The 255,663-nt window shown below is 41.3% G+C and overlaps 4 protein-coding genes, 2 long non-coding RNA genes and 1 pseudogene across 13 annotated transcripts; 2 read left to right on the top strand and 5 right to left on the bottom strand.

Annotated features, from left to right (window-relative positions):
- The first annotated feature begins 12,220 nt into the window (after positions 1 to 12,220).
- On the top strand, positions 12,221 to 77,877 carry Rsbn1l (round spermatid basic protein 1-like). Of its 2 annotated transcripts, NM_001080977.1 has the most exons (8): positions 18,345 to 18,910; positions 42,437 to 42,547; positions 50,005 to 50,642; positions 61,923 to 62,060; positions 64,245 to 64,387; positions 67,712 to 67,879; positions 73,266 to 73,374; positions 73,463 to 77,143. In NM_001080977.1, exons 1-8 carry the CDS (start codon positions 18,382 to 18,384, stop codon positions 74,090 to 74,092), a joined length of 2,466 nt encoding a protein of 821 aa, NP_001074446.1. In that variant the 5' UTR covers positions 18,345 to 18,381; the 3' UTR covers positions 74,093 to 77,143. The 2 variants fall into 2 exon arrangements, 1 of the variants encoding a protein (NP_001074446.1); XR_001784694.2 differs by lacking the exon at positions 64,245 to 64,387 and having other exon boundaries at positions 12,221 to 18,910; positions 73,463 to 77,877.
- Positions 13,769 to 19,178, bottom strand: A630072M18Rik (RIKEN cDNA A630072M18 gene). The gene has a single exon (NR_030699.1). It is a non-coding gene; the product is annotated as an RIKEN cDNA A630072M18 gene (long non-coding RNA).
- A 5,419-nt stretch (positions 77,878 to 83,296) lies between the features above and the next one.
- Tmem60 (transmembrane protein 60) lies at positions 83,297 to 87,714 on the bottom strand. Its single transcript, NM_177601.3, has 2 exons — positions 87,512 to 87,714; positions 83,297 to 83,978 (listed from the first exon to the last, which is right to left on the bottom strand). Exon 2 carries the CDS (start codon positions 83,926 to 83,928, stop codon positions 83,527 to 83,529), a length of 402 nt encoding a protein of 133 aa, NP_808269.1. The 5' UTR covers positions 83,929 to 83,978; positions 87,512 to 87,714; the 3' UTR covers positions 83,297 to 83,526.
- Positions 87,715 to 88,029: 315 nt separating this feature from the next.
- On the top strand, positions 88,030 to 211,503 carry Phtf2 (putative homeodomain transcription factor 2). 5 transcript variants are annotated; one of them, XR_003955706.1, is made up of 18 exons: positions 88,030 to 88,211; positions 114,966 to 115,045; positions 156,871 to 156,927; positions 162,694 to 162,763; positions 164,354 to 164,512; positions 166,817 to 166,982; positions 168,101 to 168,265; positions 175,686 to 175,872; positions 180,383 to 180,538; positions 187,720 to 187,894; positions 194,160 to 194,288; positions 195,892 to 196,164; positions 196,351 to 196,482; positions 197,906 to 197,992; positions 204,254 to 204,409; positions 205,858 to 205,953; positions 208,378 to 208,503; positions 209,092 to 211,398. XR_003955706.1 is itself a non-coding variant. In NM_172992.3 (18 exons), exons 2-18 carry the CDS (start codon positions 115,001 to 115,003, stop codon positions 209,110 to 209,112), a joined length of 2,244 nt encoding a protein of 747 aa, NP_766580.3. In that variant the 5' UTR covers positions 88,043 to 88,211; positions 114,966 to 115,000; the 3' UTR covers positions 209,113 to 211,503. The 5 variants fall into 5 exon arrangements, 4 of the variants coding, with proteins under 4 accessions (XP_006535864.1, NP_766580.3, XP_030110645.1 ...); NM_172992.3 differs by having other exon boundaries at positions 88,043 to 88,211; positions 187,676 to 187,894; positions 209,092 to 211,503; XM_006535801.2 differs by lacking the exon at positions 187,720 to 187,894.
- On the bottom strand, positions 158,337 to 161,573 carry Gm42219. Its single transcript, XR_880861.2, has 3 exons — positions 161,168 to 161,573; positions 159,707 to 159,738; positions 158,337 to 158,876 (listed from the first exon to the last, which is right to left on the bottom strand). It is a non-coding gene; the product is annotated as a predicted gene, 42219 (long non-coding RNA).
- Positions 163,665 to 164,093, bottom strand: Rpl31-ps5 (ribosomal protein L31, pseudogene 5; annotated as a pseudogene).
- Gm52806 (predicted gene, 52806) lies at positions 182,817 to 193,363 on the bottom strand. 3 transcript variants are annotated; one of them, XM_030254985.1, is made up of 4 exons: positions 190,741 to 193,363; positions 190,060 to 190,169; positions 187,463 to 187,488; positions 182,817 to 183,534 (listed from the first exon to the last, which is right to left on the bottom strand). In XM_030254985.1, exons 1-4 carry the CDS (start codon positions 190,758 to 190,760, stop codon positions 183,046 to 183,048), a joined length of 645 nt encoding a protein of 214 aa, XP_030110845.1. In that variant the 5' UTR covers positions 190,761 to 193,363; the 3' UTR covers positions 182,817 to 183,045. The 3 variants fall into 3 exon arrangements, 2 of the variants coding, with proteins under 2 accessions (XP_030110845.1, XP_030110846.1); XM_030254986.1 differs by having other exon boundaries at positions 190,079 to 190,169; XR_003955873.1 differs by lacking the exon at positions 190,060 to 190,169 and having other exon boundaries at positions 182,817 to 187,488.
- Positions 211,504 to 255,663: the final 44,160 nt, after the last annotated feature.

Raw genomic sequence — 255,663 nt, 5'->3', positions numbered from 1 at the left:
AGAGAAACCCTGTCTGAAAAGTCAAGAAAAGGACGAAGAAGAAGAAGAAGAAGAAGAAGAAGAAGAAGAAGAAGAAGAAGCAGCAGCATAGAAGGCATAAAAATGTTTTTCTTTTTCTTTCTTTTTTTTTTTTTTTTTTGAGACAGGGTTTCTCTGTGTAGCCCTGGCTGTCCTAGAACTCACTTTGTAGACCAGGCTGGCCTAGAACTCAGAAATCTGCCTGCCTCTGCCTCCCCCCGAGTGCTGGGATTAAAGATGTGCGCCACCACGCCCAGCTAAATGTTTTTCTTTTTAAGCATTTAAAAACAATTTCATGTTTATTAAGACAATTGCATCATGTGACATTTTAAATATTGTCTCAAAGTTCTTTTTTTTTTTAAAGATTTATTTATTATATGTAAGTACACTGTAGCTGTCTTCAGACATTTTTTCTTCTCTCTCTGGCCCTGCTCGCTCTGGACCCGCTCACTCCAGCCTTTAAAGTTTTTAATAATCGAATATGAGACATAACTCTTCAGTCTCCTCACAAAGTGATTTTTGTTTTGTTTTTCTCTTTTTAGTTTTATGTTGATTCGGTTTGGTTTGGTTTTTCGAGACAGGGTTTCTCTGTGTAGCCTTGGCGGTCCTGGAACTTACTCTGTACCCAGGCTGTCCCAAACTTAAGAGATCCTCCTGACTCTGTCTCCCAGGTGCTGGGATTAAAGGCATGCACCACCACCCAGCCATAACACAGGTCTTTTTGTTCAGTATTTGATATATATAGATGTTAAAAAATACAAAAGTTGAGTTATAGCAACCCGTATATCAGTTCCCTGAGTTCTATAGTAACTGTTGTATTTGCCTTAACGTGTGTCTAACCACGAACGCGCTCCCCTCTTCATCCTCTGATCAAGGTGTGGGTATACAAGAATAAACAAGCATAAGGGAACTTTTCCCCCAGGAATAGTATTTGGCCACTGGGGGGCGTCAACGGGCCATAAAGTGTGTTAGGAAGTCCTCTGTGGTGAGGAAGCTCCACAAAGGGCTTCTCTGGAGTGCCAGAGCTGGTCAGAAATCTGCAAGTCAGCAGCTGTTTGTCTGCCCCTTGGAGTCTACACAGGCCAGTCTACAAGGCTGACTGCTGGTTAGCGCGTTCATGATGGAGGAGAGGTTGGAATGTTACAGATCCAAAATCGGGCATCTCAGGTTAGCTTCAGCCCCTAAATAGCCACTTTTTGCCCACCTCTGTGTATGACCTTGCCTGCTTGTTAACTTCCACCAAACAGAAGCTGAGAATGTAATCTGATAGCGTCTCCAGGGACGAGCAGAGTTTGCCTTGCTGCGACTCTCCTGCCTCCTGATGTCCTCATCCATGTACTTGAAAAGTGCTCTGCTATATGACTTCTTCCGTTGTTATTCTAAAACTATAAAATGTTACTTCATAAAAACATGGAGTTTGAGGGGTTGAAGGGATAATCCCGGCTAAGAGTGGTGGCTGCTCTTTCAGAGGACCTGACTTCAGTTCCTGTCACCCACACGGTGACTCACGACCATCCCAGGGGACCTGATGCCTCTTTTCACCTGCTCGGGCACCGCATGCATATGTGATGCTCATACATATAGTCAGGTATACACACATACTCAAAAATCTTTTTTAAATATGGGGTTTGAGGTAACCTCAGTTTGTTTTCCTGGACCACATTCATGCACGTTTTGCTTCAGAATAAACTCTTTCCTTTTTTTTTGAGAGTTGATGCCCTCACTTCTTTTAAACAGTTATCCAATTCTGGAAGAAAACCCACATCACTGGCAGCAAATGAGCTTTTGCAAATTCTAATCTAATTATGTGGATCATTAACTTGGGTCAGAGAGCTTAGTTAATGTTATATCTATGAAAATAAGCTGACAACATGTGTTAAGTGTTGGTGCTTGTGAGACAGGGTTTGGGGCAGTGTGTTCCCTGCCCCCCTCCCAGCTAGGGCTAGCTTCCCATATGCAAATGCTCCACTCCGCTAGAGCACACAGCACCAGTGTTGGCTAACTGCAGGCTGCTGCTCTCTGTGAACACAGGGTCAGGTTTATCACTGTCGCCAACTCTTACACACAGCACAGTCTAGCACACCCCAGTGCTCAGCACATACTTACCACAGGAATGAGTGGATTAAAATAGAATCACCACGTTAACGTCACTGCCAATCAAAGTTAAGCAACTAACCTGCTTTGAGCAGAGTAGGTTGAAAATAGCTACATGATTGGTAGCATCAAATTCAAAAACGGAAGTGTAATAGAAAATGTAAACTCTTTTCTCCAAACACAAGAAATCTTCAGGGCTCTAGTAGGAAGTGTTCTTTTCTGTTTCTGTCATGGTCTCCTACCCTCTTTTAATACATTAACACCACTGGGGCTTTAGCTCAGTAGGCGAGCGTTTGCTTTTTTGTTGTTTGTTTTTGTTTTTTTCGAGACAGAGTTTCTCTGTATAGCCTTGGCTGTCCTGGAACTCACTCTGTAGACCAGGCTGGCCTCGAATTCAGAAATCTGCCTGCCTCTGCCTCCTGAGTGTTGGGATTAAAGGCATGTGCTACCACTGCCCGGCGACTGTTTGCTTTTTACAGGCACAATCCTCAGGGTTCAGACCCAAGTACTAAAAGGGGGGGGGGGGCTTAACTGTAGAATAAGAGCAGGAGCAAAAAGGTCTTGCTGGACGTGAGGCCGCGTGTAGGGCCTATTGTGCTTCCCGCTTCCCACACGTACAGCAGGAAAACCGGATATGAGGGAGCCCGCGGTCTCCTTCTGGGGTTAGCGGACGCCATCAGAAGCCAGGGAAGTTTTTCAGAACTGCGCAGGTACTTTTCAAGTACGAGAAAGGAGTAGAAATGTCCCAGAAGGAGTAGGATGTTTTTAGATGGTCCCTGATGCATGGACGAGTTGGGGCAAGAGCCGCTGGACCCTGTCCTTTTGGCCACTTCTTTCCAGTATCTGGGGACTGCTAAGATGGGAGGTAGGGATGGGGGGTGGGGACTTTGAGCCTGTCATGGGTTTTCAGTCACTTTGGCATGGAAAGCCATTTCCACACTCAGCATATATCATCAAACTATACACTATGGCTATTAGGAACATTATTATTATTATTATTATTATTATTATTATTATTATTATTATGTTGTTGTTGTTGTTGCTGCTGCTGCTGTTGTTTTTTAAAGATTTGCTTATTTTTATATGTATTAGTGTTTTTCCTACATGTTTGTGTGTACACTTCAGGTGTGCCTGGTACCTACAGAGGCCATAAGAGGGCGTCATCTCTTGGCACTGGAATTACTGACATTTGTGAGTTACCACGTGGGTGCGAGAACCAAGTTCTCTGCAAGAGCAGTCAGTGCTTTTAACCACTGAGCCATCCCTCCAGCCCCGTTAGGAGAGTTTGGTCTTTGTTACTGTTAGTTTGGTTTTTTGTTGTTTGTTTTCCTGTCTCCAGAGGAGGATGGGGGATTACTTGTGTCACAGTGTTCTGTGGATAGCAAGAAAGACTCATTTCAAATTTACTTGTTCTCTTATGTAACATCACGACAGCCTGCCCATATAGAGACGCTGAGACAGAGTAGAGAGTTCTTTCCATTTGTTGGTTGTTGAGACACGAGGTAGGCCTGGCTGGCTTGGAACTTTGTGTAGACCAGGTTGTGCCTGACTCTACTCAAACCTCACCTTTGAGGTGTTTAACTGGGATTAAAAACTTGTGCCATGTCTTAATCAGGGTTTTGTTTTGTTTTGTTTTTAAAGATTTATTTATTTATTATATGTAAGTACACTGTAGCTGTCTTCAGACACTCCAGAAGAGGGAGCCAGATCTCATTTCGGATGGTTGTGAGCCACCATGTGGTTGCTGGGAATCGAACTCAGGACCTTTGGAAGAGCAATCAGTGCTCTTAACTGCTGAGCCATCTCTCCAGCCCTTAATCAGGGTTTTTATTGCTATGGTAAACACCATGACCAAAACCAAATGAGGGAGAAAAGTGTTTATTTCAGTTTACAGTTCCACAACACTGAGAGAACTAAGGGTAGAAAGCAAGGCAGGAGCTGATGCAGAGGCCATGGAAGGGCTGCTTACTGGCTTGCCCCTCCTGGCTCCCTCAGTTCCTCTCAATCACTAATCAAGACACTACTCCCCGGACTTGTCTGTAAGCCAGTTTTATGAAGGCATTTTCTCAATTAAGATTCCTTCTTCCAGACATGTCTAGGTTTGTGTCAAGCTGGCAAAAATCAACCACCACATGCCATCTCCCAATGAGAGAGGAGAGAAATTTTAACTTGTAAAATCATCTTTGATTTTATTCTTCAAGGAGATACTTAGGTTTCTCAATGTAGTTTAATACAGAGTGCATGCCCGGGGTTCAATCCTAAGTCCCAGAAGGAAGGAGACAAAGCAGTATTTGGAGAAATGTTATGAGACAGGAATAAACGTCATAAAGTCAGTATTTGGTTTTCTTTTGCTTTGTTCTGTGTGCTATTGGGGATTGTACCCAGGGCCTTGGACAAAGAGCTTCTCACTGGCTGTCTATCCCTAGTCATAATGATATATGTTTATTCACTGTGTTCATGTGTGTGCACATATGTGGAGGTTATGGGATAAGCTGGGTCTCTCCTTCCAGCATGGAGAGCCCAGGGCAGGAAGAGCCTCTACCCACTGGGGGATCTCACCGGTCCCCCCAGTCCTCTGTGCTAGGTATTTTGAGTCAGGTCTTACAGTGTAGCCCAGGAAGGCATGTTCTTATTTGGTAGCCCAGGCAGGGCCTGTAATTGCTGTCCCTTTGCCTATGCCGCCAAGGAGCTGGGATCACAGGCTTGTACTATCAGCCTTTAAAACTCAGTTTTAAAGTGTAAGGAGGAAGTCCAAGAACTGTAATGATGCTGGGTGTATTGACACATGACTTTAGCTTTGAATCCCAGCGCACAGGGAACAGAGCAGGCAAGTTTCAAAGCCAGCCTGATCTACATAGTAAGACCCAGTCTCAAAAACCAAACAAAATTCTAAAGATAAAAATGCTATTAAGGGGTAGTATTAAAGTATTTCATATTACTCACACCCCTTAGTCCCCATGACAGGGTTTCTCTGTGTAGCCCTGGCTGTCCTGGAACTCACTCTGTAGACCAGGCTGGCCTGGATCTCAGAGATCCTCCTGCCTCTGCCTCCCGAATGCTGGGATTAAAGGAGAGCTGTGTGGCTGTTACCCAGTGTTTAATCTTTACTTATGAGTCCAGCTTCTGAAAGAGTTAACAAGAGAAGTAGAGCCAACTGCCTTTGCTTTCTTCTGCCACAGTTCTTGGTTCCAAGCCATGGAACACAGTTTAAGCTAACCCAACTGGTACGGGATTAGTTGAAGTATCAGTGGATTTCTAGTTGGAGAACGATGCTAATGCCTAGAACTTGGCAAGCACCTGAGCCATAGTCTGAGGAAGCCGCCATGTACCTACTGGGAAACACGCCCCCCCCTGTGCCCCCCCCCCCAAGCCTGGTTGTCTGCAGCCTTTGGCAATCTTTGCATCTGAATGAACCCGTCTCAGTTTCCACCAGGCTAGCTCTGCAGGTCACTGAAGCCTCTGTTCTCTAGACCCCAGCACTACATTCATATTTAATGTTGTCCACTAAGCTGTTCTGTGAAACCAAACAGAAGTCGCACTTCTTGTTAAGGAGCCACATGGTATATAACATTATTAACTCTCCATACCTTACAAGAATACCTTTCTGTTTCCTAAGCGTAATGCATCCTGCAAACCATGTTTCTCACCCTATGCTGAACTTGGGACTCCATGATTGCTAATCTCCTGGACACCCCAATGACTCCCCTTCACAGAATGTATTCTTGCACTTATCTACCCACAGGTAGCCTTGAGCCCCGAGCCCCCCCACTCTTCTGTCCAGGTGCTAACAGCTGTTTTCTATCAAATATAACCCTTCTCTATAAAAGGGAACCCAAAAGCCTGTGAAGGCCTGCTCCCCTAAACCCCGACTTAGTGGGAGGGAGTCCTCTGGCTGCTCCTTTGTGCACTTTTAAACACAGCTTGCTTTAACCAGACAGTCATGGAAGTGGTTTATTCTCAGATCTAACAGTTTATGGAGCAATCTTTAAAGATGTGCATGAGGCTGGGCGTGGTGGCGCACGCCTTTAATCCCAGCACTCAGGAGGCAGAGGCAGGTACATTTCTGAGTTCGAGGCCAGCCTGGTCTACAAAGTGAGTTCCAGGACAGCCAGGGCTATACAGAGAAAAAAACAAAAACAAACAAACAAACAAACAAAAAATGTGCATGAGAAGTCCTTTCTATGAATTTAAAGTTTAAGTGCTAATGCTACCTTTGACACAAGCCTTTGATTCTAGCACTCAGGAGGAAGAGGCAGGCAGATCTCTGTGAGCTGGAAACCAGCTTGGTCTACAAAGTGAGCTCCAGTACCCAGAGAAACCCTGTCTTCTCAAAATAACAACAACAACAACAGGGTAACAACCAATTGGACTGCCTGAACGAGTAAGCAGAAATATTAGCTACGACATCAATACGAGAAGCAAAGCCACATGAGATCCAGCGCTTGGTGTAGGTTGGTGATCTTGTCTGCACTGAAAGAAGAGACAGTTCTGCCAAGCTGGGCTGGGCACAGTGTGAAAGGGGGAGCTGGTTGCTGTTGCTTTACTGCACATTGGACAGGCTTCAGTTGGAACAAACTGAATTTTCCAATTTACATGCCATGTTGTACAAAGAGAAAAGGAGACTTGGCGAGGGTTCAGAGAACAAACCCTGATTAAAGGCTTGTGGAATTAGTCCCGAGGAGCGCTGAAAGAACCGGGCATGTAGCGTCAAATGTGAGAGGCTCAGGTATAACAGATGAGTTAGCTGTATGTGAGAAAAATCCAAGGCTCAAGGTAAAAACAGAGTTAAATGATGGGATTAAGGAGGAAAAAGAAAATCCATAAAATTTAGCAATGGGAAGTCCAGACTAAGGAAGGGAACCTTGGACTAAAAAAAGCACTTTGGAAACTCACAGAGCTATAAAGTGAGATTCCGCACAGAGTATCACTGACATAATTGCATTCACTTTATATTTAAGCAGATAGAAATAATTTAGAAAAGAAAGATGCTCCTGATAGGTCCTCAGACCAACTGTCAATCAAAATCAAGGCGGAGAGAGTTTTGGTGAAGCCTCTTGTTCACAGGTTGGTCCAGTGAAGTAAGTGTAGAACAACCCTGCTTTGAGGGAGGGACTGGGGACGGGTGGGGAAGGGAGGCTCGGGAAGATGACTTTTCAGGGAAGGACACACAGGGATGGTATAGAGGACACAAACAGGAAGGATGCGTCAGTTTGGTTTTTTTTTGTTTTTTTGTTTTTTTTTTTCTTTTTCGAGACAGGGTTTCTCTGTATAGCCCTGACCGTCCTGGAACTCACTTTGTAGACCAGGCTGGCTTCGAACTCAGAAATCTGCCTGCCTCAGCCTCCCCAGAGCTGGGATTAAAGGCGTGCGTCACCACGCCCTGCGAGAAACCCTGTCTTGGAAAAAAACCAAAGAGTTTTGATTCTACTTGAGTAAATGGGTGTTGAGATGAGATGGCTGACCGTGGGGTGCATGAGGTGTTTCGTGGTAGCGAGGGGGGCCTGGGGATGGGTGGGTGGGTGCCAGAGAGTTGATCCCGTTGAGAGACCGCCGAGTTGAGAGCACCCGGGCGGGAGCCCTGTGGCCTGGTAGGGCCAAAGAGTTGGCGGGTTGAGAGAAGCAGGAGTGCAGAGAGTTGGCGGGTTCATTTTGAACATTTCACGCAACAATCTGTGACTGCCCTGAGAAGAGGACGTTGTCCAACTCGGCCTTCTGGGCTCATTCTATTGTTTTATTCATTTCTGATTTTTCTTTTCCTGATGTCTAGTATTCCTGGTAACTCACGTAAAAAGAGCAAGACGTGAGTACGAGAGCCAGGAGAAGGTCAGACTGGAGAAAAGCACGTGACCCTGATTTTGCTCACAGTCCATCCACACAGGTGGTGTTGCTTGTGTTTTTGTTGGCCTTATCTGTTGAATTAGTTTGCTACATAACCAAGGTTGGCCTGAATTCCCGTTTCTTCACCACCCTGAGTGGTAAAATGACAGGAATGCACTACTGCCTCCCGAGTGCTGGGATTAAAGGTTCCTTATATGGTGGTGGTAGGCTCTTAATTCTTCTCTCTCTGCTTCCTCATCATAGTGTAGTCCATCCTACGCCCCTCTCATGGCAGAATTCATCTCCCCTGTGTTTCTTGCCTGGGAATCCTAAAAATCGTGCCTCTGTCTCTCTGCCCTGTCATCCATGGTGGCAACTTTATTTCCCAATCAGAGCCAACTGGGGGCAAAGACTTCCTTTAGCCTACTTGCAGGACCCTGCAAACAGGTTTTTTGGGTAACATAATTAGCATGAGAACACAAGCTGCTACATGAATGAGAATGCCCCCCCCCCCCCATACTTCAATGCTTAATCACCAGGGAGTAGACACTGCTTGAGAAGGGTTAGGAGGTATGGCCTTGTTGGAGCTCATTGGGAGTGAGCTTTGAGGTTTCAGAAACCCAGGCTAGGTCCAGTCCCTCTCCTTGCCTGCTGCCTGCAGATGAGGATGGAAAGCTCTTAGCTACTGCTCCAGTGGCATGCCTTGCCTCCATGAACATCATGAACTAATTCTCTAAAACTATAAGGAAGCCCCCAATTGATTGCTTTCTCTTATAAGAGTTGCCTTGGGGGCTGGAGAGATGGCTCAGTGGTTAAGAACACCGACTGCTCTTCCGAGGGTCCTGAGTTCAAATCCCAGCAACCACATGGTGGCTCACAACCTTCCATAATAAGATCTGACGCCCTCTTCTGGTGCATCTGAAGACAGCACTTAGACATAATAATAAATAAATCTTTAAAAAAAAAAAAGAGTTGCCTTGGTCATGTGTCTCTTCACAGAAATAGAGCAGTAACTGAGAAGGCTAGGCTGACTCCATTGACAGGCTTCAAATTGGCAGTTCAGGAGGTGAGGCCTAAATGTCTATTTCCAAGAACTGGGCAAGTCCAGGCAAATCCAGGCCTCAGAAGCTGCCTGCTACCTGGCCTGAGGCAAGGATAGTGGATCCGCAGCAGTTTCCAGCCTCTACACCCTGGTAATGGAATGTCCCTAGAAATTGAGCAAGGTAAATGTCACCTACCCTAAAATCCCCTAATGTGCTTTAAATCAGGCCTGCGAGCTCACTTGGTTGTCTCTCATCTTGGTAATGGGAGGTTCCAGCATGCTGGGCGTCTGCAGAATAAAACACTCTTTGCATTTATATACTGTTTGAGTCCAGAGTATCATTCTTTGGCAAATCTTGGACCCTTACAAACTAAGAAATTGAAACTATTCTAGGGGGAGGGGAGAAAGGATAAGGAATTTTCAGAGGGGAAGCTAGGAAGGGGGTAACATTTGAAATGCAAATAAAGAAAATACCTAATAAAAGAAAATATTCTAAACTTTAGATCATAGTAATAGCCACCCTCCTCTGTGAATTCACTAAAGACCAGTGATTATGACTAAGCTACAGTAAAAATGTGATTGCATCTTCAAAGAGCAGAGAATAAGCATGCACTGGGGTCCTGGGAGGAGATAAGACAATGGCAGAGAACTCTAGAGGGTGAGGGGAAATCACCAGACTCCTTGTCTGAACAAGGAGTCATCTTGTCGCTGTCATCTGCTCTGCGGCTGGACCACTGATGCCACCCCAGCCTGGAGGCCGTGTTGTCCTAGCCCCCAGACTGCTGAGAATAAGCTGCCATATCTTAATTGGTGACTGGAGACATTGAGGAGTCTCTGGTGACCTAACTGCAAGATGGAAACCAGCCTAGCAAGACAGATTCTGTGAAGAAGAAAGGAGAGGGCCACCTACAACTGTCAAATGGGACTCTCCAGACTCAGGCTAAAAGTAACAAAACCATACTCCTAATGGCCAAGAGTATAGATAGACAAAATGTGTTGCCTCTCCCTTCACTCCCATTCTGCTGTGGGATACATACATATATGTGTGTACACAAACTCTGATACAATAGAACTTAATGTAGATAGACTGAAAATTCTGGGTACAACCTTCCTATTAGACATTAAGTTCTAAACGCATGGTTCTGAGACCTCATAGACTTTCTTTCTTTCTTTTTAAGATTTATTTGGGCTGGTGAGATGGCTCAGCAGGTAAGAGCACCCGACTGCTCTTCCGAAGGTCCTGAGTTCAAATCCCAGCAACCACATGGTGGCTCACAACCATCCGTAATGAGATCTGATGCCCTCTTCTGGGGTGTCTGAAGACAGCTACAGTGTACTTACATAAAAAAAAAAAAAAAAAAAAAAAAAAGATTTATTTATCATATGTAAGTACACTGTAGTTGTCTTCAGACACAGCAGAAGAGGTCATTGGACCCCATTACAGATGGTTGTGAGCCACCATGTGGCTGCTGAGAATTGAACTCAGGACCTCTGGAAGAGCAGCCAGTGCTCTTAACTGCTGAGCCATCTCTCCAGCCCACTTCATGAAATCCTGTTTCCAAAATGCAAATAGACATAAAACATAAAAGTTTTAAAAATCTAAAACAAAACTAAACAAAACCAAAACCCTACACATTTCAGGCAGCCTTAAAGGCAGACTATAAAGTAGGAAAGATGTAGAGATGCTTGAAGAACAGATTTTATATATATATATATATACACACACACACACACACACACAAAACAAAAACCAACCAACCAACAAAAGCAGTTCCCTGTCTTGTGTGTGAACAGTGCACGGTGCATAAAAGCCAGCACAGAGATACCTGTATGAGGAGCAGCTCTGTCTTAGTCAGGGTTTCTATTCCTGCACAAACGTCAGGACCAAGAAGCAGTTGGGGAGGAAAGGGTTTATTCGGCTTGCACTTCCATGCTGCTGTTCATCACCAAGGAAGTCAGGACTGGAACTCAAACAGGTCAGGAAGCAGGAGCTGATGCAGAGGCCATGGAGGGATGTTCTTTACTGGCTTGCTTCCCCTGGCTTGCTCAGCCTGCTCTCTTATAGAACCAAGACTACCAGCCCAGAGATGGTCCCGCCCACAAGGGACCCTCCCCCCTTGATCACTAATTGAGAAAATGCCTTACAGCTGGATCTCATGGAGGCATTTCCTCAACTGAAGCTCCTTTCTCTGTGATAACTCTAGCCTGTGTCAAGTTGACACCCCAAACCAGCCAGTACAAGCTCACAAGGAGAAATCCTCCTCTCTCTAAACCTGTGAGTCTAGGTGAGCTAGGAAGCCAATGGCAGGTCTAAGAGGGAATCAGAAATAGGATCTACTTTAGATTTTATGAAGATCATTCACAGCTGCCGCAGAGTTCGTTGGTGAGGAGAAACATGGAAGAAAGGAGGTGAAACAAACCCGAAACAATTGGTGCTCGGGCAAAGGCTGGCCTACTTGCTTTCTTGGCTCCTGTTTCACATAAGCAAAGCAGCAATGTCCAATTTGCCTTCATAGTCCTAGGTCCATAACAAACCCTAGCATCTAAAATTCTGAAGATCTGAAGAGAAAATTCCCGTCCTTTACCTAGGGACTTAATCAAGTCTGTGGAGAAAGTTATTTATTGAAGGGATTACCACCTTAAATGAAGCCACAAGGAGTCAACAAGATAACTGACTTGGTCTCAGTGTTTAAAAGTCAATAGCATGGAGGAGAGAGGCCCAGAAGCTGTGTGGATATAGCTGTGTAACACTTTCCCGTGTAACACTCTCCAGCTAAGTATCTCTCTTACTCCTTTTTCTTTTGTTTGATTGAAACAGGGTCTCACTATGTAGCCTAGGTTAGTTTAGATTTTATTTTCCTGACTCTGGTTCCCGACCCTGCAGCTCAGGTTCCTAAGTACCCACACTACTGAGGATCTCTCCTCAAAAGATTTTACAACATAGAAGCAAAATCAAGATAAATAAGCTTTCCTTTGAAAGAAAGCTGGGTGTTGTGGCACCCTCCTCTAAGCCAGCACTCAGGAAGGAGAAAAAGACCCCAAACTCCAGGCCAAATAAAGAACACAGGACAGGGGTGGCGCTGTTACAATGGTGTTTGCTTGCAACCCTGGCACTTGAGAGGTGGAGGCAGGAAGATTAGGAGTTAAAGACCATCCTCAGCTACACAGCAACAAGTTCAAGGCCAGCCCGGGGTACAGGAGACTGTCTCACGATAGAAAGCAAACAAAACACAAGCAAAGCAGATGAGCATACAGAATGAAATGAGAAGCATAACACCAGTTATTTATTTTTAAAGATTTATTTATGATTTATATGTAAGTACACTGCAGCTGTCTTCAGACACACCAGTAGGGGGTGTCAGATCTCATTACAGATGGTTGTGAGCCACCACATGGTTGCTGGAATTTGAACTCAGGACCTTCATAAGAACAGTCAGTGCTCTTAACCCCTGAGCCATCTCTCCAGCCCCATAACACCATTTATTATGCCTGGCGTGGTGGCCTCCCCTTTAATCCCAGCACTCGGGAGGCAGAGGCAGGCGGATTTCTTAGTTCGAGGTCAGCCTGGTCTACAAACTGAGTTCCAGGACAGCCAGGGCTATACAGAGAAACCCTGTCTCAAAAAAAAAAAAAACAAAAAACAAAACAAAACAAAAACAAAAAACAAACAAACAAAACCCAACAACAACCCATCCCCCCAAAAACAAAAAACCCACCATTTATTACCCTGAATATGAAATCTATAGTATAAGTCTAAAAAATTTCCATAATATCTTCCTAGAAAAGTTACAAAATTTAAATTACAAAATTAAAACAACTAAATGAACAGGTAGCCAATGTTCATGGATAAGAAGGCTTAACATGGTTAGCTCTTCTCCAGATTCGGTAAAATCCTAAGCAAACAAGAGAATTATTCTGTGGATACTAACCAACTGATTTCATTTTTTTTTTTCCCTGAGACAGAGATTTTCTTTGTAGCCCTGGCCTTGCTCTGTAGACCAGGCTGGCTTAGAACTCAGAGAGATCTGCCTGCCTCTTTCTCCCAAGTGCTGGAATTAAAGGTGTGTACACCATCATTTCCAAGCTGATTTCAAATATATCTGAAGGAGGAAAAACCTGTAATAACTAGCATAGAATCAAGAACAAACTTGAGCCAACGGCGATGGCACCCACCTTTGATCACAGCACTTAGAGGGCAGAGGCAGGTACATCTTTATGCTAGAGGCCAGCTTGGTCTACACAGTGAGTTCCTGGTCAGCTAAGGCTACACAGAGAGGCTCTGTCTCAGCAAACAACAGGAAAGAACAGACATAAAGGACTGGTACTACTTGACTTTGAGACTTGACTGCTTTGTCAAGCTACAGTGATCATGATAATGTGGTCCTGGAGAAAGAAATCAATTAACGGAAAGCACAGAAATAGACCCATCTAAATATACTCCACTGATCAGGACAAAGGAACAAAGGGGAAACTGTGGAGGAAAAATATCTTCAGCAAAGGCACTGACCACTTAGAGTTCACAGTGGTTTTCCTGCCTCATCCTCATCTCCAGATGTTGGGATTACAGGCATGTGTCATGCCTGCTTCTGCTTTACTCTAAAGTAGCTTGAATAATTACCATAGAATTGTATTTCCTTCATCACTCTCTCACACACACACACACACACACACACACACACACACACACACTTTGTGTACAATGTTTTATCTCCCAAGTCCAGGAGCACGCTCCTTAGCCTGTTACTGTATATGTAAAGTTTAGCATTATAAATGCTATAACATACCAGGCGCTCAATACAAGTTTAAAAGCATTTTTTATTACATTTGCTGGGTCTGGTTGCCTTTAATCCTAGCACTGGGAGGCAGAAGCAGGTAGATCTTTGTGCGTTCAAGGGTAGCCTGGTCTACATAGTGATTTCCAGGATTGTCAGGGCTATGTAGAGAGAACCTGCCTCTAAAAAACAAAAATAAAAACAAAACCATTTTTATAACATTTATTTATATTGTGGGTGTGAGAGAGAGAGGGAGGGGGAGGGAGAGGGAGAGGACTTGTATATGTATACATGCAGGAGATTTCCACAGTACACATGCAGGGTCAGAGGACCACTTGCTGGGATCAGTTCTCCCTTCCACCATATGGGCCTTGGGGACTGAACTCAGTTTGTTAGGCTCTGTGCCAATGCCTTCATTCTTGCTGAGCCATTTCACCAATAAACATTTGTTAAAAGAACTCCAGGGCTGGAGGGCTGGAGAGATGCTTTAGCAGTTAAGAGCACTGGCTGCTCTTCTAGAGGACCACGGTTCAATTTCCAGAACTCACATGGGGGCTCACCACTGTAACTCCAGCTCCAGAGGCTCCAATACCCTCAGACGTACGTGCAAGCAACACTGATGCACTTAGAGTATAGATTAAAACAAAACAAAACAAAACAAAACCCGATGGCTTCTACTCACTCTGCCCGGCTGATTCTGCCCTCTCCCTTCTGCTTCCTGCTTTGTGGTTGCTACTGGCTCACCAAGGAAGCTTTTAGACAGGGGCTGACTGATCTTTCACCTCCAGTTCTCACCTCTGTCCCAAACTTAAGTACACATTCAAACTGAACGACAAATTGTGGTTAAGAAACTGGTTATGCAGTATTTACTGTAAGCTGATATTAGTGGGGAGGAAGTGAGAGTGCAGTTTACCTGAGCGATCAGAAATGTTAAGAAAAGTGACCCATACGTTTATAATCTTGTCAGTTTCTCTTAAGCTTCAGGAAGTGAGAAGGGGCCAAGGTCCTCCTCCCCGGGAGCTTTCCTGAAAGCGTTAGAGGAAGGGTTCCTTGACATTTTACCTCAGGCCCAGGAGTAATGGAGGTTGCATAGCGTGCACGCTCTATCTTTTTTACCCCCTTAATGAGGTTCATCAACCTCAAAGAAATAAGGATTCAGGAAGCTAAAAAAAAAAATAAGAATGCAGGCACTGGCAGGAGACCTATGCAGGATGTTGGGCAGTGAGGACACACAAGGGACAACCGAGTTCTGAGAGATTAAACTGGGGCTGTTAGCAGTTTATGGATGTCATGAGCATTTTCAGGATCGGCCAGAGAAAATAAGGACCCATAAGTTTTCGGCCAGAAGTAGGTGAAAAAAAGGCCTTTGTGTAGACCATGAAGGCATCACTTATTACTGTTTGACAAGTCTGTAAATACTGTGAAAAGGTTCCTCCTGAGACAGTCATGGAAACTGACGGCAACTGTTCAAATCAGCAGTTAATTTCCCCGTCACTCACGCTGCATTTATTTAAAACATTACTTTTGGACAGAAAGGTTATATGGTTACTTCGTACATTTGGCTCCGATATCTTAGCAAACGTTTTAAAAGCAGAGTCACACAGGGCTGGGGAAATGGCTCAGTGGGCAGGAGCAGAGAGCACTTGCTGCTCTTGCAGAGGGCCTGAGTTCAGATTCCAGTGTCTATACTTGCTGGCTCACAACAACATCTAAGAACAATTTCAGGGAATCTGTTGTCCTCTTCTGGCCTCCATGAGGAGGGGAGGGGAGGGGAGGGAACAAAAGTTATTTTGGGCTTTAGAGAGATGGTCAGTGGCTAAGAGTACTTGTTTTGCGAGAGGACATGGATTTGTTCCCTAGCAAGGCAGCTCACCACCGGCCATAACTCCAGGTCCACGGAATCCACTGTTCTCTTCTGGCTTCCACAGGCATCTGACATATATGTGATATACACATGCATATGGAGGCAAACAGCAGTACACACACAATAATAAGGAAACTACTTTACAATGTACTTTGCTTCAGTTTCTGAGATAGGTATGCATGTAGCCCATATTGGCCTGAGTTTACTATGCCGTTAGTTGGGGATCTGATCCTTTTGTGGCTCCCTCTAAAATGCCGAGAGCACAGGGCTGTATCACCATGTCTGACGGTAAATTATTTTAAGTGTTTCCTTACTTTTTGTTTGTTTGTTTTGTTTTGTTTTGAGACAGAGGTTTTTTTTTTTTTTTTTTTTGTAGCCTTGACTGTCCTGGAACTCACTCTGTAGACTAGGTTAGCCCGGAATTCAGAGATTTGCCTGCAGATCTGCCTCCAGTGTGCTGAGAAATTATTTTAACTTTAACAGTTACAATGTGATTCTGCAAATCTTGAAAATGGCAAATCAAGAATAGAGGAACCTTGTAGTCAAATTTACCAAATAAGACAACAGAGAGCTTCCCAGGCAAAGCGGCCTGAGTAGAATCTCAAGGCTGGTGAGTGGGTGACTGCCAGTCCTATCGTTTCCCCCATTGTATGCCACTCCCCAGGAAGACAGGCCAGTTCACTGCAGCACCTGCTTTCTGCTAGGATATTTATTTATTTATTTTGGTTTTTGGAGACAGGGTTTCTCTGTTTAGCCCTGGCTGTCCTGGATCTCACTCTGTAGATCAGGCTGGCCTCGAACTCAGAAATCTGCCTGCCTCTGCCTCCCAAGTGCTGGGATTAAGGGCGTGAGCCACCACTGTCTGGCTGGATATTTAATTTTTGCCATGCAGACATAACATAGATGTGTTTTTATTTAATAGATCATTAATTCTGCTCCCGGACATTGTTCCCCTCTGCACAAGCAAATGCTTTCTAAAAGAGAAAAAAATAGAAAAATGCATTTTAAAAAGATCATTAGAGCCTTGCAGCAGTGGCACACACCCTTAATCCCAGCACTTAGGAGGCAGAGACAGGCGGATTTCTGAGTTTGAGGCCAGCCTGGTCTAGAGTGAGTTCCAGGACAGCCAGGGCTATACAGAGAAACCCTGTCTCAAAAACCGAAAAAATTAAAAAAAAATCATTAGACTAACTGACACTGTTATGAATGTCCCAATTAGATAATCTAGAGAGGAAACCCCTTTTCCTTTTGTTTTCTTACTTAGCGTTCAGTTTCATTCCAACACTTTCCATGTTGTACCCTTATTTGCTCAGTCACACCACCACTCCCTCATCCCCTGCCCTGGATGTAGACATACTCATTCCCAGGTGAGGGAGATGAAGTGACTTTCTTTCTTATGCTCATCACCTTTCTTTTTCCCATTTCCCTTCTATTTTTATGTTGTGTGTGTGTTTTTAAAACTAGATTACACACATTAGAGAAAATATGCAAAATTTGTCTCTCTGGGTCTAGCTTCAGGGAATACTCTATATATTAACAATTTACTTCTAAAAACTAAAAACAATGAGGACAGATGCAGTGGTACACACCTTTCTTTAATTCCAGCACTGGGGGAAAGGGAGTTGGGCAAATGCAGGAAGATTTGAGTTCGAGGCCAGGCTGGTTTACAGGACAGCCAGGACAATATTGGAAGACTATGACTCAAAAAACAAACGAACCAACCAACCAACCAAAAAAAGAAAAATGTATTTACAAACAGCGTTAGATTTTGATGTGTTCCCCTCACCGAGTCCTAAAGAAGTGGGTTTGGAGTAAAAGAGGAGTAACAACAGACCATTGCAGTTTCCTGAAAGGCAACTGTTAGCTGCGGAAAGTAACTGCTAATGTCCCTCTTAGGGGATCAGAAAACTCCTTTTTCTTGCTGAGCTAATATGATCATGTGTTATCTTTACATTCTAATCTCACAAAAGATCTAAGACTTTAAGGCATGCTCTTGTCTAAAGCTTGAACTGTGTTGTAACCCATTCCCCCAAATTCCTTATCTTTTGAGATAAAAATCAAGGTACATGCTTGGCGAAGTTTCATAGCGCTGACTCTGAAATACAGAACTCTAACTGCATTTTCAAACATTTACAAACACCGCTAGTGGCTTTTTCCTGGTGTCGTTTAAAGAATAATTAAAGTGAAAACCTTTAGCACTCAAGCTCAATTTAAAGCCTCCAAACGGTGGGTGATTTTTATCTTCACGATCGGAAGTGATCCAAGTTCCAGCTCTGCAGAAAACTCTCTTTTAAAGTACGAACTTTTACGACCTTAGTTAAAATAAGGCAACTTTTCACCATTTCTGCCTTTGCTGATCGGACTCTCGACAAATTTTCTCCGAGACGAGCAACCCAGAACTCGTTTTTCAGAACCTGCAGAAGGGACCCAAGCCACCTCAAGGTAAAAAGAGAGAGCGGTACAAACAAGGCAAAGTCTTTGAGCGAACGGCAGCGCTACCTCGGTCCGGGCAGATTCGGGGCTCCCGAGCGACGGTCGGGAGATCCTCCCTTCTCAGCGAGCTCTCCATCAGCCGCGCCGAAAAGACCTCTGACCTCCAAATGAAGGTCCGCTCGGTGACCCCACCCCGACGGCTTCTGTCCGCGTCTTTGATTGGTTTGTTCCGGGATCTCTCAGTTTAGCGCGCCCAATGGGAGCTCGGCCTGGACCTAGGCACCCCGCCCCGCGCCCCCGCTCCGGGGAGCGGCGGAGAGTAAATACAACAGGAGCGCAAAATGGCGGAACCGCCGAACCCAGCTCGCGGCGCCGTGGCTCTCCTCTCTGAGAAGGAAGCATCTGGCAAAGTACAGCCTTCCTCGCGGGAGCCGCCGGGCTCTATGTCTGCCAAGAAGGTTCGCACCGAGGAGAAGAAGGCGCCGCGGAGAGTGAACGGGGAGGGGGGCAGCGGCGGGAACGGCGGGCAGCTGCAGCCCCAGAGCTTCGGCAGCCCGGCGGCGTGGAGCTTCGCGGCTCGGCCCGCCGCCTCCTCCTCGTCCACCTCTCGGAGCTGTTACTCTTTCTCCGCCAGCCCGAGCGTCTCCTCAGCCTCCGCTTCCTCGTCTCAGCCGCTGCCGCGCAAACTGCTGGTCACTCCCTCGCTGCTGCACGCTCAGCCTCACCGCGTCCTGCTCCCGCCCGTCGCTCCGCCGGCCGCCGCCAAGCCGCGCAGACCCAAGGAGAAGCGCGAGAAGGAGAAGCGGAGGCAGCACGGCCTCGGCGCCGCCGCCCGGGATGAGAACGGCGAGGCGAAGCCGCTGCCGCGAGGTGGGTGCCGCGCGGGGGAGGGGAGCGCCGGCGGCCGGCGGGGCTGCAGCCTTCCGCGGGGCCAGAAGTAAATGGAGCCTGGAGTTTCGGTCGCCGACCGGGGGGATGGCTGAAACTCCTGGTTTTCGGTGTCGGTTTCGCCTTCCAGTTAACGCGCAGCAGGACGCGCGTGAAGGAGTGGGTCTAGAGGACCCCGCTCCCCGGTGTGTTTTTGGCTGGGGAGGCAGAAGAGAACAGGTCTTTTAAAGATTACGAAAGGGATCGGACTGGATCGCAGGAAATTCATGTTTGCGACGCAGCTTCCAACGCCAGAATATCCTGTCCAAAAAAAAAAAAAAAAAAAAGTGGGTGGTCGGGTGTATTGGCGGAAGCTGGAAGCTCCCAGGGACCACGGGGACCAGGATGTTTCATCCCTACTAGGGAGATGAGGTCGTGCGCAGGGCACCAAGTGTGCGGTTTCTGAGGTGCCCACATTCCATATTGTTAAAGTGTTTTGCGTGGTCCTGTTTTAAATACTACCCTTCAGAAGCTTTCAGCCATATTCTTTTTTTTTTTTTTTCTTCTTTCTTTCTCGTTCAGCAAATGATAAAATCGGATGTTTTGACGTCTTTTGGCCAGATCAAGTGGCTTCAGAGTGTTTCTGCCGGGGGTGGGGTGGGGTGGGGGGGGGGAATTCCCAACTGTTTTTCAGTTTTCTTTTGTAATGTAAGCTAGCAGAGTTTTCCGTATTTTCTTTAAAATGAGGGGTCATTCTAGTCATCTGTGGATATGTAGAGATCTGACTAATACAAAGTGGATATGGGTTGGAAAGTAGATCTTTAGGTGATCACGAGGTTATATAAATATACGTTGTCATTGTCACACATTGTTGTGAAGTATTCCGTTCTGTTTTGGAATGCTGGTGAAATGCCAGTAACCTTGCTGATCTAATGGTACCTTAGATCTTGAAAAATTATCTGAATAGAAAAGTTCATCATTCACAATGTAAAAGAATGCTAACATCTAAGCCAAGCTAATGGTTCGGTGTACCCTTGTTCCCAGTGTAACGCTCTCCTAGGGAGTTGGAGCATTGCCTTAGGAATGCTTTGAGGATGAAATTTAGTTTCCTTCTGCTTAGGAGTTCTAGATGGTTAGTATTTTAAATCTCTATGTTGCAGTGGTTAAATATAAGATTTAAGTTATAAAATGCTGCAGAGTCTGTCCATGTGCAGTTTGGTATCATTCTTCCTTGGGTAAGCTGCGCTTTTGCTTTTCCTGAGTTCTCTGCAGAAGTGAGTGTAGGTATTACATTGTTGGAGTTTTTGAGTGGTGATAGTACCGGCCTAAAATGTGAGATATATCGATATATCTATATGACTTAGTGAGATGTCTGTTAATGGTGATTTTTTACAGTCTTAACTAACATTTAAAATCTATTTGGGAAGGTTAAAATGGAAAGATCAATTTTGTTTTGCCCAAATCCAAGGTTATTTCCCCATGACTTAGAAAGTCTGTAAAGCTAATTGACCATGTTCGTGAGGCAGAATAAAGACAAGATGCAGAACTGAAAGGAAAAAAAAAATCCGTTTGGGAACGTTAAGATGGTTCAGGCACTTACTGTGTAGCTTGACCACCTGATTTTAATTCCCAGGGTCCCTAAGATGGGGAGAATCAGCTCTCCATATGTTGTCCTCTGATCTCCATAGGTCAGCTGTGACACTAGTGTGCCCTTCCAATAAATGTAGTAATCCCTCAGACTTAAACAGTGATAGTCTTTACATCAAGATGTGGGGAAGAGAGTTCCCATGACCTATATGGGATGATTAGATGTTGATGTTTTGTCTTCAAGACAGGGTCTCTTGTATAGCCCCGGTTGTCCTAGAATCACTATGTAGACTGGGGTGACTTCAGAGGATCTGCCTGCCCTCCTGAGTGCTGGGATTTGCAAAGGCATGGGCCACCACACCTGGCTGTATATTCACCACTAACTTTAAATACTTTTATTTTCTTTTGGACAGAAGGACAGAAACACTTATTTTATTGAGAAAAGATTAAATTTAAAAAGATAGCTTTTCATTATTTTGTTGGACTCTAGAGTTTGAGTTTAACTGAATTTGGGTCCTGCTTTAACAAAAAAGTGGTAGCAAAGTATCAGGGTCTAGGTGCGTTTGTTTTACAGGTGCAGTTCAAGTATACACATACTGATTTACAGGACAGTGTTTATTTTCTGTGCATTATATACAGATCTTCCAGAGTGGATGACAGGTGATTAGTTTTTCTTTTTTTTTTTTAAAGATTTACTTATTTTTATTTGAGTACATAGTCGCTATCTTCAGACACACCAGAAGAGGGCGTCAGATCACATTACAGATGGTTGTGAGCCATCATGTGGTTGCTGGGAATTGAACTCAGGACCTCTGGAAGAGCAGTCAGGGCTCTTAACCTCTAAGGCATCTCTCCAGCCCCCAGGTGATTAGTGTTTGAAGTATATACTTTTTAAATGACTCTCTAAGTTGGCTGTCATAGCTCAGTAACTCCTTGATTACCCAGAGCTCATTGATTGAATGGACTTAGTATCAGAAATCAGGTATAAAGACATTTAAGAAAAGTAGATTGTAGTTCTGCATCTCTAAACATTTGCTCTTGTATTTTGTTGTTGTTTGTTTGTTTGTTTGTTTGTTTTTCGAGACAGGGTTTCTCTGTATAGCCCTGGCTGTCCTGGAACTCACTTTGTAGACCAGGCTGGCCTCGAACTCAGAAATCCGCCTGCCTCTGCCTCCCAAGTGCTGGGATTAAAGGCGTTTGCCACCATGCCTGGCTCATATAAGGGTCCAAAGAATCCTTAGAAATGGCCTTTGTCGTTTGTCTTCATTTATTATGTTTGTAGTTCTGGCTGGCCAACTCACCATGTAGAACAATCTGGCTTCAGTCTGTGATCCTTGTGCCTCAACCTCTTCAGTGCTGGGATTACAGGTGTGAGCCACTACATCTGGTTAGATCTTTTTCCACTGGCAATCAACTTAACAGAAAACATTCAGATAAAATAAACATGTATTTGAAACAACCTGAAACAACATTGAGTGAATGTTGAATCTGAAGCATGTTTATTTATTACATATATAACCCAACAATAAATTAAAGGCGAGTCAATTGTAACCCACCTTTAAAGCTAGCAGGGATCAATGAGCAGGTCAAACAATGTTCCAAGTCTAGGCTCCTGAGTACAGAGCTAGTGTGTTATGCACCTATAATCTCCAAGGCTGCCTGCTGATAGCTGTTATGTAGAATTTTTCAGGTTTTAAATTAAAGAGTGTTGTGTAGTTCAGGCTGGCCCTGAATCAGCTGTGTTCTGTTCCCTGAGAGTCCTGACTGCTGAGATTGCAGACAAGGGCCACCATGCCTGACTGATTTTTTTTTTTTCCCCCTTGTGACAAGGTTTCTCTGTGTAGACTTGTAACCCTGGCTGTCTTAGAACTCATTCTTCAGACCAGGCTGGCCTCGAACTCAGAGATCTGTTAAAAGGTGTGTCCACCTGGCTTCTGACTGGGTTTTTTAAATTACAAAGTAACCAGAGAAGTTAGTAAATTTTTCTGTAACAGCAAATAAGTTTTGATTTGAAAAGTATAGAGCTGGGCATGATGACGCATGTTGTAATCTGAGCATTTGACAGGGAGCTAGAGAGTTTGGGGCCGTAGGCCAGGCTGAGCTATCTAGTGAGACTCTTTCCTTTAAAAAAGAAAAGTGGAAGGGGCTGGAGAGATGGCTCAAGGGATAAGAGCACTGACTGCTCCTCCAGAGGTCCTGAGTTCAATTCCCAGCAACCACATGGTGGCTTACAACAAACCATCTGTAATGGGATCCGATGCCCTCTTCTGGTGTGTCTGAAGACAGTGACCCTGTACTCACATACATAAAATATATAAATCTTTAAAGAAAAAGTGGAATGTAAAACTGCAGTACTGTAGGTATTATGCAGTTTCATACATTTCAGTAATGAATAGTTTTTGTGCGTTTCTGTGTGTTTGTGTGGTTGGTGTGGGTGGTGCAATTTGCATGGTGCATTCTTGTGGTGCGTGCCTGTGTAGAGGCCAGAGCAGGACTTTGGTCTTCTATTGTTACCTACGTCAGTGCCTTGAGATAGGCACTCACTGAACTGGAAGACCTGTCTGTGGCCAAGGCGACAGGCCTTAGCGCTCTAGGGAGCCACCTGTCCCCTAAGTGGTTGGGGTTACAGCCACACTCAACCATGCCTGGCTTTGTACATAGGTACTGGGCATTTGAACTCAAGTCCTCTTGGGTGATCATCAAGGCGTCTTAACCACTGAGCCCAAGGTTATAGGGTAGAGTTTTCATCTTGATTGGCACTGAGATAGATAGTTTACTAAGATTGTATTTTGAGATGAGTGTTTGAATATTCTAGCCCCCCCCCCCCCAAAATCCTTCTGCATGCTCCCATCTGGAATGCTTCCTCTTAACTGCCTGCTGCATAAGCTGTCCACCCTGGAACTGGAGCTCACGGACATCCTGGGTGTCCTTTCCTTGCTGCTGTGTTGTTTCTCTGGATCCCATGCCTTCTAGTTGACCATCCATCCATCCAAACATCCTACTGTCAGTACTGTAAGGAGTATATGAGTTTTGGATTTTTGTTTTTGGTTTTTTTTTTTTTTTTTTTTGGTTTTGGTTTTGGTTTTTCGAGATAGGGTTTCTCTGTGTAGCTCTGGCTGTCCTGGAACTTACTCTGTAGACCAGGCTGGCCTCGAACTCAGAAATCCGCCTGCCCCCGCCTCCCGAGTGCTGGGATTAAAGGTGTGGCCACCACGCCTGGCTGGATTTTGTTTTGACCTGCACACTAGCCTCTTACCTGTTGAGAACTTTTTCTCAAGCTGTTTGCCCTAGAAAGTTTGAAGAGGGCGTTCTTTTATTATATGCCTTCTGATGTTGGTGTTCAGAGAAACTACTCCGTAAAAAGGTAAAGACTTGTCTGTTCTGTTTTGAGCTATTTCAGCCCTTTTCACTGGTTTTTAAATTGAAGCTTTGAGCAACAACAACAATAACAATAACAAAAGTATATAAGCCCTTGTAATATATTTTACTTTTTTTAATGGGCTCAGCATCTCTGTTGTTTCTTTCTTTTTTTTTTAAGATTTATTTATTATTATATCTAAGTACACTGTAGCTGTCTTCAGATGAACCAGAAGAGGGGGTCAGATCTCATTACAGACGGTTGTGAGCCATCATGTGGTTGCTGGGGATTTGAACTCAGGACCTTCGGAAGAGCAGTTGGTGTTCTTAACCACTGGGCCATCTCTCCAGCCCCCATCTCGTTGTTTCTTCAAGGATGCTAATTATACTTTCTTTGAAATGCTCTGTTTTCCTGCCTTGCTTTTGGTTCTTCTAACCTTTTTTGTTTGTTTGTTTTGGTCTCATTTATTTGGAGGCTGTCCTCAAATCTGTATTATTTTTAGCAGTTTTTTCATATCTGAGAGAACATTACCAAGATTCACTGAAAGCTGAGGGAGCATGGGCAGGGTTCACTGACTGAGCTCATGGTGTCTGTTTTGGTTTCTCTGGGTTAAGCATTCTGAGCTTCTTCAGCTCGTTTTTTGTCTCCTTTGGGTCAGATGCTGGACAGAATGGTGTCTTACTCATTCTGGTTGTAGCAAAGCATCCTAGACTGGGTGGCCTACGATGCAGAGGTTAGTTTCTTCACAGTTGTGGAAGCCGGAAGTATGACATCAGTTCCGAGGCGGCTACATTCTGAAAGGGTCACTTTCCTGTCTGCAGATGTCTGCCTTCTCTACTGTGGGCTCATATAGAGAGCCCTTCCTCAGGGCTTGGCTTTTGTGGGGCAGGGAAGGAGCCACTGGCTTCTTTTCTTCCTGTAAGGCCCCAGTCTCTCAATTATGACTCCTTCCTATGACTTTTTACTCTCCCCTCATATTTGACCAGGCTCTAGATCCAGTCAGCTGGAAGGAACGCCTCTCAGAGCCTCTCAGAGGTAAGTTTAGGTGGTACGGTTCCAGTGATGGGTGTGAGAAGAAAGCTGCAGGTCGCGCTAGCTGTTTGACAAATTCGCCAGTTTCTGTTTTCATTTTAACCCACCCTTGTTTCTGGGAAAGCCTGAGCCTGCAGCCTTTCTGATTGCAAGTTTTCGAGGGAGTTTACACCTGTGCATTTGGCCTTCTTTCTACTGCCTTCACTTCCATCGTCTTCGTATTGTATGTAAGAGTGTGCTTACCAAGCTAGTTAGTGCTACAGTGCTTGCCTGGGATGCACAGAAAGCCCTAGGTTCATATCTAGTACTGAAAGCAACCTTGTCTTCATTTCTTTGTTCTGTTACACCAAGGCATTCACCATTTCATTTTTGTCTTATACTTTATATTCCAGGTTACAGTTAAAATATTTTCTAATTGCACCACAGGTGGTCTTTATGTTTCTCTCTTTTCTTTCTATTGTTTAAGTGTATTTTTAGAGGAGATACTAAATTTTAGCCTTATTTTAATTTGTTCTTTTTTGTATATACCATTGGTTAAGTAATTTTTTTGTGTCTATACACATACTTATTTAAACAGTCATGGGAATTCTTATACAAGTGTACTCTATGTTGACAGACTACCCCTCTGCTTGTTACCTCCCTCCTCTCGACTCCTTTCCTAGTCCTTTCCCTTAGATAGTTTTACTTTTACTTTGATGTCATATATACATTTATAGTTTTATGTACATAAGTAAAACCCAGAAACCACATGTATATGCTGTCTGTCTTTTTTTTTTCCATTTTTATTAGGTATTTAGCTCATTTACATTTCCAATGCTATACCAAAAGTCCCCCATACCCACCCACCCCCACTCCCCTACCCACCCACTCCCCCTTTTTGGCCCTGACATTCCCCTGTACTGGGGCATATAAAGTTTGCGTGTCCAATGGGCCTCTCTTTCCAGTGATGGCCCTGTCTGTCTTTTTAAGACTGGCATAATTCACTTATGGTATCTCTATTTGTCTTCATTTTTCTGCAAATGATTTAAGTCTTCTTTATGGCTAAGAGTCCATATGCACCTATGATGTGGGGAGTGTTATCTTTCACAAGGTGGTTCCGGGAAGGATGTGAGCCTGACGTTTTGAAGACCTTGTTTATGAAAGTGTAGAGGCTTAATGCACTCTTCATGTTTACTTGTTTATTTAATATGTATGGGTGTTTGGTCTGCATGTAGGTCTGTGAGCCATGTGTGTGCGTGGCACCACAGAAGCCAGAAGAGGTTGTAGATCTCAGGAACTGGAATTACAGACATTGGAGCCACCAACTGGGTCCTCTGAAGAAAAACAGCCAGTGCTCTTAACCACTGAGCTTAACTTCCTTTTTTTTTTTTTTTTTTTTTTTTTTTTGGTTTTTCGAGACAGGGTTTCTCTGTGTAGCCCTGGCTGTCCTGGAACTCACTTTGTAGACCAGGCTGGCCTTGAATTCAGAAATCTGCCTGCCTCTGCCTCTTGAGTGCTGGGATTAAAGGTGTGCACCACCATGCCCGGCTTGAACTTAACGTCTTAATGTCGTCACTTTCTCCAGCTCCGTGTGTGTGTGTTGGTTTTCATTGTAGATCCTGAGGGATGAGACTTGTCTAATGCATTGAAGCCTCTCAGTGTCACTAAGTGCACTGGTTGCCGGGACTTCCTGGTTTCCATAGCACTGATCCAGCTGAGTTCCTGGTGTCTGAAAGTACCGTGTGTGCATCTGTATAAAGCATTGTCACAATCTAACTTTTGTTTCAAAGTTAAAGAGTATTTGTTCATTTGTGTGTGTGTATATGGAGGTGTGTGTGTGTGCATGCACGCTCAAGAGTGCGTGCAGGTCAGAGGACAGCTTTCAGGAAGGAGCTTGTATTCCATTCACTGTGTGGGTCTCAGGGTTTTAGCTTCGTTGGAAAGTGTCTGTATCTACTGAGCCACTTTGACAAGCCTGTACTAGCTTTTTGAGAGAAATATTTCAGAGATTTTAAGTTGATTGAGTTAATTGATTCTCAGTTTTCTCCCTTCCATAGTGGATTAAACTTTTCAAATTACAGAAGAACTGTTTAAAATAGGATATTGAAAAATAAAAGTTTTTTGTTAGAATAAAAATAATTATGAAAACATATCTTAGAAAATCTTTTATGTAGTAGAGAAAATAAAAACATGTTTCTTACCCACTAAACTACTTTGTAACTTCAAACTACTTTTGTTTTCAAACACATGCTGATCCTTATGTTGCACATTTTATGTTCTTGAACTATAGATTTAAAAAGTATTTAAGATTTTATAATGAAAAATGTAATACGGAAGAAAAACACTATATTCTGGGTATAACCATACTATTGCTTCAGCTTCACTTTATTAGATGTTTAGTTCAGAGCCCTTTGCATTGCTTGTCTTATTGTGGAAATAAAGCAGCTGCTCTAGTGTTGTTTTCTTGCTGAATCACTGGTGAGTATTGTATCTTAGTTACCAAATGTACCCAGCCATGGTGCCACACACCTTTAACTCCAGCACATGGGAGGCTGAGGCGCCAGATCTCTGAGTTTGAGGCCAGCCCAGTCTATAGAGTGGCCAGCCTGGTCTACAGAGTGAGTTCCAGGGCCATCAGGGCTACAGAGAGAAACCCTGTCTGGAAAAACCACAACACAAAACTATGGCTGAGTAAATATTGACTCCTCCTCCTCTTCCTGTGTGAAAACAACGCAGAAAGGAGAGCGATCCAAGGGTGTTTGTGATAGAGTGTGCTTGGTGTGCCTTGTCCTTAGGTACCACTTGAGCTAGAATATGAACATCTTGAGAAGAGAAATGACAGTCACCCAGTAACCAACATTTATAGAACGTGGTCAGCATTTTACCTGTAGTTTTGTGTCTTTTATAACTTCTTTTAAATGCAGTTAGATATTAATCTTATATACATTCTATATAGAGGTCTATAAAATGTAACCATGAAGTGAATATAAGTATAGGAAAATAACTATAAAATGAATCTATGTCTAGGTTTCAGACTTGCAACTCTAAACTACTAAGTAAGTTGTATTAATTTTGTTTTCGATCTCTAACCAGACCCATGCTGGTTTGTGGGATTATTTGACTGTCAGGAAATTGGGCTTTGGAAGGCCTGTTGGGTTTAGGTGAATGGAGATGATTGAGAGACTTTGGGGGTCAGGGTGGGGTGGGGTGGTGGGAGAGGGGATGGGGAATGATTGAAATGGGAATGAGGGAGGCTAAGAGATGGCTCTGTGGTTAAGAGTACTTGATACTCTTGAAGAGGACTTAAGTTCAATTTCCAGCACGCACACTGTGCACCTTACAACTTCCTGTAAGTCCAGTTCCAGGAGATCCAATGTCCCTTTCTGGCATCCCTGTCCCCCAACATGTACACATGCACTTATGCAAAAAAAAAAAAAAGAGAAAAACCTTTTTAAAAACGTGATAGGAAAATTAATGAGTATGGAATAGTCAGTGAGTAAAGCCATTTGGATAAGATAGATGCCTTACCAGTTTTTATTCCTTATTTGGTGTGTGTGTGTATGTATGGGGTTGGGGGTTGTGCTGTGGTGTGCCTGTAGAGATCACGAACTCTGTAGTCAGTTCTCTTCTGGCATGTGGGTCCTGGGGCAGGACTCAGGTTGGTAGGCTTGGAAGCAAGGGCCTCATCCCCTATGTCAGTTACTTTCCTGTTGTTGTGATAAATAAAACACTGTGACCAGGGTGACTCAAGGGAAAATGGTTCTAGAGGGATAAGGAGCCATCGTGGCAGGAAAGCATGGTAGCAGGCAGCAGGCCTGGCAGCAAGAACAGGAAGCTGAGAGCTCACATCTTGAACCACAGGCACGGAAGAGAGAGCCAGCTGGAAGTGGAGCAAGGCTATGAACTCTCCAAGTTCCCCCACTGACTTATTTCCTCTAGCAGTGTTGCACCACGTCCCCAACAGTGCCACCAGCTGGGACACGTGCTTAACTATCTCACCAGCCCCGAGGCTGGAAGATAAGAGGGTATGGTAGTTGGAAGTCTCACATTCTCTTATTTTTACCAATATAAGGAGTTTACACTTCATTTTCTGGGCATTAATAAGACAGGTTTGTGTTGTTTTCTTGTAGGGTGAGAATATATTCAGATTGATAATTTAGGAAAAATGGCTTGGTAAAATGTATGATGGATTAGCTGAAAGTACAGGAGATGGATATGGACAGTATTGAAGACCTACTATATTAGTAGTAGGTGCTACTGCCACAAGCCACAGCCATTGGAGCTTGCTTCTGCAGTGCTGCCCTCAGGGCTCCATGAGGGGCTCACCTGACTGCTTTAAGCACAGCTTAGCTCTCTCTGCTGGCTTGATCTCCTGTCTACAGCCAGAACTACAGCTGCTGGCACAGCCTCGTGCCTCCTGCTGCTTGTCTCCACACTACCCGTATGTCCCAGAGCCTCGACTTCTCTTTGGTGATGTGCACACTCCTAGCTGGGTTGCAGTGAAGAGGTAGAGTTCCCGAAGTCTCAGTCCTAGGCTGGCCAGCTGTCTGGAGGCTGTGGCTTTGGCTCTTTTCTTCTCAGGCACCCTTGTGTGGGCAGTGTTTGCTAATGGCTATCGGACATGTGGAAAAGGACTGGATTTTCCAGCTGAGACAAGCTGCCCAGTGGCATCCACGTGCCTGTGGAAATAGTCCTGCTAAAGAAGGTAGGCTTGGGTATCTCTGGTGTCATTCGTTAGGTTCCTCGATGGGTTCAAGACACCCAGCAGCTTCATCTTGATGCCAGAGAGGCCTGAGCTGTGGCTAAAACCTTTGAATTTATCATGGAAAGGAGAGCCCTACAAGAGAAGTGGTCCCAGTGGAGATGGGCAGAGCATCTTGCAACCCATGGCAATGGAGTTAGGGGTGGTTGTGAGCCATGATGGAGTACTGGAGACTGAACCCAGGTCCTCTGCAAGTGTGCTTTATTACTGAGCTGCCCCGAGGAGAACGTGATGGCTGTTAGTTGTGGCAAGCTCACAGTCCTCATTTTTTGGCAGAGGTGCCTCTCAAGGACACTTGCGTGTATATCCCTGCAGAATATAGCCCTACTATCAGTGTTGCCATGGAGGCCAGCAGCTGTCTGGTTCCTGTCATTCCTGCTGGAGCATATCAAATATTTAGCTGCTACTTTTTTGAACGCTCTTAAATTGATCATCAGGGGCCAAGTTTTCTTCAAGCAGAGGATCTCTTCAAAATCTCATCATCTGGTGGGCTTGGTGGCACACGCCTTTAATCCCAGGACTTGAGAGGCAGAGGCAGGTGGATCTCTGAGTTCCAGGCCAGCCAAAGCTATGTATTCAGAACATGTCTTTTTGTTCTTGTTGTTTGAAACAGGGTCTTACTATGTTGCTTTGGCTGTCCTGGAACTTACAGTGTAAACCAGGCTGGCCTGGAATTCACAGAGCTCCATCTGCCATTTTCTCCTGAGTGCTGGCATTAAAGGCACGTACATAGGCCCAGCTGAAGGATTTTCTTTAAAAATAAAACCAACATTTCCTTAGTCTTCCTGCCATCCTTGCAAGAAATCCGGGGCCATCTGTGGGCACAAGAGGTTTGTCCTCCTATTCCAGGGGACTGCTGAGGTTCATTTTCTATGGCCTTTCTGGAGCTACCATTTCAGGTGCTTAAGGGAGGGGAAGACATTCTCTCCAGCTGCCACAGACAATGCCCACTACAGGAACAAGCACAACGTACTGCAGAATCTGGGTCCCTGGAGGGTGCTTTCTAGGATCAGGGAAGAGACTGTTCCAAGTCCCCTACGACTTGCTAATGTCCCTCGGGTCTTTTGTCTACCTACCAATGGGGTCTGGGCTCTTTGGACAGTGTATAGGACATTGCTGACCTGTGTAATTAAAAAAGCAGTTGTGAGCTAGTTGTAGAAGTATACACCTGCAAGCACTTGGGAAGGACAGGAGTTCAAGGCCAACCTGGACTACATGAGAGACTGTCAAAAGAAAAGGAAGAAAGGGAGGCAGCTATACAATTAAGAAAAGAGCTTACTCTGTGTATGTGAGAGACACAGAGACTGAGAGAGAGACTATGCATGCATGAGAGCAAGTGTTAGGCAAACAGTGGAGGTGGAAGAGACTTCCAGAGTGGGGAATAAATCAAGTTGTTAGGCTTGTGCAGAGGAACCATTTCCCCACCCCAGGAGAAGGTAATTATGGATATCAACCCTCTGGATCCTTTCTGGGGACAGGGTCTCTGTCCCCGTCTCTCCATCTGCCAGGCAGTTTCTTTATCTCTCTGTCTGTCTCTTCCGTGTCTTGGTCAGTTTGTGTCTGGCTGTCTGTTTCCCTCCCCCTCCCCTTTACCCCCTCTCCTTCTCCCTGTTGGCCTGTGTTCCCATTGACCTTTGTTGCTGTTACAAGAGAAAAACCAGCAAAGTCTCACATTCCATATTCATTGTGAGACAAGAAGAGTGGGCAGTGTTCCTTACAGAGAGAGGCTAAGAGCCGGGCTGCTGCAAGCTTCAGGCACCCTCTCATGCGATGCTCTTTCCTTCTCCGAGGGTGTGGTGATGGGGCTGCATGTTAAGGAGGTGGTCTTGGTGTCAGCCCTAGCTAGATACAGCTTCAGGAAGCCCTTGGGGATGGCCCGTCCCTTCCTACACCAGATCCCCATCTACTGTAGGACTGTTTTGAGTGGGATGGAGCCTGCTGGTTTTGTACGATGAAATACTGTAGAGAAAAAATAAGAGTCTTACTATTTTTGAATGTTTGGCTTTCTGTGAGTTTTTGTTTCGTTTTTACTTTTTTTTTTTTTTTTTTTTTTTGGTTTCTTTTGAGACAGGGTTTCTCTGTATAGCCCTAGCTGTCCTGGAACTCACTCTGTAGACCAGGCTGACCTCAAACTCAGAAATCCGCCTGCCTCTGCCTCCCAAGTGCTGGGATTAAAGGCGTGCGCCACCACAGCCCGGCTTGTTTCGTTTTTAAATAAACTTTTTCTTTTTCTTTTCTTTTCTTTTTCTTTTTTTAAAAGACATAACCCTGACTGGTCTGAAACTTGCTTTGTAGGCTAGGCTGGCCTTGAACTCTCAGAGATCTGTCTGACTCTGTCTCCTGAATGCGATTAAACTCTTCTACTACCATGCTAGACTTAAAAAAAAGTTATTATATATATATGTGTGCGTATGTTATTATATATATATGTATACATATATATATATGTATGTGTGTGTGTGTGTGTGTGTGTGTGTGTGTGTGTGTATTTTGTATTTGTGTATAAAACAGAGGAGTCTTCTCTTCCTCTACCGTGCACCAGTACTCAGACACTGAACTCAGGTCTCAGGCTTGGGACAGGCAGAGTAACCTCTGAGACATCCTCCCTGGCCCAAAGCATTTAGTCAAAAAAAAAAAAGGTAGAGTCAGAGTTTGATTCTTTCATTTATGTTGTTGTCATTAATCAGAGAGAACTGTGTTATTTATTGTTTGCCTTGTAAAGTAGAACTTAAATACAGGGTCACTTGATCACAATATAACAACCTTTTAGTATATTTAAGATTAAGTAGGGCTGGTGAGATGGCTCAGTGGGTAAGAGTACCCGACTGCTCTTCTGAAGGTCAGGAGTTCAAATCCCAGCAACCACATGGTGGCTCACAACCATCCTTAATGAGATCTGACTCCCTCTTCTGGAGTGTCTGAGGACAGCTACAGTGTACTTACATATAATAAACAAATAAATAAACAAATAAAAAAAAAAAAAAGATTAAGTAATCAGTCATTGTATAACCTGTATATAACATACAGTATCTTACTATTTCATGTCTTAGTTTTCTAGAATTTGAATAGAAAAAGGATTTTTATCTCACTTTTAGAAACATTTTGGGGCTGGAGAGAAAGCTCAGCAGTTAAAAGCACTGAACCCACGTGGCAGCTCACAACAGTTGTTAACTCCACTTCTAGGAGATTTGACTCCTCTTCTGGCCTCAAAACCTAAAATAAAATAAAATAAAATAAAATAACTTTCCAATTCAGTCCTTTGTTTCTGTGACTGTTACTGCTCTGCTGTGTTATGTGGTGTCTTCCTAATAAAATTCTGTCAGACCAGGCAGCAGTCTTTAATCCCAGCACTCAGGACACAGAGGCAGGTGGATCTTGGTGAGTTCAAGGCCAGCCCGGTTTACAGGGAGAGAGAGTTCCAATACACCGGGACCACATAGAGAAACCCTGTCTTCAAAAACAAACAATTCTGCAGTCAGAACTTCATGATAGTAGCTGTATTTGTTAGTTACTTTTTATTAGTTATCAAGTATAGTGTTGGAAGTAAAGCATATGCTAGCTTTAATCTTCATAAAAATTAAAAAGACACATGCCATTCTCTCTTAGAGATGAGAATAACGAGACACAGCAGTTAAATAACTTGCTTGTGTCTGATGACCAGTTGCTGTCAGAGCTGGAATTGAACTTGAACGTGTTTAACTCTGAAGTCTGAGCTGCTTCCACTCCATTACAGTACATTTCAGTTGTCGTAGTCCTAGCATTTCACCTGCCCTACTTTCTAAAGTTTTTTCCCCCTTGTCCTTGTGCCCCCTGCCGTCTTGCTTTGCCCTTTTGTTTTTATATTTATTTATTCTCTTATGTGTGTGTCTTAGGGTTCCTGTTTCATTAAAACACCCTGACCAGAACCAGTGTGAGGAAGGAAATGGTTTATTTCAGCTTATAGTTCACCATATGGTCCATCAATGAAAGAAGTTAGGATAGGACCTCGAGGCAGAAGTTATGGAGGAATGCTGCTTACTGGCTTATTTCTCATGCCTTCTAGCCAGGCACTACCAGCCCAGGTGTCCTGTTACCTCCAATGGCTGGGTCCTGCCACATCAGTCTCTTATTTAAGAAAATGTCCCACAGGTTGCCTACGGGCTAATCTTAATGGGGACATTTTCTCAATTCAAAACCCTTTTCCCAGATGTATAGACGTGTGTCAGGCTAATAAAACCCAAATTGTGGGTGAGGGTTTGTTTGCAGGTATGCGTGTGTACAGCATGTTAGTGCTCCTGGATACCAGAGCAGTATTGGATGGCCTGGAATGGCAGTTAGAAATGGACTGGTCCATGGTTTGCTGTGTGGATCCTGGGGACTGAACCTTGGCTCCCTGCAAGAGCAGCAAGTGGTCTTGTCCTCTGAGTCAGCCCTCCAGCACCAGCTCTCGTGAATACTAGGTGCTAAGAGGATGTGTAAACAGTGTAGGTTGTTGTTGCTGGATGAATAATTATGCTCCGTTTCCCTCATTTGTCAACAAGAGGCAAGGGGAAGAAGTAAAGCAGGGGGAAGCAGCGCCGTGGTCCTCACCAGTTTACAGCTGTTGAGTGATCCATTTCAGTGTGCACATCAAGTGATCCGTCTCAGGGTGCGCGCCCCTCCCTCCTGCCCATCGCCAAGGTTTCTCTCTGTAGCCCTGGCTTTCTGGAACTTACTCTGTAAAGACCAGGCTGGCTTTGGACCTGGGACAAAAGACTAATAGTGGTGCCTATGAACACATTAAGCAGATACTGGCTACCGGGTTTCTCAGCATCCTCAGTCCCTGCTTGTTACAGGGTCATCTTGGCCAGCATATACCACCTCTGCCCTGAGCTACTCTGATTCCTATATAACCCAGCCATTTGGCTATGCTGGCCCTGCTTACCTTTTGGCCTCTTGGTTCCTGACTCTGCCCACGTCCCTCCCCCTCTCACATGACCCAGCTCAGCCTGCTGGTCATGTTCACTCTATTTCTCCAGATGTCTCTATCTCTGTCTATAGCTGTATTCCCCGTCATGTGTACAATTAACCACCTCCTCCACCATACCTAGATGCACCATGTCCTTCTAATTCTTTTTTTCCATTCAGGCACATAGACATATGAAAGAGGGGTAAGAGAGGGAGAGATCAAATTATAACAGGAGAAAGATAATATTATTGCCAGTTGGTAGGGATCAAGAAGTTCTTGCAAAAGGAGTGTCTGATTTTAGTAGAGATAGGTTGGCCAGAGGCATTTTGTTTTGTTTTGTTTTTGTTTTTTTTGTTTTCTTTGAGACAGGGTTTCTCTGTGTAGCCCAGGCTGTCCTGGAACTCACTCTGTAGACCAGGCTGGCCTCAAACTCAGAAATCCGCCTGCCTCTGCCTCCCAAGTGCTGGGATTAAAGGGGTGCGCCACCGCTGCCTTGCAGGCAAAGGCATTCTAAGTATAATTACAAAAATGTTGAGATATTACATTTGACTGAGGAATCAGCCTAGAATGACATTGGTGACCAGTGGAAGAAAAGACATTTGTATTTCTATATTGACTACAAAAATTCTTGAGTAGCATACCAGTGGAACAGAACTAAAAATTGCAGAGAAAACATGAATTTCTAAAGGAGGCAGGCCTCATTTGGAAGGACTAGCCTTCCCTTTGCTTTCGATATGCCATGTAAACAAAGCTCTGGCTAGTCTACTGTCTTCCTTTTTTGTCCAGTCTTCTGCAACAGCCCATCATCCTACGGCTGTCTGAGGTGGGGGAAACACATTCAGTAATGCTTCTTCCTTTGCAGAACTCGTGTGTTCACATGAGGGATAGGTCAAAGAAAATGACAGCCATTCTCTACTTAACAGTCTTTCAAATAACAAAAGGGAGAATAGAGAAACTTCTGAAGTCTCCTATTTATCATGCTATCTCTCTCCCTGCTATTTTGTGAGACATAGCTGTACCTGTTTTCCTAAGCCTGGACCTATTAAACAGTTTCCTTCATCAATCTCCGAAGTGAGCTAACACCAATGGCATTTTCTTTATTTAGGTAGACAGAAGCAAGTTGCATTTGCTCAATTTATTTTAAGCAATAGAGAGCCATGATGAGGTTTAATTAATGTGTTGCCCCATTGAGACACTCATAGTTTCAGCTTTTTAAAAATTACTAAGCAGACCAATGGCTTTTGTTAGGATATTTTCATATATCCGATTTGGTTTATTCTCCCCTTTTGATGCCTCCTCCTGCTACACTAACTATCTCTGCCTTCATGTCACATGCACTTGTTGTCCTTGTTCTTCTTCACACCCTTCCTCAGGAAAGGCAATGAACCATGACAAATTGTAAGAATTTCTTAAGGAATGAAGGTGTGGAGTTTGGCAGAGACTGGCTAGGCATATCTGGAGAGTCACTTACTTAATCATGTAAGTTGCAGGAGTATAGGAAAGATACTTAAGACAGACTCTAGAGGGAAGTTCGGGTTTAGATGACAGGAGTGTGAGAATTAGGTAGGTATATTACAATATCACTGAAATACGATGAGAGAATTTGATGGAGAGGCCAGTGTTTATCCCCTGAAGAGGGAAGGGGTGACTTGCTGGGGTTGGTAACTTTTCTTAGCTGTGTGCCAGGGAGAGGCTGTGTGAAATCCTCTCTGCCCTCGTCCCTGCTCATAGAGTTCTTTTCTTTTCTCAGTTGCCTTCATCTCCTTTCTCTTCTACTTATTTTTTTTAATAAATGTGTTGACTTTCTTTTTTTTATAAAGTTTTTTTTTTTAAGATTTATTCATTTATTACATGTAAGTACACTGTAGCTGTCTTCAGACACTCCAGAAGAGGGCATCAGATCTTGTTAATGAATGGTTGTGAGCCACCATGTGGTTGCTGGGATTTGAACTCAGGACCTACAGAAGAGTAGTTGGTGCTCTTAACCACTGAGCCATCTCTCCAGTCCCCTTGTCTTCTACTTCATTTCATTTTGCACATCCACTGTCCATTCTGCTTCTTCATTTTTTCTTCTTTTTCTGGCTTGCTCGCTGATCTATTTCCAACAATGTATTATTCTTAGCTGGATGTGGGAGGAACAGGGAGATTTCAGTGTGGTTGCTCAGATCAGTTGATTTCATGAACTTCATTATGAGGGTCTTGACTTAAGGCTCAGTCAGGATAGTTAGAATTGATAATATGAATCCTATTTGAATTTTTGCTTCAAAATATATAATAGCTGAAAGCTTTAGAATGGATTTTTCTGTATTTCATAAGAGCTTCCAGTTTGATTTTTTTTTTTTTTCCTTCCTCCGAGACCGGGTTTCTCTGTGTAGCCCTGGCTGTCCTGGAACTCACTCTATAGACCAGGTTGGCTTCAAACTCAGAAATCCACCTGCCTCTGCCTCCCAAGTGTTGGGATTAAAAGCGTGTAACACCACTGCCGGGCTCAGTTTGAAATTTTATGATGCTCAAATAAAATTCTAATGAGCCTTTTAGTTTTTTCTTTCAGATCTATATATTTTACTTTATGTGTATAAATATTCTCCCTGCATGTACATATGTATACCACGTGCATTCTTGTGGGATTCTCCGAACTGGAGTTAGAGATTGCTGTGAACTACCATGTGGGTACTGGGAATTTGAGCTTTGGTCCTTTGAAAAAGCAGTAAGTTCTTTTATTGTTGAGTTGTTTCCCCAGCAAGCAACTAGTGAAGCTGTTAAAAGAACTTCCTTTTTTCTAAATGTGTGGGTCATGGGATAGAGTGATCTTCCTGTCTCCGCCTCTCTCCTCAGTGTCGGGATTACAGATGTGAGCCACCACATGTGGTTTACCTGTGCTGGGGGTTGATGCAGGGCTGTGTGCATTTTGGGGAAGTGCTTTATCAGTTGAGCTATGTCCCCAACCCCTAATTCAGCTTATTTCTCTCATTTCCCATATCTTAGTCAAATAACCAGTGTTTGTAATTTTTATAATGTGTTTGCAGATGTAACTTATCCAGATCAGAGATGCCCTTCTTTTTTGTTTTTTGGTTTTGTTTTTTCTGAGACAGGGTTTCTCTGTGTAGCCCTGGCTGTCCTGGAACTCACTCTGTAGACCAGGCTGGCCTCGAACTCAGAAATCCACCTGCCTCTTCCTCCCAAGTTCTGGGATTAAAGGCGTGCGCCAGCACCTCCAGGCTCAGAGATGCTCTTCTATAGGGCTGGGTTGGTCCTGAGTACTGTTCTTGGGAGTCCTGTTTTGTTGTCATCCTGTTTGTACTTAATGTAGACTGGCCGCCTTCTAAGGCGGGTGCGCATGTCCTCTACTTTTATTTACTTTATTTTTCATTTTTGGGTTTTGTTTTTGTTTTTTGTTTTGAGACAGAATTTCTCCTGCAACCCTAACTGTCCTGGAACTCGCTTTGTAGACCAGGCTGGTCTTGTACTCTCAGAGATCTATCTGCCTGCCTCCCAAGTGCTGGGATTAGAGGTGTGAGCCCCCACCCCTTGCCCTGCCTTACTTTACTTTTTGTTTACTACTGTATTTTCTTGAGCAGAGTTCATTGTTCTAGTTCTTGAGTGACTGATCACTCCACTGTTTAGCAAAGAACAACTTGGAAATCAACACTTTTAAAAGATATACATGATATAATATACATATTACATATTACCTATCAGTATAATATACAATATTATATGTATATGTAATTATATTACATATATATTTACACATATATATATAAAGTTCCCTTGTTTAAATATCTGATTATGTGGATGGATATTTGAATGTGTGTGCATGTGAAAAAATATAGATAGATAGATAGATAGATAGGTGTGTATTCATATATGCATACATATACATATGATAGTCTCTCTGTTTTCATGTACTATTTCAGGAATATTTTATCTAGTTTCTATCTGTTCTAGACAGTTTTTGTTGTTTGTTTTGTGTGCATGCATGGGGAGGCCAGATGTCCTTCTGGGTGTCATGCTTTGGGAGCCACCATATTTTATTGTTTTTGCTAGTGTGAGTGCAGGCATGCACATGCTGTGGTTTCTGTGTGGAGATAAGGGACAGCTTCGGTGGGCGTGGTTCTCACTTTGTACCTTCATGTGAGGTCAGTGTGGTCAGGTGCCTTACACGTAAGCCATCTTGGTGGCCCTTACTTTTTTTTTAAACTGTTTTTTTATTTTTATGGGACAGATTTTCTCACTGGATCCTAAGGCTTGCCAATTTTTTTAGAATGGCTGGCAATCAAGCTCCAGGCTTTTCTAGATTGCTGTGTTGTTAAAGTTATGTAGCATGTGGCATTTTACACTGTATTCTTTCAGTTAGTAATGCTCATGTACATTTTCCTATGTCTTTGCATGGCTTGATAGCTCCTGTCTCTTTTTGGTGCTGAAGAATATCGAATTGTTTGGATGCACCAGAGTTTACATTCATCCACTGAAGAATATCTTGGTTGCTTCCTTCTGTTTTTGGATAATTATGAATGAACCTGGTATAACTACTTATTTATGTGTTGTTGTGTGAAAGTAAGGTTTTAGCTCTTGGATTATATCTGCAAACAGTCTTCCTACGTAGTGTCTTGCATTCCCACTAGCAACGAATGAGAATTCCTGTTCCTGGTGTTTACTGGTATTTAATGGTGCTGACAATGTTCTGGGGTTTGGCCAATTTTATAGTCATGTGGTGACATGCTGTGTTTTGTAGTTTTGGTGACAGACGATGTGACACACACCTTTGCATGCGTGCTTATTTGTCTTCTGCACAGTTTTTATGGGGAAGTCTTTGACCCATTTTAAAGTCTGGCATTTTTGTTGAATTGTAAGAGGAGTCTACATTGAATAGTAGAGGTTGATCAGATCTATCTCTCTTCTGTGGTTTGCCTTTCTGTTCTCTTGATAGTGGCTGTTAAAGAATGTTAATGAGTCTAGACTATCAGTTCTTTTCCTTGGCACACTATGCCTTTATGCAGTATCTCCCTGCCCCCTACAAGGACATACACCATGTAGGTCTCCTAGGCTGCCTTCTAGGAGTCTCAGGAGTTCCTCTTTTGTTTTGAATGTGACTATCCAGGTGTAGTGCTGTCTGTTGAAAAGATTCTTTTGTCTCCATTGTGAAAACTGAGCTGCCTGTAAGGTGGGCTTGTTTCTGAACACCCAGTTTTATTCTCCTGATTTTTGGTTGTTGTTATTGACAGTAACTGTCTTGATACCTTTTTACACTTTCTAAATTGCACTTATGGGAAGTGTGACTTTCCAAACTCTGTGCTGTTCTACAGTAGAATAATTCTTGCTGTCATTATAAGGGTTATGATGAGAGACAAGTGAGAAAGTTTATTCTAAGCTTTAGGTTAGACTGTGAAGGATAAAACTACGTTTTTTGAGTCATGTTCTCACTATGTAGCTCTGGCTGTCTTGGAATTCACCATGTAGGCCAGGCTGGCCTCAAACTCAGAGATCTGCCAGCATTCGCCTTTCATATGCTGGGATTAAAGACATGAGTCATTACCTACAACCGGCTATTCTTGGTCATGAAAATAAATAAATCAAAACTGATAAAGAACCAGTCCTCTCAGGAACAATGTGTTAAAGAAACCAGCAGTGCCAAGATCCTGTTTCCATTATAAGCCCTTACTTATGAAGGGATGGAGACATGACAACATGGAAAATTGACAGCTGAGAGTAGGTATCTGAAAGTTTGTTAGTTACCAAGCTTGCAGTGCCTAACCTTGAACTTCTGTCTTTTGAGCAAGTAACAACATCACGTTATCGCAACTTTTCATGTTACAGAATTGCATGTAATTTAAAGGAGGCGGTTAGGATTGAGTTTCAGATTTCAGTGCTGGTGAGACAGCAGAGCCGGTCAAGGCACTTGTTGCATAAGCTTGATGGCCTGAATTTAATCTCTGGAATTCCTGTAAAAGTTCAAGGAGTGGACTGACTCTATAAAGTTGTCTTCTGACCTCCAATGCATGCTGTGGCATGTACCCCACTCCCGATCTCTCGCTCTCTTAACCCCCGCCCCCTACACACACAGATAGACAGAGACAGACAAAGAAGAGAGACAAGAGAAAGGAAAATAGTTCAGTAATTTAAAAACAACTTGAAGTGATGTTATATATGTATTGGGCTAAATAAAATGTGTTACTAAAAGTAATTTCACCGCTACTTGTTATTCTTTTAATGTGACTGCTGAAAAACGCAAATTTGCAGATGACATTATGTTTCTGTTGGTAAGTTCGAGCTGAGATCATCATCTAGTTATCATATGATTATAGCCTGGATTAGGGTGATGCTTACTAAAGTAAGAAGTTTTTAAGGGATTCTACAGTATCCATATACATTGCAAAGATTCCATTTTACTAGGTTGTGTGCTTCTGTTATAGCTTTGTAGCAATAGCAACAACAACCAGCTTTTGAAGGGAAGGGCAGTATTACTTTGTTTTTATTTTGTATATATTTACCCTTGGCTAGAGTCATAGGAAACTGAGTGAGTAAACAAGAACAATAAGGTAGTATGCATTTCATAAAGCCATTTGGAGTTTTAGGATATAAATCAATGGGTTTGTTTGTTTGTTTGTTTGTTTTTTGATTTCCTTTCTTTTGTTTTTTGTTTTTTTTAAAGATTTACTTACTTATTATATGTAAGTATACTGTAGCTGTCTTCAGACACTCCAGAAGAGGGTGTCAGATCTTTTTACATTTGGCTGTGAGCCACCATGAGGTTGCTGGCAATTGAACTCAGAACCTCTGGAAGAGCAGTCAGTGCTCTTAACCACTGAGCCATCTCTTCAGCCCATGTTGTGTTTGTTTGTTTGTTTCAACACGGGGTTTCTCTGTGTAGCTCTGGCCATCTTGGAACTCACTGTAGATCAGACTGGCCTTAAACCCTTAAACACAGATTCACCTGCCTCTGCCTCTTGAGTGCTGGAATTAAAGGCGTGTGCCACCACTGACTGGCTCCATCAATGAGTTCTTACTACCCATAATTTATTACCACAGTAACACTAGTTAGCCATGTTAGTCATGTTCTTCTTAAAATGCAGAAGGGTGAGGGACCTTAGTCTCTAGCTTGTGTAGTCATGAGGATGCCGTCCAGCATCATTTCTCAGGTTTGGACATTTGCTAACAATACGAATGTGCCTAAGTTTAGAGCCGTAACTTTTCAGAATACTTGTCCATTCCAGTTTAGCCAATTATTTTATGTGATTTGAAATTACTCCTATATTTTGGTTGACATAAAATCAATGAAAAAATAATCATTGAAATTAAATGTGGGGCTGGAGAGATGGCTCAGTGGTTAAGAGCACTGACTGCTCTTCTGTAGGTCCCGGGTTCAAATCCCAGCAACCACATGGTGGCTCACAACCATCCGTAATGCAATCTGATGCCCTCTTCTGGGGTGTCTGAAGACAGCTGCAGTGTACTTACGTAGCATAAATAAATAAATTAAAAAAAGAAATTAAATGTGCATGATAAATTTTGATATATATTGTATGTCCAATGAAAGAAGAAATGTAGAAGTTTTCAGGTATAACCAAAAAAGAAAAAAAAGCACTTTTTTTCTTCAGTCATGGTTTTTGGATGTACTGTGTTTATTTTGCTTTCAATTTTGGTTGTTTCTTTTTGGAGACCAGGTGTCATCATGTTCCCTTGGGTATCCTGGAACTTGCTGTGTAGACAGGCTAGCCTCCTGCTCACTGAGGTCTGCCTGCCTCAGCTTTCCTTTCTGTTGGAGTCAAAGGCGTGCACCATCAGGCTCAACATGCTTATGTATTTTATACCTCTAGAAATTGAATTAAAGTTCATGGAGAAAAAAAAGATTGTAGCATTTTAAAATATTTTTTTGCCTTTCAGATAAAATCAAAGACAAAATTAAAGAGAAAGACAAAGAGAGAGAGAAAAAGAAGCATAAAGTAATGAGTGAGATCAAGAAAGAAAATGGAGATGTAAAGATTTTACTGAAAAGTAAGTTATATTGAGTGAATGTTTTCTACATTGTATACTATCCAGTATATTTATTAGCCAAGCTGTTAAAATAAGAAGTGTTACTTGATACCAATATTTGCTAAGAGTAATTATGCTGTGAGTGCAGAGCAAGTCCAGGGGTTGGGAATTGTAATCTGCGTGGGACTGTGCTTTGCGGTCTGTATTTAAGGAATTCTTAAGGCTTTCATGATTCCGCTTCAAAAACATAAATTATTTTAAAAACAAGTTGTATAATTTGGTGTGCTCATTATTCGTTTTTAACCATATTTATATAATTGGAAATAAGAGGCTAAAGCAATTTTGTCATGGTAGGATGGTGACATCCCTCCTTACAGACACTGGAGCATAACCGTTCATCAGAGAAGGACTGAGAGGGAGCAGTTACTCCGCCCCCGCCAAGCGCCAAACCAGGAGGGATGCTCTTTTATTCTCTCTTCCTTGTTTACGAGTATCCTCTCTAGCTTTAAAAAAAATACAAAAACATCCTCTTTGTTTCTTGTTTCCATGTTAAACTGTATTCTGTTACTGTTTATACATGGGGAAGAGTAGGAAGAATTTTGTTGTAGAATGTTGGGCAGTAACATCATAAATCATATAAAAACAATTTATGTTACAATAGAAATAAAAACAATCTCAGATTTACTTAGGAATGTCTGAATCAGTGATGTTCTCATTAGGCAGCTGGGAAGCCATTGGCTGGCCTGTTAAATTAGATGGTTAATCTAATCAATCAACCCTTTGACTTGGATTTATTTCAGTAAATTTGGGTGTGGATAAACATTTATGTTCACAAGGGGAAAAACCCTGCAATATCGGATATGAAACATAGCAACTAGTTTACGTTACTTATGGTATACGTGAACTCTCCATCTTTATTTCATTGTTTGTCACATTTATAAATATTTTTTGTTTCTTTACATAATAAACTTTTGTACAAGTCAGAATTTTACACTCAGAGATTTGTTTATTTTAGTATGTTGCCTGAGTATATACTGTGTATATGTAGTGCCTTCAGAAATCAGAAGAGGGTGTCTGTCAGATGAGTTTATAGGTGGCTGTGAGCCAATCAGTGTGGGTGCTGGAAACTGAACGTAGGTCCTTTGGAAGAGCAGCAGATGTTTTAACCACTGAGCCAATTCTGCATACTTAGAGTTTTCTTTTCTATAACGTTCTTTACACCTTAAAAGAAATATATCACCTATTAGTAGATGACTTCTTGGTTGATGTTCTCAATCCTTTTGTTTCTTTTGCCCCTGTGGTCTTGTAACTTTTATTTATTTTAAAAATTTTATTTATTTAAGGTTTTTTTGCTTTTTGTTTTTTAAATTGAGACAGGCTCTCATTATGTAGTCTTGGCTGACCATGAGCTCTTTTAGCCTAGGCTGGTCTACAAATCATGTAGAACGCCTTCCTCTGCCCCTAGAGTGCTAGGATTTAAGGACATGTGCCTCCATGCCTGGCTGCTGTTTTCTTTATTCATTTTTTTTTCAAAAAAAATTGTTCTAATTTATTCTGTGTGTTTGAGTGTTTCGGTTTCATGTATGTATGTATACTGTGCCTGTGCCTAGTGCTGGTAGAGATCAGAACAAAGTGTGTGATCCCATGTAACTGGAGTGACAGGAAGCTGTGAACTGCCATGTGGGTGCTGGGCTCTGAGCTCAGGTCTTCTGAGCTGAGGTGTGTGTGCACCATCACACCCTGTATGTACAGTAGCCGGGATTGAAGTCGGCAGGTATTCCCACCTGTGCTTCCACTGTGCTTCAGGTTACACTGTAAGCCTCTGAGGCAGGCAGGCAGGCAGGCAGGCAGGCAGGCAGGCAGGCAGGCAGGCAGGCAGGCAGGCAGGCAGGCAGGCAGGCAGGCAGGCAGGCAGGCAGGCAGGCAGGCAGGCAGGACTTGAGAGCTGCAGCTAGCCTTTAAGCAGCTGTGACTCATGCTCCCTCCGTGGGTTTACTCAGCTGACCCTGCCGGCTTAGTCTATTAGTTGTCTTGTCTTTATTTGTGTGTGCAGTGACACATAGTTATGCTATTAGAGGAAAAAGTCTGTGGCCTCAGGATACTTAAGCTATATGTTCTGACACGTAGATTTCTAGAGAGTGTATACATGAAAATATCCTACTGAACTGAAGGTTTTCTAGGAATATATAATATTAACTGGGACTTTGAAGTAGATGGAAAAATTAGACATTTTGAACTGTAAGGGTGAAAGATGAAGACAGAGAGTGAGGTAGGCTTAGAAACTGTAACCTTGGGGACTAGAGAAATGGCTCAGCAGTTAAGACTGCTCTTCCGAAGGTCCTGAGTTCAAATCTCAGCACCATATGATGGCTCACAGCCATCTGTAATGAGATCTGACACCCTTTTCCAGAATGTCTGAAGACAGCTACAGTGTACTTAGATATAATAATAAATAAATCTTAAAAACAAAAAAAGAAATTGTAACCTTTAAATGGCTAGGGCATTTGAAGGAAACATTTCTGTAGTGGAGATAAGTAATGATTTATACCGCTTTATGTTGCTGGGAAGATTATGTAAGTAAAAGTGAGGAGTGTATAATCACTCAGGAGGGAGATATGAAACTTTCATTTAAAAGAATAATTTTGGGTTTAAAAAGCAATAAAGTCAAAACTATCCTTCCTCCTCAGTGTATAGTATATAGGTAACTATACAAGTAAAAACATGCTTCATTTGGAAAAGGGACTCTGCCTTTGTAAGTACTGTGTCGGCTTTTATTATCCAGCAAAAGCACTCTCTGTTGACCTCTGTGTGGATGTGGCCAGGGGGTGGAGTCAGGTATTGCTGTGGTGGAGCAGAAAACTGCTCAGCTTGTTAGGGGTGGTACTCGCCTACTACTCTGTATGCAGAGTGGTTTTTCCTTTTTTTTCTTTTTTTTTAGTGTCCATCTTTTCTTCTCTCCTTATAGGTTTCTTCTTTAATGTTACACGTTGTAACAAACATTTGAAAATAGAAACCTTCCTAAATCTTTTCTACCTGAATCTCATTTCCTTTGGGTTTTCCTTAAAACTTTTACTGTGCTGGGTTTAGAGAGATGGCTCAAAAGTAGCACTTGCTGTTCTTTTAGAGGGTTCTAATAACTGTTTCCAGCATGATTAATCACAACTGTCTGTAACTCTAGTCCCAGGGGATCCAAATGCCTTCTTCTGACTTCCTTGGTAACCAAGCATGCATGTGTGCACATAATATAGATGTTGGCAGAATACTCATTTATATATATATGAAATCAATAAATCTTAAAAAAGTAGACTTATGGGCTGGAGAAATGGCTCAGTGGTTAAGAACACCGACTGCTTTTCTGAAGGTCCTGAGTTCAAATCCCAGCAACCACATGTTGGCTCACAACCATCCTTAATGACATCTGACACCCTCTTCTGGTGTGTCTAAAGACAGCTACAGTGTACTTACATATAATAATAAATAAATCTTTAAAAAAAAAGTAGACTTATTAGTGACTGTGTGTGTGTGTTTGTGTGTGTGTGTGAGAGAGAGAGAGAGAGAGAGAGAGAGAGAGAGTATGTTTGTGTGTGTGAGTGTGTGTGTATTGAACCTGAGCATGGTGGCAAGCTGCCATGGACAAGATAGGGAGTTTTAGGGTATCCTGGCCTACATAGCAAGACTCTGATTTTAAAAAAGAAAGAAAATGTGTAAAAAATTGTATTAAGTTTTATATGACTCCACATACATATGTGTGTATATTATACATAATTACAAGTGGGAATTGATGTGAGAAAATTTTAATAGAAACATTTCATCGTTTTACAGAGTGGGTTACTTGTTCTTGGTAGTTTAAAGGAACAGATGCATTACAAACACTTTAGTGGGTCTTATCCTTTTCTATCAAAGCCCACCAACTATTTTTGGACATGTGGGTATGTTCCAGCCACCTTACATACTTCATTAAAATTAAGTTGTTGTAGAAAATATTTATTCTCAATCCAGGGCTTCTCTCCCCAGCTTTGATCATTTAGTTCCTGGATAAAAGACACACACGACCTTTATATTAATAAGCCTTTATTAACACTAAGGCTGGGCAGATATCTACCCTCTATACTATTAAAATCTATTTCCTATTAATAACCCTGAGTTACTATGTTTCATCTGGGCTCTTAACTCCAGTTGGCCAGCCCTCCTAGCCATACTTTCTTGACTCGTAACCCATGGCGTTTTTCTCCTTTCTCAACCTTCTCCCTCTCTTTTGGAGGTCTCCTTTGACCCCAAGCCCAGGAACACCAATCCCCTCCTATCTCAGTTCTGCCCAGCAGTAGGCTGAAGGCATCCTTATTCACCCATCAGAAAAAACTTGGGGGGGGGGGTGGTGGAGAAATAACTTGGTGCTAAGGTCACATAGTGTCACTTAGGTGTACCTGCAGACTCTCATCTCTAGGGCAACTAGGTCTTGGGGGCCTGCACTTAGCATAACAATACATAGCAACAGACCAAATCTCAACATTAAGTTACAAGAAAAATTACATTTTGATTTTAGTATTTTTAAATTTTGTCATACGTCAAACATGTTTTCCCCATGAGCAAGCATAATAGGTTAAAAGCAGGTTCTATGTTTTTGGTAGATACCAATATGTAGCTATAGATGGCCTTGAATTTCCAGATCCTTTTGCCTCTACCTCCTGAGGTCAGGAGCTAGCAGTTGTTAAATAGTGCTGGAAATTGATCAGGATGCTTCTCTTATTTGAGACAAATATTGCTTTGTTTTGTTTTGTTTTGTTTTGTTTTGTTTTGTTTTGTTTTGTTGTTTTCGAGACAGGGTTTCTCTGTGTAGCCCTGGCTGTCCTGGAACTCACTGTAGACCAGGCTGACTTTGAACTCAGAAAGCCGCCTGCCTCTGCCTCTCAAGTGCTGGGATTAAAGGTGTGCGCCACCACTGCCCGGCAAGACAAAATTGGCAACCAATTCCCTAGCTTTTGTTTTTATGATGCTTACCTGATCTGATATTTTGGAAGTACATACTTTAGTAGAATACATTGTTCTCAACCTTCCTAATGCTGTGACCTGTTCCTCATATTGCAGTGACCCCCAACCATAAAATTGTTTTGTTGCTACTTCATAACTAATTTTGCTACTATTATGAATCAAAATGTATATGTCTGATACGCAGGATATCTGATAGTTAACCCCCAGAGGAATTGAGACCCACAGGTTGAGAACCGTTAGTTTAGCCTCTTCAGAGAATGAACATTTTACTTTTTAGGACTTTTACAGACATACCCATGTTGACTGGCTCTGTTTTTACTTGTAGTAGCCGTATTAGTTTTGTTCTTCACTGTATAGTAAAGAATTCATCCACAGGACTGGTGAGATAGATGTCTCAGAAGGTAAAACTACATGACTTGATTTTTTTTTTTTTTTACCCCCCAAGACATGGTCTCTCTAGCTCTGTCTGTCCTTGCATTCAGAGATCTACCTGCCTCTGCACCTCAAGTGATGGGATTAAAAGCATAGCTGCCACACCTGACTGATGACTTGAATTTGATCCCTTGATCTCTGACACCTACATGGAAGGAGAGAACCTAACCTACTATTGAAGGTTGTTTCAGACTGCAGCACACATGCTATGGCAGTGCACATGCAGGCTTGCATGTACACAAACGTGCGTGCACATACACACACAAAATGTAAAAGAATGTTACGTAAAGGAAAGATGCTATATGTAGATGGTTTTTATGAGAAGTCAAGTCTTTTGGGAATTGGCCTGAGATTTAGTTTTGAAAATATGTAGATCATCTCAGTACGGAAAAGTAAAGAAATAAGAGCTATATGAACATGGAAACTTTCATGTGAAGAAGCTGGGGATAGAGCTCAGTTGATACCGTCCATCCTTCTCTGCAGGAAGCCCTGGGGTTTGTCCTCAGCACTGCATAATACTGGGTATGGTGGTACATGGTGCTAATTTTGGGGGAAAAAAGAAGAAAGAGAAGCTCAGGGCTATCTTCAGCTGGATACCAGGTTTGAGGCTCATCTCAAAAAACGTCCTCCCACCCCCTTAAGCAAGGCAGTTTGGGATAATTTTATCTATGGAACGTTATCATAGGAATGGAGTAAGACAGCTGAGTGTGATGGCTCAGGCCTGCAACCTCAGCACCATAGTCCCTCAGGGTGACTCAGAAGGATCGTCATGAGTTCAAGCTCACCTTGTCTTAAAAATCAAAACAGCAAAACTCTCCTGAAGGGGCGAGCGATGAGTCATGGTTAAGAGCTGCTCTTTTAGGAGACCTGGGTTCCATGCTCAGCACCCCATATGGAGGCTCACAACTAGCCATGACTCCCTTTTCTGTTCTCCAAGGCATGCATGTGGTACAGACATAAAAGCAGGGAAAACACTAGTATTTAACCAAACAGTTCACATCCTCCCTATTCCCTGAACAAAATCAGAAAGGACAGAAGAGAAACAATGTTTTTATCTGAACTGTTACTGTCTTGTCCTTTTCATTTTTATCTTAGGAAACAGCATTTTCCTACAATATATATAATATTTTCATAGTCTGCTTATTTCTATATTAGAAAAATATTATTATTATTGTGTGTGTATATAAATCATGTGTGTGCTTATATGTACACAGAGGTCCTCTAATTAAGTAGCCCGTGTAGATTAGAATAGACTTTTATTCCTGGCTTTCCTGGGTTTTTGACCCTGAGTCTGATGCCTTTGTTCACAGAAACTCTTTAGTATACACCCTTGTGATGTCCTTCCGTTCGTTGTCACGGCTTTCTCTTTTCTCTGTCTCTTTACCTAGCACCTGGGCATCATTGCAGTTTAGGGTATGAGAAGGGATGGATTCTGATGTCCTCTTCTCCTGTAGGGTACCTACCCGCTGGTTCTTGACTTGGGCCGCTGTATGCTGGGTCTGACTTAGGGCAGTGCACATGCAGCTTCCTGAGCAGAGTGAGGTTTGCAGAGATTGGTGTGGTCTGCATTGTGACACTGCTGTTAGAGTGTGCAAACACTTCTAACTACGTGGGGTTTTGGTTTTTTTTTGTTTTATTTTTTTAGTCTCCTTGGCATCTCGGTTTGATTTTTTTAAAACCTCAGATAAAGTAAATTTTACAATATATCCATGTGAACTACCTGAAGGTTACTGTTGTTATTTATTTCTGATTCTGCTTTTTACAGTTTGAAGGTGATACTTTGTGAGCCTGACTGACTCATTACTTGAGTGGGTATTCAGCATCTGCTGTCTTATTAGCAGTCCAGAGCCTACTGTCTATGTGCTTGTGTGTAATGCAAGCAGAAAGTGGATGAGAGAGAAAGACAAAGTACAATTTGAATAGAAAACAAATTCTCTGAATTTGAATTTTCAGAATCATCACAAGTAAACTTATATATTATAGAACAGTTCTTAAGAGCATGTTTCTTTTTTTAAGTAATTAAAATATGGAGTTTCAAAAAAAATTTTTCCCAACAGGTGGGAAGGAGAAACCAAAAACAAATATAGAAGACTTACAAATTAAAAAAGTAAAGAAGAAAAAGAAAAAGAAACACAAAGAGAATGAAAAACGGAAGCGTCCAAAAATGTATAGCAAATCTATTCAGACCATCTGTTCAGGATTGCTGTCTGCTGAAGATCAAGAAGCCAAAAGCATCTTAAGTGATAATGTAAAGGATTGCATTGGAAAAAATTTGGATACCAAAAACTGTGATTCAAAAATTCCTGATAACAGTGACTTTCCATTTGTGTCATTAAAGGAGCCCCGCGATAAGAATAACCTTAGAAGGTTGGACACTTTGGCGTTCAGGCAGCTCATTCACATTGAGCACCAGCCTAACGGAGGCGCGGCAGTCATCCATGCCTACAGTAATGAACTCTCCTGCCTGTCTCCCATGGAGATGCAGAGATTTGCAGAAGAATTTGTGGGTTTAGTGTTCAGTGAAAACGAAAGCTCTGCGGCTTTCTATGTAATGGGCATTGTTCATGGGGCAGCTACATACTTACCTGACTTTTTAGACTACTTTTCGTATAATTTTCCCAATTCACCAGTGAAAATGGAGATACTGGGAAAGAAAGATATAGAAACAACGACTATGTCCAATTTTCATGCTCAGGTAAGAGGCTTTAGTTTTGTTTTAAAATAGCTTTTAATTGTACATTTTAGATAGACTTGTGTTTTTCCTCTTAATTTTACTGTAGGTTTGAGGTAAAATGGGAAGAGTCCAGTGAAACTGTTTGAGAGTAACTTCTTGGTGTGAGTTTACAAGTTTAAATTTTAATTTCTCCTTAAAAAAATTAATTATTTATCTTATTGTTATTTTGATGTGCATTGGCATTTTGCCTGCCTGTGTATCCATGTGAAGGTGTCAGAATTGGAGCTGGAGTTTCAGACAGTGTTGAGCTTCCTGGGTGTTGGGAATTGAACCCAGGTCCTCTGGAAGTGCTCTTAACCGCTGAGTCAGCACTCCAGCCCCCAATTTCTCTTTTTATTCTACTTAAAAATCAGTTAATGAAATACTTAAGGTTCTGTCCTCCCGCCCCCTTTCAGACAAGGATTTCACTTGAATTAAGTGAAATTAATTTAACAAGGTGTTTCCCAGTTCATCGTTGCTTTCAAACCTATTAATCAACCAGGTGTAGTAGCACACACCTTTGATCGCAGGGCTTGGGAGGCGGAGGCAAGTGGATCTCTGTGAGTTCAAGGACAGCCAGGGCTATATAGAAGAGATCTTGTCTCAACAAAACAAAACAAACAAAAACTAACCCTAACCCTGTAAATCACCTGCAGTCATCCTCTTTGTCAACGCCCTGTAAGTGCTTAGCACTGGGTCCATCAAATAAGCAGGTGCTAAATACGTGCTGGCTGGTAAAAATATCCTGTAATATGAATTAATCACTACTTAGTATGTAATTATATGAAAATATTAGTGCATATTTGCCTCAGTTACTTTCTATTACTGTGAAGAGACACTGTCACCAAGGCAACATATAAAGAGTATTTATATTTAATTGTAGGCTTGCTTATGGTTTTAGAGCGTAGTCTATGATTCATGGTGGGAAATGAAGTGGAAGGGATGCATGGAAGGCAGGCATGTTCCTAGAGCAGTAGCTGAGACTTTACATCAGATCCACAAGCAGGGCACAGAGACTGGGCCTGGCTTGAGCCTTTGAGATCTCTTAGGGACACACCTTCTCCAACAAGATCAGACCCCTTAATCCTTCCAGAAGAGTCCACCAGCTGGGAAACATTGAGATCTGAGCCTGAAGAAGGAGCCATTCTCATTTAAACTGCCACAATACTCTAAGCTCATTTCCATTTCCTAATCTTTTCTACAGAAAATTATTTTAGAAACCAGAGACAAAACTGAGTTTTCACCTTTTAAAAGTTGATGTGGCGCCCACCTAGAGCCAGTGTCTTGTAAGGGGTCAGGTGCCCTGGAACTGAAGATACAGACAGCTGTAAGCTGCCATGTGGGTGCGTGTGGGTGCTGGGGAGTGAATCCAGGGCCTCTGGAAGAGCGGCCGGTGCTCTTAGCCTCCGAGCCATCTCCCTAGTTCGATTAGTTTTTAAAATTTTTTTTCTGGTAGTGACTGATCTAACATTCTAGCTTATGGGGAAGATACAGTAAAATCTCAGATTGTGGTGAACTTTTCTCCTAATGTTTCTCAACTAAGGTGAGATTAGCTAACAGACTAGAGAGAAGTAGTTTATTTTAGGGTTGTCAGCACTGCTAGGAATAGAACTAAATATAATCCTCATTTCTGGCTTTTCTCCTTGCTCTGGTATATTCCTTCAGTTGATGCTCAAGATACACTTTCTACCTGAAAAATACTATATGTTCAAGATATAGTTTCCATCCCTAGTTCCTAGTAGCATGTTTGGTGTGTATTCTGCAGCATACAGTAGCATGGAGAATAACAATATTTAAATTTTAATGTATGTGTATGAAGGTTATTCCCTAATGTAGCATATTTGAGAATTGGAAATGAAATGTTTTTAGAATGATAAGGTAGCAATAGAACATTCATTACTAGCCAACCCATTTATTTTATTTCATTTTCTCTTACTAAGAGTTTAGGAAATTTCAAAACTAAGAAATCAAATCAAATAAAAAGGTGTAGATAACTGAGACTGTTGTCATTTAGAGTGGGAGTAGCTTTGGGCTCATGAAACCCCATGAGTCCAAAAGATAGCACAGTAGAAAGTGAGCATACGTTCTTTTTCTTTCGAGATTTGTTTATTTTATGTATATGAGTACACTGTAGCTGTACAAATGGTTGTGAACCATCTTGTGGTTGCTGGGAATTGAACTCAGGACCTCTGCTCGCTCCGGCCCCTGCTCACTCTGGCCGGTGAGCACACTTTCTTAGATCAGTTCTATTTCTAGTCTCTTGTTCTTCCAATAAGAGCTGTTCTGTTTTTGTTGTTGTTTGTTTATTCTGAAATAGGAACTCATGAAACATGGGGTGGCCTACCTGGTTTCTCATAGCTAGCTAAGGTTGGGATTAAATTCCTGGGTGCCTTGCCCTACCTCCTGATTGCTGGAGTTACACGTGCTTAGCACATCTAGTTTTAAAAGCTGCGTTTCTTAACCTTATTCCTTCTAGGAATTGATTCCTCTTTCCCTAAATCTTTTAGTGAAGGATAGAGTGTACATGGAAAAGTATGCACATTAGAGATGAATATTCAGAAAGTGAGCAGACCCATTCAGTTCAAAACTGAAAGTGACTAGAGGGCTTTCTTGAACTAGTCTTTAGCACTATCTGCTAACCCCAAGTCCTAACACATAAATATGTACAGTTTTATGAAACTATTATCTCATGTGTATGTGTGTGTAGAGTGTGTATGTGTACTGTGTGTGTGTGAAAGAGCCTGTGGAGGTCAGAAGAGGCTGTTGAATCCCCCGAGCTAGTTGGACATGGCTGTGAGCTGCAGTGTGGGTTCTGGGACTTGAACCCTAGTTCTCTGAAAGAGCAGTGAATGCTCTTAACCATCAAGCCATTTCCCAGCCCACACATAAACATCCAGGTAACTAACCATTATACTGAATTAAAACAAACATTTTTACATATTTTGAACTCAGATTTTTGAAGTCATTTAATGATACATATATTGTTACCCTTTTCCTTATAATATTGTTTATGGCATCCGTCTTGTAGATAGCAATGTTTGTTTTCTTACTGTTTGTAATATTCCACTGTAGGAATGTGCCATAATTGTCCTGATTACCTACTATAAGTGGACATTTGAGTTGTTTTTCTTTTGGTGTTATTACAGCAGGGCTCTGTGAATACTTTTGTTCATGTGCTTAATGTGCACATGTATTTTTGTTAAGGTATACCTATCATTTGACTATTAGTAAGAAAAAGTGCACAGATATTTAGTTTTGATAGATTAATGACAGTTTTTAAAAAACTCTTGATATCAGTTTCTCTTACAGTCAGCGTGGACCATACTTTTGGTCCATCTTTTTTCATTTAGCCATTGTGGGGACTCACAGTACTATCTCTCTGTAGTTTAATTTAAATTTTTCTGATGACTGTGTGCCAGGCACCTTTTAAGTATTGTTGTATAGTTATATACTGTCTTTGGTACAGTTTTGTTCTACTCTTTTGCCCATTTTTTTTTTAAACTTGCTTTTTTCCTAACTAGTATCTTAAATAAAAAATAAATTGTAGATCAGTCTTTTTGTTCAGCCAAATAATATTCACTTGGTGTCCTGATTTATCATTAATAATGGCTTTTGATGCCTAAGAGTTAAGTTTAATCTAAAATATAATTTTTCTCAATTATGACTAATGTATTTTGTGTCCTATTTTAAAAATCTTTGCCTACCCCAAAGACAATGAAATATTCTTCTGAATTTTCTTCTGGAAGCTGCTTTTTCTTGCACGTTTAAATCTAAACTTCATCTCAGATTGGTTGCATAGCAGGATATAAAGAACAGGATTTGGGCTGGAGAGATGGCTCAGCAGTTAAGAGCACTGACCTCTTCCAGAGGTCCTGAGTTCAGTTCCCAGCCACCACATGCATGGTGGCTCACAACATCTGTAATGGGATCTGATGCCCTCTTCTGGAGTGTCTGAGGACAGCTACAGTGTACTCTTCGCATATATAAAATAAATAAATAAAATCTTAAGGGCATGCCTGTGATCTGAGTCCTCAGGAGGCTGAGGCAGGAGGATTACCAGTATCAAAATTAGCATGGCTGCATAGTGTAACTCTGTTTTTAAAAATTCAGAGCGTAAGCAAGGTTGATAGTTGTAAACACAGCAGGCATGCAGAAGACTTAGCATGAGCTGAAGAGATGCCCACTCCTTGGCACACTATATTTTCTCCTTGTTGGTGAGCCAGTTGATCATACATGTGGGTCACTTCCTGGGCTTTTATTCTATTGTTCTTTTTATTATTAATCACCAGGGAAACACATTCCAAACCATGGATCCATTTCACTCCATTTAGAATGGAACAGGGCCTGAGAGATGGCTTATTGGGTAAGGACCCTTGCCATGAAGTCTCAAAAACATGAAGCAAAGGAGAGAAGTGTTGGCCCTGGACTGCCACATGCATGCTGTGGGGCATATTCCTCTTCCACCTTCAAGTAAATATGTAAACGTAACTTAAAAGTATGTGTTTTTCTTTTAAACCTTAAAAAGTACAATAATGGCTATTATAAAACAAAAGGCAACAAGTACTATTGAAGACAGAGTAAAGAAAATCCTTATGTACTATTGGGGAAAACGTTATTAGCAGTGCCATTAGTTAAACTGTGGTATGGAATTCCTTAAGTATGTCAAAGTGAAGCCCTTGTTTTCACCTCGTGTGGTCCTGTGGCCCCACAGCTCAGGCGGTATATCTGAAGGAGAGTGTGGTAAGTCTCTGCACTGATCTGTATTCTAGCATTGTTTACGATAGCTGAGAAAGGATAGAGAAATACAGACGTGCTATAAATGAAGTCTGTCATTTACTAAAGCATTACATTCAGTGAAATAAGTCAGGCAGATCGGCCCCACAGGCCTCTTGCCTGGAACCTAAAAAGTTATTCTCAGAAGCTGAGTGTAGAAAGAATGGTGGTGAGCAGTGGTAAGAATACTGGACAAGGAATGTGGTAAGGGTCAGTCAGAGAGAACGTTACAGTTGGCTAGGGTTAAGAAGAACTTGCATGGGGCTGGAGAGATGATGGCTCAGCAGTTAAGACTTCTGGCTGCTTTTCCAGAGGTCCCAAGTTCAATTCCCAGCAATCACATGGTGGCTTCTAATCACCTATAATGTGATCTGATGCTCTCTTCTAGCATGGGGGTGTATATGCAGATAGAGCACTCATATATATAAAATAAAGTGCTTGCACATATCTAATCTATTAGAGGCAGGTATCAGAGGCTGTAATTGGGAAAGTATATTTTTCTGTCATTAATTAAAAAGTGAATTTTATTGAACTTATGGCTATTTTAAAAATATAATGAATAAAGTGGCTGAGGAGCTGTCTTAGGCCTTAAGGCGCTTGCTGTGTAAGCGTGAGGACCTGAGCTCTGTCTCTCGCAACCATGGTGGCAGCACACTCCTGTAATTGTAGTCCTGGGGACGGGCGCGGAGACAGGAGGATCCTGAGCAGTTAGCAAGCCAGTCTGGCCAGATTGAAAAGTCCAGCTTCTGTGACAGGTAAAGAATGATTATGACTGAGGTAGACCCCTCCTCCCTCCGCCACTTTTCTATCATTCGTTACCATTCTTCTGTTTGAAAGTATGTGCTAAATATGGCATGGAATGGCTCCCCCTTGTGGCACTTTCCTTTATGTCCATGGAGGTTAGATTGCATCAGTAAGAATGTGATGACCAGGGAGATAGCAGGTAAAGCGTCTTAGTTAGGGTTCTATTGCTGTAAAGAGACACCGTGAGCAAGGCAACTCTTATAAAGGACAACATTGAATTGAAGCTGGCTACTGGCTCTGAGGTTCAGTCCATTATTTATTATCCTGGAGGAAAGCATGCCAGTGTCCAGGCAGGCATGGTGCTGGAGGAGCTGAGAGTTCTACAAGGCAAACAGAAGACTGTCTTGGGGCAGCTAGTAGGAGGGTCTCAGTGCCCACTCCCACAGTGACAGACTTCCTCCACCAAGGCCATACTTCCCAGTAGTGCCACTCCCTGGGTCAAACATATTCAAACCACCATAGGAAGGCATGCAAAGCTTGATCCCTGGCACCTACCTACATGTTTCAAGGAGAGTCAGCTCCCATGGGTTGTCCTGTGACTCCACGGTGCATGCTTGTATGTACCTTGGCATATTTACATATATTCTAATCCCTGCCCCAAATTCCCCTTCCCTTCCCACAGACATACACACACTAAAGTAATGTGATGAGCAACCCACTTACTGAAAGTAAGGCACTATTCCCTCAACAGAGCATTACTGAGACACAAGGTCCTCTGCCGTACTCTGCTGGCCTGAAGATCCAGCATTTAACCTATACGTCTGTTTACTCTAAATTGAGCTGATAGACAAGTTTAAATGTGTGTGTCTTTATGGATTACTATTCAGAAGAACTTTTAATGTCTTGGGGTGTTGATAGGGGCACCGAAACAACTACAGATAAACAGATTTTGAAATAAAAAATACTTTTTGCATTCCTAGACCAAATACGGTTTATTTGCTATGAGCATACATGGGAACCTCTAATGCAGAAAGGTTTTTCTAAAATTACTTGATTATAGAAATGTAGTTTCAAGGAATATACTTTGGGAAATAACAGGTTGTCTCTTGTAAGCTATTTTTCATGTTCTAAACCCTCATCGTTTTGCCCTCCTGTTGGAGTGATCTTTCTATGCAACACAAACAGCCTTGAGTCTTAGGAGCTCTCTGTTCCTGATCTCCTTTTACAGCAGGTGCAGTTTTGTTATGTGTCGTGCAGGTGTTACAGGGGTTGCTCTTTTACCTAAAGACTGTATGAGCAGAGATTAATAGCTTTGTAGTTCAAGTGTAAGTAATTCCTTTTATTTATCTAATATTTCAGATATTTTGTTAGTCTTTTTTAGAAACAATATAGGAGGGAAGTAAAAGGGCAGCATTGATAATCTTAGCTTTTTAGAGGGAGACTTCAGGGGAGAGTTAGATTGAGCATGGTCGGGTGGGGCCTGAACTGGGAGGTTTGCATATTTGCATGCTAGACACTCTACCAGCTGAGTTTCGTCCTGCATTTCATTTGTATTTTTAAATGAGTTAAGATGCCCAGCATTAGGCTGGAGAGATGGCTCAGCAGATAAGAGCACTGACCACTCTTCTAGAGGTCCTGAGTTCAATTCCCAGCAACCACATGGTGGCTCACAACTATCTGAAATGGAATCTGATGCCGTCTTCTGGTGTGTCTGAAGATAGCAACAGTGTATTCATATAGATTAATAAAAGTAAAAAAGTGCTCATCATTTTTTATCTGTTCATGTTATATGTCTTCGAAATGGCACCGTGTAAATACAGATTTTTGCAAATATGACTATGTGTATCATTCTTGTCTTTATGCTTTTTTTGAGATCTATCTACCCCCTGCCCAAATATAGAGGAACTATAGAGATAGATTTTAGTAAAGATGCAGTCTTCACGGAACATGTACACTATACCTTACCTCTGGTTTCTGTCCCTGTGTGGTCTTAGTGATGTGACACAACTCCCTAGAGCTGCTGCAGCTGTGCCTGCCTGCTACTTGTTACTACTCCTCCCCCATTCCAGATCTGTGCGCCTTATTCTTTTGATGTGATCTGAAAGACTTAGAACTGTGCCTGAAGTAGGAGTACCTATCTACAATGGGGGAGCTACAGTCTTGTGACATTTCTTTTAAAAATATTTAGACTCCTCTGATCCTTACCTTTTCCTTTCTTGGGTCAGTCATAGTAGGGACTATCATGGGTGGTTTTTAGAGAATCGAGGTTTTATTTTCATGTTGTATTATTTAACTTTACTGTAGTGAGTAAATTTTGAATGTCACATTGTTACAATAAAATGGGGGTCACTAAAATCAAGAACCATGTCTATTTTTATGAAAAGCACATGCATTTTGTTGTTTATTTGCTGTTCGTATGTTTTTACTAAGAGGTAAATACTTTTTCACCTTGAATAAATACATCATTGTTAATATTTTATCATGGTCAAAACTTCAAGTGACTTTTTCTACCTAATCCTAATTTCCTATGGATTTGTCTGGTGGGTTAAATGTTGCACTTCTTCATTTTAGGTTGGATTAATAAAGCATTTTAATCAGTGAAGTGATCATTGTCATTGAAGCAGCCAGCTCCAGTCAGATCAGTTGATACAGTAGAATAATGATACCTTTTGCACTGTTAGTCCTAACAAGTTTTACCCATTTTTTTTTGTTAATGATACATTAATTCATTTATAAACACACAGATATTACTTTACAAGGGCTGAGTATTAATGTTTTTAATAATTCTGGTTTTCTGTTATTAGCCATTGTCTTTTAAAACTTACCACTGGTTAGCAACGCTCTCTCCCTTTTTCAGCTGGCCTCAAATTCCTAATGCTCTCTCTGTTCCACCTCCAGGGCTGGGTTATGGATCTGTACCTGGCTCAACCTCTGCCCCCTTTGTTTTTTGAAAGATCTTATTATGTAGCTTTGGCTGCCCTGGAAACTGCTATCTAGACCAGGCTAGACTCAAACGCATAGAGATCTGCCTGCTTCTGTCTCCTAAGTGCTAGGATTAATGGTACGCACCACCACATCCAGCCTTCTTCCTCTTTTCTGTGGAGTGGAAATAGTTACCTGACTATAAAAACATTACATGACAGTGGTGTAGAAGACAACGTTTTACTTTATTAGAAAGAGAAATTATTTCAAATATATTACATTTACATACTAGCTAAATTGACTTTAGACAGTGTTCTTTACTGGTGTCTTTTGAATAAGGCATTTAATTCCTGCATTTAGGACAAAAAGCTCATTTGACTTTGCTATTCAGGTGTATTAATCAAACTCATGTCTTTGGGAAAGCTTGTATCAAGTTACACTTACTACTTTAGAAGTATTCACTCATTGAAAAAGAAATTTTAAAGGCTGTTTTTCTCCCTCTCATGCTAAACCATATACATTACTTAATGAGTCATTGTTAATTCTTTGATGTAGTAAAGAAGACCACATCTCATTTTCCACAATTTAATAATGTCTTAGTATTTTTGTCTTTTTGTTTGTACATGGGTACCAAGATTCATTGGTGTTTAGAACTGATTAGTGACTTAGGTGATATTTATATATCTGATTTAAATAAATGTATGCACAGGAAATTTATTTGCCTGTATGACATAGAAATATTACCTCACTAAAATGCCTTTTGTTACCTTTTAAAACCCTTGCAGAATTTGTGTCTTATAGTGTAAGTTGATTTTACTTCTTGTCTTGTCTTCCCTTGCCTCTTACTCTCCACTGTGTGGGAATCAGCCCCAGTATGTTACAATGGCGAGGCAAGGGCTCTTCCTTAGAAGATCTGGACCCTAGCCCGAATCCCACTATTTAGTAGCCTTACGATCTCTCAGGACTAATGCTGTCACAGGCAGATCTCAAACCGAGGACGGGAGTGCAGAGTCATTTAACAGAGGTTTGTGTTGTATTCTGGTGTGTTCACAAGCGTTCAGATTGGTAAGCTTCCTTTGTTAAAGACTGCTTTACTGAACCACATTTATGGCCACGTTTCCTACTGTGATGCTGTTAGTGCATTTCAATTCCTAGGGCCTGAGAGTGGTGGAAAGTTAAGTTTAAACTTTTAGTTTTGTTCATATAGGGTAGTGGTTCTCAACTTCCCGGATGGTGCCACCTCATGTTATGGTGACCCCTAACCATAAGATTATTTTGCTGCTGTTTTGTAACTATTATTTTGCTACTATTATAATAAATCATGATGTAATATGAAGGATATATGATATGTGGCTTGAAGGGGGTCATGACCCACAGGTTGAGAATTGCTGACATAGCGCTGATAGGACCTTTTAGGAGAGAAAAAGATGAGACCCTGACTATAAGATGGAGTACAATTTATACATTTTGTGACTTGGGGTTTGGTTTGTTAATCTGAGAAGTGAATTTTTAATAAATAATGAAAAGTTAAACTTGGAATACTTGTAAATAAACTTAATGTTGAGTATAATAAAAACGTAAAGAATCAGTACTTGATGATGATAAAAACAAAATTCTGATGTCAATTATTCTAGCATTATAGAATATTTACTATTGTGTTTCTTAAACTATGTGGGTTGGAAGTAAGGTACTTCACATATGTTGATACTACGCTACTGCGATTGTATAGATTTATAACATCACAAAAGCTTGCCCATCTAGGGTTGCCTGCATTGTAGACTTAGTTTAACCAAGGGTCATCCTGGGCAAACTAAACAGTTGATCTTCTACATATGGTGGCCACAAAGTCTTGCTTCAAAAAAAAAAAAAATTGAGATTTTGCTCAAAGTTTGTTAAGAAGCTTAAAATAATTCACCTTTTTAGTGTTTATATATTTAAAAATACCATGGCTCTCTGCGGACTAAATTTAATGTACCATTGAAAATCCAGGTGTGAGTGCACAGGGTTTAGGCTGCTTTGTTTTGAACATGTGGGCGTCACACAGGCTGGCATGTTAACAGGTGCTTTATATAGACGTGTGTTTTGTTTTCTTCTGCAGTCTGGGCTTCTGAGACGAGAGCAGGAGCTTATGTGATCTCGGAGTTAGCTGTCGATAGCAGAGGTGAATTTGTGCCTTAGGATTGCCCATTCTGAATTTCAATTATTTCATCAGAATTCATGATAGAAAATTGAACTGGCCCTTAGTTAAAATCTTGGTCCAGGATGAAAGATCATCTTTAGTGGTCTTTTGACACATAACCACTCATCATGGGGGTAATTAGACAATTGCCACTTTAGAAAAATGAAGGTGTGTCATTTTGAATCTTTTTGGTAGCAATTTGTATTAAACAACAACTCTTCTGCTATTAGGAGATGGTGCAGTGACTTATTTATACAGTGTTGTCTCTTTAAACTCTCCTCTGTTTTTGTTTTTGTTTTTGAAGATAGGGTTTCTCTGTGTAACAGAGATTAAGATGTATGCCACCAGCCTGGCTCTCTTTGTCTCTTTTAATGAGTAGTTTACAGAGAAAGAAATGAAAATTAGCTGGCTTGATTAGTTAATATATATAAACATGTATTTATAAATATATTATTATAAGTAATATATTACAAATAATATATTAATATTTATAAATATATTTATAATCACTGTATTATTACAAGTTTCTTTTGTTTTTTCTTGCCTTGTATTATGTTCTAGTAGTTTGAAATGATATGATTCATTGTTACGCATCAGTAGCTAACACTTCATGTCTAACTTTTAATTAAATTCATGTCACTCAGGTAAAAAGAACATATTCTCATGGTACTTACAGAGCTGGCCCGATGCGACAGATCAGCTTGGTGGGAGCAGTTGATGAAGAAGTGGGCGATTACTTCCCCGAGTTCCTTGACATGTTAGAGGCGTCACCATTTTTAAAAGTAAGAGAAGGTCTTGGCATTCTAAAGTGTGGTGGGTATTGCTTTCGGTTATAGCTGATGCCAATGGATGGCTGTTTGTTTAGAACTATCGTGATCTTTGTTTTGTTTTGAGACAGGGTTTCCTGCACTCACGGTTATCCTGGAATTCACTCTGTAGACCAAGCTGGTCTCCAAATCACAGAACTCTGCCTGCCCCTGCCTCTCTCCTGAGTGCTGAGATTAAAGGTCTGCACCATCATGCTCAACATAATTAGAAAAAAGTTTATTTAAATCAGGGGAAAGGAAGGAAACAGTGATCTTGTGTTACGTATATACGTAACTTCTCACTCTTAACTGTAATGGCCAAGTTAAATGTTACACCAGCAAATGCCCTTGCCTGTTACTGCCCTGTGTGTCTTGTAGACCAAGAAGTGTAGGAAGGATGCCTGTTAAACACTTTGAGCACAAAGGGGGTGGGGGGTGGCTGACACTGTGGGAAACTGGCCGAGGTAGGGACTTGTACAGTTGTATAAAACATCGAGTTCACGCCCCATCATAGTCTATAAAAGTTCTAATCAAGGCCCATTTGATATTTCTTTAAAAATGTATTCATTATTGTTAGTCTATGTGGGGTAGGGCACATATGTGCATGTGGCAGTCAGCAGACAACTTGGTGGAATCCCTTTTTTCTTTCCTTTCTTTTTTCTATGGAGTCTCATCTCTCCTTCTTTATTTGCATGAGTTGTGGGCACAGATCTCTAGTTTTGTGTGCCCAGCTCTTACCTGCTGTGCTGCTGCACTCTTACTATGGGTTACCTGGGGTAGCCCATTGAGAGAGAAATCTCTGACCTGGGCAGGTAAGTTTTTAATAGTCAGTAATTCTGAGGTCGTGAACTCTCCCTGAAATGTAGGCCCTAGTCCACAGCGGAGTGTGAGACTAGTCTAAAACTTACCACATAGGCATCTTCTGTTTTCACTATATTGTTTTTTTCTCCTTTATAGCTTTTAAACGTTGTTCCTTTTTCTTCCAGCTAGTCATATCAAGGTACATTGATTGTAATCATTAAGTGGTATTTTATAGAATGGCTGCTTCAAATCTTATTTTAAGCATTCTTTCTAGAGAAATAAGTTCTTTCAAAAGGTGATTAAACAACACCATCATTCCATCATAGTGAACTTGTGATCTTCCATTCTCCTTCACGTTTAAATTTCAACTTAGTTTCTGCTTTAAGACCAGTAACCTTTTCAAGAAACTACTGCCAGGTGCTGGCGGCACACACCTTTAATCCCAGCACTCAGGAGACAGAGGCAGTTAGTTGGATCTCTGAGTTGGAGGCCATCCTAGTTTACAGAGCAAATTCCAGGACAGTCAGGGCTACAGAGAAACCAAAAACAAAAAAGAAACTACTAAGCAAATATAAGCATATATATATTTGATGTTGTATTTGATTATGACTTATTAAGGAAACACTTAGTTTTTTTTTTTTTTTTTTTTAAAGATTTATTTATTTATTTATTATATGTAAGTACACTGTAGTTGTCTTCAGATACACCAGAAGAGGGCATCAGATCTCATTACGGGTGGTTGTGAGCCACCATGTGGTTGCTGGGATTTGAACATCGGCCCTTCGGAAGAGCAGTCGGGTGCTCTTACCCACTGAGCCATCTCACCAGCCCAACACTTAGTTTTTTTAAACTCAAATTTGTTTTCAAGGTTGTTGTGGAGACCGCATGCTTATTTGGCAGCTTATTAGATTTCTGTTGCCTGTGTTAGAAAGAAGAGTGACTACTGATAAGCATGGGCCCTCACCTCTAGGAGGGTGGCCCACGAGATCTTCTGAGCTGAACTGAAGCAGAATACGTGACAATAGGGATGTGTTAATACAGGATGTATTTCAGATGCTTAACTTGTATATGAATTTGTGTGTAAGGGGGGGGACAGTTTTTCTCTTCCTCCAGTCTCATTTTAGCTTTTTATTTATTAGGACATTGTAAGGATTCTTACAGGGAGAATTAGTATTTTTTAAAAATTATCAATTTGTTTCATCTGTTGGCTTTCAGGTCGAGTTTTAATTTTTCCTTTTGAGATTATAATATAATTACATTATTTTTCCTATCCCTACCCATATATCCCTCCATGAAGTATTTTTAATATGCATTTGAAGATATATTTTGAAAATAATTTATGTAATTATTTATTTCTAGTGTACATTGCCATGGGGAACACTATCTAGTCTAAAATTAGAGAGTCGGAAAGATAGTGATGATGGTCCCATCATGTGGGTACGTCCAGGAGAACAAATGATCCCTGTGGCTGATATGCCAAAGTCACCCTTCAAAAGGAAAAGGTTTGTTGTACACATCTTTATCAGTGAGGATGGACTTGGCGTGCATGTATGTGTGTGTCTACTGTAGAAGAAAAAGTTTATAGCATAAGTTACAGAAAAATATGAAAAATAATGTCACATTTCTAAAACAAAGTAGTAAAGGTGCCCACTTATCTATCCAAACAAGGACCAAATGGGCCATGAGATAAGATCAAGTAACTCTCCCTTTAGCTGCTATAAAACAGCAGCTACTGCACTTTAGCTCGTTGGCCCCTTTTCTATGCTTGTCAGATGCTCTCCTGAAACATATTTCAATAAATTCTCTTTATGACTTCATGTCCTTTACAAATCTCTTACTGTTTGTGTTTCTGGCCTTCACGATGACAATATCAACAGAGTAGCCAGTGATAAATCTGATTATTTGAATCAGGGTCTTATTACATATTCTGAATTGGCCTCAAATTTGAGATTCTCATGCCTGAATCTCCTAAGTGCTGGAATTACAGGCTTGTGTGACCATGTGTATTTTATTATAGAATTACAGGCTTGTATTACCATGTATATTTTTTTATTCTTTTCTTTATGAAAAAAAAGAAATGATCTGTGAATATGTCTTTGTGTTGATAGTGTGGTGGTTCATGCTTGTGATCCCAGAATTCAGGAAGTTTAGGCAGGTAGATTATTATTTCAAGCACAAGGAGTCAGGGCTTGTGAGTGGCTGTATACTGGAGTTCAAATTTACAAAAGACACCCTAGATAAAAAAAAACAGTATGATCTTTGTATATTAGACAGTGGTTAACACAGAAACTCACAACTGGTCAGAGTGCAGTGAATTGGTGTCTGGGGAGTACTCAGCCCTGAATGTGACATTAATAACACTGCGTTACCCACAAGGCTTTACAAGAGGGGAGAGAGATTGTAAGAGCTAGAGGTCAGAGAGGGCCCCAGTGAGGTAGTGTCTTCTGGAGATACAGGATTGCTACATTCATGAACTCAGAACAACCATGGACCAGCAAAAGATCAAGCCAGTTAACATTCTAGCACAGAGGGCCAGGAAGTCATGAGTCCTGACTCCTAACTGAAGAACTGTTGGCAGCTGATAGCTTCTGAGGGAAGGAGAGGCCAGTTTTCTTTAAGGCTCTGGTCCCCGGTCAGTTTTGTCCCAGAGAATGTCTTCATGCCCATGAGTATATCGGCAGTACAGAATAGTCTTGTTGGGTTTTTAAAGATAAAGACAAAGTTGGAAAGAGGTAGGGATGTGGGGGAGACATCTGGAAGGAGTTATAGGGAGGAGTAGGAAGTGAATATGATCAAAATATATTGATGTGACATTCTCAAAGAATCATTAAGAATATATTTTTAAAACTAAGTGTATTGTGAAGAAAAGGTTAGAAAAATATACTAAGTTAACTTTTTGACCAGAATAGGTGGTATAAGGGGAAGTAGTGGCTTTTCTGTAGATATCGAAAATGATTTAAATGATTTGATTACATGGATTATTTTAAGCAGCAGAACAGGTCTGGAGAGATGGCTAAGTAGTTAGAGCACTTTTATTCTTAGAAGATTCAGGTTCCATTCCCAGCACCTACATGCTGCTCAGAGCCATCCAGTGCTAGGGGAACCTATACCCTCCTGACCTCTGATGGCCAGGTACACACATGATGTACTACATATATGCAGGCAAAACATTCATGCACATGAAATGAATAAACTGAAATGAAACCCAAAACAAAACAGGACAAGCTGTCCTCCAGTAAATAAATGGTAGGGTTCTTGCCTGGCAGGAACTCTGTTGGGCTTGTTACATAGTGTCCACTGTTTAGTAAACAATGCAGTCAATAAGTAAATTTCTAAATTGGTAACTGTTGTAAAATTATGTTTTTCAGAGCTTATTCTTTTTTCATTTTTGAAAGATTACTTAAAAATTTTAAAATTATGTGTTTATATTTGAATATGTGTCTGTGTGTGGGTATGTATAGGTGCCTGTGGAGCTGGAGTTATAGTGTTTCTGAGCCACCTAGCATGTGCTCTGGAAGCTGACCTCTGCTCCTCTGCCAGAGCAGTCAGTCCTACCTTTCAACTGCACAACCATCTCTCCAGCCCTGAACCTGACAGTCCTGGCTGTCCTGGAACTCAGTGTGTAGACCAGGCTGGCCTCAAATTCATAGAGATCTGCCTGCCTCAGCCTCCCTTCGGCTGGGATTAAAGGTGTGTGCCACCACCCCCTGCCTGTTTCAGCATCTGAAGCAAGTTTAATCAGAGTGTCTGTTGCCAGAATAATGTAGACAGAAACTTTTCGATGTAGTTTAAAAGGGCTCCCCAGTCCCTAGCAGAGTCCTCTGTACCTTCCTGATTTATCGCCCAGAGTATATGGTGCTTCCGTAGTCTGCTGCTGTCTAACTAATAACAGATACACGTGCTACATATATGCTGAAGGATTTGAATGTGATATTAGCTAGAAGTCCACTAGCCTTCTATATAAAGTGGTAGCCCGATCTAACTTACTGACATAAGAATATTAATCACAAAGAGCAGAAAAGTATATTACAGTGTGGTAAGCCTGATGCAGGATGCAGAGCAGCAGACAGTGGAGTGGGGAATTGGAGCTGAGAATGACTCCGGAGGGTAACTGGGCAGAGGGACCAACTGCTGGGCAATCTGGAATAGCAGCCACAGACTACCCTACCGAGGAGGAAAATGGTAGCTTCTGGGCAGCCATGGTTTCCCCATTTTCCCATTCTATAGCCTAACAGGAGAGATCTCTTCAGAGAGCGAGGATAGTGGCTGACAGACTGTGTGCTTTTGAACTCTAGCGGAGGAGTGGCCCAGAGGCAGTGGAAGATTGCTGTCTTGCAGAGCAGAGCTATAAGCTTGCTTTATACCTCAGTACACTGTGGAGTCACTGCCTAGGTTTCTGTTGTTAACCTCTTTTTCTTTTAATCCTTTCTCGTTAATTTATTATTATTTTTTTATCTTTCTTTGAAATTCTCCTAAGGGTAGCAGGCAGCCTCATCTGTCACTGTAACCTTCTTTATTAGTCTCAATACTCATGTAGCACTCGGCCTAAAGGATGTGTCATGCCGCATGATCGTATCTGTTTGTTCTAGTATGCAGTATATTCAATAAGTGCACGGCCCTATACGAAGTAGCTCCAAACTCCAGGGCCACCTGTCACATGTGTGAAAGGTATTTCCCAAACTGGGGAATTGATGTGGATACTTTTTGTTTGCCTTTATTCATTTTAAAAATTAAACATCTCATTTTGTCTGAAATTATGTGATTATGAAATATCTGATAAGGAAACAAGCCACAGCATGTAAATATAAATCTCTTTCTAAAAACAGAACTACCAATGAAATAAAAAACCTTCAGTATCTACCTCGAACCAGTGAGCCTCGGGAGATGCTGTTTGAAGACAGGACGAGAGCCCATGCGGATCACATAGGACAAGGCTTTGAACGACAGACCACGGCGGCTGTTGGGGTGCTCAAGGCTGTGCACTGTGGACAGCGGTACATATGACTACTGACTGCTTTGCGATTGATGATTTTATGTGCACGGGTATTTTACCTGAATAGCACCTGTGTGTAGTGCCTGCTGAGGCCACAAGAAGGGATCTGGTGCTCTGAAACTGGAATGACAGACAGTTGTGAGCACATGGGTGCTGGAGATGACCCTGGCTCCTCTGGAAGAGCAGCCGTTGCTCTTACCTCCTGAGCTGTTGCTGCCTCCTCACTAGTGCTTTTTTGGGCTGGTGATGGTTGTAGTGGGGCATGAACCAGGGTCTTGTGCACATCAACCACTGTTATTTTATCACTATTTTTCTTTTTAAATTAGATTTAATTTCATTATTTTTGAGACAGGATATTACTATATAGCTGGCCTTATTATGTATGACTGGCCTGGAACTCACTATGTAGATCAGGCTAGCCTCCAGCTCACAGAGATTCACTTGTCTCTGCCTCCCAAGTGCTGGAATAAATAGTAAGTCCCATTTACACTCAGCCAGGCTGGGCAGTGGGGCGTTGGTAAAGGGAAAACTGGGTTTCCGTGGTGTTCACTATATGCCCATTTACAAATGTTGTCTCAGTTTACTTTTGTCTTTTTCTTTTCCTTACTTATATATGTATTGTTTTTACTTATATCATATACAGGAACACATTATGCAGGGCCATCAGTTTAGTTAGTAAGTGGTAAGTTGAAGACCCATTCCTCTTGTCTCTGCTTCATCCTGTCTCTGACTGCCATAGTATTAGGGTTACAGTTACAGGGAGTTTATGCCTGGCTTATTGCATGGGTGCTGGAATCCAAATTCAGGTCTGCAGCAGCAAATGCTATTACCCATTGCACCAACTCCATAACTTCCAGAAACTAGGTTAATTCTTAAAGTACTGTAAAAAAATGTGTAGCTTTTAAGATTTTGCAAAGTGTAATGTGTAACTTTCCATATAAGGAAATAATCTTTTTAAGGACTTCTAATGCAGCATGCTCTTCATTAAAGAGAAATTGTAGTACTGCCTTATAGAGTAGAGTCTAGTGCTGGTCTCACCTTTTTTGTTTGACTGGGAACTGCCTCTCAGCGTCAGCCTGGAGGCTTGGAGCTAGCTAGCCTCGGTAAGCCCCGCTGCTGTGTTCTAGTGTGTTACTATTAAAGTGGTTTTGTTAGTCCTGTAAGAGCCATCTAGTTGCTACCAGTGATCCTCCAAGGAGTAGGAGCCTGTTTGGACCGTGCAGGTCCATGCAGCACTCTTGCCTGGTCTGTTACAAGGCTGTGTGTCTTTACTGTGTTTGCATCTGTCCTGATACTAGGGAAGCTGCTGTCGCTTGTTTTGTGTTCTGCTGTTTTTTTCTTTATATTAAGGATCAAAGTGTCATTCTCTCTCTCCTTCCTTCCAACTCCCTCCCTCCCTTCTTTCTCTCTTATTTTTCTTTTTAAAAATTTATTCATTTTATGTATGAGTGCACTGTCACTGTCTTCAGACACATCAGAAGAGGGCCCTGGATTCCAAGACAGATGGTTGTGAGCCACCATGTGGTTGCTGGGAATTGAACTCAGGACCTCTGGAAGAGTAGCCAGTGCTCTTAACCACTGAGCCATCTTTTGTTTGTTTGGGTTTTTGTTTTGTTTTGTTTTGTTTTGTTTTTGTTTCTGGTTTTTGAGGCTGGGTTTCTCTGCATAGTTTTGGCTGTTCTGATTTGCTTTGTTAGACCAGGCTGCCCTTGAACTCACAGACATGCCTCTGCCTCCCACATGCCTGGCTACATTAAATTGTTCTTAGAGCTATGTTTAGTATCAGTTTAAGATTTCAATGCATTTATGAGGCCAGAAGAGGGTGTTGGATCCTTGGGAACTGGCATGATAGACAATTGCGAATTGATTTATGTGGGTGCTGGGAACAAATCCAGATCCTCTGGAAAAACAGTAAGTGCTCCTAACTACTGACCTGTCTCTCTGACCCCTAATCTAGTTAGGTAGACTAGGCTGGCCTTGTCTACACAGAGATCTGCTTGTCTTTGTCTTCCAAATGGTGGGATTAAAGGCATGTGTCTATATGCCTGGCCCTTAAACAATTTTCTCTTCTCTTCTCTTCTCTTCTCTTCTCTTCTCTTCTCTTCTCTTCTCTTCTCTTCTCTTCTCTTCTCTTCTCTTCTCTTCTCTTCTCTTCCTTTTCTTTCCTCTCCTTTTTCTTTCCCTTTCCTTTCTCTTTTCTTTTTCTCTTTTCTCTCTCTTCTTTCCTTTCCTTTCCTTTCCTTTTTTTCTTTTTTTCTTTCTTTTTTTTTTTTTTTGAGGTAGCATCACATCACATCATGTTGCCTAGGCTAAACTTTTCTGCCTATGCCAACTTGTTTTCTCAGGTTTCTTGATTGCTGAGATGACAGTATTCTGCTGTGTCTAGTTTAGCATTGATTTAGATGACAAAGAACTCTTCTATAGATAGGACAGGGTTTGTGAATCATTAATTGTACTACATAACTATATAAGCATTATTAAGACAGGACTTACATAGATTCGTATATTTGGGGTTTGCTTGGTGGCGCATGCCTTTAATCCCAGCACTTGTGAGGCAGAGGCAGGCGGATTTCTGAGTTTGAGGCCAGCCTGGTCTACAGAGTGAGTTCCAGGACAGCCAGGGCTATACAGAGAAACCCTGTTTCAAAAAAAACAAAAAAACAAAAAACAAACAAAAAACCCTTAGTATTCCTTTGTAAAAAGTGTGTATGTGTGCAAGCGCGTGCATTTAAGTGTGGATACATGCAGAGGATAGCTTCCATGTTAGTCTTTGCCCTCACCTGTGAGACAGTGCTGTTGAGCTGCTGGGCATGCCAGGACAGCTGCCTGCAAGCTACCCGGGATTCTCTTGTTTCCATCTCTCAGCTTGCCATGTGAGCTCTGGGATGCTTGTCACGTGCTTTACCTACTGCGCCATCTCCCCAGCTCATGATTCAGTTGGTATAATTTGCATACAATGAAACATGTCCCAATTTTCAGTCTCTTGCGTGTTTTGACTGACTTATTTACCAGTACCACAGGGAAGATGAACAAGTCAGTATTCTTGGCAGCTAATCACCTCAGGCACTTTCCTTTTCACCTCGAATACCCACTAATCTACTTCTTTCTGTCTCTCTAGGTTGGTCTGTTAGTTACTTCTAGTGTTACTGTGATAAACATTTCTGAGAAACAATGCAAAGAAGGATGGGTTGATTGGACTTACACAGTCTTAGAGGGGTTAGTCCACGGTCATGTGCTCCCATGCACTTGGAGAGGACATCGTGGTGGCAGAATTATTAAGCAATTTGTGTTTTCCTTTCAGTCCTTTAATTTTCTTCTGGTTTTATTGTCTTTGAAAAGTCTGCATTCCAGTGACTGTTGACTGTCATTTTCTGTATATAATGTCATCCATGATCCTCTGTCACTGAACCTTAGGAATCTGACTCTGTTGTGGCATCAATTTTGTTTTTGGGATTGTATTTTAATGACAGCATCTGTCCCTCCTCTTTCCTCCCTGCAGACCCTTCCGTTTATGCCTCACTTCTCGCTCTATCAGTCATTGTTGCATGCATATGTGTATTTGTATGTATAGACATATTCTCCAGTATGACCTGTGGAGTCCATCTAATGTTACTTGTGTATGTTACCAGGGCTGACCACTGGGCACTTGACAGCCAGTTAGTGTGCCTTTCCCTGGGAAGCACAAGTCTTCTACTCCCCGCTTTCCTCAGTCGCCTGTAATTCTTTGTATAGGGTTGAGGCCCCATGGCTTTCCCCGATGGAGTTTGGCATGTTGTGGTTGTATTGGTGGGACTTTACGGGGAGCTTTTGATATTACTAGGAGACACAGTCTCACAGCAGAGCCCCTGGTCATCTGGCTCCTACAGCCTTTCTTTCGGTCTTCTACAGTGTTATCCTGAGCCCTAGGTATGGGAGTGTTAACTGAGACTAGGCGCTACAACTCTGGATTATGGTTTTCGCTAGTTGTCTATGTCAGGCTAGATACACCCTGGTATGAATTTCTTTTCATATTACATTGCTTGGAATTTTACTTCAAAAATTTATTTTGAGCATCTGAAAATGTATCTGTATATTTCTGATTGAACAATTTTGAAAATTTTCACAATTTATATAAAAATTTAATGTCTCCAGTGAAGAATATGAATATTTTAATGAACATTTCTTAATTTACTACTAAGTCTCATTAATATGCACAGTTAATATGTACTAGTAATTACAGCAATGAAATAAAATAAAGCAAGAGTCACTTAGGAGTTGTATGTATTCCATCTAATACTACTAGACCCAACACTCCTAGTGCCCAAGATTCTTTAAGATTGGGCGTGTCCAAGTAGACAGTTAATATTTTCTATGAACAAGAAAGTATTGTTCCCCCCTTCCCTCTTGTTACTCTAGCTCAGGTGATAGGCATGAATCACCTCTGCCCTTGCTTCTAATTATAAGAATTAATGGTATTTTAAATGTACATATTTATAGTTACAGTGTAATCTTTCAACAACAGGTATGCACTGTAACAGTCAGAACTGGGCAGCTGCTTTATCTAGCACTTCCCACATCTACCATAGCATGCACCATTTTTGTGGTGGGAATCAAGGTCTCCTTCCTGTTTTGCAATATACAATTAAGTGTTAACCGTAGTCACCCTCCTGTAGCCTCCTGAACATTTCCAGTTACTCTTCTTATCCAAACCACCTTTACTCACCCTCCCCACACTCCATACCTTACTTCCTCCTGCTAATCTCTGATAACCACATTGTGTGTTTTGCCAAGATCAGCTCTTTCAGTGCACATATAGAACTGAGAACATGAGGTCCATGTGTTTCTATGCCTGCTTCAACTTCTTTCATGCAGCATTTGCAATTTTAGTACTTAATTTAAAGGACAATTGAACTATATTTTAAAATGAGATATTTAGTTTTTGTGGTTTGTATAACTTACAAAGCATTACAATTCTAATTGTAAATCTATTATATATTCTAATTTTTCAAGATCTTGTGACAGCAAGAGTAAGGAAAGTTGTTAGTCTGTTTAGGTTGAAACTCATGGTGTAAACTTTTTTTTTTTAAGATTTATTTATTTATCATATGTAAGTACACTGTAGCTATCTTCAGACACACCAGAAGAGGGCATCAGATCTTGTTACAGATGGTTATAAGCCACCATGTGGTTGCTGGGATTTGAACTCAGGACCTTCGGAAGAGCAGTCAGTGCTCTTAACCACTGAGCCGTCTCTCCAGCCCTGTAAACTCTTGATTTAAATGTATAAATTTCTTTATTTGTAGGGAGATTTTAGCATTGATCATAAGCTAGTTTTACTTGAATTTATTAAGGACCTAAGAGAATAAATCATGAACCGAAGATTTCATTATTATCATTCTCCTCTACAGGCCTGATCAACCCCGAGTAACCAAAGATGTAATTTGTTTTCATGCAGAAGATTTCTTAGAAGTAGTTCAGCGAATGCAGTTAGACTTACATGAGCCTCCACTGTCCCAGGTAAAACTTAAGTAATTGTCATTTTTCACTTAGATTTTGTTGTGCAAAGATTAACCTGTATTCTTGTTTTTTTCTTTTTTCTTTTTAGTGTGTGCAGTGGGTTGATGATGCAAAACTTAACCAGCTGAGGAGAGAAGGCATTCGCTATGCCAGGATTCAGCTGTATGATAATGACATTTATTTTATTCCAAGGAATGTTGTCCATCAGTTCAAGACAGTTTCAGCTGTATGCAGTTTGGCATGGCACGTTCGACTTAAATTCTATCACGCAGAGGAGGACACTTGTCACAGTACAAGTGAAAGTACTCATGAAAAGGGCATAGCATCAGGTCCCACATCATCAGTTCTGGGAGCTCACACTGAGAACCAAGCCTCCTCAGACTCTGTGTTGTCAGACAAACTTCCTTCTAAGTATGAATCACAACAAATTAAACACGAACCTGGTGCAGCTCTAAGAATCAAGGAAGAGCCTGGGATGGCTCCCATACCTGAAAAGATCAGAACACCAAATAACACGGAAGGCAAGAACAGTAAGGCGAGACTGGATCGCGCTCAGTTTTCAGATTTTCACATTGACATGGATTCTGCATTTGAGAACACCAACAAAGACTTAAAGGAAGACTCGTGTCCTGGCAGTGTCAGTAATACAGTTGATACACAGCAGCATAGTTCTGTACGTTCAAGTCAAGACAGAAGTGAGGATGACAGTTTGTGCTAAATTTGTACATTACGTATAGCCTTTTCTTTAAAAAATAATTTGTAATGATTCATGAAATCTGAAAGCAAGCCTAGGAATTGCTCTCAAGTCTGTTACAAAATATAGTTGATGTAGCGTTGTCACATTCCTCAGTGCCTGTCCATAACTGTGAAGTATCAAGCACTTAGGGCCAGATGCACTGTAAACATTGCAGGCGGAAACACACAGGAGTCTTTAGAAAAGTCATTGAGTTGGAGTTGTAGGCTTTAGAATAGAGCTGACAAAATCATATAAATATATTTTTTGTAATATGAGCCAGAATTTTTTTGACAATATAAAGTTTTTCCATAGAGCTTATTTATACCAACTTTTTTTTTCATTTTAAATGTCAGCACTGTAGTGTAAATAGCTTTACAAAACCTTTTTAGTGTGATTTATATTGAAATGTGAGCCACTTAATAAAGGTTCATAATAATAAATGCTTTCTGTTGAGCTTGCAAAAACATACTGACAATTCAGTTTGTTTGATATATTATGTTCCCGTTAATATACATGAGGTGAAGTGATGGAGGGAAAATGTGTGTTCCAATCTAGTAAATATTTAAAATTTCCATACTGTACAAGCATTCAGAAAGCCACAATTCTGTTATTAAAACATATACATATGGATTGTGTGTGTATGTGTGTGTATGTGTGTACACGTATGTACATGTGTGCTTGGGAATGTATATATGTACATTGTTTTGCACAATTTCTTAAATTGATGAATATATAAAAGTTCTTAGTGCTACTTCCTGGATTGTATTCTAAAATATTTCTGTTCAGCAGTAAGAAAATAATTTAATTAATAGAGTTTTAGAAGTTGGGAGAACCTGTGTTGATGGTTTTATCCTTCTAACTAATGAAGTCAATGTGGCTGGAGTCTTTAGCCCTAGTGTAATTCTTTTGTGCAAATAATAAGTTTAGAAAATTTTCTAATAAGCACCTATATGTTTAGTAATAGTTGACTTAAAAATTGACATACAGAAAGTTTAATTAGGAGTAATTAAAAGTCTTTTACATTTTTTCATATCACAAAAATGAACTTTTAAACCAAGGGCAGTGACAGTGACCCAGCCATCATTCACAGATGTGACTAGCAAACACTGTCAGATCATCTTCCTCAGGACCCTTCGCCAGCCTGCAGGGCAAACCTAAGGTGTACCTCCTCTAGAGATGCTCTAGGGGTTCATTGTGTAGGAGACAGGGTGGCCAGTGCCTGCACGGTGAGTAGACATCTGCACCCATGGACTTGAGCATGGTTCCAGTCTGCTTCCACTCCGTCCTAGTGATTGCAAATGCCGTGGTGTTTGTTTTAGTCTGGGTCCCTGCCTTGATTGGCGACTTTGAGTTGGCTCTCCTTGTGCTGCGTGGCCTTTTGGGAGACCGCTGTTCCCACCTCAGTGGGCTCCACTTTCACCTCAGTTTTGGTAAGCCATCAAAGCTCATGCTTCTAGCTGGGGAGAAACCACTTAGAGAAATGTATTTCACTAGAACTGATGAAAATCAGCACCAGCAGCAGTGTCTTGTGTCCTTACTTGAGGTGGGCACATAAAGTAGAAAATGCTGGTGGCTTATAGGAGGATCTCAGGATGTTTGCAGGTGGCGTGGAGGTGGGGGTGGGGATTCATGGAGCAGAGAAATTAAAAATCGTGGCAGTGTAAATAGGGTTTGGTTTTCTATGTAACTAGCTGTCTTTCACTGCCCTCATTTAATCTATTCTAAGCTAAATTTAGGGTTCTTCATCTTTCTTAAGGTGGGATAGCAAAAATTCTTAACATATGAGTATTAAGAAATAGGGAGGGATATTGTTAAAATTTAGTTTTTAAATTGACGGTGATATATTTATCACAGTATGTTTTATTTCCAGTTGCACATATGTAGGCCCACTGAGATCATACTGTAAGAAAACACTGTTAGGGTATTTCCAAAACATATGAGCCTTAAGTTTTAGCTTAAAGGAAGGTACACCTGAGATAGCATCGCCACTGCTTTTAGGTATAGTTTCTTATGTGACCCTTAGTTCACATAGTTATCCATACAGATTAATTGCTCTGTCAAATGCATACATCTCTGAAGGTGAAGTATGTGTAAACCAGCAGGCTCAAGATTTCAAGATAAAGCCTTACAGACTTGAATCATGCTTACGCCCCAGGCTTACGGGTTATTTTTTAAAATCCTCTTCAGATGCCATCTGAGAACTTGTTAACTACTTTTGTTACAGACAAATTCCTATTTTAATATTGCATAATAATGGTTTTCTAGTTAGTATACTCCCATTCTCCATGTGAATATAAGATTTTTATTTCCAGTATCTTGGACCAGAACATAAAGCAGTCAAGGTATAGTTTTAATAAGGTCATATGCTATATAGAGTGAATATTATATAAGTTATTAAGTGATATACTACAGACCTTTACATCAAAACGTAGGTACATCAGTGGTATTTGATATATATACTTTTTCCCCCTTTTTCTAATTTTATTTATATTTTCTTAGATGTAGTATATATCCCATGCTCAGGTTAGCTATCAAAAGAATGAAACATTTTTGATATTTAGTTGCAAATTTACATAAAGCCATATATTATCTTCCTTATGACTGACGAAACTATTGACCTTAATGATCAGGTTGGTTTAGCACAACACTGTGTATTGTATTTATGTGTGTATTTCTGAATAAGTTTGTTTGAAATATGTTTCCAAAATAGGAGGGGTAGGAAATTAAGGATGGGAAAGACTTTCTTAGGTTTAACTTTTAAGGAATGTACTTAATGTATTCAAAGTAGGATTTCATTTTTTCAAAATTCAGTTCTATGTAAGGTTTTTTGTTGGTTTGTTTTTTCTTTTTTTGTAAATAATAAATTAGCATTGTTTGGTAACTTTGCTTTTTTGAGGGTATTGGAAGGGACAATTTATTTATATGTAAAGTGATTATTTCCAGTTAGCCAAGGTACAGATTTGGTTTTGGCATTTGAGAGGCTATTTTCCTTGTCTTCCACCTTTCAATAAATACTAAGATTGATAACCACAATCTTTTTACCTTTGTTTTGTAATTATTTTCTTGGATTTGACATTATATTTTAGTCTCAGACTTCCTATTTCTGTCTGTACCTACTGTCTTCTGAAATAGCAAGGACCGAGGTGGGGGTGGGAGTCTAGTCTTATATTTCAGGTTATCTATCTTTCTAGCTTGTCATGGACTTCACACCCAATTAATGAATATGAACGAGCTGCGAGAAATACATGGGCATGTAGAATTTATGTTAACAGAAATTATAAGCAAAATGTATGTTTCTTTTTAAAATATTATAGCTTTATGTGTATGGGCTTTTGCCTGTATGTGTATCTGTGCATCTCTTGTGTCCAATGCCCAGAGAGGTCAGAAAGGGCTTTGGTTTCCCTAGGACAGTGGCTCTCAACCTGAATTCTGCGATCCTCTCTTATGTTCCTTATGTTATGGTGACCCCACCTATAAAACTGTTTTTGTTGCTATTTCATACCTATAATTTTGCTACTGTTAGGAATCAAAATGTAAATTCCCGTGTTTTCTGATGTCTGAGGTGAGTCCTGTGAAAGGATCATTCCGTCCCTTCAGGAGGTTGTGTGCTGCTAATTGTGCTGCTAATGTGCTGAGAATTGAACCCAGGACCTCTGGAAGAGCAACCATTGCTCTTAGCCACCAAGCCATTTCTCTGGCCCACCTGTGTTTTTCTTCACGGTGATCTTAACCATTATTGTGAAAATAAAAGAACTGGGATCCCAAAATTAATTTGGACAGTCTTGTTCCTGTCTTCACAGAATTTTCTTGTTAAGATTGTGTGTAACTGAGCCACACTTTGTTAAGATTGCATGTAACTGAGCCACACTATTATGTTAAACATCACTTTTCTTGAGTGGGGCTTTTTATCCCCATTGTCTCAGGTAAAGTTCTTAGACCCCCGAGTGGACATTTCCTCATCGTTCCTCACTTCACTGTCCCTTGTTTTTTAATTCTCACTCTTAATTTCCCACAGAAATGGTGGTGTCAGACCCACTCACATACTTCCTGGGTGCTGGGCTAATCCCACAGCACTCATCGCTTTGTCCTTAAAGCTCTGAGTCTCTTCTTTGTGGTGGAGGCGGTGGGCTTTCATTGTTTCTCCATGGTCTCTGCTCTCGTCGGCGAGCTCCATTCCTCAGGTCGTCTCGGACTGCAGGACTTTGAGCTGGCCTGGTTTTTTACTTTCATTTTGCTCATCATATGGTCAGACCTAGTTTGTTCTTCCTTCTTACCTCAAGCAGTAGCTGTTCCCTTTCTCCCTTTCTGTTATCATCGGCATCTCCATCTTCATTGTCACTGTAGACGCCAGTTGTTCTCTGTCCTAGTGAGACAACTGCTGGGATGTCTTTAGTTCCTGCCGTGTTATATGACAGAGTAGATGCACTCTTTCAACAGCCTACGGTGTTCTAGGTTCCATGCCCCCACCCCACCCCCACCCGGTCCTCTGCCTTCACTTCACAATCCCAGAGATACTGTTTTGCTCCAGATGACTCTTAGATAGGATTTTATTCTCTTTAGGAACATTCCATGGTGGTTCTTTTTCCAAAGGTCTATCACATTTACTATCATAATGAACAACCTTTATGATACAGTTCTTTCTACCCAGCCTGATAATACAGTATTTTCCATCTAATGTGGTCAGTTCTTGGCTTCACCAAATGATAGATTAAGTATACACTCATCTCAAGGTAACTCTGGGGGAATTGGTTCTGAGACCTGTTTTGCATACCCAGATCTTCAGGTGTTATGTAAACCACTTCTAGTTTATTTGTATCACCTAATATATAAATGCCATGTAAAATGTTTTTTCAGGGACAAGTCTATGTTCAGTAGAGACGCTGTATTCTTCCCATTCACCTTCAGTCTAGAATTGGTCAGCTCTGTGGGCAAGGAGCTCCTGGCTATTGAGAGCTGACTGTTTGCCATGCCCTCCATCTACTCTGCCGGAGAAATACCTGGACCACAGCACTGTGGAGTCTTGTCTTGTCTTTCCACCACCAGCTTTGTGCTGCTGCCTCAGTGGCTTGAGTAGAACTGTCTTATTTCCTGGGCTGCTTTTGGAGCACAGACTTGACATACATGTTAGTAAGGTATGGTGGGCTCTTGTGAAACCACAAACAAATGTCATTAAGTTTATTTTTCCTGTCATACCTGACACCTCACATAGTATGCTTTGTATTCTATAAATGGCTGAGGAAATAGAAGAACAAATGATGGACACTTTTGTAATTTAAAACCTCAATTCTTGGGTATAATTCATCAGAAATGTGGAGAAAATTAGATAAGCACTATGGGGAAATCAAGTTTGTGTTTTGTACTGTGCTCCTGGCTAGCACTTAAGGTAGCTGTGTAGGAGTTAATGTGTTAGACAAACTTAATCTAACCGTCATCTCCCCCTTTGCAGCTAGTTTTTCTGATGCTATTAAGTTATTACAAATTATACAAATTAAAGCTGCTCCGCCCCAGCCCCCTTGAGACAAGGTCTCCCGTATTTCTGGTTATCCTTGAACTTGCTTGTTTTGCTATGTGACCAAGCTGGTTTGAAACTCAGAGGTCCTCCTGCCTCTTCTTCCTGAGTGCTGGGGTTAGATGTGCCCCCTCTCCCCAACCATGGGTTTTCTCTGTGTAGCCCTGGCTGTCCTGGAACTCAGTAGACCAGGCTGGTCTTGAACTCAGAGATCCACTTGCCTCTGCCTCCAAAATGCTGACCTTGAAAGTGGCGTACTGCCACCACCTGGCTGGGATTAGATTTCTAATCAAATGATTAAAATGGCAATCATATAAGCAGCAACTTAATGGAATCTGGAGCAGAATTAAACTAGTTTTAACTCTTAATCATTCTGTTTACACTTTTGTGGCTCTTCCTTCTGATAGTATACAACAGAAAATCAGAAATAGTGAATCATGCAACTGTACAATTTTTCTTTGTGCCCTGTGAACTCTCAGGATTTGGGCAAGTACATAAACGTGAAGTATTTTCAGTCAATTGGGTAGGGCCACTTCACTGAGATTAGATAACGCATTTCTAGAACTGTAGTTGTAGTTTAATATAAGTGCGTTAACATAAATAGCCATATATTACCTGAGGAAATTGCTTCATCTAGTCTATGTTCCTTACCTCTGCACATGATAGGAGGTAGAACCCATCATGTTTATTGGAGAAAGTCAAATGACCAAACATGACAAATGCTCTAGCACACTGGTGCTTTGTTACAGACAGCCTCAGCTTCTGGGATTAAGTTACAACAGTAGATGTAAGAGCTGTGCTCTGGGTCTCACCATTTCCTTCATGTCTGCCTCTAGCTTGGGCTGAAGGATGGGCACATGGAAGAAGGTTCCTGAGGGAAGTGGAGGTAGAGGAGGTGTGGCAGTAAGTGGACATTTAAAAGGTCCTGTCAGATTGCAGACTGGTTGGAAGGTGGCGGCAGAAAGCTGCCTTAAGATAAGTGTGACTCACATAGCCAGAGTGAGCAGTGCAAGGGCTCACGAGAAACTGCATTCAATACCTAGTGTCTGAGAACGCATGTTCTACCTACTTTCAATTTTTACCCTCCTGAAACAGCATTTGGAGTCTAACTCTGCTGTTGTCAGAGCCCATGGCCAGACTTCATTTGCCTCAGTCGGTGTTTGACCGATACGAGCTGGCATCCTCAGTGCTAGCCATAAGTTAGGAATCCTTCATAACTTGGTAAATTAATGGGCAGCGTTTATTTTATAATTAGTGAATATTTCTGTATTATAAAGGAAGTATCTTGTAAGAAGGAGCTCAGGAAGGCATTTTTTTCCTTTAATACTATTCTTTTCCACTTGTAAGCATTATTTTTTATTGTTTCTCATGACTTGAAGTGTGTTTACTATTAAGACATATTAATAATTTATTGTGTATTATACAAGGAAAAAATTATATTGAGAACTATTCAGAGGCCATTAATATTGCTTTATCTTCATCTGTAAGCAGGTTGGTTATTGTGTTGCCTTTTGCATATATTTCTTGCCCATTTCTTTCCCTTCTTATTAAAATTGTTCTGGGAAAAGACTTTTTATACTTTTCCTCACCCAGAAGAGCTTCCAGTTAAGACAACTGCTTGAACAATTTTATCTGAACCAAGTAAACTTTATTTGCATTTACTTAATCATATATTCCCGTGACCAACCAGTTCAGATCGCTCAATTAAATTTGGAGTTACACTGATCAAGCTTGGAATCTTCTTTTCTAAATATTTTTATGACTCCTATTTTTAGACACTCAGAACTAACACTACATGGGCACTACACGACAGGAAGGTGTTCATAACTAGATTTTATTTGGTTAGCTCTTTAGTTTCAAAAACCTAACGATTTGCCAGGCGTGGTGGCACACGCCTTTAATCCCAATGCTTGGGAGGCAGAGGCAGGCGAATTTCTGAGTTCCAGGCCAGCCTGGTCTACAGAGTGAGTTCCAGGACAGACAGGGCTACACAGAGAAACCCTGTCTCGAAAATCTTTTTTTTTGTGTTGTGTGTGGCTGCTTTTGTTATTTTTATTTACAAGAGAGGAGTGCATTAAAATAATAATCTTTTGGGGTCCTTTGAAGACAACTCAGTAGATTAGATGCTTGCTGTTAAAGTAAGAGTACCTGTATGTGGATACTCAGCACCACAGAAAAGCTAGACATTTGGGTGGTGGGCACAAGTAGGTTCTGGGTGCAGGGGACTTACTGGCTACACTAGGTCTGGTAAGAGATCCTGCCTCAAAAACTCTGGTGGACAGCAATTGAGGAAGACAACAGGTGTTGACCTCAGCTTCCACACACATGCACAGATCCCTGCACACTGGTATCCACCAGACACATAATGATCTGTATGTTAAGACTCAAAACAGGGTTGCTGTAGCCAGGCTGACCTCAAACTCAAAACTCTGCTCCTCCAGCTGGTGTTACAGAATGTGTCACCACACTCTGCCTGCCTGTTAGAGCCTTTAAAACATCAAAATGGTCACTATTAGATTGCTAACAGAACTAAAACTCAAAGCTACATAGGACAAAATCGATGGAGGACAAAAGAGGGCAGAGTGGGTAAGAGCTCGTACCACTCACTCCCCCAGAGGATCTGAGTTTGATTTCAGGACCCAAGTCAAGCATCTTTACCAACTACAGCTCCGGGAAATCTGACACCTCTGGCCATTTCAGGCACCTGCATCTCCCTGTGCATACTATTGCGTGCACAAGTCCACCCTCACACACACAATTTAAAAAGATCCTACAAAACAATCTTAAAAGCACTTGTAAATTCAGCAGTATGAGCACCCGCTCCTGCAGAGAGGATCAGGGCTTGATTTCTAGCACCCAGCTGGGCTCAACCTCTGCAACCCCAGTTCTGGGCAACATTGTGTTCTCTTCTGGTCTCTAGGCACTGCTGCAGACACATCAGTACACATGAACTCAAAACTTTCAGAAGGATTGCTGGAACAACATTATGAACTAACCAGTACCCCGGAGCTCTTGACTCTAGCTGCATATGTATCAAAAGATGGCCTAGGCGGCCATCACTGGAAAGAGAGGCCCATTGGACACGCAAACTTTATATGCCCCAGTACAGGGGAACGCCAGGGCCAAAAAAGGGGAGTGGGTGGGTAGGGGAGTGGGGGTGGGTGGCTATGGGGGACTTTTGGTATAGCATTGGAAATGTAAATGAGCTAAATACCTAATAAAAAATGGGGAAAAAAAAAAAAAAGGATTGCTACCTGGATTTTATTGGCATTTGTTAAGTACCTTGTTACGGTAGCCACATAGTTTTTCAAAACTGACCACTTTGAATGAGGCACTATGTCTGAGACTTCCAAGACAAATAATTGGCATAACTAGTTTCTGATAGACTGGGAAAGTAGGTTCCCTAACTTCAGTAATAGGCAGCTCATCATCCTAAGCAGGAGGAAGCGCAAAGTGAGCCCATCCTATATAAAAATGCCACCCCAAGACTGAATTGGAACATGAGGTGGCACCCCTAAATATTTCCATAACCAATTTTCCCCTTCATAATTTAAAAGCATATTTACTCTGTTTATACAGAGCCACAATCCAGTAAATGTATCCACAGTTATTTAACTAAAGACTTTGTATTTACATCAAGTCCTGACTATACACAAGGTAAGAGGCATGTGGAAAAATGAGGTCAGAAACAAGCTTTATTTACACAGGGATAAAGATATCAACTTAGATTTTGAATAATTTAGCTTTGGATTGGCTACAAGTTCGTGCCACACCAATCCTGTTTCATAGTAGTTTAAGACTACACTTGATATTTTCCCTTAGTTCTGTTATCCTTTAAACTTGCAAACATTTGGAATACTGTATAGCTTGTTGAACAGCAACAGAAATGAGACGATGTACTCGGAGGTCAGTCTCTCACAAAAAAGACATTATATCCAAGTTCTGTTAGAGCGCCAGCCAGTAAGGCCCATAAAGGAATGAAGACATAGGAAAGATTCATGGTAGTAAACTGTTCCAGTTTAGCACACAGTGCAAGGCAGAAGGCTAACTTAAGTAACATTGCAATGAGGTACCAGGCTTTTTTTTTAATATTGTGCGATCCATGTCGAGGGTCAAAGCCAGACTTACACCGTCCGGCCATTTTCACAATCAGCATGACAAGAAGGATAGTGTCAAATATCCAGACTGGAATAAATATGAGGAACCAATTCCACGGTGCCTTCTCATCCAGTTTCAACACCAACATGATGAGGAAGAGTAATGTGAAAAGCCAGGTGAGGAGTACTCTCTGAGCCAAGGACATTCTCATTTAAACAGTTTAAAGAGGCTGTTTCGGGGATGAAATAAGGGAGACACACCCTGAAAAGAAAAAAGGTCACAATTTGATGGCAGAAACCACTTTGATTCCTAGTAAAGTTGCCTGATTCTCACTTCTCAGAGTCTCTAATTTGGAAAACATTCTAGCATTCAAAACCTGTTTTAGCAATAACCAACTATGTCTGCACACACATTCATATTTTCAATTCTGAATCATGTGTAAGTGTGTGGGTACTGCAAGTGCCTTCAAGAGGCTGGAGGTGGAAGATTCTACCGGAGCGCGGTTTAAGCAGCTGTGAGCCTCCCAACAGTGGGTGCCGGGAACAGCTCTCCAGTCCTCTGGAGGAACAGTCTGGCTTTTGTTTGTTTTGTTTTTCGAGACAAGGTTTCTCTATGTAGCTCTGGCTGTCCTGGAACTCACTCTGTAGACCAGGCTGGCCTCGAACTCAGAAATCTGCCTGCCTCTGCCTCCCAAGTGCTGGGATTAAAGGCATGCTCCACCACTGCCTAGATAGCAGTCTATGTTCTTAGCTGTGTTAACTGCGAAGCTCTCTTTCCAGTCCTTGCACCATTTCTTATAGTCCACGACTGACTTAAGATAGTGTGGACACTGGGCATGAACCTCATTCATGAGCAATTGGTTCCTTTTCAGTGTTATCAGGTCCAAGTCAAGCCTTTCGATGCACCACAGGGATGTTCTTAACCTCTCTGCATACTTGCAAACTTAAGAGTTTTGCATTTAATTTCAAGAGGTGCTAAAATAAAGCACCCGAGGTCAACACATTGAAACATGTTTTTTGAGGCAGGATTTGTGTATAGCCCTGGCTATCCTGAAACTCTGTAGACCAGGCTGGCATCAAACTCAGAAATCCACCTGCCTCTGCCTCTTCAGCACTGAGGTTAAAGGCATGTGCCCCACTGCTGGGTGCATAATGAAGTTTTTGAGGATAGAATGACTGATATAAACTTTATATAGTTTTTATAAACAGCAAGACTGAAGAGGTGTCACTGGCTAAATAATCCACACAGGACTGATAACTATACTTGCACATAATCCTTGTTTCTTGTATTTTTAAGTATTTCCTTGCTAGAGCAGACCACTAAAAAACTTGGGATTTTGTTATTACCCAGTGTTTAAAGATCCAATGACAGGGGCTAACTTTTATATCACTGTTCTCTTTTATTTTAAAATAGATTTCTTTTAAAAAAAACTTTTTATGTGTATGTCTACATGTGTGTGCCACATGAGCCCAGAAAAAAAATGTTCAGTGCTAAGATTCCTTCTGAATGTGAAGATTACCTGGCACCCCTGGTTGGTATCGCCTGGTACTAGAGTTACAGGCAGTCCTAATCGCCTTATGTAGGTACTGGGACTTGACTCAGGTCCTCTGATAGAGTAGCAAGCATTTTTAGCCAACAAGCAATCTTTCCATTACCCAGAACCTTAGCTCTGTTACTCTAGAATGCATCCTTATGCTTGGAAAGCCCAGTACCCAGTACCTCTCACTGCCAGAATATTTTTAATTTCTCTTATTTTTTTTTCAATGCTAGTATCACTAAGATAATTCTTAAGAACTTCTACTTTCAGTTGGGAATTCATTAACTTATACCTTAGCTTAAGGTATAAAGATGTATCTAATCTTCATGTATGGATTTACATTTCAAGATTTTTTTTTAATCGAAGCCTTGCGACCTTTAAGTGGAAGGGCAGATACAATGGGAATCAGAAGGCAAACTACATGCAGTGGAGTAAGGCAGCTTACTCAACAGAGGGCAAGGAAATGGCAAAAGCTGAGTAACATTTTATTCCTCTGATCACGTGGTCATGAGAGTGTGAGAGGCACAAGTAGGAAAATTTCCTTCTCTCCTTCCACCACCCAGGTCCTGGGGACTGAGCTCAGGCCATGGGCCTGGGTGGCAAGTGCAGCATTTACCTGCTCTTACCATCCCAAGAACAACTAAGTAGGAAAGTAATCTCCATGACAAAGCCACTGGCAAAAGACAGAGTGAAGACAGGCACACAGGAGAGAAGGGAAAGGTCACCAGGGGGAGAGGTAAACAAAAGGTGAGAGTGATGCAGGAGAAGCAGGGACAGACAAGAAGAGCTGTGGTCAATCTATTGCTAAAGTCTGCACATCTCGAGGATGCTAATCTTGGTAAACACACACCTGTTGAACTTTAGCAGTTGGATGCTGATGTCCTAGCACCTTCTCACTCTCAACTATTAGCAGTTTGTTTAGTTTGCAAATGCTTTGGACTGCAGGGATTTGGCAGACAGAGCTCTGCCTACATAGCCTGGCCAGCCTAGAACTTTGCTTACATAGACCAGCCTGGCCTTGAACTCTATCTAAAGAGCTACCTGACTTGACTCTGCTAGGACTTAAAGGCACAGGGGTATAAGGAACTGCTCACATTAGGTTAAGTCACGGAAGGCAATTTTCTGTACCAGTCTTTTACAAAAAATAGAATATAATGGAATGAGATTAAGTTTGGAAGCAGAGGTGGAGATGTGGGCAGACTGCTTAATTAACTGTGTGTTTTTAATCCTGTGAATTATGTTTGCTCAGTCCTAACCTCTGATTTGGTCAATTTAAAGAACCTTTAACAAAGTTTTGTGATTATTAATATCCTTAAACACAACTTTTCTATATGGTACAGGATAATACAAACTTTTTTCTCCCCCATCCCCACCCCCTTCAGGAACAAGTGCCAAGTCGAGTGCAATGACTATAGGCATTTTAGGACAAGAGGTGAAAGGAGGCCAGGGCCTAAGCTTATTGCGGTTACAAGTTTATAATTGTGGGTGGAAACAAAACTCGGTTGTAGAAAAGTATTCTCAACAATGGAGATGACCTTCCTGACATTTAACTGACGTTTAAGGATTACATACGCTGAACTACAGTGGTAATACAAGGTTCCAATTTTACAAAGACATACTGTTTTAATAGAATTTATTTGGTTTTTACCACCATTTTCTCTCTATGTGTTGGTCCAAGGCTAAGATTTGCTCAATAGATATTTCTCACTTAAGGTGGTTATATCTGTACACAGAAGGTGTTTTTTTGTTTTTGTTTTTTTTTGCCCGTATGATTCCGGATCCATTGTTGAAACCTTCAGAGTTTCTTTCCCCACACATGGAAATACACACCTGCATCTAGTAATTAGTTGTGCGTAGTAGACTCATCCAAGGTCCTTCCCATACCATTCCATTTCCCTTCTCCCGCTACTCTTAATACTTATAAATGAACTCTCCTTACCCGAAGACAGCTCTGTTTAACCAGCTCACAATTTCCTTCTCAAAATAAGTGGCCTCGCTGCTTACAACTTGGTTGACTTTAGGGCTCATCTGCCCTGGAACGTGAGGATCCTGCTAAACTATCCTGGTCTTTGGTTTGGAAATGCCCATGGTGGTTTCGCGGGAATATCTGGACTCTCCCAAACTCATGCTGGAATTTAATGCGTTTTTTGCAAGACGCATCCCATAGCCGTCGTGCAAACGCGCCCGCACGCAGCATGAAGGGGTGAGGTCACCCGGAGGCAGCACGGACAGGACAAGGGCCGAGCTCCCGACTCACCTGGTAGAGCGGCTGGCCGGAGAGCCGAGAGGGCAGCGAAGGTCGGGAAATCCGCCAGTTTGGATCCTAATCCTCTTCCACACTTTTCCCCCCATTAAATTCTTAGGCCCTCACATGATAATTAAGGAGAAGACATAGTTCCGCCTCTCCAAACAGCCGCAGCTGAGGCCCTCCGCACCTCAAGGTTCCGCCCACATCCGGGGCTGTTCCCGCCGCCCTTGGCCTATCCCGGAGAGCAGAGCGAACGGCGTTCGGCGCTCACGGGCCCGTTTTTCTTGTTTATTGGTTCATTTGGCCGCCAGTAACTGACTGCCCTCCGTTTTAGAGCGATAAAAAAGGGAGGCAATGACCGCGCCCCCTGGGCCCGCCCCTTAGTCCTATAGGTTGGTAGAAAAGTCAGTTTTCCGATCACGCCCGCCGTCGGGCCCGCCCTCGCTCGCCGGGACCCTCCCACCCCTCTCGCCCGGTCCCGTAACCTGCGGGCTGCGGCGCAGACTCCGTGGTCATGCGAGGAGCCGCGGAGGAGGCGGGGCGTCCCGGGAGGCGGAGCGCGGTGCGGGCGGCGCGAGCGGCGCGAGGGTGGAGGCAGCGCGCCGCCGGCGGCGGGGCTGTAGCTCTTTGGGCTCCAGCGGCGGCACTAGCCTTCGCGACTCTGCGCGTCTCCTAGCCGCTTCCCAGCGGCGCGGCGCCGGCGGCTACGGTAGGCGCCACAGCTCCATGCTCGGCGGGCCATGTGGAGGTCGCCGCACTCTGACAGGATCCCAGGGCTGTGCGGACCGGGCGGCGGAGCGGCGGGCGGGATGGGGGCGCGGGCTTCGTGGTCGCCGTGGCGCCCCCTGCCACGGGCACCTGCGGGCCCCGCTCGGCCGCGGCCCCCTCCCTTCGCCGGGGCGCGGCGGCTGCGGGCCGGAGCTCGGCGCGGTGTGGGCGCGCGCGCCCCTGCGCTCCTCTGGCTTGGGGTCGCGCGGTCCCCAGAGGGCGTGTGGGGGCGGCGGGTGGCCGGGCCGGGGCCCACGCGAGGTCCTCTAGCGGCCCGAGGCGCGCGCGGGCTCGCGGAGCGGTCGCCCTGCGTGCAGGCACTGCCCGCGCGGAAGGGCAGCTGCTGCTCCCGCAGCTCCGGCGCACGGGAGTTGCGGCTCCTACAGCGACCGCGGAGGGGCGGCTACCCGAGTCTCGCGCGTGGGCCTTGGCAGGGCATTTCAGGTCTGCAAACAATGCAGTGGTCCATAGGCATGCTTCACCTTGTTTCCGCCTCGTGTTGACAGCCAGCGTTCTAGTATTGTTCTGGTATTGTGCTTTCTAACTCATCACTGCCTTGTTAAACTTCAGGAATCATTTTGTTAACCATTTTATTTTTGTCCGGAGAACACCTGGGGACTGTATTAACATGTGCTACTGGGAAAGTACAATGTGGAGCAATTAATCTTCCTTGTGGGTTTTACATACTTGGGTGTATGTAAATTAGGTATGCAATTTACAATTGTTTTGTCAGTGGTAGACGTTGCTTACTTTGATGTTACTTTACGTGTAATACTTTAGTAATTTTTTATTGCTTTCATCAAACATTTTTAAGCGTTTCTTGCCTTTTTTCTTTTTCCGAGTCTTTGATTTTAAGTGATTATGAATTTGCTAGGTACTTTTGTAAATCGTTTTTCCTAACACTGGACTTCCACGTGCACTTTAGCTCAAGTCCTAACTTAGGTTTGGTGTACAGGCTATAGATTAAAAGGGAAAGAAACGGGTGTTTCTGTGAGTTTTATGATTCAGACTCTAGACCCCAGAGGAAAGAAATCAGGAGGTCCGGGTAGACTGAGCCATGTCTGGAACCAGAAAACAAGGTGGTTCCAGGAAATTTCTTAAGTTTTTCCCTCTTTGGAAGTAGTCTGCCTCCTGCACAGGGAAGCAGTTGAATGCATTAGATAGTATCAGAACTATCTAATGTTGGGTGGCGAGGATTCTGAGTTTTAGTATATTGTAGTAGATCATAAAAATGTATTTATTTCAAGTGCATCTAACTGTGTGGGCAGTCTTGCATAGCCAAGCTTGCAAGAGTTAAATATTTTAAAGGTCAAATTGGCACTGGAGAGTTGATGCTAAAAATAAAGATGACCTGAACAGTTTTTAAGTGGAAACCTTTTTGGCTTGTTCAGTTTATGTATAATTGTAGGGAATATGTAATGCATATATCGTCACTAAGAGAATTTATGTTAGTATGTTGAAAAAAATGAAGATCATAAATTAGTTGGATTATTTATATATTATATTATGTCACATAATCCAATGAGTAATTACTATTCTCTATTATTACAACTAAGATTTAGTTAACTAATGGTTCGAGATTTTAATGGTAATAAGTTGATAGATTCACTTGTAACCAATTTAATTACAAGGACTACATTTCAAGTATGCTTTTGGACTACAGTTAAATGGGAGTAGACTTGGTAGAAAGAGACTAATAGACAACAGTGTTGCGGGGTGATAAGCTGAGTCCAAGCTCTTTCTCTTGAAACACTTTCAGATCACTGTGTAAACGCAATTTTGAGTGTTGTTAAAGATGTAGGGACGAAGTCAATCACTGTCACTCTTCTTAGGAGTCAGCGGGTTTGTTTTTTTTTTTTTTTTTTTTTTTTTTGGTTTTCGAGACAGGGTTTCTCTGTGTAGCCCTGGTTGTCCTGGCACTCACTTTGTAGACCTGGCTGGCCTCGAACTCAGAAATATGTCTGCCTCTGCCTCCCAAGTGCTGGGATTAAGGGCATGCGCCACCACCGCCCAGGACTGCCAGGCAGGAGTCAGCGGTTTAAGAGGAGCGATACTTAAACAAAGGATAGCACCTTACTGTGTTGTGACTGTGTGGAATCTGGCTGACTTTATGGAGAGTTTAAAGGATAGGTACTTGGGTCACGTGTGGTAGCATGTGCCTTTAATTCTATCTAGGTTTTGAGAGCCAGAGACAGGGAGATGTCTGGATTCTAGGACAGCCAAGTGTACATAATGAGACCTGTTTTAAAGCAATAACGACAAAAACCAAACCAAAGGGGTTGGGGAGATGGCTCATTGGTTAAGAGCACTGGCTGCTCTTCCAAAGGACCAAGGTTCAAATACACATGCGGGCAAAACATCAGTGCGCATAAAAGTAACACTGGCTGCTCTTCCAGAAGACCTGGGTTCAGTTCCCAGCACTCACATGGCTGCTCATAACTGTAACTCCAGTTCCAGGAGATCCAACATCCTCCTCACCCAGACATACATGCAGGCAAACCATCAATGTAAACTTAAAACAGAAAGAAAGAGAGAGAGAGAGAAAGAAAGAGAGAGAAAGAAAGAGAGAGAGAGAGAGAGAGAAAGAAAGAAAACCAAACCAAAACAAGATAGTCACTAGAGTTTGAATACCTGTTGATCTTTTTTACTGTGAGCATGATACCACATCAGTTTCCTTATTTGTTGAACAGAGAGGATAGTACTTGTAAGTGAATATTAAGTACTAAATAAAATGATAAGCACTGAACAAAGAAGGAAGAACATGTATCTTTTATTTTTTAAGAGAATGGTTGGGAGGTCCAGGGAGGAGGTTTCTTTTTTTTATTATTATTAGATATTTTCTTTATTTACATTTCAAATGTTACCCCTTTCCTGGTTTCCCCTCTGAAAATACCCTCCTCCTACCCCCTTCACTTCCCCCCGCTCACCAACCCACCCACTCTGGCTTCCTGGCCCTGGCATTCCCCTCCACTGGGGCATAGAGCCTTCACAGGACCAGGGGCCTCTGGGAGGAGCTTTCTTGAGCATTGGAGACTTAAGTAGTTTCCATAAATAGAGAAGGAAGGAAGATACTCCATACAGGAGAAGACAGTCTCACACCATGAGTCTAGCTTGAGAGAATGGGAATTGTAGCATTATATATAAGTCCTTGTATATCAACAATAAATGCTGATTTGCATAGATTGTGTCTCGGCAGAGTGAGTATATCCGATTTTGAAAATCAGAAATTGCCAAATAATCATTTTAGTTATTTTTTTTTTTTTTTTGTTACTGTGACAAAACACCACGACCAAAAGCAACTTATAAAACGTATTTAATTTGGGGCTTATGGTTCTATAGGTGAAGAGTCTGTGACCATCATGGTCTGGGGAGGCTGGCATCAGGCAGCTGGAGGGTCCTGAAATAGTAGCTGAGAACTTACAAGTTGATCCACGAGCATTAAAGCAGAAAGAAAGAGAAAAACTGGAAATAAATGGGCTTTTACCCCCAAGTGACGTAACTCCTACAACAAGGCCATCTCTCCTAACTCTTTCTTCTCTAACAGTTGCTAACTGGAGGGCCTAAAATAAGTGAGCCCGTGGGGGCCGTTCTCACTTAAACTATGACATACACTTAGAGAAGCAGTCTGTCTGTTATATTTTTACCTAATAGTTACCCTTCACTTATTTTCCAAGTGCCTATTCAGTACATTTTTAAACATGTCTGATTAGTCACCATTTCATTGAGCTTTTTCTTTCTAAGCTGTATATGAAGACAACAAAACACTGGCAGAAGCCTTTGCACTCTATTTTGCCTCCTTTATATAGGAATCTTTTTTGTTTGTTTGTTTTTTGTTTTTGTTTTTTGTTTTTTTTCGAGACAGGGTCTCTCTGTATAGCCCTGGCTGTCCTAGAACTCACTTTGTAGACCAGGCTGGCCTGGAACTCAGAAATCCGCCTGCCTCTGCCTCCCGAGTGCTGGGATTATAAAGGCCTGCGCCACCACGCCCGGCTATATAGGAATCTTAAAGTGGCTTTTGTTGTTCCTAATCTCTGCCTAGTCTAGAAACTCCTATATCAGCCGATTTCCTCCCTCCCTCCCTCCCTTCTTTCTTTCTGTTCCTTTTTGAGACAGGGTCTCATTATGTAGCGTTAGATGGCCTGGAACTCCATATAGACCAGATTGGCCTTGAGCTCAGATTCTACTTACTCTGTCTGGGACTAAAGGGATGTGCCATGTGCCAGCACAGCCGCTTACTATCTTAAAACCAGCGTGGGATAGGTTGGTGGGGCAGAATGTTTTCAATTGGGACTGCACTTGAAACTGAGAGAAAGGGTCCATGTTTATATTTATCTTGTTAGCATGGAACTCTACAGACACTGGGTATATAAAACTGAACCATCCTCACTTGATCACCAGAAATATCTGAGTAAGATGCACATACAGGTGACATTTAGGACAGCCGTATTTTCAGTTCAGGTTGTTAGTGTTATGCAAGTAGCTGGAAAAAAAATCCATAGGTTTGCAAAGAAAATGCTGACTGCTTCCTAAAGCAGGTATTTTCTTCCTCGGCAAGAAAGAAAATATGCTGGATTTAATTCTGAATAGTGAACTTGAACTGGGGCAGGAAATGGCTGTGGCTGAAGAACTCCCTGATAATAATCATAGCTAGATTAAATTTGACATTTAGTGAGAGGAAGTAAAGAAAAGAATGCAGTTTTCTGGATGTAGAAGCAGTAGAAGAACTATTGGGAGTTTATCTGCAGAAATTTTGAAGACTAATAGTAGGCACTGATAACATTTAATAAAAAACCTCAAATGAGCTGATAATAAAACAATAAAAGATAGCAAAACTGTATGAAAGATATTTGAAAGTTATGTGCACAAGTTACAGTCTTCCACAGATTGAGGATTAGGTCTGAATTCTGTCATTGACCAATTCAGCAACTCTGGGTTCATTTAGTAACTTTTTTTGAAGTTTGGTTTTATTCTTGAAATGCAGATGTCTATCTTGTTGCACTTTGATGTTAAAATACTTAAGTGAGCTCTTAGACACCTTGACATAGTATTTGACTCATTAGACTTTCTCAAAAGCTGACTGTTGTGATTCTTTGTCTGCATTGAACTTTAGAAAGCAGTCTGGTGGCAGTGGCACACTCCTTCAATCCCAGTACTTGGGAGGCAGAGGCTGGCATATATTTCTGAGTTTGGGGTCAGCCTGGTTTATGTAGTGAGTTCTAGGACAGCCAGGGCTACGTCATGAGGTGACCCTGACTCAAAACAAATCAAAACAAAAATAATCAACAGACCTAATAGAAAACTCCAGAACAAGGTAACAGAACTAGAAAATAGCAAAAATAACTCAGGAAGAAGCAATACTCTGCTAGTCATTTATAGGCAGTGTTTAGTAAAAAATTACTAGAACCACATATATATGTAATGAGTTTAATATTCTTAATGTCAAGAACATAAACTTAATGAAACTGGGTCTCAGCGATGTGATTAAAGCATATAGATAAAGGAACTTATTTTTCCTTAAGTCTTCATCTTATTTCTGAAATATTTTTCCATATACATGCATTTGTGTGTGTGTGTGGGGGTGTGCACAGGAACATGTTTGTGTATAAACCTAGGACAGAAGTTAGCATTGAGTATCTTCCTCAGTTAAGCCCTATCCTCACTGGACTCGGAGCTCACTGATGGGGCTAGCCTGCTGGCCAGCAAGCCCAGGATTCTCCTGTCTACCACCCAGGTGATGTGCAGGGATTACATGTGGACCGACGACCACCTGGCTTAATTGGGTTTGGGTAACAGGTCTGAGAATCTCATGCTTGCAGGGAAGCTGGGAATTGAGCCATCTCCTAGACTTTTATTTCTAAAATCTTTAATGAGATTAATTACTTAATTTTCAAAATGCTTTTTAACTTCATTATTATATCTGCATATGATGCATGAGCGTGAGTGTGTATGCAGGTCAGAGGGCAGTTGGTTCTCTTCTACTTTTCCATGGGTTTCAGGGCTCAGTCTAAGAAAGTCAGGCCTGTGTGGCAAGTGCTTAACCCACTGAGTTATCATCTACTGGGTCCTTGTCTTAGTTACTGTTCTGCTGTGACAAAGGACCATGACCAAGGCAACTTAGGGAAGAGTGTTTTGGGGGCTTACAATTTCAGAGAGCTAGTACATGATGTCTGTCATGGCAGGGAACAAGGGTGGCAGGCACGCGTGGCACTGGAGCAGTAGCTGAGAGCTTATGTCTCATCTACACGCTCGAGGCAACGGGAGGAGGGGAAAGCTACCTGGGAGTGGTGTGAGCCTTTGAAACCTCCGACTGGAGGACCAAGCATTTTAATGTATGAGCCTATGGGAGGCATTCTCAGGCAAACCACCACATTCTACTCCCTGGCTTCTATATACTTGTAGCCGCATCGTAATGCAAAATGCATTTAGTCCATCTTCAGAAGTCCCCATAGTCAAGGCAACTTTTAGAAGAGTGTACTGGGGCCTTCAGTTTCAAGAGTTAGGTTAGTTCATGATTGTCGTGGTGGGAAGCATGGTAGCCGGCGGGAATGGTGCTAACGCTGGGCCTGAGCACTTATATCTCATCCTCAAATACAAGGCAGAGAGAGTTAACTAGGAATGGCATGGACTTTTGAAAGCTCAAAAAACCATTCCCAGTGACATCTCTGGCAAGGTTCTTGTACTGGTTGGTTCTGTGTGTCAACTTGACACAAGCTGGAGTTGTGTCATAGAGAAAGGAGCTTCAGTTGAGGAAATGCCTCCACGAGATCCAGCTGTAAGGCATTTTCTCAATTAGTGACCAAGGGTGGGAGGGCCCCTTGTGGGTGGGACCATCTCTGGGCTGCTAGTCCTGGGTTCTATAAGAGAGCAGGCTGAGCAAGGCAGGGGAAGCAAGCCAGTAAGGGACATCCCTCCATGGCTTCTACATCAGCTCCTGCTTCCTGACCTGCTTGAGTTCCAGTCCTGGTTTCCTTTCATGATGAATAGCAATGTGGAAGTGTAAGCCGAATAAACCCTTTCCTCCCCAACTTGCTTCTTTTTTTTTTTAATTTGATATTTTCTTTATATACATTTCAAATGCTATCCCAAAAGTTCCCTGTACCCTCCCCCCGCCCTCCTCCCCTCCCCACCCACTTCCACTTCTTGGCCCTGGTATTCCCCTGTACTGAGGCATATAAAGTTTGCAAGACCAAGGGGCCTCTCTTCCCAGTGATGGCTAATTAGGCCATCTTCTGCTACATATGCAGCTAGAGACACGAGCTCTGGGGGTACTGGTTAGTTCATATTGTTGTTCCACCTATATGTTCAGCTCCTTGGGTGCTTTCGCTAGCTCCTCCATTGGAGGCCTGTGTTCCATCCAGTAGATGACTGTGAGCATCCACATCTGTATTTGCCAGGCACTGGCATAGCCTCACGTGAGTCAGCTATATCAGGGTCCTTTCAGCAAAATCTTGCTGGCATATGTAATAGTGTCTGGGTTTGGTGGCTGATTATGGGATGGATCCCTGGGTGGGGTAGTTTCTGGATGGTCCATCCTTTCATCTTAGCTCCAAACCTTGTCTCTGTAACTCCTTCCATAGGTATTTTGTTCCCTATTCTAAGGAGGAATGAAGTATCCACACGTTGATCTTCCTTCTTCTTGATTTTCTTGTGTTTTGCTAATTGTATCTTGGGTATTCTAAGTTTCTGGGCTAATACCCACTTATCAGTGAGTGCATATCATATGTGTTCTTTTGTGATTGGGTTATCTCACTCAGGATTATATCCTCTAGATCCATCCATTTGCCTAAGAATTTCATAAATTCATTGTTTTTAATAATTGAGTAGTACTCCATTGTGTACCACATTTTCTGTATCCATTCCTCTGTTGAGGGGCATCTGGGTTCTTTCCAGCTTCTGGCTATTATAAATAAGGCTGCTATGACTTGCTTCTTGGTCCTGATGTTTGTCAGGAATAGAAACCCTGACTGAAACATGGTGCTTTAAAATGTTACTTTTAGTCGGGTGTGGTGGTGTACTTCTGTAATCACAGCACTGGGGAGGCAGAGGCAGCTGAATCTCTGAGTTCCAGGCCAGCCAGGCCAGCCAGGGCTACATAGAGAAACAAGATTACTTTTAAAACATTTGTATGTGTATATCTTGTATAGAGAGCATATTTTCACTCCTTTTCTTGTCTCTGCCCTCCCTTCTCCTGCTAGTGCCCTTTGACTCCCTAGGCATTTCTGTTTTTTATGGTGTGTGTGTATGAAATCTAGAACTCAGAAATAAGAGAAAACATATTTGTTTGTCTGAGATTGGCTTAATTCATTAGCGTGATTATGTCCAGTTGCATCCTGCAAAGGACAGAACTTTGTTATGGCTGAAAAAAGGTCCATGGTGTGCATGTGTCATGTTTTCCTATCTATCCTGTTGGACACCCAGATGGTCCCATACTTTAGCTATTGGGAGTAGTACTACAGTAAACACCGATGTGCAAGGATCTGTGTGATTTATTGGCTTGGAGTCCTATGGGTATATATATACCCAGGAGTCATAGAGCTGACTCATAGAAGATCTGCTGCTGTGTTTTTATGAAACCTCTCCACAGACCTCCACAGTGGCTGTGTGCCAGCTTACATGCCCACTGTCATTCAAGGTTCCCATTTGTCTGCAGCCTTACCTGCAGTTGTTACTTGTCTTCTTAACTGAGGTGATGACTGGAACAAGGGAGACTCTCACTGTGGTTTTACTTTGCATTTGCAATTTTGATTTGATGGCTAGTGAAATGAGAGATTTTTTCATACATTTATTGGCCATTTACTTTTTTATGAACTGCTCATTTCATTAGCTCCTCTAAATACTACTTTGATTATTTCACTTTTTGATTATACAGATCTTGGTATATCTTTTTTTATTGAAAAAGTTAATATTCATTTATCTTTGTGTATATTTGTGCTTGCATGTGTATGTATGTGTGCTGCCCTCAAGGACACATGGGCACTGTGTACGTGCTGTGGCTTATGTGTGGATGTCAGAGGACAGCTTGGAGGGTTTTGTTTTTCCCTTTCCCTGAGTTCCGGGGATTAAATGCAGGCTGTCAGGTTTGTTGGAAAGCACTTTCACCTGGTGAGTTATCTTGCTGGTCCCATTTTAAACTTAAGAAGACTTATTTTATTAACCCTTGATATGGTCTGTCCATCTGTCTGCTTATTATGGGTTAATTTTGTTTTTGAGATGGTCTGATTTTGTAGCTCTGTCCACACTGAAACTTGTGGTAACCCTTCTGACTGTCATCCCAAGGGCCAAAAGTACCTATGTGTGCCACCACACTGTGTGCCACCACACTGGCAGAGCTCTGTCTTAAATGATTCACGTGCTCTTGAAAAGAATCCCGGGAATTCTAATGAAGTTAAATTGATTGATAGCATTAACTCTTTAATATTCTTTGATTTTTTTTTCCCCTCTCTCTACTTGTTTTCTTTATCTGTGGACTGATTGATTTCCTAGCACTTCTTTCAGTTTTTCCTAAATACATTTTGAAATTCTTGTACTGCATGTATTCATACTTTGGATCGTATGATCTCTCAGTGAATTAGAGTCCTTTACTCTATATTATATAATTGCACCTCTTATTTCTGGTGATATACTTTGGACTGAAACCTACTTTACATGGCCTTTGAGCTTCTTTTGATTACTGTTAGCATAGTATATTGTTTTAATTTTTATGATTTACTTATTAATTTGTGCATATATGTATAGATAGATGTATGTGTTGTGTGTATGCTTACGTGCATGTGGATGCCAGAGGTCATTGTCAGCTGTTTTTCTCAATAACTTTTTCACCCTGTTCTTTGAGGCAGTGTCTCTTTTGAGCCCACCAGTTGGTTAAATTGGCTGGCCAGCACACACCAGGCCCAGAGACTTAAATGTCTAAATGAGCTCCAGGTGATAACATTTAACTTTGGCTTGCATTTCAGAATCCACTTTATCATTTCTCCTAATTAATTTGTTCCATTTACATTTAATGTGATAGTTTAAGTCTACCAACTTGTTTATTGAGACAGGGTCTCACTGTGTAGTACTGCCTGACCTGGAACTCACAGAGGTCACTCTGCCTTTGCTTCTTAAACTCTGCTACTAAGTCTGACATCTTGCTGTTTGTTTTATTTGTTCTTTTTTGCCTTGTAGATCAGCTATTGTCATTGTCATTGTTTGTTTGTATTGGATAGTGTGTAACTTATGTTTAAGTAAACAATGTTTTATATTGAGAAATACCACATTCTGGTTCTCTTTTAAACTTGGTATGCTCACTGGGCTGTGGTGTCACACCCCTACCTTTGATCCCAGCACTCGAGGCAGAGAGAACTCCTATGAGTTCAAGGCCAGCACGGTCTACAGACTGGGCTCCATGACAGCCAGGGCTACAAAGAGAAACTTTCTTGAAAAACAAAACAAAGTATTTTTGTAGCTTTTTTTTTTTTCTTTCAATTTTGTTAAATATATAGAACATTTAGGGGGAAAGGGTTCTTAAATTTATTCACTATTTTCAGAGCTCTTACGTTTTTTTCAGTAGTCATAGTTTTGTATTTGATGTCATTTTCATTTTGCTTGAAGGCCTTACAGTCATAGTTGCCATAGTGCCAAGTTTCTGCTGCTGAATTCTGTTAGCTTCTTATGTCTGACAACCTTTTGGTTTGGATGGAGGGAGTGAAGCTTTGGCTTTTGACCATGCCACAAGTGCTGTTACTGATGGGGAGCCACTCCTATTGAACTGCACCCTTCCCCAGTGCCGGGAAGTACTACTTCTGTGCTTTTTCCTACATAGTTTATAATCTAAGGACCTGCGTTTAACTCTTCAATTAATTTTGAAGTAATTTTAGTATATAATGTAAAACAATGGTATACAGATCCCTATATTTCAGACTAGTATGTGTGATGGAAGAGTTTGTCCTTCTGCCATTGAGTGATCTTACTTTCTTTGTTAAAGATTATTAGACCATGCTCTTGAAGTCTTAATTCTGTTTCATTTGTCGTTTTACCTTTTTGTCAGTACCAAACTGTTTTCATTATAGCTTTGCAATTTATTTTATAATCAGGAAGTTTGAATCTTACAGATCAAACTGTTTTTTTCAGGCCCTGTAAAATTCAATATAAATTTTACTGTAAAAATTTCTGTATCTGCAAAACATGCCATTGGAATTTTAATAGGTGTTACATTGTATCTGTAGATTATTTTGGATATTGTGTACATAATGGCATCAAGTCTTTCAATCAAGGAACATAAAATGTTTTTTTTTTTTTTCAAATTTCTGATTTCTTCCAGCAATGTTTTGTATAGCTATTTTGTACTAAATTAATTTGTATCAAAACTATACATTTTGTGGTACACACCTTTAATCCCAGCACTCAGGAGGCAGAGGCAGGCGGATTTCTGAGTTCGAGGCCAGCCTGGTCTACAAAGTGAGTTTTTGAAACCCTGTCTGGAAAAACAAAACAAAACAAAACAAGAACCCCAAACCAAACCAAAAAACTATACATTTTAATAATCTTGTTTACAAATCTTGTCATCTTCCTTACTTTTGTTTTTTTTTTTCCTCATTGCTACAGCTTGTAAATTTTGTCTGAATGCTAGACAGTTGAGTACTTTATGTTGTTTCCATCTGTATTTTCTTTGTATCATTTTAAATATTATTAAGCATTCTTTTCTCTTCTTTTCTTTTCTTTTCTTTTCTTTTCGTTCGTTCGTTCGTTCGTTTTGATTTTGTGAGACAGGGTTGCTCTGTGTAGTGAATTCCTGACTGTACATATGGGAATAGTAGTTGCAGAACCTTGAAGATGTTGGCTCCCCTAGGACAGGATTTAAAGATAGTTTTAAGTTGCTATGAATGCTGCTCCTCTAGAAGAGCCTCCAGTTCTCTTAACTGCTGATTCATGGCTTCAGCCCCATAGCATGTAATTTATGTATAGAGTTTTGAAGTAAGAAGTTACATGGAAAAAACCAAAGTGTCATTATTAGTGTTGTTATAATAAATCTCAGAGGACATTAGCCAGAGTATAGCAGATACCAGGCTGACTGAGTGTGGTACTGTTCATCTCCACCAGTTAATTCTCTCTGCCTCCCTCTCTTTTTCCCTCCCTTTCTTTCTCCCTCCTTTCCTCCCTTCCTTTCTCCCTCCCTCCTTCCCTCCCTTCCTCTCTCCCTCCTTACTTTCCTCTCTCCCACCCTCCCCCCTCTCCTCTTCTTCCTCCTCTTCTTCCAAGATTTATTTACTTTTATTTTATGTATATGAGTGTTTTGCTTACGTGTATGTGTGTGGACCACATCTGTGCCTGGTGCTCTTGGTTACTAGATGAGTGTCAGATCTCCCTGGGAGTGGAGTTACACATGGTTGTGAGCTGCCATTTGGGTGCTGAGAATTGAACCCAGGTCCTCTGCAAGAACAGCCAATGCTTTCAATTGCTGAGTCATTTCTCCAGCCCTGTAAAAGGAGTAGTTTAAAAGTATATTACAGCTTACTAGTGTTGTTTGTTTGTTTTTGAGACTAAATTATTCAAATTATACCCAGATTAATCAAATATATTACTTCTACATTTTTAGGATTATTTATTTATTTATTTATTTATTTTTATTTTTTATTTTTTACAGGGTTTCTTGTGTAGCCCTGGCTGTCCTGAAACTCACTCTGCAGACCAGGGTGGCCTCGAACTCAGAAATCCGCCTGCCTCTTTAGAATTCTATTGGCATGGAATCCTCCCCTTTAGTCTCTGTCCCTTGAGGTTAAGTGAGGTCCTTGAAGCAGCAGACAGTTACTCTATGTATATATGCATGGAGAATTTAATCCATTTTCCAACAGATAGTTAAATAGGTAAGGCCTTCCCTGTTGCTTAGAGACCACACCAGTAACCTTTGCTAGTTTTGTTGTATCACCTTCTTTGCTTTTCTTGCTGTTTTCCTTTATGGTTATAGGATTTAGTCTGCTCTAGATTGCTTGCTTATTTGTTTTGTTTTTACACTGTAGATTTTTCTTTTGTGGTAGCTGAGGCTAATAGAAACAATATTTGATTGTAACCAGCTATTTTGAAATGATAGCACTTTTAGTATGGTCATAAATAATAGAAGAAATTGATTGAAGAAGGAGAAAAATACTAATATGAAAACCATTTTTATTTCTTTTTATTTTACAGTTTTTGATATCCTGTTTTTGCATCTTTCTATATTTCTTAACTTTAGCATGTTAGTGCAGTTGTGGTCTTGATTCTTGTACTGTGCAGTTTGTCTTGCTTGTAAGTCTTACATCCAAGATCTTACCAGACATGATATGTATAAGATGATCAAAGTCTGTAAACTAACATTTTAAATATTTTTTTAATGTACAAATGTTCATATTTCACTAGTTACCATAGTGTGTGTTTTAGAGCAAAAGAAGGATCAGGATCACGTTGTATTTAATTGTCATGTCTCTGCTTTCCCTTAAACAACAGGATGTTCCTGAGCCTATATTTGTATTTCATGATTGACATTTTTAAAGCATTGAGGCCAGTTATTTTGTAGAATATTTTTCTACATTAGTTTGTCCCTCCTAGCTTCCCACCCTTTCCTTCCACTCCTAGTCTTCACAACTACTAAGTATCTTTTTTTAGAATTGTTTTGAGATTGTATCATTATTTTATTACTCTTGAACATACTTATTTGTTTTAATAGTGGTTATTCTTTACTATTTTAAAATAGTTGACAAATGGTATTTTTTCCAGTTCTCTGACTTATGTTTATCAAAGTTTAGTAGTGGCTTTAGTTTTAAATTACATTCACTCATATATCTCATATGCTAGGAGTGGTGTACATGTGGCGGTCAGGACAGCCCATGAGCGTGGATCCTTTCCTTTACTAAAGTCTGTGTCCCAGGGGTCAGCCTGCAGTTCTCAGGCTTGGTGGCAAGCATCTTTTAACCACGGATCTAACTTGCCTGGATCTAATTTCTCGTAATAAAGTAAAATTTCTCTTTGATACTCAATCATTCATTCATTCAGTATTAGTATAGACTCATTGGTGGCTAATTTACCAATGTTCTTGTGAGTCTTTGAGCATTTTCTTATTTTCTGAGTCAGCAAGATAGTTTAGGATCATTTAAAACTGACTGTCCTGTTGGGATCAAGTATTTCTCTAAGGAATGTGAAATGGATTTAGACATTTTCATGTTAGACATCTTATTGCTACTAAGGAATTAATTGCTTCTAGGTGCACACAGTGGACATAGTCAAACGTATATGTAGAGGGGTATGTATAGTGTACATTTACTTTTCAGAAAGGGATATTGAGTTGACTGGTGTCATGGCTATTAAAAATAAAGACAGGGCAGAGGTGCACACACCCAGAGGCAGGAAGATTCTGAGTTCAAGACCAGCCTGGACTATAGAATGAGTTCCAGGACAGCCAGGGCTACACAGAGAAACATTGTCTCAAAAAACAAACAGAAAACAAAGAGAGGAGAAGGCGGGGCATATAGTCTTGGCTACATAGCCTCATCATTGTTCTTAAAAGAAACTGTAAAGCTGAGTGTGGTTATTTACAATACCAGCTATTTGGGAGACCTGCTATGGTGCATTTCAGGTTTGAGGTTTATGGGATCCTGTTACAGGAAAATGAGGAGGGGAGCTGGAGTTCAGTTCACTGAGCCCTGGGCTCATTTATCAGTTCTGAAAAGAAAGAACTAACTCCACTGTTCCTGAGATGAGTAGACATTCTTTATTTTTCTTTTTTTTTTTCCTCTCACTCTGCCCCATTCGCTCCAACCCAAAGATTTATTTATTATATGTAAGTACACTGTGGCTGTCATCAGACACACCAGAACAGGGCATCAGATCTCATTATGGATGGTGGTGAGCCACCATGTGGTTGCTGGGGTTTGAACTCAGGACCTCCGGAAGAGCAGTCAGTGCTCTTAACCACTGAGCCATCCCTCCAGCCCCTAGTAGACATTCTTGACACAAAAAGATTGTTTTATTGGTTAACTCAATTCTAGGAAAGAGATTTTATTTGTAGAGGAAGGGAACCTGAATGGGAAAGACTTGGGCTGTCAACACACTCGAGAGATAGATACATTCTGACTTTGAGTTGTCTGTAGAGTCAGAGAGATACTCATTAACATTGAATTGGAAAGTAAACAACTTAACAATTTTCACCTAGTCTTCTTAAAGATGGCACTCACCACTTGACTGTGCATCCTAGTGGGATCATCCAGTCAGCTGACCTGTTTTATTGATATGGGATACATTGGGCCAGCACTTTCCTTTCTGCTTGTGATGCTCTGCTGTCCTCAGATCTCTGTATTCAGTCACTAGTCATGCATCTTTCACAGTTCATTTTGGTGATCTTCTCTGCCTTGTATGTTTATGATTTTGCTTTGATTTTAGCTACGTTTTTTAAGGGAGTAAAGCCAGATGCTCATGTTTAGTTGGCATTTTTTTCCTCCTGAAAGTTTGAAATATTTAATCTTATAAATAATTTTATTTATAGTGGCTGGTGAGATGGCTCAGTGGGTAAGAGTGTTTGCTGTGTAGGAACAAGCACCTGAGTCCAGATGCCAGTAGCTACATTTCAAAAGCAGGTTGTGTCTGCTGTGCTCTAGCCTACCCAGCGTGTGCGGAGACTTGCAGGAGGATCTTTGGGGTTTACTGTCTTCTCCTTAGCTCCAGGTTCAGTGAGAGGACACCCTTTCTCCAGGAATAACATTCTCAGGCGGAGAATGACAGCAGGAGGACAGCCTGTGCTCTCTGGCCTCTTCATGCACAGGCATGCACACCCACATACATGTGCTCACACACAACGTACAAATACCATGCCAACACATACACACAAATTACTCTTGTAGTAATACAATTATTGGAACATTATTGATCATATTTTCAGAGGTTAATGAATGATCTGGGCCAAGATGAATCTGAAAGGAATGTGTCAAATAGATGAGGAGGAAAAAGCTGTTAGGTAGATGAACTATTAGGGTTAGAAGGCAAGCATGGTAGTGTATGTTATATGTGTGTAGAATATGCATGTGAGTTGGCAGATGAGGAGGTAGGTGGTTGTGCTGAGTTTACAATAGATCTATGGGCAGTTTGTAGAAGAAAGACCTTATGTTTCTAGCGGAGGAAACTTTTCTTCTTCTTTCAGGCACTCAGAATCCCTAGAGGTTTTAAAGTGATGAAGTCAGGATTTTTGTTTTGGGTTTTTTTGTTTTGTTTTGTTTTGTTTTTTAATACTGAAAAGGAAGAAATAAGAAATTAATCTGAGTAGTCCTGGAATTAGAGAATGTGGGCATGTGCCAGGAGGACATGTGGTAGCTGGATGTGTGGTGAGTTGGTAGTGTACTGTATGCTTTCATATTTGCTGACTGGTTCCTATGTGTCACACAGAACTGGCAGAAGCAGCAAGAATAAACAGTAATGAGGAGGGTTTTGAAGTGTTATACAATATTTTTACACAAGCGCTTAATGTACAGCCCTGTAGTTGCTGTTTAGTGTCTTGAATTTATAGCAAGAATGGAAACCCTGTGTCTTTTACTTACTTCCTTCTGGTAGAAACAGCGGAAGTCAAAGCACAGCTGCTGCTAATTTATAATTCTGTCTTAGAATGTTTATACTGTCTTTAGTTGTGCCAGTAGCATAAAATATTTATTGAAAAAAAAAAGATGTCAAGAAGTAAATACAGATGGGTTGAAGAGGTACCACTTAGCCCTAGGAAGAGCTGTAGCCTCATACAAACTGGGTGTGGTGGTGCATCTCCTTAATGCCAGCATCGGAGGAGGCCAATCAGAAGTTCAAGGTCATCGTCATCTTCATAGTAAACTGAGAACAGCCTGTAACCTGAACTGTTTCAAAAATAAAGGTGAAAAACCTTAACAATAAAATGAAGGGATTTCTAAATAAATGCTAAAGAAGATCACAGAATTTTCTTACCGTAAAACCAAAGGGGGAAATGCATGTTGGAAGATGGTGAGGGGTTGAGAAAGACTAGGGCTGGATGGAGAGAGACAGTGATCTACAGTGATGCTAAACACTTCAAAAGTAATGAGCAAGAAAAGTGAGCCATGTGGATAGGCTCCAGTTAGTTCTAGTCCCATGACACTAAGGAAATGTAAATCAAAAAGAAACTGTAAGTATTCTCAGAGGAAGCAGGCAGCAGAACAGTCAAGGGAAGTTCCTGTGTTGCTCCTGCATAGAAAAACTGTACCTCAGTGGGCTCGAGCCACAGAATCTTAGAACCTCACCTTTTACTTCAGCACAGTTGGGCAAGCAATTCACTCCCTAAGTACTTCCCTTCCTTCCTGTTAATTTTGACTATCTCTGGAACACAGCTTCTTTGTGCTCTCAGAAAATACTTCCCAGAAGATTTCACCTCAGTGTTGCCGGTCTCTTCTTAATAACTGCTAATTTCTTAGCTCCAGCTAACCAGCATCGATTGTCCCAGTAGTCTCCTTCTCTTGACTAATATTTAGCCAGAGACAAATGGCCAAAGCTGCCAAAGTTCTGCTGCTTGCTAGGGCTGAAACATGGCTCAAATCACTCACAGCAACAGTCTTCCATTAAGCTCATTAAGCTCATTAAGCGCCACTTAAAACATTTCATGGCTTTCCAATTCCAAAGTCCCCAAATTCTTCCAAACAAAAACATGGTGAGGTTTATCACAGCAATACCCCAATCCCTGGTACTTCTCTCTTAAGGTTTTACTGCCGTGAACAGACACCATGCATGACCAAGGCAACTCTTGTAAGGACAACATTTAATTGGGGCTGGCTTACAGGTTCAGAGGTTCAGTCCATTATCACCAAGGTGGGAGCATCCAGGCAGACATGGTACAGGAGGAACTGAGAGTTCTACATCTTCATCTGTAGGCTGCTAGCAGAATACTGGCTTCCATGTAGCTAGGATGAGAGTCTTAAAGCCCACACTCAAAATGACACACCTACTCCAACAAGGCTACACTTCCTAATAGAGCAACTCCCTGGGCCAAGCGTATACAAACCATCACACTTTCCTAGCTACTGTACCCACCTTTCATCCCTCCCATTTTTAATCTTATTAACTAAAACCTGAGTATACTATGTACTACTCTTGTTTATCCAAGCATTTTGATCATAATGTGTGGTCAGTAATTTTTGATCTCTAAATGCAACCAAATTTAAATAAAATGTTGAAGTTCTGTTGACAGTATGGAAAAATCACATGGAATGCTTATTTGGTTAATGCTTTTGTTGGTAGCAGTAAGATCATGTGTAGATTTGGATCAAGCTTGCTTGGTTGATGATAGAACTTTTTTGTGGGTAAATAAGGTAGTTAAACCATTTAAAGTGGATCACATCTCATAATTGAGTTTTCCATGAATCACATCAATCAAAACACAAAATGCTTAATCATATACACTGTAATTGGGTATTTAATGGATATTTTAGGCCTTTAAAACAAAATGCATCAAAGAACAGTAAGAATTGTAGGGGATTTTTGAGAACATGCTGAAATTAAGAAACCCTCAAATATAAAAAGTTACTTTGAAGAGCATGCATAGTGGTTTATTGTGCTCATATGGAAGTCCTACATAGTAATAATAAGATCCAAACTCTTGGGCTCAATAATTAAGAGCAGTTCCCAGTGCTACACGGTGGCCCCCAGCTGACTGTAACTCTAGTTCCAGGGGTTCCACGCCCTTTTCTGGTACTGCATGCACATGGTTCGCATGTAGACAAAATATTCATATACATTTAATAAATATAATTTCTAAAAGCTTACAACTTTTAAATGCTAGATTTCTTTTTTAGAAAATAAATATTATAGAATAGAGTTTATTCTGGGCATGGGGAGGGGATTTGAGAGGGTAGTAGCAACAGCAGAGGAGTAGAGGCTGGCCATGAGGGTGTCAGACCTCATTACAGATGGTTGTGAGCTACCATGTGGTTGCTGGGATTTAAACTCAGGGCCTTCCAAAGAGCAGTCAGTGTTCCTAAACCTCTGAGCCATCTCTCCAGCCCGAATACTAGATTTTTTTTCTTTGTTTTGTTTATTTTTTGTTTTGTTTGTTTGTTTTTGGGTTTGCTTGTTTTTGTTTTTTGAGACAGGGTTTCTGTTGTCCTCTAACTTGCTTTTTGTAGACCAGGCTGGCCTGGAACTTACAGAGATCCACCTGCCTCTGCTTGTGCTGGGATTAAAGGTGTGAGTCACATTTCTTAATAGCACAGAGTTTTTGTTAATGCAAGCTCAGACTTGCTTGTGATTCTCTCTTCTTAGAGTAAAATCACCCTCCACGCTGAAGTGCACTGATTGTGCATTGGTTCTGTTCATGAAATTAAAAATTAAACATTCCTTTTATGAATTGTTAAAAGAAAGAATGGATAGCTGTTTTTTAGATCACTTTTTCAAATTCCATTTTCTATTCTAAAATTGAAGTAAGTTTTTTAAAGCATATAATTTAGCATTTAATTTCTTTATTCCAGATGAAACCATAAAAACTTAGATGAAACAGTCACAACTTACAGACCACGCTGCTGGATTTCACTCTGTCCACACCGTACGCCTTCGTCAGTAGATGTCAGTCATTTTCCCCTGGCCTCAGTATCAATGTGAAGAAATTTATTTGACTCTTAGCATTTCTTACCATCTTAAGAAGAGGAAACTGTTAAACTTAGCATTTATGAGTAGAATTAGTCTAGGCTTCAGAGGTTTTAGTGATTTTTTAAAAAAATTTATTTATTTTTATTCATATGAGTACACTGTAGTTATCTTCAGACAGACCAGAGGAGGGCATCCCATTACAGATGGTTGTGAGCCTCCATGTGACTGCTGGGAATTGAGCCCAGGAACTCTGGAAGAGTAGTCAGTGCTCTTAACTGCGAGCCATCTCTTCAGTCTGGGTTTTAGTAATTTTTCATTGGACCTTTTAGGCTCCAGATTATTCTGTATTGGATGATTGAATGATACGTCAGCAAATCAGCCATATTTATTATATTTAAAAAATTTTTAATATTAAGAAAAGGTGTGCCTATGTGTTTCTGTGCACTGTGGGAGGTTTATGAGTTATTTTTTATTCTTGCCCTTAAATTCATTTTTGATGGTGCTTTGTTGTTAACTTCAAAATTTCTTTAAACCTTAGTGTTTAATATAGTCAAAAAGTAACAGCTGTGGTTCTCAACCTGTGGGTCGTGACACCTATGGAGGTTAAACAACTCTTGCACAGGACAGATGTCAGATATTCTGCATATCAGATATTTATATTATAATTCATAGCAGTAGAAAAATTTAGTTATGAAGTAGCAATGAAATACTTTTATGGTTGGGATAACCACAACATGAGGAACTGTATTCAAGGGTCGCAGCATCAGGAAGGTTGAGTCCACTAGGTTATAGGATGGTTACTTAAAGGCATTGGACTTTTCTTAACATTTAGAACTGGGGGTGGGGAGCATATGTAGCTAAGTACAGCAGAGTACATGCAGGACAGTATAGATGTAATTGAAACACAGAACAAAGACAGTTTCAAAGTATTGAGTGGAAGGATGAGGGGAAATGCATAGGAGGCCCCTTTGTAAAGAGGAAATAGGATTTTGGCAGAGGTAGAAAAGTGTGGTATGGTTGAAACAAGAGAAGATGAGAGGACTGAACAGCAGTGTTGGTTAATAGGTTAGAGCAGGGCAATAGAGGTTGGAATATAGTTCTAAGGTAGTTAGTTACGAGTTTTATTCTATGACCAGACAGGGGTGATAAAAGGTTATTAGGAAAGGTAGTAATAGTGAGGCCATAGGGCCTGAGGAGAAACTTTCTTTAAAACACATTCATCTAGTAGTTTGTACCCTGTTAAATTCCATATGTAAAATAGATTCAGCTAATATTTTTAGATATGTTAGTAAAATAATTTAGAGGAACTCGTACATAACTGAAGCTGCTGTCTTTTAGTCTTTTGTTATGTGGAACCTAGGGTTAGAGCTGGTGAAAAGCGTAGGTGCAGAGAACTCAGTAACTGAACAGTACCCGGGCCTTCCTGAAGTTTGAACTACAATTCTCCTGGTGCTTGTTCTTCTGCTCCATGTCCTCTGCTGCAGAGACATAGTAGGTGCCCAGTGAGATGCAAAGGAAGAACATGGCCTCTCTTCCCCAAGTGGCCTGTACGGCCTTGCTGTCTGCAAGTTATATGTCATACTTCCTCATTAATGTGGACAAAGAGACAGTAAGCACATGTTCCTTAGGAAGCCTTTGTTTTGGAGTTAAGATGGAGGATGGAGAGAAGCACTAAGCTTCCTCTGTGTGTGTATGTGGGGCGGGGGGTGGAGTGGGAGAGGGGAGTGTACTGAGACCCTGTGTCAAACAAATAAGAAAATAACACACACACACACACACAAAGACATTTTTGTAAGTCTTGAATCTGGGGTAACTCCTCTCCTCCATCTTTCCTGCTCTCTCTCTCTCTGTTTTCTTGAGAGGGTCTTGTTATGTAGCCAGGATAGCCTCAGAATCACTAAGTATCCCAGCTGGCCTCACACTCAGTTTCTACTTTCTTAAGCTTTCCAATTGCTTGAGTTATAGACAGCCATGTACAAGCTTGGCTTGAAGTTTTTGTTTTTGTTTTTAAATTCCAAATGGTAGAATTAAACACATGCCACTCAGGATTTTGAAGATTTCTTGTGTATAATAAAACATAGACTATAAGCAAACAAACAAACAAACAAAGAATAAAAGGAATAAAAGGCAGAAGCCGAGTGTCAGGTGAGATGGTGTGTTTTCTGAGCATAATGAGGGGCATGTTGGACTGTGAATTGGTTCAAGAATAATAAGAGAAATGCACGGTAATATATGACCATTCATAGAGTAATTCAAAGTAGTTAAAAATCGCTTTTTAAAACATGTAGATCTGTACAAAGAATCTTCCTCCTGGTCATTATTACAGTGAGAGCACCCTGCACCCACCATGACTTCTGTAGTCACCATCTCATTGTAGGCTAACCTTTGGCATCATAAATGTGAAAATGTAATAAAGAAAAATTCAGATATTTTGATAGAAACAGTGATTAATCCTATGTAACAAAGAGAATTAACTGATACTATCTATAGCAAAGTTAAAATGTCATGCCTACAGTTAACACTATAGTTTTAAAATCTTTTTTTTTTCCATTTTTTATTAGGTATTTAGCTCATTTACATTTCCAATGCTATACCAAAAGTCCCCCATACCCACCCACCCCTAGTTTTAAAATCTTATTCTTACTGTAATACCCATCCTTGTAGTTGATTGATCCAAAAAAGATTTAGTGGGCTAGAGAATGGCTTAGGTGGTGATGTCTTGCCACATAATTATGAGGTGCTGAGAACAGATTCCCAACACCCATGTTCATGCTGGGTGTGGGGGAGCATTCCTGACACTTCAGTGCTTTGGGGAGCAGAGACAGGAGGATTCCTAGAGCTGGTTAGCCAGTCAGCCTTGCTGAACTGGTGAGTTCCTGGTTCAGTGAGAGGCACTGTCTTAAAAATAAAGTGGTGATACAGAAAATGTGGTACATTTACACAATGGAGTACTACTCAGCTATGAAAAACAATGACTTCATGAAATCTGCAGACAAATGGATGGAACTTGAAAATATCATCCTGAGTGAGGTAACTCAGTCACGAAAGAACACACATGGTATGGACTCATTGATCGGTGGATGTTAGCCCAAAGGTTTGGAATACCCAAGATTCAATTCACAAACCATATGAAGCCCAAGAAGAAGGAAGACCAAAGTGTGGATGCTTCAGTGCTTCTTAGAAGGGTGAACAAAATACTCACAGGAGGAAATACAGAGACAGAGTGTGGAGCAGAGACTGAAGGAAAGGCCATCCAGAGACTGCCCAACCTGGGGATCCATCCCAATACAGTCACCAAACCAGGACGCTATTGTGGATGCGAGAGAGTTGACCTCTGGCATGCACATAAACACACATGGATGCAGACATCTACACTGAGGTCTTCTACACACAAAAGGTTCAGATTGTTTATTCAGGGTACCTAGTAAGTCTTTTAGCGCTCCCTGTTCATCTCCCTCTACCTCCATGTACAGTAACCTGAATATAGTTGATTATTAACAAGGTTATTTAACACAAACAATTACACTAGAGATGATAAGCATTTAAGCTTGGACTTGTTATAGGATAAAAGTCAAAAGGCTTTAGTTATCCACAGCACCATTCGTTGTATATTAATTACTTTTGTTTACTGGTTTGAAATTTGTAGTCTTTTTGCTTTTGCTAAGTTTTACTTGTCTGAAATTCACTTACTGTGAGCGTGCTTTGTCAGGTGTTTGGTTCAGAACTCTGCCCCAGCATGTTGTATAACCTGTTTAAAAATAGGACTGAACCTCACAGTGTTCAGAAAGGTTGTTGATACTAGAAAAACTATTAAATGAATTTGTAGAGCTCATACCTTACAAAAGGGGATTTTCTTTAAAACAGAAAATTAAGGTTTCAATTCTGTAGATCTATATAACTAAAATGTAGAGAATATTTATGTAGCTAATAGTTGTTGGATAGTTGACATTTATTGTAAGTGTTGTTCACTAAGTCAGTTTGATGTTGTGGCTGCTGGGATGGGGAAGCAGGTCAAGGCACTGCCATACAAGTCTGACTACCTGAGTTCCGTTCCACGCCCCATGAAAAGGTTGAGGCTTGCTCTACACACATTGTGGCCTGTGTGTACATACAAGAAGAAGAAAACACATTGTGGCCTGTGTGTACATACAAGAAGAAGAAAACACATTGTGGCCTGTGTGTACATACAAGAAGAAGAAAACACATTGTGGCCTGTGTGTACATACAAGAAGAAGAAAACACATTGTGGCCTGTGTGTACATACAAGAAGAAGAAAACACATTGTGGTCTGTGTGTACATACAAGAAGAAAACAATCGGAAAGCTTCTGTTTAGGTTCTTTTATTTTGAGGCAGATGTTATCCTTATCTTTATTGAGGATTTTCCCTTTGTTTTGTTTAACTGCTATTGTTTGTTTGTTTATTGTGTCTGTGCATATGTGTGGACATATATGTGCCATGGTGCACATATGCAAATGTCAAAGGACAACTTGCTTAGACTCCATCCTCTCTTTTATCACGTGAATCCTAGGATTCGGACTGAGGTTGTCATGCTCTTGCTGACCCTCGGTACTATTATTTATATGTCTGTCTGTCTGTCTGTCTCTCTCTCTGTCTCTGTATACACACACACACACACACACACACACACACACACACACACACATATATATATATCCTCCAAGTGTATTAGATACAACATAAATAAGTAGTTTTGGTCACCAAAACCTGTTCATGTTCTTATATGTAGAAAATGGGATGCTTATTTCGACAGATAATCTGGAATTTTTCCCACAAGGTTTGGGTAGGATGAAAAGGGTAGAGTGAGAATTTGCTGTCTAACTTTTGTACCATTTATTCATTTATTATCACTTGCATGATGGGAGATTATGGTTCACTTGCAAAGTGTATACAGTTGTCTTGACAGAACAGACAGTTTAGGGGTGTAATGTTGTAAATACACCTTTAGTAGAATCATACTCTTGAGTAAAAGTACTCTTGAAATGAATTTCACCCCAGAGGCGTCTTAAGACTAAAACCTAAACAGGGGATTTTAAGTCAATAAGGCAACTCTTCTGTAAAAACAAAACACAAACAAAAACCAGTGGTAAGAGATCTGAAGGTAATCATTACCTGACTTCAGAGGAGGACAGTGTCAGCATCTCTAAATGAAATGTATGTAGTTGAGACTGACATTGTCATCTTAGGATAGCCAGGTAGCTACTCTTATTTTTGTTGTCAACAAAACCTAACTATTACAGCATTCAGTTGTTTTCCACATTAAAGGAAACTATAACTATTTTCTTCTTACTGAACTGAAGAACTTTTTAAAAAGTGAATTATAATTGAGCTGTACTATCTGTTGTGTTCTTTTGTAAGTATCTCATGCATTTGTTGGTCACAACAACTCTAGTGGCTAAGTAGGCACCAGCATTCCTCCCAATGTATTTTTTTAAAGCCCATTTATTTATTAATATTTATGCATACCTATGGTGGTTGGTTCCTCCCCTCCCCTCCCTTCCCCACCCCTCCCCTCCAAAACAGGGTTTCTCTGTGTAGCCCTGGCTTTCCTGGAACTCATTCTGTAGACCAGGCTGGCCTCGAACTCAGAAATCCACCTGCCTCTGCCTCTCAAGTCCTAGGATTAAAGGCGTGCGCCACCACTGCTGGGCCCTCCCACTGTTATAAGTGAAGGCAACCAAAGTTGGAGGAGCTTAAGTGGCTTCTCCAGTATTAAATAGGAGATATTAGAGCCAATATTTAAATTCAGATCTCTTGTTTTGGTAAAATTTGGGGAAATTTTCTTGATTGGATAATTCAAAATGGGAAGTTTCACTATAACCATATGTATGGTGATTTGACAGTGATTTCAAAATGTACTTTGTCTGGATTTGACCAGTAAAAGTGCAGTCATTGATATATTAGGAAAGGTAATAAAATAATTTTGTCTGCAGCTATCAAGAGTACAAGCATTAAGTAAATTCTGCTTTAAGCTTTAGAGGTTATACTTCACATTTGAACTTGATAATAATTTTATAGTATTTGAATCCTAGCATGTTCAAGGAGCCTTCACGCTCCCAAGAATAGCATGTAACATTGGTGATGTTTAGTTTACCTTGACAAACTAGCTTTTCTTTTCTTTTCTTTTCTTTTTTTTATTAGATACTTTCTTTATATACATTTCAAATGCTATCCTGAAAGTTCCCCATACCCTCCCTCCGCTCTGCTCCCCTACCCACCCACTCCCGCTTCTTGGCCCTGGCATTCCCCTGTATTGGGGCATATAAAGGCAAACTAGCATTTCTACAGCTGCAGATCTGCATGTGGTGGGATGGACTATGTAAAGTGCTTTTCTCCCTTGATTTCCCTGAGGTGGGCTTTGAGGATGCTGATTTGTAATGACCGTTCTGCCCAGAATCCGGCAGAGGTTAGAGGTGCTATCTATAGCATGGCTGTTTTATGACCAGGAAAGCATCCTGCTTTTAGCTGCTGTCAGTGTGAAGTCTTTGGAGGGCAGTGGACTGTCTGTTTTACATGAATATAAGAAAGATGTAGATTTCTCATTACCCACAACTGTGATATCTGACATGTTCTTAATAGGTATTATTTCTGTGTAATTAACCCTGATACTGGCTTAATGTTTAAGAAGCTTGTCTTGATGTTAGTTTGATTCTATTATAAAAATACAAGACTTAAAATTCAGTCATTTCTTTCCAGACATCTGTTAGCAATAGTAATTGACGCTTGTTCTTTGATAGAAAGTAGAGAAAAATTAACCTGTTACTCTGTGAGTTAGTTCCTATTACATATTAGTTATAAGGATAAAATTGCCTGTATAGCCTGGAATATTCTGAAACTTATCTAAAAGATTTATTTTTCTTAGATAATAGTTCATTTTCTAGGAACATTTTATTACTATAGCCACCTAAAAACAACTTTATTATGACAACTGATTTTTGTTTACTTAAGAGAACCTGCTGCTAAAATTGGAATGAGGAAGGGTGTAATCTAAGTATAGGCATACACCGCTTACTTTGCAAATAACCAGAGTGTATGTGTGCATGTTGTTAGGCTCCTTCTGAATGGTAGAAATAAAGTTATTTGCATGTTTTTCTCTTTGTACAGCTTAAAATGACGAATGTGTGATCTCAATGGAATAAATGGCGTCCAGAGTCACAGATGCTATAGTCTGGTATCAGAAGAAGGTGAGTTGATAGTCAAAGCTTTTCTTTTTTCTTTTTAAGAGTTTGAATATCACGAATTAATGTGTATTTTTTGCTATCTGTTTAAACCAGGTATTACCAAAAGTAAAGACTAAATAGGTTTTTGGGGCAGAAGATTATATTATTGTGATTTTCTTTTTCCCTATGTTATCTTTAAATAAATTGGAAAAACAGTACCTAAAACACTGTCTTCTAGTTTTCACCCTAAGATCTCAAAGTAGGTAGACTACTAGATTAATCACTGCCATGTAGAGTCTATGGCAAGTCTCAGGGTGATTTATATAAGTAGAAATATACAAAAGTAGTCCAAGTTTTATTGCTTTCTTTTCTCTTTTTGTTTTAACTGAAAGAATGCTAGATTGTCAGAATTTAGCTTATGTAAAAAGTCTAATAACCTTAGTTTTAAATTTTTTGTTTTTAGTGTTTGTGGTGAATTATATTTATTGTTATATATTAAAGCATTTCTTTTTATTCTTGGGAATACCCATTATTGAACCCATCGTTTTGTACTTACAAGGCAGATATTCAGCCATTGATTTACATTTTTAACCCTTGGAACCCTGATGGTGCTTTGGCCCTAAGGGTTTTATTCAAATGTAACTGTGTATTTAAGCTTCTGCTGTTGGAAGCAAACCAGGCAAGCTTTAAACTTTCGGAACTGGTGCTGTGATAATTAAATCCCGTAGAAGTGTGACAAGGCTGAGAACTGAGTCTCTTTAGAATATGTTATTTAATTCTTGGTAAAATACACCACAGGTGTACAGATAATATAATATCATGGTTTCTATATGAAGTTCTTCATTGGAAGTATTGATACTGGAATGTCGTGACATGATCTGTAGTAGTGCCACCTTTAAAGTTCTAATGAGCTTAAACAAAAAATTCCCAAAGAAAGTAGAAATAAAGAATTAGATAAATCCGTGTATATACACACACACACACACACAAAACAAGGTACTTTGAGGTGTATCGATTAAACTTGTCTTCTAAAAATTATTTTCAGTTAGGCATGGTGGCCCCTGCCTTTGATCCCTGCATTTGGGAGGCAGAGGGAGGAAGATCTCTGAGTGCTCTACCAGCCTGGTCTACATAGCAAGTTTCAGGTTTGCCATGGCTGCACAATGAGACCCAGTCTCAGCAAACAAATACATACACACACACACACACACACACACACACACACACACACACATATACACACTTGTTGATATTTATATATACAAGTGTGTGTGTATATGTAGCTATATATACATTTTCCCACAGTTTTCTAATTTCTATTTATCAGAGTAATGTTTCCAAACATTTTCTTTAGCTTTTAGTGTAGGCCATTTAGAATTTCACTGAAGATTATAGAACATACTTGGCTAAATGAACTTTGTTTGGGATCCTCCCATATATTTAGCTGAATGACACTTCTCTTGTCTGAGGTAATTTATTTAGATGTCTTGGACGTGTGCAACTTAAAAATTCTATAGAACACTTGTAAAAATGTGTCCCAAAATTATTCCAACAGATTTAACCACATATTTTCTATGAGGGAGTTGACCTTTAAATTGTTTCTTTAAAGAAAACCATATGAATCATTCAGAAATTGTTGCTTATTATTAAACTTATTATTAAAAATAAATAAACAAGAAGCCCCAGTAATGTAGTACCTTTTGCTCCCCCTATTTATTTATTTATTTATTTATTTATTTATTTGGTTTTTTTGAGACAAAGTTTCTCTGCGTAGCTCTGGCTGTCCTGGAACTCACTCTGTAGACCAGGCTGGTCTCGAACTCAGAAATCTGCCTGCCTCTGCCTCCCAAGTGCTGGGATTAAAGGCGTGCGCCACCACGCCAGGCTACTGCTTTCTTGACCTAGTCCCTCAGTTCTGTTCCTCAGAGGCAGCCATGTTTAGTCATCACTCACTGACTCTCAACGTCTTTCCTTCCTTTCTTCATCTTCATAGGGGTTTCGGAGAGGGATTGCAAATTCCAGGTATGGGATTTTAGTTTTGTAATTACTTCTGGGGGATCTTGCCCTTGGTGGATAAGAAGTAGATAAGCAAGGTCATATAGTGTTTATAGTGCTAAGTTTAAGATTGGTAGGCCTTTTCTACAGAGGGCTAGAGAACATAGATCTTAGTGTTTTAAGTTTATAAAGTTGTTGCTACAGTTACTCAGCTCTGCCAGTGTTGTATAAAAATAGCCGCAGATCATATCCTGGGTTGGTGACTGTGCTTGCCTTCTCATAGACTTAACTTGGAAAAACAACTAGAGCTGACCTGTAACACCTTAGTGCTGATAGTACGTGAAGACAGTCTCGTGTCACACAGTGCAATGATGCCCTTAAGTCACACTGTCTACTCATCCTCTCTTCCTCATTTTATTGTTGATTTATGACTGTATGATAAATTGTTGTTTTTAATAAGCTATCTCTAAATGTTCTACTATTGAGCAATGACTAAAAGCCCTAATTAATGTCTTTATATGACTGTGTGTGTGTGTGTATGATTTACAGCAGTGTCCTATAATAATACTATAATGATATTTTCCAGTGTATATGACTTATTTTTTGACTTGGTTTTTCAAATTCTTTTCTGAAGCTTCTGATGAAACCGTAACATTTATTTTTGTTGCAGTCATTCATGTGTACGCTTTATTTTGCTTCCTAGGGAATGATTTTCCTAGAATTGTGTGTGCGCCTGCAGGATGCTTTCCAATGTTGGGTGTATTGAAATATGCCTTGAGAGTTCCCCTTACAGGTCTTTGTTCAGACAAGTTTGTTTTAAAACAAGAGCCTTTTAAAAGTGCTTGCAGTGCTTCGGAAACCTTAAGAACTTGATGCTTGCTGATCATTTGAGCACAGACAATTCTTTCTTTGAGCTCCAATTGCCACTTTTTTAAGATTGCCCAGATAATGGTTCTCAGCACATTTTCAATCATGACTCCCTCTGAAGTAGTGATGGCAGCTAAGGATGTAATTTTTGGAAAATATATATAATGTTTACACATATGAAATGTCACATTGGTTTGAATGCTGGCTAATATGTCCTAGATTATATAACTTAAAACTTTTAATATATAATAGTTTGTTTTTCTGACTATCATTAATAGTATTCAACTTAGATTGGTATTACTACTCCAGATAAAATTCAGAGTGTGTCTACCTCATTTGTTGGTTGTTCCACGCACCTTAGAGTCACTCTTCCCTCATGGAAAATGGTCCCATTTTCGTGTTTTTGTTTTAGTACTAAAGGTTAATTAGCTCCAAAGGCATTACTTAGCTTATGAGTGGTTTTGAACTTGAACTCTAATATCAGATGTGAAATTTCCAGAAGGATGTGAAACAAAACATTTTAAACTATAATCAGTGTTTCCAGGAAAAAAATTACATGTGAGGGACCTTTATGCATTGTTTACTTTGGTATTTTTAAAGCTCCTTACAATCATTTCTTAACCTTTATTCAATGCTATATAGTAATAATCATGAACTACTTGCAAGTTCCTATTGCTAAAAAAAAAAAATAGTTTTTCAGTTACCTTGTAGGTACAGCTTATGCAACACAAAAGACCACAGGAGAGAACCCAGACAGTTTCAGGTTAATAATGGGCAGTTGAATGTTCTTTATAACAGAACTATTCTTTTATGTTTGTATTTCTTATTTCTGAAGTTAGAGACTTACTTATCATTGGGAGTGAATCCTAAATATCAATCCACAGGTAATTCATTGACACACTAAGGATTACTTTTTAAAAAATCCAGTGATAATAAAGTTTTATGAATATACATGTTAAAATAGAGAAAATGAGGTTGATTTTAGAAGACAAATGTATAAAAGAAGGCTGATGTACAAATAACCCCTAAACAAATAACAAAGAGAAGCACTACTAATATATGGTAATTAAAACTTTGAGGAAGTACAGTGGCAGTAAAACACGTTTGAATTTTTGTGGTTGTTTTAATGATTTATTTTTATGTGTGTGTATGTGTCTCTCTATATGTGCATGTTCTTGTCTGTATATGTATCTCATGCGTGGTACCCATGAAGGCCTGAAGAGGTCATTGTATCTCCCTGTAAGTGGTTTTGAGTTGATTGATGTATGTGCTAGGAACTCAGCTCGAGTCTTCTACAAGCTCAGTGTACACATTTAACTACTAAGCCATCTCTCAAGTCCCCCAGATGAATGAATGCTTTGTGGCCAATGTTGGCTAATGTTAGCAAAGTGTGGGATTCATTTATTAACTTAAACAAACTGTCCCGAGTAACATGAACATCATTTGTAACTGGTGTTAATTATAAATATTTGGGAACTTTAGATCCTCTACTTTCTTAGTTAAGTCGTGATGTGTACATATGTGCCACATATGTACATAGGCATCTGTGAATGTTTTCATGTGTGTATATAAGTACAAGTATAGGCATTTCCGAGTTAGCTGTAGTTGCTTTTTAATCGCCCAGCAGTCACTACCTACCCCAATCTTGTAGCTCTCGGATGAAAGACACACACAGCCTTATATTTAATATGCCTTAATTAGCTCAATGGCTGGGCCGATTCCAAACTTCCATATTCCTAACGCCTGCCCTCCAACACTCCTGAGTTATTACTTACTGAAACCTGTATTCCATCTTTGCTGCCCTAGACCCAATTGGGGAGGGAGGACTAAGCTGCTCTTCCTTGGCACTTACATGTGTTGGCTGACTCTTCATCCTGTGCTTTCCCCAGCATGGCAGTTCTGGTCCCCTTGCCTGCCAATCTGACAGTTCTGTCTCTGTGTCCCTGGCCAGCCATTGGCTGTAGGCAACTTTATTTACAAATCAGAACCAGCTCGGGCCAGGGACCCTCAGCATCTTACATGTGGATTCCCTGCAGTCTTGGGAACCCAGTTAACATAACACAAGCATAAGACCAAATCCACAACAGGTTAACTTGCACAGCATCATACAGATGATTAAGAAGTAGTGAGTGTCTGGTGTCAGTTTCCAAAACTACTGCTATTATTTATTTTTTTAACGTCTTTCTTGTGTCAGGATTTTCTTGTAAGATGAGTCCAACACAAACTAAGAGAGGGAAATGTATTGGCTTAAATGCTAAACCATGCAAAATGGTGAGGTTTACCTCAGAACTGACTGAATCCTAACGCCAGAGTACCACCAGAAATATGTGCCTGCTTCATTTTCCTTCTCTGCTTCTCTAGAGTTAACACTTCTTTTTACCACATAGGCTGTTATATGTGTTATGGGAACCAACCTGAGGCACCTCTGGACTCTTGTTTTCCTTTGAGAAGAAAGGATCTATGGAGGACTGGAATATTTTGGGTTTTCCATTCAAGACTTTCCCCCTGCTGTAAGAGCTTCAGTTTGCCTAGAAGTTTTCACTGACCATAATCCCTAGACTAAGAGGCTGACTATCTAAAATCTCAGGGCAGGGAAACCTCAATTTCTTTAAACTGATGATGGCATTCTGTTTCCCTGCCAGCGTCTGGTTTAGATCAGCACATGTGCCCCAATTTTGCCTAAATGAAACATGAAGGAAGTCTTCTAAGAAAAGGCTTCCATTTCTTAAAAAGAAAACCAGCAGCAGTAATAATAGAGAAAACGAAAGGAAGGAAGGAAGGAAGGAGGGAGGGAGGAAGAAGAAGGAAGGAAGGAAGGAAGGGGGAAGGAAGGAAGAAAGGGAGGAAGAAGGGAGGAAGGGAGGGAGGGTACCAAGCACTTCAAAGTGAGCTGAGTGAGTGACATGGAGGATGGTCCTGTCTTTGGACTTCTGTTGGATAAAATTCTGCTGTCACAGCTTTGTATGGTGACCTTGTTCCTATAGGAATTTGTGAACAAGTTAATAATAGCTGATTTCAATGATGAACAAATTTTTTTTCCTGAACTTTTTATTTAAACTACAGGATTACCACTGAAAGTGTACTACTTTTGATCTTTGTGCAAGATAATGTTACACTTGTATTTTATGTTGTTACTGTTAGTTACTGAGATACCTTCTTACTCTGCAACCCTGACCGGCCTAGAACTTGCTATGTACAGCAGGCTGACTAACAGATCTGCTTGCCTCTGCCTCCCAAGGGCTGCCATTAAAGGCAGGAGTCACCACTTCTGGCTACCATATTAATATTCTTGAAAAATTATTCATTCATACTATTGGAGATTTTAGTTCCTTGAAGCTGAAAGTGCTATTCAGACATTCACTCAAACTGGCTTTCTGAACAAGACATACTAAGCCACAGAAAAGTGGTCTCTCTTTTTCTTTCCTTACGCCATATTCTTAATATACATCAATTTTTTTTTAATGTAACTAGGGGGCTAGAGAGATGGCCTAGTGGCTAAGAGCGCTTTCTGCTTTTGCAGAGGACCTGTTTGATTCCCAGCTCCCACATGGCAGCTCACACCTAGGTAACTCCAGCTCCAGGGCATACTCTCTCCTGGCATCAGTGGGTACTCCACTTGCATGTAGTATATGCACACATGCAGGCAGACACTCAGTACCTAAAATAAAAAAAAAATCTTAAAAATGTAATGTAAAACAAATAGGTTTATAGTATGATTAAATATATATGTTATATACACACATACATATAATAGAGAAAAGACAGTGTAATTGAGTATGTGTGTGGGTATGTGTGTGCATGTGGAGCTCAGAGGACAATCTGTGGGAGTCAGTTCTTTCCATTATGGTGTAGCTCCCAGGGATTGAACTCTGGTTGCCATGTTTGGGCAGCAACTGTCTTTCCCCTCCGGGCTATCTTTGTGGCCTCCAACACTGTTGTTAAGAGTCGGGATCTGGGGCTGGCACGATGGCTCAGTGGTTAAGAGCGCCGACAGCTCTTCCGAAGGTCCAGAGTTCAAATCTCAGTAACCACATGGTGGCTCACAACCATCGGTAATGAGATCTGATGCCCTCTTCTGGAGTGTCTGAAGACAGCTACAGTGTACTTAGATATAATAAATAAATAAATAAATAAATCTATCTTAAAAAAAAAAAAAGAGTCAGGATCTGTGTTTGCATTGTGCATTCTGGAGTGTCTGAAGACAGCTACAGTGTACTTAGATATAATAAATAAATAAATAAATAAATAAATAAATAAATAAATCTATCTTTAAAAAAAAAAGAGTCAGGATCTGTGTTTGCATTGTGAGATTTCCTAGCTTGTGATACTGAAGATGTTTAGTCTTGGAGCTTTGGTCCTCCTTTTGTATGTGGCAGCTACTAACACTGGACAGGTCTTTTAAAGTTGTGAGGGTATAAGTTTATTATGAATTTTAAGAGGGTTTGAAGTATTGTATGAATTGCTTAATCAATATGAGCAAGCAGTCTTTTTTTTTTTTTTTTTTTTTTAAAGATTTATTTATTGATTATATGTAAGTACACTGTAGCTGTCTTCAGACACTCTAGAAGAGGGAGTCAGATCTTGTTGGGGATGGTTGTGAGCCACCATGTGGTTGCTGGGATTTGAACTCTGGACCTTCGGAAGAGCAGTCGGGTGCTCTTACCCACTGAGCCATCTCGCCAGCCCGCAAGCAGTCTTAAAACTACTATTAGTCAACTTCTGATGTGACATAAGAAGAAATTAAAATATCATCTAGTACTCAATATTTTCTCTAATGGCCATGTGTGTGTTACACACAATCCTTCTATTGGGAGAGAGTTGGGTATGTAGCTAAGAGAAAGCCAGAAATGGTATTTTACTCTGGCAACAGTGATCAGTCCAGATGTTCAAAAACCCAAGCTATTATATAAACATTTAAAAGAATTACAGTTGATGAAAAAGACTGTCAAGGAGGTAATAGGCTAAAGTTGAGAAGAGCCTCTGGGTGTGTTCCACAGCCTGGTGAGAACTGCAGCTGAAAGAATGAAGAGCGGTGGGGTATAGGGAAGGAGAGACCGCAGGCCAGCACAGTGCTGTGTTCCCAAATCCTCTGTCACCTTGCCCTTGCCCTTTGAGTAGTTTCATCAAATGAGCAAGTTCTCCTTTTTAAAAAGTGTGGGGGTAGGGTGGGGTGAGGTGAGGGTTAAGTGCCCTAACTTCTGAATTTTGCTCTTTATGCATATAAAGAAATAGTGATGTCATCTTTTCTAATCATTTATAGATTAATTCATGGTGTATATATAATGTGATATCATAGTGTCATACATACATGCTGCATCTGCTGTAAATGTGGTTCCCTGTTGTCATGACTACCTTTTCATATTGGCCCAGATTGTCCGAGGAATTGCTGTCGCAAAATTGCTGGAATCCTTTTAGATGGATTAAGATTCTCATAGAGTTAAAAATGACCTTCACTTGTGAATGAGAGCTCTGAAATATCAAACTTCTGATGCCCAGTATTAGAACAGTGGGCATTAAGTTGATGTTTGCTTTCTAACTATTACACAGCAAAGTCATGATGAAGTGTCATTTTAAAACCTCAGTTTTGTCTGTTTGGTTACTGGTCATGACTGTCCAAAAATAAGACTTGTAGCTGAAATACTTTACTTAATCTAGTTGCTATGATATTTGCCTTTTCACTTAGGATTTTTTCCCTCTGTTTTTATCAAGGTTCTTGAATTTTTATCCACACTCACCAATGTGGGTTTTAGCTCCATTTGTTTACAAGGAAAGCATGAGATATAGTCAGGAGTCTGACTTCAAGATATGTAGTTCCCAGCACACTGTAGATCTAGGCTGAAACCTAAGCACAGTCTAACATACTCATAATCTAACCCAAATCTGCTGTCTCGTTCTCCAGAACCTTCTTAAAAATACAGGGAGATGTGCAATACCCTAAAAACCATTTATGTGTGTGAGTGTGTGTGTGTGTGTGTGTGTGTGTGTGTGTGTGTATGTATGTGTATATGTATGGATGGATGGATGGGTGAGTGTATGCCATGGTGTGGGTGTGGCGGTTGTGGAGGTCAGAGGGCAGTTTCTGGGAGACAGTGCTCTCCAATCCATGGAGGTGGACTCAGGTTATCAACCCTGGCCATCAGCACCTTCAGGGCCATCTTCCTGGCCTCTGAAAAGACTTAGGGAATTCACACATTTAGTGTGAGAGTTTTTAAAGGTGACTTTTAACATGAGGGTCTTTGAGACGTACCCACTTTTTTTTAAAAGCTCTGGTTTGTAGTGTGTGTGTGTGTATACATTGACTTTGACCACAGCGATGATGGTGGCAGTGGTGATAATGAAGTAACCCACCATAACTTTCATGGAACAGTTTTTCTCAAGAACTTCTCTCAATATCTTTATTGTCCTAATAAGTATACATAAAATAATAATTATAAAAACTGAACTTCAAGGCTGCTTGCTGAGGCTGCACTAATGGGTAGGAATTCTGAGAAGGAAAGGTATGTTGTCTCAGTAAAGTACTTATTATTTCTCATATTTCTTTAGTGTAGCTTAAGGTGGCCCCATCTTCCTGAGCAGTGGTCCCTTATCATACAGGCCACTGACCTGCTCAGCTGGTCTCCACTCAGGTTAAAGATTACTTCATCTTGACCAGAAGTTTGCTTTATTGAACTTCTCCTGCTGTTGGATCTTTTTTTTTTTTTTTAACTAATTTTAAGCCAAAATTTATTTATCAATTTGTGTTTGTGTGCGCATCCACCCTTTTCTTTTCCTCTTTCTTTCTTTCTTTTATTTATTTTTATTTATTTATTTTTTTGAGATGGTCTACCTCACTGCTTTAGAACTTGCCAAGTACCCTAGACTGGCTGGCTAGCCGGCTTCAGGGATCTTAGTGGGTGTGCTGTCATGCCTGACTTTTTCATGTGGGTTCTGAGGAGACAGTGCAAACCCTCACTGCTTTCAAGGCAAGTACTTAAATGACTGAACTGGCTTCCCCAAACATCACTTAACTTTGCTTTTTAACATGGAACTCAAGTCAGCACCTCAAACAGTCATTTTTAAAATCAAACGTTTGATGTAGTACAATCCAAAGATACACTGATTTCATACATGCTGAGAGATGAGGATAGGAAAATGGCAAAGGAATCTTTTTTTTTTTTTTTTTTTAGAAATTATAGCTTCATGTTTCCATAAAGGTAAGAAAATGATTTATGTAGTAAAAACTCTGCAGTTTCTAACACGTATAATTATGAGAGGCAGGACAGCGTATGTGTGTGTGTGTGTGTGTGTGTGCGCGTGTGCGTGCGTGGAGCCAGGCTGCAGGGCAGTGGTATGTGTGGCACCTGTGAGTGTGCAGGGAACCTTAGATGTGCTATGTGTTTGATTTTGCATTAAGCTTTGGTAGCTGTGTAGCCCGAAGCCTTTTACTGTTGTTATCGGTTTGTGGCCTGCGCTTAGGTACTAGAGCCACAGCTGAGAGCTGGGTCCCATGGTTGTTCCTGCTGACGGGCCCTTCAGTAGTCTTTGTTTCTTTGCTCTTGCCTGAGCTTATCACACTGCTCCTGTTTGAGGCTATCTGATACTAGAACATTTTTACTGAAGAATCAAAATTAGGAAATGTGCATTGGAAGTTATTTTTTCTAGTTCATTGTGGTATCACATGCTTATAATCTCAACACTCTGTAAGTGAGACAGGAGATCCCTCGAGATCCAGGCCACTCTAGGCTTTAAAGTTTAAGTCCAGCCTGGACTTGCCTTTACAACATCATCATCGAAAATAACAGCAAAATCAAGCAAACAACCCCCCAAATCTAAACAACAACGAAAAGTTAACGTATAATTTACAGACACCCCCCTCCCATGAGAAATTGTAAGATTAGGGAATTTATCTTCTTGCCTTTTAAAAGCCTACTTTAGAGATTTTTGTCAAATATATCAAGAATTCCAGAACCCAAACAAAGAGAAGAACTAAGAAATGGCATGGCTTGAATTAGTTGAATTTAGTGGGGAAAGCTTGTCCTTTGGTTTTGGGAGGTAGGGGATATTCTGTGACATACGAAAACTACTCGTGAACTTTAAAAATTCTCTAATGAATGGATTTAAAACAGAGACTAGTCAAGGTTGGAGAATTTGCCAGCTAAATTTTAAATATCTTGCAGTCTGTTTATCTTTAACCATGGGAACAGACATAATGATGAAGTAATTTGGTAAACTACCAATTGACAACCTATAATTAGACCAGTGTGCCAGCTTTGAAAGGAGCTGGAAAGACCAAACCACTGTTTCTAAACTGCTCCATATTTATAGTCCTAGAAAAAAATGGCACTTGTAAATGCTATTTAGCAGGGTGCCTTAGATGCTAAATTGCTTTCTGGAGTCGCCCATGGTATTTATTCAAATAAAAGAAGTTGACTCACTACTGAGGATCAAATCACAGAGAATAAAGCACTCATAGTAGACGCTAAAACTGTCCTGTCTGAACCTTTATACAGAATGCATATTTTGTCCTGCTGGTGAGGTGAAATTCTGCTTTATTTTATTTTATTGTTTTTGTTACCTTCCCCCCCCCCCCCACCCCACCCCCCCCCCCCCCCGTGATGAAGTACAGATAAAGACAACAGCTATATACCAAGCATAGTGGCATGCCTTTAATCTTGGGAGAGGTAAGTTCCAGGACATCCAGCTACACAGAGAAACCCTTCCCCCCATTCTCCCATCCCCCCACCCTCCACCCCCACCCCACGCCCAGGAAATCCCTCCTAGTTTCCGGACCATCCTAGGCTAGCCTGGGCTGCCTAATGAGATCTTGCCTTTACAACATCATCATCTCTAAGAGATGGGGGGTGGTGGGGGGTGGTGGTGGGGTGGTAAATGAATAAAGAGAATATGGCATGTATACAAAATGGACTTTTATGCAGCCAGAAAGAAAATTGAAATCATGACATTTTTAGGAAAAGTAATGTAATTGGAAATCATTACGTTAAATTAGTCAGACTCAGACAAATACCACATTTTCTTTTATAATCAGAAACTTGATTTTTAAAATGTGTATATGTATGTATCTTTATAGCTTTATGTGTGAGTATGTAGTTATATATTTGTGTATAGGCTATGAAGTGGACTTGAGAGTAGAGGAATAGATCTCAGAGAGTTGGGAGAATAGAGAGGGTAATAGATATATACAATAAAATATAGGTTGGGAGTAACTGCAGAAGAAAGGGAATCCGCTGGAAGGGAGAGTATAGGAGAAGGGGACAAATAAGTATAACGGCATATCTGTATACACATACTGTGTTGAAATTTAATTATTTTTATGCTAGCCCACCCAAAAGCTAAACAGTAAAATGATATATATTTTGATGGTATATGAAGAGAAACAGTGAGGTAGTCTTTTAAAACTAATTCATTTAGAATTCTGAAAAGCTAGAAGATGGTGTCTTATTTTTCCAATTTTCAAGGTAATAGGTAGCAGGGTATAATTTTAATTACGTTTTTTCTGTCACTTTGATCTTTTTCTATGGCTTATTTTTATTTACTGGTATAAAATGGGAGAAATTACCAGGGAGCCTCATTAACTTCATGTAGCTAAAATACAATATTTAATTTTATCAGTAGACTTTAATTTTTAATATTTTATTAGCAATACACAACTTCACAATAATAATACTCTTGAGGGATTTATGTTAGTTTATATTGAAATGTCATTTATGACAGGCATATATGTGTCAGACATGGTTCTTTTTTTCAGGAAGCTCTGAAGCTAGAAGGGATCAGATGTAGATTCCTGTGAGCACTACACTGGGAGTTGTACAGGGCTACTCAAAATGTGTCCTGCTAGTCACTGTTGTGTCACCCCTTAGGCTCCCAGCGCTTCTCAAGTCTGCCCTGGTCTCTTTAGTATTCCTTGATCCTTGGCAATAGAGTTTCTCTTCACCTCTGCCCAAGACGGCTTATTGTAAAAACTTGGCCTTGTCTCTTACCTGCCTAATGTTCTTCAGAGTATCCTCTTACATACAGTGCAGGGTCCAAGTTCTTCACAGAACTTTCAGATTTTTATTCTGGTGTAATTCCAAAAGTATACGTGTGTGTGTGTGTGTGTGTGTGTGTGTGTGTGTGTGTGTGTGTGTGTCTGTCTGTCTGTCTGTCTGTCTGTCTGTCTTTCATTAACTCATACACACTTACTTGTTTCTTGGTTTGTTGAAGTAAGATAGCCCTTACCATAGTAAACTCAGGCACAGTGACTGCCTGTAAATGCTCCGGCATCACTTCTATCATTTGGGTACTCTGGACAAAGGGCTCCATTTTGCCATTTTCACCATTTTACAGTAATTGAGGGAGGACTGATCTCCTTTCTCTTACTCTTAAGAGTTGTATACTACTTCTTAGCACCATCAAGAAGTCTCAAAGCAGGGTCAAGAGTTGACTCCTTGGACAAAGTGTGGTACCTGCAAGCTGCTTATCAGCAAAGATCAGCAGTGTCGTCTGATCAAGAGCAATTCATGCTTTATCCTGGTTGTCAGCCTTTGCATCTAGTATCTAGCCTCTTCTCTAGTATCCCAACCTCCAATGAGATTGCCCTTCCCAGAAAGTATTTTTATGACAATCTTAGCTTACCATCTAACTGATAGTTAAGAAAGCTTCAGCTAGAGTTGTAGTCTCATTACATACAGTGGCTGAAACCTTCAACTTTCGATGCTACCTCTCAATACAGTTTATTGAAGTCTGCCTGTGTGGGTTTTTTTGTTTGTTTTGTTTTTTATTTTTGTTTTTCGAGACAGGGTTTCTCTGTATAGCCCAGGCTGTCCTGGAACTCACTTTTGTAGACCAGGCTGGCCTCGAACTCAGAAATCCACCTGCCTCTGCCTCCCGAGTGCTGGGATTAAAGGCGTGCGCCGCCACGCCTGGCTCCTGTGTGGTTTTTTAACTTGTTTGAACTACCCACTTTGTTTTTTATTTTTTAAATAATTAATTCTACTTGGTCTTTAAAATGCAAAGCCTATCTTGTCCTAAGGGGCATCTTAAATAATCCTCTGGAGACTAGGTATCTACTCCTAGGATGCCTATAGAAAAAGATGTGTATGTGTGTGTTTTTCATAACAGGAGAGTGTTTTTGGTCTCACAATCCTTCTCTTTTTTAAGAAAGACTTTATAAAGTAATGCAGTTGTTTCTGTCACAGTGTTTGTGATCCCTTACACAGACTCAGTGTAATTAAAGATTTGTTCATTAGGTGCTAGCCAAATGAACTATCTCTGAATTTGAGAGTACCATGAAGGAGGGTTATGAGGAAGGACTTTTAAAGGGGAAAACCACACCAAGACCTTCAGTATTTGTGCAGGCAAGCAGAAACTGTTCTGTTCAGCCAAGTTAGGTGGTTAAGGCAACTCAAAAATAGTCTTGATATCAGCATAAGCAAGTTAAAAAGAGTTTGTCACATCATAACAAGTAAATAGCCATGGCTGTGCATTGGGGTGGGGGTGGGGCACTAAGTGAGGATTCCTAGGAACTTACTTTCTAGGGACTGGAATCAGAGCTGGTGGGTACCAAGATAGATGCCTAGCATAAAATGGAGCTTCTTAAGCCATAACAATTTCTAGCATGCTTACAAAATCAGTGTTTTAATTTGTCCTGATGATTGTGACCTCTTGGCCTGTAAGGTAATGTGCAGTTTCATTCCGTTTTTATTACCCTCCTTAATGGCTGTTGTATCCTCCATAAGGAGCTTGTTTGAGTTGGCTTCTGAGGCTCTTTTGTTTAACCCTGGCAGTTAGTATTAGACTATATTTCTTGATAAAACTATTTTAAATGAGCAATATCTTCCTTGCATACAGCTTTGGAGAGCTCTTTATTTTGATTGGTTTTTGCCATTCTAGGTATAAACATGCTGAAATGTTGCTGGCTTTCTCTACCTCACAGTTACCGGAGAGTAAGTAGCTTTTACAGTAGCCATTACTCTCTCTTCTGTGCTGCAGTGACATTGGTCTGTCATAGCTCTTATCACAGCAGTATAATCAGTCTCTCCTGCTAAGACATTTACTATCAAACACAATACTTCATTCTGTCGTAACATTTCCTGAAGTGTGTTCTGTCTGACCGTAGAAAGCCTTCTAATAATGACTATGGAGGAAGACAAGGGTAACTAAGCTCTGTGAACATAGGCTTTAACAGTGCAGACAGTGTGTAGTGTGGCTGATTGTCCAGGAGGTAGATAGAGAAAATGCTTCCCAATTTATTTTGACTTAATTTTTCCCACATTACTATATTTGACAGAGACTAGGTCTTTAGGCATGGTTTTATCTCAGTAAGTGGCTCGTTACAAGTCTACCAGGCACTGAATATTCCACTTCCCCTGTCCTACTTCTTTAATCCCACAAGAGCAACGTCGTAATTCTGATGACTGAGTAGGAATAAAATGCTAAGTGTTCTTTAAAAATTACAAAGCTATTTAAATAACCAAAGCATGTTAATAGCCACAGCATTACGATATGAAGAAGCTTTCCTTGCTGCTTCTGGTAAGCTTAAAAAGTATATACAAGAAGGTGCTTGAGGTTTTAATTAAGTACACGTGACTTACTTGATGTCTTATTTTGGAGTAGTCAGTCTATTCTATGATTAATACTAAAAGCATGCAATTACACATTTGTATTCTTTCCTTATTCTACAATACAAAGGAAAAGGATTGGGTAAGTCATGGGGATGACATATCTAATATCTTTTGAACTTTTATGTATTTGTTACTATTGTTAACTACATATTAGCACATTTAATTCTGATTGCCATCTGATTATATCAACTCTTTCAATTTTCTGAAGGGTTTTGTATATTTGTACTGGCTTTACTAGGATCTGACATTTTTCTTTTGACATGGCAGCCCATGGAGGATCAGTAGAGGCAGAAGGGCCAGAAAATGAGTAGACAGTTAATGCCACTCTTCCCATACACTAGTTAGTGATGAGAGCCCAAGCCAAAGAACAGTGAGGGAGGGAGTGTGTGTGTGTGTGTGTGTGTGTGTGTGTGTGTGTCTAGGGGATGTCAGAATTACTAACAACGGTTCAACCATAAAGTTAACCTGTTTTAGGATGTTAGTATTACTGACAAGGGTTCAACTGTAAAGTTAACCTGTCTGGATTTTAAATTCTGTGGTCTACCATTTGCTATTTATGTGTGTATAATCTCTTTCTGTAACTATAAAAAGAATATTTTATTATCCACTTTATAGTGTTATGAAGTTTGGGTTAGTGTGTTTAACATGTGCCTGGCATTTTCTGTTAACTATTCATTGGTATTGCTGTTGTTGCCATTCTTATTAACATTAAATGTTTTAGCTAGCAGAGAATTAGACACTAGAGTTTCTAGTATCCTAGTATCCAATAATCAGGTTTAGATCTTTCCTCCAGGTCTCAGTTGGTCCAGGTTGCAGTTGTCAAATAGTTAGCTGAGAGTTTGACATCTTATACTCTCACCTTGGGTGCCTTAGAAATTATGTTTTGTTTAAATAACTATTATTTAATATCAACACTTTAACCCACAAATTTGTAAAAATTATTTATCAAATAAAACTTTTGATACAGACATTGCTATTACATGATTTTTGAGTAGAAAACTTATTGGAGAGAACTCTTAAAAAGGGAAATTTCTTCAAAAAGTTCTGTTATAATAATGAGAAAACCCAGAGTTGACTGTTGTTTTAAAAACAAAAATCACAGCTGTTTAGTTTTATCAGTGAAGATTTAGGAGCCAGATGCTATGCTGAAAACCTGCTAGGTCAGAGAGGCAGAGAAAGCACCCAGCTGGCCTTCCTCCTCCACCACCATTCCAGAAGGAGAGAGCTCATCCTTTTCCAAGCTGTCTTAAATACCCCTCAACTCAGAGACCCACCTTTTTACGTCCTATGTTTACTTTCTGTTAATTGGTCGCTTGCTCTGTTTCTTTACCTACAGTAGAGTTTATTTAACTTTTGTTTACAGAAAGTTCTTAGGTTAAAGGTGTGTGCTAGGGCTGAGCCACACCACAACTACTTGTTTACAGACAATAGAAAGCTCTTGCTTAGATGAAAGGTCTGTCCTAGGACTGAGCCACACCACAGCAGTGTTTTTCCAGTTACAATCTTGGGGTTCACAATCTGATCAAATATCCTGCAACATTTCCTCCTTTTTGGCTAAAACGAAAGACTCTTTAACATCAACAAACTATATTCTCTCTGGCAAGAATATATTCACAATGTCTGGTCCAGTATTTGATAATGTTGGAGAAAATACTATCTGACCTATCTCAGTCAGTTCAAAGTACTGAACCTAAATCACTTTCTATTATAACTTGCATTTGTCAACCTAAAAACATCCTTTTAAACCTAAAACCTTTCCTTAAATCCTTAACAACTTAAGCTCAATTGTGAGATCATAGCTATCTAGTCTTCAACAGTAAGCCTCCTGGTTGATAAAGACTTCAACGTGGTTGTAAGGAATTCATTCCCAACGTGATTAGAGAAGAAGAAAGCAGAGGACATTTGACAGAGGTATTTCAGAGGACAGGAGACATCTGACAGAACGCTGCAGAGAAGTTTGCCTGGGATCATCTCCAGAGCAAGCATCAGTTCTTAGAGTTTGGTTGGATGCCCAAAACACTCAGGTGACCTGGAGCAGCAGGAGCTTCCGAGACAGCGACTCATTGGATCAGAGTGAGCCACCCCACAAGACAATTTTAATTCTATAGACAGATTCTTCCTGCATTAAAAAATGGGAAACTCCATTTCAGATCCATTGGGAGCAAGGGTAGGACCTGAGGGGATGGACGCAGTACTTGAAAAAGTCATCGCAGTGCTCATTGCATTTTTAACCAGAATAAGCCCCTCTCTACTTCCAATTGCAATCTTTATATTTTTTTTTCTCAAAAAACATTGAAAAAATAGCTGTACAGCAAGAAAAATTAGCTAGGTAGTACAAATGCTTGAGAGACAAAAGACAGAGGAAATAAGGAAACAGGAAGTGGTTAATTATGAGCCTATAGTACCTAATGAAATTGAGGATTTAGCTTGATCAGTGTGTAAGAAGCTTGGCTAGGTAGTATGGAGCCCAGCTCAAGAACCAGACATAGAATGCAAATGCCCAAATGTCTGTTTTATTTGTGGATTCATAAAGATCTAATTGTACCTTGATAAACAGAAAGAGGGAATTAGATTACCTGAAAGACACTAGATTATAGGAAAAAAATGCTGAATTAGATCAACCTGTATACTTTAAAGATGTTTTAACATCAGAATGGAACTCATGGAGTATGTTAAGTTGAAGAGGTTTTGCCTATGAAACACTGGGTTCCAGTAAAACTACGAGAGGCATGAATCAAGGAATGAAGAGAAAGCAACATAGGCACCACAGAAAGCAGATTTCTTCTCCATGGAGACAGCTCAACAAACCGTCTGAAGGAGGACAGATTGTCCATCAGACTGGCAGACTGGGAAACCCTGATACTGAGATGGGCATCTCCTGAAGGACGGATGATCAGGACTGCAGCTGTGAAGGATCATGGAGTCCATGGCTCTTAATAAGGACATTCAGACTGGTAAATTTGTGGGACTGATAATTGTTTCTGTTGTAAAGGTAAACTATACAATTTTTAGAATAGACAAAAAGAAGAAAATGTTGCAGGACATTTGATCACACTATGAACCCAGAGATTGTTTTATTTACTGGAAAAAGCTGTTTCTACTTGTAGTGTGGCTCAGCCTTAGCATACTTCTTTAATCCCTCTAGCTGGAATATAGACACACTGTTAGTACACACTTTTAATCCCACACAATGAAGGGAAAGTTCATTTGTAGAAGAAAGCACGTGGGTTTGAAAATGATGTCTAATTGAGTGGCCAACGGAGTGATGAATCAGAGAAAGATCTGACAGAATAGTATATGCCCAGCTCTCAAGGAGAGGAAAAGAGTCTATGTAAGAGAGAGCAGTGCAGAGAAGAATAGAAGAATGGCAGTTTTTCTGGGAGAGTTTACAGAGACAGGTTGAAGAAAGAATAGGCCAGACAAAGGTCAAGACAGAATGAGCCAGAGAATGAGAAAAAGTCAGAAGATTAGAATAGATTGCCAGAGTTAGTTTGAGGCTAAGCAGAGCAAAAATTCAGAGCCCCAGAGAAGCCAGATTGAATTGGTCAGTTTGGGGAGGAGTTTGAGCCAGAATAACTGAGTTCAACCAGCCAGCCAGAGCTCAGAAGGAGCTAGAAAGAGTGAGCTTATTTAGCAGCAAGTCTCAGAAGCTGAAAGCATTCTAGGCCTAGATTAGATTGTAGGGCGCCTAGAAGTTTCTAGGAGCAGGCCTAGCTTAGCAGCTAGAGGCAGTAAGCACTGGAGGTGACAATTATATCAGGCGAATAAAAGATACTTTTACAGTTGAAAGTAGTAGATTGAAGTCAGAGAGTTTATCAGTGATGGAGTTGGGTCTTAAGCCAGGAATCTGAAGTCTTCTCATTTTATTGGTGCTTAGTTCCTTTGCTTTAAAACACACTTTTAAAATGAATATGGGTTTTCTGATTTAATTTCTCTCTACATAAACTGTTATCTTAAATTGGACACATAATATATAAGTTTAGGTTCTGTCTTTTTAAAATTACTTTTATTTCTAAGTACAGAGAATTCTGTTCCTCAAAATATCTTGGAGACAGAGTAAAGCAAATCAGCTGCGGCGTCAGTAAACTGTAGTCTGTTAAATCTTTGAGTAATACAGTATCGACGTAGAATTGATGCTTAGATGTGCATTCTACTTAAGAATTTACAATGACTACTTAGATTGTCTCTTTCGGACAGTTATGAATCAGGTTGATATATTAACTTGTGCACAGACCTTTGTATCGTCATGTTTTCATTTCTCTTGGGTAGATTATCAGAAGTGAAATTACTGGTTTATAGTTGCAAATTTTTTCAGAGTTATTGCTGCATCTTCTGTGTGGATGAATTTCCTCCTCTCCTTCCTTCCTCCCTTTCTCTCTCTCTCTCTCTCTCTCTCTCTCTCTCTCTTTCTCCTTTCCTTTCCTTTCTTTCCTTTCTTTCCTTCCTTTCCTTTCCTTTCCTTTCCTTTCCTTTCCTTTCCTTTCCTTTCCTTTCTCTCTTTCTCTCTCTCTCTTTCTCTCTCTCTTTCTCTCTCTCTTTCTCTCTCTTTCTCTTTCTCTCTCTCTTTCTCTTTCTCTTTCTCTCTCCTTCTCTCTCTCTCTCTCTCTTTCTTTCTTTCTTTCTTTCTTTCTTTCTTTCTTTCTTTCTTTCCTTCCCCTTCTCCCTCCCTCCCTCCCTCCCTCCCTCCCTCCCTCCCTCCCTCCCTCCCTCCCTCCCTCCCTCCCTCCCTTCCTTCCTTTTGTTTGACAAGGTATCCCTGACTACCCTGGTACTTGCTAATGGACCAGACTATCCTTGAACTCAAATCTACCTATATCTGCTTCTCCATTGCTAGGATAGATGTGTGAACCATTATGAACCTTTGCTGTTGTCTTTCTATTGTAGTCATTCTCAGTATCAGTAAACTAGTACCTTTGTCACATTAATTTGTGTAGGCATTTCTTGTGGTTGATTACTTTGGACTTTAGTTTGAATTGCCTATAGCTTTAGAAGCTCTGAATGAGACGCTTACACTGGTATGACTTATATAGTAGCTTCCTGAAGATTCTGACTGTCCTGTGAGCTAAAATCTCAATTGGGATTCTTTTCAGGTAAAATAAAAAAGGAAGTGCTGGGGCTGGAGAGATGGCTCAGTGGGTAAGAGCACCAACTGCTCTTCTAGAGGTCCTGAGTTCAATTCCCAGCAACCACATGGTGGCTCACAGCATCTGTAATGGGATCTGATGCCCTCTTTGAATGTGTCTGAAGACAGCTACAGTATACTCACATACATAAAATAAATAAATAAACCTTTTTTTTTTTTTTTTAAGGAAGTGCTGTGGATGTGGCTTGGGGTGAGAACTTTTTCTTTTTGGCATGTCACAGTAAAAAAATATCTGATAGATATCACTTGGCATAAAAATATATGAGGTTTCCATTTTTTCATAAATCCTAATACTGTCTCTGATTGGGTGTTGGAAGGTATACTGAAGTGAATAGTTAATTTACAGCTTAAATAAGTAAAAATACCTGTCCAGTTCTTGTGTACATGTGATCTTTTCATCTTGCTATATTGATGAATTCCTGTTTAGAGAACATACAGGGCTGGAGGAACTGTAGACCCAGTTTTACCTGGAGATGGTGATGCTCAGTGAGTGCTTCTGGGAGGTGAGCCTATGAATGCACCATTATGTCAGCAGGCGCTCCTTCCCCTCCACCCTGCATGAAGTGCCTTCCACGACAGCATATGGTCTTTTATATGGAAAAGTCATAAAACTGGATATGAACTTGTAATTGTGAACACAAAACGATAGCAGTTATTCTTAGGAATCTGATAAAAACATTTAAAGTGTGCACGTATCTTAGGTAGATGATGTATTTACTTAATTTTTTATCTAAACAAGTAGTTTGAAATGTTTTCTGCTATAAACTGCTATTGTTATTAGTTTTAGAGGTGACAACTTGTCAGAAAGTAACACTTTGTAATGGCAATAGAAAAGAACAAAGTACTCAATGTGTTACAACATGAATGAATCTCAGAATATACTAAGACTCTATGCTGTACAACTTTATATCTAATAGGAAACACAAATGAGAGGTAAATATGTAAGTTTATAGGCCAGAAGTAACCAGTGGTCTGTGCTAGAAGTAGAAATAAGTAGTGATTATAAGTGAATATGAGATTTTTTTTTATGGTAACGAAAATGTTCTGAATTAGAATGTGGAGATGGTTGTACTTTCAAGTAAACTTACAAACTTACTAAGAGCTGTGGAATTATATACTTTAAATCGTATACTTTAAATAAATGAATAAATAAATAAGTAAGTATATTTTGTGGCATCTCTCAAAGTCTGTTTTAATTTCTACATAAAATACCTAAGACTGAACAATGTATAATGAAAAGACGCTTATTGAATGCACAGTTCTATGAAGGCAAGAACACAACATCAAGCATCACTCATTTCTGGTAAGGATGTCTGGCTAGCTACATCACAGCCTGACTAACGGGCTCAGGGTAGGAGGAGGGGAAGAAAGAGGAGTAATTTAGCAAGACAAGAAGCCAGAGATTTAGGAGCCAGCCTTGCTATTCGTAATACTCTGCTCTCGTGGGGACTGTCTAGAGTCAAGTGAGAACTAAGTTAGTCCCTTTTGAAGGCATCGTGATCTCATTACCACCTACTAGGCCCTATTTCTCAAAGGTTCCAATACTTGGTTGCCACACTAGGGACTAAGCTTCCAGCACAGGAAACTTTGAGGTATACATCCAAACTACAACATAAAAGTTGTGTATTTCATGTAAGTAGCTTCATAAAAAGTGGTCCTATTTCAGACATTTTAAAAAATAAAATCATATAAGTACTTAGATGCAATAGCTCCATACAGAGGGCTATATATTCTGGGTTTCCTAGTGAGACACGAGTAAAATAGAATAGTTTCCAGGATGTTTCCACTCTTACAAGGCTGCCTCCTCTATATATTCACAGAACTGTATGGTACCACTTCCCCTTTACTGTACATAAAAGGACATTTTTATTATTTTTCTACTGTCCTAGTAACTTAGATACTTATAGGTTAAGCTTTCCAAGTGACTTGAAATAATTAAGCATTATATCCTATAAATGATACTTTTCTGCAGTTGAGAAAATAAATGTTACCACAGAGAAATTGGCTATGCTATATAAATATTATATATAGTAGTATTTACTTAAAACTACAAAAATAAACTTGTTGCAAATTGAAGTTCAGAAGCTTTGCCTATAGGAGATGCCTCAGTTACGTCTGGCCTTGTGTACAATATCACCTTGTCCAACTGCACAGAAACTGGGTAAAATAGTCGTGCTTGAATTTTTAGATCACAGTGCTGAATTGAAATTATGAGTTCTTATTCCATTACAAATATAGTGGCAATATCTTGGCAAGTGATGGTCAGTTATGATTATGAATGGAATCCAATCTGGCTTGAAAGTTTGTGGCCCTTGGGCAGCACTACCTCAGTCTTCCTGCCAGTTGTGTGTTAATCTGTAAAGGAAGAGTAGGGTGAGTTTGCTTTTCATTATGTTTTTTCTGTTGGTGGATGGAGGGGGACAGAAATTCTAGCACATTATCTGGGAGCTTTAATGTACATATGTAGTTTTTTACTGGGGCATACCAAAGGAAAAAGAATTACGTGGTCACTGTATCAATTATCACACTTCCAAAAGCTATAAAATAAATACCTTTTTATTTTTGTGTGAACAATTAGAAATCTATCCAATAGAGATCCTTCTTGTACTCTGAGTCCTGATAACTCAAAGGTCAAAGAGGAATGAAAGCAAAAGGCAAAAACCATGGTCTCTTTGGAAATGGATATAACGTCGTCTGCTTCAAGGATGGTTGTTAGGATTAAATGTCACTGTGTAAGTAGTTGTCACAGTTTTTAGTGTCTCACTTTAAGTCATGTTTAGCCTTGGGTGAAATATTACCATGTCCAACTGCAGAGATTCTGTGACTGTTGTTGACTCAATAACTGCAGCACTTACTGAACACTTAACATGTATGCTCCACGCTGCCTCAAGTATGTCACACATATTTAGTCATCACAAGAATGCTGTGGAGGGACTTACTGCCCTGTTGGTGATTTTACAATCAGGAAAGTCAGGCTCCAAGAAGCCTAGCAGTGTCCAATTGTGCGAATACTGAGTCAGTGGAGCTGTAGTGTCTGTAACCTACCTGCAAAGTGACTCTGCAACCCAAGCTGCACATTTCTACTTTTGATCCACTTGACTATGGCTGTGAAAAGTGGCAATAAATTTGTCCTTTGTGGCTCATTCCCTATTTGAACTGCTATCAAGAAGTTGTAGATGCTTAAATAAATAGTAGCAGTAGTTAGTCTTTATTAACGTGGTTGGCTTACGTTTTTGCAAATTTTATTCTCATTTCTTACTACTAGTGTAGGTATGTGCATGCCATGGAGGACAGCTTTGTGAGAGGGTGCAGGCCTGCCTTCTGCAGTCAGTTCCAGTGTTGGAGCTCAGGTTAGCAGGCTTGCAGGTCATCTGACCAGCCCAGCAGTACTTTTAAATGAAGCATACTGTCATTTTTGCTTAGCAGCAGGGCTACTTTCTCAGAATGTGTCTTTTGTTACTGAGAGTTCCTACAGCTGATGTAGATCATTCACTGTGGTCTCTCAGTGTAGCTGGAGTCATATATGTGAGATGTAGCAGGCTTCTCCTGGTCACCTGATGCACTCACTCTCTTGCAGTAGAGGTGAATCGATACTTAGTAAACATAGTAACACTCTTGTCACTTATCAGGCTGTCAGTGCTGTCTAGCCATAGCTGCATGTCCTCCTCTTTCATACAGATGTGGTTTGTGTGGGTCAGTTTCACTACAAACACAAGAGAGATAAGTGCTGTTCTAGGATGGCCCCAAGGTCACCAGGTGACAGGGGTGTAGGTCTCAGTATAATGTAATGCCTCATAGGTGGCTCAGTATGGCTCATAGATGACATATGCGCTTATAATGCAGTACTTTGTTGACCAAATGTCAGTGGTGCATGGCTGTTGTGTTGACTCTATTAGAAGTGTTGTTAATTACTGATAGGTTATGTGGATTAATGTTTATAACTATGTACAAAGCTCAGAGAATTTTCATTAATGTTTATGAATGTTTTTTCTTTTTTTTTTTTTCCATTTTTTATTAGGTATTTAACTCATTTACATTTCCAATGCTATACCAAAAGTCCCCCATATCCACCCACCCCCACTCCCCTGCCCACCCACTCCCCCTTTTTGGCCCTGGTGTTCCCCTGTACTGGGGCATATAAAGTTTGCAAGTCCAATGGGCCTCTCTTCCCAGTGATGGCCGACTAGGCCATCTTTTGATATATATGCAGCTAGAGTCAAGAGCTCCGGGGTACTGGTTAGTTCATAATGTTGTTCCACCTATAGGGTTGCAGATCCCTTTAGCTCCTTGGCTACTTTCTCTAGCTCCTCCATTGGGAGCCCTATGATCCATCCATTAGCTGACTGTGAGCATCCACTTCTGTGTTTGCTAGGCCCCGGCATAGTCTCATAAGAGACAGCTACATCTGGGTCCTTTCAATAAAATCTTGCTAGCGTATGCAATGGTGTCAGCGTTAGCGTGAATGTTTTTTCTTAACATTAGGTGGGGTAATAAAATTCATGGGTTTTGGAGATCCCCCCCTGTATTAGTCAGGGTTCTCTAGAGTCACAGAACGTATGGATAGTCTCTAGATAATAAAGGAATTTATTGATGACTTACAGTCGGCAGCTCAATTCCCAACAATTGTTCAGTCGCAGCTGTGAATGGAAGTCCAAGGATCTAGCAGTTACTCAGTCTCACGCAGCAAGCAGGCAAAGGAGCAAGAGCAAGAGCTAGACTCCCTTCTTCCAATGTCCTTATATTGTCTCCAGCAAAAGGTGTAGCCCAGATTAAAGGTGTGTTCCACCACACCTTTAATCCCAGATGAAAGGCATAGCCCAGATTAAAGGTGTGTTCCTTAACTCGGAGATTCAATCTTCTGGAATCCATAGCCACTATGGCTCAAGATCTTCAAACCAAGATCCAGATAAGGATCTCCAAGCCTCCAGATAAGGGTCACTGGTGAGCCTTCCAATTCCGGATTGTAGTTCATTCCAAATATTGTCAAGTTGACAACCAGGAATAGCCACTACAATCCACCCCTTGTCAACTTGACACAAATAATATCTCATGTTCACATGAAACAATAACAAGGTTGTAAATACGCCTAACATGATATAACTATCCCTCGTACAATCGCAAACGCATTAGTAAATTTACAATGGGCATTCATATTACTTTATAATCCTCGTTTCTGCAACTGGTTACGTGGCCTTAATTGGTATTTATAACTACCTTCCTCTACTACCCATTCTGTATTTCCTTCACCTTCAGCCAGCACCTCAGCAGGTCTTGGCTCTTTTCCTGGAGGATTGACCCATACCTTCATTCCTGATGGGTCTGCGTCCTTTGTCATCCTGCTTGGATTAGGCTGTTGTAGTTTCCCATTGACTTTAATCACAGGACATGGTAGTACTAAGAGACGCCCTAAGGGATCTCCTGCACTCCAGACATAATCTTGCTTACCACCATTGTGAAGAGGTAATCCAATTTCCCCATGGTAATCTGGATCTATCACCCCTCCTAACACTGTTATTCCTTTTTTAGCCTGTTGGTTTAAGGGCATTAGAAGCCCAAAATGACCAGGGGGAAGTCTGAGCTTCCAGTTCAATGAAATGTTTGTTGTAGCTCCTGGTAGGAGCACTCCCCTCTCTGGAGCCAAAACTTCTAAGCCAGCAGAACCTAGAGTTATGGGGACAGGAAGCAAAAATTTTCCTAGAGGGTCACTAGGAGTGATAGTAAGTGGAACTATTCCGTTTTCCACCCCTTGATTCCTGGACCCATGAATCCTGGCTATGGGTGAAACTGTACCATATATCGAGCGCTGATTCAAAGCATATACTGCCTTCTGAAGAACTCTGCCCCAGCCTTCCAAGCTGTTACCACCTAATTGGCGCTGTAACTGCGTCTTCAAAAGGCCATTCCATCTTTCTATCAGCCCAGCTGCTTCAGGATGATGGGGAATGTGGTAAGACCAGTGAATTCCATGATCGTGAGCCCACTGTCGTACTTCTCTGGCTGTGAAATGAGTTCCTTGGTCAGAAGCAATACTGTGTGGAATACCATGACGATAGATGAGGCATTCTGTCAGTCCGTGAATGGTGGTTTTAGCAGAGGCATTACGTGCAGGAAAGGCAAATCCATAACCAGAATAAGTATCTACTCCAGTAAGAACAAAACGCTGTCCTTTCCACGAAGGAAGTGGTCCAATGTAGTCAACCTGCCACCAGGTTGCTGGCTGGTCACCTCGAGGAATGGTGCCATATCTGGGGCTCAGTGTTGGTTTCTGCTGTTGGCAGATCTGGCAATCAGCAGCAGCTGTAGCCAGGTCAGCCTTGGTGAGTGGAAGCCCATGTTGCTGAGCCCAAGCATAACCTCCATCTCGACCACCATGGCCACTTTGTTCATGTGCCCATTGAGCAATGACAGGGATGGCTGGGGAGAGAGGCTGATTGTCCACAGAACGGGTCATCTTATCCACTTGATTATTGAACTCCTCCTCAGCTGAAGTCACCTTTTGGTGAGCATTTACATGGGACACAAATATCTTCACATCCTTTGCCCATTTGGAGAGATCTATCCACATACTTCTTCCCCAGATGTCTTTCTCACCAATTTTCCAATTGTGATCTTTCCAAGTCCCTGACCATCCAGCCAATCCATTGGCTACAGCCCATGAGTCAGTGTATAATCGTACATCTGGCCATTTCTTCTTGCAAACAAACTGTAATACCATGTGTACTGCCCGAAGTTCTGCCCACTGTGAAGATTTCCCTTCACCTGTGTCTTTCAAGGTTGTCCCAGAAAGGGGTTGTAATGCTGCAGCTGTCCACTTCTGGGTGGTGCCTGCATAACGTGCAGAGCCATCAGTAAACCAGGCTCTAGTCTTCTCCTCTTCGGTCAGTCGATCATAGGGAACACCCCATGGGCTATAGGCACATGTTTGGCAGCAGATGGCATTGTAACAGGAGTAGAAACCATAGGCATTTGAGCAACTTCTTCATGTAACTTGCTTGTGCCTTCAGGACCTGCTCTGGCCCGATCACGTATATACCACTTCCATTTGATAATAGACTGCTGCTGTGCGCGTCCCACTTTATGACTTGCAGGGTCTGATAGTACCCAGCTCATGATGGGTAGTTCAGGTCGCATAGTAACTTGGTGTCCTATTGTCAAACGTTCAGTTTCCACTAAGGCCCAATAGCAGGCCAAGAGCTGCTTTTCAAAGGGAGAATAGTTGTCTGCAGATGATGGTAGAGCTTTGCTCCAAAATCCCAAAGGTCTTTTCTGTGATTCACCTACAGGGGCCTGCCAGAGGCTCCAAACAGCATCTCTATCAGCCACAGACACCTCAAGTACCATCGGGTCTGCTGGGTCATATGGTCCAAGTGGTAGAGCAGCCTGCACAGCAGCCTGGACCTGTTGAAGGGCCTTCTCCTGTTCCAGGCCCCACACAAAGCTAGCAGCTTTCCGAGTCACTTGGTAAATAGGCCTAAGTAACACACCCAAGTGAGGGATGTGTTGTCTCCAGAATCCAAATAGACCCACTAAACGTTGTGCTTCTTTCTTGGTTGTAGGAGGGGCCAGGTGCAATAACTTATCTTTCACCTTAGAAGGAATATCTCTGCATGCCCCACACCACTGGACTCCTAAGAATTTCACTGAGGTAGATGGTCCTTGAATTTTGGTTGGATTTATTTCCCATCCTCTGATACGCATATGTGTTACCAATGAGTCCAAAGTGGTTGCTACTTCCTGCTCACTTGATCCAATCAGCATAATGTCATCAATATAGTGCACCAATGTGATATTTTGTGGAAGATCCAAACGATCAAGATCCCTTCTAACTAAATTATGACACAGGGCAGGAGAGTTAATATATCCTTGAGGCAAAACTGTGAAGGTATACTGTTGGCCTTGCCAACTGAAAGCAAATTGCTTCTGGTGGTCCTTATGGACAGGTACTGAGAAGAAGGCATTTGCCAGATCAATAGCCGCATACCAGGTGCCAGGAGATGTGTTAATTTGCTCAAGTAACGAAACTACATCTGGTACAGCAGCTGCAATTGGAGTTACCACCTGATTTAGTTTTCGATAATCAACTGTCATTCTCCATGATCCATCTGTTTTCTGCACTGGCCAGATAGGAGAGTTAAACGGAGATGTGGTGGGAACCACCACCCCTGCATCTTTCAAGTCCTTGATAGTGGCAGTAATTTCTGCAATGCCTCCAGGAATACGATACTGTTTTTGATTCACTATTTTCTTTGGCAAAGGCAACTCTAAAGGCTTCCATTTGGCCTTTCCAACCATAATAGCCCTCACTCTACAGTTCAGGGAACCAATATGAGAATTCTGCCAATTTCTGAGTATATCTATCCCAATTATACATTCTGGAACTGGGGAAATCACCACAGGATGTGTCCGGGGACCTACTGGACCTACTGTGAGTCGGACATCAGTCAAAACTCCATTAATCACCTGCCCTCCATAAGCCCCTACTTTAACTGGAGGGCCACAATGTTTCTTGGGATCCCCTGGGATCAGTGTCAACTCAGAACCAGTATCCAGCAGACCCCGAAAAGTCTGATTATTTCCTTTTCCCCAGTGTACAGTTACCCTTGTAAAAGGCCGTAGGTCCCTCTGGGGAAGAACTGGAGAAAGGGTAACAGCAAAACCTTTGAGTGTCTTATCAAGATCCTTCCTCAGCGGAACCTGGCCACCCCTTCATTCAAGGGGTTCTGGATCTGCAAACTGTCTCAAGTCTGGAAATTGATTCACTGGCCGAGATTGCTGTTTACCACGATCTAATGTAGCCTTTCTTTCATTTGGCTGTTTTCCACGATCTAATGTAGCCTTTCTTTCATTTGTTTGAGAATTTTTCTGCTTATACAGATCAAACAAATATGCAGTAGGCTTCCTATGTATTTCATTCCTGGAAACACCATGATTGGTTAGCCAGTACCAAAGGTCCAACCGAGTCATGCCATTATAAATTTCACCTCTCCTGTGCTGACCATTACTGGGTATGTTATTATAAACATTCTTTTGTCTACGCTGTCCATTATAATAACTAGAATCACCTTGTCTCGGGCGATTCAATGCTGCCACCTGGCCCTTGTTACCTCGGAATCCAACTAAACCCAGTGAATTTAATTCATCTAATTGAGCAGAAGCATCTCCAATGCTAAGATCTGGCACAAGGAAAAGGGAAAGAACAAAACCCTTCAAATGTGCTGGTGCCCCTCTCACCAATTTGCGTCTTATAGAGCTGGTGAAAGGCATATCTTCTGGACCTTCCCATTGTGGACAATTATGCTTTACACAATATATCCACTCTAGCATTGCAATTTCCCTAAGTCTTAAAATCCCTTCATCAACACTAAGCCATGGAATATCAGGCATCTCCAAGTCATTTCCAGTAGGCCATCTTTTGATAAACACCTCAGCCAACCATTCAAACAAACTTTTGACACCTTTTTTAACTATGCGAGCTTCCGTATTAAACCTAGAATCTCTACTCAGAGGACCCATGTCAATAAACTCAGCCTGCTCTAGTTTTATGTTCCTTCCACCCTTATCCCACACCCTTAAAATCCATTCCCACACATATTCACCAGGTTTCTGCTTGAATGAATTAGCAAACTCATTAAGCTCCTTAGTAGTGTAGCGAATTTCCTCATGGACTACACTTTCTACCTCCCCTCTAGGAGCCTGTTTTGCTTTGAGTCTGGTTACAGGTCTAGAAGAAACTATTGGTGGGCCGTAAGCAGACTCTGCAAAATTAATTTCCTCATGTGGGGAAGGCATTATTTCAAGAGGTGGGGCTGAGGGTACTACTTCCTCAGGTGGGGCAAACCCTTGAGAATCTGAGGATTCAAAATTCTCAGCTTCAACATGGTCTTCCCACACATCCCCGTCCCATGTTGTAGGATCCCATTCTTTGCCAATTAGAGCCCTTACTTTAACTGTCGACACACTCTGAGGCTGAGACTTGAATTTTCTCTGTAGTTCAGCCAACCTTACAATGAGAGTTTCTGTTTGATTTTCTGCAACTTGAGCTCTATTGCTACAAGAGAGAAGATTCTCCTCAAGGACACACTTAGCAACTTTTAGATCGTTTACTTGTGTCTGGAGCCTTTCGATTTTATCACACAACTCCTTCCTTTCATTCATCATTTTTTCCACAGATACTAAGAGCAGCCAGCCAGTAAAATCATTTTTCGATTTTTTCCCCATCTTGTAGAAAGCTTTGTGCACTGAATCACCCAATTCATTAAGAAAATCAAGGGCATTAGCTTCTTTAAGTTCGGAATATAGTTTCAACCATGGGTCTTCAAAATTCTCTGAGCTCCCAGGAGGGAGAGAATCTGGAGAGGTTTCAATATTTGAAAGTGCTGGTGGATCAACAAGCCAATTCCAGTATTTTAAAAGATTCATCCTTGTACTTCTGTTACTCTAGAACCACTCCTGGTACCAACTTCTGTATTAGTCAGGGTTCTCTAGAGTCACAGAACGTATGGATAGTCTCTAGATAATAAAGGAATTTATTGATGACTTACAGTCGGCAGCTCAATTCCCAACAATTGTTCAGTCGCAGCTGTGAATGGAAGTCCAAGGATCTAGCAGTTACTCAGTCTCACGCAGCAAGCAGGCAAAGGAGCAAGAGCAAGAGCTAGACTCCCTTCTTCCAATGTCCTTATATTGTCTCCAGCAAAAGGTGTAGCCCAGATTAAAGGTGTGTTCCACCACACCTTTAATCCCAGATGAAAGGCATAGCCCAGATTAAAGGTGTGTTCCTTAACTCGGAGATTCAATCTTCTGGAATCCATAGCCACTATGGCTCAAGATCTTCAAACCAAGATCCAGATAAGGATCTCCAAGCCTCCAGATAAGGGTCACTGGTGAGCCTTCCAATTCCGGATTGTAGTTCATTCCAAATATTGTCAAGTTGACAACCAGGAATAGCCACTACACCCCCCCATACATTTGTTATAAAAATATGAGCAACACTATTTGGTGATAAAATAAAGATGAAGTAAAGTTTGTGTTTGGTCTTTTTCTGTAGTTTACTTAGAGCTAAAGAAAGTCATCTTTTAGTTTTTAAGACCAAACTATATTTTTAATATATAGCTTTTGAAAGCTATTTTAATAGTTTAAACAATTTTTAAAATAATTTCTACTCTATAGTAATTGAAATAACATCAAAAATCTAAATAATCAGTAATTGAGTGGTATTGATTTGACTTTAAAAACTTTAAGAATCAATATGGTAGATTTGTTAGAACTTACATGTTGAATTTTGACCTCTTGTTGGATAATAAAAATATATTTGAACTACTTTTTTATTGTTAGTAGAATACTGTGGGTCAAAAATGGGGTCCCGCATCCAGCTCGCCACAGGGCTAGGGCCATTCATGGAGGTGGATGTGGGAAGTTTGACTGCGCGCATCCCACAGCCCCTGCCAGGCAGGCACTGGACTGTGAGACACTCCTCTGGGACTGGGGAAGGTGCAGTCTGAGGTCCCTGTGGACCTGCTGGAAGCTGGCTTGGGGGTCCCGGCCCACGCAGAGGTCTAGACCCACAGGTTCTCACTCTTGGGCACTGCAGATGTCACTGAATGCCGTGGAAGAGCTGAGAACGGAGTAGGGGGCCTGCAGGGCTGGCTCTGGCCTGGAGCCGAAGGGAAAAGGGCAGGAGGAAGGCTCCAACAGCTAGTTATCTGGTGGAGAGTCCTTTGGCTGGTTGGTGGGTAGCTGACTTGGCTGGCAGCCGTGGCTGAAACACAGGGAGACCTCCCATGGGAGGTTAGATGCAAGGCTCATTAGGCGAAGACCTGCTCCATTGCTCCTACACATCAGATCCTGATGAGAAGAGGCAGTCCATGGTTTTAAGGCATCTATTATAGAAAGATAGAGAGAGGGAGAAGAGTAGAGAAGTAGAGGCAGGCCACGGCCACATGGAGAGAGGGGAGAGGGGGAGCAAAAAGAGAGAGAGAGAGAGAGAGAGAGAGAGAGAGAGAGAGAGAGAGAGAAAGAAAGAGAGAAAGAGAGAAAGAGGGTAAGAGAAAGGAAGGGGCAAAGAGCCCCTTTTATAGTGGGACCCTACCTGGCTGTTGCAAGGTAACTATGGGGAGGAACATGCCTGGCTGTTGCCAGATAACTGTAAGAGTGGAATCCAGACAGAATACCAGGAGCTTGGGCATTGCCGAAGTGACTGATGGCCACACTCCTCTCTGCCGGGGGCTGTGGGAGGCTGTAGCTATGAAAAGGGGCCGGGGGCCCAGGGGGCTTGGCTGAATATCTGCCATCCCTAGTAGGCAGAAGCCACCTACTGGATCACAGGGGTTCAAGGCCTGTGCTCAGACCTGAGACCAGGCTATCTGTGCACAGCTCACCGCCCCACAGAGTACTAAATCTTTTATGTTCTCACTAGTAGACTCTTCACAATTCATGATCCAAAGTTAGTTTAAATAGAAAAGTAGACCTTAAATTATCTTTGCTCAGATAACTTCATAGGAAAACTTATTAATCAGACAGTACTTTAATAAAACCACTGAGAACATACTTGGTGTCCCAGCAAGCTGGAAAGTAAACAGTTCTTGTAAATTATGCAGGGTGGTGTTGGTTTCCATTACCAGCTCTCTTTAAAGTTGGGCCAGGAAACAACACTGCTGTACCCTGCTTCTGCTTCTCCCAGCACATGTGAACTGCCAACTACTGACAGCCTAGATGTCAGACGGAAAGACTGGCCTGGCCACTCTCCACAGCAGTGTACACAAATATTTCTATTGAGCTTGTAATATTTATTTTGTTTCATTCTGTTAGTCATACTTTTCTTTGACATTTTTTAGGAGGAGACAACCTGCTTGGCTCAGCTGGAGTTGGATGTCTGGCCTTGGGTCTTTGTGGGGTTGGGGGAAGATATGCTGGATCAAATAGCATGGACCTGGAGTGTGGGAGTCACTTCAGAACACAGCAGAACTTTAGGCCTTTTATGCTTAGTGATCTCATTTTCCCTAAGTGTATAAGAGATAAGTATGGTACATGCTTTTAAGATTTAATTCATCAAGACCTTATGTATTAAAGTTGTTGGCTTTTCATTAGTAGTTAATATGAGACTTGAAATGACACAGTGTAACTTGTGTCACTACCTTGAGAGTGGACAGGCAGGAAGGTTATTCATGACTATTTTTGCCTCTCAGGTGGCAACCATTGTTTGTTGTTATGGAGTTAGGAAGGTTTTCTTTGGCTCCCTCAGCACTTGGCCATCTCCCAGTCCCACTTTACATCTGTCTGTCAGGCTCTCTTCCCTCTGCTCCCATCTGGTCCTTTGTGAGCCAGCTGAGTCTTTTCTGCCACAAGAATCTTACCTGGAATATGGTGTTTCCTTGTGCAAATGGCATGTGTTAGTGTGTTGGTTCTTCATCTTTTTTCTGTTTTGAAATGTTCTGTGTGTGTGTGACTATGTCCTTTTGTGGGATTTAAATATTTGACTGTTTTGTTAAGCTTTTTAGCTAAATGGTTCTCCAAAACCCAAAACTCTTAACGTGTTTTCTACCAGAGACTTTATTAATGAGCATTTGTAGCTGCTTTCCCCACTGTGTGGTTCCTTCTACTCGGTCTTCATGTGAGATTGCATTCAAAACCACGCTGCTTAGTCCTAACCTGACACTTACTGGTTCTTGAGAATATGAACTATTGTTTTCTCTTGATTTTTCTAAATATTCTGTCACAGTCAGAAAAGTAATACGTGTCTGTAATAGGAAAATGGAAAATTCAGGAAGTGGAAGAGAGATTGAAATCAATTTCTATTGGGCATGGTGGTGAAATCCCAGAATTGGAGAGGCAGAGGCAGATGGGTCTCTAAGAGTTCAAGGCTAGCCAAAGAGACCCCAAGTCAAAAAAACAAACAAACAAACAAACAAAAGTGTGTGTGTGTGTGTGTTTTGCTAGGGATTGAACCCAAAGTCTCCTGCAAATTAAGCAAGTACTCTACTACCGAGCTGTTCTCCAGGCCTCTAAAACTACAGTTATTTCTTTAATAATTCTCAAGATAGATTTGTGTGCAGTCAGAAGCATTGCGGGCATTGGGACATCAGGGCCATGCGTTCAGTCAGTCTCCCTTCTGGCCATTGTCCACTCTGTGTACTGAACTTCGTTGTCGTAGTCAGGGCTGGTTGCTGCGCTCTTCCTTTCGCCCTTTCTCACCTTTATGTCCCCTCCATGCCCTGCTTGAACCTTGACATCTGTGCTGGTTCACCATCAGCTTGTTTTTCCTGCTCAAGCTGACAGCCTTAATACAGAGTCTCCTTTCCTATCCCATGGATAGCCCAGGCCTGAGCCCCTCTGTGTCTGGCAACCTGGTGTTAGGTCCCATAACCCTGTTTCATCCAGTTGCTGTAGCAGTGAATTGTCCGGGAGAAGTAAGGGGGTAGGGTCCTGGAGGGGGAAAGAAACAGTGTGCATATCATAAGTGTGTAGCAGCAAGCATAGTGTAAGGTATTTGATGGCCCTAGTGTCAACAGTTGAATTCACACCCTGCCATAAAATACCTACCTTTCTGGTTTCTAAAACTCTTTTTTTAAAAGATTTATTTATTATTATAAATAGGTACACTGTAGCTGACTTCAGACACACCAGAAGATGTTGTCAGATCTCATTACGGTGATTGTGAGCCACCATGTGGTTTCTGGGATTTGAACTCAGGACCTTCGGAAGAGCAGTCAGTGCTCTTACCTGCTGAGCCATCTCTCCAGCGGTTTCTAAGACTCTTAAGTTGACTTTGAGTCTTCTCTTTCTTTGAACATGTACTTGTTTGTTCTTGGTTTCTTCAAGTTACTCTGTTTCTCTAGAAATGATCAAATAGGCAATATAACACACAGACACAGTTTGTGCTACTGAGTTCTGGACTTTTTACATTTCCATCTCTTGAATTCCGGTTATAATTTCTGCTTGTCTTTTCCTAACGTGTGTGTGTGTGTGTGTGTGTGTGTGTGTAGTCCCAGTACTCAAGCCACCAATCCCTGTCTTTGTTCTTCTGCATATCAAGGTCCACAAAGGTCATGTTATCCCTCAATCATAGTGTTTATTTGATTGTTTTTTGAATTATTTATGCAAATATTTGTTGTAGAAAATTTTAATCCCAACCCGGGGTTTCTACCCTGCCTTTGACCATTCAGTTCCTGGATGAAAGACACATACAACTTTTGTTTTTACATTAAGCCTTAAACAGCACAACAGCTGGGCAGATACCTACCTGCTGTGCTATTAGAATCTACTTTCCTATCAATAACCCTGAGTTATTACTTAGTATGTTCCATCTGGGCTGCTCATAACTCCAATTGGCCAGCCCTCAGGGCCATGTTCTCTTGTGCCTTCTCCACCATTCGCCTTGTTCTCATTCTCAATGATTTTCTGGTCCCAAGCCAGGAAATCCTAAACTTCACATATGTCTCTTCTCCCCAGCTATTGGCTGTGGGCATCTTTGTTTTCCAATCAGACATAACTTGGGGGCAAGGCCACATAGAGTCACTTGGATCTATGTGCAGACCCCAGGTCTTGGGGGCCCACACTTAGCATTACAATACAAAGCAAGACCAAACCTCAACAGTATTTTTTCTATGGTACTGACTCCTTAGAGCCAAATCCTCTAGTAATTATTTTTTTTCATTATATTAAAGAGTATTCTTCAAAGCTTGTTTTTCAAAATTTGAATCAGTGTTTCACCATATCATTAACTGGTTCTTCCTAAGCTGTAGAAACATGGTCATGATTTGTGAATAGATTGTTTATATGGCCTATATATATTATTAAATGTTTGACAAGTTTTTTTAGTTTTCTTAGCTAAATGTTTCTATGTATCTTATTGAAAAAACATGTGACTGCGTGTGCGTGTGGTTGAATGTGTGTGTGCGTGTGTGTGCGTGTGTGTGTGTGTATCATATAGTATCTTAGGGTTAGTACAGGGAAGGTGTGGTTTTGAATGGCTGTGGAAAGACAGTCATTGGTTACAATTAACTTAGGATGAATGGAAGCGTCAGTAGTTAATGAGGTGTTATTATCTAGTGCCTAGAATTTGCCCCCCAACTTTTATTTTGTGTGGGTGTAGGCTTGCATGTAGGTGTGTGTGCATGTGTATAGGTCAGAGGACAGCGTTAAGGAGTTGGTTCTCTTCTTTCACTGTGGGTTAGGGAAATTAAACTCAGGTTGTTAGGCTTGCTTGACAGGTGCCCTTACCTGAGGAATTTGCCGCCCCAAGAAAAAGTCATAGTCTCCATAGCAAAGGATTTCAGGTCTCTAGTCAACCATCTTTATTTTCTCTAGTAATACCTTTTGTTATTGTACAATCCTGGTGATGACTGATTAAAACAGTAAGCAGTAGTTAAGTCATACACGTTTATAGGCTCTAGAGTTAATGTTCATTCCATAGCTTAGAATGATTTTCACAGTTACACTCTATCTGGATCCTTACCTTCTTTCATTACTGTCTGTATACTGCAGGGATTATAGTGGGAGATTTAAAAATTACAGGATATTTGTCTATTTGCAGGGGGAGCATATGCACTGTCACATGTTTGTGTAGGTCAGAGATCAACTTGTGGGAGCCACATCTCTCTAAGCCCAGCATGTGGGCTACAGGGCTGAACTCAGGTCCTCACACTTGACAGCATGTGCTTGTGCATACCAAGCCTAAGGGGATATTTCTAATAGCTGTTGTAAACTTACGATTCTACTGAGTTAGGACTTGATTAAAAACAATGATGGAAATGACCACTCCTTGGTCCTCAGGCCACACCTTGAGGTCTGGCATCATTATCATTCACAAGGAATGATGCGGCATGATTAAACCTCTTCCTTTAGTCCTCCTCACTCAAGTCACTGAGTGTCTGGCATACAAGCATTGATTCCTTTGGTAAAGGGAAACAGATATTTTTAGATTTGTCTGTGAGGCAGTAGTTAAAAATAAAACACTGTGGAAAACTTTATGATTTTCAGAGCTTTGGGACCTTGACTTTGGAGTTAAATATTGTTTAAAAGCCAGAATAGCTAGATCCTGTTAATTCTGGGAGATTTATCTGCAGGTCCTAAGTTCTAGAGCAAGTGTCGGTTACGTGTTTCCACTGTGTGCTTTACAAACATGATAGCGCTTGTGATGCTTTACGGTGCCTACCAGGGCGGCGGGTTTCGGAGCATTGCAGCTTTCTTTCATTGCTGTCTTAATATTTCATTCTGTTATCCACTGCTTTTGTTCTTACTTTGACTCCCTGCCTTTCCTTTTTATTAAACTTAAAGATAGATCATTATGGCAGCACAAGCTGTAGTTTAGGAGCCCAGGAGTTGATGTCAGGTTGTGTGTCAGTAAGCCATCTATCTCTCCAGCCCCTCAAGACATTCCTCAATTTTTTTACTTGTCTTTGAGATTTTTGGGGGGGGGGGGGTGGTTGAGACAGGGTTTCTCTGTGTAGCCCTGGCTGTCCTGGAACTCACTTTGTAGACCAGGCTGGCCTCGAACTCAGAAATTCGCCTGCCTCTGCCTCCCAAGTGCTGGGATTAAAGGTGTGCGCCACCACGCCTGGCGAGATATTCTTTTCATGCATTTAATGGATACATTCTTGCAAACAAAGGCAGACGTGTAATCATCTGATATTCGTCTAGGGGGTCAAGCCGTGGAGGGATTTTACATAGATATAGATAAAACATTTGATACTTATGGGAATTAAAGACTTGTTTCTCAATGTTTCTTACATGATATTCAGAAAAATAAGAGCATAGTAGTAGTATTAGGGGGAAAGTTACAACAACATATGCAACTTGAAGGAGTTATAGGGTTTGGGGATCAAACTTAAGTCAACAGGCTTGGAAGCACCTGCATCTATTGAGTTTTTAGTGTGTGGTAGTTTAGTAGTCTGTTTATTATAGGAATTGGGTGATAAAAGTTGTAAGTCCAGGCCTCCTTTCACTTAAGTACATTTCTAGACTTTTAGTCTTTTATATCATCTAAGCATCCAGTACAATAAATACACTGTGGACAGCTACCTTTGGTAAGATTGCTGCTGCTGTCTCTTGAGCCTTTTGATATCCTAGCTGCTGATCTAAACGTAGTGACTATAGAAGTAATTTAGCCCTTAAAAGTAGTGTTTTGGTGTGTTTCTGAGAACTACTTTCCTAGAATTCTTGAGTGCTGCCTGTTTACTGTCTCGTGACCCAACCATTCTAACATGTGTGTCTGATACCATCGATTAGTTCCGATTGTTCCTGAGGAGCCCGAGGCAGTCTTTCTCTGTATCTGCTGGTCTTCTCTTTCTTATCTCTTCCCTCCTCTTCCTCTCTGCCTTCTTCATATTATCCTTTTTATTTTGTTTATATTGTGTGTAGAAAGATACAAAACAAAACTGAGAATCAAAGCAGAAGGGAATTGATTCTTGTTAGTTACTACGTAGTGGTAATGTGAAACACACTTCCTTTCTTAGATGATTGAGTCATACAGCTGCTGGAGCAGACCTGGGTTTGAGAACTAGGCTCCCACAGTAGTATGTGCACTGTGGGGAAAAAAAAAAATACGGTGTCAGTATAAAGCAGCAGGGAAAAGTGCTATTCTTTTCATGGGTGTTAGGGATGGTCACTGTTACTAGTTCCTGGGTCCTTTGTATCTGTTGCAGTCACTGACAGTGAACACAGCAGTGTTAGCTGTAGGAGTCAGTTGTGAGTATTCATTTCAATTTTAATGGTTTTGTTATTATCAATTCTTTTTTTTTTTTTTTTTTGGTTTTTCCGAGACAGGGTTTCTCTGTATAACCCTGGCTGTCCTGGAACTCACTTTGTAGACCAGGCTGGCCTCGAACTCAAAAATCCGCCTGCCTCTGCCTCCTGAGTGCTGGGATTAAAGGCGTGCGCCACCACACCCGGCTATCAATTCTTTATCTCAGTTTCTTTTATATCTGTATTGATTTAAGGATGCTGCTATGTGCTTGTTTTTCTTGTTATGTTTTTATTTTCACATCTGAATAAGCCAACATAAAAATAAGAGCAAAGGGGAAATAAGTTAGATGAGAACGTAGTAGAAATGGAAACTCCAAAAAGGAATTGGATGTCTCTGCACTTCCAGGAGCGCTGATATTCATAGGGATTGGGATTTCAGACTTGTAGGGATGAGACTATAGAGTTATCTTTGCTGTCAATATGAGGAGTATTGCAAGATAGAGGATTGTAGACCTGTTGTTGAAGCTGTAGATAAGGATGAAGGATGCAATGTAGAGGGCAGAACACTTGTATGGTCCCTAGGAGTGAGAAGACAGCAGTAGATAAGCTCTGGTTAGATAAACCCAGCCCAGTCTACTGCATTCACATACCTCCAGAACAATGGCAAGAGTGTTGATAAAGTTGCTTACTGTCTTAGACGCCAGACAAAATGGTTGGTTACAAATATGAATTGGGATTCCAGAAGCTTTGAGAATGTAGAGGAATGCCTTCCCTCCTTGAAACGCCATCACAACAGCGTTTAGCTGTTTCTTACTGATACTAGCAAAACACAGCCATTTATATTGTCTGCTCCAAACTGCACACCTTGGAGGACTGAGGGATGCAAAGGGAAACGGTGATGAAACAGATGAGATTACAGAGACAAAAATACTAAGTTTTTTCCCTAGTTGAAGATGTGCTGTCTGTATAAGATTCCTCTTCTACCCAGGGAATATTGCAGTCGAGTTGTTTGTAGGTTTGTATGACATTAAAACAGTGATATACTTAATGTCTTCCTGATTTTTGATGGAGAATTGTTGTTGAACTTGACCATGCCACTTAATTTTTATATAGTAGAAATACAAAAAGAACACCTATCAGGTTTCTTGACTTAGTCAAATCTTCTAGGTGTTTCTGTGTCAGTGGTAAAACAGAAACTGAGAAGCCTGTCAAGTTGTTTTTTATATGTTGTCTTTCAGCTCTGCAAGTTGTTCTTGATCCATGGTCCTAATACTCCATAAGGCATTGTATTAGAGTGGAAACTGCCCTTGCTCTCTCCCATCAATCTCTGAATAAAAGAGTCTCCAGTCAAACAACCCATTTTACCGTTTGAGTTTGTATAGGAAAACCCTCCCACCAGCCCTTTCATGTTGCTTTTACAAGAACATCTCAGTGTGAAGTACCTCAGTCTTCAAAAGCCATCCACTTTATAAAGCCACTGCTTTATATAGAGCCTGGGGCTAGTGCTGGTGGTCTCCTACCGTATGCTGAGTAGAGAAGACATTTCCATAGATACTGGCCTTATTTTCTCTGATTTTAGGGTTGTAGCAAAGGTATTTCTGTGTCTATGTACTTGAATTGCTTTGAAATAAAACAATGTTCTTTAAAAGAGAATATATGCATTCTTTCACATATGAAAACAGCTTGGGGAAAATAATAATTTATATTACTATGTAACTCTCTAGTAGTTTGGGTTATTGTCTCACCAAAATAGTTGATGTGTTGGAATGGTTGGTTGTACTAGTTTGTTTTATCTGTATGAATGTTTTGACTACATCTGTGACCAGTTTAGTGTTTTGTTTTGTTTTGTTTGGGTACAGGGAATTAAGTGGAAACTAAAGACAATAAGATTTAAATAAATAACTGAATAAGAACACCAAAGAATGACTGGTCATCCTGCCCTGGTCAAAGCTGAGTTCCGACAACTTCCAAGTTCAATAGGGATAGACAAGGACCTGTATTTTGCTTCTTGTTTCTTCCTCTGTCTTTTTACCTATTTCCTCAGTTTGCTGACTTAAACTGGTGTGGTAGCTCACATCTGTAATCTCACTGCTGAGGACGCCGTGCTAGGAGGTTGCCGTGAGTGAGTCCAGTCAGGGTACAGAGTAAGATCTGTCTGAAAAAGAAAACAACTTTGTGATCTGAATGTTATGAATTTGTCATTTGGGAGATTTTTTGTTTCTTCTTGATTGTACTAGCACTGTGGTAATTTTATTATTTAAACTGAAGAATTCTTTAGGGCATGGTTTTAATCTGACTATCATCTTAGGTTTTTTTAATTAACCTCACCCTCATATTTCAGATCCAATAATACTACTGTGAACCTGGAAGTTTTCTGACAAGCTGCAAGGATGGTGCTAATACTGCTCATTCTGTAGGCAGCTCATTGAGAGCCACTGCAGCTCAGCACTAACCTCTGACATCCAAGGCAGAGCCACATCTGTGTGTGTGTGAGAAACACTGAGGAGCTCTGAAGACCTGGTGCCAGCAATGCTCATCTAACACAGTATTGTCTTTCTTCATAGATTGGAGCCTATGATCAACAAATATGGGAAAAGTCTGTTGAACAAAGAGAAATCAAGGTAACAACTTTGTTTTGTTTATTTTGAAGCAGTTCTCTAAATTGTCTGTCACTTTGCCATTCCATTTGTGTTGACTATATTAGTTAATATTACTTTATCTGACATTTTAAGAGATAAACCTATGATTTCATAGTCCTGTCTTTTACTTCGTTTTACTCTGTAGCACCTTCCCTTCTTTTTACTTCCTTTCTAATGATCATGTTTTTTGCCAGCTTTCCCCTTTCACTTGTCACCTTATACTTCTAGTTTGCTTTTCCTCTCTCTGATGCTGTCATTGCTCTGTACAGTTTATTAAACTGGTAAGTGTTTCAGGATGCTCGCCACCGAGTGATTCTGCAAGCTCTGCTGTGCTTCTTAGGGATCTGCCTTTTGATGCTACTAACGGAGTGTCTTGGGTGCAAAAAGACTTGCTGAACTTAAAGGGGATTTAGGAAACTAGAATATTAACTCAAATGCTTTTCTGGTAGGCACTTTTCCTCTGGACCGTGTGGTTACTGGTCTTATTCTGATAGGATATTCTCATAGGCTCTCTGGCTAGCATGAAAAACAGTTTTAGAGCTAAATTTGTTGTTTCTCAGCATTCTTTGATAATAAATTGTATATATTTTCATTTGCTTAGATACTAATCAGTATGTTCTTGCATGAGCTAAATGTAATTTGGGCCTAGAGAATGTCACTTGCTATTTTCTATAGAAATATTAGATTAGTTACTTAAAAAATCTGCTCAAAAGATTTCTCACTGTTCAGACTGCATCATCTATAAAAGCGGAAATAATTCTTTGATATTTAATAATTTTAATCTTTAAAGTTTTTTAAATAATACATTCATTTAGCAAAGTTCTGACATTTTACAATAAGACTAAAGGTCACTAGGTCAGAAAGACAAGGCTATAGTTTCTAAGTCCAATATGTTATTACAGATAAGATAAAAATCTCTGAATAGATGGGCCTATGTTCAGTCTCTAAAGGTAAATGCGGAAGGAAAATGTATGAGGAGATTAGGAAAGATTTCATAGACAAAACAGCTTGAGAGAGGGTTTGACACATTCTGGACAGTCAAATAGGGAAGACATACCAGACAGATGAAGGGCGTATGAAAATATCCAGGAAGGAAGGGAGGGCGAGGGCACTGAGGAAGGAAACCTTCAGAATGTGATTTGGTAATTGGCTTGAGGAAGAAGATGAAGGTGATGAGCAATAAAGCAGGAAAGGAAACTGTAAGTCAGCATGTGAAGGCTGTGAGGCCTGACCCAAGGCATAAGCATAGCTTTGTAACAGCCGGGAAGGCACTGAAGGACTTTAAGCAGAAAATTAATATTACATTTTTATAAATTCCTTAAGGCAGTGATAGGTATGATAGGAAATATTGGAACATAGATTTAAAATTGTTTTGGAAATAGCCAGGTAGATCTTATGAGTCCTAGGTGTGTAACCTTTGTGTGAGTATAGGTATAGGTATGGGGATGCTGTTGTACATATTAGGTATTATGTGTCTATTAATCAGGCAGTTTACTTACTATATAGATAGAATCTATATGTAAGTAGACTTTCATTGAATGATGAAAGAAAATGGCCAAAACCAGAACATTGAAAAATACCAGTATTTAATGAATATGAGAAGAAAGAAGGAATAATACGAATTCCATTAGCAGACAGTCTGATGATGTGTCAAGAAGAGCTGAAAGTGAAGGTGCCTGAGAGATGGCTTAGCGTTTAGCAGATCTGGCTGCTCTTCCAACGCGCTCAGATTTGCTTCTGTAGTTCCAGGGAGTTGTAATCTTCTGGCTTCCAACGGCATTGTAAGAACACAGTGCATATATGCAGGAGAAACACCCAAGCATACAAAATTAAAATCAATATTCAAAACAAAACAGAGAAGAGGAGGAGGAGAAGGAAGAGAAAGTAGAGAAAAATGACTAGAATAGGCAAATGAATAGGAAGTTACAGAGCTGCCAAAAAAAATTAAAAATTAAAAATTAAAAAAAAAACAGTGCTGAGAAGGTTGTGAGAAAATAGAACCCCATTGCTCACTATAACTATAACAATGTAAATTAATATAGCCAGAATAGAAAATTCAAAGTGAAACTACCCTATTATCCAGCAACTATTCAGGGATACAGATCTGGAGGAAGTAAAGTCAGTCTATCAAGGAAGTATCCAAATCTACATCTTACTACTGTACTATTCATCATAGCTAGGAAATGGAAGTCTCAGTCTTCAACAATTAGTGATGGCTCTCCTGTTTATTGGAATATGAATTCAGTTGGAGCTAGTTTTAGTTACTGTTCTGTTGCTGTGATGAGACACAAGGCAACTTAAAAAAGGAATCATTTAATTGAGGGCTTTTTTTTTTTTTTACAGTTTTCGAGGGTTAGTCCATGATCATAGTGGCAGGGACATGGCAAAAACGGGTGGGGGGCGGGGGGGGGGCGGGGAGAAGCATGGTGTGCTGTAACTGTAGCTGAGAACTTACATCCTCCTCTGATGGAGCAGTCAGAGACAGAGAGGGAGACTGGGCCTAGCTTGAGCTTTTGAAACCTCAGAGCCCACCATAAGAGACACCTCCTCCAACAAGGCCACACCTATTCCAACAAGTCATATCTCCTAATTTCCCCCAAACAGTCCCATTAATGGCAAGCCATACATAAAGATAAATGAGCCTACGGGGGCTGTTCTCATTCAAACCACTAGAAAGTCATTATATTATGTGAAGTAAGCCAGCCGCAGAACAACAAGAACTGCACAGGTTCATCACACGTGAACCTAAAATGATGTTTACCTGGAGGTTGAAAGTCGGTGGTGGATCCTAGGCTGGTAGGGAGAGAAGGAAAATATGTTGACGTTCAAATATGCTGCTACACAATTATGTACTGTATATTTTAATTCTAGATAAAAGGATTTGAATATTCTCACCATAAATAAGTGACAAGCCTGTTTACCATGATCTAAACATTGTGCAATGCATACAGATGCCTCATAATTATGTACAGTTTAAAGCCTCAAATGTTTATGAAGTCACTTATAGAGGAATATGAGGGTCTGGAATTAAACTAGTGTTAGTGTCCTTGATAGAATATGAAGGTGATGGTATTTCTATACACAAGAAGTCTATGTCTCAGTTGTTAAGAGTACTACTGATGGGCTGATGAGATGGCTCAGTGGGTAAGAGCACCCGACTGCTCTTCCGAAGGTCTGAAGTTCAAATCCCAGCAACCACATGGTGGCTCACAACCATCTGTAACAAGATCTGATGCCCTCTTCTGGAGCTGTCTGAAGACAGCTACAGTGCACTTACATATAATAAATAAATAAATCTTTAAAAAAAAAAAAAGAGTACTACTGACTGCTCTACCAGAGGTCCTGAGTTCAATTCCCAGGAACCACATGTGGCTCACGACCATCTGTAATGGGGTCCGGTGCACATTTCTAGTGTGTCTGAAGACAGCTACAGTGTACTCATAAATAAATCTTAAAACAAACAAACAAACAAAAAAGGTCTAGATCACTGAGCAGAATACGTTGTGATTTAAAATGGCCTTAATGAGTTTTTATGTCATTATCCATGTACTTGGTGCTTATAAAAACTTGGACCTTAGAGAACTTCCTGCTACCAGGGCTGTGGCATTATAGGGATAGGTTGTCAGTTTCATACAAAAGCCTGCCTTTGATCCTTGAGGATTAAGTGACACGTGTACTCCTTCTGTGTACTTTTTCATTTGCTCCTGAGTGGGTGCTTCATTCTGCTTTTCTCAGAGTGTAGTTTTCTGCCTGCTCTCCTCCCTCCGCCTCCCCCATGCCAGGCAGGCTCTCCTACTAAGGAGAACCCACAGCCTGTACTGACTGTTACTTTCTCATTAAACATAGGCTCACAGTTATCGTTAGTGTGCAAACTATGCTTGTTTATGTAAATGTATAAACCAAAGAAAATTAAAAGTTTAATTCGAATCAGTGTAAATTTTCCGTTTATAATGTCCACTTATTTAGAATCATGTTTCGTGGAATACTCATACCTTGGTGATGGCATCTCTCGTTTTTGTGACTAAAATTAATTCTTTGGTGAAAGTTTTTGCCTAAAAAATGCTTTAAATATTTTCATAGACTGCCTTCAAGTAGATTTTACTTATTTGCTTGTTTGTTTATTTTTATTTTTGAGATGTGGTCTCACTGTGTATCCCTGGCTGCCCTATAACTCACTACGTAGACCAGGATAGCCTCAAACTCAGAAATTCACCTGCCTTACCTGTCAAGTGTTGGGATTAAAAGTGTGCCCTCACACGTAGTCTCAAGGTGACTTTTATTGAAATGGCCATTGTAGTGTGCCTCTGTAGTGTAGTTATAGTGTAGTTAGTGCAAAATCAAATCATGAGAGGACACCAGGAGCTGCATCTTCCACCTATAAGAAGAAGATAGCTTACTGTTCCCCTTACAAGGAGATTGCGCTTACATATAGAACAGTAACTAAATGACACTGAAAATAAACCTGTATGTATACAGCAGGAAATGATGCTACAGATTGACAGGCTATTATCAAATTGATAAAGAAGTAATTATAAAAGAAGTAAATAAAAATCTGTAACCTCAAATATTTTATACTAATAAAGATAAAAATCCCTTTATAAGTTTTGTACAAATTAAAGTGGTTCTTTATTATTAAAATTGTATTCAAATATCCAGCTTTAGAAAGTGTTGAAAATATGTATAATTTATCAACTGCTCTATAGTAACTTTAAGTGAAAATGAAGTATGGCTACAGTTTATTATTATTATTAATCTTACTTTCTAGATAGTCGTCATGAAAATGGAATGTGAATACTGAACCACTACTTGTAGTGGGTCTTCTGGGCCTTTGGTCACTACACTGTTAACTAGCTAGTCAGCACATACTGTTACGTATGTTTCTCCTAAAGATGCCACTGATTTACTGATCATGGTGGCTCCTGTAGTTCTAGCACCAGAATTGCAGAGCGTCGACACGGGTTAAGAATTCAAGGTCAGCCTTGGTTATGTAGTGAGTCAAGGCTAACCTGGTCCAGTTCTTAACTTAGGGATAATTTATTTTCCCATGGTTTTGTTCTCCTCACTAAGTTTTACCTTGTACTCTTTAGTGATAGCAGAAATTTAGTGCTAATTAAAATCCACTAATCTCAATTTTAAATTAATTCAATTTACGGTAACTGTTTTCATAACCCCTGTTCCTGATCATAGGATCTTAAGTTCTGAGGTGATGAGATGACATTACAGTATGGTCAGCAGTTGGCACTCAAGAGATGTCCATCCTCTTGGGGGTTCTGCTGGTATCACCCTACGTGCTAGCATCTGCAGAGAAGTTTGCATCCCTGTCTTGTCCTCAGCAGCACCTCCAGCATCATCTGCGTGCCTCTGGGCCCAGTGTCCCTCCCTTAGCTTCACTACTTCCTTACTGCTCTAAGCCTGGCAGTCTCCCACATCATCTAGGGCCTAGGCTGTATGCTCATATTGCTTGGTGTATGACATCTTTGATTTGAAAGTTTACTGTCCATAATAAATAGGTTTTGCATGTTGCACATATCTCTAAACATTTCTTTTGGAAAATAATAAAGTTTATTGGAATGCTGTAATGTGTTCCATTTGTAACAAATCTTTAATGTATCTTTTTGGCTAATAGGTTACTTCAGGATTTTCTTTTAAATTGAAACCCTTATATAAGTTGGTTACCTCTTTGCTATTTTGTTTGGATTTAAACAAAATATATTTAGAATTCTAATACTGCTTTTTACTATATTGTAGGGCTTAAGGAATAAACCAAAGAAAACAGCACATGTGAAACCAGACCTCATCGATGTTGATCTTGTGAGAGGTAAGTCCTGGATAAGTAACTGCAGGTAACAGTGGTCCTGAGGAGACAGGTCAGAATAGTGTAGACATGGACCTGTGCAGAAATAAGGCAGCTCTAGTGTGCATGCGGACAGGAATAGCATACATGAGAGAGAACACAAACACCAACCTGGTTTTCCTTCCTTGAAATATAATTTCAAGGAATAGTGTAAAAGAATAACAGTTCCTATTTGCACAGCAAACTGTAAAGCCTTAATATTAAATTTAAATTGTAGCTGGTGTTGAGGCAGATAGCTAGGACCCTAGCACTTAGAACAAACAAACGAGTGAGTGAGTGAATGAATGAATGAATGAATGAATGAATGAAACAATGGGAAAAAAAAAACCAGGGTCACATTTGGTAACCCTGAGTGATGTAGATCATGCTGGGTTTAAAGTCACCAAGAGTCACCCAGCTCCGCCTCTTGAGTGCTGTAAAGATTCGCGTACATGAGGAGGCTGGAGGGTGACCTCTGGTGTCTTCCTGGACCATTACTTGCTGAGGTAGTGTTTCTTCCTTAGCCTAGAGCAGTCATTCTCAACCTTTCTAATGCAGTCTGCCACCCTTTAATACAGTTCCTCAGGTTATAGTGATCCCCAACCATAAGTTATTTTTGTTGCTCCTTCATATCTGTAGTTTTCCTACTACACAGTGTAGCTGCTGTGTAACTTCATGACCCCAAAGGGGTTGAGAACTGCTGGCCTAGACTTGCTGATGGGGTTCGTTTGCCCCCAGGCATTCCCTTGTCCAGTTTCAGAGGGATGGGATTATAGACTGGCCACTCGCTCCCAGGCTTTACTAAGTGGGCACAACCCCCCCTTACTAATTACAATTCCTAATGAATTAAGTCCTGGGTTTTGTTTTTTGTGTTTTTTGCTTTTTTTGAAGGCAGTCCTGCAACTTTATTTGACACTGAGCAGGTTAGTTCTCATTCACATTGACCGTCTGTAGAGTTTTGAATGTAGTAACAGGTAATAAATTACCAGTGTGTAGAGCTTGTTTGGGGAATCCTCGTCCTCGTTACGCTTTCTGGACAAACGTACTCGGATGTGATGGAACATTCCTTATTTCCTTGACCCAGATGGTTTTATTGAACCTGGTGTCAATACGCACATCTGGTGTCCCCATTTTCTTCATGGCAAACTTCCAAATTTCAGTGAGTGCCCGAGGAGCATGCTTCTTGAAGCCCACTCCATGGACACGCTTGTGAATGTTGATGGTGTATTCTCTAGTCACCACCTCGTTGATGGCAGAATAGCCCTTCTTCTTCTCGCCACCCTTCTTTGCGGGAGCCATTCTGCTGGGCCTAAGTTGGAAAGGCATAAGTCCTGTTTTAATGAAAGATGTGGAAGAAATCCTGTTACTTCCACTGAAAATTTTTTCATAGTATATTTTAAGTATGATAACTGAATGAGTAAGATTGCTTTTGAAAATGACCATACTAAATATTTTTTAGCCATAGAAAAGTAAAATTGTATGCCATTTCTTGTTTTTCAAACATGGAATTTATTTCTGTAGGAAATTAAAGCTTAGTAAGTGGAGTCTGCCATTATATTTTATTTTTCTCCTCAGGGTCTGCATTTGCTAAGGCAAAGCCTGAAAGTCCTTGGACTTCTCTGACAAGGAAAGGGATTGTTCGAGTTGTCTTTTTCCCTTTCTTCTCCCGCTGGTGGTTACAAGTAACGTCCAGAGTCATCTTCTCCTGGCTTCTTGTTCTCTATCTTCTCCAAGGTATAAGGAAGTCATGCAAAGCTAACTTGGAGGATGTTGTATTTTAATGATTATTAAGGCTTTGTTCTAAACATGTACTGTTACTGTGCATGAAGTAGCATACAAAGTATTTAGATATTTAAAATGTGTGAGCTGGGCGGTGGTGGCGCACACCTTCAATCCCAGCACTTGGGAGGTAGAGGCAGGCAGATTTCTGAGTTTGAGGCCAGCCTGGTCTACAAAGTGAGTTCTAGGACAGCCAGGGATATACAGAGAAACCCTGTCTTGAAAAAACAAAAACAAAAACAAGTGTGAAGGCAGTTAGATTCCTGGGGGCCAGTATGATAACATGGCAGAGGGAGAAAACTAATAACCCAGAGTTGTTCTCTGCTCCCACATGTTCTCTGTGTAAGGAGGGGAAGAGGAGAAGGAGGAGGAAAGAGAGAGAAACAGGATTTTAATTAGATAAAAACTTTTGCATCTACCACACATAGATACCCACTTGTCTTCCTTGTGTAGCATATGATGACCTTGAACTACAGATTTAGCTTCCTGAGTTGAGATTATCAGTGGAGGGCATCATGCCTGGTACATCCTTTTATATATTTATTATTAATACCACTCTGCAAGTTAATTTTTTCTGCATAAAGTATGGCTTATTTTCTGTGTTTACCACTATGATTTGATCCATGCTTATTTTATGTTAAAACTTTGTTTAGACCAGCCATTCTCTTAAGTGCTTTTCCAGATTCCTATTTAGTAGCTACAGTAACCCAGCAGAGGAGAAAGACTGTTATTGCTTCTACCTGTATGGACATGGCACTTGAAAAGCCTGAGGTTCTGACCTTACCTCTCCCATAAACTTGTAGTCACCAAGGCACATAGCCAAGCACTCTGACTCGATAGCCACAGACAGAGCTCTTGTCTCGCATCCCCAGCGTTCTATTACAGTCTGTTAACATGCGTTGTCTACAGTTCGGAAGTTTCATCAAGCACTATCTAGGTCTTACAATTTTTAAAAATTATTAATTTTCTGTTTATGAATGCTTTGCTTGCATGCATGTACATCACATACATGCATGCCTGGTTCTCCAGAGGTCAGAAGAGGGCATTGCATCCTCTAGACCTGGAGTTACGATCTGCTGGATTATGAGTGCAGCTCTCATTCTAGGAAGGGGGAGGATTGCCATGAGTTCCAGGACAGCCTGGGCTACTTAATGAGACCTGGTCTCAATTATAACAAAAAGGAAAGGGGGTGATTTTTTTTTTTTTGTTAACTCGTATAAATCTTAAAACAAAACAAAAATTCATGCCTAGAGTTACCAATATTGTGGCAAACTATGATTACATTTGTGCCAAGGTAGAAGAAATACACCTGTTCAGGACAAACTCGTGAAGGTTTTATGCCCAGCAAGTTTAGGAAATGTAGGCAGGGAGAAACTCTCTCTTCTGTATATTGTACTGATTAACACTGATGAGTGCTCAGAGAGTTTCCTGGGAAATATGGACAGGCAGATTTGTGTTCAGAATGTTAAATGATGGGGTGGAGACGTTGCTTGGGTGGTGGGAGGCCAGCATGTGTAGAGCCCTGGGTTAGCTCCCCAGTACCACATCAACCTGGGTGCACTGGGGAAGCAGAGGCAGGAGACGTGGAAGTTCAAGGTCATCATTGTCTCCTTAGTTCCTGGCAGGGCTGAGATACATGCGGTCCTGTCCTGGGCTGCAAAAGCTTGAGTAGAAACAAGCGTTCTGTAGCCTTACTGAGCACTTTCTACAAGATTGCCTGACTGTGTGTAACAGAATGAATGTACTTGAAATTAGTATGATAATTTTTCTTATTGTGACCTAACAAAAAATAAACTTAGATTTGAATTCATACACTGTTCATTACAAAGCTGAGTGTGTATATTTTAGTGTTGTGTTATCTTGTTCCAACAATATATTACTAAATACTATGGTTAGGCAATGGCCAATAATAAGAGTCGAAAGAGCTTATTTGGAGTAATAATGGTGGTGGTGGTGGTGGTGGTGGTGGTGGTGGTGGTGGTGGTGGTGGTGTGTGTGAGACAGTATCTCACAGTGTTTTCCTGGTCTACCTGGAACTCACCATGTAGACCAGCCTGTCCTTGAACTCGGATCAGACTGCCTATGGTCTCCTGAGTGGTGGGAGTAAAGTGGTTGGTGCCATCATGCCTGGCACCATGGATAAACACTTAAGTTTAGGAAAAGAATTCAGTAAGATGTATCATAAGAACAATTTTTACAGTTTTGCATAAGTAAATACAGATCTATAATAAAATACATTTTTTTCCTCTCCATTTGTAGTTGCTGCAATAGTATTATTCTGTTCCGCTCCTAGCCCACATAGCATACCTCTAACTGAAGTGATTGGGCCAATATGGCTGATGCTGCTTTTGGGAACCGTGCATTGCCAGATTGTTTCAACAAGAACACCCAAGCCTCCACTAGGCACAGGCGGTAAACGAAGAAGGTACTGCTTGTTAAACAGTGTAGATATCTGTTATTTGCATATGGGATTTTTTACATTTTACTTTTATTGTTTTATTTGTGTGAGTGTGCCTGCCCATGTGTGCAGGTGCCCACAGAGACGAGGAAAGCATCAGATCCCTGGATGTGGAGTTGCAGGTGGTTGTGATCTGCTGGATATGGGTGCTGGGAACTGAACTTAGGTCCATTTCTAGAGCAGCCACTGAGCCATCTCCACAGCCCTGGGGATTGTTGTTAAGTGCTCTTCACTTCATAGAGTAGTATGTTATGTTACAAAGTAGCTCTTTCCGATAAACCTGGAAACTCCAGAACCAGTCACCACGTGATGAGTTTTCTGTATCGTTTATGGCTCACTTCAGTGCCACGTGTCTGTGGGGTTTGTCCTTGCTATAGTAATTTTTTTTGTTTTTCTTTAAGTTCATTTCTAATTAGCAGTACCGATACAGGAAGTAGGTGTTAGGTGGAATAAACTAAGTTTATTATAAACTTAGAAAAATCCCGTGTTTCTAAGATTCTTTGGCAAGAGTAGAGCCAAGAGAAAAAAGGCTGTTTATTAAATGTTATTCGAAGCTGTTTAATAATAGCGCTGGTTAATGAGTAAACATTAGCAAGTCTCACTGGCTCCTCAGCACAATGCACTTCTGTTTTAAGATGTTTTGGAACAATATTTCTTTTGAATATTATTGCTAAGACATTGTGGTATTTATAGTTTGGGATTTGAGGCCACCTCGGTTTTGAAAGGTAATACAAACATTGGGTAAATAACTTTGCTTATTTAGGTTATAATTCTCTCCAATCTTGCTTCTACAGACAAGTAATGTTCACATAGGGAAGGAGTGGTTTTATAAGTATCTTGCCAGTATGATACATATAATCGTGTATACATTGACTGCCAGTGTGTGTCTGAGCAAGGAACAATATCCTTGTATTTATACAAACTGAACTTGAATATGCACCATAATGCATGTTTCACATTCTGTCTAGTACATTTGAACTTCATTGTTTATTAGTAAGCTCCTGTATTCTATAATTTTTTTGAATGTGCTTGAAAAGGTGTTAAGACTTTAAACTACTTTCCACTCTTAATGTTTTCTGATGAAGGAAATTAAGAAAAGCAGCCCATTTGGAAGTCCACAGGGAAGGGGACGGTTCTAGCACCACAGATAACACACAGGAGGGAGCGGTGCAGAGCCACGGCGCAGGCGCCCCTTACAGTGTTGGCACTGTCTTCAGAGACCTTTGGCTTGCTGCTTTCTTCTTATCAGGGTTGGTATTTACTCCAAACCTTATGTGACATAAAGATGCTCTGTTCCTTTTCTGATATTTGTCTACATAATGAAATTAATGACTTGAAATATGGCAGCCTCATTAGATGTTTTATTTCGATAATCAGAGTGTTAGAGCTTAAGGAGAAAAAGCATGAAGTTTATTTGGGGTTATATGTAAATACATTTATCTTCATGGGAATGAGTATATAGTAGCAAAGTAGTGAAGATTTCTCAAGGTTTTTTTTTTTCTAGTATTATTTTACTGTGTTAATTTACTAATTAATTGTTTTTATCAGTATTGTAGGCCAGAATTTGCCTTAATACAGCTTGTCACTTGTATTGCCTTGTCTTTTACATCTACCTTAGTTTTCTAAAGTTATTTGAGATCAGTGCTGTGGTGAGTTAAGTGAATATGCTATGTGCTACAGACAAGTTCTTATTTGTTATTGGGGTTGTATTGTTTGTACCAGTTAGGAGAAGATATTTACATCAGATCAAACTTAGCTCAGTATTATAGTATTAATACTTAGTTCAGTTAAGACTTATGATACTGGTTTAAATAATCAAGAAACATACTGCAAATAACTTCTTTTTTAAAAAAAGTAACTCATCTATCACTTTGCAGACGATGTCACTAGCTTTTGCTACTTCCCAAGCTCTTCACCCATCGATTTGTACTCTTACCATAAAGTTTACCGCGCATTAGGAAAATGTATCCTGTTGTTTATTTTTACTGTTTATAATTTTAGAAGTGATTTTACAAAATCATTCTGATAGTCAGCACTAAATCCAATTGTCTGTTTTCTCCTTGAAGATAATGTGTTTTTATGTCTATTTTTAATTTGGCCTCTATTCTGTCTCATCTAAGAGTGTGTGTGTGTGTGTGTGTGTGTGTGTGTGTGTGTGTGTGTGTTAGTTAACAGAGTTTTCTTTCATAAGATGTAAAAGTTTAATTATTGCAAAGTCAGTTTCTTAAGTATTTTCAAGACTTTCAGATGAACAGTTTAAATAGCAAAGTAGATATATTTAGTTTTCAGGGAGTCATTTGGTTGTTTTGATTTCTGCAGCTGATGCTTTTATATTATGGACAACATTTAGATTGGTTACTTTAATTTACTTGCTTCTTCTACTTAAATAAGACCCAGACTTCAGTTTTCCTTCTGTTGGTCCATAGAATGAAAATGGCTGAGACTAACTCTGTTTAGTTATGACAACTGTATTATAAGTATCCTAAAAGGTGAACCAGTTTCAGCTTTTTTTTTTTTAGGCTTTGGTTTGCTAGCATATGAATGAGACTATGTCAAATATTAGGTACAAACAGATCCTAGGAGAAATGTTAATTTTAGAAGCCCTATGCTGAATTCTAAAATCCTAGTGCCCCACTTTTTAAAGTTTTTATAAGTGACCACAGGCTGAAATAGTCCTGAAATAGCACCTGACACAGCGCTTTCTGGTGACAAGAGGAAAAGGTCAGAAGTTTCTACTTAGGTATCTGAGTTGATGATGGAGAGTAGGTAAAGACAGCACAGTGGATAACTTGTGTGAGTGATAGCATGGTTTCTAGAGATTAGAATGAAGAGTGATTTTAAGTCTTACTTCGTCTAAATACATTTTATTCTTAAAGTAAAACAGCTTAAATTCAACAAATGCCAATTTAAAAATATAAACTAGGGCTGGAAAGATGGCTCAATGGTTAAGAGCACTGACTGCTCTTCCAGAGGTCCTGAGTTCAATTCCCCATAACTACATGGTAGCTCACAGCCATCATCTGTAATAGGAATCTGATACCCTCTTCTGGTGTGTCTGAAGACAGCAACAATGAAATAAATCTTTAAAAAAAAAAATTAAAAAAACAAACAAACATGTTTGTTTAGTACTTTAATCCAATAAATTGTTGTGCCCATTGGGAATATAGCTTTCACTGAAAAGATTAAATAGAAAATGTTAGATTTTGAGTTGTATTTCTTCAACTTGATACCCACTTCAAAATTTCAAAAAATCATGAATTTTTTTTTATAGCTTTTAAGAGCTAACTGTTGTGTTACTAAAAAGTAGGCCAATGAATAGGAATTATGCTCTTGATTTTGAGTAGAGAACTGGATTTGGTGAATTAAAAACAGTTGCCAGAATGAAGCAGACCACATGTTAGTTATATGCTGGATTGACCTACATTGAGGGCCAGTAATGTTGCTCAGCGGTTGAGCGCTTGCCTAGAACCTGGGCAGGGGCCTGGATTAGATACCTTGCACCGCAGGGGTGAGTGCGCATGTGCAGAGTCCCACCTCTATTTGTTGTTTACAGCACTAAAGTGAAAGTTAAAGGTTTAATACATTGATATTATTTACGGAGTTAAATATACTACATAAGTTGAGTCCTACCAGAAATTTTCAGTGCAAGTATTAAGAATTGACCTTTTACGAATATAGCTGGAGCAGTTGAGTCATTCACAGTATAAGCCAGGTACTCAGCTGTCACCTGCAGACAATAATAGGAGGAGTTTATTTGTCAGTGTACCCTGCGGTTTAAGATTATTGATGAGTAGAACTTGATAACTCAGACTTGTCAAAACACTAGATTCTCATGGGCATGCTCTTTAAAAGTTGTACTTACTTTTGGGCTAAAGTTTTCAATATGAAAATTATAATACTTTAACAATTCATTTACAGTAGAATCACTTGAATTTTAAAGGAAGTAAAAATAGTGTATTCAACTAGTGTATTTTTAAGGTTCTTTTCCCTGGAGTAGCTTTGACTCAGGACTTCTTCATCTTGAGTACCAATCAGAATGCATTGTAGAAAACTCTACAAATGTCTCACCACCCAAAAATTAAAAAGGCAGAACTGTTAACGTTGGCTATAACAGTGAGGATTTTTAATCTGTAGTTTTTTTTTTTCTATTCAAATTCCAGTTCATAAAATAACTGATTTTTTTCTTAGTAAACATCATATTTATTAAGTACTTTTCAGACTAGGCATTATGCTACTTGCTGGCAACAAAACATAAAACTAACCTAGTAGAGATGAGTTGCATATAATCTACCAAATAGTATATGGATGCCAGCAGTGCCTTCGTGAAGGATGCATCCTTATTTCAGGGAGATCTTCAAAGTGAGTTTTGTTGTTGTTTGTTTGTTTGTTTGTTCTGAGTTTTTGTTTTTGTTTGTTTGTTTGTTTGTTTGTTTGGGGATTTTCAAGGCAGGATTTCCTCTGTGTATCACTGGCTATTTTGGGACTCACTCTGTAGACCAGGATGGCTTTGAACTCAGATCTGCCTGCCTCTGCCTCCCCAGTGCTGGGATTAAGGCATGTGCCACCACTGCAAAGCTTAAGGTGAGTTTTACCAAGTAGTTGGATACAATAAGTTCTTGGAAAATGGATAAAGCCATTTCTTTTAAGTTGTTTTAAGGATCATTATATGAAATCACACAAAATTAAAGTTTCTGTGTGCTAGGGGAAACTGTTAGCAGAGCAAACAGACAGTCCACAGACTTGGAGAAACTTTTTCTAGTTACTCATCACAGGGGGGTTGATGTAAGTAAAGATTTACAAAAATAAACACCAAAAAACACAAAACCGCTAGTCAGTAAATCCACGAAGTGATCAGTCAGTTCTCAAAAGAAACCAAATAGCCAGTAGTTTTTATTTTTACGTTCAGCATCCTTAGCACCTAGGGGAAGGCAAACTAAAACCACTGGAGTTCCCATCTCACCTATTCAGAAAGGCCATCATCAAGAAAACAAACCACAACAAATGCTTCCAAGTGGATGAGGAACCCACATCCACTGTTGGTGAGAGTGCTAGCTAGCATAGCCATTTAGAAGTCCTTGCAATTAGAAGTGGAACTGCTGTGTGATCCCACTGCACCACTCCAGGGTATGTTTCCAAAGATGCAATATTGTCTCAGACAGGTACTTGCACATCCATGTGATAGCTGCATTATTCACAGTAGCAGAAGTGGAACCAGCCATGGTGTATGTTGGTGGAAGAATGGATCATGGAGATGTGACATATATACATTTATTTGACTCTTACAAAAAAATGAAATTATGAAATTTGGAGAAAAACAGATGGAAAATCAAAGGATTATATTAAGTGAGGTGACCCAGTCTCAGAAGATAAAATTTGCATATTTTGTCTCCTGTGGTTTCTGATTTTTGAAGTTTATATGAGCGTAAATAAGAGATTAGAAAGTGCACATAGATAGGCCATGAAATGAGGTAGGAAGCACTGAGAAGTGGGGCCAGGATGAGAGGTTACACACACACGACATGGCCGTCATCTGTCATACAGCGTTCACTAACTGAATCATGGTGTTTGTTCTACCCTCATGTTGTTTTCCACCCTCATGTTTGAACTGGCGTTTTGCTTCAAGTTGGCACCTTCTCTTGTTTACTTGGGAATTTCTGTTTTGCTACTACTATAAGATGTATTTTGGTGACTCGGCTGACCTAGATTTGGTCGGAGGAGCTCATGAGCACTGTTGAGCAGCCCTTGTCTTCCTAACAAGTTCTTACTGTTCTTGGAGCACTAATATTCCAGCTTCAGCTTGTACATCGGCTCCAGCCCTCCAATCAGACACTTCTTCAAGGAGGATTGTTGTGTGTAGGTTTAAAAACAGGCTACCACTTTTGCCCGGGATTGGGCTCTCTTTTGTTCCACCCAGCTCAGGTCTGGGATAGCCACTGCCAACCCTAACCCTTTTCTACCTGCCTTTGCGCTGGGAGAGGTCATGTAACCAGCCCACCCGCGAGACCCTTGAATCCACAGGAAAAAGACACACACACACACACACAGAGCTCCATTACCTTTTAACGAAGATACCTCCCACCTTCCAGGCATGCCCTTAACAATTTATTATCTCTGTCTCTTTGCCACATCCTTGGCCACCCATCCGTCCGTAGCAGAGGCCACAGGCCCTAACACTCCTGCTCCTCGAGACCTTAGATGATTGCTACGTCTCTTTTCCTCCAAGGCATGGCTGAAAAGCCTCTCTCCTTCCTTATGTCTGCCTTTTCCTCCTTGGACCTGGAAGTCCCACCTGTACCTTCCACCCAACAATTGGCTCTTGGCCTTCTTTAGTGACAAATCGAGAACCAGTTAGAGAACTAGACTGTAGTTATCAGAGCCTCCCCTTACAGCGAATGGGGTTTAGAAACCAAATTCTGGGTGCAAGCTCAGGGTGTTCAGCATGGGCCAAATTCTTTAGGGTGTATTATTTAACTCTGTGCCTGTCTAGATAAGGTATATTTATTGTATATGTCTTCAGCTGATATTTCTTCCTTGACTACTGGCTTCCAGACCTGAGTTCTTAGCTGCTTACTGCTCTTAGGATTTTGTCTGCTCATATGCTTCTAGATGTCTTTTACTTATATTTCCATTAGCTTCTCAATCCAGTCTTAATTTCCATCAGCCTTCATGAATACTTCTCCAGCATACTATGAATTTATTTGAATTTCAAGGTAATTCACTTGTTGAAATCCACATCTGCATGTTAACATAGTGTAAAAGACAGTAAAGGGAATTGCTGATCCCATAATATTCTTCCCTGGGCGGTAGGCAACAAGGCAGCTTTGTGTTCTTCCTTGACTTTCTGTTTCCCCCTTCCCTTTCTCCGTAGCACACTTTGTTATATGTGAGTATCGTAATCCAAGGCCTATGTTCTCGTGGATTTTTCGTCACTGGGGATCACATACAAGGAAAGCGTTAGCAGATTGGGCTTCCAAGTCTGTAGCTCTTAGGATATGTGCACTGAATATGAAGTATCAGAACTGTATAGAGTGTAAGGAAATGTAGCCTGCCTGGTTCTCTTAGTTCTGTAGAGAGCAGGAAGGAGAGGGGCTTCTTTGTATAAGACAAAAACTTCCTGTGTTTTGACAAAATCCTAATGGGCAGTTTCTGAAAAGAGGGTAGTTGGAAGAATTGTGGAGACTATAAATCAACTCATGTTTAAGGACAATTTTGTATTGTGATTGGCTTCAAACTGGCCGCAGTATTTCACCTGTAACCTCTTTGTGTTATGTCTTGATTCTAAAACTCAGTATTTAGAATAGGTAAGTTCTAAGGCTCACATAGTTGTCAATTTTTTAATTAAATAAATTAATAAAAATTAATTTAAAAATTAATTAGTGTACAAGGGTATTACGGGATTTTCAAACAGTGTCTGAGTAGATTCTTTATCCTGCCCGTTGACACCAGCCACCTGTCACCTCCATCCGCATTTGCAGCCTCTCCACCCAGTTGCTTTTCCTTCCCTGTCCCTGTCTCACCGTCTGCTCAGCTCTTAAGCAGATTCCCATAGAACCCAGTCACTAGGGTTTAGAGTAGAGTACATTGAAAACCTATCTACATGAAGCATTATACTAATTTTATTTTTTCTTTCTTATAAAATATGCTCTAGAAAAATTCAAAGGGGGTTATTTAAATAAAAACGCTTTTAAATTATATTTTATGAAAGACTTCCTCTACATTGAACCCACTTTATTTTCACTTAAGGTTTCTGTTGGAAACTACTTTCAGCTGTTGTAGTTTTTTTAAGACTCCTCAAACATCTGCCTGTTAAAAATTATTATTTCTCACATTGTATTTTAGAAATATTTAATTCCTATAAATCAATATCCTTAATTCTGGCCTTGTAGGCTCCATAAACATGGTCATCAATTATTTTTTGAATTCTTTTGTTGAGAAAAAGAGGTTACATCTTAATTTTATGTTCTTCATTTTTACTTTTGCAGATTTATAACTTTATTTTTAAAAATTTTTTTTATAACTATTTTTTGTTTTCCTTTTTCCATATTTTTTTGCTGCAAAAGGTCTTAATGTTTTTATTGTATATTAAAAGGAACTTATCAGCTGAGCATGGTGGTGCACGCCTTTAATCCCAGCACTTTGGGAGGCAGAGGCAGGCGAATTTCTGAGTTCGAGGCTAGCCTGGTCTACAGAGTGAGTTCCAGGACATCCAGGGCTATATAGAGAGGAACTTATGTGTGTGTGTACCTAAGGTAAAGTATTTGGGATAGTATTAAGTCATTAATTATAACTTAGCTGATGAAACTTCAAAGATAAACTTCTTAAAATAAAAGCTTAAAATACGTTAACCCTCACAAATTGGGAAAAATTTTTATTCTAGACACTTCCCACAGCCCAGGTAATTAAGACTAAGAATTATACTGTAAATTAGGGCTTTTCTTTGTGAGTTGTTATTTGTAAGACCTTAAAACCTACCATAAGTCTAACTAAGATTTTAATTTGAACGACCATTTTTTTCTGATATTCTTTTTCATTTAGTGTAAAATGTAAGAGTAGCCATTAAAATTCTGAGAAATACTGCTTTTTGAAATAATACTGGATTTTAATTTCTATTGACCCATCCAGAATGAGCTGAGTCCACATGAACATGTTTCTAACTATTCTTGGTTCTAGGTCAAAGAAGGCAAAGAATTCAATTGATAAGTCAACCGAGACTGACAATGGCTATGTGTCCCTCGATGGGAAGAGGACTGTAAAAAGCAGTGAGGATGGAGCACAGTACCATGAGCCTCAGTGTGAAACTGTTGGACCAGAAGACGCAGCCTGGGCCACACGAACGCCAAGGAGTGTTCCTGCCAAAGTCAGTGCATCTGCAGCATCTGTTTGAGTTTTTATCTGCCAGCGTGGAGTGATGGAGTAGCTGCTCTGAAAGCAAATGTTTTCTCTGGAATGGTGCTGTGACCTTCTATGAATAATAGTCATGACGCTAGAGATCAGGTCGATGTCGCTAAACATGACTGCACGTGTAACTCTGTGCGTTCCAAATTGATTATCCAGTACAGGTGTTTAACATACATTGGGAACACTGAAAAATCTTCTTCCCTTTCTGTGTTTAAATGTGCAGTAATTTGTCAACCATAATTACAGAAAATAAGTTATTCCTCCTATCCACAGGTACCCCTGTGTTCCTTAGGCACTGTCTATTCATCCGCTGATCCTCATCTTCCTAGACTCTCTCTCTCTCTCTCTCTCTCTCTCACACACACACACATCTGTGTATAATACTGTCAGTATAACTGTACAGTAGATGAAATAAGTCCTATGCAGAAAGACTCATACTGTGACTTTGACTTACTACCAGTTCTGTTTCTGCTGCTTTACAACAAAATGTTGTTGTGTTTATGAACTGCATAATTTTCTCATCATCTGTCAGTAATTAGTTGAGTTGCAGCAGTCTCGGTGTATCTGTTATTAGTATTTTTGTGAAGTCTTTGTTCTTCTTGTTCAGGATTGCTATTCAGGATCCTTCACGGTTCCATATAGGTTTAGGTGGGTTTTCTAGTTTTTGAAGAATGTTAGTGGAATGAGACAAGGGTGCCCACTCCATTGTTACTCAGTGTAATGCTTCAAGTCTTAGTTACAGTAATGAAACAAGAGAAAGATATAAAAGGGATTAACGTTGCAAAGGAAAAGTTAAATTTATCCTTACTTGCAGATGGCATGAATCTGTATTTAAAAGACACCATGGCCTCCAATCAGAAAACCTTTATATAGGATAAACACATAGTAATTTGCAAGATACAAAATTAATATACAGAAGTTAGTAACTTATATACACTAATAACAAACTTGCTGAAAAAGAAATTAGAATATCACAATCATAATAGTTTCTACAGTAAAAACTTAAGGAACTTACAAAGAACCTGAAGAGGACACCAGGCAATGGAAAGATTTATGCTCCTGAATTGACAATTAAATATTGTGAAAATGAATGTACTACAAAAATAATCTCTGCTTAATGCAATCCTCAAGAACTGAGGGGAGGTGGGGTGTGGATCCTAAATTCATAGAGCAATGCAAAAGGACATGGGTAGCCAAAGCAATTCTAAGCAGAACAGTGTTGCTATAGGCATCGTGTTACCTAACCTCAAACTATACCACACAGCCATAGTGAAAAAGCTAGCGTGCTGCTTCTACACAGACATGAGGACCAATGGGACATGGTAGAAACCGAGGAGCAAATCTGCACAGCTGTAGACACCTCATTAAACCGTTTACAGTTTTAAATTTTATGTGTAGTTTAATTTGTTGTGTTATGTGTATAATTTATTTGCTTGTGTGTGTGTGTATACACCATGTGTATACACCATGTGTGTATACAATGTACGTGCCTGGTGCTCTCAGAGGTCAAGAGAAAGCATTAACTTCCCTAGAGTTACCAATATTGTGAGCCACCACTATGATGGTGCTGGAAGATGGACCTGGGTCTTCTGCAAGAGCACCTACTCTTAACTTCAGAGTCATCTCACCAGCCCAGGACACTTTGTTTTTGACAGAGTTGTCAAAAACATAAATTGGAAAACAATCTTTTCAACAACTGCTTCTAGCAAAACTGGATGTTCACATTTAGAAGAATGAAATTTGATCTGTATCTTTCACCCTGCTCAAAAGTCAGCTCAAAGTGTGTTGTGGGAAATATTAAAAAGGCGCTTGGGCCAGCAACTCTGCCCCGGCGGCCTGGCCTGCCATGCACTGGCAGGCAATTGCAGACCTATTTTTATCTCGTGGAGACTCTGACTCAGAGCTCCACAATCTCCACCCAGCTCACTAAGTTCCCATTGGCAGGTTGTTACCATGCCAACCCCATGCTTCAAAACCCCCATGACCTTTGTAGTGTACCTCAGGCAAACCCACCCTTTACCCCGTACCTTTCTCTCTTGAACCTAGACAAGCTGCTGCGTGAAGAAAAACACAACACAGACTTTGTTCAGAAACAACGATAACTCAATTGCTGAGTACAACAACTAAAACCCTGACTTACAAGCCTTATTAAATCTAAATCCTTCGGTGGTGAATCCTGATGGATCCAGGGACTGGGAGACACTAGTAGCTACAGAAGGCCTAACACTCTCTTTTCCCCTGTTCAACCTGGAAGTCCCGCCTACACGCCCAGTGATTGGCTCCTTTATTCATGAGGGGAATTGGTTCACAAGAAGTCTCCTGTGTATGACTCACTCCTTGTCTGCAACCCCTCCCAGGAGAGCAGAATTAACATCAACATACAAACAGCACCAGACCCATTCACAACAAAAGTGGATCAAAGATCTTAAAACATGAAAAACTGAAACTACCAGGGAAAATACAGAAAATAGGTATAGGCAAGATTTTTTTTTAATACTAGAACCCAAGAAGCTCAGGCGATCGCTCTGAGATTTGACAAATAGAATATTGAGTCCCAAGACAGCCAGGACTACACAGAGAAACTCTGTCTCGACCCCCCACACCCCACACTCCGCACCCCCAAAAAAGGAGCATCTGCACAGGAGGAGCTGAGTGGAGAGAGTGCCTGTAGAATAGAAGCCGTTGCCAGATACACTTTAGGTAACTGGTTACTATCTGGAATACATAAAGTACTGCAAAAGTCTATCCTATCCTCTCTCCAAAAAAACAAACTGAAACTAGCAGCCTGTCATCCAGTGGACCAAAGAAATGAATAGAAGGTTCTCAAAGGAGAAGTAAAAATAGCAATCCATAAATAGTTCTGAAAGTATCTAATTTTCATAGCCATTATGGATGCTTTAAAAATTGTACTTATTGCCAGTCAACACTGGGTATCAAGAAAAGAAATGACAGCAAGTGCTAATAAGAATATGAGGAAAGATGAAGCTCCCTTCTGGTGACAGTCTAAACTAGGGCAGCCATTATGGAAAGCAGTGTGGAAGTTCATTAACAAACCAAAAACAGAATTACCATGTTAGCTATTCTGCTAGTCAGCATATACTGAAAGGACTCTGTATCCTGCGGAGAGACTGTTACTGTTCTGTTCATAATGTCAAGGACAGGAATCTAGTCTAGATATCCATCAACAGATGAGTGAATAATGACAATGTGGTCCATATATATACGTGTGTGTGTGTGTGTACACGATGGAATTTTATTCAGAAGTGAAGAACTGGAAATGTACTAAGTAACAAAAACCAGGCTCAAAAAGACATGCTGCATTTCTTATTTTTACCTATCTTTTAATCTATTTAATCTATTATCTGTTTCCAGTTGCATTTATCCTTTTGTGGGAACCCTAGGGTCTAATTTGTATATTTGTACATTTATGTAGGAGTGACTCTGGGTAGAAAGTGCCCTGTGAGAGGGGAAAACAAACCTTAATGGAGGGGGTGAGATAGATACTGTGACATGTGGACGTGCAGAGGCACGTTGCTGGAGGAAGGGAACAAGCAAAGCCTAGTACAGACAGCAGAGAGGGGCATCACCAAAAGCAAGTGTATGTGAAATGCTGAAAGAAAACACAGTTCTGTGCTTACTGATTGTCAGAAGTGTGGTCAAGTGAAAAGATGTTGCGTTTAGGAAGATGAGCATGGGCGTTCTTGTATGGAAGGAGATGAAAAGATTTTCTGAAAACTTTTAATAGTGCATTCACTTACGTTTTGTAATGTCAGATGTAAGTCACAAGTCTGCAATTTAGTCTGGCTGCAATTTAATGCTCAAGCATTAGCTGTCTGATTCTATGAACAAAACGTGTCCTAGCTTTCACACATACATTTTTAGGTACATATTACCTACTGAGGTATAGGCAAAAAATGTCAGTAGAGCTTACACCTCTTGATCAGTTTCACAATATCTAAAATATAGGTCTCCTACAGTTGATCTATACATAATATGTGAGAGATGCACACACAATCAACTATTCATTTCTTGTTGTCTCATAACTATTACTACATCAGTGATGGATCTTGTAATTGATGACCATTTTAGCTTGATAAAATATTTATAATACTTTTCTCAGGTCTTTCAGCTTCTTTCAAATGGTCTGTTATATTTGTGTGTTGTTCATATTTCTTATTTCTGTAAGATGTTTCAGATTCTTTTCTGAACAAAATGTTACAGAATAGTATTTGATAAATTACTTTAATTACTTTTAAAAAGAAAATGCATATTGGAGAGTATAATCACTAGCTTTAAGACATTTCTGCTGAAAAAACTAGGTAGTCCTGATCAGTTTCTTGGTGGCATTTGAAGATACTTTGAAGGTATAGAGGTATATATTTATTTGTATAATTTTTAGAGATTGTCAGTTTAAAGCTCAAATATCAGTCAGATGTTACTTACAGTTTCCTTTGTCTATTCCCAACTAGGATACCCAAAGAAAGATAACAAATGTCTCTGATGAAGTATCCAGTGAGGAGGGTCCCGAAACAGGATACCCATTGCGTGGTCATGTGGACAGAACTTCTGAAAGCGGTCTTCGAAATAGAAAGCCACACCATTATAAAAAGCATTATGCAAATGAGGTATACAATTTGACGTTACTTAAATGCACATATACCTGTGTTATATTACTTTCAATAATTGAGTGTTATTATTGAAATATTTCCCACTATTATCAATATATTATTGTTTTACATTATTATTATTATTATTAGAGAAATAATCTCACTATGTTCTGTTAACTATCCTGGAGAACTGTAATGGAGACCAGGCCAGCTCTAATCGAGATTTACCTGTTCTCTGCCTTCTGAATACTGGGATTGAAGGTGGGCCACCACGCCAGCTTTGTTTTACAGCCTTGATGGATAATGTAACATTGATCCAGTGTTTAATAGCCACTCACGCGGCTTCATTTTTGCGGTATCTATGTAGAGTCGTCCCCTTGGTGCTTCTTTACTGTCAGGCTGTTTCCTTGTTGACTGGGTTAGGAGTGGCGCCTCTTTTACATGTGGAGGTCAGAGAACAGCTTGTGGTAGTTTATCTTTCCAGGTGAGTTCCAGGGATCTAGCTCAGGTTGTCAAGATATTGTCAGGCTTGCTGCAGAGTGACCTTACCAGCTGAGACAGTCTGCCAGCTCCCGTGCCGGTCTTTTCACAGTCCGTTATATTGAAGTTACTTTCCAGGTAATTTCTCTCATGACGCTACTGCCACTTCCTAACCTCTCCATATTACAACATTTAGTAATTTTCTTCTTTGATTCCAGTTTTTCTTTTTTATAAATATATTTCTTTGCTTATTGTTTTTTCCAGATCTTTTCCCAATTTACTGACACCTCTAGACTTAAAACAATTTAGACAGAAAAACAGTATCATTCTGTTTAGTGCTTACTTCCCAAAGATGTGCCTGTGTCACCTCTTGTCAGCTCATTAGTCATTTCAAAATATACAAATTTCTTTTTTCTGGGTGATTCTGAGTTGTATTTATGAAAAAAATCAAGTCTTATTCTAGGGTAGACTGTGAGTCTCTTCAGGCTGCTAGGACAGTTACTTTCACATGGTTCTCTCAGTGTTTCCTTGGGCTTTGCTTGTCTTTCCCTCACGGTCTGCATTAGACACACTAAGACAGTACACCCGCTTACTGCTTTGTCACCCACACCCTGCTTTTAAACCAAATAACCAAGTCTAGGCCATCAGAATCTTACTTTATGCAGTTACACGTTTATTGTCACTGGAAACAAGATAGAGGGCCGTTTGTCTCCTACCCAGTTATATGATTTTGGAGGGATTTTGGCTTCTGTGATCTTTGCTCTTTGCAGAGCAAATTTTAAGTACTGGAATTCTTGAAGAGCAGGATATTATTCTTCTAAACTTAGATTTTAAATAACTATTGCTTAGGAAACATTTTATCTGGCACTGGAGAGATGGCTCCACAGTAAGAACACTTGTTGCTCTTGCAGTTGTTCTTGCAGAGAACCTGGATTCAGTTCACAGCCCTCACGTGATGGTTCACAGCCATCCTGACTCCAGTTCAGGGATCTGACAACTCCTGAACTTCTTGGGCAGTGTACAGTGTACATCCATATACGTGCAGGGAAAGCATTCATACACATAAAATAAAAATAAATCTTTTTAGAAAGAAACATTTTAACTTATTTAACATTGATAGTAAGCATTACATATACATTGAAAGTAAAGGCTTTAGAATGAGTGATGTTTAAACAGTTGCATTCACCACCCTCAGCTTTACCTTAGAAGCAGAGCCAACTTTCAAGGCTGTGTTCTAAAAGAGAACAGAACCTATAGAGCAGAAGATGTGGATCTGTGGGTTGTGACCCGTTTGGGGGTTCATATCAGATATCCTGCATATCAGATATTTATATTACAATTTGTAACAGTAGCGAGATTGTGGTTATGTAGTAGCATCATGATAACTATGGTTGGGGTCACTCCAGCATGAGGAACTGTATGGATTCAAGGGTTGCAGTGTTAGGAAGGCTGAGAGCCATGCTCGAGAAGCAGCAGCTGAGGCAGGTGTGTAGAATTGTTTGCACATTTATTTATAATCACTGGGCTCTTCAAATACCAAACTCTCCAAATTGCTTTGGTGTTTTGTGTTTTGTGTTGTTTTTCTTAAGAATAAGCCTTCCTCCCCGCAGACGATCATTTGGGTAGACTTAAACACAGAATGGTTCATGTATTTATTACCGCTGGGCAGTGGTGGCGCACACCTTTAATCCCAGCACTCGGGAGGCAGAGGCAGGTGGATTTCTGAGTTGGAGGCCAGCCTGGTTTACAGAGTGAGTTCCAGGACAGCGAGGGCTACACACACACAAAAAAACAAAAAACAAAAAACAAAACCAAAACCAAAAAAGTATTTTTTATTACCTTGTGCAGTTAACCACATTAGTAGAAAATTCACACAAAATAAAAAACCAACCAACACTTTTCTTAAACTACCGGATTGTCGTTCCTGTTTACTGTAGGAAATACACAAAATGACAATAAATCTATCAAAGATATGATGGTCTTTTCAGGTGACCCAGAAGTCAAAAGAAAATATTTTGAATTTACTTATCCGTTATAAAACAGTTTCAACGATTAAAAAGAGAAGTTGTTTCAGTTGGAGAAATAAGTGTTTCAGTACCTGAGGAAGTGTGGGGACCCTGCCACTCCTCATGCAGGTCTCTACCTGAGGGGGTGTGGGGACCCTGCCACTCCTCGTGCAGGTCTCTACCTGAGGGGGTGTGGGGACCCTGCCACTCCTCGTGCAGGTCTCTACCTGAGGGGGTGTGGGGACCCTGCCACTCCTCGTGCAGGTCTCTACCTGAGGGGGTGTGGGGACCCTGCCACTCCTCGTGCAGGTCTCTACCTGAGGGGGTGTGGGGACCCTGCCACTCCTCGTGCAGGTCTCTACCTGAGGGGGTGTGGGGACCCTGCCACTCCTCGTGCAGGTCTCTACCTGAGGGGGTGTGGGGACCCTGCCACTCCTCGTGCAGGCCTTCCCTCCCTGGCCTCTGCTCCTGGCCACTGTGCACTGTGGGTGCTGGCTCCTGGCCACTGTGCACTGTGGGTGCTGGCTCCTGTGTAAGAAGAGACAGCAGAGTTACTTGATGAGCTAGAAGGCAGAATGTATCCTAGAGAGTGGACTCTTTACGTCTTTTTGCTCTAGTCTGTCTATTCAATTCTCTTTTTCTTTCTTTCAAATTTTGTCTGTTTACTAGAGTAGATTAGGTTCTCATCAAATGAAGAAAGCGTGTGATAGAGATCTTCATACAGAACCCGTAGGTTTGGAATCGGACTATTTAAATGACTTGTTTTTCCCCCACTTTTTTGAGGCCCAGTTTATGCATCTGTATTTTAGGGGAGCAGAACTGTTCTCAATAGCCAAGGTTAGATTGAACAGGTTTGTTTGTTTGTTTGTTTTTTAATTAAGATATTTCTTATTTTTAGACTAAACAGTTGTTAAATAAATTTGGTTTTAAATGTAAAGACTGTAGGTAATTATTTTGAAGTTTATATCTGTAATGTAATAATGGTAAAATATCTTTGGCAGAACACAGAATCATAAACGCTTCCTTACTTATAAACCCACTTATTAGTTTTAATTAAAAAATAATACCTCTTAGTTTGTCACTTTATTTCAATATATGACTAGAACATCTATATCAAAACTTAATATTTGATAATAAACTATCTTTATTAAATATTTGACCTGGGTTAGAGGGCTGGCTCAGCAGTTAGAACACTGGCTATTCTCCTGGAGAGCCCAAGCTTGATTTCTAATTGCCATATGGTGACTCGCAACCATCCATAACTCTAGCTCTGGGGGGATTTGATCTGCGTGCAGCAGACGTGCATATAGTGCACAGACATGCATGCAGGCAAAACACTCATATGACTGAAATAGAGAGCTGTAAGGAAGCAACTTAACATTATCAATTACTGAAAACACTTTCTGTGCCCTGTTACTTACTGAAACTTTCATTAAGAGCTGGGCTAGGTGGTGCATGCCTTTAATCTCAGCACTTGGGAGGGAGAGGCAGGCACATCTCTCTGAGTTCAAGGCCATCCTGGTCTACAAAGTCAGCTCTAGGCCAGCCAGGGCAATTATCTCAAAAACTCAAAAACAAACAAAAAAAGAAAAAAGAAAAACTCTTCAAATGAAAACTTCTCGGGCGTTTAGTACTTTCAGTGACATTTATTTATCTGAAATTCTTTGGGAATTTTTTTAAAAGACAGACTGGTTTTGCCCTGACTTTCTATATTTTACATGTGCAGTTAAAAAAAATGTGTGTTTATTCTGACAATTTCATATACATTATATTGTATCTTTATCATATCCACTTCCCCTGTTTTCTTTCTCCTGCCTAGACTCTCTTGTCATGTCCCTTTTCTACTTTCATTTTCCTTAAAAAAACAAAACAAAAAACAACAAAGAAAAAGAGCCTTAGAGTGCGTAGTTATTATTGTCCATCCCCATCTGGGTCGTGCACTGGAGCATGGCTCATGTGGGACCACGGCGTGGGAGAAGCTGGCTTTCCCTTTCCTCGCAGTCCTAACTGGTCTTGGGGCCTTGAGCTCCTCCCTGACCTGTTCTGCAGTGCGGACTTAGCATCCACTGTAAAGGTGAACCATAGCTGCCTTTGAGCTCATGAGTGCAACAGCCAGGCCATGCTAGGTGACAGTAGAGAGTTGCAGCCCTCACAGGGTTTCTGCCTCCTCGTCTATGATATTCCTGAGCCTGGAGGTTGGGGGTGACATAGATGATCCATTTAGGAGTGAGCATTCAGCAGTACGTATTCTCAGCATTGGACTAATGTGGGTCTCTGTATTCACTGTTGTCTATTATAAAACTCTTCTTTGGCTGGGGTTCAGAGCTACACTAATCTATGAGTATAAACATAAATACTTAGCCATTTAACAATATAAACATTAGCAAAACAACAGTAGTCGATTTTCCCCAGGGGCCTGTAACCTCCCAAACCATCGGCTTTTGACCAGTTTTACAGTAGCAAGCATGACTCCCTCTTTGTGGAAGCTCAGAGCAGTTGCTTACTCCCAGAACAGCTATGCCACCATTGGAGCTTCGTGCATTGTGACCTGTAGGGTTCAGCTCTTGGGTAAGATCTTCATGTCTTTTTCTCCTGTAGCAGACTACATATTACTTTATGGTGCTGTGAAATACAGCCAACGGGTAGTTTCTGCTATGTTAAGTTCATCTTCCTGTTCATTTCTTTAAAAACAAATTGCCTCTTATTCATCTTCCCTTCCACAAATGGGTATCAGTATATTAATATCCATTAATAGTGAGTCTGCATTTAAAAGTCATAAAGAGTGCATTTCATTCAAAGCATTTTATTATTTGTAGTAAGGATAATAAACAAACAAAAAAGTAGTGTTTGTGCCTGTCTTTTGAGATCCAAGTATGTGAGACTATTGCATGAACAGCTAAGAAAGAATTATTGATCTAGAAAGTAAATGAAAACAGTGTTGTCCTATGACCATAACTCACTTCAGTGATGATGTCATTTGTCTAGCTAGAAGGCATTAAAGCATATAAACTGTAATAGTCAATTATCCACAGCTCTCTAAAGAAATACAGGATCAATGCTACGGTGTAAGGAAGTAGTCAAGGGCAGAGTAGCAAAGACAGCTGTGATTGAAGCCAGGAAGCAGTCCAGGTTCTTTAGAGAAAAGGCTGTGCACACAAGGCATGCTGGTTAATGGAATTTGAACTTGATCAAGGAACTTTAGGAAGCCATGGTGGAGGATTGTGCTTAGAGGATTGTGGGTTGTGGCAGTTTTATTTTGGAAAAGTTAGTCTATAAAGAAGGAGAGGGCTTTTAGGTGTGGGCCATTCTGCATTTTACAAAGGTATGAACAACAGTGTCTCACTTTTAATGTTTATTTTATGGGTATGGGTATTTTCCCTGAGTGTATCGACGTGTAACCACTTGTGTGCCTGTGGAGGCCAGAAAGGGCCATCAGGTGCTTTGGTACCAGAACTAACGACACTCTATGAGGGTGCTGAGGATTGAACCCAAGCCCTCTGGAAGGGCATTTAACAGTTGAGCCATCTTTACAGACCATAATTTTTTTTAATAGTCAAATGAAAAAAAAATTAACAGTCCTTAGAGGCAGAGGATAACAAATCTAAAATTTGACCTGGTTATAAGGATAACCTTTGTCTTTATTCAGTAAACTATGTTTTACATTAAACAAGTTTTACTCATGTTTATTTTATAAACCAAAAATAAGGATAACATCAGTCAATAGAAAATGCTTGTTTCTGGACATGGTAATACTAGCACTTGGGAGGCTGAGACAAGAGGGGCATAGGAGTTCAAGTCCAGCTTGGGCTATATGAGGCTCTGCTTCACTTAGAGAAAGAGAAAGGAGATGGGCAGGAAGAAGAGAAAAAGAAAAGAACACTCAAAAAAATTACTTGGGTGACATCTTGGATATAACAAATCTGAAGATGACCCAGGTTTTTGGAGCCACCAGATGCTAGGTCTTGAGAGGACAGTACCAGTAGTAAAACACTGTAACAAACTATGAAAAGTGTCTTTTCTAGTTTTTTTTTTTTTACCTGTGCAATATAGTTTTCTGCTTGTGTGCCATAGATTATCTTGAAAACACAAGATAAGGATTGTCTTCTTGGTTTTGATTTCCATGTTTTACCTTCGAGAAAGTCAGTAATATGATGAAATCTATTTTTGCAAATATATGTATATGCAAAATAGCTCCATTGAATAAGTCAGGCTTACTGGCACACATCTCTAATCCTGGTACTCATGAAGTATAGGCAGGTAAATTGTATTTCTGAAGCTAACCTGGGCTGTGTTGTACACCCAAAGCCAGCTGGAACTACATGGGTAAACATTTGCATTACTTCATGGTAGAGCACTGGAGGCCCTTGGATTAAGCAGGAAAAGATCTATACCATATGAACTCCCTGTCTACTTGAATTCTGAGCTCTCTATAAATTTTAAGAGAAAATAGACATACCTTTTGCATGCAGAGTAACATCCGATCTGAAATATAAAACCAGAGGGCATCCTTTTGTTAGTCCTAAAGATCAGTCTGTACTTTATTGTTCTGCTGTCTCTTGTACTGTCCTGTGACAAGATGTTGTTGTAACAATATACGGTTCTGATAAAATCCTTTGAGTTGGGAAGAATACATAAATTGTATTAATGTCAAAGAATATCTTGATTTCAGGATGCCCCTAAATCGGGTACTAGTTGCAGCTCTCGCTGTTCAAGTTCCAGACAGGATTCTGAGAGCACAAGGCCAGAATCTGAAACCGAAGATGTATTATGGGAAGACTTGTTACACTGTGCGGAATGCCGCTCATCTTGTACCAGTGAGACAGATGTGGGAAACCCTCAGATAAATCCATGTGGGAAGAAAGAATATAGAGACGACCCTTTTCATCAGGTCAGTTTACAGTGCTGGATTGTTGGAACTGTCAGAGCATCTCCTTTGAATGTATGTACAGATCTTACAAGAGGTGACAAAAGCGTTTACATTTAATGGAATGAATACTTACAAGGGCTTTCTTTTCGTTTTCATTTGGTGGCCTGTGTCTAGCTGCATTAGAGTATTTGAGTCTCAGTGTTTACATTGTGGTTGTATCTCCCACCCTCACACACATGTTCCTGAGTCAGTAGGTGGAGCTCTGTGGATCACACACATGTTCCTGAGTCAGTAGGTGGAGCTCTGTGGATCACACACATGTTCCTGAGTCAGTAGGTGGAGCTCTGTGGATCAGATCTGTGGTTTGGATGCACTAGTCTTTTTGTCTTATTCAGATTCATGTATACCTGGGCCTGCCTTTCGGATTATGATTCAAAATTCGATGTCCCCAGAGTATCCAATTTGTATTACTTAGAACCCATAGTCACATTATCCAGTAGGGATGTAGTGAGTCATGTATGTAAGTTCCCATTAGCCTCATTAAAAACAGCTCTAAAAGGTGGAATTCCAATATCTTTACTTAACCAAGTATGTTCAACATATTATTCCTTAATATGTAATTAATGTGAGACTAGAAGTGGTATAGATGACATAAGCCTACAAACTTTAGTCTTAACCCTTATGTACACCTCATTTTAGACTAATCACAGTCAAGGTGTTCAAACCACAGTTGCGTCAGATACTGTATTGAATCCTTTAATGTCCATCAGTGCCCTATCTTTAACAGAACCCCCCATCTTTGTAAATCTTTCTCCCTGTACTTAGAGTCTTGGTATTTAAAATAAGGAAAGAAGCAGGATATGGTGCTGAGGCTGACCAGCCTACTGGGCAAGCTCAGAGCAAGTAAGAGACCTGTTTTCTTAAATAAAGTAAGGTAGATAGCAGCTGAGGTTGACCTGACCTCTGCATAGGTAAGTGTATGTGCACTCCCTCTTATGCACAGGCCCACCCCTACACAGTTCTTACCCTTTTCACTTACTTTCTTTTAGCTAACTTCTTATCAAATGTTATCAAGAAAAACAAACATCCTTACAAACTAGAGATAGAAGACAAGTTCCTTAATCTAATTAAGAGTAGTTACTTAAGAACCTTAGCCGTGACATAATACTATAGTCTGTATGGCCTACCCAGTACTCATTTGTGTAGTTAAGGTAGCCAGTAGTCCCAGGTTAGGATGTCAGCATGGTCACTTTCTTGGTACCCTGCCCCCCCCCCCCCCATCCTTCCACTATAGATAGCAAGATCTGAACCTAATTCTAGGAAATACTTTTATTAAAAGCAGGCACCAGGTGAAGGTGTTCATTATTCTGTTTTTTTAACAATTATGGCAGCCTTTTTTGTTCATTTTTCTGCCAGTTTGGGTTGGATTTGAACTAGTTAAAGTTTACATTAAGGAATGAAATGTTAAAGATAGCAAAAATTTGTTGAGTGTTTGGCACACAGGCCTTTAATCCCCAAACTTGAAAGACAGAGGCAGATGGGTATCCAAGTGAGATCCTGTCTTTAAAACAAAATAAAAGTTTAAATAACAGTAGATAAACTTTCCCTACAGATAGAAACTCTTAGTTTAAAGTGAGAGTAGGATAGTTTTGTATGGATGCGTAAACCGACCAAGAAAAATCCAAACACAGTGTAAAGGGAAAAAGTCTAAAACATTTACAAGGAATACAGAATAGTCATCTTTGTTATTTCAGTTAATAGACAAATGACGCTGGCTGTGATGATCTGTGCCTTTAACACTAGCACTTACTCAGGTGGCAGAGGCAAGTGCCTCTGACAGGTTGGATACCACTCTGATCTACAAAGACAGGTTACCTGATGAGATACTGTCTCAAAAGAGGGAGAGAGAAGGAGAGGGCGGGAAACAGAGAGAGGGAGAAAGGGAAAAGGAGAGAGAAGAAAGAAGGAAGAAAAGAGGGAAGGAAAGAGAAGAGGGGTGGGAGAAGACTCAATAGAACAACAAACAAAAGGATCTGAAGAAGTAGCTTATGGTTACAGTGGAGATAAGGAATATGTTAATATGGGCAGTTTTGTTAGTGCTCAGGCAAATACAGTTCAGAGCAACGAGACACCACTGATGAGAGTTAGATTCCAACACATTGAAGAGGACAGGCATGGTGGTGCACCTTTAATCCCAGCACTCACGGACAGAAGCAGGCCGGTTTCTGGTAGTTCTACGCCAGCGTGCTCTACATAATGAGTCTCAGGACATCCAGAGCTAAATAATAGAGAGACCCTGTTTTGAATAAACAAATAAATAATTTTTAGAAATTATCAGTATTGACAAGATTTTGAAAAAGGAAACCATTAAGCAGTGTGTTGATACAGATCTGTACAATTGTTTTGGAGTAGCTTGCTATCATCTGATTAAGTGTGAAGGCGCACAGAAGCTGATCCCCTCTCATCCAACTTCAGTGGCATTCAAATGATGGACACAGGAAAAGGAAATGCATATCACACTGTATGTGATAGTAAAAATTACACCGGACATGGGAGCGGCAATAATCCCAGCGCTTGGGAGACATAGTCAGGTGGATCTCCGTAAGTTCAAGGACAGCCTGGTCTACATAGTGAGTTCCAGAGTACATAGAGAAACTCTATCTCAAAAAACCAAAAAAGGAAAGGAGAGAAAACAGTAAGTGAAGATAGCATAGCTGTGATGACTTTCTTCATTATAAACTTAGCAGGATTTAGAGTCACCTAGGAAACACACCATCAGAGGAGTGAATGACTTCATAAACAGGACAGACAAAGCCAGCCCAGCATTGATATTTCCCCTGTTCTACCTCCCTATTAGTGCCACATACCAGGACATTTCTGGAGTCATGCCTTCCTGGCGTGGCAGACTATTCAACAGCTAGACTGTGAGGCAGCATCAAGAAGCCTTCCTGTGCCTCTTCCTGCTGGGCCTTCTGCTGCAGGGCTGGGCAGCAGAGACATAGTCAGAGCTTGTCATAAACAGTCCATAACAATCACAGTAAACTTAGCCGCATGGCAGCACAAGGCAGTTTGGGGAGCATAAGTTTTCAATTATAAGTTGAAGTATAAATTTGTTTTATTTTTTGAGTGAAAGTAATTTGAAGAACTATGCAGTACTGTTTATATATTCATATATAAGCATATGTGATTGGGTGTAATCACATGAAGGGAGAATAAGCTTGGAATTTAGAGTTGTAGAACTTGTTGACTAACAAAATAAAAGTATACAAAATAATTTCCAACTTTACTTAAAATGTTTTACTCCAGCAAGTTGAGAAGAAAGGTAAACTTGGTAAAGCCAGCTGCCTGAGTAGCTGAATGAAGTCTTTTACTTTAAAAATATGCCCACTGGTTTTGGCTTCAGACCCACTGCCAAATGGCAGGGGGAAGCAAGCTCCCTGCTAAGTGGGGAGAGTCTGAAGGAGTGGTGGCTGAGAAGCGCAGCGTGCCTGCTGGGGAAGATAAGGTAGTTCACAGGAGAGGTGGGAACCTGAGAGCTGTGCAGCACAGGAAGGGGCATGTGAGGAAGCTAGGAGGGGGAGATGGAAAGAACTGTAAAAGAACAACATCCACAGGTCCTGGCAGGGATAGCCACAAGCTCTGGGGTAGCAGGGAGGAGCTTATACAACAGGCAGGCTCTCTGAGACCCAGGTTTGCTCTGTCTACCAATGAGGGAAAAGAACCAGAGGACGGGGTATGTGAATCATGTTTCTGTGGGAATCCAGATGGCAGATCGGCCAAGGCAGAAGTGATAAATGGAGGAATGACTGTGTTTAAGGGAACAAGTGCTTCATCAAGGTTTCAGAGACCCAGTCAGATGGGAGGTTGCTAACGCTGACTCATTTCAGAGGTGAAACGATTCAGGGTGTGGCCACGGGAATACCTAAGGGCCCCTGGATCTGAAGCCAGGAGAACAGTGGAGAACAGTCCACTAGACTGTGATGCGGTGAGGCCTGTGCACACTTACAAATAGATTGGATGGAGCTAGTTGGAAATGCCTTTGAGCCGTTATCCCTGTATCTCCATAAACAGCGTAGTGTGACTATTGTTGTCCCACTTACTCCTTGGTACATAGTATGTGTTTAGTAAATACTACCTGAAAAATACATAGCACTTAGGACTTTCCAAAGTTGCTTATGAAAATATTTAATAATTTAGCCTATGCATTTAATGCCATCCTTCTGTTTTTCTATTAGACTAAAAAAACCTCTCAGCACACTACTCTGCATATTAATTATTGGTTTTAGAATAAAGGCTCTTTTTTTTTTTTACACAATTTCATATTTTCAAGTTTCCAGAAGGTTCATGTTTTTCAGTATTACTAGTTATCAGGCGTAGAAATTGGTTTCCTTTAATGAAAAAAACTACCAGATTGTTTTCTTGTCTGGCTGTAGGTTTGCAAGACCATTTTCTGTTTACCCTGAACAGTTAGATTGGCATATTCTTTTCAGAATATTACCAAATACATATTTTTGTTATGTTTGTAAGTAGTAGCAAATATTTCATAGAAAAGGAATTTTTCTGCTAATTCTGGCTGGGTCTATAATGAAATAAAAAGCCATATTCAGGTGATACTATTTTCTAGTAGGTATAGCCAGATTTTAATGACTACATTCCCATATTTGGAACCACCAAGTAAAGCAGTTGTCATAGTGAATGTATTTGGAATAAAACATAACATCATTGCAATTTAAGGTTTTCTTTTTGAATGAAGATGAAAGCAAAACACTGGAGATCTGGGAAGAAGGAAGATTCAGCTTGAAAATCTATATCTTCAGTGTGTGCAGCCTGCACAGGCCACACATGACCCATGGCTAACTGTGCGCTGCTCAGCACATCTGTCACTGCTGTGTCGTCACAAACGTTTAGTAGCTCCTTGCTCTTGCCTTTCTGCTGAGCCCTTTAGGATAGGATTTCTCATGTCATGATGCTCTCTGTATCCTGTGTATGTTTAAACAAGAGTTTTAAGTGTATGTTTGACAAAAACACAAATACATTGAGAGATAACATGGTTCTTCTGAATAACTAAATTGTCCAGTTCTCTTGGCATTTAGCTGTAAGAAAATGAAGTCAGATGTTTGAAAAAGTGACTTGGAAGAAGTACTTTGAGGACAGCAAAGAAGTTGACTTCTTATTCTGTCTCTAGATTGACCGCCATTGTACAAACATATTCTTTGTGTAATTGAGCAGACCTGTAATTTCTGTTACACAATGAGCCTGGAAATCTGTTATTACTTAGTTAAAGTCTGTTGCCTCCTAGACTTACTGTTCTGTGCTGGCTAGCTTTATTATCAACCTGACAGGATCTGAAGTCACCTAGGAGACAAGCACAGATTTGTAAAAAGTTACTTACATTAGCTAAGCCTCTGGGACACTCCTGTGTTTCAGGTTTTTATCCGACGTATACATTTTATGCCCCTCAGCCCCTCCCTTGCCTTTAAGGCACCAGGACTGACCTCAGGGCCTTGTGCATTGCGTACTAGATGGGCGCCCTCCCTCAAAGCCACTCCTAGGATGTTTTGATTCTAGTAGATTGAAGAATTTCTTATTAAGTTTTCAGAGAGAGTTTGATATTTATTTTGATACAAAATTATTTCTGTTCTAAACTAGCATATATTGTTAAGAAGTTATGAAATATCCCTTACTTCAAGTGATATTTTACAATATTTCAAAGCAGATAAGCCCCATAATTCATGAAATATATAAATACCATGAAAGTATTTAGAAAAGATAAAATGCCCCCCTTTTTTATATATTATTGACTTTTTAGACAACTTCAGTTGAAGTCTATTAATTCACCTTTATCCCCCCTTATGAAATATTATATTTCTTAACTTTATGGAAATATTTTGAAATAGTATATGTCAACAATCTATTGATTGTATTCCTTAGGTCACTATGAATGCCAAACATATCCTTTATATAAAATGTGGGAAATATATCAATCCTTGAGTTGTGAGTTAGAAATGCTGTAGTGTAAACTAAATAGTCCTATTCCAGCTCCACTGTAAGTTCTACATTTTTATAACTGCATAATTTTTATGTTATCTGTTTAATTATAACTAATTTTAAATTGAGGTTTTTATGTAGCTAAAATTGTATGTGTATAAATATAACTAATATACAGATAAATGTATTCCATTTATAAAGTATATATTTACCAATTTTATTTAGTATAGCTATATATAGTTTTGTAAAACTTTGATTTGTGAAATGCAGTAATGTGTTCAATTCTTTTTTTTTGTAGAGTCATTTGCCCTGGCTTCATAGTTCCCACCCAGGATTAGAAAAAATCAGTGCTATAGTGTGGGAAGGTAACGACTGTAAGAAAGCAGACATGTCTGTACTTGAAATCAGTGGGATGATAATGAACAGAGTGAGTTCTCAATTTTCACTCTCTGGGTAAAGGGTAAATACATTGGCTATTGATACATGAACTAAATGTTAATAACCTGTGTACCTCCCTCTTTTTTTCCTCACTGAAAAATTGTTACTTTTCTTTTAACCCCATCTAAAAAGTGATTTGCCAACAGACCCTTCCACCATTTGAAGGGACAGTGAGGTGTGTGGTATGCATGTGTCACAACTTACTTGTGGAAGACAGGTGACAGCTTTGTGCATTCTGTTCTTTTTTTTCCACTTTTGAGTGCGTCCTGGGGATCACACTCAGTTCACCAGGCTTATGTAGCTAGTGTTTCTATTGACGTGAAATAGATACCACAATGTCATTTTTCTCCTTTCTTCTTTTTTCTTCAATGGGTAAGATTTTGTGTGTGTGTGTGTGTGTGTGTGTGTGTGTGTGTGTGTGTGTGTGTGTGTGTGAATTTATTAGCATCTAAAAGTCAAGCAGGAAACCTGTATTGTGCGTCCTTGCTTAGACATGAAGTCCAGTGCATACAGTGGTCACACTGCATGGTTGACGCTTGGTACAAACCTATGGATTTGGTACTTGTTTCAGTTTCCATTGAATTTTTTTCTTTAATTAACATTTTTTTCCTTATTTCTCTGGATCACTAGACATGATCTGATTTGGAGTTTAAAATTTCTCTGGTCCTTTATTTTAATAGGACTTTTGTCATTTTAACAGGACTTTGTATAGGACAGGGATTAAAATAACTGCATCTAGAGATTGGAAGATTCCATATTACGTCCTCTCTGTGGACAGTTAAAACCAGTCAGCCAAAGAGCTTGAGGACTTGAAACTAGAGGAACATTGTAGTCTTAATAACTGTGAGCTGTAAGATAATTTAGTCTGATTGATTGATTTAGTGTGTGAGTTTAAAAGTCAGCTCTATGATAATTCAGCTTTACCAATCTAGCATATTTAAAACTTTATTTTTCCCATACTTAGTATCTTTTACTTTATTATATTCCCCTTATCTTTTCACCTCCTACTTAATTTCTTCTTATTTATATTTATTAAATGATATTAGGGAGGCATTTATTTGCATGATGAATTCAAAAGAAAAATACAAGCTAGAGACTTATTGAATATTTTTAGCTTTAAAATTACATTTTTGTTTAATAGTTTTGGGTCCAGGATGCTTGTGTCTTGGTGTGCTGCTTAAAGTCGAAAGCAGCGCTCCTCCTTCCTATGTGGTGCTGGCCATGCTCAGGCTGCCAGGCTTTGCCAATGGGCATCTTGATCTGCTGGGCCATCGCTAGCTCCTGAATCTTTTCTCCAGTGAATTGGGTTTAACTTAGGATGTGATCTCAACAGTCTAATATTAATATTTGTAGATATTTTTAACTTTAAAATAATATGCATAGATTTCTAAGTACCTAAGATCGATTTTCCTTTCATATCTAGTAATGAATTGGAGATCTTATAATTAATGTGTAATAGGCTTGCTTCATAATATATTAAAAGAAATTAAATTATAAATCCTATTATAAAAAGTAAAGTTCCTTAGGAATTTGTTTTACTTTAAATTTGATTATGTACACTTTCTTTTGTCCTCCCGTCCCTGCTCTCTCAGGTGAACAACCATGTCCCAGGCATAGGATACCAGGTATTTGGAAATGCCATCTCTCTAATCCTGGGCTTGACCCCATTTGTTTTCCGACTGTCACAAGCAACAGACTTGGAGCAGCTCACAGCCCATTCTGCGTCAGAACTTTATGTGATTGCGTTTGGCTCTAACGAAGATGTCATGGTTCTTTCTATGGTCCTGATAAGTTTTGTGGTTCGAGTCTCTCTTGTGTGGATCTTCTTTTTTTTGCTGTGTGTAGCAGAAAGAACATATAAGCAAGTGAGTATGATATGAAGAATATTAGTTTACCCTTTTTATAGCTCTCAGAGTATTTTTTTAAGTATTCTAGTATTTCACTAACCACTGTGATGTAATTATTTTTGTTTATGTTTTATATTAAGTTGTAACAATTCATATATTGCCGATTGTTTTTTATACAAAAATATTCATCTTAATCTTTTTTAGCGATTACTCTTTGCAAAACTCTTTGGACACTTGACGTCTGCAAGGAGAGCTCGCAAATCTGAGGTTCCGCATTTCCGGTTGAAGAAAGTACAGAATATAAAAATGTGGCTGTCTCTGCGTTCCTATCTTAAGGTAGGATGCTACTGATACATGATCTCCTAACAGACTGCCTTTCCCGGTAGTTCCAATTTCTTGTCTCTATGTATGGGGTGCGTGTTAGAGTCAGCAGTTTCTCACTCAAAGGCTGGGCTAAGGATTTTGTTTCTTCCTAGAATAGTATCACAAACCAGCAGAGGGAGCCCACTACTTAAAAACCAATCTTGAGGAATGTAACCAGCAAGACCACTACTTTTTAAACTAACTGTACATAGCTGTTTTACATGCTACTCCTTCCTTTGATTTTTTAAATTATCTTGCTGTTTGTGGAAATAAAGTGTAAAAACTCTAGACCCTAGGAAAAGGCAGACACTTGAATTAATTTTAAGGAGACCCCTTTTTCTGGAGGTTTCATTTTTATTGTAAATATCAGTGGGTTTTACTATATATGAAGTATTCAGGCAAGTTCAGGATGTTTGTCCTTGCAACTTCTCTTGATTTCTGGCATTCAGTCTCTCACTGACCTCATCCTTTCTGTGTCCAGAGTAAATCTGAAATCTGTTCATATTTCTCTCTCCATGCCCACCTCCCAAATTGAAATCATCAGTCATCTGTATTGGCCCGGTAAAGCTGCTGCTTAGCTGGTTTTCCAGCACTAACATCTCTCCCCTCGATCTTCAGCCTGCCATGAGAGAGATTTTAAATCTGAGATTTGGCCATAGGATTCTTACACCTTTCTGGAATTTCTGCTCTTCTTGGATAAAGAAGAGGACAGTACTATGTTCTGGTTGCTGCTTGTGATCTAGGCATTGCTGCATGCCACTCTTGGCTTGCTCTAGAACATTTCCCTCTCCCAGCCTGTGGACTGCATTAGTTCTGCTTTCCACCTTTTCTATGTAGGACAGTGCTGTGTGCCACCATGTCCTTGTTCTGTAGGACAGTGCTGTGTGCCACCATGTCCTTGTTCTGTAGCGGATGTAAATACCACTTCCTCAGGAAGCTCGTCCGGCACACACCTGTAACCCCCAAATCTAAAATTGCTTCTCTGACATTGACTCCAGTGGAGAGTTTTCCTTCATAGCACGGTGAAGTTTATCAGGTCTTGAGCCTGTTTAGTGTGTCACTCTCTAGTCCTGTGAAGGGAGAGATTTTTTGAGTTTTGCTCCCTGCTGTATTCCTAGCACCTAGCACAGTGCTTAGTTTTGGCCATTGCTCAAGAAACAATTGTTGAATAAATGATTATAGTGTTGGATAAGAGGTTATACTAATGAATCTGTGCTGTGCAGACACCACATCGACAGTGTTGTAGAATTATAAGGAAATACACGATTCATCTAGTGAGTTCGGTATGTTTTCAGCATTATAAGTTATGGCTAACTGTCACACCTTAACTGAAAGCATGGGCGTCATCTGCTGTTTAGTAAATATATTTAAAGGTGTTTTCCCTTCCCCCTGCTAGCGCCGAGGCCCTCAGCGATCTGTGGATGTCATTGTCTCATCGGCCTTCTTACTGACAATCTCAGTTGTGTTTATCTGCTGTGCACAGGTAAGTCAGCGTGCTACGTGGAGACAGTTCCTAGGCATCAGGTATCATTGCGTCTTAGAGTGAGTGAGTCTTGATACTCTTCTCCCCCTTGTCTCCTCATTGCCCTACTAATGAACTCCCATAGGAAGCCCTCTCCTGTCAACCCCAATCTCTCATTTTTTTCATGTCTTCTGTGTCCTTCTTATTCTGGTGCCCATGGAGGTCAGAAGAGGGCATCACATCCCTTGGAACTAAGTTACAGACATCTGTCAGTCTTGTAGGTGTTGGGAACAAAACCTGTCTCCTTTTCCTTTTTGGTTTGTTTTTTTTTTTTTTTTTTTTTTTTTTTTTGGTTTTTTGAGACAGGGTTTCTCTGTGTAGTCCTGGCTGTCCTGGAACTCACTTTGTAGACCAGGCTGACCTCAAACTCAGAAATCCACCTGCCTCTGCCTCCCAAGTGCTGGGATTAAAGGTGTGCGCCACCACGCCCGGCCCCTGTCTCCTTTTAAGAGCAGTAAATGCTCTTAACCACTGAATTGCCACCCCAGGCCCTAGACAAACTTTGAAACAGATGTTTTATAACTTTTCTGTAGAATAAGAAATTGCATCTTATTTTTCTCTGTATCTTAACTAATAGGCATGCCTATTAACAGACACTGAATACTTTTTATCTACAATCACTATGTATTTATTCTTATCTCCTATATTCTGTAGTGACAAAATTACACCAGCCATCAATTCCTCACATCTAATATTAATTTAAAAAGTTTCTTCTCCATGAACCATTACTCTTAAATCAGAGTAAACTGCTACAGCTTTGTGAAAGAATTCTCAGTGGTCATGTGTTTTACAAGCACAGTCTGTGCTATGAAAGACAGTGTAGAAGTTCACCTCAGATGTGACATATTATTCCTGCTTTAAAACACCAGTAGTGCTTATATATACTATATATATTCATGTCTATGTGAATATTCTTAATATATGAATTCACAAGACATTAATCATAAAAAATTAAGAGAAAGCTTAAAAACTAAAGCAATTAGGTATATTTAGGTAGTCCCGTGACAACCCTAGGATAAGAGGGCGAGGTTTATTGTCATTCCTAATGTTCCTTGAGTAAATGGTAGCCAACATGAGGAGCTGATGTCTTGAAGAGCATCTCTCTGTGACTATACTATAAAATCAGAACAATCAAGCCTACAGCGTTGAATAAAGGTAGGGAATTGTGTGCCTGCCTGTTATAAGTCTGCCCTTACTATAGGTTTAGGGTTCAATTTGGTACATCATGTCTTGTCTTAAAACTTCCCATGTCAAGACATTGATATAAAAAGTGGTCCTTACACATGCTCCACTATGTTCATAGCAGCCTTATTTATAATAACCAGAAGCTGGAAAGAACCTAGATGCCCCTCAACAGAGGAATGGATACAGAAAATGTGGTACATCTACACAATGGAGTACTACTCAGCTATTAAAAAGAATGAATTTATGAAATTCCTAGCCAAATGGATGGACCTGGAGGGCATCATCCTGAGTGAGGTAACACATTCACAAAGAAACTCACACAATATGTACTCACTGATAAGTGGATATTAGCCCCAAACCTAGGATACCCAAGATATAAGATATAATTTGCTAAACACATGAAACTCAAGAAAAATGAAGACTGAAGTGTGGACACTGTGCCCCTCCTTAGATTTGGGAACAAAACACCCATGGAAGGAGTTACAGAGACAAAGTTTGGAGCTGAGATGAAAGGATGGACCATGTAAAGACTGCCATATCCAGGGATCCACCCCATAATCAGCATCCAAACGCTGACACCATTGCATACACTAGCAAGATTTTATCGAAAGGACCCAGATGTAGCTGTCTCTTGTGAGACCATGCCGGGGCCTAGCAAACACAGAAGTGGATGCTCACAGTCAGCTAATGGATGGATCACAGGGCTCCCAATGGAGGAGCTAGAGAAAGTAGCCAAGGAGCTAAAGGGATCTGCAACCCTATAGGTGGAACAACATTATGAACTAACCAGTACCCCGGAGCTCTTGACTCTAGCTGCATATATATCAAAAGATGGCCTAGTCGGCCATCACTGGAAAGAGAGGCCCATTGGACTTGCAAACTTTATATGCCCCAGTACAGGGGAACACCAGGGCCAAAAAGGGGGAGTGGGTGGGCAGGGGAGTGGGGGTTGGTGGATATGGGGGACTTTTGGTATAGCATTGGAAATGTAAATGAGCTAAATACCTAATAAAAAATGGAAAAAAAAAAAAGTGGTCCTTAGCTTACGGATACAGAGCAGAAGTAAAACAACACTGCCCTGGAGGATGACTTTAACCCTGATCCAACAGAATTTACACAGATGCAAAAACATGAAGAAAAATTCGGCATGAGCCAGCAGATCAATAAACAGCAGGATTGTTTGCCAACACTGTCAGATAATAGACTAAACAGGAATCAAGTTTGTTTAAAATGATTAAAGTCAGATAGCACTGTGAGAAAAGAACACAGATTTTTACAAGAACCAGTAGTAGCTCTGAGAAATGGAAAAAACAAAAACAAACGGTTCTTGACATTTCAGTCGAAAATGAAAACAGTCAAGAGTCAAAGCACACATTTAGTGAACTGAGGCATTGAAGTAATGCTCTGTAGTCCAGGACAGATAGAGATGGGAAATGCAAAAGGACACAGAGATGTGTGTCAGCTCAGCCCTACTCTACCAGGAGTTCTAGGAAGAGAAGGGAGAACTCAGTATTTCAGAGACCATGACTCAGAATTTTTTTAGAATTAATGAAATTCTTATAATGTATGAGGACAGTTTGTAAAACTTTCCTGTGTCCTGGGCCACAAAGTAGTTACCAGCTAGACAGGGTGTAAGTTATACACGCCTGCACTTGGAAAGCTGAGGCAGAAAGGTTTTGAGTTCAAGAGGCTAGCAAGGTTGTCTCAAGAAAACAAAACACTAATACCCAGATAATATCAAATGACACATGATCTAGCTATAATATAATCAAGACAAACACAGATAGCAATAAGGAAATGTATATGTTTAGAAAATCTTTTTTTTTTAAGATTTATTTTTTATTATTATACATAAGTACACTGTAGCTGACTTCAGACACTCCAGAAGAGGGAGTCAGATCTCATTACAGGTGGTTGTGAGCCACCATGTGGTTGCTGGGATTTGAACTCAGGACCGTGCTCTTATCCTCTGAGCCATCTCGCCAGCCCCATGTTTAGAAAATCTTAAAGAACATTTATATTTAAAATTTTTTTAAAACAATATTAAGCTATTTTACTGGCACAATTGAAAATTGTGAGTTCTCAGTTACAGGTGTTACCACAACTCCCACATTTTTCTGTGGGTTCCAGGAGAACAAAATCAGATCCTCGCACGTTCAGGACGAGCGGTTTGCCTTCTCCCCAGCGCCTCCTTAGCTCTTGTCATAACATAGCCTTGAGGTCAGGCCAGAGAGAGCATGAGAAGGGGAAACTCTTAGATATAAAGTCCTGCACCAAAGTGTTACAGAGGAAAAGCCTGAAATGGCACAGTGATGGTAAGCCTGGCAGTGCACCAGCTTCAGCTTCAGAATGTCCATTAAATTAATAGTTTCATGCATGTCGGTTAATTTACAAACTTCATTTGCGCAATGAAGAGAAAATATCCAGTTACCTCAATAGATGCAGAAAACAAATTATATTAAATTTTCAGCAGACTCTAAAATATGAATTTTTATTTTTCACTTTTATTAGTATTAATCATACAAAATAATGGGTTTCACTGTGACCCTTTTCTATGACAGTGTACATGTGTACTGACCATCTTTGGTCCTCAGAGAATGGTTGGCATCACAATCACATGCAGATAAACAGGTGTTTTGGGTGGTTTTTTGTTTGTTATTTGTTTTGTTTGTGTTTTTTATTGGATATTTTATTTACATTTCAAATGTTACCCCCTTTCCTGGTTTCCCCTCTGGAAAGCCCCTGTCCCATCCCCCCTCCCCCTGCTTCTATGAGTGTTCTCCCCCTCCTGTCCACCCACTCTTGCCTCACCAACCCTAGCATTCCCCTACACTGGGGCATCGAGCCTTCACAGGACCAAGGGCCTCTCCTCCCATTGATGCCACACAAGGCCATCCTCTGCTACATGTGCAGCTGGAGCCATGGGTCCCTCCTTGTGAACTCTTTGGTTGGTGGTTTACTCCCTGGGAGCTCTGGGAGGTCTGGTTGGTTGATATTGTTGTTCTTCCTACAGTGTTGCAAACCCCTTCGGCTCCTTCAGCCCTTCCACTAACTCCTCCATTGAGGTCCCCATGCTCAATCTGATGGTTGGCTGCAAGCATCCACATCTGTATTTGTCAGGCTCTGGCAGAGCCTCTCAGGAGACAGCTATATCAGGCCCCTATCAGCAAGCGCTTTTTGGCATCCACAATAGTGTCTGGGTTTGGTGTCTGCAGATAGGTTGGACCCCCAGGTGGGGCAGTTTCTGGATGGCCTTTCCTTCAGTCTCTGCTCCACACTTTGTCCCTGTATTTCCTTCAGACAGGAACAATTCTGGGTTAAAAATTTGGAGATGGGTGGGTGACACCCCCCCCCCCCCCCACACACACACACACCTTTTCTGTTTGTTTAAGTTTGGTAAGCTTTTTGGAGTTGATAAGGAAGCACAGAGGCAAGAACAGTCCAGAGCTTTGAGGGACAAGTTACCTGACAAGAGATTAGAATTACTTCTAAGATACAGGAAGACTATGCCATTAATAGAGAAGTGGAATGTCCAATGGATGAAGTAGAGTTCTGCAAATCCATGCAAGATACATGATATAGCGTTGTCATGTATCAAGGCTTATGGGATAGGGAAGTGAAACGATACAGAAGTAAACGAAAGTATTTCATCCTTGAGAATAAATTCTAGATAGAAAAAAGATTGAAATATAAGCAACAATTTTAAGTTCAGTCACAAATAAAAAGTCTGGGCTGCAGAGGGCACCATCCGTGACAAAACAGGATCTGGGAAAACCCTGGCCAACCATGTTGACATCAGTGGGAATGTTACAAGTCTATCTTCACAAGGCAGTAAGAAAAGCATCCTAACCGGGAAAAGTTATAAAATATAAAAAGATATCTCAGAGAGAAACACAGTGGCTACCAGGAGTGTGGAGCATTCTTTTCTTCCCCCAAGTTCAGGGCAAGTTAAGATGAAGGTAATGAGCGTGTAGGGTACATGTTATACCCACAGGGTGGCAAATGTTAAAGACTTGGGTGGGTATAAACAAAACTGAGTGCAGACAGAATTGGAGACATGGCTGAGTATACAGTGATTCCACTGTGTGGAGATAAATAAGTTCCATCCAACAAAGTTGAGGAAGTGCTACCTATGAGCTAGTAGTCGTTTCCTACAGATTAGTACCTAAAGGAAGCCTTGCATATGTGGACAAGGATACACAGAGCTGCTGATAAAGACACTGACAACTTGAATGGTACTTTTTGGAGCAGACCAAATTAATTATACGTGTTAAAATGAACTAATTTAAATTTGAATGCTTCAGTATTGGTAAGTCTTAGAAACAAGGTTCAGTGGAATAAAAAGAAGCAGGAACTGGCAGTGTGGCCTAGTGGGCAGGGGTTCCCAAACCAACATGGTGGATGGAGGGAGCTGAGTCCTGGTCATTACACATGCATGCACTGTGACATGTGTACATGGCTCCTTCCCTCCCTCTGGGAGAATTAACAAATGAATATGAGAAAGAAAGTAATTTGGATATGATGTTGGGTACTGTGATAGCACTGACTGTCCAGATATAGATAAAATAACATATTTAAAGATGACTGTTGAAGGTTGATGACCTGGCACCATGACAGAGTGGCAGAACTTCGTAGCCTACAGAAAGCTCTGGGTGTGCTGTGTCCTCAGTACTAGGAAAGGAGAAATAAAACCACAGGATGAATAAAATTTTCTAAATTATTAAGAGCCTGAATGGAAAAGATTAAACACAAAATTTACCTTGGGGTAGAGTGGAGGGTTAGTTCAGAAATCAAGGACAAAAATATCTCAAGGTTTTAACTGAATTTGAAATTTTTTTTAATATCTGAAGTACATACTGTAAAATTAAGATTCAACAAAACTTATAGAACCCATAGCTGTTGGTTATATTAGTCTTCATACTTCTGATGTGCATAAATATTTCATGATAAATTTGTTTTTAAAACAGCACTACATTTGAAATAAACTAAACTGCGCACACTGCTGCTTCACCCAGTGTTTCTCTGCCTCCCTCCCAGCTGCTCCACGTGCACGAGATCTTCCTTGACTGTCACTATAACTGGGAGCTGGTGATCTGGTGCATCTCCTTAACGCTGTTCCTCCTGAGGTTCGTTACTCTTGGATCAGAAACCAGCAAGAAATACAGCAATACCTCAATCCTACTTACGGAACAGGTGGGTTCACCGTCAGTCAGTCTCCAGTCTGGGGGACAGCTTGCCAGCTGTGGGCTCTCCTTCTGCCATGTGTATTTTGGGATACAACTCAGGTCACCAGCCTTGGCATGAACATATTTCCCCATTTAGCCATCTGACAGCCCATGTATATACTATCTTGAAACAGTTTTGCTTATCTTATATTTTTCAGGAGCATGGTTTTTATTTGATTATGGTCATTTGTGCTATGAAGCTAAACTTAAATTTTGATAGTACACAGCCATTTTTCAGTGTTTCTGCCTGATCAGATTTCAAATGTAATCTGCTGTTCTTATGTTCTATTTTCATTTGGCAGGAAGGAAGTAGTATTATAAAAATGATAGATTTTAAAACATTAGTGGGACACGATGGCTTTGCAGTGTAACAACCACATTAGAATACGTTTAAATTTTTATTCAACAGAATAAAGCATAGTAATTTTGATAATTGATTTTATTTTATATGAGTTTGCTAAATATTTCCTCTTGCAATTTCATAAGACTTGTACAAAAGAAATGTTTGCTAATGAGCCTGTTGGAATGTTTTAGTTAGGGAGAGCTTGTATTTTAAATAGTCAGTATTCTTGATTAGGTGAAGAGGAGAGTGACCACTAGAGATAATCATCTCTGACATCACTGGGTCTCTTGCAGACAGACAGACAGATGACCACCTCCCTCAAATTGATTGTGAGGCTGATGCTTCTCAGCCTGCCTTCTGCACCTCCTGTCCAGTTTGCCCTGTATCTCACTACCCCGTGTTGGTTTACATGTGGTTTGGGTTTGCTTCATATGACTTCTGCCCTTGACATTAGAAGCTGTCCAGTTCATAGCACCTAGAACTTCTGTACATTGTTAGTCCCACCAGTCCATATGTTGACTGTTGGTTTGGTTGGAGTTGTGGTGTATCAGATGGGTAAGGATAGTGTGATAGAGGCTTGGAGTTAGAGCCTTTTCACAGACAGGGACTGAACTGGGCAGGTACTCCAAAAGTATCTATTAGGGAGTAGATAAGAAAGGTATGTAAATATTTTTTATCACTTTCATAATAAAAAAATCATGGGCCAATTTGGTGAGTTTATTCTGTTGCTATTCATTCTCTAAATTGATCTGGCCCTGAGAATACAATGTTTACCTTTTTAAGTTTTAAGTTCTCTTATTGTAAAATAAGTTTATTTTAAGATTTGGGATGTATAATAATGGTTAAATATTATAATCATTTATAACATTAACTCAGAGATCCACTATTAATATTTTGCTCACCGTCTTTCAGATCTTTTTAAGAATGTGCATTTGAGATCTGGGGATATAACTCATTGGTAAAATGATTGTGTAGCATTCATGAGGCCCTGAGTTTAGTCCCCAACATTGTAAAAGAGAAATATATGTTGCCATCTTAAATGATTTTGCCTATGGGGCTTTTTTATATAAAAGATAAACCTCTACTTGAAAATGGAGAAGAAACCTAACAAAAAGGAGGAGCTGACCCTTGTGAATAATGTGTTAAAGCTGGCTACGAAACTGCTGAAGGTGAGACCTGTGGAGGGTGCGCTGCCCTGCCTGCCCTGCCTGTGCACGGTGTGCTGCGCTGCACTACACTGCCATGAACCCTATTCTCTGTCTGCCTTCTGCCTGCCTAAGTGGCTTCCAAATGACATTCGAGCACATGTGCACAGGTTTTTTGTTTGTTTTGTTGTCATTGCTTAAGTAGCCCAAATAATTGATTTGAAAAGTATGTGAAAACTTTTACTATACTATAGATATGGATTCGTGTGTGTGTGTGTGTGTGTGTGTGTGTTTAATCTATTTCATCTAGAATATTAGGAACCATTTCACAAAAGAAGGCTAGACATTAACTCAGAAGTTCTTTTTATTTTATGTTTCATAAAGCAGTCTTCTGTGTGACCCATGTTAGCTTAAAAATCAATAATAAAACTAAACCTTATTTTTAAAGGAAGAAAATCAGTGATAGACATAGATATATATACAGGTCATCAGTATTTAATTTGAAAATTATTTTTGATAAATTAAAGACTATAGTCTTGTGTTTGATGTCATAATATCCTTGGGATTGAGTTTTTTTATTATTATTAATTTTGTAACAGGATCTTAACTTTGTAGCTCTGATTTGCTCAGTATTAACTGTGTTTCCCAAGGTGACTTCAAACTTGTGGCAACGTCCTGCCTCAGCCTCCCGAGTGCTGGGGTAGAGTATGCCACCATGCCTTGCTCTTGGGATAATGAAATGGGACTTTTCGCCATTGCTTTATGGTATTGCTTTTTTTGTTGTTGTTGTTAAAACAAAAATATATTTAAGAATCTCAATTTCTATAACTAATAGAGCATACTACTTAAGAGTTTTAAATTTTTAGAGAATGGTATGAAATTAGTTGTGACCCAGTAATAGGGTTATTCCACTGTCAACTAAAATATTGATTGGTTGTAGACTGTACCTCACAGGAAATTGGACATCAAAAAGGTTCAGAGGAGGCAAGAAAGGGATAATTATTAATTGCTTTCTTTTAAAAGTTTTTCTTTCAAAAGTCTTATTACAACAGGTGTTAGAGAAGAGAAAGAACACAGACACATCTTTCCCCTATTTTTTTTTTCCAAAAAGATGCCATGAGTTGATGGTTTTCTGTTTGCTTAATCTTTTGTATTGGGTATCTTCAGGTATTGGTCTGGCTGACAGCAGGAACTATTAAACTGTAAAGCAGAGACAGTCACAATGCTTGATCTGCTTCGGTCCAATCCAGAGCTTGGCGTTAATGTGACTTGGACTCTCCCTCTCACTTTCCACGGCCCAGAAACTCACAAGGCCATGATTCCAAGGCCATGTACTCTGTAGCCCACCCCCTTTCCCTGTTAGTACTGGCCTCCATGAGACCCCGTCTCTTCCTTGAGAATCTGGCACACAGAACTTCTTGCTTCTGGAGTTACTGCTCTTTATCTTCCAGCCCAGAGACCCTTTTCCACTTAACACTGCCATGCTGTACCCGCTCAAGATCTTCTAGTGTCAGTTTATTGTCAAGTCTGCCTAAGGGAAAGCCAGTTCTCAGTCAGTGTACTGCTTTGTGTTTGGGCTCTTCCAGGGCTCAGCAGGGGGTAGCACCTTTGCTCTGGCTCTCAGGAGTGCCTTTCTTTCTTTCTTTTTTTTTTTTTTTTTCTTTTTTTTTTTTTTTTTTTTGTTGTTTGTTTTTTTGAAACAGGGTTTCTCTGTATAGCCCTGGCTGTCCTGGAACTCACTTTGTAGACAAGGCTGGCCTCGAACTCAGAAATCCGCCTGTCTCTGCCTCCTGAGTGCTGGGATTAAAGGCGTGCTCCACCACCACCAGGCAGGAGTGCCTTTCTTAAGCCCCGCCTTTGTAAGCCTTGGCCACTGGTCTCTGGTAAAGGATCAGATTGTTTTATTAGTTGCATGTTTATTAAACTATATAAAGCCTTTCAGTTCTAGGACTGAATTTTGTCTTCCCAGAGCCAGCATGGTGCCTGACATATAATAGACCTTTTAATATTTGAATCATCCAATCAATTACCAAATTGTATATTTGAAGATAATTAAATAAGTTTTTATTCAAATATTAATATTATCAGAAGACTTGGCTAATGATACTAGTAATTCTACAAGAGTAGTATTCTCTTTTAGATTCTACTCCAGCTCTTATCTCTAAACATATTCTCTAATTTCCTATAGCTAGTTGGTCAGCACTACACATTCATCATAACAAGAATTGGAGCTATAGATTTATAAAATTATTTTAAAGGAAGTCACTTTTCTTAAAAAATAAAACCACTATTAAAATTTACTTATCTCAAGCTTGGATAATATCATTCTTTCTTAAAATATCCATAATTTATAACATTTGGATAGTGATTTCTAACTCTCTTGAATATTGAGGATTTCACTGGAAATTCTTGTAGGACCTAAGGCTAACGTTTCGTCTCTTCTGCTAGGAATTGGACAGTCCCTTTAGGTTGTATGGACTTACAATGAATCCGCTGCTGTATAACATCACCCAGGTTGTCATCCTTTCGGCTGTTTCCGGTGTCATCAGTGACTTGCTTGGATTTAATTTAAAGGTAACAGCATGCAAGTTTTGTTTTGTTTTATTTTCTTTAATCCTGTCACTCTTTTGAGATTTCACATGCATAATAGGGTCATTTTGGCAAGTTTGTATACAGTTAGTAACAACTTCAGGGACATATAAAGATGTCATGGATTCTCATAGTAGTAGAACTTGTAATGTGGAATACAATCATTATATGTAAGGTGTGTGTGTGTGTGTGTGTGTATTCATATTCTAGGGTGAGTAAGAGGAACCATTTTTTTTCCTTATTAATTGAAACTAATTCTCATGATTCAGCAATGAAGAAAAGCCATATTCTCTTGTTGGCCAAAAATGTATTATTATATAGTAGTGGATACGTACTTCGGTACATGAACAAATAAATGTTAGTAGGAAGTATAAATAGTGTATTAAACAAGTAGTAGATGTATGTTGACATTTCTCAGGAAAAGCAAAGGAGAAATCCAACTTTGATCACTATACTTCAGATGAGTTATTAACCACGGAAGGATAATGGAGTTGCATGGCCTGCAAGTGGAGTGTAGGGATAACTGTAGTAAGCGCCATGTCAATAACAATCTTGACTTGTAATTCTTTATAGCTGTGGAAGATCAAATCGTGACAGTTGAGAGAAATGGAGGTGTAGCCGGGATGCCAGAGCACGAGCGCTGATGGAGCTGGCTGGAAGCAGTGGGTGGCTCTGCTCCAGGAGTCTACTGGGAAAGAAGTGTTTACATCAGAATGTATTGTGCAATTCTTATATTTATTTTACTTGTCCACTGGTTTTGTTTTGTTTTGTGTGTGTGTGTGTGTGTATGTTTGTTTTCTTTCTTTTTTTCCTTTTAAACATTTAGTTTGTTTTAAGCATTGAAGTTTTTCATTGTTGAAAGGGTGGCAGAGCGGATCCAGATACCTGAGATCCTGGTAATTGTTGACGTAATTGACAAGCAGATTGTGAAAACAGAAGCCATTGCTAAGCACTGTTTCTTCATTAATGCCGTGAACTTGCCTTACTTGAGGAATACGTCTTTAACTCTGAAATAGTGCGTTGTCTCAGCTAAACACATGTCCTCTGGTAAACCAGGGTCCGCTCAGGATCGCTCTTGAAATACTTCAGAACAGTACTGGGATCTAGACTGACTAAGCTGCAGTTGAAGCACCCTTCAGTATTAATAGATGGTGTTGTATAACAGGTCAACAAGTGCTCTTTGATAATAAAACTCTTAATGGAGCAATAATTGTAAATGGTTACCATACTGTAAAATATTTTGATAAAAATTAATTAGTAATAAATGTATTTATTTAAAACACTGAGCTGTTTGCACAGCTCCAACTGTGCATGCTCAAAATGTGCACTTTTTAAAATGGTTTCTTTTGGTGTATATCTCTATGTGGATATGTTACAGTGTACTAGGGCATAATATGGTATCCTTTTGAGTGAGGTCTATCCTCATCTCACAAGTGAAGTGCCTATTGTTATTACTAAATAAAGTGCGTTACGTTTACTCAAAAGAATTTCCCATGGTACACTATAGCGTATGCTGTTCCTACCACACTTAAATAAAGCTTAAGAATAAAGTTGTCTGATTGCTAGTTATAAAATTTCCAAATTTTCCAGAAGGACAGCTCCAGCCTACCAGTTCTAGCTTCCAGATTTAATCTGGTGCACCCCTCCCCTGGCTCCATTACATAAGGGCTATTTTTAGATGCTTTTAACGTGGAAAGCTAGCTGCTCTCCCCTTCAGTAACTTGTCCGTGTCCGGTGGGAGCTTATCATGTTTCCCTTTGGCAAATAGGGCAGATATGATAGTCCCTACATCGGGCCTTGATTCTAAGTTGTTACCTTTGTACAATCAGTAGTGTTTTAAGAATTACATGAAACAATGTTTTTGTGATTGTCTTGTTTAAGCCAACCATTTGGTTTTTAAAACAAAGAAATTATTTGAAACAATCTAGGATTTTCTTGGTGCAAAGTCATATTGAATATATTCATATTTTTAGCATATTTTAAGGTCTTTAAAATAATTAATTGTAAATAATTTATTTGATTGGTGCAGTTCTAATTCGCAAATCACTCTTAAAATCAGGATGTGTAGAGACCAGAGCCATGTGTTAAATGTTGCCCTTCCCATTCCTCTGAGCAACCTCAGCTAAGCCTCACTGGAGAGTGCTCTCTGTATAGGAAACGGCAGACAGCATTGTGTTCCGTCTGCCTGCGCTCTAATATGTCCAATAATGACCAAAGTGCATTCTGGGTATTTTTCGAGGAATGTATTACTGGAGCTTTAAGAACATACTTAGTTTCTCATGTGAAGAATTAGGCTTTGTCTGATATGTTCCTTCCTATATTGTCTAATTTGAGGTTGTTTTTAGGCACTATATTTTATAAACTTTTTCAAAATAAGGTACATACCTATACAGAACTTACCATTTTGCACAGAGTATATCAAATATATTTTGAGAATAAAAAAGTACAGCATGAGTTCTGTTAGGAATAAAGTGAGATTGTTGTATCTTAAAAAACTTATTTCAGATTGGAGGTATTTTTGAGAAAAGTAGCTGAGTATACTGACTTAGGAAAATGCTTGCTTTAGGTTGCAGCTGTGTTTAACGTAGAGTTGGGGTGGATTGTACAGTATCGGCCGTGCCGTTAACGTGGGCAGCAGTAGAGTTCTAGGAGGAAAATGTGCTAAGCAGCTTCATAGTTCACAGAGCCATTTCAGAGTAGTAAGTGACATCCCTGCCTTTAAGTATACCATGAATGTAAGAAGTAGAAGTTGTAACATATCACATCATAGAGAAAAAGCAACCCAGAGGTAGAATTATGGCAAATGCTGTGTGCTGTTTCTTTGCCGTGTGTTTTTAAAAGTTTGAACAGCAAGTTTAAAATAAAACATTATAAGACTGACTTGTGTGTGTTTTTTTAAGTGTGGGTTGGTTTTTGTGCTTACTGTAATATAAGCTGTACTTACTGCCCTTTAGACAAGGACGGTGAAAATAAAGTTTTAACTGTACCTCAGCACTTCATAGTTTGTTTAAGTCCTGATAACATGATAGGCTAACTCTGTGTACACCAGGAAGCTTGGACCTGGGGACACTTGTATTGGAATGTAAAAAATGACTGTGGCCTGGGATGCTGAAGTTCAGTAGCGGGACTAATGGGAAAATTGATGCTGGCTAGCTGGAGCTAAGGAATTAGCGGTGATTAAGAAGAGACCAGCAGGCTGGTGAGATGGCTCAGCAGGTAAGAGGACTGACTGTGCTTTCAAAGGTCCTGAGTTCAAATCCCAGCAACCACATGGTGGCTCACAAACCACCCGGCCAACAGAGGGAGCGGAGGTTCTAAATTCAATTCCCAACAACAAATGAAGGTTCACAACCATCTGTACAGCTACAGTGTGTGCTCATATACATAAATAAATAAATCTTTAAAAAAAAAAAGAAGAAGAAGAGACCAGCATCACTGAGGTGAAATCTTCTGGAAATTGTTTTCTGGGAGCACAAAGAAGCTGTGTTCCAGAGATACCCAAGGTTGTACCTCATGCTGCGGCTGGACTTGGTAATGTGTAAGAGTCACTCAGGTGGTACTGCTTGTGAAGGAATGAAGGGATCATGGAGAGAAGCTGAGGCTTAGCACTGTGAGAGGCCAGGGAAGGCCATTGGAGAAGATTGAAGCCTCAGCTGTAGTTGATGGCCCAGGACTGAAGGGGTCATGTAAAGGATTTGAGGCTTGGCGCCCTGAAGAGAGCCTATGAGAGAGGCTATTGGTGAAGCCTAGTTGGAGTGGAACACCCCAGTGTATTGGAGATGTGATATTTTTAAAAACACAGTTTTGCCACATGAATCATGCTGAGAGATTATAGCCAACAAGGTAAACATTCCCAATGGACACAGGTGGCGCTCAGATTAATCAGGGACCATCAAGTCTACTTTACCTTTTTTTTTTAAGATTTATTTATTTACTTATTTATTATATTTGAGTACACTATCACTGACTTCAGACACTCCAGAAGAAGGTGTCAGATCTCATTACAGATGGTTGTGAGCCACCATGTGGTTGCTAGGAATTGAACTCAGGACCTTCAGAAGGGCAGTCAGCGCTCTTAACCACTGAGCCATCTCTCCAGCTCTTCAAGTCTACTTTCAAACTTACCTTACTTAGAGCTAGTCCTCAAGACAGGGTTTCTCTGTGTAGCCCTGACTATCCTGGAACTCACTTTGTAGATCAGGCTAGCCTCAAACTCAGAAATCCACCTGCCTCTGCCTCCCAAGTGCTGGGATTAAAGGCGTGCGCCACCACTGCCCGGCTAGAGCTAGTCCTTTTAAGGACTCGTCTCTGAGACCAGGATTAGCCATATGGTTAGCACTTCTGTCATCTACTCTGTTATATTCCCACCTTTCTTCTGCCACCCCACAAAGACTTAGCACAAATGCCCACTGCGTTGTTGTGCACACTCCACCCCTTCATTGTAGTACTTACTTTCTGGGGAAGCTAGGAGGCCATTCTGAGTGTTTCTACTGCTTTCATATCGCCCTCAACATAACAGCCCCATATCGGACACCAAGCAAGAGTGTCACTAACCCAATCTAACACTATACCCACAGTAGCATGGGACTCCATAGATTGGAGGCCCAGCCCAGGCTCCAGGGTTCCTGTCACTTCAGAGCCAAGCCAAGCTCAGTAGTAGGATATCTGCTTGAGAAACAGGGCTTCTGGGACTAGAGCTCAACCATTAAAGACTAGGCTCACAACCAAAAATATAAGAGAAGCAGGGCTCTGGCCATGCTTTTCTTTGGTGTACTTAGTTTGTTTAAGCAGTTTCTAAAACCCAGGCAGAGTTTTCCAAAAAGCATATTAGGAAGAGTGAAGACGAGGGAAGTGCATTGGTAATAAAAGGCCCGCTCTGAGGTACACCCACCTTCTAGGACCCTCCTCCTCTTTGGAAGCCCATGCAATTCTGAATTCTGCAGTTAGAAACTCTATGGGAACTTCATCACGTGATCACATCCGTGTGGTGTGTTAACTCCCTTTCTGGCCCCTTATCTCTGTAGACTGGGAAATGGGATTGAAAGCTTCTGTATAATTGTGGGAGTAGATGATGGGTTGAGTCAAAAGCTCTTACACACTGCCTCATATAAAGGCCTCATTAGACCAACAAGATAGGTTAGACCACAGGCCACAAAGATAGGTTACACCTGTCCACAGGTGGGCAGGTAATGACAAAACCCATACGGTCCATGCTCCCATTGCAGATGTCATCCGTGGTGGCATCTTGACTAACCACAGCACTTAACCATAGGAAAATATTCTGGAAGAACAAAGAAACTGCCTATCTGAATTCCTAGTGAGCACGTGTATAAACTTAACTTCAGCAGACCTTGCTGTGTGCCCTTCTGAGAACAACATTGCCTCCTGGTCTTGGACTCTCACTTTGGGCTTTCTGGTTTAATGTTAACCATATAACGGGTTTCATTGTGGCATTTTCAAATATACTTTAGTTCATTCCCCTCTTCACAGCCCCCGCCCCCTGCCCAAGCTTGAATGTTCTCAACTGTCGTCTATAGATGGGAAAACTTGACTTTGGAGGCTATTAGAAGAGGGAGCATTAACAGTCAACAAGGGCAGCTTGATGCCCTTGAGTAGGCCCACCTGAACTTGAAGGTGGTGGTGGCAGATCATCCTGTTCAACCCAGTAGAATCCATAACAATCTCTCAGCACCAACGTACTGACTGCAAGAGGACGGTGATGAATAGGAAGCAGAAGACATGTTCACGCGGGGTCTGCACTTCCAAGGAAGATGAAACCAATACATCTGCAAATAAATTACCAGGTGTAGATCTGAAGGAAAGCACAAACTGGTCACAGCATTCAGAAACCAGTCTGCTTTACCATAAAGCAATTCCCTTAGTCCAAATGTTGGGCATTTTTTGACATTCTAGTAGTGGTTACGGCTGTGTGAATTGACTTCTGGGTCTCCTATGCTGTTCCACCAGCCTCAGTTTACCTTGCGCTAATGTCACGCTGGTTTTGCTACAATGGCTCTGGATTGTAACTTGAAACCAGGTATCAGGACCCCTCAGCATAGTGCTTTTTGCTCAGGATTGCTTTGGCAAAACTAGTGTGACATTAGCGCAAGGTAAACAGACGCTGGTGGAACAGCATAGGAGACCCAGAAGTCAATTCACACAGCCGTAACCACTACGAGAATTTTGTCAAGGATGTGAAAAACATTCACTGGAGAAAAGACATGTGGGCCTCCCTACTCTCGTGCATGGTGGCTGATAGAATCCACACGGGCAGTGGGAACAGAGAGCTGGAACCCGGTCGGAAGTGCTGTGAGTACCTATGTAGTACAGCGAATAAACCACACCAGACCCAGAGTCAGTAGTAGATCAACTTTACATAGGGGGATTGAAGGCTTATAAAGTTTTGGGGGACTGAGGGTAGGAACCTCTAGGATGGACAAAGGTCATTGACTGGGGACTTAGGCTACCTGGAGTGCCTCATTAGCATGGGGGAGCATTTCAGGAACCTCAGGGGCTGGCTGGACAGGTTTTGTCAGGAGAAAGGAAATTGGTGCTATAAACTGAGGCTACATGACATTCCTCAGGTAGAGGCGAGTGTAGGGGCTTAGATTCTGCAGACAAGATCAGAGAAGGAGAAACCTGCTAACGAATGGGAGTCTTCCATAGTGTGCTGAGCCCAGAGGCTATTTGGTCATGGTGGACTTTGACCTTAACAGTTTTCCCACAGACATATAAGCCATATATATGATGTGAAAATAGAAATTATACTGTCTTAGTAGAAGGGGGGATAAAGGGTAAATGTGGCCATATATATCACGTGATATACTTGAATGAAAATGTCTTAATGGAATTTACTTTGTAAATAAGAATGTAAAATTTTAAATGCCAATGAAAATTGCTAAAACAATAGAAAATAAGGCTTTAGGCAGAATCACTTGGATTAACTATTATAGAAAAAAATTTAAATAGAACTCTACATTTTTGTTTAAGCAAGTCCACAACACCCCAAGTGCCTGGCGTGTTTTAGGGTGGGACAAGTTGCAGCCTCTAATAACACAGTTTCTCTAGTAGCACTTCATGTAAGGCGTTGGATTTCTGGGAGGCAGTGTGTGTGTGTGTGTGTGTGTGTGTGTGTGTGTGTGTGTGTGTGGTGAGGGTGGGGCACAAAGTTTCTCTGCCTTTAAAAAGCTGTCCTGATTAAAGAGAACCCGCATGAGGGGCAGGTAATCTAGAGTTGACGTTTTTCCTCCTCACCACGGCCCCTCATCATAGCACATTAGGTTTCACCCCTGACTCATCCCAAGTGAGCTGTTCTTTGTTCATGCTTTGAAACGGAGCCTGGCTGCCCACATGTGGCTCTTCAGTTACAGGTGTTCATAGTTCCTTGAAGCCAGTGTGGCTACCTCCCCACATGCACCCACATTTTACCCTCTGAGCGGGCCGGAACCTGAGTGGATCTCATTAATGGGTCCTTATTTAAAACCCGTCCCATTGATCTACCCAGGTCTAAAGCATGGCTCTCACGATTGTCTCTTAATTGCTTCCAGGCTTGCCTCCTTCTCAACAGAACCCTAAAGCTGGCTGATGGCATTCTGGACAGCTTGCCCTTCATCTTTCACTCTGTGTTCTAGTTCCTAGCAGGTATGAGATTGAAGGCCACCTTCCCTGATAGTGACAACACTTTTGCACTTGGCTATTTAAAGATTGTTTCATTTGACCCTTTGTTAGCAACTTACTTAATCATCTTTAAACTTATTGCAAAGCTCTAGGTCTGCTTGTAATTTAAGCCCACCTCCGTGCTCCCTCTAATGGGATCGAGCATTACAGAGCTAGGGCATAAGACACTGTTTATTTCAGCCCAGATCTGAGTGCTCTAAATCATACAGGGTGGGTATTTAGCAAAGCTGCTCACTGAAGGGAGGATAATAGAAAAACCAAGATGGGATTTTGTAGACTAAGACCTCTTTGTGATGGACGCTAAGCCTGTTTATAAGAATGACCCAGAAACCTTAAAAACACCCACTTTGTCCTTTGAATGGCTCCAGGGACGTGGACCTGATTGGGGTCGTGAGGGAATGAAGAAGTGACAGAAAAGACACACAGGAAGCTGCAATCAGGTATCTGGGCTCTCTGCTGGAAGAACCTCGGCACCATAGAAGCCTGCTTCTTTCATAGAGTTGAACAGAGGCAGGTTAACAAGGAGTGGGGCTTAGGGTGTGCAGCTGAGCCATCTCTGTGGGGAACAGTCTGCAAGGGGTGAATGTCCTGGGGAGGAAAGCTGTGGCAGCCTTTTTCTGCCCACACTGTCAACATTTGAGCTCAGTTCCAAGGAAGGCTTTGCCAGCCCTCCAAGTAGGAGGCTCTAGGCTCCTTGACAGAGCTCTGCCTTTGTCAACAATGCCTTCCTCTGAGTAGCAGTAATCCCCACCCACGGCTATGCTGAAGCAACACGTTTACAATATTTGCCAAAGTTTAAATTAATTCCACCCAAGCCATTTTGTTGTTGTTCTGGAAAACATAGTTTTAATAAAAATATTTATATATGTTTGTAGCTGGTTTTTCTTATCACTATAACTAAATCTTTAAACACTTTTTCAGATTAATTTTAAACATGGTAAATGTTCATTAGAATAGCCCACACAAGCTCTTTGGGTTCCTCTGTAATTTTTGTGGGATCCAGGGTGGGAGAGGAGGGGACAGAGACACAGCTCATTTCTCAAAGTAGTGCCACCTAAGCTTGAGGACCCATGTTCAGGTCCCTGGTAAACAGTCAGATGAGCTAACCCATACCTTTCAGTCTAGGAGGCAGGGACAGACAGATTGGTGGAGCTTTCTAGCCAGCCAATTAGCCAATCACTGAGTGCCCCTGTCTCAAAATAGAAGTGATTAAGGAAGACACCCAGCATCCCTGTTTGGCTTTAATGTACATGCACACACACACAGAGTGGAAAGGTTTCTGAAAACAATTGGTCTCCTGTTGGGCTGCTTGAACTGGAATGGAAGGTTGGGTGATCTTGATGTTGCAAACATCCACAAATACCAAAAGCAAGACTCGTAGCCAGAGAGGAGGACATACAGATACAGCAAAAGCTAAGCATTCGTTGGCTCTCAGGATAAAAAAAGAGTACCACCAAGTCCTAATGTTCCCGCTGCTGTGGGTATTCATGGGGCATAGCTATGACTCCTTGCCTTTGGGATCTTTGAGGTAACACTAAAAATATTTTATTTAGGGAAAAAAAATCAGAGTGAGAAATGAAGGCGCGGTGAGGCTTGGGGGAGATAATCTGGGAGTCTGCAAAGCAGAAGCTGTGTGAAAGTCTGGCTGTGTTTGTGACATGGAAGCTGCTCTACAGGGTTTCATATTAGGTGGCTCAGCAAAAGGACCTTAGCTGTGTCTTGTGTGCTTGTTTTCATTATCCTGGTTGTTTTATTGATGCCAGCATTTGAAGAACTTGGACTTCCTCTTGTCTCAATGTTTAATCTGAGCCGGCGCCCCCTCTGGGATTTAGTTTCTTCACTTTTATAAAATGAGAGTCAGAAAACATCCCAGGCCTTTGCTTCCATGTCAAAGGAACCTCTGCTTTATTAGCAAGTGCTCTCATTGGCTGGAAAGCCAATCTAGGCTGGCACAGGCTCTGCTGTAACTGCACGCAGAGTGTGGCCTCTGGTTTGCCTTTCTTTTTCTTTCTGTGGTCCGTCTGCTCCAGCCAGGAGCTCTGTTGTTCTTAGCCAAGCTTTTCCCATTCATCTGAGAAACACGTCATTCTCCAAACAAGTAAAACAGGCCTCAAGCTCATGTGAGCTTTTGTTTTGAGCTCAGAAGCTCAGAGAGACAGACACTCGAGCACACACGGGTCCAGTTCTTTCGGGACTCTCTGTGAGCCAGGCGTGGTAGCCTGTGACTGGAGGGGAGGCTGGAATAGGAGGGCCATTACAAGTCTGAAGTCAGTCTGGGCTTACACAAGGCCGAACAATATATGAAGCTGTCTCAAAATTAAAATTAATTTTTTAAAACAGACTCTTATTGGCTTTACTTAGTGTTGTGTTTATTCTCTGACTCGATGATTGTAACCATGGTCGGAAAACACCAAGATTGGCCAGAGAGTATCAAGGACTGGAATTTACTGTCCCACCAGAATTAGAGGGAAACGGGCAGACACCTATGAGCAAAAGGGCACCATGAGGACTGTGGCCTGTACACGGGAGAAGCCAGAACACAAGGTCACTCTGCCTGTTATGTCTTCAAGATCTGGAAGATGAGACCACTGGGCTAGTATAGCATTGTTCAGTCTGGCATTTCCTTCTGCGTTTCCCAAATCCCTTCCTAGGAACAGTTTAATCTTTTTCTATTAGCTTTCAGATCTTTCATCTGCATGGCTAAAGTCTCATTTTCAATCCGAGTCCCCCGCCAGCTTTTGTTACAGCAAGAATAGAGGACAGGAGCCCACTGAACCAGGAGCACTCCCACCCTCCCGGCATTTCCAATCCCGCCAGCCACCACAGTGAGGCTTTCTCTTCAATTCTGAATCGTTCCTGCCTGACTTCTCTGTAACCCTGAGGTAAAACCGAGCTGTGGGATCAGAGCTGATAATAAAAAGACCACAAATGGCTAAAAAGGCAAAGAGGATGGCTTGGTGGGGGATCCTCACTGGATTTCATCTTTAGCTGAGCAGTCATATCCAGCCTCCTTGGGACTACACACTGAAGTAAAGTCTAGGCGAAGGATTTGCTCACTGAGCTGAAATATTCCTGCCCGCAAGGCTCATCCAACTCTTTCCAAAGTCACAACCTTCTGAAAAGCTCATTCCACGAATACATTTGAGGCTCCTTCTTGTTCTTGTCTATTCCAAAAGGACAGACTACAAATTTGGAGTCTGAATCTGTTTACGCAGAAAAGGAGTATCTGGTGCCACTAAAGTCATTGTTTCAGAAAGCAGCTTGTCGCCTGCCTGTTGGGTTTAAGTCAGCATTAACAGAACGAAAAGCAACATGCCAAGTAGCTAGCATGCCCTAGAATAGTCAAGCAGAGAGATTTGCATTTAGAATTAAATGGTAAGGCACCTCCTATAGATCCAGAGGATGCTCATGGGAGTGGCTCAAGGAATGGCTGCCTTGCTCATTCCCTATGTACCAATAAACGGTGGCTGCCGGAGAAAGAGGGGAGAGAGAGGAAAGTTAAGTCTGGAGTCCTTGGCTCCAGAGACCAAAGCCCATGCGGTTAATTGCCTTTGCTCTCCTCCTTTCTATTGTTCCAGTTTCCTGCACTAAGCGCGTCCCATCTCTACCATGAAAACATTGTGTCACCAATAATCTCTCAGATGGAGAGGCGGGATGACCACAGCCCCCTCCACCCCCCTACCTGGGTTTAAACAAGGAAACTCTGCTGACTACTAATGCAGAATGATAATAATTTTTAAATGGTACATCAACACCAACTTGTAAAAGTTCTAAGTCTGTGTCAGTTTATGCTCAGGAAAGTTATACCTAACTGAGTAGCGCTGGCTTGGTCTGGATGTCTGACTCTGTCCTGACTCAGTTCCTGTGGGGTGATTTATGCATGAGCACTCTGAGGCTCTGAAGAGGATCGGGGGGATTACAGAGTTTTATGTCTAGGTCCCTATTTTCCACCAGTTTAGAATTAGTCGAAATGAGGTCTCTCACCCAATGCCTGGGAATGAGAGAGTGAAACAGAAGAAAGAGCCGTGAACTCTTTGTTCTTCTGTGTTCCTGCCTTGAAAGTCAGCCCTTCATCACCAAACCTCCTTCCTAGCCTGTGCTCACAGCCGCAGATAGAACTCATTCTCTGACAGCTGCAGGCTCAGATGCCAGATTTGGGGTGTGTGTGTGTGTGGTTCACAGAGAGGAAGCCCCTGTGGGTGGGTGCTTGTTAGAACAGGGCAGGCAGAAGTCACTCAGGCCCTGGGAACTACTGTTTTTGACTCACAGACTTCTTATTCTAGGACAGTCATAAATAGAAACCTGCTGAAATTTCTGCTCAGTCATGCTGGCCCCAGACCTCTGTGCCCCGCATGCATGGGACTTCGAGGTCACCCAAGGCTGTGCTCCAGCTCTTAAGGGAAGCCACTTTTCTGCCCCAAGATTTCATTTCCTCATGCATGAAAGTAGGGCGCTTACTAGAAAAATTCTAAGATGGCAACTGTGTGTGGGTAGAATGTTAGCAGTAGAAATTGCTTATTGGATGGCAGTTATTTTAATTGTGTCCTAAACCAGGTGATCAAATGTCACATAACGGAAATTCTATCAGTGACTATGACCAAGGTAGTGCTGTAAGATTTTATTGTCTTTAAAACCAGAGTTAACTTTTTGCTTTTGAGACAGGGTCTCATTGTGTAGCCCAGGCTGGCCTCAAACTCCCCAGCCTCCACCTAAGCCTTCTAACTGCTTGGATTACAGACATGTGCGCCCATGGCCAGCTCTCCAACCGTCTTAAGTTTGTGCAAGCCCAGGTTATGATGTCTAATAAGGACAAAGTTAGTCTGATGATGTGGTTTCAGAATGTGACCTATGACCTACACAAAGTAAGTTACATGGATATCTGTATCAGACTCAAAACCTGTTTGTTAGGATCCCATGTGACCCGGGAGCAGCTGTTGTTACTCGTCTTGAAGGTACAGGATGCCGGCTAAAGCCAGCTGGCACCGTCATCTCTTGATCACTTCTCACCTGGGGAAACTTAGGTGCGCTTAGTCACGGGAAGTGCTAATGAGATGGTGCATCAGATCAGCACTGTGATGTTTTGACATTCCAATGTTCTGGTGTGCTTTTCCTACAGGAGGGGGGGGGGGCTGTGGTGCCTACCAACCCTATAGCATGATTTTCCCTTGTGAGTTTGACCACTTCCTTTGCCTGTTTTTGGTCAGTAAGACCACCTTTGAGGAAGATATAGTCATCAAACCTTCCTGGCTCTCTGCTAAAGCACGCGTTTGAGAACACTTGGTGCATCCAAGGTTATCAGAAGCTACGTCTACTGCCACGGATTGAGTCAAAGGAGAATGAAGTCCCCGGGAGTTTTTAATTACGTCATAGACTTATGGCTAATCTTCCCGTTTTCCACATGCAGTGATTGAACCCAGGATCTCCAGCATGCCTCTCAGTCAAACCCTGAGAAATTAAAGTGAGGAAATGGATGAGTCTTACTCCAGGCTCCAGTCAGAAGTCACTCAGCTTAAACAGGTTGGCCTTTGATTGCATCTGAGAAGCCATCATCATCAAACACTTTGTTGTTGACTGTTCTGAGAAAGAACACTGCTCTTGGCTGGGAGACAGCATGTGTGAGACAGAGTGGTTGTCAGGTCGCACTCCCTCTCATGAATATTTAAATATTTAAATGATCTTTCATGAATATTTAAAGTTGGTAGCTGGAGCGCATTACTCATAGTTAAGGTGGGCTCCGCTTTAGACAACACAAATGTAGCCATTCATTGCTGAATGCTCTCATCTTTCCGCATTTTCTTTTTTTTTTTAGCAGTAGGGAAGCTTCTTGAAGTTATGAATAGCCTCAGCCATTAGGCCGATTAAGGGAGGCCTTAGCAGGGAGACCCTCCTGGTCTTAAAGCAGTCAAAGGACTTTTCCTGCCCTTTCCCTTTTGAGCTCTTGTTCTTGACAAGTTTGAGGGATGACACCAGCTTTACTTTACGTTTTCTTTAGTTAGTCGCAGAAGGGCTTTGTACTTAGGCTAGTACTTATCTGCTCGCCCCGGCACGTATGGACTATTCTTCAGAAGTTTAACAGGCAGAGTTGTCTTAGCAAAGGGCCTTTCCTAGCAGAAGCTAAGAAGAACCTATCGTGAGGAGCGTGGTAGACACAAGACTATCCGGGAGAAAAGCTGGCTTTCTATTTTAAGGATCGGAAAGTCATTATATTTTAATGTAGCCACGTTCAGATGGATTCCTAGCCAGTGACCGTGCCCGTAGAGCCGGAGGCTCCAGCATCCCTCTGAGAAGAGCACAATTGGATTCCTTTTGTCAGGCCTCACAGGGTAGCTTGATCTCTTTCTAGGAGTCAGTGGCGTGCCTTAGCCAGAGCTCACAGCTGAGGTACGAGGGCAGCCTGCAGAAGTAGAATGTAAATGTGCCACGGTGCCAAGGATCTCTGGCTTCAGGCTGGCACAAGACCTCAGTGTGAAGCTCCAGACTTTGCAGAGTGGTACTGGAGTTGTTCGGGCTGTCCATGATGTTGGGTCAGGTGGAGAGGGAGGATACCTGGAGTGAATGAGGTCTTGGTCTAGAAGGCACTACAAGAGGAGCCATGTTCTCTGACAGCCCACACTCTCCAAGTCAGGGTTACCCTCCTCTTCCGTTCTTCTGCCTGTGAGTCACTCCCGATACAATTAGCTGCTTCTTACAAGTCTCACCTGTCATATGTCTGCTCCACAGATGGCTAGGAAACTCCTGGTCACACAATTACTAATGATTATTCAAAATTTAGTAAGAGGTAGCCAGGAAGTTGAGAAACCGGTGAGGGCAGCTCTCTTGGTGCCTCCCCTGTTGGAGGCTTTGGTGCTTAATCTCAAAAGCCAGTGAGACTTCAAGCACCAACAGGGTTGGGATAAAATGGATTTTTTTTTTATTTGGGGTCTGGGTCTCTAGATTCTGACATCCAAGTCCAGCATCTTAGGTTCAAAATTCAGGCCATTTTCTCTGCTATCAGGACTTTGGGCTGAGGCAAGATCTTGCCCAGAATCAACCTGTTTTCTGGAATTTCTATGTTTGTTCCCTCGTCCCAGCCCTGACTTAGCAACAGCATCCACATTGTCCTGTAAACTGAACACACTACAGAGTAATTACCCAGACTAACTCCCACACAGCAGTCCTAAGAAAATGAAATTAACCCTCTCCACGGAGAAAGAGGTGGGGCAGAGGGGAGGAGAGGAGAGGGAGAGAACAAGCCCCAAAACCTTTAATGGAACTTCAGACCTAATAGAAACTAAGGGCTATTTTTAGAAGGAATAATAACTAAAAGGCACAATAAAGCAATGAAATTAAATCCCCCTTTGCATTATGTGTAAGAAAGTGAATAAAATCCAAGTACATTTTTAAAACAAAAGTTTCCATTTGCTGGACTGGGAGTTATTTCATCATTGTTAAGAGAGGGAGAACGAAGAGAAGTAATGAATTTGTGTTTAGAGTGGAGGACAAATGAACTTCACGTTTTTGTTCTGGTCTGTCCACATCATGCCTGAGCTACACTTAGGCTACAGTTGTCATTATGAGGACTTATCTCTAGCCACGTATAGTGACCCATGTCTGAAATTCATGGAGACTCTGGAGGTTTAGGCAGGAGGATGTAGAATTGGAGGTCATTGTGTGCTATATTGCAAGACCCCTGTCTCAATGAAACAAAGATATTTCTTTCTAAAAAGTATTGTGTTTGTGTGTGTGGGCACACACAGGTGTGGTGGTGCCAGGACAAGCATATGTATGTCAGAGGACAACTCTAAGAAGTTGGTTCTCTCTACCACCATGTGGGTCATCAGACCCATATAAAAGTTCCTTTACCTGCTGAGCCATCTCGTTACACCCCCCTCCCCCAAAGAGCCTGCTCTTTTACTGAAGAGTTTTATAGTCTTTGAAACTAAGACAAGAGGATGTGAAGTTCCAACTCTTCTTTCTCAGTTCATTCCTTTGTTTATTTGTTATGATCTCTCATTTCTCTGTGGTAGGATGGAGTTAGTGTCAGTTTTTATGCCTGAGGGTGGTTCAGCAGGTAGAGGCTACAATCAATGGCTCTTCATCATTAAATGACTATGAAAGGTAACTTGCCTTTGTCTTCTCCAAGTCTCAGAGCAAAATAATGATTTCCTGTCGAGATGAAAAGGAGCCCATGGGCTGAAGAGATGGCTCAGCAGTTAAGAGCACTGACTGCTCTTCCAGAGGTCCTAAGTTCAAATCCCAGCAACCACATGGTGGCTCACAACCATCTGTAATGAGATCTGATTCCATCTCCTGGTGTGTCTGAAGACAGCTACAGTGTACTTTAATGTAATAAATAAATAAATCTTTAAAGAAAAGAAAAGGAGCCCATGAATGATGGGGTCTCAAGGATAAAGGGACTGTGGGGATGCTATCTAGAAAGAAAAAATTATTTGGGAGATTATAGAGGTCAGAGAGAAAGAGGGAGACAGAGACACAAAGAGAGACAGAGAAATAGATAAATAGATGATAGAGATAGATAGATAGATAGATAGGTAGGTAGGTAGATAGACAGAGAGACAATTGACTGAATATTGGAGCAGGATGGATATGCGTAATTCAGGGCCACACAGTAGAGACCCTTGAGTAGAAAACAAAGATTTTTTTTTGTTGTAGTGGTTTTGTTTTGTTTTAATGGGAAGTTCTAGACAAAGAAACCCTGGTTTCTTTTCTGTCTCTGAACTCCTATGTTTTCCTCTGTTCCTGAAGTCTAATAGTCCTAGCTTATGAGCAATGGGAAGGATTGCTGTTGATCTTGAAGATAGACGTGTTTTACTGGCAATGGGAAGGATAGACCTTTGTTGTTGAGTTCACCACCACCCCTGGTGCCTCTAGTTCCTCTAGTGCCTTTCATCATGGAAACCCTGCCCCCTGGGGCGTCTGCAGATCCAGGATTCCTTAAGCACAGGTCACTGACAATAGTTGCCCTTTAATATAAGTCATCTATGATGAAGATAGGACAATGGACTAAGGGTTGACATTATCCCCAAACGTTCCATAAAAGGAAGAAGGTGGACTTAGTCGCCTTTGAGACACCTTTTGTATGAGGCTTGAAACAACCCTGCCTTTGTCATTTGATAGGGAGGTCCCACTGCACTTGTCATCATCCCTGACTCGGACTCGGTTGACATGCATATGGGTCAGCAGGCTACAGTTTCCTGAGCTTGCCTTGCTCATGGGGAAGATCACAGCTTTTTTTTCCCTTTGGGTTGATTGATCTTTAAAAGTTTGAGCAGTTGTTTAAATAGCTAGGTTTAAAGACTCAAGTCATTTTAGAGGCCGTAATTCTCCTGTTGTATCAGCTGCCTTGCCTTGTTCGTGACTTTGATCATCAAGTCTCCTAGTACTCTGTGTGATTAAAGGCAGGAGGCATCAGGGGAAGGCTGAGAAAGTGACATTTGCAGGGCTCCATTAGCAAGAGCAGGTCAGGTAAGGTCAGACATGAGGCACTACTAAAGCTCCAAATTCTGCTACTTTGGGTTGGGTGTGCACAGTCTGCCAGTCCTCACCGCCCTTGAAAGGCTGTTACATTGTAATTCTACACAGCAGACACGGGGTGAGTGACAGACAGATAACTTTTTAGAGTGCTGTAAGCCATCCACAGCCTCCAGCTCACTTCCTTAGCAATGACTGTGAAAAATTAGCCCACAGGTGAGGGGCGAAGGTAATCAGGAGACTGCCATTAACCAGAATCTACACCCTCATAACCCAAAGAAAAAGCTGAGAACCCGTCTTTGTGTCCAAGAGTTAAATCCGCTGGAATGGCTTTAGTTTTGAAGGTTTGCTCACCTGCTAGCAATGGGGGCTGGGGACTTGGGGGGGAGCAGGCAGGGTTGCAGGTGAGGGAAAATGGTCAGAGGGAAGACACCAATCTTTTCCTGTCAAGATTTCATGTTATGAAATTTAGACAATTCTTTGAAAAAAAAATTTGAGCCATTCTCCCTAGGCAGTTATTGTAGCACAGTATCCTCTAGACATGTGGTGGCTGTTTCCATATTGAAATTCAAGTAACTGTGACTAACACTCAGATGTCCCTTACAAGAGCAGGCCTGGGAAGCCCAGCAGACTCACTCATGGGAGAGCAGGGGTGGGGGTTGGGTGTGCCCCTCATTTGAGACCCCAGCACAGGAGCAGGGTGCCATGAACTTGCCCTGATTATGGCTGAGTACACCTTCATACTCATTTTCTGCACTCACTTGGACCAGTTTTCTGCATTAATTACTGCACTATCCACTTTCTCTGATGATGTCTCAGACACCTCAGACTAATCTATGGCTACAGAGACGCTAATTTAACTAGCCTTTCTCTACTATGTCCACTTAGCAAGCTGTTTATTAGTAACACGTTCACCCCTGGCACCCATGAGCTTCCTAGTCAGAGCTTTAGATTTATAGTCCAGGCATTGTGCTTCCTCCTATGGAGTGGGCATTAAATCCAATCAGAAGGGGGTGGCTACCTGTAGGCAGGCTTTTACTACATTGTGCATTCTTTTTTCCACCCTTTATCACTAGACAGGAAAGAAGGGTACAGGGAAGAGACAGAGACATGGTCAAGAGTTACAGATCTGCGAGTCTAGTTTCTTTTTGCCGGTAGCTGCTCTTGGCTACCTGTGGGCTCTTCCTTTTCCCACCTTTTTATGCACCCCTGGTTTCTCCCTCTATCATTAGATAGAAGAGTAAGAAGGTTAGAGGGGCCAGAGAGAGATCTGTGAATCTCATTTCTTGTTTTCTCTCTAAGCACGACTACTAACAAACCACAACCACCAGCCGGGTCTTGCAGGACCTGAGCATTTATATACCCTCTGAAAATATCCCAGATCCAAACTTCACACAATCATAGAAGCTATCTCCGGCTGGCCAAACCGTGCCTCTGCTAGAGCAGAAGGCAAATCACAGTCCGTTGCTACGAAGTGGCGCCATATCCCCACACCTGGGATTAAAATGAAGGCACATTCTTATATTTCTGTGTTTGTTTGTTTGTTTGTTTGTTTTCCAAAGAAACCACGGTCCCAGAATTCACAGTACAATTACCCCTATAGCATCCACACCACTACTGAGGCCGTGCTAGATCTACATTTCACCACCTTCGCCAGTGCTCTAATGCTGGCCCCCTTTTCTTCTGACATGTGGCCCATAACTGTGAGCAGGTGCTGGACCGGTGTCTTAGTACAGGCAGCAAAATGCACATTAATTTCATCATGCACAAGAACATTTAAGGGAAGTAGTTTACTAACTTAGAAGAATCTGAACCAATGGCCTTTGAGCCAGGCTCTTCAGAATAATCTCCAGGCCACAAAGAGGGCTGCTGGTGAAAGCTGAGGACTCTGCCAAATCTGGAAGCTGCTGGGTCTTTCTGGTTCCAGTACAGCCTGCCTCTGTCCTGCTGTGCACACACAGATGTCTTGTGCCCTGGCTTCCTTCCACAAAACCCAGTGCCTTGGTCTCCTTGTTATAACTGTGCACAGTGTCTCCCCTCGAGACCACTGGAAAACCTACTCACTGGGGCTCATCAGTCAACCAGCTGAACACCAAGCTGCTTGAGAGTTAAGTGAGCAGCTCTTGGGCCTGTACCTGCAGGGGCTCCTCATACTGGTGTTTGGGCTGCAGAGGTCCAGTGGTTTTAATAAGGCAATTACAAAAGATGCCAGTCATCAGTAGCCAAGAACTCTGCAAATGTGCTCAAGAAGAGAGGAGCCAGGCAGGACTAGAGAAGGCATCTCCCTAGTGGGGTGGGAGCAGGCATCTTGGCCTTGGACTTCAGATGTGAAGGCACCTGGAGATCTGCCTGACCAAAACACCCCACATACGCCACAAGGAATATGAGGCCAGGCGGGGAAGGCCAGCACTGATCTAGCGAAACACGTGGCTGACCGTGCGTGAGAGGCCATAAAGAGGAGAAATGGGAGCATTAGGCTTTGGGGTGCCATCTGGGTGAAAATGATGGGCACTAATTCTGTCACGAGGACAGTGTGCACAGGTACCGGGCACAGGTCCTTGGAAGCTGAGCGTGGACAGCGAGGGAAATGCCATGCTGTGATTAATCACATCCCAAGCATCCCTTAAATCAGGGAGAAATGTGTGACAGTGACCATTTAATTCAGCTGCTGAAAGGTCATTTGGCCTCTTATTAGTGTGCTGTCAGTAGGGGTTGGCTTCTAAATCCAGGCAGATAAAGGTCTAACTGGTCCCCAGAGTCGAAGTCATATGATCTGAGCCAGCTTCCTAGGCCTGAAATACTCGAACTCACTGGACAATGCAAGAAAGAACTAAACCAAAGCAAACACAGGCCTTACCTTTTGTTTTGTTTTTTCTCTGAGATCTGGTCATGTGAGAGGTTTTAGGAGGGCTGTAGCCTCCCCCAGCCTTGAGCAGGCTGACTCAGACCTGTTCTGCCATTGTGAATGAGACCACCTAGGGTGGAGTCTTCTGACCTAGATGGGTCAATTGCTCTGCCAGGTGTGCTGTTCTCTGAGACTCCGCTACCCTACCAGCCGAGAGGCTGAACCTGTCTTCCTGAGATATTCCTGAGATAGCTGACAACCTGGCGAGTGGTGACCTAGTGCTAACAGCTATGGCAGACCAAGTGCTGACAGGCTGGCGACAAAGCATCGGAGTCTGGCGTGGAAGGGGATGGGCCTTCCCCCTTTATAAGCTCAGACTCCTAAGTAAACATTGGGCCTTGATCAGTATCTGCCCTGGTCTGTCTTGGTTATTTCTCCTGCCATTTCCTCCTGTACAACACCAGCCTCCCTCTCAGGAACTCGGTTTGTGCGGCCGTGGGTGGCTACAGAGGACACTAAGGCTACGAGAGGGGACATTGCTGCTATGCTCTGTGAGTAAATAAACAGATTGTATATGTGGTAAGTTATAAGGGCTGTGCACACAGAGCAGAGGTGAATATTATCAGAAAATACTGTTTCCCATCGAATGCATCTGATGCATATTTAATGCCAGTCAAGAAGTAGCAGAGCTATAAAGGCCTTGACAGTTATCTGGCCCAACCTTCTCATTTGCACCGATGGGGAAAATCAATGCAGAGATGTGTCCCACATTCCTGCAGACTGTGGAGGAAGAGCGGGTGCCATCCTCTGCCTGCACCCATACTCTTGCTGCTTTGTGCTGCAGGGACCTTAAATGGCCCCACATGTGAACTTCATTGTTCTGTTCAAACTAATCAAAGCCCTTGGGGTGAAGGAGCCCCTGACAGGCCATGGACACCTGAGCTTGGGCTGTTGGCCCATTTACCTGACCATCTACTGAGGTTTGGGATAGCTTAAGATGCTGGGGGGGGTGTAAATCAAGGTGGGGGGAGATGCTCCTCTGCTGGGTACCCCAAATGTCACCACCAAAAGTCATGCCAACTTCCTGTTCCCCCGGGTCTTACAGTCTTTCCATCTGCTTCTACAACGAAGCCTGAGCTTTAGATACAGAAGTTGTGTTGTAGATGCATCAACTGAGAATGAGCATCACAACTCTGCCTTTTGGTTGGTTGTGGTTTTCTGTATGATCTCCATCCGTTGCAAAGAGAAGTTGCCTTGATGAGGGTCAGGGTTATACTTAATCTGCGGATATAAAGACAAATATTTAGAACATAGTTAGAGCTTGTACTGGCTGGTCTGTGTGTCAACTTGACACAGCTGGAGTCATCACAGAGAAAGGAGCCTCCCTTGAGGAAATGCCTCCATGAGATCCAGCTGTAAGGCATTTTCTCAATTAGTGATCAAGGGAGGAGGGCCCAGCCTATTGTGGATGGTGCCATCTCTGGGCTGGTGGTCCTGGGTTCAATAGAAAGCAAGCTGAGCAAGCCAAGGGAAGCATTCATTCCTCCATGGCCTCTGCATCAGCTCCTGCCTCCAGGTTCCTGCCCTGTTCTTGTGAGTTCCAGTCTGACTTCCTTTGGTGATGAACAGCAACGTGGAAGTGTAATCTGAATAAACCCTTTCCTCCCCAACTTGCTAATTAGTCATGATGTTGGTGCAGGAATAGAATCCCTGACTAAGACAGGGATTATGCTGCCTTAGTTAAGTGGTGGTTTAAGCTCTTCTCCAAGGATCCTTGAGTGAGTGGCTAAATTTACAGTACCAGGTATAGGTTATATAAAAGCCATAGGAAAAGGAAGTTTGCCATGAGACTATGTCTCCTAGAAATGTCAGAGAAACTACTCTTGTGAAGTCTCACCCACCAGCATGGCTGCCTCACCATGACCTGAACAAGGATGATACCAATAGATGTGGTAACATGGCCTCAACCCAAAAGAAAGAACTACAAACAATTAAGAAATGCTGGGAGTGGAAACAGTCTTCCACAGGGAAGAGCTTAACAATTAGTTATCTGAAACCAAATATTCAGCCCTGAAATCATACATAAACGTAAGACCATATGGACTGAGGAAATTGTACGTATATATTTAAGCATACACATACACAACAGCAGTTAAGGGAAAAAGCTCTCATGGGTGGCCTCTGGTTCCAAACCAGCCTGCCTATGTTACTCAGAGAGATGTCTTGTGCCTTGCCTTCTTCCCACAAAACCCAGCGTCTTGGTCTCCTTGTTTATAACCATTATGGGAACAGGAGGGATCAGGTATGGGTAGGATGGAGGGAGGCAGTCGTTGGCATACTTTTTTTTTTTGACCCTACTTTATTGGGTTCTTATATCTCCCATGGGTCCAACCCTTATTCCACCCCAATCCTTTCGAACCCCTCAACACTAGGTAGGAGAAAAAGAAGGTGTGGGGGGGAAGGGGTTGTAGACCTCTTTAGACTACTTCTTGCTAATCAGGGCCAGCAAGTTCCTTGGGGCAAATCAAATCTCCATTGTCAGGATACCTCCAACCAATAATCTGGAAGAAGCAATCCAGCTATAGCAAACATAGCAGCAGCAGCAGCAGTAGCAGCAGGAGGGCCAAGAGCAGCAGAGAGCAGCAGCAGCAGCAGCAGGGAGCAGCGGTGGCAGCAGGGGGCAGCAGCAGGGAGTAGCAGCAGCAGCAGCAGGGAGTAGCAGCAGCAGCAGGGAGTAGCAGAAGCAAGGGGAGCACCAGCTGCCCTCGGCCCTCTTGGGGTCTCTCATATTTATACCCTCCCAAAAGTTCCCAGAATTCCAAACATGAACTATCTGCAGCTGGCCAAAATGACACTGCTCCTAGGGAATGAGACCGTCATAGTGTTTGTGGACAAACCTGAAGCAGTCCTATAGCCCACACCTGAAATTAAGACAAAAGCATATTCATATATCAGAAGTGGGTTTTAAAAGAAACCAAAACTCTCACTACCGAGAGTACTAGGAGAGACAAACTAGAATTGGGGGACATCTTGGAGATGAGCTAGAAACCTCGTGCAATGGAAGCGCTCAGGAATCTATGAGGGTGACCCTAGAAGACTCCTGGCACTGGGGGATCCAGAGCCTGAGCTGGCTGGACATCCACTGCCTCCAGGCAAGATTTCCAGTGGAGAGACTGGGACACCAACCCAGCCAGAAAACCCTCCATCTACAATTTGTCCTGCCTACAGATGTGCTGGGGTGAAGGTGATGCAGAAATGGTGGGAATGACTGACCAATGACTAGTCCAGCTTGAGACATGTGCCACAAGAGAGAGCCTATCCCTGGCACTGCCTGGATGGCCAGGACCCAGAGGCTGGAGAGCCCAGAGACCCAGGATAGATCCAAATATGACTGGCCAAAAAAAAAAAAAAAAAAAAAAAAAACCGATGACATGACTCCTAATGATGTTCTGTTGTACTCATAGGTCAGTGCCTAGCCCAGTTGTCATCAGAGAGGTTTCATCCAGCAACCATGGAAACAGATACAGAGACCCTCACCCAAACATTAGGCAGAGCTTGGGGAATCCTGAAAAGAAGGGAGAAGAACGATAGTAGGAGCCAGAGGGGTCAGGGACAACACAAGAAAACCCACAGAATCAACTAACCCACAAAGACTGAACCATCAACCAGAAGCCCAACCGAGGCCTCTGAACATACGTTATAGTTGTATAGCTTGATCTTGTGGAACTCCTAACAGAGGGAACAGGGGCTGTTTCTAACACTTTTGCCTGCTTTTAGGACACCTCCCCCCACTTTTTTCCCTACTGGATTGCCTTGTCCAGCCTTAATTTGAAGGGAGGAGTCTACTCTTACTACAACTTGATATGCCATGTTTGGTTGATAACTGTGGGGGAGGAGGAGATGTAGAGGCAGAGGGAAGGTGTGTGTGGTGGGGGCACTGGGAGGAGAGGGAGAAGGGGACTCTGCAGTTGGGATATAAAAAAGAGAAAAGTAATGGATTTGAAGAAAAGCAAGAATGGGCACATGGGAGGGGCTGGGGAGAAAAAGGAGGAGGGCAAGGATGTTTTCTTTTAGTTGGTTGGTTGAATTTTTTTTTTTTTGGTTTTTCGAGACAGGGTTTCTCTGTATAGCCCTGGCTGTCCTGGAACTCACTTTGTAGACCAGGCTGGCCTCGAACTCAGAAATCCGCCTGCCTCTGCCTCCCGAGTGCTGGGATTAAAGGTGTGCGCCACCACGCCGGGTTTGGTTGGTTAAATTTTTGAGACAGGATTTCTCTGTGTAGTTCTAGCTGTTCTGGTACTTGGTAGGCTGAACTCAAACTCACATCGATCCAACTGTTATGCATCCCAAATACTGGGATTAAAGGTGAGAGCCACCGCACCTGGTCTTGCAATGAAATTTTATAATCTCAAATATATATATATATGGATTCGCAATGGATTGATGGGATATAGAGGAGTGGTTTGTCTTCTGCCCCAGACCAGCAGGCCATTCTTCAGTGACAGGATCCTGAGAGAGGACCTGGAGATCAGAAGATAAGAAAATAAGACAGGGCGGCCTGGAGAGATGGCTCAGTGGTTAAGAGCACTGACTGCTCTTCCATAGGGCCTGAGTTCAATTCCCAGCAACCACATGGTGACTCACAACCAACTGTAATGGGATCAGAAGACACAATCTCTTCTGGTGTGTCTGAAAACAGCTACAGTGTTGCTCATATACATAAAATTAAAAAAAAAAAAAAGACAGGGCAGAGAAGATAAAGTTTGGAGTCAGACAGTCTTGCGGAAGCTATGTCTTACACCATGCAAACTTACCACTAAGCACCAGAGTTTACATACTATCTCCAGAGAAGAAATGAAACAGAATAAGTATTATTGTATAATGGGGTGAAATCATCAGGATTAATCAAGCAACGCTGCACAGAGGGAACACAGACTTTCTCAGAGCAAGCACATTGCAGCCTTGGGACTGATAACCCCAACTTCTGAAGGAAAACTCAAGCTCCAAGGAACAAAAAACTTCCAGGTCTCAGTGCCGGGCTGGCACTGGCAAGCAAGGACACAGAAGTACTTTTCTTTCCTCTGAGAAAGCAGAGCTAGCACTGGTCCAGCTCTCAGCAGTCTTTGAGAAGCCAACAGATTCTTAGCTTGCTGACCATGTGTTTTCTACCACATTGTGACCCAGTAGCAAATCTGTCATCCAGTGCTAAACAGACATATTATTGTCATGCTCCGTGACTTCCAGGACCCCAGACTTCTCTCTCTATATCGCTCACTCTGGTACTCCTTTGTAGCAACCGAACGACAACCCAAACAAACACCTGCCTCTGGGAAACTTGCCTTATTTTATCACTTTAACACATAGCTTATAGCTCTTATCTCGTCTCTGTGACCCCCTCCTCCTCCCTCTTCTCCCGTGCCCTCCTCCCCTTGTGTAAAGGTGTATGAGTAGGTGTTTGTGCAGATGTGTGCACATGTGTGCAGAGGTCAGAAGTCGATGTAAGCATCTTTGTCTTTTACTTTACACCAGACTATTTTTTGAGACAAGGTATTTATTGACCCTGGAGCTCCCTCATTGGTCTCATCTGCCTGTCTCTACTCCTTCTCTGCCCTTCAATAGGGTTCCAGGGGCATGCTACAACACCCAGCTTTTCCTTATGTGGGTGCAGCAAACACTTTCCTGACTGGGCCAGCCATCTCTCCTACCCCTCATCTTTCAAATCTTTTAATCTATTGTTTGCCCTTTTAAATATGCTTTTTTTTGATAGAGGAAAATAATTCAGATAGATAAAATTATTTTACTGATAGATAAAATTATAAATTTGTTCTTGCTGATTATGAAAAATAATTCTTACTGATATAAAATGTGCCTATGTAATGGGTGCCGTGTAATGTTTTCATGTATGCATTTATTGTGTCATATTTAATCAGGCTAAGATCATGTTTCTCCTCAAAAAAAATTCATTAACATGAAACATCCCAGCACTTCCAACTTTTTCTAATGTACAGGACATAATCATGAACAGTCAGACTGCTATGCAGGCGCAGACAAGAGTCTCTTCCACATGGTACTATAACCTACCCTAGCCTCTGCTGAACACCCTGCTGATCTCCTCTGCCACCGCTGGCTCTCTGTATGTTTCTCGGTGTCTCTGCCTCTCTCTCTCTCTCTCTCTCTCTCTTTCCCTCCCTCCCTCCCTCCCTCCCTCCCTCTCATGTCTCCTCCACATAAGACAATGAGATCATTGTACTTGTCTTTGGGTTCTTGGCTTATCTCAGTTACCACTGTGTTCTCCCCACTTCTCACCGGTTGCAGCATACATTAGGAATTCAACCTTTTAATGATGTAGTGACATTCTATTTTGTAATGTACCACACTTTCGTTATCTTACCAGCCAATGTGGTTGTGTGCTAGTTGGTTTTCCTCAACTTGATACAACCTAGTGTTGTCTGGGGAAGAGGACGTCTCAGTTGATGAGTTGCCTCCATCAAATTGGCCTGTGGTCATGTTTGTGGGGCGTTTTCTTGGTTAGTGATTGATATAGGAAGACTCAGCTGACTCTGTGTAGTGTAGCTTCTGGACAGGTGGTCCTAGTTGGATAAGAAAGGTAGCTGAGCAAACCAAGAAAAGCAAGTGAGTGATCCTAATTTCCTCGTGTTCTCTACTTCTCTTCCAAGTTCTGGCATTCCCTCAGTAAGGGGCTGTATCCTGTAGACTCAAAACAAACCCTTTCCTGCCCGGTGTTAATTTGGGTCAGTGTTTAATCATAGCATAAGAGAAGCACACCAGAGCAGAAACTTTTACCAAGCACATGGAAATTCTTGTGATGAATATGACCATGTGGCTTTGAGGCCTTGGAATATTGGGGAGAGGATATGGAGGATTTGGGGGCTCTGAGTGCTCAGGGCCTGTTTGGCATGGGAATTTTGAATGCAATGCTGAAAGCAGTGCAGACAGACAGTGGAGACATGGCTTATATAATGTCAGAGGGAAGTTGGAGAGTCCCTTGAAGTGACAGTTTAACTAAAGAATCTATGGTTTCTGGGCAGCTGGGCCTGAGACAGACACCACTGAAATGAAACCTTTGCTTTATCAGGACAATAAATGCTGGCTAGTTGTGCTGGAAACCCACTTATAATTAGTAAGAGACCAGCATCATGGAGATAAATTTTTCTGTACGTATTCCGTTGGGTCAGCACACAGAAGCTGTGGACCAGGGGGGCCAGAGCTTCATCTCAAACTGTGGGACACGCCTGACTTGCCTGCAAGTAAGACGCCACAACAGGATCCTTCTGCAACACGTTTATTGGGAGAGCATGGACTGCGTAGGCGAAAGACCCCGAGCCCCAGAAATGGCGCTGCTTATATAGGTCTAGGAGTGACGTGTCCATACCTGATTGGTTATGCTACCAGTACCTCATTAATATGCATCGGGCCAGGCAGTGACTCGGCAAAAAACTCTTATGCACATGCGCACATTGGTTGTTTACCCATAATCATGGGTGGTGCCAGTGGTAGCCAGCACCATCTTGTAATGGCGTTTGCAGCTTCCCACATCAAACTAGAAGTCAACCTTGGTAATATGTAAGAGCTTCCCTTCCACATGGCACTGGTTTTGAGGGCTTGAAGGGGGATCATGGAGGACAGCTGAAGTTTGGCACTATGAGGGGTCATTGGCTAATGTGCCATGAAGAGCACAGCATGAGATGCCAGGACCATTGGATGACCACAAGGACAGTGGCATCAACAGAGTAGAGCCATCCTGAGCCTCCTACACAAGCTCTGTATGCTGGGGATGGTAGAGATTAAGAGGTAGGGTTCCACTAATGCTTTGGAGTTCAGACGACAATATATGAGTCCCAGACACTAGATACTAAGCTGCTCCCTCCGGCTCTTTCTACAGATGCACATCCTAACATATGGCAGCTGACTTTCCTAATGCAAATCCTTGCAAGATCTGAGGGCTTACTCCCTCTTTGGGGGGCTATCTCCTCATAATGTTCTTCTGGAGGGTAATATTGAGTTAGCTCATTTTATTAACTTCATCCCCTTTTTAATTTCTAAGAGTAATAAACTTGAGTAATGTCTTCAGAGCAAGTCCTCATGAGGAGTCTTTGGAATATTCCTAGGCTATTTTCTAAGGTTGGAAGTGTCTTGACAGAGTTATTTATGTAAGAGAACACATATCTGAGGTATTTATGGGTAAAAAATAATTTCAACTGTAGGGTTTGCTTTAAAGTCCAGATGTCCTAGTCCATTTGGGGCTGCTAGGCTGGGTAAGATATAAACTACAGAAACACTATCTTGCAGGCTGAGAAAGTACAGCTTGAGTTCTTCCTGTGCCTGCACAGGGCAGAAGGTGAAGGCAAGATGACCCCAGTGCTTTCTCCCAAGACAGAAGCGTGGAAAAGGTAACAAGGAAACCCATTCTCTTCCTGTTTCTCTCCTCCTGTCTGTTCTAGGGATCAAATCTGGGACCTTTGTGCATGGTAGGCATATTCTGTACCACTCAACTATACCCTTCAGCCCCAATGTTACTTGCAATGACGTTAATCCATTCTTGGAGGCTCTGCCCTTATGACTTAAACACATCCACAAGATGTACCTGGTTTCATTCAGAATTAAGTTTCTAACCCATGAATTCCAGAGGACACACACACACTCACACACACTCTCACTCACACACACACACATACTCTCTCTCTCTCTCTCTCTCTCTCACACACACACACAGATAGTTAAATGGAAAAGAAGAGACAAAGTGTGGAGCAGAGAAGGAAAGAAAGGCCATCCTAGACTGCTACACATCTGGAGATCCATTCCATCTGCAGACACCAAACCCAGACATGATTGTGGATGCCAACAAGTGCTTGCTGACAGGAGCCTGATATAGCTGTCTCCTGAGAGGCTCTGCCAGAGCCTGACAAATACAGATGCGGATGCTTGCAAGCCAACCATCAGACTGAGCATGGGGACCTCAATGGAGGAGTTAGTGGAAGGACTGAAGGAGCCGAAGGGGTTTGCAACACTGTAGGAAGAACAACATCAACCAACCAGACCCCCCAGAGCTCCCAGGGACTAAACCACCAACCCAAGAGTACATACGGAGGGACTCATGGCTCCAGCTGGATATGTAGCAGAGGATTGCCTTGTGTGGCATCAATGGGAGGAGAGGCCCTTGGTCCTGTGAAGCCCAGTGTAAGGGAATGCCAGGGCAGGAAGGCAGGAGTGGGTGGGTGGGTGGGAGAGCACCCTCATATAAGTAGGGGGAGGGGAGATGGGATGGGTTTGCGGAGGGGAAACCAGGAAAGGGGATAACGTTTGAAATGTAAATAAATAAAATAACCAATAAAAAAATTTTTTTTAAAAAGACGTGCAATGAGGGACTCACTACATGTTATTTCTGCTGTAAGATGGTATCTAATTAAAGTGTTTCATGTTTCTTTCATTTTGTCACAGTGCCCCCACCCCAGGCCAGTTGTTCTGTAGAGAGTCCCACATGGGAGTTTTTCTGTTGCTCCCACATAGTCTCTGGACATCGCTACCTTAGCAGAGAAATGCAGGAAGAAAACATTACAGATCTCCATATACCTCTGACTTCTTTGTCTTGCAGAATCCCTGCTTCCACACCCTGGCATCTTAACTCTGGGCAAGGCAGACATGGAGCAAGGTGCCAGCCCATTGCCGCCTCAGGCTGAAGGGCATAGCTGAGTGGTATAGAATGCGCCTAGCATGCACCTCAGAAGGGACGTTAACAAATGCTCTAGTGCTATTGCATTCAGGACAGAAGCACTTAGAATCAAGCCTGGATTGAAGCCGGAGCTATCTCTACCATTCGCAATTCTTAGGATTCATTGAATATCCAAATAAATAGAAAACCACTTGCAGAGGCAATTAGACCCAGATTTACCCGCAGGTGGCATTTTATGCCATAAGTTAATGGCACTTCATCAACATCAGCTTGTCTGGGCTTCCTGATTAGTTTGCGCTATATGAGAAAGTGCTTTACCATAATTTTTCATTAACTTCACAAGTTATGTCATTTGGAGCCGCATAAGGTGGCTAATGTCTTAATTTTTTTTTTTAACACTTTGTGACCAGAGATTTGGGAACCAAATGCTGGTGGCTCAGAGCCCATTTAGGGCCCTAAGACATGCCCACGAGTAAAGATTAGTTGTAGATAGTCTGAAACAGAGGAGCACTTACAGGAGGAAATGGTGAAAAGCCTCAGGCCTTGGTCATGCTCTGCACCAGCATGAGGAGTGATCTCTCAGCTGACTCTGCCCTAGCTCATCTGGTGGCTAAGGCAGGTGGCTCTGCTTTCCTCGAGGCTCAGAAGAGGTGGGACGTAATATTCATCAGAAAGGACAATGTCCAAGAGAGTCACCTGATCCTGGGGAAGCTTGCCAGCCGAGTGACTCTGACATCTTGGGGAGTAGCTGGGGTATTTTCTTGATTTGAATAATGGTCTTGGACAAACCTCAGCACTGAGATGCAGCTGCAGAAGGCAGAAGGATTTATGAAAGAATAAAGACGAGGTGGGAAACCAATTGGTTGTGTGCACTCAGACATGGTGTGTAACATGCTGAAAATGCTGGTCAAGGGGCAGAGAGGTGGCTCCACAGTTGAGAGTGTTCACTGGTCATACAGAGGACCTGGGTTCAGATTCCACATGGTGCTCACAACCACCTGTAACTCCAGTTCACAGGGTCCTGCCACCCTTTCTGGCCTCGGAGGGCTTCATACAGGTGGTGCACATAAACTTGTGCACACACACACACACACACACATGTATGCATAATTTAAAAACCTTTAAAGTGTGAGTCAAGTCCAAAGGCCTTGAAGAAAGCTGCTCTGAGGAATGGTCAGAAGGCAGACTTATAAGAAGTTTCAACTCAGGCAATCAGCGTTTAAGTGGTCCTCCAATACCAAGCTGGCAAAGGAGTAAACCTTTCCTTTGTGACATCTTACCACTACCCACCACCCCTGCCCCCAAAAGATGTACGTGGAACAAATTCCTCTACTGAAGTAACAGAATTAGCAATATGCCTTGGTTCCACAGCATAACAAATATATATATTTGTTGAGGCACTTGAAGGAATTGAGAAGAATGGTTGGGGAGAAAGACCCAAACCCCTTTGTTGGTAGGAATTGTTTGGGAGTCATGGGGAAGCACGCTGTATCAGCCTGGTACCTGAGTCCAACAGAAGATTGCTAAATGTTCTGGTGATTCGGCTCAGAGTGTAAAGGTGCTGTCGCCACACTTGACAACCTGAGTTTGGTTTCTAGGACCCACAGGGTAGAAGCAGAAAGTTGATTTCTGCAAGTTGTCTACTGACCACCACACAGATGTTATGGCATGTGTACACATGCACACATACACAGAACAAAAACATAAAAATGTAATAAAAATGAGAACAAATGGTTTTACATTTAACATTAAAATTTTACATTTTACATAAAACACTACATTTAGTGTTAAACGTTAAGTAAACTGGGCATAGGAGTGGTATACTATAATCCCAGAATTTAGAAAGCTGAGGCAGGAGGATTACTGGTTTAATCCCAGCCTGGGCTACATAGTGATATCCTCTTTCAAAGAGCAGGGGAGAGAAAGGATAATGGCATACCCTTTGAAGGTAGTGGGTATATCTGTTCTCTATATTTCTGTATAGCAAATGACTACATACTTAGTAAAATTATGAGTACATTTATTATCTCATGGTTCCTATAGGGCCAATAGTTTGGCCCCTATAGGGATAATCTTTTTGTGTACTGTGTAAAGGTTGTCTTTATATTATTCAAATCCTGATTTCTGTACCAGCAAAGAGCTGAGTACAGACTGTGGTATTATTATTTTTATGAAGCATCACCTGTCCCTGTGTTTTGCAAACATTCTTCTCCATCACCTTTTGATTGGTAAATAAAGAGCTGGCCAACCAATTAGCTGGGTGGAAGAGAGAGGAAGGCTGGACTTCTGATCCCAGCCAAGGGTCCCAGGTAGAGAGAAGAGGAAGGAAAAGAAGAGGTGGCCATGAGGCAGAGGATGTAGGAGGAGTTATGATGAGCAGGTTGCCAAGGGAGTCACCAAGAGGATACACATGGGGCAGAGCAAGCCAGGGCAAGATTCAAAGTAACAGGGAGCCTTTGGCTGGAAAGTAGGAAGAGTAGAAGGCTAAAATAGCTCAGAACCTGCCCAGCTTAGGTTCGCAGCTGGTAATAAAAATACCAGGTCGCTGTGTCAGTTATTTGAGAGTAAAGGGAGCATAGAGAACTTCCAAAGAATGACCACATCTCCAGTTCATCTGCGCCCCCGTTCAGGTTTTCACAGGATGCAGGCAGTGTCTGCCAGCGACATTCTCATTTGGAGACTTGTCGGAAGTCATCCTCTTCCAAGCACATCGATGCTGCTGGCACAGTTGATTTCCTGTGATCATGTGACTAAGGATCTTTCGGAAGGCTGTCCCCTGGATACTACCTTCAGCATGCTATTGGTCTTCCAGTTCTCAGGACATGGCCACCTACTGCTCAAGACAGCAAGGAGTAGCCTTTGCTCTGGTCTACCAAGATGGAGTCTCACACCGTGCAACATCATTTCAAGAGTGCCATTGCCTATCCATAAAATGGAGCCCATCAAGAAAGTAACACTCTGTTATCCTTGCCTATATATTATTGTAAAAGATACGTAATAGGATGTGTACTGCTCTTATTGGTGGTGTGAATTTGGGAGAGCAAGGCCTAAAAATGAGACAGACTAAAGTCTCGTGAAATAGCTGACTTTATTCAGAACACCAGACAATTTATACCCTGAGTGTTTAGAAGAATCACATGAGTAAGGTGTTCACTCACAGGACAGGCTACACACAGCAATAGTGTTTTTCTGTTGTAACACATGAATAACAGCTGAAGTAAACTCACTCTATGCCCCACACCTACGAGGGGCAGAAAAAACACATTCCAAAAACAACTCTGTGTTTTGGAGAAACTTAGGTTACAAGACTCTTGTCTATTTTTCTCAGAGTTTTCTCAACAGCACTCAGAATTCTCAAATGACTGTGTTCTTGAACTGTGTTCTGACATCTCTCCCCACTTTATTTTTTTATTAGTAGGATCTCCAGAGTGGTTTTGATTTGAGATGTTGTAGATAGATCTAATTGTCATCTGATGCTGGAGTATCCTACAAGCAAGAAAACTATATTAGAACAGTGAAAGCATTGCGTGTAATACTCTGCCATCAAGAACAAGGATCTGAACTATGTCTAGTACTATTGATTATTATTATATTGATCAGAATAATCTAAAGAACAGCTTGAAAAGAGACCCATGTGATTAGTAGCTTGAGTATCTTATAGAATATAAGTCCATATTAGACTCTAATCAGAATACAAATGTTATGTTCTATACAAACAGGAAGTGATTTAAATCCCCCCCCCCAAAATTAAATGCAATCCTGTCTCCAGATGAATGAATGGGTCTATTATGCACCCATGGTTTAGTCATAGACAGAGGCATTAGTAGAATGGCTTCTCCCTTGGTCCATAGGGCCTTTGCTTGGACCCAGGAGGGCAGACTTGACTTCTGATGCTATGTCAGAATCTTGACGTTTGCTCTTCAGCTGGAGGCGTGCTATCTTTCTGATTCACACTGTCTTCCTCACACTCTGCAGGTGTCCTTGATGACTTAGAGCTAGAGAAGCCAGAGCGGAATCCATAATGTTTCAGTGGATACATTTGCAATGACAGATGCATATCCCGTCTCAATTTTCTTCTGGAGAAAAATAGGTCAGGTTAATGCGTCAGCTTGCTTATTTTCTTCTGCAATAAAACCAGGGAGATTAGAGTGTCTACGAATATGAGTCTATTACTGGAAATAATACAACATAAGCCAGAAGGAAAAAATAAAGGAGAAAGTCAGGTGGGTATCTGGAGGAGGGTAATATGTGCAGAGAAAAGGAAGATACCCCTAGAAGATCAATGTAACTGCGTGTAATGAAGGAAAGGGGAAAGGGGAAACTAGGCAGGTTGTGTGTATGTGTGTGTTTGTGTGTGTGTGTGTGTGCACGTGGGTGTATGTGTGTACATGTGTGTGCTCAGGTGTGTGAGCATGCCTGTGTGTACATGTGTGCACACTTGTGCGAGTGTGCACATGGTATGTGTGTGTACATGTGTGCTTAGGCGTGTGTGTGCATGTGTGCACACATGTGCATGTGTAGATTCATATGTGTGCATATGTGTGTGGAGGGGTATGTGTGTGTGTGTGTGTGTGTGTGTGTGTGTGTGTGTGTGTGTGTAAGAAGGCAATTGGTGTCTGCAGAGAATTAAATGCCATTTTGTTATAGACCTAGAATTGTAACCATAAATGATCACTTTCTCCCTGAAATTCTCTTCCCATATAATTTCTTGAAGTATAATTCATCTTTATAAGTTTATAGTTCTGTGTATTTTGACAAACACAAAGCCATTTAACTATCACCACAGTCAAGATAGAAGTCAGTTTTGCTGCCCAAGAAGCTGTCAGTCTACTTTGTGATCAACAGCTTCCCTACCTGCAGCCTTAGTTAATGCGTACTTTGTACTTTCTCTTTAGCTCCTCTTGTTATATCTACATAGTACCATATAAATAGAATTATTATGTAGCTTTTATCCTGGAGTCTTTCACTTAATGTAAATGAAGATGATATTAATCTACGTGTGGGGATTTGAATGAGAATGGCCTGCCTAGGATCATGTATTTGAATGTTTGATCCCCAGTTGATAGAACTATTTGGGAGGTGTACTGGCTAGTTTTGTGTCAACTTGACACAGCTGGAGTTATCACAGAGAAAGGAGCTTTAGTTGTGAAAATGCCTCCATGAGATCCAACTGTAAGGCATTTTCTCAATTAGTGATCAAGGGGGAAAGGCCCCTTGTGGATGGGACCATCTCTGAGCTGGTAGTCTCGGTTCTATAAGAGAGCAGGCTGAGCAAGCCAGAGGAAGCAAGCCAGTAAAGAACATCCCTCCATGGCCCCTGCATCAGCTCCTGCTTCCTGACCTGCTTGAGTTCCAGTCCTGACTTCTTTCAGTGATGAACAGCTATGTGGAAATGTAAGCTGAATAAACCCTTTCCTCCCCAACTGCTTCTTGGTCATGATGTTTGTGCAGGAATAGAAACCTTGACTAAGACAAATTGGTACCAGCATAGTGGGGTATTCCTGTGACAACCTGACCATGTTTTGGGGAGGACTGTGGAAGGACTTTGGAACTTTGGGCTAGAAGATCTATTTGGTGTTAAGAACTCTGTGGGATGTTGTATAGGAGCTTGGAAGATAATGTTGAGAACAGTGCAGAAAATGGAGGCCTGGCTTGTGAAATTTCAGAGGGAAAATTAAAGACTCTTTTCAGGGCCATTGCTATTTTGATTGAGAAGATTCTGTGGTTCTGGTTAGCGGGGGCTGAAGAATCAGCTATGATTAACAAGATACCAGAACTACTAAAGCAAAACCTTTGCATTACTGGGACTATTGATGCTGGTTAGCTGGAGCTAAGAAATTAGCTGTGATTAAGAAGAGACCAGCATCATTGAGGTGACATCTTCTGGGAAGTGTTTTCTGAGAGCACAGTGGCTGTGTTCTAGAGATAGCCACGGTTGTACTCCTGCTGCAGCGGGACTTGGTAATGTGTAAGGGTCACCCAGGTAGTACTGGTTTTGAAGGCATGAAGGGGTCACGCAGAGCAGCTGAGGCTTGGCACTGTGAGAGGCCATGGAAGGCCATTGGTGAAGGTGCAACCTCAGTTGGAATTGATGGCCCAGGACTGAAGGGGTCATGCAGTGTTTTGGAGATGCCAGTATCATGAGATGACCACCAAGAGCAGCAGCAGTGGAGTACAGGCATCTGGAGCCTAGAGGACGACACGTGTGCTACAAAGGGAGAAGTGACCCAAGCCCTTGGAGGAGCCAGAAGATCGTGAGTTGGATCCCAGACATTGGACGGTTGGTGATTGATTTTTGCTTTTGATTGTGACTGTGCCCTGATAGTTTTCCCTCTTGAAGGAAGAAACTATTTTAGTGGAGCCCACAGTTAAGAGACTTTTAATTGTAAAAAGACTTTGGGTTTTAAAAGAGATGGGTATTTTAAAGAGATTGAAATTTTAAGAATATGTAAAGACTGTGGGACTTTTAAAGTTATTTAGATCTTGGGGATGAATAAGAATGTAAGGGTTGAGGCTTACTAGTGATGTGTTTGGGTGTCAAGTTGACAAGGGGTCAATTGTACTGGCTAGTTTTGTGTCAACTTGACACAGCTGGAGTTATCAGTGAAAGGAGCTTTAGTTGAGGAAATGCCTCCATGAGATCTAAGACAGGAGGGGTTGGGAGGGGTGGTCTTCTTGGAGGAGGATTTATCACTGGGGACAAACTTTAAGGCTTACAAGGCCATACCATTCCCAGGTAGCTCTCTCTTTGCCTTGTGCTTATGGATCAGATGTGAGCCCTCAGCTGCTACTCTAGCGCCTGCCTGCCTGCCGCCACCACTCATCCCACCATGATGATCGTGGGCTCAGAAACTGTAAGCAAGTCTCTAATTAAATGCTTCCTTTTGTGTGTTACCTTGGTCATGTTGTCTTTCCACAGAGATAGAAAAGTATCTAAGACACCATGTCAGTTGAGTATAAATGTATTCCTTTTTCTTGTTGAGCAGTCTCCTATCGTACAGACTTCCTGCAAGTTGGCTGTGCGTTCACAAGTTGAAGGACATTTGAACCATTTCCAGCTCTTGGAAAATGGATGTAGAGTCAGCAAAAGCATCCGTATACACAGGTTTTCATATGAATTTAATATTCCTTTCCCTTGAATTGACACCTTGGAGTGGCATTGCTAGGTAAAGTATTTTAGCTTTGTAAAAAGGGTCGCCAAACCATCTGCTTAGCTGGTTATGCCTTGCTGCATTTTGACCAGTAGCTCATGTCAATTTCAAAAATGGAGCCATTACAAATGATAAAAAAGATAGCTCTCTTTGGCTTTTGATATCCCTAATTACTAATATCCTTTCACAACGGCCTTCTTAAGCACCTTTCCCCATCTCTTTTTAAAATGAAATTGTTTTTATTACTGACTTTTTAGATTTAACATTCTGCCATGAGGCTTTTATCGTATGTTTGTGTATATGTTTTCTCAATTTTTTTTCATTATTATGATCTTTTGAGGATCATAGATATAAAATTTTAAGTTCAACTTATCAAATAACTTAGGTTTTATATTTTGGTCAAAAACCATTAATATTTTTAAAATTACATGTACTTATTTTATGTGTTTTGTGTGTTGGTGTCTCAGTTACTTTTTCATTGCTATGCTCAGTCCAAGGAAACCTGTAGAAGAAAGAGTTTATAAGGGGCTTTCAGTTTCCAAGGGTGAGTCCATGACTGTCATGGGGGGAGCATGACAGCAGGCAGGTAGGCAGGCAGGCATGGCACTGGATAGTAGCTGAGAACCTACATCCTGATACACAAGTATAAGACTGAGGTGGAGAGGGAGGTGGAGAGGGAGGTGGAGAGGGAGGTGGAGAGGGAGGTGGAGAGGGAGAGGGAGAGGAAATGGTCTGAGTTCACTCCTAGGGATACACTTCCTCTAACAAAGCCATAGGTGGCAAGCACTCAAATATAAGAGCCCATAGGTGCCATTCTCATTCAAACCCTCACAGTGGGCATGTGGGTGGTACATATGAATATCAGAGGACAGCTTTTCCAAGACAGTTCTCTTCTTCCCTGTGTGCCCCAGGGCTGAACTGCAGTCAGGATTGCTGACCGTTGCCTTTACCTGCAAAGTCATCTAACTGACCCCATGATCCATTTTAAGTTAAAGGTTGTGTAGAAAATAAGATATAAGTGAAGATGTAATTCTTTTTCTGACACGTAGTTCTCAACTGTTGAAAGACTTTACCTCCTCCACTGAATTGACCTTGTTTGTGTCTTTGCTGAAAGTTGCTGGCCTTATATATATGATTGTACTTCTGGACTCTGTTCTGTGCTACTGTCTGTATGCCTGTCATTTCTCTGTCCTTCTGTCTCTATTCCTGGGGCAATGACCAGAGGAAGGAATGGGACTGGTGAAGTTGCTGCCCTTGTGAAGTTTCTATTTTCATTGGGATCAGACATAAGTAGCTTATCAAATGCTTAATACAGAATTGTCTTTTCTCAGGTGGCATCTGTACAATGTGAACTCACCTCTATTTTGCCTATGACTGTTCTCAGGCTACAGTGGCAGAGCTAATGATTAACAGAGGCAACGTGACCTGAGAGGCCATGTTTCTTAACCAACATTTTTTTTTTTTTTTTTTTGGTTTTTCGAGACAGGGTTTCTGTGTGTAGCCCTGGCTGTCCTGGAACTCACTTTGTAGACCAGGCTGGCCTCGAACTCAGAAATCCGCCTGCCTCTGCCTCCCAAGTGCTGGGATTAAAGGCGTGCGCCACCACCGCCCAGCCTTACCCAACATTTTATCAAGAAGGTTTGTTGATGTGTGGCCAATGCTTTGGTTTTGTTCAGAAGATGACTTTATTCGGGAATGGGGAGAGGTTGGAAGCCGGTACTGAATAAATACAATGCATTGTGGGAAAACATCTCCAGATCAGATCATCAGGACGTATAGCAACAACTTTACAACGGGAACTGGAAAAAACCCATAATGCCTTCTTGCTGTAGACAAGAGACAGTTTCTAGGGAAAAAATGAAGAAATAATCTTTCTCATAATAGGAAAATATAGAGCATTCTTGGGTCAGAAATGTCTATTAGTCCATCAGTTGGGTCTGAAATGTCCATTTGTCTATGAAAGCTTGTTCTGCAATTCTCTAGTTTGGAATGGTAGGTGTGTCAGACCGGAATAACGCTCCTAGGTTCTCACTGGATCTTGTGACTAGTTTTTAGTGGAATATGGATGATAGAGATCTGTATGCGGGCTGGGACTCCATTACTCTTCAGCTGTCTGGAGGCCATGGACTCTGAGGTTGTAGGGCCCTGCTTCCCAAGACCTTGTGTATCTGAGTCACTGGCCTGGAGGCTCTCTCAGGGTGCAGATCTGACCCAGCAGGTCAGGTGTGGAATATGGGTGGGGCCTGGCATCCCTAACCCTAACACGCTGCTGGAGGGTAACAGGGCTGCTGGTGCTGAGGCTATTCTTTCAGAAGGCAATGAGGACAGGAACTTGAGGCTCCAGCTCCATAGATGGAAGAATGCTCCTGACCTATTCCCTGGGGGAGAGAGAAGCTTTAGGGGTAGGTGGTGGGTGACTCTTCTGTCACAAGATAACTATTTGATACCTGACTGTCATTTCTTAAGTATCATGTTCAGGTGACTAAAGACAGAGTCATCCTCCCACCCCTTAATATGTGTGGCTGAGTCCTGGGTCATTGCTTTATGTTCTAAAAGACCTGCACCTAATTATACCCTAAGCCTCACCCAGCCCTTGTCCTGTGTCCCTTGATGATGGCACTGCTTAGGGGAGAGCAGTCTCATTTTGTATTTGTTGACTCAAGATTAAAACAAGTTGCTAGGTGCATTGCTCAGCAGTTAAACATATTTGGCATGCCATCCCAACAACCAGGGTTTGGATCCCGGCACCCAGGTAACAAATAGGGCATTTCTTGCACTTATAACCCCAGGTCTAAACGTGGCAGAGACGCATGCTGCCTACTTGGGAAAACATGAGGCCTAGATTCAGGGAGGCACAAGTAAAATGGAGGAGGACCCTTGGCATCCTCTCTTGGCCTCTGCATGTGTGCACGGGAGAGATCACCTGCACTCACACACAGACATGGAGTGGGCACACATACCCACAATCATACACACACAAATATACACACTTTTTTGGTTTTTAAAGACAGGACCTCACTGTGTAGCTTTGCTGGCCTAAAACTCACAACAATGTACACCAGGCTGCCCTTGAACTTAAATCAATCTACCTACCTCTTAATCCTGGGACTAAAGGTATGTGCACAAATCAGGCACAAATCCTTTTTCTTTTTTAAGGTTTTTAACAATAATAGTTTTTTTTTTTAAAAAAAAAAAAAGATTAAAAGTAGTGAATTTATATCTGGGGACTGTAAAGTGCAAACTTCTAGATTGTTTGGAAAGTCAGTTATGTCAAATGATGTTTTGCCAGGTCACACAGGTGAATGGATGTCTTGCTAAAGCAGACACAGGTGAAAGACTGTTTTCCTGAAGCAGACACAGGTGAAAGGATGTTTGGATATAGCAAACACGTGAAAGGATGCTTGATGAAGGAGTATAAATCTGACCTCCCAGACAGTGGGAGACGAGCACTGAGCATTGGTTTGCTCTGCCTCACTATTCTTTGCTAAAGGCAAGCATGTATTGGTTCACCTTACATAGTGTTGTTGAGCTCAACTTGTGGTAATGCCTCCATTGAGAGATACTCTCCCAAGAACTGCTTGTGAGGGTCTGAGGCCTCCCATTAGGCTGGTTGGCAAGCCTTGTGGTTTCTTCAGGATTAAACTACAGCTGCTGGTTCATGCCTGGTGTCTGCCTGCTGAGAGGAAAATTGTGCTGCTTCTGGTGGGAGGGTCAGGTGAGGAGAGACCATAAGGCTCCTGGGTATGGAGAGGTTCTGCCTGAAGCTTGAATCACTCAGTCAAAGGTCTGAGTATCAGGTTTTGGTATAGGCTACAGGGCTGAAGGTAGGCAGAATGGCTCGCTGTAAAGTATATCCACTTTCTACTCAAAGGCTGTTGATGTGTGTTGCAGGAATGTGGGCAGAAAATCAAATGAGAGGGATTTGTTTGTGCATGTGTGCATGTGTGAGTGCATGCGTTCTGGAGGAGAGGCTGTTGTAACAGAGAAGAGGGAATCTGGGCTCTAAACCGGCAGAAAACTATTGCACACTTCTAGCAAATATTTACAGTGGGTTGGCTAAGTACATCGAAGTTCTGACCAGTTGGAGCCAGTGTGCTAGAATTGAGCCAAGGCTATTAATGGAAAGTCTCTCTCTGGAGTTTGAGCAAGGAAGGCTGGAATGAGGCCTGTTGCCATCACTCTGGTCCTGGCCTTGACTTCCTGAAATAGAGTTGAGGTCAAGCCTGCTCAGGTCCTCCTGGCTCCAAGGATGAGACTGAGCCTGTGCACAAGCAAGAAAAATCCAGGGGAAATAACTACAGGGTTTGCTTTGGAAAAAGCCCCTGGACAAGCCCCAGAAACCAGCTTTCATCTCAAGTGATGCTCAAAGAACAACAGGCTCCTGTGCCAGACTTGTGTAGACACAGCTGCAAACTGGAGAGAAAATAAGTCTGCCACTCTCACCAGAGGGGGCCACTAACAAAGTCACCCGTACCAATGGGTAGCTGTAAAAGTTACTTTTATTTTTCTGTTGTAATTGTCATCTCCTAGGCTCACTGCCTCCATCTGCTAACCTAGGCCCAGTACTGGAAGCTCCTAGCCTCTGCACAATCTTATCTAGGCCTAGAATGTTTTCAGCCTGTGAAACTTGCTGCTGAACAAGCTCACCTCTTCCTAGTTCTTTCTGAGCTCTGCCTGGTTGGTTCAACTCAGCTGTTCTGGCTCAAGCTCCTCTCCATGCTGATTTCATCTAACTTCTCTTAGTTTCTCACTGAAGTCTCTGCTTGGCCTCTAACTCTGGCAGTCTGTTCTAATCTTTTAGCTCCTTCTCACTCTCTGGCTCATTCTGTCTTCACCTGTGTCTAGCTTGTTCTTTCTTCAACCTGTCTCTGTAAAACTCTCCTGCTAACCCCTGCCTCTTCTTTCCTCTCTGCACTACCCCTAAAGTAGCTTCCTCTCCCTTCTTGGGTGAGTCAGACATATCTGACTCTAAGTCTTTCTCTGATTTGTCACTCTGTCTGCCATTCAATTAGACATCACTTTTTTTTTAAAGATTTATTTATTATTATATCTAAGTACAGTGTAGCTGTCTTCAGATGCACTAGAAGAGGGAGTCAGATCTCATTACAGATGGTTGTGAGCCACCATGTAGATGCTGGGAATTGAACTCAGGACCTCTGAAAGAGCATTCGGTGCTCTTAACCGCTGAGCCATTTCTCCAGCCCTAGACATCACTTTCAAACATGGGTGCGTCTGCAAACTAATTTTACTTTCATTGGGATTAAAGGTGTGTGCCACCATGCCTGGACCTAAGCCTTTCTTTACCTGGAACTTGCTCTGTGCCATGCTGGCCTTGAACTCAGAGATCTGCTTGCCCATCAGGGAATCCGGGTATGGTGGCATCCATGTGTAATTCCAGAGCTGAGAAAGCAGAGGCAGGCAGATCCCTGCCCAGTCAGCTTAGCCAACCTGGCTAGATCCAGGCCAGTGAGAGATCTTGTCTTAAAAGGGGGGAAGAAAAGGAAACAAAACAAAAATAAAACCCCCCAAACAACAGTGGCTGACATTTTCCATTGTCCTTTAACCTCTTCCTCTCCCCACCCCATCTCTCTCCACAAAACATCAGTAGCTTCTTGCTGCCCTGCCCAGGGCCTGGACAAAGCCATATGATCCATGCTGTATGACTTTGAACTTAATGCTAATATGCTTCCTCTGGCCCTCTGCATGCATCCTGGGTGACTGGCTTCTGTCAACGTCCCTTCATCTGTGCTTCCCAGGCTCTATTAGTTGCCTCTAGGTGACTAAGTCATCCGGAGGAGTTGAAGATTTGCCCATAGTGTTCAGTTTCAAACCAGGACAGTCTTTGGTTACCCTGACCTCATCAGAGCTAAACTCTGCAGGCATCTCTACTATGGGGGTGCTGTGAGGTGCCCTGACACTCCTCACATTCCCTCCTGGGGAGCTTTCCCTGACCCCTTTCCCCACCTGATGCTTCCTGATTCGGCTTGCCTTCTGTCTCTTGGCACGCTGTACCTGTGAAACTGAAAGAGTAATAAACTCAGTGCTCCAAGGTATGCTAATCATAAAGCAGATAGCGACATTCCTTCCTCCACCCACCCGCTTCCTGGGTTCAAAGAGTGTTCATTCAAAGAAAGTCACCCTGACCCACCCTGACCATTGCTGGAACCCACTATGCAAAGGTGCTATTGCTAGGGGCTCTTAGATTGTTAGGGGCTCTTAGAAACTGTCTTAAGAGATAACCTGACACTTGTGACTTTGTACTTCCTTGTGACTCTTAACTGGTATTTTTGGTATTTTCCAACAACGCCCTTCCCACCTCCTTGAGTTGTGGTTCCTTCCTTTAAATACCCCCTTACTCAGCTACTCGGGGCGCCACAGTCCTCTACCCCTGCATGGTGTATGACCGTGGGCCCGAGAGCGCTCTTGAATAAAAAAAAATCCTCTTGCAATTTGCAGCAAGACCGTTTCTCGTTGGTGATTTTGGGGTGTCGCCTCTCCTGAGTCAGAACGTGGGGGAGTCCTCACGTTGTGGGTCTTTCAAAACCAGCAACCTGATAGGATAGTTCACTGCCAGAGTTCCAGTCTCCATGGATGCCAACACGAAGGAATCTGTGGACATTTGGGGTGCTACTGATATTGTTTATATACTTTTCCATTCATGGTGCTAGTACTGGCAAATATCCCTGTGAGATATGTATCAGGTTTAACTAACATACCCTTAACTGTTCTCAGCCTGAAAGATGGCTACACATGCACCTGCTTTAGAAATGACTGTATCTGCTAGATAATCATGAATATTTAAAATGGGGTTCCTAGGTGTATGCATACTGACCTTCATATTTGTCTGTGTGGGTCTCTCTTGTGTGTACATGTGTGGGATCCTGTTTGCATGGTCTCTGTCTTGTCTAATCGCAGCTTTGTTTGCTCATGTTTCTTTGAGGAACTTTAAGGGCATCTTGGGGTTGGAAACCCAGTTGCAGAAGCAAAAACAAAAACCAAACCAAACAAAACAAAAAACCCTCAAGTATTCTTAAGTAACAAAGAAGTAGCGAGGAGATATACCCCGAGTCTTCTTTTCCTTTGCCTCTTTAAAAACCAACAGGGCAGATGGATACCTGTAGCACACAGTGGTGTCTCTTTGGAAACACTCTTTCTTTTCTGTGTATGGCAATCCTTCTACCCCAGGTCTTTTAGTTAAAGTATGGGCTCCACCATTTGAGTATCTTGTTAAGGACATAGCTCATGTTTTTCCTGGTAGTGCCCATGTTTTAAACAGTCACACTTCCCAAGCCTTGCTGCCTTCTTTCGTGGGTTTATGACACGGCCCTCCTCAGCTACACTTTGCTCCGATTTGCTTTGCTGCATGTGGCCTTTGCCTAAAGACAAACTGTTTGAAGATATATTTATTTGGTTTTTTCGAGCAGGGTTTCTCTGTGTAGCCCTGGCTATCTTGGAACTCACTCTGTAGATCAGGCTGGCCTCAAACTCAGAAATCTGCCTGCCTCTGCCTCCTAAGTACTGGGATTAAAGGCATGCTCCACCATGCCCGGCCTTTGAAGATATTTTTAAGTGCAGTATGCTTTCATTAATTCATCACTGTTCTTCAGTTAAGAGCTCTGTTTAGTCAGAAGACCCTCACATTTGGCACCACAGTACCTGGGATCGCTGTCTGAGTTCCCTTCCGAGCAATGTTTGTATGAGTCCCTATCATCTGCCCACTCCGTTGGCCTTTCTTTTTGGCTTTGCATTTGGAGGCTGTGTTTTGGGCTTCTCTGTAGCTGTGTGACCTTGGTTCATCTCTAGGCATCCGGCTTTTTCATGTCTTAAAAAAAATCTTCTATTTCCATTTTACGTAGTTCAAGGACCAAATGGAAATATTCGTAATGTCGTATTGGAAGGGTTCAGTTTCTATAAACATCCAGAGCCATAACTTAGTCATTCTAATGCCGGGTAACCCAGTCTGCACTTGGCTCTTAGCCCTGGGGTGGGACCAGGTCTGCACAGGAGCCTGTGAGTTGTGAGGAATGGCCCCAGGGAGTGTCAAGGAGAGCATTTCCTGCTTTAGAAACCTAACAGATTTCAGAAGCAGGAGATGCTCTGACAGATAGGGCTTTGAATTGCTTGTTGCTTACAGGATGCTGTTGAAAAGGTATAACATAAAAACAAAAATTCTAGGCCTTTAAGCCCAGGCTTGAGAATGTGACCTTTGTGAGCTCCAAGGCATGCTAATCATAAAACAGATAGTGACATTCCTCCACCTACCTGCTTCCTAGGTTCAGGGAGTGTTCTTTCAAAGAAAGACACTCTGACCCACCCACCCTGACTATTGCTGGAACCCGCTATGCAAATGTGCTATTGTTAGAGGCTCATAGAAACTGTCCTGAGAAATAACCTCACAATTATCAGGTATTTTTCCTTGTGACTTGTGACTTCCTCATGACTCTTAACTGGTATTTTTGGTATTTTCCAACAATGCCCTCCCCACCCCCTTGAGTTGTGGCTTCTTCCTTTAAATACTCCCTTACCCAGCTACTCGGGGCGCCACGGTCCTCTACCCCTGCGTAGTGTATGACTGTGGGCCCAAGAATGCTCTTGAAATAAAAGTCCTCTTGCAGTTTGCATCAAGACCGTTTCTCATGGGTGATTTGAGGTGTTGCCTCTCCTGAGTCAGAACATGGGGGAATCCTCACGCTGTGGGTCATTCACTGTTTTCCAAGCACATTCATTTGCTCAATAGCTGTATAGAGCATTTAGGGAAAGCCAAGCTTTGTCCTAAGGCAGACCTGGAATTGACTTAGCTCCAGGAAGGTCCTCAAGTCTTCATTGCTCTCTCACTTCCTTTTGTTTTCTCTGGATGAGCTTCTAGGAAACAGCCCTCATTCTTTCCTCATGTCTAGTGCTGTCTGTAACCTACAGGCAGATTTCTGCTGTGTGGCATGGACTCCTTTACTCTAATTGGTCTCTTTCCTTGACCCAGTGTTTCCCCAAATCTGTTAGGTTTTACCATTTCTTTCAGCATCTCCCCATCCCGGTGTGAGTCTTTCTCTCTTCCTTCCCTCCATTTCCCCTGGGACTTCTGACATCCACATCCCCTTTTTTGTCCCCTTCTCTCTGTCACCATCTGAGCTAAAAGCAGGGAAAACATTGCATCTGTACCAAAAGTAGCTGTCACCTTCTGTACAACCTTCCTCTGAGTTGACAGTGCTCTAGGTCACCTTACCAAATCTCCTCTGTATCCTCCAATAATCAAAGCCCTTGGCTCGATCTTGAACTATACTGTTGCAGGTGTGGATGCTAACAGTCATTCCATATTTGTTGAACCATACCTGTCCCTGGGCTGACATGGCTGTAGTGCCCCCTCTCACTAACTTGACTCCTTCTTGACCCATCTTTCTGCACCAGCCTCCAAAGTGTAGTCATTTCCCTTTTTCTACCTTTAAAACAGTATCTTTCCCTCCCTCCTTCTAAGATGGTGGGTTTCAGCTTGTGCTGTTCTGCAATTAAGGCTCCTTGAGAAGTTTTTCTAAAAATCTTGATGCCCAGGGCCCATCCTACATGATAACATTTGACTCTGGAGGTAGGGTAGGAAGGGCTCGTCATATCAGTTCTGAAGCATACCAATTTTAGTGCACCATTATTGTTTAACTGCCACATCCATTCCAGTAGTGACCTGCATGACAGGCCCAAAAGCCTGGACGCAGTCCCGAGTCAAAAAGTGCCTGGAACCATGGCACCCCATAATAATGAATGCTCCAAATCTGTCCTTGCTTTAGTCTATAAATGGATCTATGTGTTTTCCTTCAATATTGTTTTATTATAAGTGCTTTTAAGGATTGATTTTGACATATAGCTAAGTTAGATTAGCCTTCACCAGTGTCCCAATGTCCTAGGCAGTCCTTGAGCCGACCCTGGGTATAGATAACTGAGTCACTGCCCTACACAGAAATTTACAATAACCTAGAAAGAAGGAATGTTGTGGTCTAAGAAGGAATTAGAGTAAATACTTAGAATAATAGATAGCTTAGTCACTCCCATAGACATGAATTTACAATGGCCTAGGGGGAAGGTAGACTATACAATAGACTAGAATTGGAACTATGGCAAGGGCATGAAGCCCTTGCCCCTGGCTTCTAAGATTAAACTGACCTTAGGTGGGGCTGCTTTTGATCCCAGTTGTTATCATTGATTTTATCCCAGTTGGTTCCCGTTAGCTTTCAAGTACTCATTCCTCTGTTTTGTTGTAAAAGTAATTTTGCACCAGATAACTTCATTGTACCATCGATGGCCTTAATGTATCAGTTAACTTCTTT

The sequence above is a fragment of the Mus musculus genome, chromosome 5 (genome assembly GCF_000001635.26).
Source record: "Mus musculus strain C57BL/6J chromosome 5, GRCm38.p6 C57BL/6J".
Lineage (NCBI taxonomy): Eukaryota > Metazoa > Chordata > Mammalia > Rodentia > Muridae > Mus > Mus musculus.
Note: the sequence above shows the minus strand (reverse complement) of the source record. Positions and strands in the feature narration are given on the sequence as shown.

Excerpts from the sequence above, each read along its gene's own strand:
- Rsbn1l (NM_001080977.1), top strand. The coding sequence starts at position 18,382 with ATGGCGGAACCGCCGAACCCAGCTCGCGGCGCCGTGGCTCTCCTCTCT. Across the intron at positions 62,061-64,244 it reads AGGCGTCACCATTTTTAAAA|TGTACATTGCCATGGGGAAC; the intron begins GTAAGAGAAGGT and ends ATTTATTTCTAG. Across the intron at positions 67,880-73,265 it reads GCTGTGCACTGTGGACAGCG|GCCTGATCAACCCCGAGTAA; the intron begins GTACATATGACT and ends TCTCCTCTACAG.
- Tmem60 (NM_177601.3), bottom strand. The coding sequence starts at position 83,928 with ATGAGAATGTCCTTGGCTCAGAGAGTACTCCTCACCTGGCTTTTCACA.
- Phtf2 (NM_172992.3), top strand. The coding sequence starts at position 115,001 with ATGGCGTCCAGAGTCACAGATGCTATAGTCTGGTATCAGAAGAAG. Across the intron at positions 164,513-166,816 it reads TGTTCTCTATCTTCTCCAAG|TTGCTGCAATAGTATTATTC; the intron begins GTATAAGGAAGT and ends CTCCATTTGTAG. Across the intron at positions 187,895-194,159 it reads GAGACGACCCTTTTCATCAG|AGTCATTTGCCCTGGCTTCA; the intron begins GTCAGTTTACAG and ends TTTTTTTTGTAG.
- Gm52806 (XM_030254985.1), bottom strand. The coding sequence starts at position 190,760 with ATGACTCCAGAAATGTCCTG. Across the intron at positions 187,489-190,059 it reads CGTGAGTGCTGGGATTAAAG|ATCGGATGTTACTCTGCATG; the intron begins GTGCACCACCAT and ends TTTATATTTCAG. Across the intron at positions 183,535-187,462 it reads TGTTACTCTGCATGCAAAAG|GAGCCAGCACCCACAGTGCA; the intron begins GTATGTCTATTT and ends CTTCTTACACAG.